The sequence below is a fragment of the Lepidochelys olivacea genome (assembly GCF_965140295.1).
Source record: "Lepidochelys olivacea isolate rLepOli2 genome assembly, chromosome: 7".
NCBI lineage: Eukaryota > Metazoa > Chordata > Testudines > Cheloniidae > Lepidochelys > Lepidochelys olivacea.
Genome location: NC_140417.1, coordinates 81,689,047 through 81,977,404, shown reverse-complemented (window position 1 = coordinate 81,977,404; position 288,358 = coordinate 81,689,047). Strand labels below are relative to the sequence as shown.

At 41.7% G+C, this 288,358-nt stretch overlaps 5 protein-coding genes across 12 annotated transcripts in view; 3 read left to right on the top strand and 2 right to left on the bottom strand.

The window, feature by feature from the left end:
• The window catches only part of TET1 (tet methylcytosine dioxygenase 1), a 121,488-nt gene extending 32,084 nt beyond the window's left edge, over positions 1–89,404 (bottom strand). The window contains exons 1-8 of the mRNA XM_084634104.1: positions 89,153–89,404; positions 69,874–71,700; positions 63,714–63,764; positions 40,048–42,604; positions 35,722–35,812; positions 35,002–35,095; positions 2,255–2,463; positions 323–473 (exon numbers count right to left, since the gene is read on the bottom strand). Coding sequence (XP_084490230.1) covers positions 323–473; positions 2,255–2,463; positions 35,002–35,095; positions 35,722–35,812; positions 40,048–42,604; positions 63,714–63,764; positions 69,874–71,574 — 4,854 coding nt within the window. The 5' untranslated portion in view covers positions 71,575–71,700; positions 89,153–89,404. The remainder of the gene's footprint in view (positions 1–322; positions 474–2,254; positions 2,464–35,001; positions 35,096–35,721; positions 35,813–40,047; positions 42,605–63,713; positions 63,765–69,873; positions 71,701–89,152) is intronic.
• Positions 89,405–104,239: 14,835 nt separating this feature from the next.
• On the top strand, positions 104,240–147,807 carry SLC25A16 (solute carrier family 25 member 16). Of its 2 annotated transcripts, XM_084635017.1 has the most exons (9): positions 104,240–104,591; positions 106,995–107,087; positions 109,377–109,510; positions 111,501–111,564; positions 124,413–124,534; positions 125,121–125,187; positions 134,807–134,969; positions 135,819–135,887; positions 146,998–147,807. In XM_084635017.1, the coding sequence occupies exons 1-9, from the start codon at positions 104,513–104,515 to the stop codon at positions 147,152–147,154; spliced, it is 948 nt and encodes a 315-aa protein (XP_084491143.1). In that variant the 5' UTR covers positions 104,240–104,512; the 3' UTR covers positions 147,155–147,807. The 2 variants fall into 2 exon arrangements, with proteins under 2 accessions (XP_084491143.1, XP_084491144.1); XM_084635018.1 differs by lacking the exons at positions 104,240–104,591; positions 109,377–109,510.
• Positions 147,808–155,724: 7,917 nt separating this feature from the next.
• Positions 155,725–190,230, top strand: DNA2 (DNA replication helicase/nuclease 2). 2 transcript variants are annotated; one of them, XM_084633605.1, is made up of 21 exons: positions 155,725–155,974; positions 157,007–157,186; positions 162,782–162,965; positions 163,567–163,712; positions 166,148–166,279; positions 167,360–167,579; positions 168,298–168,415; positions 168,776–168,941; positions 170,471–170,665; positions 171,858–172,085; positions 172,765–172,881; positions 172,977–173,086; positions 175,230–175,339; positions 176,063–176,287; positions 178,294–178,487; positions 178,587–178,676; positions 178,774–178,975; positions 184,584–184,673; positions 186,019–186,201; positions 186,912–187,060; positions 189,089–190,230. In XM_084633605.1, the coding sequence occupies exons 1-21, from the start codon at positions 155,892–155,894 to the stop codon at positions 189,141–189,143; spliced, it is 3,177 nt and encodes a 1,058-aa protein (XP_084489731.1). In that variant the 5' UTR covers positions 155,725–155,891; the 3' UTR covers positions 189,144–190,230. The 2 variants fall into 2 exon arrangements, 1 of the variants encoding a protein (XP_084489731.1); XR_014712356.1 differs by lacking the exon at positions 189,089–190,230 and having other exon boundaries at positions 186,063–186,201; positions 186,912–187,053.
• Positions 190,231–196,143: 5,913 nt separating this feature from the next.
• Positions 196,144–256,275, top strand: RUFY2 (RUN and FYVE domain containing 2). 3 transcript variants are annotated; one of them, XM_084633258.1, is made up of 18 exons: positions 196,144–196,239; positions 198,478–198,651; positions 200,011–200,128; positions 206,130–206,231; positions 210,155–210,278; positions 224,052–224,113; positions 224,584–224,649; positions 228,194–228,263; positions 229,602–229,703; positions 230,587–230,703; positions 232,077–232,244; positions 233,681–233,778; positions 238,129–238,248; positions 240,191–240,320; positions 245,679–245,773; positions 247,098–247,146; positions 253,951–254,028; positions 255,020–256,275. In XM_084633258.1, exons 1-18 carry the CDS (start codon positions 196,236–196,238, stop codon positions 255,161–255,163), a joined length of 1,821 nt encoding a protein of 606 aa, XP_084489384.1. In that variant the 5' UTR covers positions 196,144–196,235; the 3' UTR covers positions 255,164–256,275. The 3 variants fall into 3 exon arrangements, with proteins under 3 accessions (XP_084489384.1, XP_084489385.1, XP_084489386.1); XM_084633259.1 differs by lacking the exons at positions 238,129–238,248; positions 240,191–240,320; positions 245,679–245,773; ... (1 more) ...; positions 253,951–254,028; positions 255,020–256,275 and adding an exon at positions 234,969–235,115; XM_084633260.1 differs by lacking the exons at positions 206,130–206,231; positions 238,129–238,248; positions 240,191–240,320; ... (2 more) ...; positions 253,951–254,028; positions 255,020–256,275 and adding an exon at positions 234,969–235,118.
• A 10,116-nt stretch (positions 256,276–266,391) lies between these two features.
• HNRNPH3 (heterogeneous nuclear ribonucleoprotein H3) lies at positions 266,392–275,889 on the bottom strand. Of its 4 annotated transcripts, none has more exons than XM_084634828.1 (11): positions 275,870–275,889; positions 275,179–275,428; positions 273,373–273,508; positions 272,684–272,822; positions 271,940–272,127; positions 271,460–271,546; positions 271,045–271,160; positions 268,714–268,849; positions 267,932–268,012; positions 267,763–267,852; positions 266,392–267,366 (listed from the first exon to the last, which is right to left on the bottom strand). In XM_084634828.1, exons 3-11 carry the CDS (start codon positions 273,485–273,487, stop codon positions 267,290–267,292), a joined length of 1,029 nt encoding a protein of 342 aa, XP_084490954.1. In that variant the 5' UTR covers positions 273,488–273,508; positions 275,179–275,428; positions 275,870–275,889; the 3' UTR covers positions 266,392–267,289. The 4 variants fall into 4 exon arrangements, with proteins under 4 accessions (XP_084490954.1, XP_084490956.1, XP_084490955.1 ...); XM_084634830.1 differs by having other exon boundaries at positions 271,985–272,127; positions 275,870–275,885; XM_084634829.1 differs by lacking the exons at positions 275,179–275,428; positions 275,870–275,889 and adding an exon at positions 274,341–274,643.
• Between the last annotated feature and the right edge of the window lie 12,469 nt (positions 275,890–288,358).

The window sequence follows — 288,358 nt, the reverse complement described above, 5'->3', positions numbered from 1 at the left end:
AGTATGAACATTTCACATGAACACAAACAAAATTACACAGTGTTGCTAAACCTGCACCCAGAAACAAATCAAGAGACACATAATAGCCATATGAAAATAATTCCTAGGGCATTGCATTACATTACATAGCAAGATACACTGAATTTTCATCAAGTGGTGAGAAAGTTAAACTTATAAGTTCTATGGTGGAGGGGCAGGGGGCACAGATCAAAGGTGCATGTATGTGAGTGGACATCTGTAGACTGAGTAAGTGGACATCTGTAGACTCTACCACTAGTTCTCTAAACACGCCTATCAAATTCTTTTCAGAGAAAGAACTTACTTGTTTAGGGTCATCTGTGAGAAGTCTAAATTTCCTGGGGTTTTTGCTTCTGGCAAATTTACAGCCATTGAAATACATACTCCATGAACAGCCAAATGAGAATGAGGCTCCACAAGTTTCAGGATCAAGTCCTTGACATGCACAAGTGCGGCTACAAGACAGGTAATTGCATGACAATCAGCTGCCAAAGCAGAAACTTTCTTTAGATATGTGATTACTTACATGACTTCTATAATCCATAATGAAATAACAGAATGATTTATAAATATATCTGAAAAACTGTTTCTGTCAATAATTATCTATTTTTGAAAGTATGATTGGTTTATTGTTCTTAAAGAGTCACTCCCAAGTAACTCAAGTCCCAAAACTTTTATCTAACATGAAAATATACATCTCCTTGTTATACCCACATTACTGTAATTTTGACTTCTCCAGCTTTGACTAATTTAAAAAAAAAAATCACTTTTATTATAGCTGTCCAGCAGCCCAATAAATACTGTCCACAGCTCTGACTGTGTGTGGAACCAGTATATCAAAAGTCAGCCACATTTTGAAATGAAAGCATGCTAACATGGAGGAACCATTAAAAATAAATTAGATTTAAGTCACTGAAGAGTTATAAAAGGATTCTGATTAGAGACAGGCACTCCAAGAATCTGCACTGAGGCAGAGCTGCTCTTGCGGTCTCATTTGGCTGCTATAAGCTTTCCAGTCAATTTACCAACCAATGGGATGAATTAGTTTCATTTCTGACGTGCAAAGGAACATCCCAGAGTTGAGTGCCCAGGCTCTCTCACCTATGAAGCTCAATAAGTTTGATCGTAACCTACTCTATTCTGAGCAGCACAGCATCAGTAAGAATGTAGCAGGCAGGGGTCCAACTAATGCAGAACCTTAGAGCATGCAAAGATTTTGTTTTTGTCTTTTTTAAATTCTGGACATCTGCATAGAAAACTCGTGGAGAAAGAGAGAGACAGTCAGGCTTTTGGGGAGACGAGAACTGACTAGAATAAGCCAAGCTGGTAACATTGCTCTGAGGATGGCTGAGCCATGGTTGCCTGTAAAAGCAGACAGTTCTTTTATAGGTGGGCAGTTAGAAGAACTGTGGAGACAGTTGAGCAAGGTGAGTATGTGGCATAGGACAAAACTACTAAAGAACACTCTATTTCTGTCTAGAAAAAAAATACAGTAAGAGACCTCCATCATCCCCCCAGTATCTCAGTGTCTGCATTTATTTCAGAAGCCCCATGTTGCAACATATAAGATAATGGCAATCTTCAAAAACAAACAAACCCATAGAACAGTCCAATCAGGAGAAATCAAAACCAATACAAAATGTGGGTACAACTAGCTAAAAAGTGTAAGACACTTACCATTTTCCATTTACAAGAGAGCTTGAAAAAGTGTTACATATAATTAAAAAACCACCCCGCTTAGAGACAGTATGGTCTAGATTGTACCTGATATGACTTGCACTGGTAATAGTGTAGAGCCACACTGTCTGAGGGGGAAGTCCTGGAGCAACTGTACCATCAGGAGATGCAATTCCTCTGGGACTCCCAGCACACAGAATGAGTGTACACGCTATGCTCTTCCTCAGGAAGGTTCAGTGTGCTTTCCACTCATAGTCCAGCCAAGACTGATACAGGGTGGCAGTCACATGTCACCTCCTTCCCATCTCTTTGGGTGATGAGAGGCCTTGGATGCAAATAGAGGGAGCAGTCCGTGTACTCTCTTAGCACATGCATACCTGGTGCACAGTCTGGCCTTTAGTGAATAACAGGAATTGAACATCACACTAAAATGACACCCAATGGTTTGTATTTTAAATAAGCTTTTATATTTCGATTTTTAAATCAAATGTGTTTCCTTTCACGCAGACCAACACACAAAACAAGGAGAAAATGAACGGGCACTATGAATGTCACTTACTCTTCATTTAATGCACATCTACGGCTTGTGGGACAGCCATAGTTTCTGAGACTCTGTGTCAGTTCTTTATATAATGTATCAGCCAGAAGATGAGGAATCCCTTCCCAGGCCAAAATCAGAATCACTATGACGGCCGTTTGGCAGTGGTGTCCTGCACGCTGACGTACCAAGCACAGCAACTTTTCCTCATCACTACTTCTTCGTATCACCTGCAAAAATCATTTTATTCATTCTTAGATTAGGAAAGGAAATATTTCTAAGGTCTTGAGGCCACATCCTTACTCACAAAATAAACCCTTACTGACTCACCATATCATCTTTTTATGCATTACTAAATAAATTTATTCAAAACAAAAACAAAAAACAAACCAAAATACTTAAACAACAGCTCTGTATGTACTTCTCCCATTGAAGTTAACAAGAGTCATTTTTGGGACCTGTCCAATTAACTCCAATGCACGTTGAGTGCATTTAATTAACAGCAAAATTTAGCCCTAACACTGTTAAACAAGCAAAAACAGGAAGAGCCAAGGTTAATGTTCTATAAACTTGGAACTTCCTAACTTTAGCTAATTTATATTACAAGCTTAATATTATTGAAACATTCTGTATTAATTGTGAATTTCTATTCTCTAGGCTGGAATGGCCTAGATTTGAAACATTCTAGTAGGAACCACGGCTGCCCAAAGAGGTCCCACAGTGATGGGTTCTGGAGAGGACCATATCTTATTCTCTTCTGTGGAACATGTGTCTGCATTGCATTCTGGTCTGTGTAAGAAATGAGGAAATTTTTTCTGTGCCCCATTGGGTAGAAACAATCAGGAAGATGGGTTAAAAATAAAATAATTATAGGGGAAAATGACAATCCTGGTATAATCAATCGACTGAAAACCTAACCTCTCCCGTGAATTGATATTGTACTGACAAGACTACCTCTAAAAAGTAAAATGCAGGTACATAAAAGAATGTATCACAAAATTACATATATGTGTTAGGATAGTTTCTTTCATTATTACCATACCACCTTCAGAGATCATATAATTAGAAGAAAGCAGTGAAAAGAGGTACATTGTTTTCTCCCTTTCTGCAATAAAACTATGAGTAAGATTTTTCCTTGATGCAGTTTATATCAATGTAGGCCTTACAATAACTTCTCAAGAGAACTTGGAAGTTAGACAGTGTTCTGTTGATCACATAATTTAATAATTTAGCCAACTTCACCCATTCGATACCACATACTGAAGACTAGACAGAATACAGGACCATATTATTAGTGATGCTGCAGAAAGGGAAAAAAGGGATACTAAATACCTCTAATTCCTCTGTATTTAAATTGTAAAATTTTTAAGGCAGGGACCATCTTTTTGTTGTGTTTGTAAAGCACCTAGCACAATGTACTCCTGGGGAAATTCTGTGCCACTGTGCACATGCAGAAGTCATGTGCCCCTCCCCAGAATACCTTTTTCTCCGCAGAAAATACGTTCTGCTGGAGAGGGGCTGCCGTTATGCCTTTCACCCACTATGGGCTGCTGTGTTGCCAGAACAGAGAACAGCTACTCCTGGGCGGGAGAAGCCCCAGCTGCAGACAGGGAAGAGAAGAGGCTGTGTTCCTCACAGCATCCTCTCCGTGGGGCAAGATAGGGACGCATTGGGACAGGGGTAGATGTGCCTGACTGAGTGAGAGAGGCTAGGGGTCTGCCAGGGTCTGTATCGGGGAGGATCCCCAACTTCCTAACAATTCCTACTCCTCCCCAAAAAAACCCTGTTCCCAGGGATGAAAGTAGGCCAGTACAGTGTACCAGTAAGAAGCTGGTAAAGGGCCACACGCAGCCGACGTTGAAGCACTGCCACTGCCCCTTTTGCCCTCCCCACTGGCGGTCCTGCCGGTAGGGACCCTACTGGCAGGGCCGCCGATGGGGGGGCGGGGGGCGGGGCAAAAGGGGCAGCAACATTAAAGCGTTGCTATGGCAAAGGACCCTACCGGCAGGGCCGCCAATGGGAGGGCGGGGGGGTGGGAGGGAGAGGGGAGGCAGGGCAGGCAAAAGGTATAGCTGCCCCGGAGCCGGTGATTTAAAAGGGCCAGGGGCTCCTGGCCGCCACCGCCACTTCGAGCAGTGGCTGGAGCCCCGGGCTCTTTTAAATCGCCGTCAGAGCCATTGGCAGCGCGGGCCAGCAGCGTGGATGGGCTGGCTGGGGGAAGCTGACCACCAGCCCCGCCCCTTCCGGGGACCGCTGTTAAGAGACTAATATTACTTTCACCCCTGTCTGTTCCACACTTCTCCCATCCACACCCAACAACCTTCTAGGTTCACTTCCAGGCTGCTTCCCAGCAATTACTTCCCTCTACCTCAGCTCCTCCTTTACCCCTGACTCTCCCAAGCCTTTGCACTGTTTCTAAGGGGGGCAGGAAATACGTTTCTGTATTGTAGATTAAATGAATTGTTACTCAAAGTTCTGTATTAATATGCCTAGTAAGGAATCTATTTGTCAAAAAACATTTCCTGAATCTTTTTTGTTGTCTGTAGCATTACAGACCTATTTGCTGACAAGTATTTTTAAATAAATTATCAAAATAATTGAAAATAGCATGATTATATTGTGTTATTCTGATAAATAAAATATGCAGAATTTTAAAACATTTTGCACAGAATTTTTCAATTTTTGGCACAGAATTCCCCCAGGAGTAACAATGGGGTCCTGGTCCATGACTAGCAATACAAATAATAATAGATAATCAGGAGCACTATTGACTTTATAAGACATGCAAAATTAAGGAAAAATGTGCTTGCTATCCTACTCCTATCTCTTCATTAGGTATTTACCATAATTAGAGTCAAAGATACATTATGTAATAAATAACAAAGTAACTAAATAATAACAGGTAGATTAAAATTAGCAAGGACTCGTATTCTCCAAATAAAACTGATGGGGTACTGTAGTCTCTCCATAGGGCATTGTCATAAAGGGTCGAGGTCCCATTTATAAGCTTAAATAAGCACATAGTAGGAGCTTGGACCTCTCCTGAGTAATACTGGGACAAATCTCCTCTTCAAAGTCCATTCACACACAAAACTAACTATTGAGAGGTACCCCCCCCGACCTATTGCAGGTTTCAGAGTAGCAGCCATGTTAGTCTGTATTCGCAAAAAGAAAAGGAGTACTAGTGGCACCTTAGAGACTAACCAATTTATTTGAGCATAAGCTTTCGTAAGCTACAGCTCACTTCACCGGATGCATAAAGTGGAAAATACAGCGAGGAGATTTAGATACACACAGAACATGAAAAAATAGGTGTTATCACACACACTGTAAGGAGAGTGATCACTTAAGATGAGCTATTACCAGCAGGAGAGCGGGGTGGGGGGGAGAGGAGGGGAGGACCTTTTGTAGTGATAATCAAGGTGGGCCATTGCCAGCAGTTGGCAAGAATGTCTGAGGAGCAGTGGGGGGGGGGGGGAGGAATAAACATGGGGAAATAGTTTTACTTTGTGTAATGACACATCCACTCCCAGTCTCTATTCAAGCCTAAGTTAATTGTATCCAGTTTGCAAATTAATTCCAATTCAGCAGTCTCTCGTTGGAGTCTGTTTCTGAAGTCTTTTTGTTGTAATATTGAGACCTTTAGGTCTGAAATCGAGTGACCAAAGAGACTGAAGTGTTCTCCGACTGGTTTATGAATGTTATATTCTTGACGTCTGATTTGTGTCCATTTATTCTTTTACATAGAGACTGTCCAGTTTGACCAATGTACATGGCAGAGGGGCATTGCTGGCACATGATAGCATATATCACATTGGTGGATGTGCAGGTGAACGAGCCTCTGATAGTGTGGCTGATGTGATTAGGCACTATGATGGTGTCCCCTGAATAGATATGTTGACCTATTGCAGACATCTGATCCTTAAACTGCTGATACTCTGTTCCAGTATCTGTCTGAGACAGCGAATCAGTGAACCAGTTTATTGACCTGACTACCCCCTTTTACTAGCTAGGATTATCTGTTACAAAGGATGAGTAGTACAGAAATCATATATATGAAGCTCATGTTGTAATAAAGTCATGATTCACAAATGCAGTAACAAGCATGTACAGGCACAGCATGGCAAATGTGACATCATGACAGAAATACAAGCAATAATATACAAGGACACAATCATTCATTACATAGAAAACCCAAACATTCAGCATGTGGGCGAGATAATGCTGATGGACTGCAAATGCAAGAAGGCAAGAGGCCTTCACCTGCCTATATGATACTTTTAATGTCTGAGTCAACATGTGGGTTGTCTATCAGGTCAATGACCCAGCCTCCTTGTTGTTGCCACACGAGTCTAGCTGTAGTACATGATCCTTGACCTAGTCATCCATTAGCATATGAAACATTCTGACTAGTTAATGTGAGGGGCCAGCCACCTTTGCAGTTTCCCTGAAAACTCACAAACAACCAGAGGGTGTTGAATAGATTTAATATTAATGGATTCAGAGGCAAACTGTGCTAGCTTAGCTTGAAAAAGCAGGCACTGTGCTCATTTGTGTTAAGAGAAAGGCAGCTACAAATCATTTAAATTGAAATCTGAATAAAACACGTAACACACACTGATATACCTTAAATTTAACAAAAAGCCTACTAAGGACTTCTAATTGCAGTACCAATCCTCAAAAACAATCCTGGTAGTGACTAAGCAATCACAATTTGTTACATAGGCAAAATAACAAGAGTAGGAAAATACTTCATTTTCCATCTGGTCTAGGTTGGAATTATTTACAGGATGTCTATTGTGCCTGATATATAATACAAATAATTTAGAATTCATGACAGTTAATATTTTATAAACTTTTAAAAAACACAGTTCTTACAACTCAACAAGAGAAGTAAGTAGTATTTAATTTAATTGTTCAACACAAAATATGATGTTTCTAGTCTCCCTGGTCTTTCTCTTTCTCCAGATTCATAGCTGGTATGAGGAAGGTTAACACCAGTACAAAAGAAAGTTGTCCTTTGTGAGCTCTAATACATTTCTAAACTGCAAATGTACAGTTCAGAAAATATGATGGACAGGAAAATAATTTATACAGCCATCATACCTCCCTGGAGTGCAATATGACTGGAATTTGCTTCTTTATGTATGCAAAAGATAATGTGATACCTTTATTGGACCCCCAAGCCACATTATAATACACTGCCTTTCAGGTCATAAAGATGGCAAATAGATTTATCAGTTGTCTGAGTTTTATTTTTGTGGCTCTTCTGAAATTATGAGTATACCATATGATCTTAATTGTAGTGTGTTGGTTTGACTCCTGCAGCCTTAGTGACTTCTGTTCTTTGTATCCAAGGTAAGGTACTTTTCTCGTCTGGTAAGTTGGCTGATGAGGTACTTTTCTCGCCTGGTAATCTAGTTGCAATTCACCATGAGGCTAAATAGTTAAATACAGTTCCTCCCTGACAGCAGATGGTGACAGTGCAGCTAGAATTCTGGTGTAAAGTAATTCCCCATATAAGTAGAGCATACCAGCTCACATTCCACAGCTGACTGGTTGAAATCAGTAAAAAACAAACCCTGTCTCTATTAACACCTACTCATTCCACAGCAACACCATATCCAACTTTAATTCACATAACAGCAAACGTAAGTGGGATGTCTGTACGGTTCGAGGACAAATCCAGCAAACAAAGTTAGCAGTTCTTGCAGTTTATCAACCCTTCTAGCAACCCTTCCCAAGAATTTATCTAATTATTGTAATTTATCTACCCTTCTAGAAAGGCAAATTGCCTTTAAATACAATATCTAGGAAGAAAGAAAGAAAGAAAGAAAGAAAGAAAGAAAGAAAGAAAGAAAGAAAGAAAATTCTTATAGCTCTCAGAGTGACTTAACTGCGAGCTCTGTTACATCCTTTTATTCATGAATTCCCAAAGAGTTATTTGCAGGCCAAGTGCAGCACTCTGAGCTCTGTAATGCACCTCTCCAGGGCTTACAATACAGCCTCGACTATTATAATGTAGGTGCAAGTCAGCTGTCCACTGTTTTTCCCCATGTGCAGGGATGGGCTTCTGGAATCCTGGGTGTTGGCCAGCTGGACTGCTCCTCCTTCTTTCCATGGGATTTGCTCTTACAACTGTGGCCCCAAAACATTCCAACATCACATTCTTTTCCAAAGCACTCTGAGATCAGAAGTAATGTGGCACTTTACTTCTGACCAGGCATTCTACAAAGCAAGTAAAATCAAGGTTCCACTTGATTTCTGAGGAACACTAAAAGTACTCGTTTTGACATATAAAGTCCTAGATGATTTGGGTCCTTACTATTGAAGAGACTACCTCTCTCCCTGTGCAACAGAAGGCAGTTACGATATTCTGAGGTACTTAAGATAACAGAACCTGATTTAATTGGGAAGGAGCCAGTGACAGGGTTTTTCAGTGAGAAATTCTGAGCTCTGGAATCCACTTTCTGCATTGATTCCTCTGGACCTAGATTTCACAACCTTCAGGATATCCCACAAAACTCACCTGTAATCCCAGATGTTTCTTGACCAGAACAGAGGATGCTACTGAACAGGGTAAGGTTACAAAAGAAGACATGATATTATGGTGGTTGTTAGGGAGATTAACAAGTATAGTTTTGAGGTTTATAACCTAGAGAATTTATTTTGTTTGGTAAAGTTTGTTTTTAATTGTATTTAATGCAGCTAGAGTTAATGAGATCCAAATAAATAAGCTAAAATATGTACTAAAATAGGACTGATGAATTTAACAAATTATCATCACAGATGGAATTTTAGATCTGGTAGCCTGCAAAATAAACTGCCTGCCCAAACTAAGCTAGGAAAAAACTTTATGCTTCACCAAAATATACCAATTCAGCAGGGAAGGGTGCTATTCCACTCAATGAAACTGACTGAGAACTGGGCACTCAATGTCGCTTTAAAACCCTAACTGCACTGACTTCATCTGTGACAGGAAACAAATACAGTCAATCATCAATACTAGTATTAAAAAAAATCAGTGAGTAGTGATATCCTATCAGATAAGTAGAGAAATCAAATTTTACAAATGTCGGTCCTAGATATTGTCTAACTTAGAGTGAAGGTAGAGTGGTAAAGTGCTAACATTCAGTTACTTTTACCACACCAAGACAGTGTATCTGTGTTCAGATTTTTAAAATGTTAAGACTTTTCAACATTTTGCTTTGTTGCACTGAACAAGTATGATGTAACTGTCAATCAAATATACAAAAAATACTGTTTTTAAAATGTAACTTTCGGTTTTGTTTTGATGACTTGTCATTTAGGGCACACTTTTTTACTGCTATTAATATAAGAGGGATTTCTAATTTCTCAGTTGCATTCAAATGCCTGACTGTATCAAATGCTTTACTGAAATCTAAATAACATAAGATCACTGCATTCAATTTTACTATAAACGGCTAATTATCTGAGTGACTGGCATGATCTGTAAATAAGAATCCATACTGCTTATTGTTCATCAAGGTTTACTCTTAAGTGCTTACAGATTGAATCTCTAATTGTTTGCTTTAGTACTGGATTTAGAATTAAAGTTACACTAACTGGCTGATAATTTCTTGGATTACTTTTTTCATGCATTTTGAAGATTAATAGTACATTTTCTTCTCCCCCATTTGACTGTTGTACGTGAATTAAACAAGAGAGTTAAACAGTTTCCTTAGCTAGCCCTTATGAAACCGTAGATGCATGTATTTTTTCAGCTGTTTATCAGTTCTTTCCAACAACTTGTTTGGAAAGCACCTAACATACTTTGATGTTACAAACATACAACAGCAGTAATAATAATCTGATAAAATTCTCATTAGAATTATAACACCAATTTCATATTCTCAAATTTCATATTCTCTTATTAAAGCCTGAGATGAAATTACTGAGTGTTGCAGCAAACTTGAACACTCTTATTTTGAATTACCCATCTCATTTAGCTTTGGTTCTGATCTCTGCCTGACTTGTTATTTACCTCTAATATATTTTTAAAACTAAATTTATTTCCTGTAGTTAATTCATTTTTCACATTTGCCATTCAACTTTTCTCAATGCAGGTTTTTACTGATACCACATACTCATGCCTTGCTCCTTTCCTTTTTTATTTATTTTCACTATTATAATTGCTCTGTTTCCCTCAGTTATCAAAGTAGTCACAGCAGCATTTTCTTATTTTTAGGTAAGACAACTGCTTCCTGACATTTATCTGTAACAGTATTTCTTAGTCTCTTCCATTCCCTCTGCATCACTTTGCTTCCAGATATTTTTACACCTGGGTCCTCCTTGCTAAAAAGTATAACAGAAACAATAGGAAAAGCCCATCTCCCAACCATGACATAATTACACTGCTGCTAAAAAAGCTCAAGAATATAAGTGATATGGAGACTCTCATAAGAACTACTTTGCTCTTTCTTAGTTCAGCTCAGTAATGCTATTGCAATTTGCTTCAACTGTGCAAATGCTTTAGTTCTACTTACTTGAATTATTTCTTTAAGATTGTTGAAGTAATTGTCTCAACCATTGGCAGGAGCTCTGGAATAAGGAATAAGTTCTCTGTGAATAAAAATACTTGATGTATATTTTCCCTTAAAATAAGCCAATCTATCTAATTAGCATGTGCATGAATTAGGGTACATAAGTAGTTAAGAATTAGGTTTTTTGGTTGAAGCCTAATGTGTTAGGTGCTGAACTGTTGCGTGAATGATAAATTACTTAGCAATTTGTTAAACATTACCAATATGGATCAGTTAAAACTCAAATACAGTATGAATGGGACACAATAATCAATTAAATATGAAATTTTACTTGCAAGTAAAATATGAGAACACAGGAAATTACTGGACCAAAAAAATTGGGTGACCCAGCAAGTCCTTGTTAGGGCTATTTTATTTTCCCCATTCTCTCCCACCACTCTGCTCTGGCACTGCATGCCTCCCTCTCTCTGTCTCTTTGTTTTCCCATAAAAATGCACACATATCTCCTTGTGAGGTTTTTTTTCAGGTGGGATTAGATTGGAGACATATCTATTCCCATAACTATTCTATTTGTGACTTTGTTCTGTGTGAATTGCCTGTTTAGTGACAATTTCCTAATTTGTAGATTTTTTTGACTCTCCTAAGCAGAGGGAACAGTTTATTTGTGTCAGCATCTCTCAGCTACCTCATTCATACTATCTGATTCTCCACTGCCTTGCACCTTTTGTTGTCATTTATGAAATATCAATGCAACAGCAGTGCAAAATGGATATTAAACATTACCTGGCTGATCTGGTAGCTTTTTATGCCCCACTTTGGACTCATTTTGCACTTGTGTAAATGACTACAAAAGTCGCAAGGCAGTGAGGAATCAGTTCATCTAAATCCAGTGGCTAAAGCAGACTGAAACAGGAAGGGGAACTCTCATTCCTCAGTGCTCCAGCCAAAGAGGAGGGGATGCTACTCCTACATGGCAGTGAGAAAGGGATGCTATCACTTTGTTTTTAGCAGAGGAAATGGAAACACACTCTCCTCTGCTCCCTTATTCATTAATTGCTGTATACATCTATTAAATCATGTTATATTCTTATCTTTTCCATTGAGAATATGTGATATATCTTTACATTCACCTTGTCACAGAGATGTTTAAAAACTAATTAACCTATCTGACCCATGATGAAGCTTCTCTAGAGTACTAGCAGAGTCTCTGTGAGAAGTGAGCATTGCATGATTATTGTCCTTAATATACTGAATTTATAGAGCAGTATTTGTAAGAAGATCTCAAAGTGTTTTACAAAATTTAATTAAGCTCCATAATACCCCTTTGAGATAGTTACAGTGAGCACCAAAAGGAGCTTCCTTACCTGTAACTTGAGGTTCTTTGTGATGTGGGTCTCTATCTGTACCCCACTGTGGGGTTATGCATGTGCACCATGTGCCTGGAGCCAGAGAATCTGAAAGCAGTGTCTGCTGGTTCGTACATGCACCCTGGCTCACCTTGTGCCTCTGACCAAGAAGATAAAAGGCGGAGTGAACGGACTGCCTCTCCAGTTCCTTTTCTACTGCAATTCAGATAAGATCCAAAGCAGAGGGGAAGGAAAGTGGGTAGTGAAAGACAAATAGGGATTACCCATCTCGAAGAACCCCCCGTTACATGTAAGTAACCTCCTCTTGTTCTTCAAGTGATGGTCCTTATTGTATTCCACCATGGGTGATTGACAAGCAGTACCTAAGTAGGATGAGGGTGTGAGGATGTAGACGGTAGGACTCAGCAGAGTACTGTCATCCCAAAGGAGTCATCAGCAGAGGAGTCTTTCTCCAGGGCATAATGTCTTACAAATAGGTGAATGGAGCCCCATGTGGCTACTTTACAGATGTCAAGGAGGGGCACCTCCTGAAGAGATGCCATAGTTGTTGCTTGCACTCTAGTGGAATGAGCTCTTATCCCAGGCGAGGTGGGCACCTGAAAGCTGACAGGAGAACAGAATGCAGCCAGTGGAGGTTGTCTGGGTAGAAATGGCATGCCCTTGGATTCTTCTGCTATAGCAAAGAACAGTCTTGGGGATTTCCTGATTGGTTTTGTTCTCTGTAGGTTGAAAGCCAAGGCCTGCTGAACATTGAGGGAGCGAAGTCTTTGTTACTCTGCAGAAGCACACAGTTTTGGAAAGAACACAGAGAAGTGAATGGACGAATTAAGGTGAAATTTTACTTTTGTGGAAAGCAGACTGTTGATAGGCTGATTTGATTGCTGATACACCAGTTCCACAGTGTGACTGTTTCTGTACACAGGGAGAAATTCTCACCCCCCACCTCCCCACTGATGTAGAAGACAGTCGTAATGTTGTCTGACCATAAGGACATAGTGAGCACAGATGAATAGAAGAAAGGACTTGCACACCTTCTGGACTGCTTGCAATTCCAGGATATTGATGTGTGGGGATGAGAACAGATTTTTTCAGTGTTTACACTGATCCCCAGTGAATAGAAGAGACATAGCATTATGGAAGTTAACACACAGGCTTCCCGGTGGGACTTGGCAACAAGGAGCCAGTCGTTGAGATAGGGGAAGATAATGAGACCACGATGTCTGACCACTATTGCTGAGAATATCTTGGTAAAGACTCTGGGGCAGTCGCTCTTTTGAAGAGGAGTACTCTGTACTGAAAATGGTTGGAACCTACCATAAATCTGAGAAAGCGTCTATGGGCAGGATGAATGATTATGTGAAGGTAGGCATCCCTCATACTGAGAGCTGTGAACCATGTGCCCTTTTCTAAAGATGGAATTATCGCTGACAACGGGACCATGCAAAATATGAGCTCCCAGTCAGCTCCCAGACTGCTGCGCTGGGCAACACAGCATGGGGAGTAGGTGGCCAGCCCTCTGTGGAGAAAGAAGTGGTTAGGGACTATTTAGAAAAGCTGGACGAGCACAAGTCCATGGGGCCGGATGCATTGCATCTGAGAGTGCTAAAGGAGTTGGCGGCTGTGATTGCAGAGCCATTGGCCATTATCTTTGAAAACTCATGGCGATCGGGGGAAGTCCCGGACGACTGGAAAAAGGCTAATGTAGTGCCCATCTTTAAAAAAGGGAAGGAGGAGGATCCTGGGAACTACAGGCCAGTCAGCCTCACCTCAGTCCCTGGAAAAATCATGGAGCAGGTCCTCAAGGAATCAATCCTGAAGCACTTACACGAGAGGAAAGTGATCAGGAACAGTCAGCATGGATTCACCAAGGGAAGGTCATGCCTGACTAATCTAATCGCCTTCTATGATGAGATTACTGGTTCTGTGGATGAAGGGAAAGCAGTGGCTGTATTGTTTCTTGACTTTAGCAAAGCTTTTGACACGGTCTCCCACAGTATTCTTGTCAGCAAGTTAAGGAAGTATGGGCTGGATGAATGCACCATAAGGTGGGTAGAAAGTTGGCTAGATTGTCGGGCTCAACGGATAGTGATCAATGGCTCCATGTCTAGATGGCAGCTGGTATCAAGTGGAGTGCCCCAAGGGTCGGTCCTGGGGCCAGTTTTGTTCAATATCTTCATAAATGATCTGGAGGATGGTGTGGATTGCACCCTCAGCAAATTTGCAGATGATACTAAACTAGGAGAGTGGTAGATACGGTGGCAGGTAGGGATAAGATACAGAGGGACCTAGACAAATTGGAGGATTGGGCCAAAAGAAATCTGATGAGGTTCAACAAGGATAAGTGCAGGGTCCTACACTTAGGACGGAAGAATCCAATGCACCGCTACAGACTAGGGACCAAATGGCTAGGCAGCAGTTCTGCGGAAAAGGACCTAGGGGTGACAGTGGACGAGAAGCTGGATATGAGTCAACAGTGTGCCCTGGTTGCCAAGAAGGCCAATGGCATTTTGGGATGTATAAGTAGGGGCATAGCGAGCAGATCGAGGGACGTGATCGTTCCCCTCTATTCGACATTGGTGAGGCCTCATCTGGAGTACTGTGTCCAGTTTTGGGCCCCACACTACAAGAAGGATGTGGAAAAATTGGAGACAGTCCAGCAAAGGGCAACAAAGATGATTAGGGGTCTGGAACACATGACTTATGAGGAGAGGCTAAGGAAACTGGGATTGTTTAGTCTGCAGAAGAGAAGAATGAGGGGGGATTTGATAGCTGCTTTCAACTACCTGAGAGGTGGTTCCAAAGAGGATGGCTCTACACTATTCTCAGTGGTAGAAGATGACAGCACAAGGAGTAATGGTCTCAAGTTGCAGTGGGGGAGGTTTAGGTTGGATATTAGGAAAAACTTTTTCACTAGGAGAGTGGTGAAACACTGGAATGCGTTACCTAGGGAGGTGGTAGAATCTCCTTCCTTAGAAGTTTTTAAGGTCAGGCTTGACAAAGCCCTGGCTGGGATGATTTAATTGGGGATTGGTCCTGCTTTGAGCAGGGGATTGGACTAGATGACCTCCTGAGGTCCCTTCCAACCCTGATATTCTTTGATTCTATGATTCTATGAGTCTGCGAATGAAGCAGTTGAGATGGCGGAGGTTGAGGATTGGTCTCAAACTGCCCTTTTTCGTGGGTATCAGGAAGTAGGTTGAATAAAACATTCTCCCTTAGTACTGAAGAGGGACGAGTTCTATCACTCCTCACTGCAGTAAGGAGTTCACCTATTGTTTGAGAATCCTCTCATGGCAGTGGTCCCTGAAAAGGGGTAAGAAAGGCGGTTTTGGAGGAAGTAGGGATACAAATTCTATCATATAGTCAGAGTGGATGACATTCCGCACACATCTGTTCATTGTTATCACACTCCAGGTGTTGAAAAAAAGGGCTAGATGACCCCCAAATTTTGTGTGGGAGTTGGAAATGGTTGGGCTTAGTGTTTTGTGACTCCGGCTCCAGGCGCATGCATAACATCAAAAATAATATTAAGCCAGGGGCTGAGACTGACATCTCAAAACTGTTGCATAATGTGTAGGGAAGCAAGACTTTTGAACCCTCAGTCTTTTACGTGGTGGTTCACAGGGCCTCCGATGGAAAAACTGCAAAGCCATATGTCTAGATTTGACCGATGGGTTGTGAAACTTCCTCTCAGGGGCAGGTGTGTATATCCCCACCAAGCAGAGGGTAGCCAATCAATCACAGGTGCTAGAACTAGAAATGCGGAGGGTGGCGGGGGGTGCTGCACCCCCTGGCTTGAAGTGGTTTCCATTATATACAGGGTTTACAGTTTGGTTCAATGGCTCTCAGCACCCTCACTAAAAAAACTGTTCCAGCACTCGTGCCTGCAATCCTTCAGAGTATGGAGGGACTTCTTTGTCTTCTGGTTGAACAGGTGTGATTAACTGAAGGGTAGGTCCTCAATGGTATTCTGGACCTCCCTAAGGAACCCTGATGGATGGATCCCGGGGTTTGGGAGGAGCCAGAGATGCTGGTACTGACAGAACACAGTTTGGTATCTATGGAGCCCAATGCTTATGGGCTTTCTTGTGGTGCTTCTGGAGGACTTAGGACATCCTAAATCCTCCTGGCCGAGCCAGCTGGCTTGCTTACTACCAAATCTGACTTTTTTTTTAAATGGACTTAGAGGAAGACTTAGTCTCATGTTTATGAGAATGCTTCCTAGCTTCCCGACAAGACCCCCCATGGAATGGGATAGATTCTCCTGCACCAGAGTTGGACTTCGCAGCAGGAGGTGCACTCCTGGAGGATGGGGAGGTTTCCCTGGGCTGGGTCCGATGCAAGTCTCATGGCCTACTCCTTGAGGTGTTCGTGGAGACGGAGTTCCAGCCCTTCTCGGGTATGGCTGGGGAACAATCAGCAGATACTGCATCTCGCTGAGATGTGAGCTTCCCCAAGGCAATACAGGCAGCATTGGTGGTTGTTGTTGACTGAGGATTGTGGCCAGGAAGCCCAGAGTCTTGGGCATAGTTCAGTACCCTAACAGGGTACGAGGCGGGGGGAGGTGCCACTGAGAGACTAATCTAATGCTAAACAATAAAAACGGTTAAGCTATTTACAAATTAGATGATTCTTATTTTGTAGAACGAAGCCAAAGCTGTGAACAGGAAAAGTTCTGACCTGAACCATGCGGTGATGAGAAGGAACTGGAGAGGTGGTCGATCCTCCCTGCCCTTTATCCCCTCGGTCAGAGGCATGAGGTGAGCCAGGGTGCATGTGTGGACCATCAGATGCTGCTTTCAAATTCTCCGGCTCCAGGAGCATGCATAACCCCACAGTGGAATACAGTTAGGGACCATCACTCAAAGAAGAATCCAGTTTACAGATTAGTAAACTGAGGCACAGACAGGTTAAGTGATTTTCAGAAATAGGAACAGAATCCAGTCTCAACTCCCGCTGCCCCTACTCCAGCTACCAAACAACATCCCTTCCTGTTGTATTATAATTTCAAACCAGTGCAGTTTGCACCATCAGAGAAACATATTTTCAGAATTTGTATCCACTCATTTGGTTCATGTAACATAGTAACTGTTTCCCTTATTTGCTGCAGCCAGAATAATGGCTTCGCATTTTTTCCACCGTAAACCTTACATTTGTTCTTTTGTTTGCATGATTGTTTGTTCTATTAAAAATACTGGGGCAGTTTTGCCATATTTAAACACTTTACATTTGTATACATTAAACTTTAATTTCTTTCTGCAGTCATCACAAACAGCTTAGTTGTCTGCATCTAGCAGCATTCTAGAACATAAGAAAGAACAGTTCCAATTGTGGTCACATCATCAAATATTTTTGATACAAAATAAAACTTCCTAATTTCATATGTACTGAGGTACCACAAGCTGATCAACTGTGAGAAAAATATTTGCAGGAAAATGATACTCACTAAACAAACTCAAATAAATTATAATGTTATGGCAAGAGAGACACGGCCCTACAGGAGAATTTTGTAGAAAGGTGAGCTAACAACTTGTAAGACTTTTCATTTTGAGATCATAACTGGATCATATTCAGATTTTTAAACAAGATTACACACCTCTAGTGACAATAAGCTATTCAGGGAGAATGGAGCTGCAAATTCCATTTCAATGTGCATCCAGAGAACATTATTTTCTCCAACATAATTTACTTTAAAGCCCTCCCATATGTATTTCAAAGTCTCCTCGCTGTGTAAGTTTCAAAAAGACATGCTAATTTCACTCTCCCTTAACTACTGTAAGGGAATAGATACATTATCTGCTCCACCTGCATGAGGAATAATAATAGGAGAAATCTGCTCCTAAATATGTTCACAGGAACGTGAATTTCTGAGGAAATGGTCCTCTAACAGTTTGGTTAGCTAGTTATTATCATCTCCCCTAAAACAGTGTATCCTGTTCATTTTTAATGCAACTCCTCTGAGTAAATATATATATTCTGATCTTAATAAATAATAACAACAATGAGCACTAATACAGCTTAAAGGTTAGAGTATCCTCTCAGTCTCACTGTTAGAAAGAAGCTATATTATAAATGAAAGTTTGCCAAGGATTCTGGATAAATTGCATACACTGGGCCAGGTTCTCTGGTTTGCTGTAGCCTTGTAGGTAATGCAAAGTAACCTTAAGCTGGTGGGAGATAGCCAGTGAAGATATCCTCCTGTGCAGCGGCAGGCAAAGTCTCTGCTAACCGCTCCCTACCCTGGCATCAGAGGAAGGAAGGTGTGCGTCTGGGTGTATGTGGGATGAGGAGGGTTCATAGCTGAGCAGAGTTCCACTATGTCTGTTTCACAACTGGCCTAAGACCTGTGAGGGACCTTGTACCAGGGATGTAAATTTGGGCTGCTATTGTGAAGTCCTCAGGCAGCGCCAAATCAGAAAGCTTCAACTGTATTGAGGCCCTTACCTTTACTGTAATATACCTTTATTGCCTGTACTCCTCCTGAAAATGCTGAACTTTATATAATTTATCTCAACCACAGGGGGAAGAATGGCCTGAGTAATTGTAATTATATTATCAGCAATATTTTCACATTAATCTTCAATTTAGAAAGGGCTTCAAAGTCCTCACATAACAGTTTAGATTGTGGTTTTGAAGCCATAGTCACAGGTGGGAAGGGTGTGGGCTCTCTATATCAATGGGAACCTCTCCCATATCTTCTCCCATCCAAAGCAATTCTGGTTGATACAGTCAAAATTCTTTAAAGAGCATATACCAGAGCAGCCACTTGTACACAATTTATCTAGGTTTAGTGTGCTCCCTTGTACACTAGCTCCACCCCACTCACCCATGTGGCACTTCCTTCCCCCTTCAAGGTGTTGGGCTGGTGCCTGACTTTCCTAGCCTTTACACTCAGACAGTGCAAAGACTAGGATTGTGACTATTCTCTGTGAAGAGGCACAAGGGATTAAGGCTTGTTCCATCCCTTGCCCTACTTGCGAATCCATGCAGGGTCAGCCACAGGTAGACTCAAATAAAGCAAAAACACCAGCTGTACACACTGACCAAAATGCTACTTTCCACTGAGATAGGACAGGATCACACTGCAACACTGAACAACACAAAAGTGAGTGCAAAAACTCAATCTGTACATAATTAGTTACAGAGATGTGGAAAAATAAAAAAACAATGTTAACCCCTCCGCAAAACAACCTACCAAATTAAATTCATTTAGGCCCAGTCTACACCAGTCCACATTAGTGCAAAGCTCCAGTGAAGATCCACTACATCAGTGTACAACAGGATTTGCACTGCTGCTATTTACCCCAGTAAGCTATGGAAAAGAGGGAGCAAAGTGAGGAAGGGCCAGGTTTACAGTATACATACATAATCGAACTGTGGAATTTACTGTTACCAGAAATTATTGAGGCAAACAGTTTTGAGAATTCAAAAAATGATATTGATATGAATAAGTATGCACTAATTTATCCTCACTAGATATTTAGGTCAAAAGTTACAAGGAAGTACCTTTATGCTCCAGTACTTAAGGTGTATATTTACAGGGATTAGGAATTATTTATGATATAGGTATATTTACGGGGTGCTTCTGACTTCCCCTAAACCATCAAATACAGGCCACTACAAGAGGAAGAATTCTGGAAAGAATTCTGAGCAATGATTTGCTTCACTATGGAAGATCTTATGTATTTATAACAGAGTAAATAATGGTGAACAATATAAACAGATTAAGAAGGATTTGGTTCTTTTAATTGATTGGGCAAGCCTGAGATAGCAAATCCTTCTGAATTATTAGTGGAGCTATCTTCAAAACAGTGTAAGGATATTAGTTCAATAAAAGATATACGGTTGACTTTTTATAGTTCTCCAGAACTCCAATAAACCTATGATTAGATATTAAAATTCTATTCACTAGTTTTTCTAACTTAATTGGAATAAATTGTTTCTGGCGTCTGTAAAGAAATCTGTTTCCACAACTATTCGGTCATCGCTCCAACAAACCAGCCAATTTTCCATATCTTCATAACATAAAATTCAATATATCTCCTGTCTTCGAGATTCAGTTTCTGATCATATTTTGTCTTTAAACAATTCCCTTTCTTCTCTTCCTCCATACTTGCAGGTGGAGAGCTGGCCAGTGAATATAAAGAATATGGAATCTTCAGTGGATTAGGGTAAAAGTTTATGATTTATCATTTTAGCTTTCCTTTTTTATCTTATTACGATTAACTTGTATTACAGTATTGTCCTGAATCATAGCCAACTTCAGAGCTCCATTTTGTTAGGTGCTGTACCTACACATAGTAACAGAGTCCTTGCCTTAAAGAGCTTGCTATCTAACAGACAAAACATACAAAAAGTCTTGACATATTATGATGGAACTCTATGCTCTACAAAGTTTTCTTCTATCCCCTATTTATAGTATTGTACGTCAGAACCCCAGGCATAATCATAGTTCTTGAGACAGCTCTTTCCTGGAGCTCTAACAGCCATAACCCACTCTAAAAGGGACAAGGAAGAGTGGAGTGGAGGCAGAACTATGGTCTGCACAATCCTTGATAGGAAAATGCCCCGCCGTGATGCAGTTCCACTCCACCAATTACTTACAGCTGTTCCTGAATAACAAAACTGACCTCCAAAACCTCTCTCCTTCCTTCCTTTGTTGTTAGTACAGGATTTCTCCAGCTATTTCTGTTACTTTTAGACTCCTCTATGTAAAGCAGACTTTTTGTTACATTCTCAGTAATGCTGCTCAGATATTATGATTACAGTTTTGCTTTGCTTTCTTTCAGAGCACCATTAAAATGTCTCAGAAAGTATTTCTTCAAATAGAGGAAATTAACATTCTCCAACACAAATAGTCTTGAAAGACATTATACAATGGAATTCTTCAGACTTTCCATATCAGATACTATCATTTTCATCTTCTCCCATTGAATTCTATAACGGGCAGTGTCTTGTCTGCCTAACATGACCTGGATCAGCTATAGTAAGTTTATTTAACATTTAGTGTTATATAAATTATGCTTTAATCTCGTAATTTATGCTGCGTGACAGTTAGCTTGTGAAAGGACATAGCTCCTTTTACTTAGTAATGAAACATTCTCTTCCAAACAATGATGAAGGCTATCAATAGGGCTGATTAAACTTTTTGTGAATGTCTTAGATACCTCCAGCTAGTTTTACATAGTCAAAGTGGGGCAGAAAACCTTTATTAATTAAATGCACATCAGTGTTTCTGTGACAGCAGATAGGAAAGGAAACAAGAAGCGATATCAAAGATACGATGCCCTTTATCAAGAGGGTATTCCATGACACCGGGGACAGAAGGAGGAAGAACTTAGTTTTAGGAAGTTTGTGTGCACTGTACTAAGCTGACAGGCTAAAAAAAGCCCTTTTTTGTTATTTCTCATGAGACTATAGCCACAGACTGCCCTCAGAAAAGATGGCTGCTGTTTCATTAAAAGCTTAGTATGTGGGGGAAGTGAGGATGTCCCTAGTAAAGATGGCCAACCATTGCCTATTGTTTTTGTTGGGAATGAAGCCAGCGGGCTACTATGAAAGATGGCTGCCCTGTATGCTATATGTTTAGAAAAGTTTACTGGAAAGACTGACTATGACAATGTCAGAAAATCTCCACATATCAAAGTTTGCAATGGAAAACCTGTAAGTGATGCTACTGGAGCTAACTTAGGGTATACACTAGAAATGCTGCAGTGACGCAGTTGCAGTGCTGTAGCACAGATACTTACTACAGGGACAAAAGGGGTTCCATCACTGTAGTAAACCCATCTCTCCAAGAGGTGGTAGCTAGATCAATGGAACAATTCTTCCATCGACCTACTGGTGTCTACAGCAGGGCTTAGGTCAGCTTCATTACATCACACAGGGTTTAATATTTTTCACAGCTTTGAGCAATGTAGTAAAGCTAACCTAACTTTGCAGCATACACCAGCCCTAAAATGCCAATGCTCATAATTTAAGATTGATATTGCTGTGAACTCAAAGAGTATTTTACAAAGATCTTACAAGCAAAATTCTGTCCTCACACTTGTTTTATAAAACAGAAATTACAAGAAAAAAGTTCACTTTTTGGTACCATTTCACAGTTGTCTGCAGCTTTATTTTGCTAACCCAATTTCACATTGTCACATAAGCAGCTAATAACATGGATTTAAACTCTATACTTAGCCAATAAATGTTAAGTGATCTAATTGTTTTAGGAATTCTAGGAGTGATACACTGACCAAGTTCTCTGTGACACAGAAAATAACAGGTTTAAAATTCTTTACAGTTCACTAATTCTGCTTATGGGCTACCTCCATGCAAAACCCCAGCAGCTTCTTCAAGACTCTTTAGTGTATATGGACGCAAGCCAACGCACGCTGGAATCAATAGATTGGATTCATGGGAGGTGGATTATACATAAAAGAGTTATACTCACAAGATAGGTATCAGATACTCACAGAGCATGATGCTGCATCCACTGAAGTTAGTGACTACAGTGGTTCAGGATCAGGCCCAGAGTGAACTGCTCATGATCAACCTATACAGAAAATCAATCAGCAAAATATTTCACATACATTAATTACAGTAAATCTTGATCTGCCATCAGACAAGGCTGAATTAACTGAGTAAATCATTTGGTATGAATGATTCACTCAGCTCTTCTTGTCACAAACACTGATAAGATAATGGAACCAATTGTGTTCACTTCATATATCAATGGCCTGCAATAGAGAATGTGCAGTAATGTGATGTTGCTTCTACTCTACAATTGGGCTAGCCATTCATACAAAAAAGGACAAAACAATTCAGAATGACTAAGACCAGGAATACTGGCATTAAATGCTTTATCAATTCAGTATGAAGAAATGTAAGGTAATGACATTAAGTACAAAAAAGCAACTAAAAGGGACGCATTCACCTTGTCAATATGGCACAGAACAAGGAGATGGTAGCTGATCACATATTTATTACACATACAATTTTGAAATCTTAGGCAAAATTCTGACCTGGAGTATGTAATAAGCCAACACAATTTGATGATGAATAAACAGAAGTCACAAAAATGCAAGTCTGTGGAAGTTATTCTGTCAGTGTATAAGAATATAATGAGCCCAATGTTTACATTGCTTCATGCAGTTTAGCTCATTTGATTATAAAAACAGTATTACAGGTACTGCTGACAGCAGCCAAAGTGCTAACAGAATTTAAAGGGGGAAATTATGGTCTTACTGAAGTCAATGGGAAATGGAAACTCCTTATTCTTGTCCACTCAGAGTTAAATATGATCTATTAGTAAATTTGTAAATTTAGTTTTCTCTCATCACATTCACAACATTATTTGCTTCATACAGTACTTTGTGACTGTGATTGGTGGAGAACAGTGCAAACATTTTCTATAAACAGACACATTTTACAACAAAATTTCTTCTGCCATGCTCAAATCCCAAATGTAGCCACTTTCCATGAACATTTGCATTGAGAATATAAATTGTAAATTCTGACACACAGGCCATGTCTACACTACGAAAGTACTCTGATTTTACAGAAGTCAATTTTTGGGAACAGACTGTATAAAGTCGAGTGCATGCGTCCACACTAAGCACATTAATTCGGTGGTGTGTGTCCACAGTACCGTGGCAAGCGTCAACATTCCGAGAGGTGCACTGTGAGTAGCTATCCCACAGTCCCTGCAGTCCCCGCTGCCCACTGGAATTCTGGGCTGAGCTCCCAATGCCTGATGGGGCCAAAAATTTATCGAGGGTGTTTATGGGTAAATGTCGTCACTCAACCCTCCCTCCATGAAAGCAACGGCAGACAATCATTTCACGCCCTTTTCCCTGGATTGTTGAGCAGACGCCATAGCACAGCAGGCATAGAGCCCATTCAGCTCACCACAGCAGTTATGACCATTATAAACACCTTGCGCATTATCGTTCAGTTTACGCAGAACCAGAACCTGAAAAACCAGGCAAGGAGGTGACGGAAGCACGGTGATAAGGACATGAACACAGATTTCTCTAAAACCGCGGTCCCCATCAATTTGGAGATCATGGTGTTACTGGGGCAGGCTCATGCCGTGGAACGCCGATTCTGGGCCTGGGAAACAAGCACAGAGTCGTGAGGCCGCACAGTGTTGCAGGTCTGGGATGATTCCCAGTGGCTCCGAAACTTTTGCATGCGTAAGGGCACTTTCATGGAACTTTGTGACTTCCTTTCCCCTGCCCTGAAGCACAAGAATACCAAGATGAAAGCAGCCCTCACAGTTCGTAAGCAAGTGGCAATAGCCCTGTGGAAGCTTGCAATGCCAGACAGCTACTTGTCAGTCGGTAATCAATTTGGAGTGGGCAAATCTACTGTGGGGGTTGCTATAATGCAAGCAGCCAACGCAATCATTGAGCTGCTGCTATCAAAGGTAGTGACTCTGGAAAATGTGCAGATCATAGTAGATGGCTTTACTCCAATGGGATTCCCTAACTGTGGTGGGGCAAAAGATGGAACGCATATCTCTACCTTGGGACCGCAGCACCAGGGCAGCCAGTACATAAATCGCAAGGGGTACTTTTCAATGGTGCTGCAAGCACTGGTGGATCACAAGGGGTGTTTCACCAACATCAACGTGGGAAAAGTTCATGACACTCACGTCTTCAGGAACTCTGGTCTGTGCATTTGGATGTTTAAAGGGTCGCTGGCGCAGTTTACTGACTTGCTCAGACCTCAGTGAAACCATTATCCCATTGTTATTGCTGCTTGCTGTGTGCTCCACAATCTCTGTGAGAGTAAGGGGGAGACGTTTATGGCGGGGTGGGAGGTTGATGCAAATCACCTGACTGCTGAATACGCGCAGCCAGACACCAGGGCGGCTAGAAGAGCACAGCAGGAGGCGCTGCGCATCAGAGAAGCTTTGAAAACCAGTTTCGTAACTGGCCAGGGTACTGTGTGACACTTCTGTTTGTTTCTCCTTGATGAAAACCCGCCCCCTTGGTTGACTCTAAATTCTCTATAAGCCACCCGCCCTCCCCCCTTCGATCACAGCTTGCTTGCAAAGGAAATAAAGTCACTATCATTTTAAAAACATGTATTCTTTATTAACTGATTATAAAAATAGGGAGATAACTCACAAAGTAGCCCGGGTGGGGTGTGGGATGAGGGAAGGAAAAGGACACTTCAAAACTTGTTGAATGACAGCCTTCTGTTGCTTGGGCTGTCCTCTGGGGTGGAGTGGTTGGGTGCCCAGAGCCTCCCCCCTGCGTTCTTGGGCGTCTGGGTGAGGAGGCTATGGAACTTGGGGAGGAGGGAGGGCGGTTAAACAGGGGCTGCAGCGGCAGTCTGTGATCCTGCTGCCATTCATGAACCTTCACAAGGTGCCAGAGCATGTCCGTTTGATCCTGCAGTAGCCCCAGCGTTGCCTCATGCCTCCTCTGATCTTCCTGCCGCCACCTCTCCTCACGTTCATCGGCCACTTTCCTGTACTCTGCTATTGTGTCCCTCCACACATTCTACTGAGCTTTGTCAGTGCCGGACGACTGCATGAGCTCAGAGAACATTTCATTGCGTGTGCGTTTTTTCGCAGGCTTATCTGAGATAGCCTTTGGGACAGAGGAGGGAGGCTTGAAACATTTGCAGCTTCTGGAGGAAAAAAAGGGAGTGAAGTATTTTAAAAGATACATTTTACAGAACAATGGCTATACTCTTTCACGGTGAACAACACTATTCACATTACATAGCACATGTGATTTTTGGTACAAGATCGCATTTTGCATCTTATATCGAGTGCCTGTGGCTTCGGTGTTGGAGATCACACACGCAGTGCCGGGCAACAGAATTTGGCTTGCAGGCAGCCATGGTAAGCCATAGACTTTCGGCTTCTGCAACCTTCATAACAGCAGCGCCGTCCTCTCCCATACCAAGCAAAGCACGTTGAGTTAGCCATTTAGTGCTGCTGTTTTCCTGTTAACATGCAGCAGCAGAAATCAAACTAACGGCCCCACCCATCCAATTCTCTGGGATGATTGCTTTACCCCTCCCCCCACTGCATGGCTGGTATCAGGGAAGATCCCTGCTAGCCAAACATGAACAGCTCAGTGCCAATGCGCCCCCCCCACCTCATGGGTAACTGTGGGGAGGATTTTTTTTCAGCCATAGGCAAACAGCCCAGCAGGAACGGCCACCTCTGAATGTCCCCTTAATTAAATTCCCCTATTTCAACCAGGTTACCATGAACGATATCACTCTCCTGAAGATAACACAGAGAGATAAAGAACAGATGTTGCTTGAATGCCAGCAAACACCGGGACCATACGCTGCCAGGCTTTGTCATGCAGTGATACCAGATTACTTGCGACTAGCATGGCATGGTAAAGTGTCCTACCAGGGAGGACGGAATAAGGCTGCTCTCCCCAGAAACCTTCTGCAAAGGCTTTTAGAGTACCTCCAGGAGACCTTCATGGAGATGTCCCTGGAGAATTTCCGCTCCGTCCCTAGACATATTAACAGTCTTTGCCAGTAGCTGTACTGGCCACGAATGCATCCCAAGTCCTCAGGGCTACTTAATCATTAAAAAACACTTGCTTTTAATAACATGTATTATATTTAAAAAGGTACACTCACCAGAGGTCCCTTCTCCGGCTTCATTGGGTTGGGAGGGTATTTCAGTCAGGGTGATAAAAAGATCCTGGCTGTCGGGGAGAAGGGTGTGATGTGAGCGCGCCTCAAGCTCGTCCTCCTCATCTTCCCTGTCCGCAAAATCCTCAGGCATGGCGGAGAGTACCCCATCATCGTAGTCCACGGACCGGGGTGGGGTAGTGGTGGCGGCGCCCCCTAGAATTGCATGCAGCTCAGCGTAGAAGCGGCATGTCTGGGGCTCTGTCCCAGAGCATCCGTTTGATTCTTTGGTTTTCTGGTGCGCTTGTCTGAGCTCCTTAAGTTTCAGGCGGCACTGTGTTGCGTCCCTGCTGTAGCCTCTGTCCCTCATGGCCTCGGAGATTTTTTGAAATGTTTTGGCATTTCGTCTTTTGGAATGTAGTTCTGATAGCATGGATTCCTCTCCCCATACAGCAATCAGATCCAATATCTCCCGTTCGGTCCATGCTAGAGCTCTTTTTTGATTCTGGGACTGCATGGTCACCTGTGCTGATGAGCTCTGCATGGTCAAACAGGAAATGAGATTCAAAAGTTCCCGGGGCTTTTCCTGTACACCTAGCCAGTGCATCGGAGTTCAGAGTGCTGTCCAGAGCGGTCACAATGGTGCACTGTGGGATAGCTCCCGGAGGCCAATACCTTCAAATTGCGTCCACACTAACCCTAATTCGAAACAGCGATGTTGATTTCAGCGCTAATCCCCTCATTGGGGAGGAGTACAGAAATTGGTTTTAAGAGCCCTTTCTGTAAAAAAAAATGGCTTCGTTGTGTGGACAGGTGCAGGGTTAATTTGATTTAACGCTGCTAAATCCGACATAAACTTGTAGTGTAGACCAGGCCTAAGTATCTGAACTGAAAACAGTATATTTTATATGGGACGGAACTCTACTTAATAATAGAGGGAAGAAGTTCCTAAAATCGCTCTCCAGAACCTTTGCACGGTGTCAGTTAAACTAGCCAGACAAGGATCAGAACGCTCTCATACTAACTAGAGCCAAAAGCTGAACCCCACACTTAAAGAGTTCACTATTGCACCACATAATACTCACTGGTTTTACAGATTAGGAAGTATTGCATTATACAATAATTAGGGCTGTCAATTAATCACAGTTAACTCAAGTGTACTGTGCTCACTTTATATTACAATATCTGTACTGTAAAAAAGACAAACAAAAAATAGCATTTTTCAATTCACCTCATACAAGTACTATAATGCAATCTCTTTTTCGTGAAAGTGCAACTTCTAAATGTAAAACAAAACAATGTAAAACTTTAAAGCCTACAAGTCCACTCAGTTCTACTTCTTGTTCAGCCAATCGCTAAGACAAACAAGTTTGTTTACATTTATGGGAGATAATGCTGCCCGCTTCTTATTTACAATGTTATTTGAAAGTGAGAACAGGCGTTCGCATGGCACTGTTGAAGGTGGTGTTGCAAGGTATTTACATGCCAAATGTGCTAAACATTCATATGCCCCCTCATGCTTTGATCACCATTCCACTGTGCACTTTGTATTCTGTGTTGTAACTGAAATCAATATATTTGAAAATGTAGAAAACATCCAAAATATGTAAATAAATAGTATTCTATTATTTAACAGTGTAAGTAAACTTAAATTAAATTAAATTAATAACTATTTTTTTAATCGTTTGACAGCCCTCGTTGATATGAAAGATCAATTCCTGTGGGGTCCATTTCCCCTAAGCTGTGAGATTTGGAAGCGTGCATCCCAGCCCATCAGGGAGACATCTGTAGTAATGATCCTCGTGGGAGTAGGCTGCAAGAATGGAACTCCCACACACACCTTTTGTGGATCCTTCCATCAGTTTAGAGAATAAAGGACCTTCCAAGGCACGGATGCCTGCCTGGATAGACTATGGTTGTTGGGAGTGTAGACAGTTCTCAGTCATTCCTGAAGACACCAGGAATGTAGTCTTGCTAAGGGTGTCACAAAAGTACTGGCTGCCATATGGCCCAGAAATTTCAGGCAAGCCTTGTGTTGTTTGTGGGCTCTGTTGTATTGCTGAAATGAGGCTGGACATTGTGGCAAATCTGTCCTTTGGCAAATATGTTCTCGCAGGAAGAGTCCAGAGTGGCCCCAATGAAGTCTATTAGCTCAGCGCGTGTGAGGGTAGACTTTTCCTTGTTGATGCAAAGGCTGAGTGAGTGGAACAGAGAGAGGGCCGTGCTGGTTGCTATCTGTACCTCAAGAAATGAGCAACTTTTCAGGAGCCATTCATCCAGTAGGGAAAGATAATTATTCCCATCTGGCAAAGATGGGATGTGGGAGCCAAGAAAACTTTGGTAAAGACCCTTGGGGAGGAAGGTAGGACGTGATACTGTTAGTGGTCCCAGCCAATCACAAAACATAGGAAACATCTGTGCAAAGGGTGTATGGTGATATGAAAATAAGTGCCCTGAAGATTGAGGTGACAAACCAATCTCCCAGATCCAGAGAGGGAATTATCACTGCTAGGGTTACCATCCTGAAGCATTGAGAGCCAGGGCCGGATTAACTTTTTGAGGGCCTGGCGCCAAACATATTTGTGGGCCCCCGTGTGGAATGAAGGAGCCAGGGGCAAGAGCACAGCGGGCAGGGTGAATTTGATTTAAATCATGATTTAAATCACTACTCAGGAAGACTTGATTTAATCATGTTTTTTCTACATAAAAGTGCATTCTTGTTGGTTGTTATAACCTTAATACATATTCTTCGCAACTCAGAGATAGATGTAGGTTTCATTTTTAGAAGGTACACTATATATTTTTAAACAGTGATTTATTTTGAAAACTTTTCAGATGAGTTTTACAGCTATATCAGAAAATGAATGATTGTTTGATTATTTCATTTTGAAACTTTGCACTTTTAGAGAGAGGTAAGGAATTGACTCTGTGTACACAAATTTGCAGAGGGACAATAAAGTTGAGGTCTGTTATTTCTCACCTCTATATATTATTTATTTATTTTAAAACATTTTTGCTTTTAACAAGCATGTTACCTTTGGAGACACAAATCCACAGTTTGAGAACTGCAAAACTAAGCATCTCTAATGGTATCTTCTAGACTGAGCACCAAGTCCCATTGGGTAGATAGAAAGATTAATCTAAATCTATACAGAAGCCTGTGGAACCCCATAAGATTGGGTCCCTAATCCATGAACTATTAGAACTCATTTACATAACTTTTTTAAACATTACATGAATATATTGTCTCATTCTATAGAATCATAATTTATAATCCCTATTCCATGATGAGATTTAATGTATCTTTAAATAGGTTTTTTCCTCAAAAAGCATTTTACCAAAAAAATCCTACTTAAATAAAAAAAAGATTTTTTTTTTTAAATCATGGATTTTTATCCACCCTGACAGCGGGGAATGATTTGGGGGGGGGGGGAGAGAGAATTGGTCCCCAGATGAAGTGAGGCAGGGGCCGGGGCAAGATGAGCACAGTGGGGCATGGGGAGGATTAGTCCCTGCTGACTGGAGCAAGGCAGGGGCCAGGGGCAAAAGCACAGCGGGGTGGGAGCAACGGTTGGTCCCTGGAGCAAGGGAGGGGCTGGGGGTAAACTGCAAGCATAGCAGGGCTGGGGAGGGGATAAGCAGGATCCCATCCCCGTCCCTACCCACACAGAGCAGGTACCTACCTTCTCGCTGGTTCTAACCCATTCTCTTCGTCTCTCTCTGCACTGAGCTGCCCCTCCTCCAGTGTGATGAAGTGGGAATGTTCTTAATGTTTTCTCTGAATACTGTGTGGGTGCCTCAGTTTCCCCTATGCATTTCTTAAGTATCTAGGTGCTGGGATAAGGGTGTGTGATTGTTGCAGAGCGCTAGGCAGGTGTGATGCTGTCTTCACAGAGAATGGCTGACAGGAATGCAGGGTCTGGCCAGGAGTTAGGGTGCGGGAGGGGGCTCAGGGTTGGGGCAGGAGGTTGGGGTGTGGAGTGCTTACCTGGAGCAGCTCCTGTTTGGTGCAAGGGGTGCAGATGGGAATGGAGGGGGTGCAGGAGCTCCCATTTGGTGCTCAGGGTGGGGGTGGGGATGTGGGCAGAGGGTTCAGGAGTCAGGGCATGGGGGAGCTGGGGATGTGGGGGGGGGTGCAAAAGTCAGGGCTGGGGTTGTGGGGGTATGTGAGGGGCGTGCAGGAGTCGTGGGGGTGCGTGGTGGAGGAAGAAGGAGTCAGGGCGGGAGGCTGCAGGTGTGTGAGGGGGGTGCAGGAGTCAAGCAGGGGGCTGGGGATGTGGGCTGGGGTCGTGGGGGTGCTCCCAGCCCTGAGCGGCTCACGGCAGGGGGCTGGAGGGGGTGTGCCCCGATTTCACCCCCTTCCCCAAGGCCCCACCACGCCTCTTCTCTACCTCCTCCCCCAAGTGGCGAGCTCCCTACGGCCCCGCTCCTCACCCTCCCTCGTGCTGGCAAACAGCTGTTCAGCGGCGGGAGAAGTGCTGGGAGAGGCAGGGGCGGGAAAGTAACATGCTCGGGGAAGGGGGGGAGGAGCTTGACTGCCGGTGGAGCCTGCCTTGTTGCAGCAGGAGTCCGCAGGACCAAGCTTCTGCCCACTGCCCCCGCAGGAGAGAGTGGGGGTCAGAGAAGAGTGGGCAAGGCCAGGGTCCCTTTGGAGTGTGAGCCCGGCGCCATGGTAAACCCAGTACTGCTGAGAGCAGACAAAGGTGTTCAAGGTCCTGAGATCCAGAACTGGTCGCCCATTCACCCCCTCTCCCTGGATTTTCTTTGGGATGAGGAAGTATCGGGAATAAAACCCTTTTCTGACTAAATCTGGGGGAACACATTCGATCACTCACAGTGTTAGGAGGAATTGTATCTCCTGCTTCAAGAGAACCTTGTAAGAAGGGTACCTGAAGAGGGATGGGGTAGGTAGGGGCATGCAGTAAGGACAAGACCTGGATGGAATAACCGGTAGAAATCACCTCCAAGATCCACCTGTCTGAGGTGATGAGCCCCCAGGAAGATAGAAAATGAGAGCAATGGTCCCCATAAAGGTGGAGAGGGGAAAGGTGCAGCATAGGATCCAAACCAGGAGGGTGTTCATGACCCTCAACCAACGGTTCAAAATGGTTGTTTTGAGGATGTCGCTTTCTGGGCGTTCGCTGTAGAGCAGTGGTTCTCAAACTTTTGTACTGGTGACCCCCTTCACATAGCAAGCCTCTGAGTGCAACCTCCCTATAACACTTTTTAATACATTTAACACCATTATAAATGCTGGAGGCAAAGCAGGGTTTGGGGTGGAGGCTGACAGCTTGGGACCCCCCCATGTAATAACCTCACAACTCCCTGAGCGGTCCCAACCCCCAGTTTGAGAACCCCTGCTGTAGAGGTTGGTCCTCTCTTAGTGAACCTGGGCTTCTTCATAGAGAGTTCAGCTGTTCTCATGTGCTCGTAGTGGACTGTGTGAGACCATTGAGCCGCCTGTAATCTACTGTATTTTCCCTTTGCCGCAGGTGGCCCAGAGAGCATAGCGTCACCTGAGAATCTTTAAGAGAATGAAGTGACACGTGGCATCACTAAGGGCCCCTCAAAGGGAAGATCCTTGAGGGTAAGTAGGCTCCAGGAGGTGAGCTGGTTCTGGTTGAGTGTGTCTCTTGGAACCCCTCAGCAATGATGATTCATGCTTTCCCATAATTCAAAGGTCCTAATGAAGCAGGAGCCTGGATGGTACTGGGGACTCTGGATAGAGACCCTCAGGAGTCAGTATGTCAGGTGGCTTTGGAGGCAGTACTGAAGTGTGATCGGTATGCCTTTAATGTCTGGCTACAGAAGATGATACTGATGACAGTTTTGGCTTGGCTCTGGAGTCCTTGTGTTTCAAAGACACTGAGTCTGGTGCCGATGCCAGTGCCACTCTGTTTACCTGATGGCTTCTTGGTATGCAGCATAGTCTTCTTAGCTGGTCCTGTGGCCTTGGTACTGGAGGGGAGGGACCTTCAGCTGTACCCATGTGAGGACACTAGATCTCCTGAGACCCAGATCGATAGGGTGACTTTCCCATTCTCTTATTCCCATTCTGGAGAAAGAGGTCTTTTCTTTTTTGAGGGTCCAGATGGTGTTGAAGGGCCCCCAGGATCTTTGTTTAATCTTGCAGCAGAGATGGTTGCCAGGGCTTTCTGAGCAACTGGATCCAAAGTATAGGGGGTGAATCAGACCCGCACCCCAACCCCAAGTCTCACAGAGTGCTTTATCAACAGGAGTTTTAGTCTGTCCTCCCTCAGTTTCTTAAATCTGCTTTTAAAACCTGAGAAGATCTTACATTTGGAAAGGATGTGAGTCTGACCTTAGGCCAGTGGCCCTCAACCTTCCCAAACTACTGTACCCCTTTCAGGAGTCTGATTTGTCTTCAGTACTCCCGAGTTTCACCTCGCTTTAAAACTACTTGCTTACAAAATCAGACATAAAAATACAAGTGTCACAGCACACTGTTACTGAAAAATTGCTTACTTTCTTATTTTTACCATATAATTATAAAATAAATCGACTGGAATATAAATATTGTACTTATATTTCAGTATATAGTATACAGAGCAGTATAAACAAGTCACTGTCTAGATGAAAGCATAGTTTGTACTGAGTTTGCTAGTGCTTTTTACGTAGCGTGCTGTAAAATTAGGCAAATATCTAGATGAGTTGATGTAATCCCTGGAAGACCTACGTGTACCCCAGGTACGCGTACCCCTGGTTGAGAACCACTGCCCCAGGCAGCAGAGGCAACTTGAATGTCCATTTTCATGGGGGGAAAAGATCTATGGCTGACTGGGCAGGGTTTGAAGCCCAGGGTGTTGGGCATAACCCATATACAAGGCTGCAGATCAAGGCCCAGACTGGGCAAAAGAAAAAGGGAAGGGAATGCCCACCCCACTCCTCAAAGCTTAAATTGTGCTAAATAACAAAGAAAGAAACAAAGAAAAAGAAAGAAAATACCAAAGAAAAGAAAGGAAGATTAAGTGAGAGAGATAACAAGCTGCATAGTTAGGTAACAGACACTGAGACACTGTCTTAAGCCACAGGCAGTAGAGAAGTAACTGGAGGGACGGTGGGTCTGCCCCCTCCCTATATACCCTCGTATCCGAGCACAAGCATGTTTAGGGTGCAGGGGCAGACCCACGGACACTGCTGATGAATGCACTTGCTGATGTGAAGTACCCACATCACCTCCATTAAGATTTCCAAAACCTAGTTGCAAGACTTCTGCCTCCATTAACTGTTCCAGCAAGAATAAAGACAACCAGTTCTTTCCTAGCTCTTTCCTGAAACTTGTCTCTGTTACCACATTTCCTGGCTTCCATAAAACAATAAGTGATACAATCATAGGGACACTATTCGAAAAAGAGTATTTATTTTCCTCTATGAAAAGAACTTGACAATCTTTTTTGGGGTCCTCAATTCACTTAAAATGGATGAATTTTAAAACATTACATGTACATATAATAAGGAACACTCGCTGTGCTAAGTCTAAAAAAATGATTTGGTCATTCCAAAATTATAAGTAATATGCACTTTCTAAATCTACCTCTGATTACATAGTCCTGAATGTCGCAATGAAAATATTTCTAAAATCACCTCCATTAAGATTTCCAAAACCTAGTTGCAAGACTTCTGCCTCCATTAACTGTTCCAGCAAGAATAAAGACAACCAGTTCTTTCCTAGCTCTTTCCTGAAACTTGTCTCTGTTACCACATTTCCTGGCTCCCATAAAACAATAAGTGATACAATCATAGGGTAAAAACTAAATGCCATAGCACCTACATTTCTGAGATCCGAGTTCACTTCCTCAAAGATAGTAGTGAGTGCCACGGTATCTCAAAGCTACACTTCTTTATCCACTTCCACCACACTTTGTTTGTTGTCTTCAGGCACTTACAGAACTGAAAGGTGGTTTTAAAACGTCATTGCATAGCTTTCCATCTCTCCTGAGCAACCATGCCTTCCTTTATCTCTTTTACTCACAGTAACTTTGTTCACTAGGGACTCTACCTTCCAAAAACTGTCATGATCCTCCTTTTCTTGATTTGGTCACTTCTCCTTTGAGCACCTTTCTGTCTTTCTGTAGTGTAAACTACATTACGACACAATGAACCAGAGCTTAAAAATATAAAACGATACCATGAGTGTACGTTTTCCTCAGCTGTAACGGTAAGGAGATATCTATGAAGAACTAGATATTCAGCCAAGAATCAGGTGCTATTTATGCTGCAAAACTATAATGTCAAAATGTAAACACATTAATGTAATAGAAAAACTTACCCATTTGGCAATCGGACACCCCTGAGAGCTTTTTCCTTCCTTGCCTGTATAAACCACTACCTCTATTCTGACAGCACTTCCTTTTGCTCCATACCTGCATAAAATAAAAAGTTTATGAATATAAACTAGACTCCTTTTGAACACCTGTTAGTAGTTTAAACTGGGAACTGGAAAGAATCAAAATATTTATCTATTTTAAGATGTGAAAAAGCACTTTTTACATTAAAAATAAATCTGCAAATACCACTTTAAAATCCTCCTTTCCTCCCCCAACAAACTACTGCTACTAGGGTTGTGTCATTTTGGAAATAGAAATTATCTCTTTGATTTCTGTATGTAGAGAACGTGTTCTATAACTTCATTTATTCTTTCGTTATTTTGACCCCTTTCTCTATTTCTGCATATATATATTTGCCTGTCTGCCTACTGGGCTCTTGAGAACCAAATCTTGACTTCCTTGGGAGTTGAAAGAACCCAGAACTTGGCAAGACTGGAAATAGCTTTTGCTGTAAAAAGATGACAACATTTGGTGTTGATGCAACAGTTCACTCCACGTACATCAGAAAGAGAAGATGTGGTACCAATAATTACTGGGGGGAAAAGAAGTGAAGGCTGGCAAAGGCCAAACATAATGTCAGCCATACCATATTATTTTCTTCTTTTATGTTTATATAATAATAAATCATTTTTATCACTATATAGTGAACTGATTTTTCTCACCTGTTTTCCATTATTTCCCTGACAGCAGCAACACTTGGTCCTGTCCCAAGGTGTGTATAATATGGGCCTTCATCTTTCTCTATAATTTGCTCTGCAGGAAGGATGAGAAAAATAAATTTGGCATTTACAAAATTTATTTACAACATTAAATAATAACCATACAAGTTTGTTACAGAATTATCCCTTGAATTAAATGCATAAAATCTTAAAGCCTTTAATCATGATTAATACGTAGTATATTAATAGGCCTCTTCTTAAAGAAGCAATAAAATGCAACCTTTGTGAAATTTGCTATCTTCCATAACCTGATGATGGACTTTTTCCTTGACACTATAAATAAATCAATTAATAATAATAATAACAATATTTTGCACTTCTAGAGCACTTTCTATCAGAGATTTACAGTATTTATAAATATTTATGAATTAAGCCTCACAATACCCCTGTGAAGTAGGGAAATTTTCTTACTTCATTTTAGACATAGGGGAATTGAAGAATAGAGAAGTTAAACCCAGTGTCACACAGGAACCTATAGCAGAACTGGGAACATGACACAGATCTCCTTACTATTTGGTGCTTTATGCACAAGATCAGAATTTTAGGACCAGAATAAGAAATCAGCCCCAATGGGCATGTTCTATTGTTTGATCTGTTCACACAAGCTGGGGAGTGAATCTACCCTGCACTAACCTGCCACAGACTAACTTTATGGACGCTGCTGATGCACATTAACAGTTTGTTAATGTACTTTGATCTAGTTCATTTTCAAAGAGGACTAATCAATGAAGCTTTAATGTGGATCAGCAGAGTCCACAAGGATGATTAGTCTGCAGCAGACTACTGCAGGGTAGATTTACACCCCAGCTTCCAACGAACTAATGATATGTCTACACTACACAGCTTTTAGCAACACAGCTGTATCACTTAGCCATGTCGCTAAAAGGCACACAGTGTAGCCTCTGTTTGTCAGCAGGAGAGCAGAGAGCGCTCCTGCCGACAAAGCGCTGTTCAAACCAGCGCTTGTCGTCGACAAAAGTTTTGTCTTTCACGTGCCAGTGTAGACAGAGCCTAACTGTTCCTGTAGACATGCCCTTAATCGTTGTCACCTGAGTGCTTTGAAAGTCAGAAAGCATGAAAGAACTACATATCGCTGGTGCCACCCGTTAAGCAGTATCAGTAAATCTCTCAACACCATGTTGGTTCTGAAGGCCTCTAGCCAGAACTTTAGTTAACTTTTTTAATGCCACTCCTTAGAACAAATCAACCGAAACAGTTACCTGGTACAGCTAGTCAAAAACATTCCAACGAAACATCTTTCCATCAAAATTTGTCAATTCGTCAAAATTGAAATGTTCGGCAGAGACAGTTTGATTTTGTCAGTGTTCCCATGGAAATCTGCCTGATTTTCTCCCAGGTCACCTGCTTGGCTCCTGTCAGCCTGCCAGGTGGACTACCACAGGCTATATCTACAGGACAGACCTTACAGCGGCACAGCTGAACTGCTGCAGCTGTACCATTGTAAGGTCTCCCATGTAGCCACTCTATGCGGATGGTAGAGAGCTCTCCTGCCAGCATAATTATACCACCCCCAATGAGCAGTGGTAGCTATGTCAGCAGGAGAGCATCTCCCGCCGACACAGCACTGTCTACACAGGCACTTTTGTCAGTGAAACTTATGTCAGTCAGGGGTGTGATTTTTTCACAGCCCTGACAAAAGTGCTAGTGTACACAAAGCCCCAGAGAGCAGGGAATTCCTGGCTCCAGGCAAGCCCTGCCAAGGAGATGCCCAGAGCCACAGCCTCAGTCCCTTTTGTAGTGAATTTCAAAATGTTGGGGGGATGCAGGGGGGAGTTGTTCTGAATTAAAACTAAACCCATTTTCAAAATATTGAATTCTTCCATGAAGCAGAGTTACCTTTCTCCAGCCAGCTTTATTCCTTGGCCACCCTGAGTCCGGAAGGTGTCCTTTCATTGTAAGCTTTGAAGGCCTATAGGGTCCACAATCCCTACCCACAGCATTCTCCCATGTAGGGTATGTCTACACAGCAGTGTGAAAGCCTGGGCTCAAGCCAAACTCCCTTTGCACTCACACATCACCTGTGCTAACCTCGGGCTCAGACCCAGGGTCCCAAGACCTTGCAGGGCTGGAAGGTCCGAGCCTGTGCTAAGCTGGTACCTATGGTCCAAGCCCTATTGCTTTCCTATGTGCACATGGCCCTGGTTTAACTTGGGTCCCAGAAGTCCTCTGGATCTATCCCAGAGTTCCCAGCGGCAGAGAAGCAGTGCTGCAGGCAACCAGTGTAGCGGCGGGAAGCGCCATTACTGCCTAGCCAAGTGTGCTCCCTCTTCCTGCTCTGGCTCCTCTTTGCTGCTGTGCAGAGCTTGCCCAAAGTAGGGAGCAAAACTGACAGGTGGTACGCGGCTCGCAGCTGCCAGGATTTTGGGGGTCATCCCTGCCCCAACTGTGCTGAGCTGGGCTCTCTGCTGCTCCCTCTCCCTGCAGGGCCATTATTTGATCCTGCTCTACTTTCTGTTCCTTGCTCCCAGGAAGCCCCTGCCGTCCCTGAGGTTGCGTGTGCAGAGGTGCCTGGGTAGCATGTACTGTGAATGGGAGCCAGCCCCAAAACTTCCCCACAGTCTCCTGGGGATCTTTTATCCCTGCCTCCTGGGTGTGTGTGTGTGTGTGTGTGTGGTGTGTGTGCAGGGGGTGGGGTGGGGCCAGGGATAAGTTATCCTCCAGGGAAGGGGTGCTGGAGCACACTGCACTCCAAGACCTGGAGATGTACTTCTCAGTTTCACAGCTGGCAGCAGACAGGCTGGGGTTTGTGTGTGTTTTTCCTCTGAAACCTACATTTTATGTGACATTTCAAAACAAACAGACAAAAACAAATAAAACACAAACCAAACCAAAACACCTTCACTGAACATTCCATTTTAAAAATTAAGAATGACAAAGTTTCATTTTAATAGTTTGACGACCCTAGAGACTGATGTCCTAATTATCTTCAGAACATGTTTCTGCCAATGTGACTCAGTCTAAGGGGTGGAGAGTCCAATTCTCAGATTAGATGGTCGATTAATATAAAGCCTTCTCAAACTGCAGCCATTGGTTCTACTGAGACTGCCACCAAATGAGTTAATTATGCAGCTTACGTACTTGGGGACTCCTTATGTGCACCTGAGTCCCATCAACAGCACTGCCACAGTTAAGAAACAGGGTGGGCAGTAGAGTTTCCCTACGTTGCACCACGTTCTTAGAGCTTGAGTGACGACATTGCTGTGTAGACATACCCTTAAACAGTCAACTTCACCCTGTGAGGATGCCCTGTGTCTATGTAAGGCATCAAGGTCCCACACCATGGATACAAACTGTTATGCCGCTAGCCTCATCTCCCACACCCTATGTAAGGGCTTGTCTACACTACCGGCCGGATCGACGAGCAGCGATCGATCCAGCGGCCGGTGATTTATCATGTCTACTATAGACGCGATAAATCGACTGCTGATCTTTCTAGCGTCGACTCCGGTATAGTGAAGACACCACAGTAAGTAGATCTAGCTACGTCAACTTCAGCTACATTATTCACATACCTGAAGTTGTGTAACTTAGATCGATTCCCACCCCCACCTCCTGTAGTGTAGACCAGCCCTCAGACTCTGCGATAACAAACACCCATAATCCTTCTGTAAGGACTCCCACAACAGTTGGGACAAACCAGTCACAAGGACCACCAATTAAGACATCATGACCACCCATATCTGTGCCCTATCTCAAATTCTAGGTATGAATGTTGTCCCCTGCCTTGTCAGCCCCGAGCAGTCTTTAGAAGGCAAAAAATTCCCTGTGGCTTGGCCAATCTGTCACGTGGAAATTCCTTCTTAACCTCGACAATAACGACTGATGAACTGGAGCCCATTTCCATGCCCCAAGCCAGTGGTCACAAAGTCAAAAGTGGGAAGATGGCCCTTAACTGGAGGGATGAGCGAATGTCTCTCCCTTCCCACTGTTCATCTTTACATGCCCCTGAACTCCCTACACACACAGGCCAATCACTGATTTGGTGACTTAAAACTTAACAGCTGCAAGGCAGAGAAAGCCCATAAAACCACCTCACTGAAGCTACCCACATAAGATGGGGTGGTGGGAAAAGCACCTTCCTCCCTCCCCTTGATGCCTAATTGGCAAGGACCCAGCAAACAATGAGCCTCATGGAGACAGAGGTCTGCACATAAAAATATTAAAAGGGTGCTTTCTTCTATTAAGAGGAGTGATGTGAATATATATTATTTGAAAGTTGCATGCAATAATTACCTAATAGGCACTTACCAACACAGTCACAGATTGGAAATTCAGACTGTCCTTTTTTGGTAGGCGTATCAATCAGATTTTTTGTAGGAGTGTCTAGGAACTTCATAGGAGATTCAAGAAAACTGCTGAGTGTATTCTTTGCCGGAGAACATCCCAAGTCACCTATGCTCTGGGGGTTTTCAGTACCCAAACTTGTTGATGTCAGAACTGTAATTTCACCTGCACAATCTATATTCCTGAGAGTTTCTACTGTGTGTGGTAAATGGGTCTCACAACAGGTAACTGGGAGTGTTTGCAACTTCTGATCCAATTGTTGCTCTGCAGCATTCTCCTGAAAATGTGCATGGTCTTCATCAGATATCTCATTAGCTCTCTGGTTAGACTGATTAAGTGTTTGAGGCAAGGGATACATCTGAATGACATTCATTGTTTGCTGTACCTGAGAATTACTATATTTTTCTGTAAACATCTGTACATTTTCACTTGGTCTGTTTAAACACGATTCAGTTTTAAGTTGTGAAGCAACCATAGGATTACTGGAGAGCAGGCCATTATATTGTGAAGAGGTAACAACAATGTCACTTTTCAGTGGATCAATACCTTGTGTGTCACTGGAGCCTACAGTTTTGATGTGCTCAGTTACTACTTCACAGCCAAACAGCTTGTCTTTTGTTTTCTCCCATGGTACCTCAGGTAGATGTCTATGGATTTTTATCTGAGTTTGTGGAAGAAATAATCTAGTTTTTTGTTGTGATGATAAAGTACTTTGATTCAGTTCCTTCTGTACTTTGGTTCTGGGAGATTTTTTTTTTGATGCAGCTATTTTCAAATCCCGTGGCATGGTACGACCAAGTGGTTTTGATGATATCCAAATGTCCTGCAACTCATTATGCTGGTATGCCAACTGCTCTTGCTGTTTTTGATTATTTTCTTGATAGTCCGGTACTTGAGGCTTCTTTTTGTGTCTTTGTTTCCATGGTACAGTTTTTCCTTTTTTATGTGTTGGCTGTTTTTGCTTTACTAACAATGAACTATAATTGTGCCTTATAAACACAGACTGTTTTTTCTTCAGTAAGCACTGGTCCTGGTTATGTTTTGGCTGAATCTCATGTGATATTAGACTGAGAAGTGATGTCTTTACATCATTCTTCTGCTCTGGACTTGTCTGATTTGATTCAATTATTGCTGCAAGTTGAGTTAACTGTGTAGCTACATCTTCTTCATCCTGGCTGTGAATTCCTCCTTCCTTCATTGAAAAATTACTTTTCAAGTTCAGATCATTATAAGCTTTGTTTTTCTCAAACTGGCTCAGAATCTCCAATTTGCTACTTGTTTGATGGGCATTACATGAATTGTTGAAACATGTAGCAATGGTAACTTTATCATACAGAGAGTTTTTCTTGGTAGTATGACCTGAAGATGACTTTGCATTAGGTACTGAAACAGATAAATATTTGGTCTCTCTTGGGGATACATATGATCTATATGATCCACTGGTAGTATTAACAGATTTATCATGGGGTTCAGAAACAGTACTTTGGCCATTGTACAACACTGCCTTATTAAGGAGCTGCTTCTGTGAACGAGCACAGCGATTCAAGAGATGTTGTTCATTCTGTAAGTAAGTCTCTTTGATTTCTTTCAATGTAGAAGAAGTCAAAGAGCAGGAAATGTCCCTTTTGTAATTACGGAGTAAATGGGACGTTGTTTGTTCTGCATGTTCAATATTTTTTGTTTTATCTGGTGCAGATGCTTCTAATGGGGCTTCTGATAATTTTGTTAATGCTTCAATAGCTACAACCTGCTCTACAGTTAAGTTTCTGTTTTTAATCAGGGACAAAAAAGTTGGCTGAAGTGAGGAGTTTTCAAGTTGTGTCTCTTTGTTTGGTATTTTAACAGCACCTTTTTCAACATGGACTTCCTTCTCAGGCACAGGTGTATAACATGACCTTTCCTGTATATCCACAATGGAATTAGTTTGCAAAATTGAATTGTCAGATCCCTGAAAGGTCTTGCAGGTACAGTTTGACTTCTGCCTCAGGAAAACATTTCCTTGTTTTTCTGGATGAGCACAGCAAACACCAGTTGTCAAAGTGCTTACAACATTATTCAGATTAGCAGTATTTGTTTGATGTGAAGGGGAGTTGTTTTCTCTGCAGTTGTTTGTCAAATCTGCCCTTTCTTCTACAATTACCTTTGTCAGTGACACATCAGATTCTGATGGTGGATAATGTATGTTTACAATGCCATTTCTAATGGTTTGTGCAAACAACTTTTTTGGCTCAACTAATTCACTGGGAGAGACTGCTCTTTCTTCTTCAGAATTTTTCAGGTGTTCATTATCTGTCACAGTTCCATGGATATCTCCATTGACACAGATGCTAAATGATGGTTTTTCATTATCTGTCCACTTCTCTGCTTCTAAGCCTGTCATGCTTTCTTTTTCATTAGACTGTACATTTTCAAAGGGCACTGTTTGATTTGTTTTCACCCTGTATTTTTCACCATGACTGCATATACTGCATTCCATGAGTCCTGGTCTGAGGCCATTTACTGGTTTGTTTTCTAAATCTGCCTAAAAAACAATACAAAAAATAGTTGTATCAGCTGTTTAAAATGTAAGGTAAGAAGCAGTGACCCTACACTAATTAAACCCTTTCATGGATGATGTAAGGAATGCCATGATTGAGCATTCACAAACAGAGCAGCTGCAGATAGCCAGTAGCACAGGCAATCCATAAAAGAAGATCTGAAGACGAAGGACTTGAGTCTCACTTAAACTAAGGACCCTTTACAACACTCTGGCAATAAATGCAAATGTAATGGGCTTTAGTGTAACAAGAGTCAGGCCCTCAGGCCTCAATCCTGCAATGAACTTTGTTTTAGCAGACACCTTATGCCTCTCTGGAGCTCACTGCAGGATTAAAGTCTAAGGCAGGGGTAGTCTCTAGGTGGACCATTGGCCAAACTGGACCGCCAGACACTTTAAACAGACCCCAAAATCTTTTAATTTACATATTATTAATTATTATTATTTTATTATTATTTTCTCTGGAGTCTGGACCTTGACTATACCTTGACCAAGAAATTTTGACCTTGACAAAAAATAACTGATTAACCCTGGTCTAAGGGCTTGTCTACATGAGAAAGTTTTACCAGTTATATCAATATAATTATACCAGTATAATTAAACCACTATAGTTATACCAGTGTAATTCCCCATGTGGACACTCTTATTTTAGCATAAAAGTAACTTTTGGGGGGTTAGCTTAAACCTCTTCTAATGCAACATAAGCTAACCCCCAAAAAGTCACTCATTCCTGATTAAGTGTCCACATAGGGAGTTATACAGGTATAACTATATTGATTTAAATTCAGACCTTAAATTATACTTTAGACCTTTCCCATGTAGACAAGCTCTAAGAGAGATTTAAACAGTAAATAATACTTTTATGGTGATTTTAGATTAACTATATTTTACCAGTTAAATGCTGCATTAAGTATCAATACCTCTTGCACAATACATCATCAAGGCTGTTGTATATCATACACCATAGTGACTTTAGGGAGAGTATTAGGAGGGTAGTCCTTTGCTGCACCAGTTTAATCAAAGTCTTCTGAATTTTAGAGTTTGATTTAAAATAAAAAATGTTTAGTCCTAATCACTGCAAATCAAACCTTCCAAATGTGACACAAACATGACACAATGCAGGACTGTCTTCCTGAAACTTCAGATAACCTGAAACAATGGACAGATTCTACCCCAAGTTCACAGTGTTGCAACTGACAGCAGAATTTGGATGGAAAGCTCTAAGAGAGTCTGAACTCGCAGCACTCAGCTAAATACTGCTTCAACTTTGAGATCTGCCTGAGGACAATACAAAAAGTCTACATTAATAACATTTTCAAAGCAGGGGAGATGGGTGGGGGATCAGAGCATATAAAACTCTACACACCACTTAAGTTCTCCTTAAGCCTTTGCACAGAGTTTATGCAAGACTCAAATGTATAAGGCTTTGTGAAGACCCTCTGCGCAGGAGTGAATTTTACCATATTTAATGGAACAGAGCACCGTGAAGTTTCTTTTGTGTGGCAAATTGATGGAGAACTCCTGATGACAAGTGGAAAGTTGGTACATATACATGGCTCAAGTGAATGTTTGGATTGTATCTCAGCAGAGCACTATCTGACCACTGAACATTCTCTAATATAACTGAGCAAATTTTCTTATTTTTCCATTTTAACTTCAGTATTCTAATAATATTTTTTTAAGTTAAATGCGTTCTCCATCTTCACTGGGACTACACATATATTATTGGAGCCATGTCAGGTAACGAGACAAAGTTGGAATGTTTCATACTGGGAAGAACATTAATAATGTGCATCATACAAGCTATTACGTTATGAAGGAAGGATCTATATAATTTAAGAAAACATTAAAGCAGGCAATCAGGGTGGATAAAAATTGATGTTTTGGTTTCTTTTTTAATTAAGAAATTGATTATTAATTTTAATTGGATTTTTATTTAAATTAAATACATTTTTATTTTTAAAAATAAACCCATTTAAATTAAATTTGAAATTACGACTACCTGTGTTAAGGCCTAAACTTTCTACAACCCATTAAAATAATTTAACTTTTTTTTAAAAAAGCTACATGAATAAGCCCTCCTCAAATTTTAATAAGTTAAAGAGTGTTGCATTTTTAATTATATACAGAATCAGGAGAAAAACATTTTTAACTTTGGGGTCAACTCACATGTTATAAATATGTCATACTTTCATGTACTGCATTAAGTAAGTATCTATATTATTTTCAGTCTTTACAATATTCAGAAACACTTCCTGTTTCCATGCAGAAAAGCTTTTGCGTAAATTACTTTTGGTGTGAGTTTAGCAAACAGGTGCGGAGACAATATTTTCTTCATTTTATTCAAAGTTGAGAAACCAGCTGGGAATTGAAAAAGCAGGAAAGCTTGTTTTTGTTTTCTGATCTATAAATAAAAACCAGGTGGGAAAGAATCAGATATACTAATTCTAAAAATGTAAAAGACATGGGACCAGATTTTCAAAGATACTTAGGCATCTAAAGAAGCAATCCCTAGCCAGATTTTGAAAATGCCTAAGTAGGTTAAGAACCTAATTAGCTCCCATTGATCTCAATAGCTGTTAGACACCTAACCTGCTTAGGCACTTCATAAAATTCCACTAGGCACTGTGACAGACCCAGACCAGTGGGGTACAGGAGTCTGGTCATATTGGGATCCAGGTACAGGAGTCTGGTCGAAGGCAAATATACTGGCTACTGGATGAATAGTTTTCTGGTCCCTGAGTGACCTGAGCAGGGACTGCCCTAGAGCAATCAGGAACCTGCTAGAACCAATTAAGACAGGCAAGCTAATTAAGACACCTGGAGCCAATTAAGAACTTACTAGAATCAATTATGGCAGGCGGGCTAATCAGGACACCGGTTTAAAAAGGAGCTCCCAGCATTTGGGGTGTGCAAGGAGTGAGAAGGTGTGCGGCTGGAGGACTGAAGAGTACAAGTGTGATCAGGCTTCAGGAGGAAGATCCTGCAGTGAGGATAAAGAAGGTGTTGGGGGAAGGCCATGGGGAAGTAGCCCAGGTAGTTGTAGCTGTCACGCAGCTGATACAGGGGACATTGTAGACAGCTGCTATCCACAGGGCCCTGGGCTGGAAACTGGTGTAGAGGATGGGTCTGGGTTCCCCCCATCTCCTGATCAGAGACAGGAGGAGTTGACCTGGTCTGTGAGAAACACCAGAAGGGAAAGTCTAATTTGGAAAAGGGATCTGGCCCTGACCCACTAGGTGGGACACAGAGACTGCGGGGATTGTTTTCTGTTTCCCCCATGCTGGACAGTGATGAAGTTAGCTGAGTGAACGACAGGTTTGAGCCTCTAGCAAAGTCGCCAAACTGAGGGCTGCCATGAACCTCTGAGGCGAGCAAATCTGCCAAAAAGTGCCGCACCCACCAAAGCATAGAAGGAACTTTGCCACAGTACCTAAATACTTTTGAAAGTCTGACCCATTGTGACCAGAAACAAACTGTCAATTCACTACACACAATTAATACTTTATTTGCTTAATAAAGCCGTTAGTTTTAAATGCAAAACATGTTTTAAGAAAAAGTTTCTTATGTATCTAGCATATTTAAGGTAGTTTTATTTAAATCATAAAAACTATTTGCTGCTGTGTGCATGTTTATTGAATTCTACTGTCCATCCAAATGCAGCATGACACAAATCCTGAGTAAAAAATGATCATCCAGTAAGAAATATGGATCATTCACTATTTCATAACATAAAAAAGTAAAATTTAAGACTCTTGAATAAATTATATTAAGCAATATGATTTCTTAAATAAATGTACATATAGTATATCTCCTGGTTAGTAAAAAGAAGTACCAAATTTAGTTTAAAGCCTATATTTAATTACAGATTAACATGTTTTAATGGTTATATCAAACAATAAGAATGAGCCTTTCTTTAGGAAAATAACTAAAGTACAAATGCAAAAGAGGATTAAAATCCATTATTTAAATCAAGGTGTCCTACTCGGTAACTGAAATCACTTTGATTTAAATCAGATCACTTCAGCAGACAATGCTTCCAGAAATCCACCACTCAAAACTAAACTTACAGCTCAGACACCAGATGGAGCTTGGTGTTCACTTTAAAACAGTTTTCTCTTTGATAAACAAAATAAGATAAGAAAGCAGGGACCCTAAAGTACACATAGATAACACCATTGATTTTATCAGAGGCATCACAAGACCTGTTGGGTCATGGTTGTGAAAACAGATTATTCAGCAACTATGTAGTAAACCAAAATTTAGGGAAACAAGGCTATGAAAAAATGAGACCTTATTTAACAAACTTTCATTAAACTTAGATATTTACCTATGTTCTTACAAGCTGCACCCCACGGACCATCTATCTGAACCAGAAACTGCATTTAAACGAAGCCTTTTTTTTATTATATAATTTCATTTTACCAGAAGGTGAACTGAAAGGTGAAACTGTACTTTCTGTTCAACAGAAAGTTTGTCATAGGAATGGAGACCATTGTTAGGGAAGGCAAAAGGGCACTATAAATTATATTATGCCAGTTGATACAGAATATCTAACAAGAGAATAATGTCTACTTAATAATTAAACTGAAAAAGATGGTTCACAATTGATCAAGGGCCTGTGTGAAGCAGAGCAAATCAGGCTCAGAGAAAGTGGTAGCCCTTTCACTAAGGCAATTACCTTAGTCCTTGTAGGTGGGCATATTGAGTATGAGACCTGGGGTGAAACCGTGGTCCCCCTGAAGTCAACAGAAAAAACTACCCCTACTCTTTAATACCTTATCCCACACCAGAGCATGCCCATTGTCTCTTTATGACAGGAGACAAGGGGATTCTGAAGCATATCCCTCAGTTGCTGGTCATTTTGAGCACATCACTCACATCAGTTCCGAAGTTGCCCATGTTCTACACAAAATTGGTGTCCTCTCACTTCTGCCTTTAGAAACAAAGAATTATGAAACTGAGGTAAAGGAAGAGTTCTTTATGTTAAAGAAATGAATCCACCAACAATTTAAGATTCCAGCATGAACACATTTATATTCCTTACATTCTGCGTCATTGTCACACATTTGGGCATTGCAAGATTGAGAGGTATGTTCTGAAGAATCATGGAGTTGCACAGAAAAAGGAACAGGACAACATATCAATTTGCTTTTATTCCCAGAGACTGGTTTACCTACCAGCTCGCACCTTCAACACACAAGGTCCATTGACATACAGTATGTGAACTACATGATTCTTCAGAGCAGACCTTTAATTCCTTTGCAGCAATACACTCAATCATTTTGTTCTTTAATAAAATAATTTTAGAAAACCTAGTATCATTGCAGGGCTTGAAAATCATCAGGAGAGTCACAGAGGCCCCAAGCCTGCAAGTGACTGAATGCGCACAGGTGCACTGCTATGCCTGTGCAAAGCCCCAGACACCTCAGTAATAAAGGGTTTTATTCTAAAAATCAAACTATTTCCTGTACTCCATAATTTCCACTAACATTTTTGGAAGTTATCCACATGCACTGAGCAGAAAAAAGATCCTGATGAATCATGTCATTGGCATGGTTTGGTTTATATCTTATTTTTCCATATAAGAACTGGAATTATCATGACATATGTTCCAATAAAAATAACCAAATTCTGTACCATTTGACCACTAGATTTTTCTCTCTCTTTTACTTGTGAAAAGATACCAACACAGAGTCAAAAAATACAATAGATCTTTGTTCTTGTGATCAGAATTTCTAGTGGCTTTTCTTGTTTAATAATTAAGGTTGGTTTTTCTTTGCTTGCTATATGAACATAAGAACCGCCATACTGGTCAGACCAGTGGTCCATCTAGCCCAGTATCCTATCTACCGACAGTGGCCAATGCCAGATGTTTCAAAGGGAATGAACAGAACAGGGCAATTATCAAGTGATCCATCCCCCCCTGTTGTCCAGTCCCAGCACATGGCAGTCAGAGGCTTAGGGACACCCAGAGTATGGGGCTGCATCTCTGACCATATTGCTAATAGCCATTGATGGACCTATCCTCCATGAACTTATTTAGTTCTTTTTTTAATCCAGTTATAGTTTTGGCCTTCACAACGCCCCCTGGAAACAAGTTCCACAGGTTGCTATGCCCCACTGTAAAAAGAAATGGTCACAGAGGACTTCGCAGAGCAGGGTTCACGTAATTATTTTCTCAAGATATATTGCCATCAGGTCCTTCACTTATTCTGCTTACATATTGTGACAAAGAATGGACCAACATTCACCACAGGAGTCCAGAGCCATCTCTAAACTCTATGATATGTAGTAAAAGAAGATGGTCCTTGGCATCCTGGTTTCAACCCTTTTGTTCCCTACATACAGTAGTAGCATGAGGTACCGTGATAAGCAGATGTAACCCAGAACAATTACTTCTGTGATCTGGAATAAAAGATAACACACAGACCCAGATCCTGGCAAGAGTGGTTAATGGGATCAGACACTCCAGAAGAGTTATATAACAAGAAATGACATGACCCTTCCCTTTCACAGGGTGCATGGGGTTCTGCCCAGGTGTTGCACAATGGAGCTACAATGCAGGCACCAGTCTGGTATTCATAGGAATGCTACAAACTCTTAGCCCCTGTGAATGACAGAAATGACTTGAGAGTGCAACTGTTCCCTTGCACATTGTGTCCATCCACAGGGAACTGGTGTGTGTGGGAGCTGAACAGCTGTGCACAAGACTTTTCTTCATCCAGTATTCTAGCTGTACCTACTGCCACACGATTTGAGAACACACGGTTTTCCCTGCACGTCCACTCGGATTGGCGCACTGCTGGTGGTATCTCAGGGATAGGTCTCTATGCTGACAGCGTGCTGCACATTGCTGCCAATGATGGAGGCTTGTGCAGGATTTGTTGGCAGACTGCCATTAAATATAGAACAACAGTTGATTAGAATTTATGGGCCCACCTACTAGCTGATGCTCTATGTCTCAACATGGACCTCTGGCAGTTTTAAGTAACTATATTGCACTTATGTAACGGCAGTGAATCTGAAACTTTTATATCTTGTAGTAAACTGCATATTTGCTGCTATGTACACTGGCTTATCTATGCACTTCTTTGCTAAGATATTGAACTGGGCCCTATGACAATACATTAAAAAAATTCACATGCAAAATGTTTTGCTCCTCAAGACGAGGATATGTTATTCTTTTGACGCTGCCCCAGTATAAGCTGGTGACACCCCTTCCAACTTCAGACGATATTAAAATAAAAGATTTCAGAGTAACAGCCATGTTAGTCTGTATTCGCAAAAAGAAAAGGAGTACTTGTGGCACCTTAGAGACTAACCAATTTATTTGAGCATAAGCTTTCGTGAGCTACAGCTCACTTCATCGGATGCATCCGATGAATTGAGCTGTAGCTCACGAAAGCTTATGCTCAAATAAATTGGTTAGTCTCTAAGGTGCCACACAAGTACTCCTAAAATAAAAGAGTATTTCTAAAAATTACCGAGGTTCTATATCCCCTTACCCTAATCATTTGGGAATATTTCTTAATATCACACAGAGGAGGAGTTGTGGAAGTGTTTTAGCAGAGACGAAGGTCAGTTTGTGAGTGTGGGGGAGACTTGTCCTGGGAGTGGAGGAGGCCTTTGGAAGCAGAAGATGATGATCAGATTGGTGATATATAGGTGAGATGAGCTGCTGAAGGGGTTGGGATGATGGTGTTTTTCACTGGGGGGAGAAAAGGGGATGCCCTCACTCATGACCTTCCCTTCCTCCAGGATTTCAGAAGTATCCACCATTGCCTATTCAAATATATAAAAGAAGGTACATTCAACCAAAGTAAATAAATAGATCAACTATCCTCCTCCTCCAATCACTTCTCTTTACACTTGTTAGTTCTACTTTAAAAAAGAAAAAAAGGATAAGAGCTCAGAGCTCCTCTTCCACCTACTCTCAGGATGGACTCTACAGCTCCAGCTGGAAAGTTTGCTTAAGCTGACAGAGTTTACATTTGCAGTACTTAGTACCCTTACCCCACCAGCAAAGAACTCTTAAAAAAGCTTGAGTCTTAAACAAATAGGAGATTTGGAAAACTGCAGTCTGCTCCTGTTTTCTCCCTGCCTCACAGAAATAGAGCAAGAAAGGGCCAGCAAGAAGTTCACACATTCAGGGTATGTCTACGTAGCACATTAAGATCAGGCTCTCATTCAGCTCTAAGCCCAAGCTCCCTTCCACCTGCAGAAAAGACTCAAGTCGGGAACTCCTCTGGACTCGGGTCTACAGACCCTGCTGGGGGGGTGGGTCAGAGTTCAAGTCCCGCTGTGATCTAGGACAAAACCCAGGCATCTTGCAGTATGGATGCAAATCAAGTCTAGGTTGCCAGGCACGGGTCTGTAGAGTCTGCCAACACTATCCCACAATCCCCTGGGGCTGTACTTCCCAGTCCTTCAATCCCAACACTTCCCACTCGCTTCCCAGGAACGAGCAACCTCCTGGTTCAAATGCAGCTGCTCAGCGTTTCATCCTTAATTTCCACATGACCTGCTCAATTGGAAATACAGTCAGAGTGTATATTTCATCCATTGCTTGCTTTAATATTAAGAGTGCAAATTACAGCGGGAGACAGTCTGTCTGTGTACTTGTAAAGAGGTTCTCCTGCATCTCCATGTCAAATCAGCACCTTTTTGACTTTACCACGAATGTTCAGCACTGCTGACTGGTGATGAAAGTGAACTTCTCAGAGTAAGAACCCCAGATAGTTGATTTTGATCCAGTGTAGTCCCTATGTACTAGGGCTGCCCCTAACTTATAAGCCCCCTCCATTCTGAAATGTGCTGGTCAGCCACTAGATGCCCAAATATCTCGTTCCAGTACATGGATAGCTGTCCTCCACTGGCCTGAAAGAGAAGCTCATGCTTCTATCAGAAACCTCCTGACTCTCAATCAGTCCTGCCTGAAAGGACTGAAAAACCATAGCTAGTGACTAGACTATTCATAGTTCCTCTCCACCCCCAGAAAAAATGAAGGGGATGTAGAAATAATTTAAATTTAATTTTGCATGTGTATCTTACTGTGATGTGTGATGAATTTCTTTGCTGCTCCAAATGACGTCTGAAATGGCCAGTGTTTTTTGTGTGAATAAAATAAAGCCCATTGATAAAAAGTATCATCCTGTGAACTTGTATTAAAGTGGCCTCTCTGACAGAGTGGAAAATGTAATTTTTTAATCATGGTCAGATAGTAACATGGTCTCTCTCTTTCCTTTCAAGGTCCTTTCACATTCATAGGGCAGACACAAAACATCAGCAACCGGGAGGAGCAGACCCACCCACTGTGGGCAAAGAGAAAGAGAGTCCGAGATTAGCTAATGGAGGAGATTCTAGATAAAACTAATTGGCACATAGAGTTACAGAAGGACCAAATGGAGCATCAAAAGAATAAAGATGCAAGAAGGGCGGAAAGAGAGACAGAGGCTGCACAGAGCTAGGAGAGATTGGTGGACAGATTCATGGAGCATGACCTCAGGTTGTGAGTGTAGCAGAAGGAGCTGTTCGAGCGATGACTTGCGCTTATGGCTACCAGAGTGCAGGCTCCATGGCACCTTCAGCTCCTGCGCCAGCCCCGTGCCCTGAGTCCCCTCCATGTTATTGTGTCCTGCAGACTATGGAGTTGGACAATTCAGGGGGTGCCACACCACCACGCAAAGTTGATTTGCCAACTCCAAAGTGCTTAGCCACAGACCTGAAGCAATTTGGGGTAGCCAGGTTCCGGCATGCAAACACAAAATGGCTTGGCCAGATGTGTTTGCAAGCTAAAATCACCTAAACTACTTCTGGTCAACTCCTGTGGGACAGACAGACAAGTTCTCCCATAAGCCACTATGAACCAAACCCTAGAGCAGCGTCAGCAGGAGAAGGCACTAGGAATCCTGGGATAAAGCGGTATATGCCCAAGTTCTGACTTGGGTCTGCATAATGCAGGATGGATGCACCAGCATGACTGTGGGACCCAGGTTTCCAATGGAGTATGGATGCTCAAGTGTGGGCTTGGAAACACTGAATGGGCAAGCGTGCATCATGCAGACTCAGGTTTAGTGTGTTGTGTAGACACACCCACACAGGCTTCTGTGTCTGATTCGCCTCTCACTTGTACCAGAGTAAATCCAGGGAAAACCTATTTGAGTCACTGGACACATCAGTGCAAAGTTATTAATGAGAGGAGAATGAGGCCTACAATCTTTAGCTTCCAACTCACTGCCCATGCAAGCCCACGTTCCCATGCAATGACCTGCAGCAGCCCCTGACATTCATGATGAACTTGGAACGCAACTGCCTCTGTATATCACCTGCCCACCTCACTGTTTGATTCTGCATGTGTTGAAACAATGCAAATTGTTGGTGTGGTCTGGAACACAAGATTAGAATTTCAAATTCCCCAGTTGGCACACAAGGAAGTCAGAAAGTAGCACACCAGGTCTCAGACCAGTGACAGCTGGGACCAGAACTCAAGTTAGGTATGGAGGAGCGGTCAGGCAACTGAGGATGCAGAAATGGAGACAATCCCTTAGTTTCAATATAATCAGCTAGTACACCAGTACATCCCCACATTGTTGATAAATGTGCTCACTCTACCCTTGAAACCTGCAAGGACAACTGATTTTACTTATTCAAAATTGAGTTCTGTGTACCTCATCTGTGATCTATGGAGCAAAACCTGTGCTAGTCAAGGAAAGGAGTCACATTATTAGTTCTTTCCCTCCCCGTTCCAGTTCAAACAGTGAAATAAAATATTCCAACTATATTTCAATTCCAGATCTCACCTTTTTAAAAGTTTTCCTATCCTGCATCTGGGACTCAGTCTACCAGGAAAACATCCAAAGCATTTTAGGACATGCAACACTCAAAAGGTTATGGATGCTGGCAAATCTATTTAGCAAAAAGGTCCCCTGAGGTAGGACCGTATTTAAAAAATAAAAACCACGGTTCCCAACCTCTTTAGGTCAATGTTGTAACTCCGGCTGGGAGGCAGAGAGTTCATGCAAATGACCTCTCAGTGTACCACTCCGTGCTGCTTAAATCTTTGGTTACTGTATATTGTCCTTAATGGGTGCTGGGAACAGACTGTAGAAAAGAAAGAGGTGGAGAAAACAACTCATGGAGGATTTGAAGACTAAGAGGAAATACTGGATTTTGAAATGGAGCATTTCCAGTAAGGACTACTGTAGAAAACAATAATTTATTCTGAAGAAATTTAGACTCAAGATAAGGCCAAAATGGACAAAATATTGGTATTGGCTGCTTTTAAAGATAACAAATGAGATCACCCACTACCTGAGAAAAAGGATAATTCCTAATTTACAAATGTAACATTTTATTTTTTCTTTCCATATTATAAAAAACAGAAATGTCAAAACCAACCTCACACCACACTATCAGCAAACTCTTTCTATCTTTGAAGTTTCCAATACCCTTTGTCTCCTCTTAGTAAACCAGTTTTCTATCCAGGAATGAGTGGAATGACAATAGATCTGGTAGAACAGAACTTTTAAAGCAATGTCAATTCATATATTTAGATTGTTTGGAATGGAAATACCATTCAGAATGACTCTCCTCATATTAATATTGATCTGAATATTTTAAAAAGGTACTACTATGTATTCAGATATAACACTGATTCTACTTGCTCCTTCCACACAAATTTCATATTCATTCCTGCTGTCAGGTCCTAAATGTTTAGCTTGTCATCAAACTAGTTTGCTTCCTGTGTCTTTGGGGTCAGTAAATTCACTTGAACTCACCTTCAGAACATTGCCCAGATCTGACACTAGACTGCCCCTCTGCCAAAACTTTCACTGATGCCTCCCTTTCTTATTACAATTCTTTCTCTATGGCCTTCAACTCCCCTAAACTTCGGGTTTGCCCAAAATACAGTGTTTCATCCCATCCATACCTGGATTAGGAACACATCAGCCAATCCCCAGAAATCTTCACTAGCTTCCTGTCCATTACAAAATCCAGCACAAATTCTCTGTAGCTATTACCTCCCTCCCCCGCTTTCCAATCTCATCTCCATTTTATCTATACTCCTCAAATAGCAAGCATCTTTGCCCAGCTTGTCTCTCCAGAGAGAGAGAGAGAGATTTTTCTTCCCAGCTTCTTTCACTATTTGGAACCATTTCCTTGTGCATGATTTGGTTTCAGAAAGAATGAATTAGAGAACCAATCTCTTTTCTTCACATATAGCTCCTAATTCTCTCTCTAAGGGCCTGATCCCGAAAGGTGCTGAGCACCCACAACTCACATTAAAAACAATAAAAAGAACAAGGAGTACTTGTGGCACCTTAGAGACTAACAATTGTATTTATTTATTTGTTAGTCTCTAAGGTGCCACAAGCACTCCTCGTTCTTTTTGCTGATACAGACTAACACGGCTACCACTATGAAACCTGTCACCATTAAAAACAATGGGGATTTGGTGTGCTCAGGACCTCTCACAATCAGACCTCAAGGGCCTGATCCGGCTACCCTTCTTGCTTAATAACTTCAATGAGACTACAGACATGAATAAGGTCTCCAAGATCAGCTCCTAAATGATGATATGTATCAGTGGTATCTATGCTGTAGTTTGGACCATTTCTGGCTCCCAAGACTCTAAATTATTGCCCTCAAAGGTAACTGCAGTAAGGAGAAAACTTGTATTTGATTATGAATTAAAAATGTGCACTGAGCTTTAAAATTATTTCCATCAGACCCATTGCTACATTAAGTAGATAGGTGGCTTCCCTGCCAGGTTAGAGAAGCCTCAGGGAGAGCAGGATAGAATTTCAAATAGCAAAGGATTGTGCTCCTCCCCTGACAGTCACCCAACACACAGCTCAGGACAAGGATAAAAGAGAACCTGAGCACAGAACTGTATTTCTACTGTAAGAGATGCTAATGCAACCTCGTGTCTTGTCTTCTTTTTACAACTGTGTTTTTTTTTTTTTTATACGTTTTAGCATTTGTTTTCTAAACTGAAATGTAGTGAAATAAAAGCGATGCTGACAACACCGGAAAATGTAGTGCTCTGTTAATCCATAAAGGAAATGTGGTATGATCAGTAGCAATGTGCATTTCCTCACATTACCCTCCTAATATTCTTTAACTCAAATTTGGAGTGATTACCTCTAGAGGCGAGAGAAGTTCAGTCTCTGTATCCAGCCATTCAAGCTAGTTTCTCTGTCTACATATTTATAGTGTCCATCACAATAGCATGTGAATACACAGTTTGACTTGTCTACTTAGAATGCTAAAAAGCAAAGTCATCAGGTAGGATAGTCAGCATATTGTGGATCTGTGTTCACTAGGAACAGAAGCCACAATTCACTGTACATAGTTCACCAAACTGGCACCAGGTAGAAACAATTTTCATTCACTGTCAAAAGAAAAGGAGTACTTGTGGCACCTTAGAGACTAACCAATTTATTTGAGCATAAGCTTTTATGAGCTACAGCTCATTTCATCGGATGCATGTGAGCTGTAGCTCACAAAAGCTTATGCTCAGATAAGTTGGTTAGTCTCTAAGGTGCCACAAGTACTCCTTTTCTTTTTGCAGATACAGACTAACACAGCTGCTATTCTGAAACCATTCACTGTCAGTACATCTTAGATTTGAACTGGTGACTTAGAAGTGACCTATTCTACCTTCTATTACCAAACAGTGAGCCATCTAGTTCCTTAATCCAAATACTTTTGAATCTGGTTACATTACTTTTTCTTTTTCTGTTCTGCCACTAATTTTATTATTTATTACTTGTTCCACTCCAATAATGTACTTGGCTCCAATTTACTTCACACACAGACAATACATATTAGGCATGTTAATCTATCTGCAGACTTGAGAGAACTTGTTTTATGTCATGAAAAACAGAGATATCAAATACACACTTTTCCAGGCCTGAACAATTTCTGTTTATAGTAATGCTCTAGTCCTGTTTTTAAAAGGTTAAAATGAGGGCATTGTTACAGTTTCAGTAAGGAACAAACAAGTCAGTGACAGATAAACTAAAAGATTGACTATAGATACTTTAGATGAAAAAAATATCATAGGACTGACAAGGTGTCTGTCACCAATCACCTACCTCGTGTGTTGCTGCACTTCCCAACATCTTTCATCTGTATTTTGTCTACTTAGATTGAAAGGTCTTTAAAATATGGACTATGTATTCTTTTATATCTCTAAAGCAGCTAGCACACTCTTCATGCTGTTTCCATCTTCTATTGCACTCTGCTGGGACTGAACCAATTACTTTCACTTTTCTTTTTAACTAGTTTCACTCTTACGTTCTTATGCACAAGAACAATGCTGTAAGAGTGCAGGACAATGCTTATTTGTATAAAAATTAAACTTTTTTGAATTCATGGAAACTTTTCTTTCAGTCATAGGTTCCTTGAAAATTTTATTTTACAAAAACTAAACTTTGGGTCATGTTTAACTGGACAATGTTGATTAAATATAACAAGACAGACACCAGAAATGAAACAGCAGTATGTATATGTGTTCATAATCAGCTGTCTATGATGTGACACAGACTACTGACCACTGAACCAACACTGAAAATTCTAACATTTAATTTCACCCCCCAAAAAATGCTGAATCATGACGGCAAGGGTGGGTGAATAGCTTTTAAGCCTGGGCTGTTAAACCTAATAAAAAGTGATTCCACTTAATTTATTTAGATATATCATACACTGTACTTTAATATTTATTGTACTATGCTTTGAGATACTTCTATGGATTTGTATATTACAAAATGGGAAATGACTGCCTTGGAAGGAGTACTGTGAAAAGGGATCTGGGACTACAAGTGAACTACAAGCAAAATGAGTTAACAGTGTGATGCTTTTGCAAAAAAAGCAAATATCATTCTGGGATGTATTAGCAGGAGTGTGTTGTAAGCAAGACAGAGGAAGTAATTCTTCCGCTCTACTCCGCACTGATTAGGCCTCAACTGGAGTAGTGTGTCCAGTTCTGGGCGCCACATTTCAGGAAAGATGAGGATAAACTGGAGAAAGTCCAGAGATGAACAACAAAAATGATTAAAGGTCTAGAAAACATGACCTATGAGGGAAGACTGAAAAAACTGGGTTTGTTTAGTCTGCAAAAGAGAAGACAAAGGGGACATGATAACAGTTTTCAAGTACACAAAAGGTTGTTACAAGGAGGAGGAAGAAATTTTGTTCTTCTTAACCTCCGAGGAAAGGACAAGAAGCAATGGGCTTAAACTGAAACAATGGAGGTTTAGGTTGGACATTAGGAAAAACTTCCTGTCAGGGTGGTTAAGCACTGGAATAAATTGCCTAAGGAGGTTGTGGAATCTCCATCATTGGAGATTTTTAAGAGCAGGTTAGATAAACACTTGTCAGGGATGGCTCTTGATAATACTTAGTCCTGCCACGAGTTCAGGGGACTGGACTAGATGACCTCTCAAGGTCCCTTCCAGTCCTATGATTCTATGAAAAAATAATTTACTTAGTAAAAGCCTCTCTGTATGGGTTAAATATCCTGCATTAGTGATTGACTTAAATCCTGATGCCTTGACACAGGAAAGACTCTTAATGAAGTAATAGGAACATTGCCTGAGTAATAACTGCAGGATCAAATCCTTGGTATATTTTGTCACTAAATACACTAACTCCAAACAATATATAAGGAATAAAACAAACACCAGAGATGAAATCTGTCCCACTGAAGTAAATGGGAGTTTTGCCTTTGACTGCATCCCAGGTCAGCTAGTGAAGGCAATAAATGGCCTTCTTAGTCAATACAATAATATTAGTTTAAAAGATTAATAAATGCCAAAAACAATTTTCAGAAGTATGTCTATTTTTAATGCATAAGCTTGTGTTTATGGATTTAAAGATATACAAAAATGTACACCTCACTTTTGAAATTTGGAAAGAAATTTTAAATGCTCTTCTGTTTCAGGAAACTTAATACATAAATTTTACAAGCTAAGTAAAAGAGAATCAATCATTTTTATTGAACATTCAATAATAAGTGCAGACAACATTAACAATACAGTTATTTGAGTTAAAAAGTTTAAGTTTATTTTGTAACATAATTTCATTAAGAATTTCTAATGATACATGAATTGTGAATTAAGCTTTAACCTTTCCCCATGCCTGGACATATATTTCTTGTGAATTTCCTTTCAGCAAATTAGCTTACTTTTTATTTAATACTAAAAGTCAAACTCCATTTCAGAATCATGACAACATTTTCTGTGAAATTTTAAAAGTACATTTCAGAATGTTTATTCTTCTAAAATCATGCAACGTTTGCAGCTCTAACCCTGCAATGTGACCTAATATCGTGGACTTTTGCAAAATACCACTGAAGTAAACGGGACACTACACAGGAGAAAGGATCTGTGTTTGGGGTTCAGTTGGGCTGTTCATAGAGGTAAAATTACTCACATTTGTAACTGTTGGCAGGATCACGGCCTCAGTTAAACCAGTACAATCCCACTGGGTTCAACTGAGTAGCACCAGCGTAAAGGGAGGGAAAAAATTAACCCATAAAATAATAGAACACCATCATCTTAAAAATACCATGCTGTCTGAAAATTTACCTATTATTGTTACAAACAACAACTAGTTTACTATAAATGGAAGATCTTAGAGGAAGAATTTCCCCCTCCCCATTTCTTTAATTTGTGCATTTTAAAACACTTTGTATATTGTTAGTTTTGCTCCTTCGCATTACATACTCAATTGTTTTTCCCTTTTATTTGTGTGCCATTCACACAATACAAACAGAGCAAAACTACTTTTTTAGAAGCCACAAAAACTGGCTGAGAGATCTAAAGACAGAAGTAGCTGAAAATTTCACTAATATTTTTTAGTTGGCTAGATTTTAAGTTGAGAGTGTCCCTTTAAAAACACAAAATGTGAGATAGTAATTTTCAGGAGAGTATTATATCTAACTGTGTAGCATCGTTCTATCTTCCTCCTCTGTAAGATTCCATTACAGTGGGGCTCCATCCATCAAGTTGTTGATATCTTAAAAAAAAAGTAATAAAAATGAATTACTTTCAGCTCTGTATTCTGGCAGTCGTTCTTCATTAAAAACATATCATATATCACAAGTTGGAATAAATGGCTTAAGACTAGTTCAATCCAAGATCACTAAAAGCATGATCACATTCATTAGCAGCTGCTTTTCTTGTCTTCTGTTAACATTTATATCTCAGAAATGTGTATCAAGTGGGTTTTCTTAAAGCAACATAGCTAAAATTGCACTGTGACCAAGGCTAATAGAAACCTTGTCATCTTCATATTTGAAAACAGGTCCTATGCAGACACACAGAGACTTATGCATGCATAGGGAAGGAATGAGCCATTTTGTACAAGTGTGTTAAAATACATATTTGCATCATTCATTGAAATGTGACATTTATAGTATTATAAACAAATAAACCAAAAGTACTAAGTATTTAATCATTGCTTGCTTTTTGTTTAGCTTAGATTGAACTGATTTTACAGAATTCAGCAATCACTGGTTCTCCCTTTTCTGGCACACATGGAATATATTTAGGGTGTTTATAAACAAACATGTGAACAAACCCAAATCACAAAGTACATTCATGCAGTTGTAATACTCACTTAGCAGCATTTATATTATTGTTGACTCTTGTATGAATTCTGGATCCCTCTCATAGGCTCTTCCTTTATTATCTCGATAAATGTAGAAAATTTCTGCGGCCATTCAAAAGGTAACATTGGCATTGTAGAACCTAGTGACAAGACCATGGATTGTACTTCTTCATCAGCTGCTGTTCTGTGCATGGGTTCCTCACTGTTCCACTTCTATCTGTATTGATAATAGCAGTTCTCTCTAACAATATGATGCCATATTCAATGTTTGTTTCTTTTGATCTGTGCTTTCATTTTACTAAAGCGTGATTGTAAACATTTCCTCACTGTGAAACAAGGTGCATTATACACAAAGTGTGGGAGAAATACCATTAAATAGGTAAAAGAAAAAAACACACTCTCTCACCCTTCTGTTTGTTGAAAGTGTAAATGAGTGCATCAACAGGTACCAGGCACCTCAGTAAGTTAGAGGTCCTCTTGCATATGTCTTCCATTTATGTACCAGAAACAAAATGCATAAGGTATTTAATAACAAAAAGGTATTTGCTTCAGTCGGAAGACATCATGCAATGTTTGCAACTGAAATTGTAAATACTCTCTCTTTGGTTTTAAACAGCTATTCCCACAAACACACATTACTTTTGCCTTCAGTGAGTGTTTGTTTCCTAGAATTTACAGTCAGATCATTTAGATTTTTATTCACACATCTGTACAATTATGAAAAAAATAACAGAATGTTAGTGTCAGAAAAATTAATTTTGAAGTGACTTTATATGATAACAAAATGGTAGCAATAAGGTACAAAAATAGTAAATTCATCGAAGTAAACAAAATCTACAGTAGTGTAACATTATATCCCATATGTGAGATTAATGCTTATAGCAGTGCAAACTATTTCCAGCAAGCAAATATGTCCCTATTTTGAGACATTTATTTTCTACCAGATAGGGTAGGGTACTGTTTTTAAGAAAAGTGGGAATCCTAACAACTCTAATCTGAAAGACACATTTAATTGATTAATCCATATTTTCCTTAAACATACATGTAATTATATTTACAAGCACTACATTTCATTAATATCTAAGGCTGTGTCTACACTGCCACTTTCAGCATTAAAACTTTAGTGGTTCAGGGGTGTGAAAAAACACACCCCTGAGAGACAAAAGTTTTAGCGCTGAAAAGCGCCAGTATAGACAGGGCTTTATCGCCGGGAGCCGCACTCCCAGCGATAAAGTAACCACCCCTCTTTTGGGGTGTTTTTTAAAAAAATTTGCTGGGAGAGCTCTCCCCCGGCAATAAAGCGTGTCTACATTGCCCACATGTCACAGCGCTGCCACAGTCATGCTGTAATGTGGGCAATGTAGACATACCCTAAGAAAAACTAGAAACACAAACTATCATATTCTTCCTTAGAACAAAGAAAGCTACAAATTCTCCTTTAAACAAAGTTTACATTACTATTACAGTCAAAATCACATTGCAAGGAAACTCCTTAAACTTCTAGTAGATTATTATTTAATTTTAAGTGTCACTTTCTGGATTCATACATCTTCCATTAATCATTAAATAAAAGCTTGGTGTTATAATTCAATACATGTTACTGCAGAAATGTTTATTATGGCATTTCAAATGCCATCAACTGAAAAAGGAGGGGCAGAAAAAACTACTACACCAGAGTATCAGGTATCAGACTGTACATGATGTATATTTCATTTTGGAAAGTTTATTGCAGCTGATATAAAGGGAGTCTAGTTTTGTATTACATATAGTGAAGAACAATATCCAGTACTTTTAGAAGAATGACAAACACATCCAGAAACACACTACTTGACATAAACCAATAACAAATCTTACCAAATACAGATTCAGTAACCATGCACTAGGAGTGAAAACTAGAAGACACAAAGTACAGTATAAAACCAGAGAGAAATAACTGTACAACCACTTCAACAGAGGAGAGATCAAAGCAGAAATGCACTTTCCAATCCAAAGCTCAACATATGATAGTATGCATGAAAATATTTCCTCAAATTATCAATAAGATTTTCCATTAAAAATCAAGGATCAAAAACTGTGCATAAATCTGTAAGAAAGAAAAGGGCCATCATGCTCTATAGCAACCTGCCACCAAATCAGAAACAGACAATGACAAATGAACATGAGATAAAATCTTAAAACATACTGTGAAGCCCTACCCTGGGCAGATATTCAATACAATGTATCTGCCTGTGACAGAGACCAGACTTCTGTTCTTTTTGCACTTTGACAACATTGCTGTAACTTGTCATGTCAACTAAGTATTATAGAATTGAATAAAAATTAATTCATGTAAAGACATCATTGTCACCAACAGAGGAAAAAAATTCACACTACAACCAAACATTTTTCACCACGTATTTTCTACAATGAAATCAAGTTATAATTCTGAATATCTCTACAAAAAGCAATTATTAAAATGAAAAATTAACACATGATTATGATTTAATGAAACATGTTAGTTCTATAATTGATTAATTCATTTAATGAATGGAAGGTGGAGCTTTTACTGCTATTGTACTACCACAATTACTATTATAAAAGATGCAGGAGGTGTTTTAAAATGCACATTCAACTGCTTCCACATTAAAACAGACCCCTGAGGTTAGACACATTTGCAAGTCAAATAAAATTCAAAAACTCTGTTCTTTCCTTAATCTGAGCATTTTATTTAATTTTATATTACTGAATAAGTTATAATTCCTTTATACAAGTGTAGTTTCTTGTGAACCATTTATCATGCATCAAGTGAAATAGGTGAAATTTTCCTTTTAAAACGTCCAAATTTATAAAATTACATTTTATTGTATTGTACTTTTACCAAATTCCTCATGTGCCAAAGCTTTTGCAAAAATATATGTCTGGTGAAACAATGTTTAAATAAATAATAACATTCTCACACTTAAGTGCACTTTGTAGGATAAAAAATAAATAGCATGTTTATGTAAGGTCCTTTCATTTACTGTACACAAGTTCTTACTATCCTTTTTAACTATTTTGTAGTTTTAAAATAAGAAAAGAATTTCTGCATAAATATTTCTATATATAACTTTTTAGTAATGATATAGTTCTGACTTCAAGTATTTAAATTTCAGATCCCATCAAACCTATATTCTGAAAAAAATCACTAAACTTTTACTCTCAATATATAAATATTAAGCTATGACTAAATTAAATTTGAATTAATCTTCAACACATTGGAAGAAAGTAAGCTTTGTATCCTACAGACTTGTGCAAAAAGATTCAAATATGTACATAATATATAGACAGAAAAGAAAACCTTCTATGCTTTTAAAATGAGCTAATCCTCTGAAAATCTGGAAAGAGCTGATTTCCAGCAGTTAACCCTTTGACTTCCTAGTCCAAGTGACAATAAAATACGGTTTAAAATGGGAAGGGGGGAGAGGAGGGAAGTATTATTAAAGCAATGATTGGTTACCTTTAAAACTCTTTGCTTTCTCCTCTGAGGCCTTTTGTTTTCAGTTAGCACCTAAAAAAATATCAAATTGCAGAATAAAGTTTAACTTAAAAAATTAAATCCCCAATTTTATTAGAAAACTGTAATACTGTAAATACCCATAATGCTTTATATGCAGCATTTGAACTGATGGAGACTTTACACTGTAAAGTCACTGCAACCAAAACAAAAAGCTGTGCTATAAAAACGTAGCAGGGAAAGACCCTTTTCCCCCCTGAAAGTCTGCCTTAATTAGGCTCTGCATTCTTCACAGCAAAAACCCACGAGGTGGCCATCTTGCTTCCTTCTGCAGAGGAACCCTCTACAGTGTAGCACTTCTTGAGGCTGCTTTTTGGGTATTATTATCATGGTGTTTAAAAGCAGCAGCCCCTGCCTGCCAACGCTGGGGACGTGCTGGGCATGCCTCTCGCAAAAAGAGCTCCAGAAAGGGCCCAGCCAATGGCAAGGCGAGGCCAGCCGCTCCAAACTGATCTTCCCTGCCTAGCCCTTCCTAAACAAAGGGTCTCCTATGTGGGCTTTGCTCTGAGCAGAGGACACGGGGCAGGCACAAGCTGCGACATGGATTCGCGGCGGCGGATCCGGCCCAGCGCGGCGCGCACTGGAGAGGCTGAGCTCGCTTCCCCAACGCAACGCAGCGCAGCGCCGCGGCCGGGCCGGTCTCCCCGCGGCCAGCAGCCTGGCCCGGCTCGCGTGTGGGGACGAGGCGACAAGCCTGGGTCGGCGTGAGGGGAGCCGGGCGCCGGCTTGGCCCCGCTCCTGCCGCCGGGGCGCCGGCCGCGGGCTCCGCTGGGCGCACCCCCTCCCCCGGGCAAGGTACGGCGCAGTTTGACTTTATAAGGCAAGGCTACATATTAGCGACATTGAAAGGAGGCGGAGGTGAGGCGAGGACACGGTCCCAGGCTGGACAAGCCCCCCTCGGTGCAGCAGGCGCGCTGCCCACCACTCTTCGAGGGCTGTCAGTCCGTGCCTGCTGCTGCCGGGGGCCCAAGGGGACGCGCCCTCCCTTGCTAGCACCCCCGCCCCGTCCTGGCTCCTGCCCTCGTGCTCAACACGCGTTGCTGAGGTTTTATTGTTCAGGGAGTCTGTCAGGAGCCCCAAAAGAGCAGCTCTCAGGCCGCTTGGGCCCCAGGCAGCCCCCCTCTCGACGCACATCAGCTTGTATTCACTAGCTCCTCTACTTCCACTTTGCTTTTAATACATGACCTAATGACCGAAAACCTTCCCTGGATAGTATAGGGGAAGAACTGGATTAAGTACTCTAGGAAACTACTTTCCACATGGGTCTCAGCGACAGAAATTTGCAGACCTCTCTCACTAGATTTAACAGAAATCTATTTTTTTTCTTTTAAAAAAGGGAATCATTTATTGCACATAAACTAGGGCCTAGATCCCAAAAACCCACTGACTTCTAGAAAAGACTGTGATTGATGGCAGGGGGCTCTGGAACAGACTGGATCTCATCAGGCCGAGTTTGATCATTACAATTTATTGTTTACTTAAAACTTCACTAAAGAATTTTCAATAAATGTCTCTCAGGCAGAAAACTGGCTGTACATTTGTGCACTGCCTCTGGAAATAAAGGGAAATTTACATCCAGTAGCAGTTGTAGCAGAGAACTGCCTGCATTTTACAGCTGCAGTTGAACAACACATACAAATTCAAATATATGCATGTCTAGCTACTTGATTGTGGGTGTAAATGAGGGCGCTACAGGTGTAAACATGGAGATGTGCACCCACAATTATTTTGAAATGTATCAGTTAAATTAGACGTAGTGTTGCCATTTGTTTATTGCATAATATTAGCTACTTAAACCCTAATTTGTTTTGATAGGACAGGGTGACATAAGGTAGTCAAGTGTAATGTTATGTTATAATACACGTGGTAAACCATATTAAAAATTATAAAGACATACACATGCAGTGGTTTAATTCTGTCTAATACCCTCAGTTACCTAAGATTTTATGGTCCCACAAAAACATATTTTCATTTGTTTAGAGCCAAGTGTTTTTCACTTCTTTAATTCAGGCAATCGCATTGATTTGTATGTGCAGCAAGAAATAGAGCTGATAAAGGTGTAAGGTTAAGCAGGACCATCCCCATCAGTTAAAAAAAGTTACCCCCTATTATTAGAAGTAACATGTAAGATTATTCGGGCTGGCAGAAAAAAAAAAAAAAAAGAGAAATATACTATTTTCCCCTAATTTGTTAGCTATGTGCATTTGGGAGTTCTTGGTATATAATTAGTTTTGGGTTTCACTTTCCCCTGTTGTTTGTGTGGGTCTTTAATATAAAAAACATTTCTTACCTGTTGTTAACATAAACAAATTGTAATTGAAAAAAATGGCACAGAGGCTTAGAGGCAGTTACAATGTTCGAACTATTTTTAAATCATTCTTTGAAAATGATTAGATACCAAGTTCACAGCTTCTCTTTAATGAATACCCCCTCATCTTCAACACTCAATACCACATAGAATACTAAACTAGTGTAAACTATAATTATTTTGCATGTACACTGAATGCCAAATCAAAGCAAGTTACACAACTTTGTCGCCCTGCCACTTGAGCCTGATCTGCAACTTATACCACCATTTACAGCACTGCTGAATGTTGCTTAGTAGAACCTACAACATTTCCAAACAACACAGACATACATTGAGACTCAACAGCAACACAACAAACTACTGAATGAAAGCAAATAACCTGTTTTGTTAGAGGACAGCTGTGAAATAACCCAAAATATCTATATTGCATGCAATTTGTATTGGAATGAAAATAAGACAAAATTTAAAAAGGTTAGTATTCATAATAATACTAATTAATAATAAAGTATTTCTGTAACATTTATTGTGAGATCTGTTAAATATAAAACCTTTATTGTATTTTTAAAAGCTTAGCGCAGTATTTGTTAAATATTAAAAAATTATATACCTTTTAGCCTATATATTTGAGATTCTTTCCTTTGTACTACCAACTCATAACAAAATGTCATTAATCCATCAGAATGAGGTGTATTACATAAAAAACAGTTGTGCTACCCATAGAATCTATGAACTAGAGCCCACAATGCTTTAACCAGATTTTCATGATGTCATGTCCCTGCATAATCTATTACATCCTTCAAGGTAAGATATTCCTGAAAGTTTATGTGGATGTTATTTCAAAGAGATGTATGCCTGCCCAATATAGTTTTAAAATCTTATATCTCGATTATGTGCAAATTAATTAAAGTAACAGAATAGTAACTAATATTGGCTCCAAATGTGAAAATTATTCTCTCTAGGTTGATTGTGCATGCATAACAGCACTCAGATTTTAGACTTCAGGCATGGACTCTACCAGCTGGGTCTTGTTGTCTCTAAAGGTAAATCCATATATGATCTTAAAAGTCATCATTCCTTTGCACTAAGCAAGGACATGCTTTGTATCTTAAAGGCATATCCTGAAGTAATTCCACATGCAGGCTTTCACGGATTTCAGTGTGCATTTTGTGATTGGTAGAATGTAATTCTAGCACTTTGTCTAGTTGAAACTAGAAGGGAGAATCCTTCTTTTGAGGGGAAAACATCTTGCATAAAATGTAGTTTAAGGATGAAAACAGCTATCCCCCCACTCTCCAGTGAATCACCTCAAGAAAATACTAACATTCTATCTATATGAGCGACAGAACTATGACTCCTTGCAACCAGAAATCTACTGAAACTAGCCTGATTCCCTTCTTTAAAAAAATAAATAAATAAATAATCCTGGACAGAGTCCTAAGGCATTTTCCAATTCCCTTCCACTTGAAAAATAAAACCTACTCCCAGAGCAGTCTTAAACCCTTTGCCAGCCAGGGATTCCCTTCTGAGCAGCTAATATGTCTACCTTACCTGAAAAGTTTCAGAGTAGCAGCCGTATTAGTCTGTATCCGCAAAAAGAAAAGGAGGTCTTGTGGCACCTTAGAGACTAACCAATTTATTTGAGCATGAGCTTTCGTGAGCTACAGCTCACTTCATCGGATGCATTCAGTGGAAAATACAGTGGGGAGATTTATACACACAGAGAACATGAAACAATGGGTGTTACCATATACACTAACGAGAGTGACCAGGTAAGGTGAGTGATCACTCTCGTTACAGTGTGTATGGTAACACCCATTGTTTCATGTTCTCTGTGTGTATAAATCTCCCCACTGTATTTTCCACTGAATGCATCCGATGAAGTGAGCTGTAGCTCACGAAAGCTCATGCTCAAATAAATTGGTTAGTCTCTAAGGTGCCACAAGACCACCTTTTCTTATCTGAAAAGTAACTTTTGAGCATTGCAAGATACTGCTTCCCCTCCCCCACCACCCTCCTTAGGATTCAGCACCTCTACATTACATTCCTAGACCCTGACATATATTTATATTTCAGAAATACTGTTTAATTTCTTTCAGTTCCTCAAACAATTTTGTATTCTATAGCAGGATTTGTTGTTTAGAAATATTCAAAGTAAGAGTCTCTGTATTTCATTCAAATATAATTTTACAAGAAATTATCCAATGGTATGTTCCCAAAGGGCAGAAGTACACATTTTGCTCAACCCAGTCTTCTGAAACTTTACAAGGTCAAAAGTATTTCTTGCCATTTACTTGAAGAGGCAAGGAGGCCTTTTGGGTTGTAGTTTTAAAACAATTTGATATGCACAGTATAAAATATACCCCTTTTTTTCTAAAAGTACACCAGAAAATGAAACTGCTGGAGCAGAGGAACATAAAGGGAATGGGGATATAATTAAGAAGGCAAAGAGAGGACTTAAAGAAAAGGAGGTGAAGAAGCAAAGCAGGAATACAAAGAGAAGGTCAGACTATGCAAGAAGAAAATAAAAGAAAACCATGTTTAGCCTGGAAAAAAAGATTGACAGAAAAGCTGGAATTCATTCTTTCCTTGACCCTGCCTCTGCCAAAATCCTTTTTCATGCCTTAATCACCTTATTATCTCATCTCCTGCAATGCTCTCTTTTAAGGTCTTCCTAAGTCCATACTCATTAAAAATAAGGAAGAGCATAATGTTGCTGCTACATTACTCTTTTGCTGTAGGAAGCAGGGAGTTTCCCCATACTCCATTCTCTTCACTGGCTTGTTATTTGTTGATCTTCAAATCAAATAGAGTAACTTCAGGCCTGCTTTAACTTACACCAACTAGACCAGAGATGACTGGAGAGACTAGGTGGGAGTAGTGAGATCATGTATTAGAGTCAGAGGATTGATAAGGGACAGATAATTCATGGGGCTAGGGTAGGAGAGGAAGTTCAGGGGACGAAAGATGGATAGATTAAGGGGGTTCAATTGTGAGGGAGGATGGAACAGGGGGATGAAGAGAAAAGACAAAGAGATTGAGAGCCTCCAGAAATGGCAGAAGGCTTTCAGGATGTTCTGGGAGTGGAGAACAGAAACTTGTGAGAGGGATGAGCAAGAAGACAGACCACTGGGACTGAAAGAGCACAGAGGGAACAGAACAGGGACCAGAGAGGAAATTGGGGAAATAAAGAATATATGGGCAGGATGAGGTATGTGACCTGGCTGAGTAACCAGGAATGACTGAGATGCAAGAAACAAAGGGACAGGCAATTAGAAAGGAGGAGAGATTTAGAGGGAGAATGCGAATAGAATATGGAGCCAGGGGGTTTTGTTGTAGTTTTGTTCGTATTTTATTACCAAAATGTTTTTCTATAATTCCACATACAGAGCAAGCAACCTCCTGTTGTAAAATCCAGGCATTTGCACTTGGTATTTCACAATGTGGTGAGGGATGATCCTGCCCACCTCAAACCTTCCACTTAAATCTTTTTTACTCTCTCCAGCCCCTGATTAGTTCTATCTCTGGGCCTACTTTTCCACATTGGCCAGTGTGACCAGATTTGCAGCAGACTAAAACTTATGCCCACCTCTAGTTATATGAATGCATGTGGTATGAGCAACAGAAACACTAGCTCACTCTAATCTTCAAGGCTTATAACTGGAGAAGTATATTCAACTGTTACGATTAAATTTTATCTAATATGTTGTCCAAATCTACAGAATGACTGATATTTTTAAGAATTTACAAATGGACCTCAAATCTTATGAAGGTGTATTGTTTCTGTTTCTTGCTTACCTCAAAAGGTAGCATTATTGGTGGTGGCGGCTTTTTCAGTTCTTCACATTTTCTCTTTTTACATATCCGGTGACTTGTTTTGCGTTTCCTGCAACAGCTGCATTCCTCACAATTAGTTTTCCGCAGACAAGGTTCACATACCCCACACCGTCTTCGTTTCTTTTTTTCTAACATAGGGAGCAAAGATGAATATGAGAGAGGGTAACTGTAAACTGGGTTTGTAAAGGAGGATGGTTCTGAAGCCTCAGCAGAACTGATGCTATTGCTTTTGCTGTCCTGAACTGAGTTCAAGTTTATTCCAACACTTCCTGATTGTAATGAAGAATCCTTATACCGCAGTTTTGAATCAGTTGGTGAATGTACATTTCTCTCTCTGTCAGAGGTAAGAGCGGAGCTTCCTGTGTTTGAGGACAACCCTGAAATAGAGCGTTCAGAGGAATGTCCAGTATTTTCTTTGAAGACTGCAGTTGTTGTAGAGACTAAGGCTACTATGCTTTTTTCTGTGTTTGATGATGAAATAGGGACATAACCTGAGTCCAGAAATAAAGTTTCTTTACCAATGTATTTAACAGGCTGCTGCACTGCAAGATTAACTGGTTCACAAACTGTGACTACATTTTTTGTGTCAGATTCTGAATCATCTCTTTTACAGCACAAGTCAGAATTTGAGTCAGGTTCTTTATTATCAGGCACCAAATCCAAGTCAGTTTTTATGTGCGATCCAAAAAAAGAGCCCAAATCTTCTAAATATACGATTGAATTTGATTCAGTGGTAACTAGAGAGTCAGAATTTGAATCGGGTTCTTTATCAGCAGGCTTCAAATCTAAGTTAATCTTTACATGGGATTCTGCAAATGAGCCTGAATCTTCTAAATGTTTTTTTGTGTTTAATTCAGAGGTGATTATAGAGTCAGAATGGAAAGGTGCCGGAACAAGCTCAGAATTCTGAGTAAAACTTTCGTCTGAGCTTCCTGTATTGATCTTACTTGATGTCCACCCACAGGGCGGCTCTTCACACTCATACTCCTCCTCTAATACTTCTGGATTGTAAATGCTTGGTAGACGCTTTGAAATGGAGACACTTGATTCAGGTCTCCCTATCTTTTTATCTTGACTATCATATTTAATGGAGGGCTCAATGTCTGTATCACATAGAATGTTGAGAGGGGTTAATTCATTTTGTGCTGAATCTTGTTTTGAAACCCTTTCAGCAGCTTCAACTTTTTTTTCTTCCAATATAGTAAGGGTTTCTTGTTCATACTTGTCCGTTTTTTCTAATCTTTTCTGTGCTGTAACTTTCTTTTTTTTGGTAATTACTGCAGTTTGGGACAGTCTATGAGAGAATGATCTGCTACGAAGAGACATTGTAAAGCCACTGAAGTTTAAAGAATCCTGGTTATGAAAGAGAATATTATCTGTTTTCTCCATATTTACCCAAGATGTTCCAGATAAAGCTCTAGTTACACTACTCCTGAGAAATCTAACTGATGAACTCAAAGGTGGTTTCTTTTCTTGTTGCTTTTTCTTTACATCATTTTTTTCTTGCATTGATTTTTTGCATTTTCCAGAACTCACAGCCTTTTTGGAATTCTTCTTGGCTTTCTTTTTCACTTGGCTAGATTTCTTTTTGCCTTCACTAGTTTTCCTTTTGCCTAACTCTTCCTTTTTGACTAATCTGGAAGGTCTGGCGTGGTGAGCCATGTCTATCAAGGAGTTGATATGTAAAAGGAGTAGTGGAAAAAATCATGGGCTCTTGAAGGAATTTTTCACTTCAACAGAAAATTGCATACTCTTATTGCTGTTCTCTGTCATAATACAGAGTTGAATCTGAAATAAAAAAAAGTTTGTTTTTTTAATTTAATCATAAAAGTCTGTATATCAGTATTATATAAAAGTCTCAGTTAAAGCTAAATATTTAAAACATTGAGGCAAAAATTGGAATATTTGAATTTTATCAAATATTTAACATCTTATTAATGTTATATATATATATATATATATTATATACACACACAGCATATACTCTATAATCCTTTCAAAGTGGGCATCTTGGTAAAGTGGACAAAGAGCAAAAGACCAAGGGAACTTCACACTTTACTGACTCATTATTTGTACACAAATATATCAATGAAGCCTGAGTTCACTGCAACTTGCTTCAGGTTAATTTACAGCTCTCCTCCCCCATATGATTCAGGACAAGAGTGTGCCTGGTTACATGTGGCTGCACAGAAGATTAAGACCTCCCTCCACAAGGCCAGGTAGGACCTACTCTTATCACACCTCAGGAACAGATCACCTGATACACACATCTGCCCACCCCGAAGCAGCAGCCAGAGAGAGCTACTGCTTCTTCACCCACATGCTGGCCAATAGACCTGGCCAGGCGAAAGGTGAGGAAAGTAACCTGTATCCTCAAAAGGGATATTCCAAGTTATTTCTCCTCTCGTTGAGCTGGAAAAGAGCAGGAGAGGAACTGGGATTCTGAGTCACAATTCCTTCTGGGATGCTGTGACTAGGCTTAGCACTGAATATGGTGCAATATGTAAAGCACACAATCTTGCTGTCAGTGTCACATAAATATATTATGTAGGCAGTGGTGACTGCTCCACAGACATTAAGGTTGTTGCCGCCAATATTCAATATAAGGCTTATCCTGCCTTCCCAATCCTCCATAACTTTTAAGTTTAAAGAACTCCTGATCTGAAGTTTTCTGTAATAAATTCAAGTCTGATTTCCAGATCAGAATTGTTTAGGGGACAGAGTCAATATACAGTATGTTTTTATCAGGCTGTCAAGTGATTAAAAAAATCAATCACAATTGATTGCGCAATTTAAAAAAAATGAATCGTGATTAATCGCACTCTTAAACAATAATAGAATACCATTTGTTTAAATATTTTTGGATATTTTCTACATTTTCAGATATATTGATTTCAATTACATTACAGAAAATACAAAATGTACAGTGCTCACTTTATTTTTGAGTACAAGTATTTGCACTGTAAAAAACAAAACAAATAGTATTTTTCAAATCATCTAATACAAGTACTGTAGTGCAATCTCTTTATCATGAAAGTTGAACTTACAAATGTAGACTTATGTAAAAAATGCATTCAAAAATAAAACAAGGTAAAATTTTAGAGCTTGCAAATCCACTCAGTCCTACTTCTTGTTCAGCAAATCACTCAGACAAACAAGTTTGCTTACCTTTGCAGGAGATAATGCTGCCCGCTTCTTGTTTACAATGTCAACTGAAAGTGAGAACAGGCATTCGAATGGCACTGTTGTAGCCGGCTTCACAAGATATTTAGGTGCCAGAGGCGCTAAAGATTCATGTGTCCCTTCATGTTTCAACCACCATTCCAGTGGACATGCATCCATGCTGATGATGGCTTCTACTTGATAACAATCCAAAACAGTGTGGACTGACGCCTGTTCATTTTCATTATCTGAGTCAGATGACACCAGCAGAAGGTTGATTTTCTTTTTTGGTGGTTCGGTAGTTTCTGCATTGTAGTTTTTCTCTTTTAAGACTTCTGAAAGCATGCACAACACCTCATCCCTCTCAGATTTTGCAAGGCACTTCAGATTCTTAAAGCTTGGGCAAGTGCTGTAGCTATCTTTAGAAATATCACATTGGTACCATCTTTGCATTTAGTGAAATCTGCGCTGGAGTGTTCTTAAAATTAACAAAACGTGCTGGGTCATCATCCAAGACTGCTATAACATGAAATATTTGGCAGAATGCAGGTAAAACAGAGCAGAGGACGTACAGTTCTCCCCGAAGGAGTTCAGTCACAAATTTAATTAACAGATTTTTTTTAAACGAGTGTTATCAGCATGGAAGCATGTCCTCTGGAATGGTGGCCGAAGCATGAAGGGGAATATGAATGTTTAGCATATCTGGCATGTAAATACCTTGCAATGCCATCCACAACCATGCAAACGCCTGTTCTCATTTTCTGGTGACACACTGTAAATAAGAAGAGGGCAGCATTATCTCCCGTAAATGTAAACAGACTTGTTTGTCTTAGCGATTGACTGAACAAGAAGTAGGACTGAGTGGACTTGTAGGCACTGAAGTTTTACATTGTTTTGGTATTGAGTGCTAAATTTAATTTAAAAATTAGCAATTAAATAAAAAAAACTTTATTATATGAATATTAAGGTTACGTTAAACTCAGAGGCAGTGGTATGATGAATAGGGAATTTGTCAGGAGACCTAGATTCTTTTCCTACTCTACCATGAACTTGCTACATGACCTTTGGCAAGTCACTTCGCGTCTGCGTCTTTCTGTTTTTCCTAACCCTACCCTTTGTCTGTATGATCTATTTAGACTAATTTTGGAGGGACAGGGATTGTCTCTTTCTATAGGTTTCAACAGTGCCTAGCACACCCAGTGCTACTGTAATGCAAATATTGTCAAGGGTAATTCAAGAAAAGACATCTTTAAACTAGAGCTATCAATTAATCGCAGTTAAAGCCTGCGATTAACTGAAAACAAAATTAACGCATTAATTTTTTTAAACCGCGTTAATCACATACCTCTGAGTGAGGCATTGGCTGCAGAGGGACTGGACAGCATCTGGTCAGGCACAGTAACCAAATCTGCCTCCGGAGGGTGGAAAGAGAAGAGGAAGTGGCTCCCATCCCGGCTCTGATGGAAAGGTAGGGATCCTGATCCCGCCGTGCTCCAATGCCCCTAGCCTGCCCCTCATTCCAGGGACCAACACACCCCACTCCCCTCACACCATTGCCTCATTGCCCCAGCTAGCCTCTCACTCCAGGGACCACCCCTCCTCCAGCACCATGCCTCATTGCCCCCAGCCAACCCCTCGCTCCGGGAGGTACCCCATAGAGAATAGGGGCCTAGCGAGCTCAGGCTCGCCTGCCACATGCCAAGTCCCTGAGGTAAAAATCTATGCTCCCTTGCAAACAAGGGCTCACCTAGCTGAAGGAAACCTACCAGTGTTTAATTTAGAAGTTCATAGCCACGGCACCTCTGAGCTAGCTGCATCAGCTATGAATGTAAAATATCTCCTTGATCCCCGGCACCTAATTGCTTGATCCCCAATACCTCTTTCATTACAAATTAAGCCCACCTAGCTCAGTAAAAGGAGGCAATCCTGGCGAGCCCAGTCACAGAAACCACCCTTCCAGAAGCAAGACACCTCCCTCACCCTCCTCCTGCACAAGTCATTGCTCGCTCCCCATCCACAGTCCTCCCCGAACACTGAATGCGGATTTCTAAAATGAAACTCTCTTCCTCTTCAGACAGGAGGTGAGCCTAGTGAGCTCAGAAACCCAACCCAAGAGGAGCAGCATCAAGAATTCACCCTTCTCCTGCACAACTCACACCACTCCCATCTCCAAAATATTGACATTCTGAGATAAAAATATCCTACCCCTTTGATAAGCCAAAACTCCTCTAAAAGGAGGAACAAGAACTAGGACTGAGTGGACTTGTAGGCTCTAAAGTTTTATATTGTTTTGAGTGCAATTATGTAAAATCAAAAACAAAAAATAATTCTACATTTGTAAATTCAACTTTCATGATAAAAATATTGCACTACAGTACTTGTAAAAGGTGAACTGAAATGCTATTTCTTTTATCTTTTTACAGTGCAAACATTTGTAATAAAAATCATATAAAGTGAGCACTGTATACTTCGTATTGTGTTGTAATTGAAATCAATATATTTGAAAATGTACAGAACATCCAAAAATACTTAAATACATGGTATTCTATTAATGTTTAACAGTGCAAATAAAACTAAAAAAATTAATTGGGATTAATCACAATCGCTTGGCAGCCCTACTTTAAACCCATTATTTTAAAAAAAATCTCAACTATATAGTTTGGAAATGACAAGGTAAAGATTACTTAAACAGTGCTGACACCAACCTTAACATTTAGTTAATGGACATAGACTATTAAACAGAAACATCCCAGTGAGCAACCAAATATGCTCAACGCTGCCCTTGTAAAAGAACGTTCACAAGAAATACGAAGTCTAAATAAACGTTATCTATTCATCACATAGTTCTGTCTTAGAATGGTACATAAAAACTGTAACTACTTACTTGTATACAATGGTTGTAAAATGCCTGGTCTTCCATACTACCTTACACAATCCACAACAATCAAAGATATGTTAACACTTCAAGAGTACTTGTGTCATCTATGTAATATAAATGTAAATATAAACTAAAAGATGTCTTTTAGGTCTGATAATCAGTGATTTTCAACCTTTTTTCCATTTGCAGAGAGGGTACTGGAACAATTTTTATAGTCGGGGGTGCTGTGAGACATTGAATCGAACTGTAAGTCCTGTATATAATGGAAACCAATTCAAGCCAGGGGGTGCAGCAGCACCCCTAGTTCCAGCACCTGTGTTTGTGGACCCCTACAAATTTTTGAATGGAGGTGGGCATCCCTTTGGAAATCTTAGGTTGAAAACCACTATTCTATGGTAACGACCACCTTTCGCAGACCCCTTAGACACAGTCTGCAGACCCCAAGTTGAGAACTACTGTGATAAAGCACACATCTCCACGGTATGTAAGCACATCCAAATATCAGTCTTTTACTGATAAAATAGTTCTATATACACCTAATGAAACAAATTTACCATATGAACATAGGCCAAACATATCCCAAATCAGAAAAATATCTGTCCACTGCATTAAAAAAGAAACCATTCCTGTCAGAGCAAGCCATTAAACATGATGCTAGAATAAATATTACCCACATCTTGTGTTAAAAAGGGCATAAAAGCAGTCCAGGACCCAACAAAATTAGAACACTACCATTGCCTTCAGTGGAAGTTGGATCAAACCCTAAAATAGCAACACAAATCCAGAGTTGGAGTTGAGGTTGTTTGAATGCTGGTAATAGAGAAATTTTTTGTTTGACTGCATTATCTGAGTTTCAAGACTAATGTCAGAATTGCTTATGTCAGCAGATCCCAAAGCATTGGTCAATGAAGCACTTGCAAGTAGTTTGCAGAAAGCTAGCTAATTAATCACAAGGTGCAGGCTCTCCTCTAGTTTCCAACTGCTTTTGCAAGCCTCCAGGCTATTCTTTTCAATCAAGAGCCCAGACTCATAGAAGCAGTTTGAAACAAGGAGCTGGAAGCATATCTGTTGCCCTTAGCGGCCAGTGCTCTACACAGAAGTAGTAAAAGAAATACAAGCTACTTTCAGAGACCTGAGTTGTCAGCCACTAGTGTGAGAGGGATGTCCAGGGGAGAAGAGAACAAGCCCAGCAGGAACTAAGTCCAAGGGAGAAGGAAACTGAACAGAAAAAGAAGGTGTACAAGGGGAGAGGACTGAACAAGTATGCACAGGGGTGCTGGAACAACTTTTATAGTCAGGGTGCTGAGAGCCATTGAACCAAACTGTAAACCCTGTATATGATGGAAACCACTTTAAGCCAGGAGGTGTGGCAGCACCCCGAGCTGTGAATGTGGAGGAGACCAGGCAACACAGGAGCTTCTTCAGAGAATCATTGGGCAACAGAGAGAAACAGAACAGAGGGGGAGGGGAAGAGATAAAAGAAGAGCAGAAGTAGACAGTGACTGAATTTTTCAAAATTCTGTGAATCTCACATTTAAGACATTGAAAATGTATGAACAGTTTTCCACAAAAACAGTGTCTGTAGTTGTCACAGGGATGTTATGAGATCCTGAAAGGTAGGACATAATCTCTAAGGTGCCACAAGGACTCCTCGTCATTTTTTTTTTTAATAGATTATCTTGGAGACTAAGCTTTTATTTGAGCATAAGCTTTTGTGGGTTAGAACCCTCTTCATCATGCATGCATGGAGTGAAAATACAGGAGCAGGTATAAATACATGAAAGGATGGGGATTGCTTTACCAAGTGTGGTAAAATTAAAAGGTATTCCACACTTGGAAAAAGTTTGAGATCTAGTTTATATAATTTAAACATTAAAAAGTATGGAAATTATAAACTTAACTGTAAACTTAGGCTGGCCAGCTCTACAGAGTTTGATCCTCCTATAAATCTATAAGGAAAGCTATAGAGCAGGGGCAGGCAAACTTTTTGGCCTGAGGGCCACATTGGGTTTCAGAAATTGTATGGAGGGCGGGTTAGGGGAGGCTATGCCTCCCCAAACAGCCAGGCGTGGTCCGGCCTCTGCCCCCTATCCGACTTCCCCACTTCTCACCCTCTAATGCTCCCTCCGGGACTCCTGCCCCATCCAGCCTCTCCTGTTGCCTGGCACCACCGCCCCGCCCCGGAACCTCTGCCCCATCCACTACCACCCCCACTCCCTGTCCCCTGACCACTCCCAGAACCTCCACCCCGACTGTCCCTCGCCGCCCCATCCAACCCCTCCTCTCCTTCCTGACTGCTCCCCCGGGACCCCTGCCCCTTCCAACCACCCCTTCTCCCTGACTGCCCCCAGAACCCCTGCCCCCGACTGCCACCCCATCCAACCCCACCTCTCCTTCCTGACTGCCCCCCCCGGGACCCCTGCCACATCCAACCACCCCTTTTCCCTGTCCCCTGACTACCTCCAGAACTCCCACCCCTGACTGCCCCCTGCCACCCCATACAAACCTTCCTTCTTCCTGACAGCCCCCATTCAACCCTCCCCCCATTCCCCACTCTCTGACCACCCCAAACCCTGTCCACCCCCGCAAACTCCCCTACCCTCTATCCAATCCCCCCACGCCCTGCCCCCTTGCCGCGCTGCCTGGAGCACCGGTGGCTGGCAGCGCTACGGCTGTGCTGCCTGGCTGGAGCCAGCCACGCCACCGCGCAGCACAGAGCACTGGGTCAGGCCGGGCTCTGCAGCTGCGCTGCCCCAGGAACTCACACCCCCGCCGCCCAGAGCATTGCACCAGTGGCGCAGTGAGCCGAGGCTGCGGGGAAGGGGCCCACGGGCCGGATGTGGCCTGCAGGCAGTAGTTTGCCCACCTCTGCTATAGAGGAAGAAATATTTCATTCATCTACAGAGTAGTTATTCATCTAAGGAGGAAGAAAGTATTTTATTATTACTTACCCCCTTCTAAGGCCTGGTCTACACTTAAAAACTTTACCTGCATAGCTGTGTAGGTAAGGGATCTGATTTTTACTGATACAGTTATACCAGTACAAGCCCTAGTCTAGATACCGCTCCACTGATATAAGCATTCTTTCACTGGTATATCTGTCTACAAAGGGGTGGGATTTGGAGTTTGCTGCTTTCACAATGACAGCAAAGATAAAGTGGCAAAATGTTTAAATACAGACAAGGCCTAAGTGGCTGCCAATCCTCTGCAACCAATCAAAGCTGGCTGGATATATTGAGGGGACTGCCTGATACCCCAGCATGTGTAGTAACCAATACCCCACACACACACATGCTGTTTGTTTTTTTAAAAAGATCTGCAAGAATTCCCTTCCCCCTTACAGCCAGCTACTTTGGACTAACTCTGCATCTCCTCCTCCCCCTACCTCCCCCAGTGTAGAATGTGAGAGGGGACTCCAGGGTTAACTTTCTCAGGGCTGGAGGGGTGAGTGAAGATCTCAGTTTATCTCCCTTGCTGCAGTTGCTCAGTGGGGGAGGCTCAGACTACTGTTTCGCACTCATGCACACCCCAATCACCACTCCAAGAGAGTTCAGGCTAGATACTCCATCATTTTGCATGGGACCAAGGCAGGAAGACTTCAGTGTGTTCCTCTCTGCAAAGATTCTGCTGAGGAAGGAGAGAAAAGCCAAGAGACCCACACCTCTCCCATTTCTTGAAGGCAAACAAAGGAAGAAAATAAGATTCTAAAAATAAAAGATGATGGAAAAAAGGCTTAAAATGCCCACAGTAGGGGATAGGGGCCAGAAGATAAAATGCTGCAGGTCTGACGTGGGAAAGAATTAAATGTTGGAGGGGAGGGGGGAATTATTAAATGCTGGGATGGGAAGGAAAACAGAACGAGACGTGAGGGCTGGGGCGGGGGAATTCAGAGAGGAAATGCTTTGGTGAGGAATATAAAGAGGGAGCAGAGGATTAAATGTTGTGTGGAGAGGAGGTGAGCTGATAAAATAGTGGGGGAGGAAGAACCAAACACAAACAATGGGATGGTCAGTAAAAAGTGATGAACTGGGGGGGTATCTGGGAAAGAGCAAGCCAGAAGTAATTGATATTTCCAAACAGAAGTGGACTTGAACTGTTAGAAGGGGTATGATGGGACAAGCGGAGAATGGACCGGGGAAGGAGGAACACCTCAAAGACTGGACTCTGAAGGACAAAAAAGGGAGAATGAATAGCTTGGGTACAAGAAAAGGAGAGGTGGCTTCTGGGGAAACACAGCAAATGAATTTTAGAGTTGAGTGTGGTAGAGCGAGTGAGGGTGGATGAACGAGGAAGAGACTTGGAAGCAAACAAAGTTACGGATTACCCTTTCTTGCATGTATCATCACACACACACAAACTCCACATGCCCTAAAATCACAAGTTCTACCATCCACACCCTTTTTTCCTAACAAATTATCCTTTTCCCTGTAGTTTGTAATATGAAGGGAGAGATTGAAAGGGGAACAATAAGTAATGGGGATGGGAACACCACTTATTCTCATGCAGGAGGAGAGGAATTTGGAGTTTCTGCCCCACTAGTACTGCCTACACCCACTTTCTAGGATTGCCAGGTGTCCGGTTTTCAACCAGTCAGGAAGGGACCCTGGCGTCTCTGGTCAGCACAGCTGACTGGGCTGTTAAAAGTCCAGTTGGCGGGGCTGGCAGGCTCTTTAACTGGCTCTGTGTGGCTCCTGGAAGCGGAGACATGTCCCTCTAGCTCCCAGGTGCAAGGGCAGCCAGGGGGGCTCCATGTGCTGCCCCCGCCTTGTGCACCGGCTCTGCAGCTCCCATTGGTCAGGAACCACAGCCAATGGGAGCAGCAGGGTGCGGCGCCTGCGCGCAGATGCAGTGTGGCACGTGCACCATGCAGATGCAGAGCCACCTGGCCATCCCTATGCTTAGGAACATGTTGCCGCTTCCGGGAAGCCATCTGAGGTAAGCACTGCCCGGAGCCCGAACCCCCTCCCACAGCCCAACCCTCTGCCCCAACCCTGAGCCCCCCTCCTGCACCCTGAACCCCTCATTTCTGGCCCGACCCTGGAACCCACACCCCCAGCCTGGAGCCCAGTCCCTCCAACACCCTGCCTCAGCCCAGAGCCCCCTACCACACTCTGAACCTCTCAGCTTCACCCCCCAGCTCGGAGCCTCCTCCTGCACCCCAAACACCTTATACACAGCCCCACCCCAGAGCCTGCACCCCCAGCCGGAGCCCTCATCCCCTCCTGTACCCCAATCCCCTGCCCCAGCCAGGTAAAAATAAGCAAGTGAGTGAGGGGAGAGGAGAGTGAGCGATGGGGGGGCGGGGGATGGAGTGAGTGGGGGCAAGGCCTCAGAGAAGGGGCAGGGCAAGGGTGTTTAGTTTTGTATGATTAGAAAGTTGGCAACCCTACCATTTCCTGCTATCAGACCATTGGGAAAGGAACTGGCACATGCTCCTCAAACCACTAGGGCCCCTACTAGCAGCCAGTGCCCACACCCAGGGAGGAGCTGGTAAATCCTGCACATTCAGCAAGTGCTTTAATAGTGATACAGTAGAACCTCAGAGTTATGAACATCTCGGGGATGGTGGTTGTTCAGAACTAAGAAACGTTTGCAACTCTGAACAAAATGTTATGGTTGTTCTTTCAAAAGTTTACAACTGAATATTGTTTCAAAGCTATATTAAGTCTTTACTTATGCAGAAGAAAAATGCTTTTAACCATCTTAATTTTAATGAAACAAGCACAGAAACAGTTTCCTTACCTTGTCAAATTTTTTTTAAACGTTTCCTTTTTTTTTTTTAGTAGTTTACGTTTAACACAGTTCTGTGCAGTGTTTGCTTGCTTTATTTATTTATTTATTTATTTATTTTGTTCTCTGCTTCTGCCTGATTGCATACTTCCAGTTCCAAATTAGGTGTGTGGTTGACCAATCAGTTCATAACTCTGGTGTTCGTGACCCTGAAGTTTTACTGTCAACAAATGTTTACAAATTCAGATTCCTCTGGTTTCTAGTCAAATGTCACATATGTAAACATGATTTACAATTATTTCTGTTTACTGATCTGGTGTTATGAGTAAGCACAGATTATGCATTAACCCCTCCCCCCCAAGGTTTTATTTTAACCTGACAGTATTCCTGCATTAGTGACTCTCCCTTTTCCAGCAATGAGCGAGAGACAACTCACCCAATGCAGTTCCGTGCATCAGATAAAAGGGTCTCATGGAGAAGCGGCACATGGAATGACCTCTCAAGGGCAATTTAATGTAACTTTACATCATCTTAACTTTTGTAGCCCGTAAACAATCTAATTTCAAAATGTCTACACTAACTTGTCAGTGTCCAAATATAATGGGGCAATCTAACAAGTTGTCAGTTTTAGGACCTTGCACAGAGATGTAAAGCTGTTCTGATGACTCACCTGGCAGACAGACCAGATGGGTCCTCTTGTCTCCATTCCAGGAGCAGTAAAGGGTTTGAGCCTGAAGTAGAAGGAACTAGAATGGGAAATGAGGGGTCCTGTAGAGAACAATTCTAGAATAGACCACTACAGATTGATGCTGGTTTGTTATTTACATTAAAAATAAAGGAAAAAAAGGAAGGGTTTAAGTTTGAAACATATCCTCCCCTTGTGCACTATGCTAGGAGCAAATGCCAGATACTTACAGTCTGCTCTTCTTTATACTGGTATAAATGTGGAATGATTCCACTGATTTAAATAATGCTCCATATATAAATATAACAATGCTATGAAACTAACCAAGAGCTCATTCTTCTAGTCCAGGGTTGGGCAAACTACAGCCCATTGGCTGGGAACAGGGAACTGCAGCTAATGGGAGCTTCGGGGGAGGTACCTGCAGGCGAGGGCAGCGCGTGGAGCCCTCTGCCCCCACCCACAAAGGCTGCATGGACATGGTGCTGGTCACTTTCCACAGTGGTGCAGGGCCACAACCTGGGCAGGCAGCCTGCCCTGGCCCCGGTGCATGCCGCTGCCACCTCAGAGCTGCTGCAGGTAACTGGCTCCAGGCCGGAGCCCGAACCCCTCCTGCACCCCACATCCCAACTCTCTGCCCTGAGCCCCCTGCCTGCACCTCAAGCCCCTTCCCTGAGCCCCCTTCCACACCCCTCCTGCACCCCAACTCCCTGCCTGCACCCCAATTCCCTGAGCCCCCTGCCTGCACCCCAACCCCCTGCCGTGCCGCCTGCCTGCACCCTGCATCCTAACCCCCTGCCCTGAGCCCCCCTGCTGCACCCCTCTTGCACCGCAACCTCCTGCCCTGAACCCCCTCCCGCACTGTGCACCCCCTCTTGTACCCCAACCCCCTTCACTGCCCTGAGCCCCCTTGTACACCCCGCACCCCTCCTCTGCCCCAACCCCTTGCCCTGAGCCCCTTCCTGCACACCACACCCCCTCCTACACCTTACACTCCCTCCCACACCCCAACCCCCTGCCCCAGCCCTACATTCATGGCCCTGCAAGCAATTTCCCCACCCAGATGTGGCCCTTGATCCAAAAAGTTTGTCCACCCCTGTTCCAGTCCTTACCTAGGCAAAAAACTCTCATTGAGTTCCATGGGAGTTCTGTTTGAGAAGCAGTTGCTGGATTTGGCCCCAAATCACAGACAAGCTGTCACAAAGTCATATTTTTGAATTTACTTTAATTCTTTATATAGTATAAAAAATCCTCCACATACTATTTTCTTTATACTAGAGTATTTTAGTAGTAGTAGGTTTGTTTAGAACACTCGTGTTTTTCAGATACGATCTTTTACGAGGAGAAAGAGAAATGGGAAGCATTTAAAAAGAACTACAGCTGGTTCCATGGTGTAATGGTTAGCACTCTGGACTCTGAATCCAGTAATCTGAGTTCAAATCTCAGTGGGACCTTGTTTTGGGGTGGGGGGAGGAAGGGATAGCTCAGTGGTTTTGAGCATTGGCCTGCTAAACCCAGGGTTGTGAGTTCAATCCTTGAGGGGGCCACTTAGGGATCTGGGGCAAAAATTGGGGATTGGTCCTGCTTTGAGCAGGGGGTTGGACTAGATGACCTCCTGACGTCCCTTCCAACCCTGATATTATATGAGATGTAGGTTCTTTAAATAACAGCAGTCTTTTAATGACATCATGAAAGAGAGCAGTGACCCCTCAAAAACACAGCTGCAAGGGAAAAAAAAAAAAAAAAAAAAGAGTACTATCCAGGCAAATAACCAGAAACAATCACAAACAAGGCAAGGACTAGGTTAGGACCCTAATTTTACCATGCTTGGATGCACTAATGAAACTACATTTTGTTTCTATGTATACATATGTTTTTAAAAGTCAGAGATTTGCATGATGGGGAAAAAAATACCTTGGAACATTCATATAAACCAAAAATCCAAGTACATAGTATTATGGACCAAATTCAGAATTAGGAACATAGGAGTTGCCATCCTGGACTTTACCAAACCAAAGGTCCATCTAGCTAATATTTTGTCTCCAATAGTGACCAGCACCAGATCCTTCAGAGGAAGATGTAAGAATTCTGCAGTACATAAGAAAAGCCATACTGGGTCAGACTAAAGGTCCATCTAGCCCAGTATCCTGTCTTCTGACAGTGGCCAATACCAGGTGCTCCAGAGGGAATGAACAGAACAGGTAATCATCAAGTGATCCATCCCTTGTTGCCCATTCCCAATAGGCAGATGTGAGAAAATTGGCCAGCACATTACATCTCAAGCTAATGTCTATCAGTTAACAACTGGCTTAAGCCCCAAAGCATATGGTTTTGATATCCTTTCCAAGACTTTTGTTAGTATTTAGTATCACTCTGGATGTTCTTGTTAGCCATATCAATGTCCAATCCCTTTTAAAATCTTGCTAAATCTTTGGCTTCAACCTAATGTGGCAATGAGTTCCATAGTCTAATTATGTGCAGGAGTGGTGGTGGTGAAGAGTTTTTTCCTTTTTAATCAGTTTTGAATTTGCTATCTTCTAATTTAATTGACTGTCCCCTTGCTCTTGTGTTTGAGACAGGGAGAACAGAAGCTCTTGATCTGCCTTCTCAGTACCATTCATTATTATGTCTCCTTTCATTAGTTTCTTTTCCTAAGGTAAACAATCCCAATCCGTTCAGGCTCTCTTCTTATGAGTTTTTCATGCCCCTACCTATACTCATTACCCTTCTCCTAACCTCTTCTAATTCTGCAATATTCTGTTTGAGATGGGATGACCAGTCCTTTATAGTATTCCAGATGAGGCTTCACCACTGACTTACATAATGACATCATATTTCCCATATTATTCTCCATGAATACACCAGACTTGGTGTAAGCAGCCAAATCTGAATTTGTTCCTAAAATTTCTAATAGTGTAACTGTAGAAATTGGTTAATTAAATGGTTTACAGACTTTACTGTGTGCACAATGAATGAAGCACTGTGGGCAATGTGCACCAAAGAACCAATTGTTCTCCCATAAAATCCATGGCAAAAAATAACTTTGGCACATGCTAGATCAGACACCAAAGCCCTGATCCTGAAATCTGTTCTGCCCAGGTGCAAAGGTTCTACCATGTGGAGCAGCTTGTAGGATCACATCCCTGATGAGGCAAAAAGAAAAGAAGTACTTGTGGCACCTTAGAGACTAACAAATTTATTTGAGCAAGGCAAGGCTGCTTGATTCCTGGCTCAATCCTCCAAACTGCTCAACACCTTTAATTCTGCAGGACTTCAATAGGAGATATGGGCACTTAGCATTTTGCAAGTTTATGCCCTCAATCCACAATTTACAGTATGCACAGTGAATGAGACTGATAAGCACACTTGTCAATGTTTTGAAAATAACACTACAAAAGCCTTTCACAATTTTAGCTAAATAGGTATGAGTGATAAAAAGGCTGGAAGACACGACAGTTGGTGCCACAAGAACAAAGAAACCCTCTTAAATATTGGCATTAAATCCTTTTAAAATGTGTACACTTTGTGAGCATGGCCTGGTGCATTCTTACAAGAAGTGTGCAGCTCTGCCTTATTCCATGTTCAGTACAGTCAACCTTTGCTCCTAATGTTGTGAAGTTGTACTAAAAAATGGTACCAACTGCTCTATTGGCCCAAAGTAACTTTTAAAAGCGCATCACTCAAACTGAAAACAGTTATTACTAATTTCAGAGTAACAGCTGTGTTAGTAATAACTAAAAAGAAAAGGAGTACTTGTGGCACCTTAGAGACTAACCAATTCATTTGAGCATGAGCTTTCGTGAGCTACAGCTCACTTCATCCGTGAGCTGTAGCTCACGAAAGCTCATGCTCAAATAAATTGGTTAGTCTCTAAGGTGCCACAAGTACTCCTTTTCTTTTTAGTTATTACTAAGATAGTCCAAAGCACTTTTGAATTAACTGTTCCCCACTAAGAAATAAGGCTTTTTCTCCCACTCTAGTTCTGCATTAAAAATATTTAAAGTTTAAAAATTGCATGTATTTTTGCAGAGAAACTGTTTTTCTTCTTTAAAAAAAAAAAGTGGTTGAACCACTTTAAATAAACCACAATAAAAAAAAAAAATTAACCTTCAGGCAGAGACTAAGCCTGGAAAAAATAAGTCTGAAAGGTGAGTGTTTTGGAAAGTAATAAGTGACTAAAACCAGAGCTTAGAATGCAAATGCTTAGACAAACATTCACAGTTGTGAGCAACATGCCAGCAAAAAACACACAATCAATAAAGACTTCAAAAATATTATAGATCAAAGATTTGTGTTTGCTGTGAAGAGCTCTCAAATGTCAAAGAATTATTTTGTACACCTCACTTTTCATTTAATTTTTTGATCCTGCTTTACATGATCAGTCCATCCTTATAGACCCAAAATATGGTCGAGCTCCTGCCTGAGAAGGACTAGACATGATTCCCTTCAGGGCACATCAATGCTACTCCTCAGCTGCATAGAGAGACAGCTGCTGTTACCTTTAGGGCTAACTAGGCTACTTCTCCAGCTCCGCCCAGACAGAGAAGTAAACTGATTGGGAGCAGAAGGAGCGCGGCATCTACAAGCTTGGGTCATTTCATAGAAGAATTCCTAAAACCAGAATAAATCTTAGCTTAAAAAAAAAAAGTTACTGAAATCAACTGGAGAGATCTGTTAATTAGAAGTCTTCATTTTTATATAAATTTTGTTAGCTTTGAAGTTTAAAAAGACACAAATCTACAAGTCATTCTTCTAACCAGCGTTTTTACTAAAAGCATTTTAGATGCATCATATTACAAGCGCATATTTGTCCAGTTTTACAATTTCCTAATTTTATATTAAGATTTTTAAAATTGGAGACATTAGGCCAAATTGATTCCTGGTATAACACCATTGACAAGTTTGTTTACACAGCCCGATTCTTGTAACTCCACGTGCATGGTGACATCAGCGTGCTCATGCCCTGCTCTGGATGCCTACATGCACACTTCCTTCTACTCCTTAAAGGAATAGTATCTCATTAAGTTAAACAGCTGTTATGCAGCCAGAGATACAAGTGATGTAATAAATGTAAACACCTCCACAGATTGTGTCAATTTGTAACTAGCCAAATTTATCCCCAGTGTAACTCCACTGATTTCTGCTATGTTACACCAGGGATGAATCAGGCCCATTTTTAATAGCATGTCTTTTTGAGATAGTAGAGAGATGTAAATTCTAAGTGTGCTAACCTCTGCCCCCTCGCAAACAAGCCACCTGGCCCCAATCAATTCCTCTCAGACAAGCCACCTGGCCCCAATCAATTTTATCCAGTAAACTACCCTACTCCCTCTAAATTCCCTGAAGACCAACAGACCCACAGTAAACTATCTGTACCAGATCTCTTCCCAGTCTTGACAAACCATCATCAATTCAAACCTCCTGACTCCTACCAATTCATCCAACCAATCTGCCTCAGTTTATTTCTCCAGGTTGGAACTCAACAGCAACAAACTTCTGAGGGGAGGCCCAGTCTTCCTCCTTTTCTACTAACAAAACACCTTTCTAGGGGAAATATTTTCAGTAATCCCCCGCAACTGTTTGTGGAGCAGCAGCAATAGGAACTACCTTCTTGTGACTCACAATTAAGTGTGGTAGGAGGGCCTGTTCCCCTGCTGACCCTCCATCTCAGCATGTATTCTAAGTGTCTCAATGTGAGGGGCCTCACTGGCCACATAAGCAAATGGTTGGCTCACTATGCTCATGCTTTTAGGAATCTCTGGAACCAGCCCTACAGGCAAGTTGCTATCCTTCTCCAGTTGCCTGTATTGTGATGGGCTCCTAAAATGAGAGGCCTTGTTGAGCACATGGGCAAATGACTTGCCCTTTCTAGTTAGTGCTATGGGGTGTGTGTTTGCAGTGTAAAATACTTGCCAGCCCCAAAAATAAGCAGCTGGCCCTGTTCCTACTCAAGACATACCTGGGGGTTTATTTTTGCAAGAGGTAGAAAAGTAGTCAGAGGTGGTCTCGGGCTACTATTGTAAATCTTTTCATGCAGAGAGGAGCCAAACAATGGGTCAAATTAGGCTTTCAGGTACAGTGATGTAAATCGAGAGAGACTCCATACAGATCCATGGAATTACACTGCTGTAAATCTAAATGAACAGACCAGAATTTGCCCCAGGGCTTTTAAAGAGAAAGGAGAGAGAGAAAAAAAGATTTACTTAGATTAAAACCCCCAAACCCTCCTTAAAAGCAACCTCCAAAGGATGCTGCATGGCCGTTCCTTTCTTTTTAAAAGGCACACTAGAGCCCAAACTCCTGGTCAGTGTCCCTTTAATTGTTCCCTGCCCTTCCATGGAGGTTTAAGGCAGCTTTGCTTGCCTGGCGGGTTTTTCCAGGCAGGCTCTAGCTAGCTGCTGTAGCGCAAACAAGGCAGCAGCACGAGCAGAGCCCGGACGGTCTCAGTCGCTTAGCCAACAAACTGTCTTTCATTTAAATACACGCCAATATTTCTTTATTTCCCCCCAAACGTCCGTGCAGAGCTCTACAGTCCCGTAAGAGAACCGCCTAGGCAGCTTACCGACTAGTTGTGAGTTTTACGAGCTGCTTGCCTGGGTGTCCCTGATTGCACTTTCCACGTCTCTCCTAAGGAGGTTGCAGCTAAACTTTGGAACTATCGAATAAGTCGTTACTATACTTTAACCAACCCACTAAAGCAGACAGGAAACCGGCTCCACGCATAAAAGGGGGCTTTGCCACCGACTCGGGCGCGTTAACTGCTCCGGGGATTGATTCCAAATACATACCAAGGCTGTTGCATTGTCAGTAGGATACTAACAGGAAAGGGCGATCCGTGCATGGCTGAGCGAGCCACAGCTGGAGAGGAGCAAGTGGAGTTCCATGGCTCTTGGGGCGCGGCGTGTCCCTCCAAGCAGCGAGCTCGGAGAGCAAAATAAGCCCCGTGCGGAATATGGATACCCAGTGGCACTGGGGAGTAAAATATGCTGCTCTCCCCGGACGGCTAGCCTCTCCCCAGGCCAGACCCTCTGGGAGGGAGGCTCGGCTATGCTCTCGCTGGACCTACCCCTCCTAGTAGAAAGCAAAACGCGAGCTGGATCCCCCTAGCTGGAGTGGGATTCCTTGCCCTGCCCTCCCTGGCCTCTGTAGGCAGGAGACTGCCCTTTCCCTCTCTCATAACAGGAGACTGACTGAAGGAGAAATTAGCTGAGAATACCATGTGTAGCGCAAATGCTCCCATAATACAAGAGATGCCTTCAATGAAAGCGAAATTGACTAATTCTTTACAGAATCATTAAGAGGAGAGATGGAAAAGACCTAATAGGTTCTTGTTGGTTCCTCCACTGGGACCAACCACTGCAGGTTTGTCCCCCAGACTTTGTTTTCTAACCAGGCATTTGCCATCAGTGTATAGGAGCTTTCACCTAAAAATGGACACTGAAAATCATTTTAGACCCAACCTTTTGGCTTTAGGTTTTAAAAAATGCACAAAACAAATTATTCTATTAATTATGGTTTCATAATTAAAGTTCATCACTTCTTAGTAAGTGATGGCCAATGTGCCTGTACAAATCATGAATTTATTAGATCCGGGGGTTCAGTGTTGGGTTGGTATTCAAGATGGTGTGATTGTTGGTTTTAAAACATTGCCCTATTATTTTTAATTCAAACAAGGAGAGAATGTGCATATGCCTATGAAATATGCATCTTTGTGTACATGGCCTATAGCAGAACCAGCATAAAAATGGCATGCTCATCCATAGGTGCTCAATTAGTCACTCATCAAGAAAGAGAAGCTGCTACTATTCCCTCCCCATCCAGAGGAGGATATGCAAATATACTGAGGGAATTGGAAGAAAAATAAAAGCTCTGTCATGTCCCCACCCTCCACGGAGAAAAATAAGAAGCTTCTCTGGTAGTCCCACTCTCCCCATAAATCCCATGTGCCTCCCTGGACCATATAACATCTTAATCAACTCCTCACTGGAGTTGGCTAGTCTAAAGACATGACAATCAAGTGGGGCTACGTCATTAGCCCCACTACCTATGACTGTGACACAGAGCCTCAAAACATGAAGCATAGGTTTACAATTTCTGGCCTCAGATCCCAAACCTGGGTCACCAACATCCACTCATCAGTACACTGACTCAAGTCAAACCACCATATCCCAAGCTTCCCAGTGCCTTCCCAGCTGTGGCCACTCTAGCCCCTGGTTTGTGGTGAGGTGTGGAACAACCTGACTGTACAACCGTACATTACAGGAAGTTTTCACAACCCACAAAGTTCCCAACACTTCCTGCCAATCTGTCTTTTGGGTCTACATGGTCTCAGCAACCGCAGCCAGCAACATGGAGGAGTTACCATTTGAAGATCTTTTCTTGCTTGTGTTTTTGTTCCTATTTCAGCAAATAGGCAGAGTATCCATGAGACACTGGTGGACATTCTGGTGGCATTTTCTGACCTATCAAAGACTCCTGGTGGAGGAGGAGGAGGATATAGACATAGAAGACTTGAACTTGCCGATGCTCCTTGTGACTCTTGGTATAGCCACTGCTGGCCCCTACGTAGACCAGCCTTTCTGGAGCAGGGCAACAAGCACAGACTTGTGGGATCACATTGTCATACAGACTTCAGATAACTACCAGTAGGTACCGAACTTTTGCATGAAGAAAGCCACATTTCTGGAGCTTTGTGAGCAGCTTACCCCCATCCTCCAGTGTCAGGACACACAAATAGCCGCTGCCATGTAGGTCAGGAAGCGAGTCTATAATTGTTTGGAAGCTGGCTATCCCAGACTGCTACAAATCCATTGCTAACCAGTTCAGTGTTGGAAAGTCAACTTGGGTAAAGCGGTCACAGAGGTTTCGGAGATATCATAGCTACCACTGTTTGACGATTTGGGTGATTTACCCAAAAGTGGTGGGCATAAACAATATTCCTGAAGTAACTGCTGATTTATGGATGTCAATGTGGGCTCTCTGGAAGAGTTAATGATGCCAGGGTTATCTGATTATCAAAAGTCTACATTCATGGACAGGCTGGGACACTATTGCCACTAACTGCCATTGTCCTAAATGGAGTTACTGTCTGGGGGACCCCATGTACCCTCTTTTGCCTGGCCAAAAAAAAAGGTTTAATTACACTTTCAGCTTGTGCAGAATGATGGCTGAATATATGTGTTCAGCTGATTGAAATCCTGTTGGTGCTGCCTGCAGACCCATTTAGATTCCTGTGTCATCAATGCTGTCTGCATTATTGTGGCTTCCTGTTTTCTCCAACAATCTTTGCAAAGCCCATGGCGAGCCATTTGACTCTGAATGGACCTATGACACTAACAGATTGCTGAACCAGTTCACTTAACCAGAAAGTGCACGTATCACAGCTGCACAGGAGGTACCTGGGCCAATACAGATCAGGGACACTCTGTGCAGCCCCATTATGGATTTGCATGGCCCAATGGAAAAGGGAGAATAGTATGTTTATACATGTGCTTGTACAATATTTCCAGTAACTGGGGCACTGCCACATCATATAAAAATGGGGGGGGGAGATTGACTGCCATACACTGTACTTGTGAACAATATAACTGCTTATGAAATGAGGGTGATGGGGATTGATTCCCCTGCATTGTACTTGTGAATGAGATGACTGCTTATGCAATGGGGAGAGGGATGAGTGGCAAGAATTGTGGATTTACAGTATGGCGTATGGCTTGAGGTAGATAAAAGTATTAAGAAATAGTGATTGGATTCAACTTACCAGTTGTCCCTTATCATGTGTTTATCTTTATTATTTGAAATACACTTTATATAATGTGATGCACTAATAGTAATAACATTTCTTAGTAAAATAAAAGTCTTTATATTTTAAGATTAATTTGAAAAAAATAAAAATAAAACCGTTGCCAGCCCGCCATTAGCGTACCAAAACCCCAGTAATAAACTAACAACAAAACCAGTAATAGAATAAAGTCCATAAACCAAACATTGAACAGTGAAACCAGTGCCAACAAATAAGCCCCTACTGTTGCATGTCCCCTACCACCCCTTTCCCTTCTTTCCACATTTATAGCACCCACTTGGTGCTGTTGCCAAGGGGGTGGGGGGTGAAGGCATTCCTGGGAGTACCCAGCTGCACAAGAGTAAAAGCATGTAGGGAGTATGGGGTCAGCACAGGGGTGGAGGTATGCAGTAGGGGTGAAGGACTGCATGGGACAGATTTACCTTGTCCAGCTGCTATCGAGTCCTGCTTGTCTGGTCCACCCAACCATGGAATTGTCCAAAATATTCCAGGTCTGCAGCACATGGCACTGTGAAGGGGACTCAGCACGTAGTTTGGGTGCAGCAGGAGCCTGTACTCTGGTGGCCGTAAGTGTCAGTAGCCTCTTGAACAGGTCTTTCTGCTGGATTCTAACATCCTCCCTCAGCCAATGTTCCTGCTCCAGAAACTGAGCTGCAAGTCTCTCCTTGTGTGCTGAAATTCTCTCCTCTTGCTCTGCTGCCTGGTTGTGCCTTCCCTCTTGTCATGAACCCTTCTCCCTCTGGTACTTCACCTGCTTGTTGGCCCTGTCCAGAATGTCCTCCATATATTCATTTTGAAAAAGCATCTGATTGGACTGGTCTGTGACAATTCTGTATCCTAAGGACCTGCTTCAGTGGGCCTACACGGCCAAGCTGGAAGAGGTTGAAGGGAGTAAAAGTAGAAATCAAACAGTGCATTATGATTTCAGTGCTTCAAAACAGGTTCAGGGTATCTATAGGCAAAAGTGCCTTATGGAATCTCAAGGCCAAAAAATTATATTTTGTAAAACTGAGCTTCAGTATATTCTGAGAGGATCACCTGAGCTCCCAGAAGCAGAATGGACCCCAATCAGTGAATCACAGTGAAAAGACTACACAATTACAATTTAGTATTACAAATGACAATTTAGTATTGCTTTTGGTTTTAAAACTGCAGACCTTTGAATGGAGAGGAGCGCCGTGGCTTACTACATAAGCATTCTCTGTATTTCAGGCATTCCACATTCTCAAGGACATAATGATTCTAGGGGTTCCAGAATGGCAAAGGGAGATTTTATTCCAAGCTAGCTGACTTGGCACTGACGTGTATGCCACAAAGGTTTTCAAATTTACGGTGACAGGGAAGCATATCTATGAATGGAATGGGATGGTGACTTACAGAGGAGGGCCTGGGAAATATGCCCTTCCCTGAAATTTTACTACCTAACACTCTGTTAGCTTTTTTGACTGCTGCTGCGTATTGAACAGATGTTTTCAGAGAACAATTCACAATGTCTCCAAGATCTCTTTCTTGAGTGGAAAAAGTTAATTTAGACCCTATCATTTTGTATGGATAGGTGGGATTACGTTTTCCAACGTGCATTACTTTGCATTTATCAACACTGAATTTCATCTGCTATTTTGTTGCCCAGTTTTGTCAGACCCCCTTCGTAACTCTTTTGCAGTCTGCTTTGGATTCAACTATCTTAAGTAATTTTGTATTGTCTCCAAACTTTGACACCTCACTGTTTATCTTTTTTTCCACATCATTTATAAATAAATTGAACAGCACTGGTCACAGTACAGATCCCTGGGGGACATCACTATTTAACTCTCTACATTCTAAAAACTGAATGTAGTGCTCCCTCTCCACGCGGTTACCTTCTTTAATTCCAATCTGCTTACAGGCTTTGATGGATAGGTCTGGGTTCTTCTGGATCCCGCCACCCACTCAGCAGGGTGTAGCTTCTTTATTTTTTCCTATTAATTTATTTGACGGTGCCTCCACCCCCCTCGCTCCTTCCTGGCAGGGTCACCAGGGCAGTTTGGGAGGAAAATTCTAATCACAGGGTAATCCCCACTTACTTGCCAGATAGCTGGAGACTTCCAAGAACTAACATAAACACATACAATATATTCAACACAATAATTATATTAAACAGGAGACAAATATAACATAACAGGGTAAAACACTATTTTTAGGTTCACCGGTGCCCACGCTGCTAATACATGTGACTTTCCCCAGTCATGTGACTTGATGTACCAAATGTAAGATTAGTGTCCCGTTGGTACACGTACTTTGTTGGGGCCCTTGATGACCTATGACCACAAAATTCTTCTCTGCAGTGATTTAGCAGTGTGGCTGACTCGGTTCAGTAGAGCCCAAAGGACTCACAAGTGTGAGAAGGTGGTAAATCCCTCCACAGGTTTAATATGCAGCAGGTTATAAAATCCCCAAACCCTTACTCCCTGGCTTGAGGACACAGTTCAGAGAGTAGAGGGTCCCCAAAACAAATTTCCTAACTAAAAGATGGTGCACTCACAAACTCCATGAATGATTCTCAGGTTCAGAGATGACTCTGGACTCCTCAGTCACTGCAGAGGGGCTGATCTCTGCTGGCAGGGATCCTCTTCAGGAAGGAATCAGGCTGCTTCAGTCCCAGGATTTTCCCTCACCACAAAGGGGTGCAGGGCTCAAGGTGCAGATTACACAACTGTACTAAAATCCAAACTGTAGACTCTTAGCCCAGCGTCCAGACACACACAGAACAGGCAGCAGCCCTGAACTAGCAGGCTGAGCAGAGCTAACCATGTGGTGACTGGTCTCACCTAGGGAGCTGGAAGGCTAACTCAGACTGGCTAGGGAAGTTTCCCAGCAAAACTCTACAAACTGGGAATCATCAGTGGAGAAAGAAAAGCCCAACTGAGGGATCTTGCTTTCAGGTCCTAGAGGCCTGTTCTCAGGGTGAACCCTGCATGCAGGCCTGGGACCTACCAGCTCCCCACACAGCCAGTCCTGCCCATGCCCTAGCTGGCTCCCGACTTACTCAAAAATGGCTTCTCCCCTTTCCTGAACTCCCTGGGAGGGGCATCTCACTCCCTATTGGTTGCCGGGCAGCCTCTGAGTTTGCCTTGGCTCCCCGTCCCTATCAGGGACAGCGTGCCTCTCCCTGAGCTGCCAGCAGACAGAAACCTAGATTCCTGGGGCATCTCCTTAGGGGTTACATGAACATTCATTCCTACCCTTTGCTTCCCATCTTTTAACCAGTAACTGATCCATGAGAGGACCTTCTCTCTTCTCCCATGACTGCTTACTATTCTTAAGAGCCTTTAGAGAGGGACCTTGTCAAAGGATTTTGAAAGTCCATGTACAATATAGCCACTGGATCACCCTTGTCCACATGTTTGTTGACCCCCCTCAAAGAATTCTAATAGATTGGTGAGGCATGATTTCCCTTTGCAAAGCTGTGTTGATTCTTCCCCAACAAATAATGTTCATCTATGTATCTGATTATTCTCTTCTTCGCTATACTTTCAACCAATTTCCTTGGTACTGAAGTTATGCTTACCAGCCTATAATTGCCAGGATCACCTCTGGAGCCTTTTTTGAAAATTGGCATCACATTAGCTTCAGTTACCTGGTACAGAAGCTGATTTAAGTGACAGATTACGTACCACAGTTAGCAATTCTGAAGGAACTCAAATATGAAATTGCAGTACTCTTGGGTGAATACCACGTGATCCTGGTAACTTATTACTCCTTAATACATCCATTTGTTCCAAAACCTCCTCTACTGACACGTCAATCCAGGACAGTTCTTCAGATCTGTCACCTAAAAAGAGTAACTCAGGTGTGAGAATCTCCCTCACAGCCTCTGCAGTGAAGACTGATGCAAAGAATTAATTTTGCTTCTCTGCAAAGGCTTTTTCTTCCTTGAGTGTTCCTTCAGCATCTCTATCATCCAGTAGCCAGAAAAATTAATTGCCAGGCTTCCTGCTTCTGATGTACTTTAAAAAATTTTGCCTCTTACTGCCTCTTTTACTCTGTTGGTTAGCCATGATGGCATTTTTTGGGGTCATCTTACTGTTGTTTTTCTTAATGTGGGGGTATATGTTTAATTTGAACCCGTATTATGGTGTTTTTTTTAAAGTTTCCATGCAGCTTGCAGGCATTTCACTTTGGTGACTGTTGCTTTTAATTTCCATTTAACTAGCTTCCTCATTTTTGTGTAGTTCCCTTCTTGAAGTTAAATGCCACTATTAACTGTGATGAGCGTCTTTGGTATTTTTCCCCCAACAAGGATGATAAATTTAATTACATCATGGTAGCTATTGCCAAGTGATTCAGCTATATTCACCTCTTGGACCAGATCCTGTGCTCCACTTAGGACTAAATCAAGAACTGCCTCTCCCCTTGTGGGTTCCAGGACTAGCTGCTCCAAGAAGGAGGATGGTGCTTTAGTGTCCGTGTGGATGATTGCCTCCCTACTGCTTCTGATACAGGCTGAATGCATCTAACCAGGGACTACATGCAAACACACACAGACTCTCAAAGAAATACACAGCCATCTCCTCCACCCCCTGTCATATTTCTGGACTGCACAGAACCCCTAACCAGTTGACCATACTTCAGACACTGATTTTGTCACTCATAGACTACATTTAACCTATCCCCCGATTCCCACCTTTGACAGTTTTCTATTTACAGGTGGCTTGTAATGTTGTGGCATGCCCACTTCGTATGGTGCAGCGTACTAAAAGGGAAGACAATATAAGGTTCTTATTTTTAACACCCCAGCACATCTCTATAAGAATGTGTGAATTTCAAGTAAAAATTTAATTTTAAATGCTTGTTTCACTGTTTGAACTTCCTGATCTACATTTTGAATTCTACATGGTGGTGGTGGTGGGATGACACCAAGCTGCTAGCGTACAATCTGCCAGAAGTAGCTATATGCTGCTGTCTGTGGCTTGTAATAAATTTTACATTGGGTCACAAACTGGAAATCCTTCCCCATCCCTATATTAATAACAACAAACATGGGTAAGAAACTTACCAGGCTGAGCAGCTTTTTCTGCCTTGTGTTTCTGCTGCAAGTTCTGCAGCGGGCTCCTCCTCCCCAGAGGCATCAAAATCCTCTTCTGAGTAGGGAGCCAGAATGTGCTGTAGCTGCTCTGGTGGCAAAGCCACTTCAGGGACAAGACTGAGCACAGTTCCCAGCATTAGTCAAACTCCTTGTAAAAGAGGCCGCATGATAGCTAGTTCACAAAGGTGCAGTTCTCATCCCTGGCTTTCCAATAGTTGTTCTTGAGTTGCTTAATTAGCTCCTTGCACTGGTCACCAATCCAGTGAATCCCCAATGCTGCTAGCTTCTTTGCTGTTTCCTGGAACTCATGCTAAAGTCAAACTGTTTGCTTGCCTCACACTATAGATGAACCAAAATCTGTTTATGCTCCCGTGACCAGCAAGCAACCACATGGCAAAGGACTTCTTTCTGTCAATCACCATTACATATAAAGGAAAAGATTCATTCTGCTTGTAGCTCATCAATCAGATTAAAATGGAAGGGTTAAATGCTGAGCAGCTGTACTTGAACCAGAGGTGTGGCTTCCAGTTCTGAGGAGTCAATTGGCCAGTCTTGGGATAGAAAGGACACCATCCCATGGGATTGCACTGATGGTCTCAGGAATAGACTCAAGTCTGTGGGGCTGGGCCCAAGCTGCATCCACACAACAGAATTATGGAGTTTGGACCTGAGTCCACACAGGGCCCAGGCTTGAACCACTCACCCTGCAAGGGACTGGGGCCCATAGACATGGACTCCATGGGTGCTCCAAGGATGGAGCACCCATAGAGAAAAATTAGAGGGTACTTAGCACCCACTGGCAGCCAAACTCCCCTCCACTCCCACCTGCTGCCAGCCCCTGCTGATCAGCTCCTCCCGCTCCCTCCCAGTGCCTCCTGCATACCATGGAACAGCTGTTCAGAGGTGTGCAGGAGGTGCTGGGAGGGAGCGGGAGGAGTGGGGATGGGGCATGCTCAGGGGACGAGGTGGGATAGGGGTGGGGCTTTGGGGAAAGGGTAGAGTGGGGGCAGGGCCTGGGTCTGAGCAGGAGTTGAGCACCCCCAGCGAAAATTAGAAGCCAGAGTCTATGCTGGAGCCCAGACCCAAGTCAGACGGAATTGTCTGAGAATGGAAGTGGGGTTTGGGCTTACATTGCAGTGTAAACATACTCTTCAGAGCTGGTAGATGATTTAAGGGTGAAGATGGCATTGCTCATGCTTAGAGCTGCAGATTTGTCAAGGTAGGTAAAATGTCACAGATGCTGTGATTTTCTCATTTGTCTGTGACTTGTCTTTGTGTCCATAACTTACCCTGCATTGGTGGTTCCTGTCTTTTGGGCCTGAGCCTAGCTTCCTGCACTGGGTATTGTGACCTGGTGCATGGGGTTGCAGCGCTGCTCAGGTTCGGCCCATGGGGTTGGAGAGGCAGCTGGGAAAATTTGAATGAGTTTCACTGTGACCTTGTGCACCAGGTCGCAGGGCCACTCACTATGATTTGTCCCATCAGACCTTCCCCATGATGACTGAGAGGCAGGTCAGCCAAATCTGAGCTGTGCTGTGACCCCAAGCACCAGGTCACAATGCCGGGAGTGAGGAGCTCTGCCTGATGGGACAGGAGTTGCTGCAACAGGTTGAGTGCTGGGCAAGCTTGCTCTTCAGCTCCCACCCCACAACCACCATTTGTCACATACATTTTTTATCCAGAATCACAAAACATGTGACTTGTACTAAATTTACTGTGACTGCTCTGTGACTTTTTTATCAAAATATGCCGCGACAAATCTGCAACCTTACCATGTGATTAGGGCCCTACCAAATTCATGGCCATGAAAAATGCATCATGGACTGTGAAATCTGGTCTTTTGTGTGCTTTTACCCTACACTACAGATTTCATGGGGGAGACCAGTGTTTCTTGAGTTGGGGGTCCTGACCCAAAAGGGAGTTGCAAGGTTATTTTAGGAGGATTGTGGTATTGCCACCCTTACTTCTGTGCTGCCTTCAGACCTGGGTGGCCTTCAGACCTGTTCAGACCTGGGTGGCCAGAGACCAGTGACTGTTGACTAGGTGCCCAGCTCTGAAGGCAGCGCCCCACCAGCAGCTACACACAAGCAAGCGTGGCAATATCATACCATGCCACCCTTAATTCTGCGCTGCTGCCTTCAGAGGTGGGCAGCCCAAGAGTGGCAGCTGGTGACTGAGGGCCCTGCTCTGCAGGGAGCAGCGCAGAAGTAAGGGTGGCAATATCATACCATGCCATACTTACTTCTTCAGTGCTGCTGGCGGTGGTTTTGCCTTCAAAGGTGGGCTCCTGGCCAGAAGCCGCCGCTTTCCAGCTGCCCAGCTCTGAAGGCAATGCTGCTGCCTGCAGCAGCACAGAAGTAAGGGTAGCAATACCGCAATCTCCTCTCACAACAACTTTGCAACCCCCTCCCTGCACAACCCCTTTTTGGGTCAGGACCCCTACAATTACAACACTGTGACACTTCAGATTTGAATAGCTGAAATAATAAAATTTACTATTTTAAAATTCCTATGACTGTGAAATTGACCAAAATGGACTGTGAATTTGTTAGGGCCCTACTCAAGATACGCTGGGGGAAGGAGTCAAGAGGTTCTTGGATGAGCACAGTATAAATATGTAGAAGAATGCTGGGATTATGGAATGGGGGCATGAGATCAGAGGATATTTATTGGGATAAAATAGGAATGAAGTGAAAGTTTCTTAGGGTCTTGAAGATTAGGTAGAATAAAAGTTGAATGACTTGGAGGTAAGTGGTGAGGGGGGGACTGCAGGAGATGGAGGTATGCTGGGTAAGAGGTAAATTTGGGTTTATAATCTAGTTTTTTAGGTGAGTTGGGAACAATTTGTAGAAGCAAGGTAATATGCATTTTCTGGAGAAGGAAGCAAGGTTTTTTTTGAGAAAGAAGTAGTTCGTGGTCAGGAAGGCCACAAACTACTCCCGAGGGAAACAAAACAAGTGATGAGGAGCTTTCATAAGAGATCCTTATGCGTGAGTGGAGAAATTGAAGGGTCAGAATATATTGGAGGAAGGAGAAGTGAAGGAGAGGATCAGCTGCTATCTGAACATGGGGCAATGGGAGATTGAAATTATTACAAATTATACATATAAGAGAAAACTTGAACATAAACATAAAATCTTGTTTCACTCACAATATAGACATATCATAGGGAAGAAATGTACAGTAGCAGAGAGATAATTTTGTCTGTCTCTAATTTATAATATTTCTCTATGATTTTGTGAACAGCACTAAGTAAATAAACTTATTTTTAAACTGACAATATTATTTTAATGAAAGGAATAACATACACCCAAGTATACCTGGGCAGCAAATGTACATAAGGAGCAGTGGAACTAACGTAAATAATTTTTAAAAAGAGTTAAGAGAGGTATTAGAAAGAATGAAGTCTTGTATTACAGAAGTTTGGTTCAATGGCCTGACCACAACACTGGTTGCTAGAACTCTTGAGTTCTAATCCTGGCTTTGACAATTACTTTCTGAGATGAGGAAATAACTTAAATTCTCTTGTTTCTGGATATTAATATTTACCCACCTCACAAGGTATTAACTATTAATTAGTTAAAGTTTGGAGAGCATTTTGAACATGAAAAATTCTAAGTATTAATATTGTTAATACTGCTAACTGAAGAGAGGGAACACACCTAAACAGATGAGCTAATTGTCTTAAATCTCTAGTTTATTCATACTTCTTGCAATATGTACTGGAATGTTGTTCATTTGTGTTTCTCTTGGAAGGGGCAATGTGTTCTGTAGCAAAGAAATGCACTGAATCTGAAGAAATGAGTAGGGATCTTGAGGTTCGGGAATTGTTTGGCAGCAGCAATTCTATGATGTTGTAGTTCTTTGCCAGCTTCATAGACACCGCTAGAAAATGTGAAAGTGTGCCATTTATAATGTACTTTTCATCTGAGGGACTCAAAGCACTTTTCAATTTATGACTTACAGTACCCCTGGGAGGTAGCTAAGTACTATTATACTCATAACTGGATAAAAACAGGTACAAGGGGTTAAAAGTACAGAATGAGGCTCCAATTTTCTAAACTAATCCATACAAGCAGACCTTTGTCCCTATGCAGAGCCCCATTTACTTGAATGGCATTGTATGTGGAGGCAGGGGTCTGTTCAGATGGCTCTTATTGCAGGTTCAGAGTCCAAGTCAGCAGTAGAGTGTGGAAGAGAAATCTTGAGTCTTGACTCTGTCCAATGCTTTAAAAAGGAGTGATTTGTACATACTCCTTCCTGCCATTAAAACCTTAAATATTTTGAACTTTTATATAAAAATGCATTAAAACAATAGGGTTTGCATACAGTTTAAAAGGTTACTGAAGCAGCTTGGCCCAAATGTGGGAGACTAGATCCTGGGTCTCTGACCTTCCAGTTGGCTTCCTGAACCATCAGACTATAGTGTGCTCTCTTTGTACCTCTGGTCCCAAAACTCTTTAATTATTTATACAAATTGAACTAGTTTCAACAGGAGAGACTGAGGATACTCCACTTTAGAATATCTCATAGCCCAGTGGTCAGGGCCCTCTACTGAGAGATATGGAAGGTCTCTGTTCAAAATATTTTCTCCCCCCTCAGGCAGAGGAATTGCACCCAGGTCTTCCATAGCCTGGGTGAATGTTCTAACCACTGGGATAAAAACTGTAACCTCTTCCTCCTTCAGCCAGATTTTTGAATGGGACCTGATATAGCACAGATACTGGTTCAGGCCCCACAGGCAAAATAGGCAGGCACTCCGCCCCTATTTTCCCCTAGTCTGTGGATTGTACTGAGGAGCTTAGTTGGGACAACAATGCGTATGCTCACAGGCAGAAATGTAGGCACTTAGGGAAATTTTGCCCAACAAATTGGGGTACTTACTTAGCTAATTTCAGCACCTACAATACAGGGTTTGGCGGCAGCAGGGCCGGCTCCAGGCACCAGCGTTCCAAGCAGGTGCTTAGGGTGGCAGTTAGAAAGGGGCAGCAGTTCCTCCAGCCACGGCAGCAACTCAGCAGCAGCTTCTCTGTTCCGCCTGCCGTGGAGGCAAATCGGCAGCAGCTTCTTCGTTTTGCCGTCCGTGGTGGCAGTTTTTTTCACTGCTTGGGGCAGCAAAAACTGTAGAGCTGGCCCTGGGAAGCAGCTGAGCAGGGGTTTTGTGGCTTGCAGTGCAGCCTAACACTGGGACTTAGGGCATGGCTACACTTGCAGATGTATAGCGCTGTGACTTAAACCAGCCCTTGGAGACCGCAGCAGCAGGGAAAGTGCTGCCGTGTCTTCACATTGTCAGCTGCAAGTGCAGTGGCATGGCCACATTTGCAGCACTTCCAGTGGCATTGGGAGCGGAGCATTATGGGCAGCTATCCCACAGAGCACCTCTTCCCATTCTGGTGCTGTGGCTTGTGGGAAAAGGACAGCAGAGTGCAGGGCATTCTGGGTCCTGTCCCAATGCCCTGTGATACATCGCTTTGAATGCCAGCAATCCCTGTGCTTCTGTCCACATTTGGCACCATCTTTCAACATTTTTTGTACTGCATGCTTTGTCTTCCCTTTTGGTATGTGGGAATGGATCCTGAACTTGTGAGGAATATGGTGATGGGTCTCGCCAGCACATCACGAATTGCAGTGGAGTTACTCCTAAAGCTACAAAGTGACAGCGAGGAGTCCAAGGATGATGTCGACTCGCATAATACATACGACACGAGATTGCTTGTGGCAGTCACAGACATGCTCACCACAGTGGAACGCCACTTTTGGGCTTGGGAAACAAGCACTGAGTGGTGGGATCACATCATCATGCAAGTCTGGGATGATGAGCAGTGGCTGCAGAACTTTTGCATGAGGAAAGCCACTTTCATGGGACTGTGTGCTGAGCTCACCCCCACCCTGTTGTGCAAGGACACGAGATTGAGAGTGGAGAAGTGCCAGTGGAGAAGTGGGTGGCTATTGCAATCTGGAAGCTGGCAACTCCAGACAGCTACCTATCGGTCGCTAACCAGTTTGGAGTGGGAAAGCTGACCGTTGGAATCGTATTGATGCAAGTTTGCAGGGCCATTAATCACATCCTGCTCAGAAGAACAGTGAGTCTGGGCAATGTGCGTGACATTGTGGCTGGCTTTTCACAAATGGGTTTCCCTAACTGGGGAGGAGCGACAGATGGGTCGTATCTTCCAATTCTGGCACCAGACCACCTAGCCTCTGAGTACATAAATCAGAAGGGGTATTTTTCTATGGTTCTCCAGGAGCTTGTGGATCACTGTGGGCATTTCACAGACATTTACACAGGCTGGTCTGGAAAGGTGCATGACGCATGCATCTTTCAGAACATATAATCATAGAATACCAGGGTTGGAAGGGACCTCAGGAGGTCATCTAGTCCAACCCCCTGCTCAAAGCAGGACCAATCCCCAATGGCCTCCTCAAGGATTGAACTCACAACCCTGGGTTTAGCAGGCCAATGCTCAAACCACGGAGCTATGCCTCCCCCCCTTAAATATAAACACAGGCCTCTTCAGGAAGCTGCTAACCGGGACTTTCTTCCCAGACCAGAAGATCACCCTAGGGGAAGTTGAAATGCTCATTGTGATCCTTGGACACCCTGCTTACCCTTAAATGCCATGGCTCCTGAAACCCTACACTGGGAGCCTTGACAGCAACAAGGAGCGGTTCAACAACAGGCTGAGCACCCGGTGCACAACTGTGGAGTGTGCTGTTGGCGGTTTAAAGGAACACCCTCCAAGGGCCCAGGCGGGAACTGGGATCCCGGCAGACACCAGCCTGCCCCAGGGCCCGGAGCCAGAGGCTACAGAGAAGTGTGGCAGACGCTTGGGGGTCTGGACAGGTGCGGGCGGCGGGGTCGGGGCCGGGGTCGGAGCCGGGGTCGGGGCCGGAGCCGGAGCCGGCGCGCTGGCCCGGAGCTCTCGCGGTGCGCACACGGACCGCTCTAGAGCTGCGCCGCCGGCGAGGGGAGGATCCAGCGCCCGCGCCGGGCCCGCCCTGCCGCTGACGCGATCAGCCGGCGCCGCTCGCCCGGCTGAGCTACTCCCAGTGCTCCTGAGCCGAGGCCGCGGCCCAGGCCCAGGCCATGCACAGGCAGGAGAGCGGCGGCCCGGACACCTTCCCGGTGGCTCCGGCGCAGTGATCGTGGCTGGCTGCTCCGCTCCCTCTCTGGCTCGTGCTGGGGCGCGGGCCCGGGCCGGCACCATGTGCTGGAAGCGCCGGGGGCTACCTCAGTGAACCTTCTTCCTCCGCGGAGCCCGCCGCGCCCCCGCTGTCCCAATGGACACGCAGGGGCCGGCGGGGCCCAGTGCCGCCGCGCGCAGAGACTTCTACTGGCTCCGCTCCTTCGTAGCGGGAGGTAAACGCCCCGCTCCCCCTGCTCTCTGCCGGCCGAGGCCGGGCTGAGACCCCTGCTGCAGCTGGGCACCCGCCCTGCCGCCGCGGGAGACGCGGCTGGGGCTCTGCGGCACCAGGCTTTGCCCTCCCCTTTGGTCTTGCCACCAAGCCCATGGTAAAAAGGGAGATGAACCCACTGTCTGCGTGCTGTGCCCCAGGGGCCCGCCGGGCATGGGCGCGGGAGCGTATGGACCAGGGGGCCCGCACAGTGGGGGATGTGAAGACCTTTGGCACAGGAGCGGCATGGTGTTTGTTGTCCGGGGACAGAGATAAGCGGCTTTCATTTGAACCACCTCACGTTGTGCCCTTCTGACCCTGTCACCGATAGGGAAAACTTGAGTGCCAGGAGATTAAATGACTTGTTCAAGGTCACGTGGCAGAGCTAGCTGTAAATCCTAGGCCAGCGGTTCTCAAACTTCATTGCATCATGACCCACTTCTGCCAACAAAAATTACTACATGAACCCAGGAGGGGAGACCAAAGATGGAGCCTGCCCGAGCCCCACTGCCCTGGGGGTGGGGGGGCAAAGCTTCTGCCCTAGGGGAGGCTTGTAATCTTAGCCCTGGGCTGTGAGGATTGGGCTTGAGACTTGCTGGGGCCCAGGGCCAACACCAGTCTGGGTGACCTCCATTAAAGTGGGGTTGTGACCCACTTTGGGGTCCTGACCCACAGTTTGAGAACCCCTTCCGTAGGCCATGCTCCATTTTATACTCAACCCAATGATCATCTAGCCTTCAAAGGACTATCAAAAAATGGTACCTGCCATGGAAATAGATAATACATTGTATGTAGGTTACTGTAATGTTGTTAGCAACATCTGGTATGGCTTCTGTTGGGGGTGGCAGAGGAATATGTTCTAATAGGTCTCTTTCATAACTACTATCAACTCAAGAAAATGAGACAAACTGCCTTTTAATTCCTTCTGTAGGATGATTAGTGTTCTTAAGGATTGTGAAAGGATGTTGAGAAGCATGGCCATGAATCTTATAGTCTTCCTCTCCCCCAAATCATTACAGTATAGTTATTTCACTTCCAAAGTGGATTAAATTAATATGCAGTAAAATGCCAGATAATTTGAAAAAAAAAACCACCAATTTTTGTGTGCGGATGCAAGGCAGTTTATCCCCCCAAAAACTAAAGTTATTCCACAAAAACCTTTCTCATGGTACACAAGATTTTAGAAAAAAGAAATGGTCCCCAAAGTCTTGATCCTGCAAGGCAATCAGTGTGCACGAGATTGCAGGATTGAGACCTAAATGTTAAGTAGGATTCTTTGACATGTTTTAGCATTATCTAAATAATTAGATTGTTAAAGAGGGATGGAGTCTCTTAAGTGTTTTTGAGACTCAGGGTTTTGGAGACCTGTTGGTGCTAAACATAAAAATGTGAAGGAAAGAAATTTCAAAGACAGCATTGCTTTAATTTGTCTCTTTACAGCCCTTTCCCCTTGAAAACTGGATCTTTCTAAAGACATTGTCAGGAGTCAACAGAATTAACTAGTAGACAATTTTTTATATTAATATTCCTTAGGATATTATAAATAAGTGGTGGCTTGTGAGGGGAGAGTTACCTGTATGTAGCATTGTTTCTGCTTAATACAGCTTGTTTCATTCATGCACATACTCCTATTTGTATGCTTTTCAGAATCAGAAAAGATCATTACCTAACTTCTAACCAGATGCTGAATGCTCAAGCAACCTCATTATCACATTTAGGAAAGTCTCTTTTTCATGTGAATGAAATATATTGTGACTGTAGTCGTGACTTCTGAAAAATAGGGCTATTTTAAAAAAAGAAAGAAAAGGGGGGAAATATTAGAAAATGCTCTATGGAGAAAACACAGAGTTATTCCCCGCACATATAGATCCTCATCTCTCATCACTGTTTGTAAAGTGTTGTGAAGATCTGTCTACTTACGTTTCTCATTCTGCACTCATCACCGTGAATCTTAGTTTTTAATTGTTATATGTACCAAATGTTACTGTTTAACCAGTGTGGAGCTTGACCATGGAGAGAAAGCAGACAGGATGACAGAGAACTTGAACTCTGTAGACCTAAAGAGGATGGGAAGCTTAAAATAACTTGCTGAATAATTGAATGATGTTGTTGGGAGCATTCAACAGCTAACAAGAATGGTCTTTTAAAAAAAAATCTAAAGATCGATTTTACTCATTTCACTAAGATTTTTAGGATTTTTTAATAAATTACATTTTTCCTGAAAATGAAAGCTTATTTACTTTTTTAATACTATAGTTCCTGGGGGGAAAAACATTGTTCCATTTAAAAAGAAAATACAGTGGAGAAATACTTGATTTAGCTGTTGACATGAATAACTCAAACTTCCACTGTTGTTGTTGTTGGTAAGGTGTTGCAGGATGTTGTGCCAAAACAACCATTGCACCATTGGATCGAGTAAAGATTTTGCTGCAAGCTCATAATCAACATTACAAACATCTAGGTAAGATGGCTACTGTACATTTAAAAAAGTGTAAATTTTATACTATTTAGGAAAGTAGTGTCACTCTACTTACCAATATGATTGCTGTAAACAAATGCAATGATTTGATAGGCAGTTGCTTTTTATGAGCACAATTTCATAGTCTGCTTGCTGGATTTGGTAGGTCTGCACACAGGGGACTGTAATTAATGCTATGAGATTGTTTATCCAAGACCAATGTTAATTCAAGATATGTGTTTATAAACAGTGAGATCCTGCAAACCTTTCCCATATGTGTAATAAGTCTAAGAAAGTGGAGCTACTTGTGCAATTAAGGAGTGCAGGATTTGGCACTTCATTTTTTTTTTTTTTCTTAAATGACTTTGTGTAAACTCCAGATTAACTACTGTAATTCAAAATTATTCCCAGAACAACTGTAACACTGCCCCCTTCGGTACATGATTAGAATCATTGCCTGGATGATGCCTGGATATTCTTGTACAACTTCATTGAGTTACAGATACACAGTAAAGCACAGCCTTGAATTGGATGACTTGTACATGTAAAATACCGATTATAAATCATGTTCACTTAGAAATTTTGTTTAAAAAGAACATTTGGGGAGGAGAAATACTGAGTTATAATACAACATTGAAATGATTATGCTTGTATTCAGTTTGATGTACAAAGAAGAAGGGAATGGCAGGGGCACTCGACTGCTCATGCAGAGTCTGAATATGTAATCTAACAATCATAAGCTGAAATAGTTGCATTGTTGACTCTAATATTCTTCTTATCCCCGGATTTTTTTTTAGAATATGCAATCATCAGTTTATATGTTCAAATCAAATTTCACCATACCGTGGATGTGTGATTTGATACTGGAGTACCAGGAATGACTTTGATTTGAATTGAATGCACATTCTAATTAAACATTCAGCAGAGAAAAAAAAAAAAAAGATGGGGAAGGGAGAATAGGTGAAAAATAGATATAGAGAAGAATATGTTACATAGGTTCAGTTAGCCAAAACCCATGTTAAATATTTATACTATGTCTGAATGTGTGGAGTTAAAGATACATGGACCACATGACATGTATCTTTTAAAATAAAAGAAGTTTTCAATAAATGGTAATTTTTTGAGGGGGAGGAGGGAAATTCTAACCCTGTCAAAAATATTTGTTCTCACTGAAGTTGTAGCAAGTATGAAATTCTAAAACTAAACCTTGTGAATGTGAAGAACAATTCTCTTGATGTGTGAAAAATGCCATCCTTTTTGTTTGGATAACTAAACAGAATTTTAAAAGATCACTTTTGGGCAGAGAACAAAGATAAGAAACTTCAGTTCAATGAGTAAACATTTGTCAGTCAGTATTAAAAATTACATCTGAATATGAAAAATGTTTACATATTGCAAATAATGTTTACAATTAACTGAAAGAGATGTGAGAAAATATTTCTGGTTTTTAAAATTTGTTTAATTCTTGCATTTGATAGCAACTGTGTATAGTCTAGAGAGGAGGGTTTGTAGTTAAGGCCCTTCACTGTGACTTGGGAGTGCTTGGTTTAGTTCCTGGCTCTGCCACAGATTTCCCATATGATCTTGGGCAAATGATCTCTCTGTAATTCAGTTCCCCATCCTTAAAATGGGGATGATAATGCTTAATTTTCACAGTACCCCTCTGGGATAATACATCAATGTGTGTTAGGTGCTTACATACCATGGTGGTGATGTTGCAGTAAAGTGTGTGCGTAGTTTATTTTCCTATTTCACCTTTATAGGCAGTTGTTTATTCCCTGTTTGTGTTTTACACAGCAGTGATGGAGAAAAATAAATGTTTAAAAATAGGAAAATGATTGTAAAACTGTAAATACTGAGGGACTCAGAGGCAGGTGTAGTAAATTAGTCACTTTGTAATTGACTAGATTTAAAGTTATTGATGTCCTTTTTAACTTCTGTACTGTTAATGTCCAGTTTTACAGTATTTCTCTGAGGGGATATCACATCACATGGAATAGATCTCCCTCCTGCTAGATCACATTTCCCCAATTCATAGGTCATCAAATGCATAGATTCATAAGGAGTTTCCGTAGAACCTGGGTGATGAGAAGGCTGGTGGAAATAGGCCCAAATCTCCCTTCCTTTGACCACAATTGGGCAGTGAAAGCTAGTTTTCTGCTCTCCACACTTACATAAGAACAACATGATCTGGCCTTAGTTATATGCTTACTGCCCTATTGTCAGTAATACTTGCTGAAATATTTTTTTCATTGTACCTCTGTTAAATATCTTTTTTTGTATTGATGACAGGAGTGTTTTCTACATTGTGTGCTGTCCCAAAAAAGGAGGGTTACCTTGGGTTGTATAAAGGAAACGGGGCAATGATGATTAGAATATTTCCATATGGTGCAATTCAGTTTATGGCATTTGACCAGTATAAAAAGGTAGTTTGATTTATTTTTGTTTCCTTTTATGGCTAGAGTGAATATAGTTTTAAAATGATAAAATAACATTAAAAGCGTGTCATTAACTAGCTCCCTCTTTTTTCACATTGGCCTAATTATGTATTACTCTATTCATTTAAAAAAGTGGGGGCAAAAGTGAGAATATTTCCACTTTTGCTGTAAGAAAAGCAGTTCAAAATTTTAGTTTACTGTTAGTCTCACTATGAACAAACTGAAATGCTTTTGAAGATAAAGCACTCTTGAACCTGCTACTGGCCATCGTGCTAAAAAAGTGGCCCCGTTGATTGTAAAGAATGTAGCGGCTCAATGTAAAATGTAACATCTCTTTGTTCTTTTTAATACTGTATAGGAAGGTTTATTACTTTTTAAATCAAATTGTTCATTTAAATTTGAAAGACAGTCTGTCAGGGTTGGTGAAGTCTATATTTGACCTGCACCGTCATCACAAGAAAAAAATTGGCTTTGCAGGATAAAATGCAGTATTTCAGGATCTGTTAATTCTCTTCTAGTGTAGTGCATTTACTGCTCCTATAATATTGGAGCTTAGATATTGGTATAAGTGTCTACTTGAGCATTGCTTATACTCAGTCAAAATTATGCCTTTACTATTGGAATGTAAAACTTCAAGGGTCAGATCCAACTTCCATTGAAGCCAGTGGAAGGACTCCAGTTGATTTCAGTGTGAGTTGTGTTGGCCCCTGAACGTGGCTGTGAGGGCTTCCTTCTCAAAGGAGCAAATTCCAGATTGCAGATATTTTGGGGGAAAGGGGAGGAACTATCTGTAGCCAGTTTCAGATGTTTAAATATTTTTTTTCCCATTGGAACTGTATATTTTAGCTCTCTCTGGTAGCTGTGAGTAGTTCAGGAGAATTTTGAGAGTCCAATCTTCTGAGTCCAAAACATTTTAAAAATCTTTGTATTTTATGTTATGCTATATACAAGAATACATGCCATAGTTCATAGCAAAAGGGCTTAGGAATCCCAGAGACACCAGAGCCCAAATCATGAGGTCTTTCCTCCTTTTTTTGTTAAATTCTTACTCAGATAAATTCCCACTGATTTATACGGATTTGAAAATGGAGTGTAGACTTGAGGTAGACCCTAAACTTAGTCTCAGAATCTGAAAATTCCACTTGGTGCAGGACACAGATCTGAGTAACCGTGGATTTCTTATTAGGAATATAACTGTCATACAATACTAGACTATACCTGTAGTCCATCTAGTTCAGTATTCTGTCTCTGTCAGTGCATATTAACAGATGTTTCAGAGGAAGGTGCAAGAAACCCTGTATTAGGGAGATATGAAGTAATCTGCCTCTGAGGGAAGTTTCTTTTTAACCCTCATCAGTTACTTGGCTTATGCCCAAACACATGAGGATTTTATATCCCTTCCAAGACTCTTATTGTTTCTTTTAACCAGTATTAATATAACATAGGATGTTTTTGCCTATATAAATTTCCAACCCTTTTTTGAATCTTGCTAAGCATTTGGCTTCAATGAACTGTTATGACAGTGAATTTCACAGGCTAAGTTTGTGGTGTGTGGGAGAACTATTTCCATTTCTCAATTTTAAATGTGTTCCTTTTCAACTTCACTGAAAGTCCCTTTGCTCTGTGTTATGAGGGTGAATAGAAGGCGCAGTCTGCATTCTTTGTATATCATTTTTATACTTGTATTGTGTCTCACCTCTACTGGAAAAAGTCCCATTTTTTTCAGTCTTATCAATCTACTTTGCTGATTATAAAAATATTTTCAGTACAGTGGTATAGATAACAAATGAGGAATGTAAAACGATTACTGAGAAGTGCTACCACTTAACAGAAATTCAGCATTCTGTTTTTCATTTGTAATGTCAGTTGCTAATACACACCTTGAAACAGTTAATATATTTACAGTAAACTCTCTGATATGCTTCTTTATCATATATCATGTGACTTATTACTTTTGTAAAACTTTTATACTTTGTAGCTAATAAAGAAGAAGCTTGGGATTTCGGGGCATGTGCACAACTTAATGGCTGGATCCATGGCAGGTACAGCTTTATTTTCACTTTCAAACACCACCTATTTTCAAAGGTAAATATTGATTTAGGGGCTTAAGTAGTGTTTCTTGAAATAAAATGCCACTGTAAGTCTGTATACAACAAGAGGTCTACCAAAAGACTTGATAGGATGAATATTTCCTTTGGAAAAATTGTGTTTAATGAAAATAAAACTTAACTTAAATTTTGTTTGTGTTAAATCTTGTTAAAACCATATATTTAAAAACCCAAGACTATTAAAAACGCGTCCCCAAATATTTTTATAATTAAACTGCAAGCATCTGTTTTTAATCAAATAAACGGTACTCAGAGCATGAAAGTGAAAACAACTGTTTATCATTTCCAAGCTGAGAGACATATAAAGGAAAAATAGTGAGAAACAGGATTTTTTAATAAGTGCAGAATTGGCTCCCCAGATTGGGTAACAGATTCTAGTTCTAGTATGGGTGTAGAAAGATGTTGGAAACCAACAAGAAATGGAGATCCTCTCTTACAAGAGGAGACTAAAAGAGCTTGGCTTAGTTAGTCTAGCAAAAAGAAGGCTGAGAAGGAATATGATTGTTCTCTGTAAAGACATCGGGGGGGCATAAACCTAAGAGGGAGAACTATTTAAGTTAAAGAAAAATGTTGGCACAAGAACAAATGAGTTTAAACTGGCAACAAATAAACTTAGGCTGGAAATTAGAAGAAGGTTTCTAACTACTAGAGCTGTAAGGTTCTGGAACAGCCTCCTAATAATATTAGTGGGGACAGACACCTAATTAATTTTAAGATAGAGCTAGATAAATTTGAGTAGGATTTTATATGATGGGGTTGTGTGCTGAGATGGGGGTGAGAGGCTGGGCTTAGTGGGTCAGGGAGTGTCCCTTCTGATCCTATCTCTAATGTTCTTAAATCACATACCTCAGGATTTCAGCTTCACTTGGAAGGGTCAGATGAAAATTTTGTCCTCCCAATTTGTTAGTTTTTGTTTTTTCCCTTTCCTGCAAAGCATCAAAGATGGCAATAGCTGGAGGTGGGACATGGTGGGGCTGGTGCTCTGAGATGGTATAAAGAATCCTTTGTTTTAGATGTCTGGCTGGTGAGTCTTGCTCATGTGCTAATGGTCAGGGTTTAGGAAGTCCGAAAGGAATTTTCCTTCAGGTCAGATTGACTGGGAACTTGGTGGTTTTTTTCCCGCCCCCTTCCTCTGTAGCATGGCGTGCAGGTTGTTATGCTAGATCATCTGGGTATCTCACCAAATCAGTTCTCTGCCATTGCAGGGACCATGGGCACTGTGCACCTTGGCCCCTCCTATCCTCTCTGTGTCACAGTATAGTTTGTTTCTTGAGGGCTGTAATACTTCAATCTAAACCAGGTTATGGGCTCAATATTGGAGAAACTGGGTGCAGTTTAGAGGCCTGTGATGTGCAGGAGATCAGAGTAGATGATGTGGTGGTCCCTTCTGGTCTTAAACTCTATGACTCTGAAATGGGTGGATTCTTTGGACCTTCGTATGATCCCTGGCCTTATAGGATGCTTTGGAATATTGTCATGGAACTCTTCTGAGCAGTCTTCTACAGTCTTCTTCTTTTTTTTTTTTAAATCTGAGTTCTAACAATTATTATGGTATTAGAAGAAATAACAGTTAGCAAGCTGTGAGTGTAAAATATGAGGCATGCATTTTTATTTTCCCACTCAACCCAAAACAGCTAAGGAACACAGTGGGGAGGTAAAAACTAATTCTTATTACTACCTTTATATGAAGAGGACTTAACATTGATTGGCATTTTCCACATAGTCATTAAATGGTATTAAATAGGTAGCTTTTGTTTTTAAAAAAATTGACTAACAGTGGACTACTGACACTATTGCCTTCAATTAGCAGAAAAGAACCTCATGAAATAAAGATCCCTTGCCCCTCATATTGAACAAACAACCAAACAAAAGAAGAGAGAATGAAAACAAATAATCCATAAAATCCTAAAAGCTAACAAAATCCATTTGGCAAGACGTGGGCAAGACTTGGTTAGACTACATTAACTCTTTTATTTGTATTACAGTAGCACCTTGAGACCAACCAACTATTGTGCTAAGTATTGTACAAATACTAGCATAAGAGACAATCCCTGCCACAAACAGCCTAAAATCTCAGTAGATCAGATAGATCAGTGGTTCTCAACTGGCAATATGCAGAAGTCTTCCAGGGGGTAGGTACATTAACTCATCTAGATATTTGGCTAGTTTTATAAAAAGCACTAGCAAAGTCAGTACAGTGCAAAATTTCATACAAGCAAAATGAGAAAGTAATAATTTTTTTCAGTAATAGTGTGCTGTGACACTTGTATTTTTATGTCTGATTTTGTAAGCAAGTAGTTTAAGTGAGGTAAAACTTGGGGGCATGCAAGACAAATCAGACTCCTGAAAGGGGTACGGTTGTCTGGAAAGGTTGAGAACCACTGCAATAGACTAAATGAGGAGTGGGAAGGAATATAACACACATGCAGAGGGAAAGGAAGGGGTAAGGATTGGAGGGAAGGTGGGAAAGGGTTGTAGGAGAAGGGAAAGACGAAGGATGTGAGCATGGAAGGCAGTGGAGTAAGGCTGAAGTGAAGAGACTGTGAATGAAGGTCTGGAAGGGAGTTGGAGTAAATGGCCATTTACCACAGAGGAGAGAAAAAACTGAGCAAAGAATCTGATAACATTAGCGTCCAACAATGCCAGGTGCAACCCATTTAGTCCTGCTGGCTTGAGTCTCTAGTTGGCTCTTGGGGAAGCATAGCACTTCACGTGCCATGGTACCTTTGGAGAAGGGGTTTTCTCCAGCATCCTTGGACTCAGAACTGTGTCACAGAAGAGGGTGATTCTGCCTGCGCCTCTTCTCCCTTTTGATGCAGCTGTATGTTTCACAGCTGCTTCTGTTAAGTTGTGTTTTTAAACACTGGAGATGTGGTAGTCCTGTCTAGCCAGGGTTCTTCACAACATTGCTAATGTAAATGGAACTGAATCACTGTTAGCAATGGTGGGAAACAAACATATTTCCTAATGTACGCAGGTCAAAGGTATCCCTCTGCAATCAGGAGAAAAGTAGTGGGAATGGGGGAAGTATGAGTGACTGCAATGAAAAAAACCATTGTAATGTATATATTCAAGGAGGCCTGGTTAAAGTTACTGTGGAGACTTTAACTCTGAATTTCCTGACTCTTTTGTGATTCAAATTTCAACCATAACACTTAATTAACAGATAATTGCTTTATCATTTCCTTTAAGGAAAGAGAATTGGCTGAGAGGAAAGAAAAAATGGTAGATATTAGAGAATTGTTTAAAGATTAAAAAACAAAACAAACTCTCTAAAAGTAAGGATTTTGAAAACAAAGCCATTTGAGTTCTCCAAATGTAAAAACAACTGTACTGAAGCACAAGAAACATGTGTTTCCCCCTACTTTTGATAAACTAGTTTTGGCTGTTGTTCATCAAAAGTAGAGAGAAACACATGTTTCTTGTGCTTCAGTACAGTTGTTTTCAGAATAATTCATGTGGTATAAGAGTAAGTATAAGGAACTTTAGCCCATCAGCTAATTTACAGAAAGTGACTGAAAATAAAGGTTTAGAATGAAAGTACCATCTCAGTATTAACTACAACATCCTTATCTTTGTTATCATACTAGGATGAAGGTACAATACAAAAGGAATCATTCAGCTAATTCCTTGAGATGTAAGCAATTTAATTATATTTTACAGGTCTAGGCAGGACCGTCCCTAGACATTTTGGTGCCCTACACAGCCCCCCGGGGGGCGGGGAGGGGGTGTCTGCAGCCCTCTGCAGGGGGGGCTGTGCCCAAGGTCTGTGGGGGGCAAAAGTAGGCTTGGGGGGCAGGTGGGAAACCGCTCCGTCGGCTCGTGCTGGGGGGTGGAGTGGGTTGGGGCTGGGTCACTCCACTTCCTGCTGCCCAGTGATTGCAGGGCGGGCCAAACCCCACACTCATGGGGCGGCGGGAAGTGGAGTGACCTGGCCCCAGCCTGCTCTGCTCTGCTCCCCGGGCTTCCAGCCTTAGGACTTGGGGGGCAGAGGGGAATCGCACCCCAGCACTCACCGGCGGCATGGCTGGGAGCCGGCGGAGCAGAGTGGGCTGGGGCTGGGTCGCTCCACTTCCTGCCTCCTAGTGAGTGCAGGGCACGCCCGACCCCTGCTGGAGTCCCCTGGGACATAGCTCAGGGGAAGGGGTGGAGTGGGAGTGGGGATGGGGTGGAGCAGGGGTGGGGGCTTTGGGGAAGAGGTAAGGGGAGCAAGGGTGGGGGCAGCTTTTCTGGCCGCCTCACCCGGCCAACGGATCAAGCTGACCACTGGAGCAGCACACAGCTGTGTAAGGCACCAGGAAATTTGGGGCAATTTGGTGCCCCACGCAGCTGCGTAGTTTGCGTATAGGTAAGGGTGGCCCTGGGTCTAGGAACTGTAGAATTTCCTGTAACTTTCCTGAGCTAGGGAAGCTCCTTGACCTACCTGACAGGTCTGCTAGACTTCATCTATTTTCTCGTATGTGCTGTTGCTGCAGTGGAAAAAGAATTCCTTGTGCTGTAGTCATGGCGTTCCATTCATGGTTTAAAAATACGTTCAGCCTGGGTAACTTAGTCCATTCCCCTACACTAGTGTAAGACTGTACCTTGTGCTATTTCTGTAGTTCAGGTTCCTTTTGAACATTCGCTGACAATATAGCCAGATAGGACTCCCTTTGGTCTTCAAGTTAAATTTGTCATTAGAAGTCCTGTATTTGAGGCATCCAAAAGAATTTTTTCAATGTATGTATTTTTTAAAAAAAGAGGATTCTGCCGTTTGTCTCCCTATAGAATGATGGAACAATAGAGAATAGTAGTTTTCCACTTCCAAGGAAGAAGTAAAAAATGATTTTTAATCAAGGCTGGTGTATATGCAATACATACATTTAATAGGCACAATTCTCCTTCAGCCTTTCTGTCTTTGCTCTAGAGAGATGCTTTCTTTTTTTCGTCTTTAAACTTCCATTTGACAAAGAAGGAAGAGTAAGAAGGTGAAATAATGGTAGGAAATCCTGAAGAGAACTGGAGGTGAATGCTTGTACAGCTGATCTCAATAACAGCTCCCAGATGCAGATACCATTGGGGAAACAAAACAGAGAGTTTGAAGTAATCCCTGTTGTGTTTCATGGCTTTATGATCTTTTTGAAGAAGTGGTTTCTTTCAGCAAAGAGGGAACAAATTGTCGTATTCTTGCAGGCCAATGCTATGCTCTGTCTGTAAATCTCAGTTCCTGCCTCTTATCCAGGAAATATCTTACTATTTCTAATCCCATCACGTAAAAGAAGAAGCTGTGGAAAAGATGTTAGCCCAGCACCAGATAATTCTAGATAATTTGATCAGCTATCAAATTGTGTGATGTGAGCTGAGCTTCGACATCTCTACTGTCTAATATTTAGGCAGTAGAGATGAGATTAAACTCTACAATTTATGCTGGGTCTTTTGCCTTTGGCATTCATTGTCACAGTTTGGCCCTTGAATCTTGCAGAAGAAGTAGTCGCTATTCTAAATCAATGTGGAAATTCTAAATCAAAAAATAAATATTGATACCCCCTGCTGTATTTCTGCCTACAGGAGGGGTTTTAAACCTTTTTCTTTCTGAGCCCCATCCCAGCATGCTGTAAAAATGCCACAGCCTAGCTGTGCCACAACTGTGTTTCTGCATATCCAGTAGATTAAAAGCTAGGGCCAGTGTTAGGGGGTAGCAAGCAGAGCAATTACCCAGGGCCCCACCCTGACAGGGGGCCCTGAGAAGCTAAGTTGCTCAGGCTTTGGCTTTCATCCTTGGGCCCCAGCGAGTCTAACATGGCCTTGTTCTCTGGTTTACTTTGGCAGATCCCTGAAACCTGCTTGCAGCCCCCCAGGAGGCCCTGATCCCCTGGTTGAGAATTGCTGGCCTAGAGGAACAGGGATAAGTGTCTTTCTCCCACTAGTTACCATTGGTTCCAAAGAAAACATGGAGATTGTGGCCCACACTGGATTTGTTGAGTCATTAGGACTTTTCAGAGTGTACTCCCTTCATCAAACTTTGAGGCTAGAGGACTTAATCAAAAACATGTAAAATATGGGTCTTGTTAAGGTCTTTTCACATGCAGTTTTTTGCACTCCTCCATTCAGAGTTTTCCAGATTCAGATGCTATTTGGATTTAGGTTTGGCCACTTGTTGTGTGCAACAAACTCCTGGAGGTTCTGTTGGCCAGTCTTTGTCTGAGGAATATGCATCCAGCTTTACTTGGATGACTACCTGATCAGGGCAGGGATTAGATTGTCCATTTCCTCAAATATAACTGCTTTTTTGTGAACTGTGAAATCTCATCTGGATAGGACTCTAGTTACTCCACCTTGAAATAGTGTTAGACACTCCATTAGGGAAAGTCCAGATGTTGCCAGATGGACTGTAGTCTGTTGGGGCTTGCTTTGGTTGTGCAGGTCAGTTGGGACTTTGCAATTTACATCAATTGAACCTTGGGTGACACTACCCCAGAGACACTCATCATGCAGATGCCTGCTGTTTTGTCAGAAAAACACTGCGCACACTCTGAAATGTATCTTACTCTTCCGCAGCAAGTGTGTTATTGGTTATTGGGAGGATAATCCAGGGGGCAAGAACCTTTGGTTCTCTGACTTAAGAAGCTTAGCTCTGGTCTACACTATGGGGTTAGGTCGAATTTAGCCGCATTAGGTCTACTTAAAAATGACTGCATCCACACAACCAACCCCGTTCAGTCTACCTAAAGGGGTCTTAAAATTGACTTCTGTACTCTTCCCCGACAAGGGGAGAAGCGCTAAAATCGACCTTGCTGGGTCGAATTTGGGGTAGTGCGGACGCAAATCAACGGTATTGGCCTCCGGGAGCTATCCCATAGTATTTCATTGTGACCGCTCTGGACAGCACTTTGAACTCCGATGCACTAGCCAGGTATACAGGAAAAGCTCTGGGAACATTTGAATTTCATTTCCTGTTTGGTCAGCGTGGCGAACTCAGCAGCACAGGTGAGCATACAGTCCCCCCAGAATCGCAAACGAGCTCCAGCATGGACTGAAAGGGAGACACTGGATCTGATTGCTATACGGGGAGAAGCACCTGTGCAGGCCGAACTCCGATCAAAAAGAAGAAATGCAAATATATATGCCAAAATCTCACAGGGCATGTTGGAGAGAGGCTACAACAAGGACACACAGCAGTGCCGCGTGAAAGTTAAGGAGCTCAGGCAAGCCTACCAAAAGACAAAGGAGGCAAATGGTCTCTCCAGATCAGGGCCCCATACATGCCTTTTCTATGATCAGCTGCATGGCATTCTAGGGGGGACCCTACCACTATCCCACCACTATCCGTGGACACCTGCAAGGGGGGAGTCTCAGGCAACAGGGAGGAGGATTTTGTGGATGAGGAAGAGGAGGAGAATGTGCAGCAGGCAAACGGTGAATTGTTCTCCCTGGCAGCCAGGATCTTTTCATCATCCTGGAGCCAATACCCTCCCAAGGCAGGATCACCGACCCTGAAGCTGGAGAAGGCACCTCCGGTGAGTGCACATTTGTAACTACAGTACAGGGTTTAAAAGCAATAGTGTTTAATGTTTGATTTGCCCTGAAGAATTGGGATCCATTCACGGCCAGTACAGCTACTGGACAAGTCTGTTCACATGTCTGGGGATGGAGTGGGAATCCTCCAGGGACATCTCCATGAAGCTCTCCTGGAAGTACTCTGAAAGCCTTTGCAGAGGGTTTCTGGGGAGGGCTGCCTTATTTTGTCCTCCACGGTAAGACACTTTACCACACTAAGCCAATAGCAAGTATTCTAGAATCATTGCAGCACAAAGCATGGCAGCAAATGGTCCTGGGTTTTGGTCCCATTAAAGCAACATTTGGTCTATATCTTTCTGTGTTAGCCTCAGTAGAATGATATCATTCAACGTCTCCTGGTTGAAATAGGGGAATTTTTGTAAGGGAACAGTAAAAGAACCCCGTTCATGCTGGGCTGTTTGCGCTTGGCTAAAAGGGATCATCCCAGAGAATAGTCACACGGTGCGGGGGAGGGGAGAAGGGATCATCCTGGAGAATAGTCACGCGGCGGGGGAGAGGGGGAGAAGGAGGAGGAGAAGGGATCATCCCGGAGAGTAGCCACGTGAAGGGTTTGGGGGAGGTGTGTGCTGCACATCCACCCGAAAATTGCAGCCCCTCCTTTTAAATGTGAAACCCAACCCATTGCTTGCTTTCCCTCCCACCGCTTTCGGGCTACCTTGTCCCTTACCTCTTTCTTTATTAATTAAAAAAAAACAAAACACGGTTTCAAAAATATAATTACTTTATTTTGAAGAGGGGAGGGTGATTGCCTTACAGGGAATTAAAATCAACAAAGGGGCGGGTTTGCATCAAGGAGAAACACACACAACTGTCACACTGTAGCCTGGCCAGTCACGAAACTGGTTTTCAAAGCCTCTCTAATGCGCAGTGTGCCTAGCTGTGCTCTTCTAATCGCGGTGGTGTCTGGCTGCTCAGAATCGGACGCTAGGTGATTTGCCTCAACTTCCCACCCTGCCATAAACATCTCCCCCTTCCTCTCACAGATATTATGGAGCACACAGCAAGCAGCAATAACAATGGGAATGTTGGTTGCCCTGAGGTCTGACCTAGTCAGCAAACAGCGCCAGTGAGCTTTTAAACGTTCAAAGGCACATTCTACCACTGTTCTGCACTTGCTCAGCGTATAGTTGAACTGCTCCTTGCTACTGTCCAGGCTGCCTGCAAAAGGCTTCATGAGCCATGGGAGCAGGGGGTAGGCTGGGTCCCCAAGGGTAACTATTGGCATTTCAACATCCCCAATGGTAATTTTCTGGTCTAGGAAGTAAGTCCCTTCTTGCAGCTGTGCGAACAGCCTGGAGTTCCTAAATATGCGGGTGTCCTGCACCTTTCCTGGCCATCCCACACTGATGTCAGTGAAACGTCCCTTGTGATCCACCAGTGCTTGCAGCACCATTGAGAAGTACCCCTTGCAGTTTATGTACTGGTTGGCAAGGTGGTCCGGTGCCAAGATGGGGATATGAGTTCCGCCTATCGCCCCACCACAGTTAGGGAACCCTATTGCAGCAAAGCCATCCACAATGACCTGCATGTTTCCCAGAGTCACTACCCTTGATAACAGAATGTCAATGATTGCATTGCATTGGCTACTTGAATCACAGTAAACTTGCCCACTCCAAATTGATTCCTGACTGACGGGTAGCAGTCGGGCGTTGCAAGGCGTTCCACAGGGCTATCGCCACTCGCTTCACAACTGTCAGAGCAGCTCTCATCTGGCTATTCCTGCGCTTCAGGGTAGGGGAAAGCAACTCACAGAGTTCCAGGAAAGTGGTCTTTACGCACGTGAAAGTTTCGCAGCCACTGTGAATCATCCCATACCTGCAACACTATGCAGTCCTAGCAATCTGTGCTTGTTTGTCTGGCCCAGAATTAGCATTCCATTGTCAACCGGCCTCACTGCTGCCATGATGTCCCAATTGCCACAACCCGTGCTTTCAAGAATGTCTGTGTCTCTGTCCTCATCAATTATTCTCCTCGTGCTGGCGTCTCTTAGCCTGGTTCCGCATATAGTCCAGGATAATGCACAAGGTTTACAATGATCACAACAGCAGTGGTGACGGTGAGCTGAGTGGGCTTCATGCTTGCCGTAGTATAGCGGCTGCATGGGTGACCCAGGAAAAAGGGCTTTCACGGAGGGAGGGGCAACTGATGACATGTACCCGAAACCACCCGCAACAATATTTTTGCCCCATCAGGCATTGGGCGCTTAACCCAGAATTCCAGTGGGCAGCGGAGACTGTGGGATAGCTACCCACAGTGCACTGCTCTGTAAGTCTATGCTAGCCATGGTAATGAGGATGCACTCCACCAACTTAATGTACTTAGTGGGGACATACGCAATTGACTGTATAAAATCGATTTCTAAAAATGGACTTCTGTAAAATCAACCTAATTTTGTAGTGTAGACATACCCTTAGATTGCATAATGACCAATGTTAGCTTTCTGGGATGGAGAGCTAGTCTCCAATTGAGCTTGGAAAGAACCCACAAAGTCTCATTTGGCTTACTACAATTTGAAGAAACTTCTCTGGAGAAGTCACCTTGTTCTGGTAATGTATAGAAAGATGATGGTGCCTGTATAATCATGATATCACTACAAGTATACAGTTCCAAGAGGAAGCCAATCTTCTGCCACTGTGTAGAAGTGTGCTCCCCCTCTTCAACATATCCCTTCCTCAGGACTTATCTATCTGCTATGGCAAGTCAATTTAAATGTTGATTTTAGCAGGAGTGAGTGGTTCCTGCAGAAAACCATTTGAATTTGTGTTTGTTTTTTTTCCCCTGAAAGCAAATAATTACTGATTTTGTCACTGGGATGGCACCAGAGATGAACACCCAAGTTTTGCTTCTGATGGTTCAGTTCCTTCATGGGTTGGGGAGTGGAAGCTTAACCACTGTCCTTTGTAATCTGAAGATTTCATAAAACTTGGGCACTAAGTTGAAACAAGAAAATGCCCTTTCTTTGAGCATTTTAATCTCAAGATCAACACCTATTCTCCTAAGATGCTAAGCAGAGGCCTTCTGTAAAATTAAATACTTATTGTAATAACTCTGACTCTGCCAATAATATATCTGAATGTGCTTTCTACCTTTCCCAACTGAAAATAAATACTTAAATATATATATTTTTAATGGTCTGAAGAGGAGATTCCAAGATTGCCTGGATTTTATAGTTCCTCTGAGACCCTGAATAAGACTGCAGGTATTTCACTTATCTCACAGTGGTTTTTGTTGTAACTGAATCCTACTTTGAAAAAAGAAGTTTTACTCACTGGATGGCAAATGTGTCCTTGAATTTTGTTAGGTCTGGACTAAGGAATTTAGTACACCTAATTAGTATGCGCTCATCTTGTTTTCAAGCCTCTATGAGAACCTTCAAATCCATTATGGCAAAATATTTGGCTTGCTGCCCTTACTCCTTTCCAGAACAAGTTGAGGATACTCCATTAGACTTCTCTCTGCTTAGACTGAGGGGGCTGAAACATGGTCCCTTGATGTCTGCAATGTGTCAGGATAGTCTCATTTTGCTTTCTAACAAGGTTCTGTTCTGCAGGTTTGTGTCCGAGTTTAAAAACTGCAGTATGATGAGCCTACCTCTTTTTTGGATGCTGGTTGCTCTGTCTGCCCTGTATACTAGACAGTAGTTGTAGGATGGAGTAGAAGAGAAGTGTAACAAGACAGGTTTCAGAGTAACAGCCGTGTTAGTCTGTATTCACAAAAAGAAAAGGAGTACTTGTGGCACCTTAGAGACTAACCAGTTTATTTGAGCATAAGCTTTCGTGAGCTATAGCATCCGATGAAGTGAGCTGTAGCTCACGAAAGCTTATGCTCAAATAAATTGGTTAGTCTCTAAGGTGCCACAAGTACTCCTTTTCTTTTTGTAACAAGAAAGAATTTCATACCCTGTAATTGTTTGTTTTTATCTTCCTCTTCTCCCACTTTACTACCATCTTTGTCCCTTACGTTTGTTGTTTTTTTTCTTTTATACTCTAAAAATTTCTTGATTGTGTGTAGGTGGGTGGTGGAGAGAATATTAAAATTATATTACATACTCTTACCTTAATTGAATCTTCTTTGCTTCCTGGGTTATAACTGTAAAATGGGGAAGGGCGGTAGGAGGGGGCAACTACAGCAATTTCAGATATTTGTAAGTGATTTTAGTTTTCCCTCCATGTTGCTTGTAAACAATTCATGGGTTACTATCTACCTCATAGCCTAGTGGTAGAGAGAGACTAATTATTCAAATGATGGTGTTAGTGAGGACTGTCACTGCCCCTAAAATGGCAACATCTAAGCCTCTATGCAAATTTGGAGCAGCATGATGGTAGATCTTCAGATTTCTGTTGTCCAAGTAAATATCATCTTATGAAGTCTAACCAAAGAAAAATACAGCTATAGAGTTTTATAATGGAAGTGATGATATAAAGTTAACTACAGGGCATGTCAGTGGTGCTGCAATAACACTTGGTCAGATTTACAACCCTTAATCATGGAGGTAGCATTTAATCACACAACACTGACTTCAAATGGGCTACTTCCACAATTAAGTGCGGCATGCATAATTAAGGACCACAGAATCTGGCTCTGTAAACAATGTGGCATTAACTAATTTATTGTCATTCAGCTAAGTAAATAGAATGATTAAAAAACCCAATTAAATATCAACATAAATCAAAACTATTATTGTTAGCCTTATTTTAAGTTTTCATTTAGAATAACTTCAGTGTGTTCAGATACCATTTAAATATACACTTACAAATATACAGTAATTGTATTGTTAGACTTTTTGCTAACATCACTTTTTGGAAATTAAATGTCTAAGTCTGTGGTGTTCTCTCATTTAATGTTTGAATATTTAAATATGTCAGGATTAGGTCCTTTGTCCCTGATCCTACAAAGATTTACTCACTACACATGCAAGTGAGTAGTCCCACTGACTCCAATGGGGTTATTCATATGAGTCCAGTTAGTAACATAAGTCATTGCAGGATTGAGGTTTAGTTGCATAGCTCCTATTAATGCTGATGGATACAAATGTGATACTCAATGCATGGCTGAGTTTAGTTCTCTTAGCCTTTGATTAAAGGTAGACTTTTAAATTTGACTTTTTAAAAGTGGTTGTTGAGTATAAATTCTTATGTTAATTATTTGCCTTGAAAGGATCTTTTGTTGCTTAAAACTATCTAAGAACAATTAAGGTATGTGGTGGTGGTCTTTTTTTTAAATAGGTATAACAGCAGTCATTTGTACTTACCCTCTTGATATGGTTAGAGCACGTCTGGCATTCCAAGTGAAAGGGGAGCACAAGTACACAGGAATTATTCATGCATTCAAGACCATTTATTCAAAGGTATTTCATTTTCTCCTTCCATACTTGTTAAAGAAAAATGTGGTGGTTGTATTTTTTTAATGCTGTGCACCACTATTTAATGACCTGAGGGAAACAAATGTGAATTTGGCTTTGACTGTGTGTGTAGCACACTCTCGTTTTACAAAAGGGTCTGGATGCTCCCCTTTTACTCATGCTGGTGGAGGGTGGCTCAAGCTGGTGGAAATGGCAGAGGACAACAAATTGGGAATAACAGTGGTATATACTCCTGAGGTTTTTGCCTCTGAGAATAATATTTATAACAGGGGTTGGAAAGTAACATACTTAATTGTGTGTATTGGAAATCATCTCCCTACTTTGTGATTCTGGGTGTAAGTAGACCTGCCTTCTCCTAAGCATTTTCTCCTCTCTGTCTCCTTAGCAGCCAATTTATAGTCCCTCCTCTCAGCTGCTGAGGAAGAGGAAGATGAGGTTAATATTAATACCTCATTGCGTGGCTAGCACTGTCATACAAATGACTTGTCAGTACAATCAGTTCCATAATAATTTAACTATTTCTACTTCTGTTTGCCATGAATTGTTTGTATTTTTATTTTTCCTTCAAAAGGAAGGAGGTTACATTGGATTTTACAGAGGACTGATGCCAACAATTGTAGGAATGGCTCCTTATGCAGGTAAGTTAAAAATTTTGTTGCCAGCATTGTATATGTGTCTCACAGTTGTATTTGCAAAATTTGTATTTGCTTCTGTTAAACTGAAGGGCTAAATTTCTGCTTGGACAGAATGGAAAGGGCAAACTGCAGGGAGTCATTTGTAGCTTCCTGATCTGATGGTAGATCAGCTTATGATGTTGATCAGTGCAAGTTAGAATAGCTGCTGTAACTTATACCACTGGTGAAAATCCCTAAGTGACCTTTCTGAGATGTGAGGGGCCAGTGACTGAGTTCTCCTCTCGCTCCCCACCCCTAAAGCTTCTCCGATAGAAAAAGGTGCAGGACCTGTTCCTAAACCTGGCCAATCTGGCTGTAGTTGCTGTGTGAAAGGCCCACACAAACTAAGGGAAATAGACTGACTATAAAGGGGAAACAATGAAACTGACTATGGAAAATGCTCTCGAATGAAGTAAATAAACTGAAAAGATATGAGATTTTTTTCTAATTTCTTTCAGTTATACTAATCTTAGGTGTTACTTGTAACTATAACATGTTAAATTAAAAATCACTTTTTTCAAAGTGTTTTAAGATCCTTGGTTAGAAGTTACAAGACAGATGCGCAAAGTATTATTGTATGTACGTTTCCATTGCATGTGTAGTACAAAAACCAATTCTTAAAATTAATGCCTAAGGCACACTTTTTTCCAAAGAGCCTTCTCTTTGGAAAAAAGAGAAATTACAACAAATTACAACAAGCTGAATCCTAGACCACACTTAAGATTGCTATTGGTGTGACAAAGTTCCTGCTCTACCTTGGTGGGTCTCGCGCTTATTGGCGGATTTGCTCGCTCTGGAGCTTACGGCAGCCCTCAGCTTGGCCATTTTTCTGAATTCACAGTCCAGGTCGACTCCTCCTGTGTCTGACCAGGAGTTGGGAGGATTTGGGGGGAGACGGGGCCCGCCCTCTACTTCGGGTTCCAGCCCAGGGACCTGTGGAATGCAGCTGTCTAGAGTGCCTCCTGGAACAGCTGTGCGACAGCCAGCTACAACTCCCTGGGCTACTTCCCCATGGCCTCCTCCCAACACCTTCTTTATCCTCACCATAGGACCTTTCTCCTGGTGTCTGATAATTCTTGTACACCTCAGTCCTCCAACAGTCTGCGTTCTCACTCTCAGCTCCTAGTGCCTCTTGCTCCCGGCTCCTCACACGCACACCACAAACTGATGTGAGCTCCTTTTTAAAACCCAGGTGCCCTGATTAGCCTGCCTTAATTGATTCTAGCAGCTTCTTGATTGGCTGCAGGTGTTCTAAACAGCCTGTCTTAATTGCCTCCAGAAGGTTCGTGATTGTTCTGAAACCTTCCCTGTTGGGAAATGGAACGTCCTTTGCTTGCTCCTCAGCTGTCTGCTTTCTATTCTTTTCTAAAGCCCCCTGGCCTGGATTTTTCTTACTTTTTGAACCTGCCTTAGTTCCCCCCTCCGACGGGGCCAGACGCTTTTTGTTTTGGTTTGATTTTTTGTTGTTTTTTTCTTCTTGCCGTTTACGTGCTGGTTGGCCTCCAGCTTGCTGCCAGCAGCCCCCCCCCCACGCCTGCTTTCGGGCGCAGCTATTTGCCTCAGCTGAGCCCCCCGGAGGAGGGGGGGGAAGATTGCCGATTTTGCTATCTGGAGGGGGGAGTGGAAACCCCCAGACCCAGCCGTTTTGCTGGCAGCTCGTATTTTACTTCTTATCTTTACAACATTCTCAGCATGCCGGAAGCCTTGGAACACAGCCAAAACAGCTGGAGAAGAAGATTTCAGAAGACAGGAGAAATAACCCAGGGAAGCTACAAATCATCGTGAAGGGGGCCGTAAGATTGAGTAATCTTCTGAATTATACTCTCGTGGTGGGGAGTTTGACTGTGGTTTACTTGCGTTTGTGGCGGCACAGGGGGTGTGGCGCGGAGCCCCCCCCGATCCATCGGTGCCCACCCCCCCACCATCACTACAACTGTTACGGCCCCCCTCCGCCGTCCGTCCCTGCTGGCAACCTGCCATCTACCTTCAGATACAGCTGTTTGCTTTGAACTTTACCTTTTGGACCGGACATAACAGCCGACCAACTGAGACTCTTTGGACAAACGTGCGTGGGTCTGCACCCCCCCCCCCCCCCGGATTGCTTATCCCACAGCTTGCCCCTATTATCGGACCCCGATCTGTTTCCCACTCCCAGTCCAACCCCTTTGGCATTCCCCCACCCCCCCGCCTGCAGCTCAGCAGGGAGGAGCAGTTACTCTGCTTCCACCTCCCTCCTCCTCCTTCTGGTGTCTCCCCGTCTCTCCCTGCTCACAATGGCGGGGAATGAGAGGGGCAAGGCCCCTCTAACAAAATCAGTTGTCCCTCCCCCACCTCCCCCCCTGCCCGACCCCCAAGGTCCCCCCCCCCACTATTGTTAAGATACTTGCCATCCCCCCCTGCTGGGGCACCGGCAGCAGGAGGCACCGGGGTGATTACTGCTGCTGCTGCGCCCACCGCCCCCCAGATTCTAGGAACTCCCCCCCCCCCCCCAGCTGGCTGGAAGGGCCAGGGCGGGAAGAAAGGAAAGGGCCCCGCTAAAACCACTAGGCCCTCCATGGCAGGGGCTGTCCCCACCGCTGTGGCCTCGTCATCGAGCGTGGCGCCCCTCCCTGCGTTTCCCTCCACCAGCTCTGCAATTGTCCCTCCCCCGGCCCCCAGGATGTATGCCTGGGCAGTGACGGGCTCCCCCCTGCCTGCCGCCTCGTCATCTCGCCCTCCCCCCCCGCCTCCGCTACCTTCACCAGCAGCCGGGGCCCTTTCCCCACCTTGACCAGGAGGCACGGTGTCCGTTGCCTCCTGGTGCCCGGCTCGCCCCATGTGGAGACATGCGTGCAGGCGCTGGCGAAGGTGGTAGGACCCACGGCTATTGTGGCGGCCTCCAAGATGTATGGGAAGGTCGTTTTTTTCTTAGCTTCGGAGGCTGCCGTCCAGGAGGCGATGGAGAGGGGCCTGGCGGTGGGGGGGGGGGCGTGTGTTTGTCCCTCTAGAGCCGCTAGAAGATCTGGGCGTTCGCCTCGTCCTCACCTCCGTTCCTCTCTTCTTACCCAATGTTGCCCTGTTACCCGCTCTTTCCACCCTGGGGAAACTTGTCTCTGTCATCAGTCCTCTCCTGTTGGGCTGCAAGGACCCCACCCTCCGTCACGTCCTTTCGTTCCGCCAGCAAGTGCAGCTTCTACCGCCGGCGGGGGCGCGTGACGGAGAGGTGCTCGAGGGGTCTTTCCTAGTCCCCTACCAGGGAGCCCGCTATCAGGTCTTTTACTCCACCGGAGAGGCCCAGTGCTACCTCTGCCACTCAGTGGGGCATGTCGGCAGAGACTGCCCTTTGGCCCGGGTGGGAGGGGCACCCGAGACCCAGCAGGACATCGGCCCCGTCGCTGCCGACGCCCCTGGCTACCCGGCACCTGAAACCAACCCTCCTCCTACTCGACCCATCGCTGCTCCCGTCCGGGCCCAAGAGATACCTTCCCTACAATGCCCGGGCGAGCAAGGGAGTTCCACCCTTGCTATTACCAATCCAGCAGAGCCTATGGAGGAGGGTATGGCAAGGATATTACTGGGTACAGGAGAGGGCCCACCCCAAGGAGAACCCCCCGCCCCCCATGCTGCCTCACTGCTACCCCCCCGAACCCCTGAACCATCGCCTCCGCCCCCCAACAAGACCCCTGCTAACCAACCCCCAGACGACGCTATGGAGGGCTGGACCCTAGTCCAGGGGAAGCGAGGCAAGCGGAAGACTCGAGCTCCGCTGCATCCATCCGACGCGGAAGCCCCCCAGAAGACCAGGAAAGGAGGCACTGATATTGAGCCTCCCGCTACGGCCACGAGTGAGATCCATCCGCTGGTGTTGGGAGAGGAAGACGGACTGGCATTGGAGGGCAGAATCCCCCCTCCACGGGAGACCCTCCTCTCCGAGACTCCTGAGGACGCCCCTTCTGCCTGGATACCACCCGAACCCCCCGCGGACCCTGAGGCGACGGTTGAGGCGGGCCCTAGAGGAGAGGCCCCTGGGGTAGCAGGAGCTGGCCTCTCCTCCGAGTATGTGGAGATTGAGGCCCTAGATTTGACCCCGGGTCACCCAGGGAGAGGATGATCTACTGCCGGCTGGCCTCGAGCTGGGCAACCTTACCCCAGCCCCCCTTTCCCCATGCTCCCTCCCCCTAATTGCCTTCCTGGGCGAGCACCCTGCAGAAGGTGGTCCACCACCTGATGCCATGGCCGCCAAGACCACCACGGAGCCAGCGCCTAGCATTACTGGGAGCCCCCTCCTTAACCCTTGACTCTGCTCAGGAAGCACTTTCCTTTAGCTGCTTGCCTCCTGAACCCCAGAGCCTTACCCCTGCCCCGACCCCGTCCCTGCCCAAGTCCCCTCCTCCTGCAATGCTAATGCCGCCCCTGGGGTTATTTCCTTCCCGCCTTTCGCAGATTCCCCCCAGGGAGCAGTCTTTGCACTTTCTAGTCGCGACCCATTAGGAGTTGCAATTTTTTCCCTCCCATCCCCCTCCACCCCAAGGCGTGAGATGAATTTAATAACCGCAGCCTGTCAGACGCTCTGTCGGTGGTCCGCACCCTGTCTACCCACCTTAGCGGACCACAAGGCTGTATTAAGAGCCCCACCAGGGAATACCCCAGAAATTGTAACCCCACCCCCTCCATGAGCTGCGGCATGCACTATGGAAGTTTCTAGAACACACCCATGGTGCCCGCAATAGGGTACAGCTGGCTCTTCAGCTATGGGGGGACTTTGACCAAATCCTCCAGGCCACAAGGGCCCTTATACAGGAGGGCAGGGGGCAAGGAAGGCGCGGTGCTGCGGCTTCTGAAACGATCTACGCGTCCATGGGATGGGTCACGGGTTGCTGCGCAACCCACCGGGGGCCCTGAACACCCCCACCAACAAGAAACCCCCCCCCCCCCCAGCCCTCCACATGACGCCTCTTCTTTTTGCGACCCTGAATACCAGAGGCTGTAGGATGGCTCTCCACAGGTCCCAGGTGCTCTCTTACCTTCGGGAAGGGGGGTACTCTGTAGTTTTCCTGCAGGAGACCCATACGGACCTGACCGCCGAGGACAGGTGGCGGCTGGAGTGGGGAGACGGTGTATTTTTTAGCCACTTCACGACTTGACAAGCTGGAGTGGCGACCCTGTTCTCCCCCAAACTACAGCCCGAGGTGCTAGGGGTCACTGAGGCCGTGCCGGGCCACCTGCTGCACCTTCAAGTCCGTATGGAGGGGCTCGTGGTCAATCTTGTTAACATCTATGCCCCGCAAATGAGCTCAAGGCGGCCACAATTCTATCAGCGGGTGTCCGACTTTCTCGGCACCCTAGATTCGCATGAGGGCCTGGTCCTGGGAGGGGACTTTAACACCACCCTCGAGGAACGGGACCGTTCAGGGGCTGAGCCGAGCCCGGCTGCTGCGAATATTCTCTGAGGGATAGTTGAACATCACTCCCTAGCGGACGTCTGGCGTGACCATCACCCAGATGACACTTCCATGTTCACTTTTGTCTGGGTGGAGGCCCATCGGTCACACCACTCTCGGTTGGACCGTATTTACTTATCCCATTTCCATCTTTCACAGGCCCACTCCTCCGCCATTCAGCCAGCCCCATTCTCCGACCATCATTTAGTCACCATAACGGTCTCCCTCCGTGCAGAGAGACCGGGGCCGGCCTATTGGCACTTTAACAACAGCCTGTTGGAGGACGAGAGCTTCGTGACGTCCTTCCGGGAGTTTTGGCTGGCCTGGCGAGAGCAGTGGCGTGCCTTTCCTTGGTGCGGCGATGGTGGGATCTCGGGAAGGTGCGCGCCAAGCTCTTCTGCCGTGACTACACTCGGGGCACCAGCCGACGGCGAAATGCGGCGATAGAGCAGTTGGAACGGGAGGTCTTAGAGATGGAGAGGCGCCTGGCCGCCAACCCCAAGGACCCGTCCCTCTGCGGAGCGTGCCGGGAGAAGCGGGAGGAGCTCCGGGCCCTCGAGGACCACCGGGCCTGAGGTGCCTTCATTCGGTCCCGCATCCACCTCCTTCGGGAGATGGACCGCGGCTCCCGCTTCTTCTATGCCCTGGAGAAAACGAGGGGGGCCAAGAAACATGTCCCCTGCCTTCTTGCGGAAGACGGCACCCCCCTCACGGATCCGGAGGAGATGTGTGGGAGGGCCCGTGACTTCTACACAAGCCTTTTCTCCCCGGATCCGACCGATTCTGGCGCTTGCGGGGTGCTCTGGGAGGAACTCCCCACGGTCAGTGTGGGCGACCGAGACCAACTAGAGCTGCCTCTCACCCTGGCCGAGTTCTCGGAAGCCCTCCGTCGCATGCCCACCAATAAATCTCCGGGCATGGACGGGCTGACCGTGGAGTTTTACCGCGCGTTCTGGGACATCCTCGGCCCAGACCTAGTCACCATTTGGGCTGAGTCCTTGCAGAGCGGGGTCCTCTCTCTGTCGTGCAGGCGAGCGGTGCTTGCCTTGCTGCCGAAGAAGGGGGACCTCCGCGATTTACGAAACTGGTGTCCCGTCTCACTCCTTAGCACGGATTACAAAATCATAGCGAAAGCAATCTCGCTGCGGCTAGGGTCCGTGATGGCGGACGTGGTCCACCCAGACCAGACCTATACTGTCCCGGGTCGCAGCATTTTTGACAACCTATTTCTAGTCCGAGACCTTTTGGAACTCGGGCGGAGAGATGGTCTGTCGTTCGCCCTCCTGTCTCTTGATCAGGAGAAGGCGTTCGATAGAGTAGACCATAGGTACCTCCTGAGCACTCTGCAGGCGTTTGGATTCGGACCTCAGTTTGTGAGTTTTCTCCGGGTGCTGTATGCTTCCACGGAGTGTTTGGTTAGGCTCAACTGGACCCTGACTGAACCGGTCAGCTTCGGGCGAGGAGTGCGGCAGGGTTGCCCCCTCTCGGGCCAGTTGTACGCTTTGGCGATCGAGCCTTTCCTCTGTCTCCTCCGCAGGAGGATGACAGGGTTGGTGCTGCGGGAGCCAGAGCTGCGGCTGGTCCTGTCGGCTTATGCCGATGACGTACTCCTCGTGGTCCAGGACCTGGGCGACTTGGCGCGAGTGAAGGCATGCCAGGCCATCTATTCGGCAGCCTCCTCCGCCTGAGTCAGCTGGGTCAAGAGCTCTGGCTTGGCGGTGGGGGACTGGCGGCAGGTAAGCTCCCTCCCACCCGCGCTTCAGACCATCCGGTGGAGTGCGGGTCTACTGCTCTATCTTGGCGTTTACCTTTCCGCCATGCACCCTTCCCCGCCGGAGAACTGGAAAATTTAGAGGGCGGGGTGATAGAGCGGATCCGGAAATGCACGAGGCTACTCCGATGTCTCTCCCTCCGAGGGAGAGCACTGGTGCTTAACCAACTAGTCCTGTCCACGCTCTGGTACCGGCTCAACACCCTGGCCCCGGCCCCGGGTTTCCTGACCCACCTCCGGAGATAGATCCTAGTGTTCTTCTGGTCAGGAATGCACTGGGCCCCTGTTGGAGTTCTTCATTTACCCCTGAAGGAAGGAGGGCAGGGCCTGAAGTGTCTGTACACTCAGGTCCGTGTTTTCTGCCTCCAGGCCCTGCAGAGGCTCTTTTATAGTGCAAGTAGTTCGGCATGGAGCATACTGGCGCACGCCTTCCTGCACTGCTTCCAAGGGCTCCGTTACGACCGGCAGCTCTTTTATCTTTGTCCGAGAGGTTTTCCGCGAGACCTCTCCAGGCTGCCGGTCTTCTACCAGGACCTTCTCCGGGCCTGGAAACTGTTTCTAATGACCAGGTCCGTGGCGGCCACCATGGGAGCAGATCTCCTCACGGAGCCCCTGCTGCACAATCCCCAACTCCGTGTGCAGGTGGCGGAGTCCCGCCCGGTGCGCCAGAGGTTGGTCCTGGCGGAAGTCACGAGGGTCGGAGACCACCTGGACTACGACCGGAGAGATTGGCTGGATCCCCTGACGCTCGCTCGGCGCATGGGGCTCTCCAGCCCTCGTACCCCCCGGTGCGTACTTCGGGAGGTGAAGGCCGCCTTGACCCCTGCTGCTCGGGCTTATGTCAACCGAGCCTTGCGTGAGGGCGCACCCCGCCCATCTTCTACCCCAAGCCCGCCGGACCTTTCCATTGGGCCCTACCCTGCCGATCCCAACAAACCCCTCACCCTTTCACTGCAAGCCGGCTGCATGAACTGCAGCCGGTCAGTTTTCAAATTGCACCACGGAAATATTTATACACACTCACGCTTCATACCCTTCACGCCCACAGCCTGGTGTCCCGCCCCGATACAAAGTGACAGGACCTCCTGCCACCTTTGGAGGGTGAGCAACCTCGATGGGCCAGCCTGTATTCCACCTTGGTCCCGAGGCCTGTCGGGGACATCAGTTGGCGGCTCCTTCACGGAGCTGTGAGCACGGGTGTGTTTCTGACACGGTTTACCCCCATCCCGGATACTTGCCCTTTTTGTAATGTGAGGGAAACCCTGGTGCACGTATATTTAGAGTGTGCCAGATTGCAGCCCCTTTTCCGGCTCCTCACAAATATTCTATTGTGCTTTTGGCTTCATTTCTCCCCTCACTTTTTTATCTATACACTTCCCATCCGTGGCCCCACAAAAAATTGTGGGATCTCCTGGTCAACCTCCTCCTAGCCTTGGCTAGAACAGCCATTTATAAAACCAGAGAGAGGAGGTTGGCCCATGAAATGTCCTGTGATTGTAGGGCTTTTTTCCGATCCTCAGTACATTCACGTATCCGGGCGGAGTTCCTCTGGGCAGCGTCCACCGACTCCCTTGACGCCTTCGAGGAGCGGTTCTCTGCTCGGTGACTCCGTCTGACCCTTTGATTGAGGGGAAGAGCGAGAGATGCCAGCCCCAGCCGTTGCCGCTGTGGATACCATCATTACTGTCATCTAGGAGGGGTCCAATAATACATGGGTGTCTACCCCCCCACCCCTAAACCGCCCACCCCGCAGCTGTGCCCATCTTGCCGGGCACTCTCAGGAGAGGGAGGATCGGTGACACTGGGCGCGGCACTAGGTAACTCGAGGGGGTGAAAGACCATGAGTGTTGAGGAAGCCCCCCCGCTCTGGGCCACCAGGTAACTCAGGAGGGTGGAAGACCACGAGTGTTGAGGAAGCCCCCCCGCTCTGGGCCCACGCTAGCCTGAACACTTCTCCCTCCTGAAGGCTGCTGTGTTATACCTTCTGTTTGCATTGTTTTGTTGCATAGTTGTTTTGTTTCCTTTGGTAATTCTTGTAAGTGTTACCAATAAACTTCTTTTCTGTTTCCAAAAAAAAAAAATCTTCCCTGTTACCTTACCCAGGGAAAAGGGACCTACTTAGCCTGGGGCTAATATATCTGCCTTCTGTTACTCTCCTGTAGCCATCTGGCCCGACCCTGTCACATTGGATAAATATGTAATATTTGTATTGATTTATGTAATGTATGTAACTTTTCTCTCTTTCACAATATTTAATAAAAACCTCGTAAAGAATCAGGAATTAAATAATTCAGTGTGTGATTACTCTCTTATGTTACAAAGACTCTATGTGTATCAGTAAGAAACTTGTGGTTTCCTAAAGTCTACATAAAATTACATTTTTCTCTTTCAGGTTTTTCATTTTTTACCTTTAGTACCTTAAAGAGCATTGGACTTGCCCAAGCACCTAGCCTGCTTGGAAGGCCTTCCTTAGATAATCCTGAAGTCTTAGTTTTGAAAACACATGTAAGCTTGCTGTGTGGTGGCTTGGCTGGAGCAATAGCACAGACAATATCGTAAGTTTTGGTGGGATATGGGTTGGTTTGTTTTGGGGTTTTTAGCTGCACTTATTGAAGAAATTATATGCTATCTTGGATTAAGAATTTTTCTTAAATGTAATATTTCAGAGTTAAGCTTTTTTTACCTGATAGGTCAGAAACTAGAGTGCACTTATTTTATGGTGCTTCACTTTCTGAATGTGTTTTAATTTTGAGGATCTTTAAAAGTATATGTATCAGACCAAATCCTGCTGTCTTTATTCTGACAAATTTCCACCAAGGTAAATTAGAATCTTACCTAGAGTTGGAGTTGTTTTACACCAGTTCATTTTAAAACAAAATCATAGCTACAAATATATATTTAAGTTACTATATTTGGCATAGTTTATTTTTATTTCTCCCTCCTTCTCTACTCTCTGCCTTTGTCAGATTTTCTCCATGGCCCAGAAACAGGTGAATTGATTGGATTTATTTTTTTGGCATTTATTTTTTTCGAAACTATTTAATTACAAATGTCACACATGCATTTCTGTCTCCTCCCTAAATTCTGTTTTACACAAACTGGTTTATGCTCTGTCTGATCTTCATGTATCTTCTTTACTTCTGCCTAATGGAATATATTAAGATTCTGATTCACTGTTTTTAATTGTGCTGGCGGAAATCTCGATTTTTGGAGAACTTTCAGCTGTGTTGGGCACTGAGTTTGAGCCTTGACTCACTGTAAAAGGAACTTTGAAGTTTCACAGGGAACTTTATTTATATTCATGTGTGTGTATATATATACAAACAAACACTGTATTCATATTTTTGCCGTTCAAGTAGTTAAAATGCTTTCTTTTTTAACAAACAAACAACTCTCTTCTTTAGATATCCACTTGATGTAACTCGTAGGCGAATGCAGTTAGGATCAGCTCTTCCAGATGCTGACAAGTGCCTGTAAGCATTTTATTATACCATCCTTTTCAACTGTAGTAAGTGAATTCCTAAATGTATAAGTAAACCTCTTTGTTTAAAACTGATACATGATAAACTGTGCTATAGATTCCTTCATATTTTCCACTAGTGGAGAGGGTATTAGGTTTCTGTGCTCTTAACTGAGAGGGAAACTGTTTTTTTCTTTATTGTGATCTCTTAAAAATCACAGAAATGAATTCTGCGAATATGAGATTTTTATTGTTGAAGTTCTTTTGTGTTAGGCTTCAATTTACTACAGCTTCACTTGGCATAAATAAGCTCCAAGGGCCCAATCCTGCTTCTGTTGAATCTCGGGGCAGGTCTACACTACAGCCTGGATTGATGCTCTGAGATCGATCCACTGGTGGTTGATTTAGCGGGTCTACTAAAGATCGCTCTCCAGTCGACCCCTGTACTCTGCCCCCTACGAGAAGAGTAAGGTCAGTTGACGGGAGATTTTTTCTCCCGTTAACCCCTGCGGTAACTCGAGCTAAGGTACGTCGACTCCAGCTACATTATTCACGTAGCTGGAGATGCGTAGCATAGGTCAACTTACCGCGGTAGTGTAGCCATAGACATAGAATCGTAGGACTAGAAGGGACCTCAAGAGGTCCTCAAGGCAGGAGTGCAGGGGACGGTTGTGTCACCAACTTCTGTTGTCTTGAATGGTGCAGGATCTGGCCCCAATGTGAATGATTATTTTTTTCTTGTTTACTATCACTTTCTTGTAACCACAGTACTGATTGACAGTTCAGTTGTAGACACTGAGGGTATATCTACACAGCAGTTTAGGCCTGGGGCTGAGCCTGGGCTCAAGCCAAACCCCCCTTGCATTCACACTGCAAATGTGCTAACCTTGTTTAACCATGTTAAACTGTGACCTAGACTTTATTGCTTTCATGTGTGCATGAGGCCCTGACTTGACTCAAGTCCCAGAAGTCCTCCGGATGCATCCTAGAGAGCACAGCGCTGCATGTAGTCAGCACGGTGGCCGGAAGCACCATTACTACCTGGGAGTATGCTTTCTGTTCCTGCTGCTTTCGCTGCCATGGTTCCGGCTCTTCCTCGCTGCTGTGTAGAGCTTTCCTGGAGCAGGGAGCAAAGCCACCAGGCAGGAGGTGGCTACGGGCCACCAGCATGTTGTGGGTCGTTCCTCCCCCAGCCATGCTGAGCCAAGAGCTTTGCCTCTCTGCCTCCCTTCAAGGCAGCCACTTGGTCCCTGCTCCATACTCTGGCCCTTGCTCTTGGGCTCCCCCGCTCTCCCTGCTGTTACATGTTCAATGGCACACGGGCAACGTGCTCTGTAAAGGTAGCCAGTGGGAGTCAGCCCCAAAACTTCACGGCAGCCTCCCAAGAATCCCTTATCCCTGCCTCTCCAGGTGCATGAGGGACAGTGATAAGGGATCCTCAGGACATATTGCCCTTGACTGAAGGAAAAAAGGAACACATCTGAAATGAGAAAAAGGAATTAAAAACATGATGGCATTGTGCCAGGTGTGTAGCAACATCCAGTTGGCATTCTGATGCTTCATTGGCAGCTAATTCTGCTCTGAGATGGATTAATTTTCAGGTTTAAAATATAGTTGCCATAGTCCACACAGAGCTGGGATTTTTGGCACTTGTGAAGCAGAGAGGAGGACGACTAGGAAGTGGGGCGAGTGATTCAGTTATATAACTGGCCATTATCTTTGAAAACTCATGGCGATCGGGGGAAGTCCCGGGAGACTGGGAAAAGGCTACTGTAGTGCCAATCTTTAAAAAAGGGAAGAAGGAGGATCCTGGGAACTACAGGCCAGTCAGCCTCACCTCAGTCCCCAGAAAAATCATGGAGCATGTCCTCAAGGAATCAATTCTGAAGCACTTAGATGAGAGGAAAGTGATCAGGAGCAGTCAGCATGGATTCACCAAGGGAAAGTCATGCCTGACTAATATAATTGCCTTCTATGATGAGATAACTGGTTCTGTGGATGAAGGGAAAGCAGTGGACGTGTTATTCCTCGACTTTAGCAAAGCTTTTGACACGGTCTCCCACAGTATTCTTGTCAGCAAGTTAAAGAAGTATGGGCTGGATGGATGTACTACAAGGTGGGTAGAAAGTTGGCTAGATTGTTGGGCTCAGTGGATAGTGGTCAATGGCTCCATGTCTAGTTGGCAGCCGGTATCTATCGGAGTGCCCCAAGGGTCGGTTCTGGGGCCGGTTCTGTTCAATATCTTCATTAATGATCTGGAGGATGGTGTGGATTGCACTCTCAGCAAGTTTGCGGATGACACTAAACTGGGAGCAGTGGTCGATATGCTGGAGGGTAGGGATAGGATACAGAGGGACCTAGACAAATTGGAGGATTGGGCCAAAAGAAATCTGAGAGGTTCAACAAGGACAAATGCAGAGTCCTGCACTTAGGACGGAAGAATCCAATGCACAGCTACAGACTAGGGACCGAATGGCTAGGCAGCAGTTCTGCAGAGAAGGACCTAGGGGTGACAGTGGACGAGAAGCTGGATATGAGTCAACAGTGTGCCCTTGTTGCCAAGAAGGCCAATGGCATTTTGGGGTGTATAAGTAGGGGCATAGCCAGCAGATCGAGGGACATGATCGTTCCTCTCTATTCGACATTGGTGAGGCCTCATCTGGAGTACTGTGTCCAGTTTGGGGCCCCACACTACAAGAAGGATGTGGAGAAATTGGAGAGAGTCCAGCGAAGGGCAACAAAAATGATTAGGGGTCTGGAACACATGACTTATGAGGAGAGGCTGAGGGAACTGGGATTGTTTAGTCTGCGGAAGAGAAGAATGAGGCGGGATTTGATAGCTGCTTTTAACTACCTGAAAGGTGGATCCAAAGAGGATGGATCTAGACTATTCTCAGTGATAGCAGGTGACAGGACAAGGAGTAATGGTCTCAAGTTGCAGTGGGGGAGATTTAGGGTGGATATTAGGAAAAACTTTTTCACAAGGAGGGTGGTGAAACACTGGAATGCGTTACCTAGGGAGGTGGTGGAATCCCCTTCCTTAGAAGTTTTCAAGGTCAGGCTTGACAAAGCCCTGGCTGGGGTGATTTAGTTGGGATTGGTCCTGCTCTGGGCAGGGGGTTGGACTAGATGGCCTCCAGAGGCCTTCCAACTCAGTTATTCTATGATTCTATGAACTTTTCCATTCCCAGTGGAGTCATTGATGCTTTGATACTGTATTAAAGAAAAAACAACACCACCACCAGCTTTTATATCCATGCTAAATTTTTATTTAATACATTTGAATCAACCCTCTCCCTGCCCCCAAACACTTTGGCCACGTTATAAGAAGTAAGACAGTTGGACGGCAAAAAGTAAAGTAAAGAATACTATTTAGAGAAATGCAAGATTTTCTTTGGCCTAGGAGAGTGAGTTATCAGAGATGCAAAAAGAAAAGGAGTACTTGTGGCACCTTAGAGACTAACCAATTTATTTGAGCATGAGCTTTCGTGAGCTACAGCTCACTTCATTGGATGCATACCGTGGAAACTGCAGCAGACTTTATATACACACAGAGAATATGAAAAAATACCTCCTCCCACCCCACTGTCCTGCTGGTAATAGCTTATCTAAAGTGATCATCAAGTTGGGCCATTTCCAGCACAAATCCAGGTTTTCTCACCCTCCACCCCCCCACACAAATTCACTCTCCTGCTGGTGATAGCCCATCCAAAGTGACAACTCTCTACACAATGTGCATGATAATCAAGTTGGGCCATTTCCTGCACAGATCCAGGTTCTCTCACCCCCCTCCCAAAAACCACACACACAAACTCACTATCCTGCTGGTAATAGCTCATCCAAAGTGACCACTCTCCCTACAATGTGCATGATAATCAAGGTGGGCCATTTCCAGCACAAATCCAGGTTTTCTCACCCCCCCCACCCCCATACACACACAAACTCACTCTCCTGCTGGTAATAGCTCATCCAAACTGACCACTCTCCAAGTTTAAATCCAAGTTAAACCAGAACATCTGGGGGGTGGGGGGGTAGGAAAAAACAAGGGGAAATAGGCTACCTTGCATAATGACTTAGCCACTCCCAGTCTCTATTTAAGCCTAAATTAATAGTATCCAATTTGCAAATGAATTCCAATTCAGCAGTTTCTCGCTGGAGTCTGGATTTGAAGTTTTTTTGTTTTAAGATAGCGACCTTCATGTCTGTGATTGCGTGACGAGAGAGCTGAAATTGTGGAAAAGCAGCATCACTTGCCCCATAACCTCAGCCATGCGGAACGCAATGCCATCCACAGCCTCAGAAACAACTCTGACATCATAATCAAAAAGGCTGACAAAGGAGGTGCTGTTGTCATCATGAATAGGTCGGAATATGAACAAGAGGCTGCTTGGCAGCTCTCCAACACGAGTTTCTACAAGCCATTACCCTATGATCCCACTGAGAGTTACCAAAAGCAACTACAGCATTTGCTCAAGAAACTTCCTGTAAAAGCACAAGATCAAATCCGCACAGATACACCCCTGGAACCCCGACCTGGGATATTCTATCTACTACCCAAGATCCATAAACCTGGAAATCCTGGGCGCCCCATCATCTCAGGCATTGGCACCCTGACAGCAGGATTGTCTGGCTATGTAGACTCCCTCCTCAGGCCCTACGCTACCAGCACTCCCAGCTACCTTCGAGACACCACTGACTTCCTGAGGAAACTTCAGTCCATCAGTGATTTTCCTGATAACACCATCCTGGCCACTATGGATGTAGAAGCCCTCTATACCAACATTCCACACAAAGATGGACTACAAGCCGTCAAGAACACTATCCCCGATAATGTCACAGCTAACCTGGTGGCTGAACTTTGTGACTTTGTCCTTACCCATAACTATTTTACATTTGGGGACAATGTATACCTTCAGATTAGCGGCACTGCTATGGGTACCCGCATGGCCCCACAGTATGCCAACATTTTTATGGCTGATTTAGAACAACGCTTCCTCAGCTCTCGTCCCCTAAAGCCCCTACTCTACTTGCGCTATAATGATGACATCTTCATCATCATCTGGACCCATGGAAAAGAAGCCCTTGAGGAATTCCACCATGATTTCAACAATTTCCATCCCACCACCAACCTCAGCCTGGTCCAGTCCACACAAGAGATCCACTTCCTGGACACTACAGTGCTAATAAACAATGGTCACATAAACACCACCCTATACCGGAAACCTACTGACCGCTATTCCTACCTGCATGCCTCCAGCTTTCACCCTGACCACACCACACGATCCATCGTCTACAGCCAAGCTCTGCGATACAACCGTATTTGCTCCAACCCCTCAGACAGAGACAAACACCTACAAGATCTCTGTCAAGCTTTCTTACAACTACAGTACCCACCTGCGGAAGTAAAGAAACAGATTGATAGAGCCAGAAGAGTTACCAGAAATTACCTACTACAGGACAGGCCTAACAAAGAAAATAACAGAACGCCACTAGCCGTCACCTTCAGCCCCCAACTAGAACCCCTCCAACGCATTATTAAGGATCTACAACCTATCCTGAAGGATGACCCAACACTCTCACAAATCTTGGGAGACAGGCCAGTCCTTGCCTACAGACAGCCCCGCAACCTGAAGCAAATACTCACCAACAACCACATACCACACAACAGAACCACTAACCCAGGAACTTATCCTTGCAACAAAGCCCGTTACCAACTATGCCCACATATCTATTCAGGGGACACCATCACAGGGCCTAATAACATCAGCCACACTATCAGAGGCTCGTTCACCTGCACATCCACCAATGTGATATATGCCATCATGTGCCAGCAATGCCCCTCTGCCATGTACATTGGTCAAACTGGACAGTCTCTACGTAAAAGAATAAATGGACACAAATCAGATGTCAAGAATTATAACATTCATAAACCAGTCGGAGAACACTTCAATCTCTCTGGTCACGCAATCACAGACATGAAGGTCGCTATCTTAAAACAAAAAAACTTCAAATCCAGACTCCAGCGAGAAACTGCTGAATTGGAATTCATTTGCAAATTGGATACTATTAATTTAGGCTTAAATAGAGACTGGGAGTGGCTAAGTCATTATGCAAGGTAGCCTATTTCCCCTTGTTTTTTCCTACCCCCCCTCCCCCCAGATGTTCTGGTTTAACTTGGATTTAAACTTGGAGAGTGGTCAGTTTGGATGAGCTATTACCAGCAGGAGAGTGAGTTTGTATGGGGGTGGGGGGGGGGTGAGAAAACCTGGATTTGTGCTGGAAATGGCCCACCTTGATTATCATGCACATTGTAGGGAGAGTGGTCACTTTGGATGAGCTATTACCAGCAGGATAGTGAGTTTGTGTGTGTGGTTTTTGGGAGGGGGGTGAGAGAACCTGGATCTGTGCAGGAAATGGCCCAACTTGATTATCATGCACATGGTGTAGAGAGTTGTCACTTTGGATGGGCTATCACCAGCAGGAGAGTGAATTTGTGTTGGGGGGGTGGAGGGTGAGAAAACCTGGATTTGTGCTGGAAATGGCCCAACTTGATGATCGCTTTAGATAAGCTATTACCAGCAGTACAGTGGGGTGGGAGGAGGTATTTTTTCATATTCTCTGTGTGTATATAAAGTCTGCTGCAGTTTCCACGGTATGCATCCGATGAAGTGAGCTGTAGCTCACGAAAGCTCATGCTCAAATAAATTGGTTAGTCTCTAAGGTGCCACAAGTACTCCTTTTCTTTTTGCGAATACAGACTAACACGGCTGTTACTCTGAAACTTATCAGAGATGGTTCCAACCCTATAAAGATACTACATAGGATCAAATCCTGCTTCTTATTCATGTGGGTATTCCTGTTGAAGGAAATAAGACTTGTATCTGGGCAAGGACTGAAACCAGGACTTCAGTATTTGGCCCTATAAAATAAGGGATCCCCCAGGGGTGCTGCAGCAGATTGCACCCCAAGGCCTGGGGATGCACTTCACTGTTCTGCAGCCAGCAGCCCCCAGGCTGGGGTGAGCGTGCGTGTTTTTTTCCTCTGAAACCTACATTTTATGTCAAACATCAAAACAAACAGACAAAAGCAAACAAAAATACTCTTCATTGACCATTCTGTTCTAAAAATTAAGAATTGCAAAGTTTTATTTCAGTAGTTTGATGTTCTAGTTATTCTCAGAACCTTTTCCTGCCAGTGTGAATCAGCCTAAAGGTGGAGAGCACAGTTTTCAGATTGGATCGTAGTTTAGTATAAAGCTGTCTCAAACTGCATTCTTTCTACTGAAACAGCCACCAAAGGAGCTAATTATGCAGTTTATGTATTTGTGTGCCCCTTATGGGCTCCTGAGTCACATCAATAGCACCTCCACAGTCAGGAAATGGGAAGCAGTAAAGATTTCCCACAGTGCACTATGTTCTAGGGTTAGAGTGTTGACATTGAGGGGAGAGGGGCACTTGGCATTTTGGGATATGTTTACTTTGACTCAAGTCTGTGCAATTGCAGTATGGACGCCAGAACCCTAGGTTTGAGCATTGGTCAGAAAATTCTTAACCTAGGGTTAAAATGCAGTGAAGATGCTCAAGTCCAGGGTTCTCTGACACAGGTCAGCTAACTTGAGTTTCATGAACCCTAGGCTTATGTTGCTGTGTAGACAGTCTAAGATCAAATATCTCCGGCTCTTGCATAGTGCACTTTGGTAACACTAAGTGAAAACTCCATAATAAGACATTGTTCAAATCCGATTAAATTCACACTTTTACCAAGAGCTGGTATTAATTTGCATGGGGCAAATGGAAGTTGAAATCCATTATTTTTCTATTCAGTTATATAAACATCAATCTTTTTAGCTCATTACAGTTTTTTTTTTTATATATATATATATATATATATATATATATATATATATAATGTAGGTCTGATTACTGGTTTTGGTGATCTCTTGCTTCTTGGGCTTGCAGGAACTAACCATTATAAAGACACTAGGTCTTCCACTCAGTATCCCTATTAAGTTGGTATTTTGGAGGAATCCATATCTCTAGCTCCAAGGATGGATGGACAATGGTCATAATGTTGGTATTTGAGCATGGGGAAATAGAGAAAGTAAAAGTCCTCAAGTTTGGAGGATTATGGGAGATGTGTTCAGGGAATAATTTATTTGGTAGCCCGTGAATGCTGAGCCATCTTTCAGATCTCTGACAATATTTACTTTTTTTGGTCGCTATATTTTAGCATCTATTTGTTGATGGTTACTAGTTTCTTCTCTTCTGTAAGTTCAGAAAGAGGAAAAACAGTTATCTGCAGATCTAAAGCATATACTACTTCACTTATCAGTTAAAATAGGCTATTTATAAAAATTGTGCAGCTAGTATAGTACTCTTTTCAGAGATAATGTTTGGAAATTCATCTTAGTGCAGAGTCTGAAATACAGAATGTGTTCCAAATCTTTAGCCTTAAAGAAAAGGGGGTAGTCTTATGGTTAGCATAAGAACGGCCATACTAGGTCAGACAAAATGTCCATCTAGATCAGTATCTTGTCTTCTGACAGTGGCCAATGCCAGGTGCCCCAGAAGGAATGAACAGAACAGGTAATCATCAAGTGATCCATTCCCTGTCGCCCATTCCCAGCTTCTGGCAAACAGAGGCTAGGGACACCATTGCTACCCATCCGGGCTAATAACCATAACTACGATCCATGAATTTATCTAGTTCTTTTTTGAACCCTTTTATAGTCTTGGCTTTCACAACATCCATTGGCAAGGAGTTCCACAGGTTGACTGTAGGTTGTGTGGAAAAAATACTTCCTTTTGTTCGTTTTAAACCTGCTGCCTATTCATTTCATTTGGTGACCCCTAGTTCGTGTGTTATGAGAAGAAGTACATAACACTTCCTTATTTACTTTCTTCACACCAGTCATGATTTTATAGACCTCTATCATATCCCCTCTTAGTCATCTCTTTTCCAAGCTGAAAAGTCCCAGTCCTATTAATCTCTCCTCATGGAAGCCGTTTCATACTCCTAATAATTTTTGTTGCCCTTTTCTGAACCTTTTTCAATTCCAGTATATCTTTTTTGAGATGGGGCCACTAGATTTGCACGCAGTATTCAAGATGTGGACATACCGTGGATTTATATAGAAGCAATGTGATGTTTTCTGTCTTATCTATCACTTTCTTAATGATTCCCAATATTCTGTTCGCTATTTGGACTGCAACTGCACATTGAGTGGATGTTTTCAGAGAATTATCTACAGTGACTCTAAGATCTCTTTCTTGGGTGGTAACAGCTACTTTAGACCCCATCATTTTATATGTATAGTTGGGATTATGTTTTCCGATGTGCATTACTTTGCATTTATCAACATTGAATTTCATCTGCCAGTTTGTTGCCTAGTCACCCAGTTCTGAGAGATCCTTTTGTAGCTCTTTGCAGTCTGCTTGGGACTTAACTATCTTGAGTAGTTTTGTATAGTCTGCAAATTTTGCCACCTCACTTTTTACCCCTTTTTCCAGATTATTTATGAATATGTTGAATAGGTCCGGTCCCAGTACAGATCCCTGGGGGACACCACTATTTACCTCTCTCCATTCTGAAAACTGACCATTTATTCCTACCCTTTTAACCAGTTACCAATCCATGAGAGGACCTTCCCTCTTATTTTATAACAGTTTACTTTGCTTAAGAGCCTTTGGTGAGGGACCTTGTCAAAGGCTTTCTGGAAATACAAGTACACCAGATCCACCGGATTCCCCTTGTCCACATGCTTATTGACCCCCAAAGAATTCTAGTAGGTTCTCCTGGTCATTGCAAACCGAGCTATCTGTGTTTTTAATGATTGAATCCCTCATAATTATTACCTGGCTTTTCCCCATAACTGGAGTCATTGCCCCGCCCCCCCAACCCCCAGAGAGGTTGCCTCACTGTGAGAGGGTACAACAACATCATCTGGAAGGGGGGTCCCAGCTATGGGATTGTTTCCCTTTGCTTCAGTTGGATGTTCTCTTCCCTGAGACTGTCAGACCCAGGGTGGGACTGTTCTACTCTGTCCCGGAAAGTCTCATCTATGTACCTCTGTGTCTCCCTTAGCTCTTCCAGTTCAGCCACTGGTCTCCAAAGCCCGTACACAGTCTCTGAGGGCCAAGAGCTCCTTGCATCGAATGCATACATATGCCACCTGCCCATAAGGCAGGTAATCATACATGCTGCATTGGGTACAATAAACTGGATAGCCCCGACTCTGTTGCTGGACTTCTGCCTGCATTCTCTTTTTACTCTTGCAGCTTGTTCCTTTGTTGATGTTTTGTTTTTATCAGGGGGTATTTTTGGCTTTAAGTTTAAGGAATGTTAAATGTATCTAGCCTCCCCTCATATTCCCACTCTAAACTCCCTCGCAAAACTCCCCTTTTAGCCACTCCTGTTCACTAGCTCCTCTAGTCTCTCTTACGGGCAGGTTTTTTAAAGCCCTTGTCTTTCTGAGTAGCCCTGGCCCCTGGTTAACGGTCGATGGACGCTAAAGCGCTTAGGGATAAAAGCCTTGTTAAGAAGCTCTCAGCCTTGCTTAGCCGGCCGCTAGGCTCAGCGTATAGGTCCCCAAACAAACAGACCACAGGGTATATTTCAGTCAAGCAGCAAGCACACCACAAACACACACTAAGGCACTGGACTGAGGCTGAGATCTGCGTTCTAATCAAGTCTCTGTTACAGATTTCCTGTGTGACAACAGTTAGGGCTTGTTTGCATGGAGAGTTAGCATGCAGGAAGCTAGGCGAAAATCTGCAACACACTCGCTTGCCATGCATTAACTGGCCATGTGGACCTTGTTAGCATGCACAAAGTTCTGTAGTGCGCTTTGAGATGCACCGATGTAGACAAGCCTTTAATTTTTCTCTGCCTTAAAGTTCCTCATTTGTAAAATAGGTTAACATGTACATACCTCAGAGTGGCACTGAGAGGATAACAGAGAAACCTTTGAGGAGCTCAGATAGCTCGAGTGGTCACATGACTTTCATTAGCTATCCCATAAAATCAAAAAGTAACATGAAATGCCTTGTATTTAAGAAAATGATTTTCAATATTAAATAAATCTATGTATTGCATAAGGGCTTGGATTCTTTTTATCTTTTCAGTACAATGGTGCAGACACTGAAGTATGTATATAGACACCATGGAATACGAAGAGGATTATACCGCGGTTTATCTCTGAATTATATTCGTTGTATACCTTCCCAGGCTGTGGCTTTTACCACATATGAGTTTATGAGACAGTTGTTGCACCTCAACTAAATTTTTTTCCTTAAACTTCACTGAAAAACTACAGTTATCAGTCTTCATGTTATGTTTGTGAGTAAATTACTTGAAATGGGAAATTTAATCTGTCACTGTGAACTATTGGAATTTTAGTACTTAATTTTATTTGCCAAAAAAAAAAAAAAAGCATGGAGTAATAGAACCCTTTGGAGTCAGAACAGGAAATTGCCTAACATGGACATTAATTAGCTATAACCAACTCTTTGCACTTGTACTTGTAGGCTCCATTTGGTTAATACAAATAAATTATATAATTTACAACCATCACAGTTACAATGAAAGGAACCAGATTTTGATACGGGTTTCAAACTGTTTGCTGTTTAGCTTTATGATGTCATTCCAGGACTTTAATATTATTTATCATTGTATTGCTTGTTAACCCAGAAGTTAAATGTCTAATTTTCTTTATTAAATAAATTAACTTGAATAAAATGAACCTAATTTTCACTTGCTTGTGAGATTTTGTAAAAGTAGAACTTGGTAGCCCACAATTTAAGGGTTGCTTTATTTTATTGCATATGAATTGTTTGTGTACAATTAAATAAAGTAATGTTCTGTATCTTCTGATGGATAAACATTTCAAGAAATATGAAACTCTTCAACTGTTTCAATAAATACTAATAATGAGATTAATTTAAAAACAGAATCTTATTATTTGGAAGTCAGTAACTTTGCTTGTTATCTTTTAAAAACAATGCTATTACTAAGTATGCTATTAACTTAAAATAGGATCTGATAAATGAAAATTCCTACATTACAATAACAAATGTAAAACGGAGGTCTCTGGGCCCAATCCTGCAAGATATTGCATACCATTTTGTAAGGTGTTGAATGCCTTCAAGTCAATTTTTTGGAAGTTGAGGGCACTCTACACCTTGTCACATTAGCCCCGAAAAACATTTGTCTTTGTGTAGTGATGGAGGAGAAAGTAGAGACAAGACTGTGTATGCTGCAGCATTTACCTACCTGGACCATGTGCATACTTTTTGGGGAAGGGGAAAATAAAGGCTGTACTGGAGTTTGTTTACAACAGTGGACAGTAATAGTATTAATATATACAATGGGGATGTGTGCTATTCTGGCTGTGGAGTATAGTATACAGTATACTATTACTCTGATTTTTTTTTTTTCTGCTACAGTTGCTGCTCTTCTTGAGCTAGGAAATGACTTAACAGATCTGCTCATACATGATTTACACTGGTACAATTTCAATTTAAAGAACTTCTTCTTAGCTGAAGAAACTGTAAAACTAGAATAACTATTCTTTCAGTCATTTACTGTTAAGTAATGCAAGTTTATTTATTGATTTGTAAATATTTTGAGTGATGTCCTGGTAATGGATATATTAACTAAAATAGTGATTTCATAATCAATATCACTTATTTTTGACGACAAGGCCACAACCTAGAATTTGAGTTTATACATCAAGAATAACTTTTGTGGTTGGAATTTTTTTCATTTTATTAAAATATATATTTCTTTGATATTTACCAGTGTTATTGGCAAAGAATGAGATGTATTTGAATTTATTTTATTAAAAAACCTTGAATAACAATAAAATATCTTTATATGATTTGTAAATATTGCAGACAATAGAAATGCATGTTTCTGGAATTATACTATATTGCCCCTTGTAAATAAACATAAACAAAGTTGTCATGCTTGATTAAAAGAGACTACAATTAAGATTTTGGTCTGACTTTTAGTTTTATTTAAAGGAGAATTAATTGTGTTAGAAGCAACTCTTCAAGATTACAAATCATCAGGATTTAAATTGATTTAAATCATGATTTAAATTGATTTAAATCATGATTTAAATCACTCCTCAGGAAGACTCGATTTCATCATGGTTTTGTACATAAAAGTGCATTCTTGTTGGTTGTTATAACCTTAATACATATTCTTCACAACTTAGAGATAGATGTAGGTTTTGTTTTTAGAAGGTACACACTATATATTTTTAAACAGTGATTTATTTTGAAAACTTTTCAGATGAGTTTTACAGCTATATCAGAAAATGAATGATTGTTTGGTTATTTCATTTACCAAAGGTAATTGAAGCAGATATTTATGAAATCATTGGGAAGTGAACTATCTCCAATTCAACAGGTTAATCATTAATATCTGGAGGATTTTCTTGCCATGCTGTATTAGGAGGAGAACATCACCAGACAAACATTTAAATGGTTTTATTTAACTAAAACACAACGTTAAGTATTCTGGATTTTTTTCTTCAACAGCAAATATATAATATTTTAACAAAACAAGCATATGTCCCTCGCTTCTCACATTTATCTCCAGACTTCTTCTCCTTGTCCAGTTCTATTCTGCCCCCAAAAATCTTCTATTCATTGAACGTTTTGAAACTTGGCACTTTTAGAGAGAGGTAAGGGATTGACTCTGTGCACACAAATTTGCAGATGGGCAATAGAGTTGAAGTCTGTTATTTCTCACCTCTATATATTTATTTAAAAACATTTTTGCTGTTAACAAGCACGTTACTTCTGGAGACACAAATCCATAATTTAAGAACTGCAAAACTAAGCATCTCTGATTGTATCTTCTAGACTGAGCACTGCGTCCCATTGGGTAGATAGAAAGATTAACCTAAATAATCTATACAGAAGCCTGTGGAACCCCATACGATTGGGTCCCTAATCCATGAACAATTAGAACTCATTTACAAAACTTTTCTTAAACATTACATGAATATATTGTCTCACACTATAGAATTAGAATTTATAATCCCTGTTCCATGATGAGATGTCTTTGAGCTATAATTTATCTTAATTAAAACTAGATAGGTTTTTTCCTCAAAAAGCATTTTATAAAAAAAAAATCAGATTTAAATAAAAAAATCAGTTTTTGATTTAAAAAAAAAAAAATTGATTTTTATCCACCCTGCAAATTACTAAGCATATGTGTAGACTTAAATTGCAGTTGTAGTCTGAAGAACAACTCTGTAAAAACAGCATTGTGAGATTCTGTTTTGTTGATTTTTGTTTTTGTCTTGCAAGCTCTGTCAGTGGGGCTCTAGGATTCAAGCTTAGTTCTTTTTCCATTTTAGTATCATTGCAGTAATAAAGGTTTTGTAGACTAAATTCTGTGTTTAATAAAACATGTGAAGTCCCATTGTCTTCTGTGGGTTTGCACAGGTATGATTAGAATTTAAACAATCGTTTTGCTGCACAAGATGGAATAGAATCCAACACAAAAATATAACCTTACTGGCTGGTATTGTCAGCAGCAACAAGGGCCATGTTCAGTGTCTAGGGTTTCCTTTTAAAATTACAAAACAAAACTGACCGGAGCCTGCACCCAGAAATCTGGGAAAACTAAATACTTCCTCATGGTGCCTTTAATAAGCAGTACTTTCCCACTGGCAAGCACGAAGTCTGTGTATAAAACAAAGAAAACATTTATTAAGGGCAGAGGGAACACAGCACAGCAACATTGACTTAAAAGTATTTAAATAATTAAAACACCCACCCCACAGTATCTTGGGCAGTAGTCCTTTGCCTCAGTTTCCTCACCTTCCAGTGTGAAAGTCCACTGGACTTTAACACACCACTTCCCCCATCCCTTTACTGCATCTCACTCAGTTTGTTGTTAAAGGTTAGCAAAGTTACAGATCCCAGTGGTGCATTCAGATTGGTTCAATTCCAGCCCTTTCACTGGAGGAAGGGAAGGAATGCTGCTTAGCTCCTATGAAGAGATGCCTTGATACTCATCTCTGGCTTTGCAGCTGCTGCTTTTTTGCATCTAATTTAGCTGTCTTGGCTATGCAGGATTAACAGGTGTAAAAAGCGGTAAAAACTGTTACTAAAACAAGCAGCTCTGACTCTGAATGAATATAAAGAACAGATCTACCTAGTAAGATGGTGCCATTTTTGGTTTCACTTTTCAGAATAAAAATACACTTTTAAAGTGTATTTATAGTTTAAAACAAAACGTATTCAAAAACTGGTTTGTTTTGCTAATCCAATAATCCCAATTTTTTAAGGAAATGTATTGTTTCATGCCCTAGAGGATAGGTTTGGGGAGATTTGAATTTCTCTTCTAAGTGCCTGGGTTTATCTCTTTCAACTCTTTCCCCCCTTTTTCTGAATAGGTTAGTCTCCCTTATGCAGCTAAAATAAGGAGTCAGTCATGAACGCTAAACCAGTGAGAGAGCAAGAGCAGGAGGAGGAAAATTACACAAACTTAAGCTTGAAAGAGAATTGAGTCCATTCCCCATCATCCCCTGCCCTGAAAAGATATTTCTATTTTTCTTTAGGAAAGTTGAGTCCCTCTTTTCCCTAAATTCCTGTTCTTTGTCTTCCTTCCTCTCCTCAATCCCTGTATCACTCTGTGGTCTGGGCTTCAGTCTCAGACAAAGAGAGTCCAAGAGCAGATCAGTTGGCTCCAGCCAAGGTCTCATCACTACCTTAGTCAATCAGCCACTTGCTTCCATGTTTCTCATATTTTTCTCTTTACATGCTCAGTAAAGGAAGATGTGGTGGAAAGTTTGATTTTCTAGTAGGGCTTTCAGGAGATTAAAAAAAAATAATCGTGATTAATCGTGTGATTAAAAAATTAATCACGATTAAGCACACTGTTAATATACCATTTATTTAAATACTGTTGGTTGTTTTCTACATTTTCAATTTTTAAACCTTGGGTCTAGTGCTGTGGCTATCTTTAGAAATCTCACATTGGTACCTTCTATGTGTTTTGTCAAATCTGCAGTCAAAATGCTCTTAAAACGAACAATGTGTAGTGGGGTCATCATCCGAGACTGCTGTAACATTAAATATGTGGCAGAATGCAGGTAAAACAGAGCAAGAGAGATACAGTTCTCCCCCAAGGAGTTCAGACACAAATTTAATTAACTCATTTTTAAACGAACATCATCAGCATGGAAGCATGTACTGTGGAATGGCATGAAGGGCCATATGAATGCTTAGCCTATCTGGCATGTTAAATACTTTGCAATGCCAGCTACAAAAGTGCCATGCGAATGCTTGTTCTCATTTTCTAGTGACATTGTAAATAAGAAGCAGGCGGCATTATCATCCATAAAAGTAAGCAAACTTGTTTGTCTTAGCAATTAGATGAACAAGAAGTAGGACTGAGTGGGCTTGTAGGCTCTAAAGTTTTATATTGTTTTGTTTTTGAGGGAAGTTATGTAACAAAAACAATCTACATTTGTAAGTTGCACTTTCACGTTAGAGACTGCACCACAGTACTTGTATGAGATGAATTAAAAAATACTATTTGATCATTTTTACAGTGCAAATATTTGCAATAAAAAATAATATAAAGTGAGCACTGTACACTTTGTATATTGTGTTGTCATTGAAATCAATATATTTGAAAATGTAGAAAAACATCCAAAAATATTTAATACATTTTAATTGGTATTTTATTGTTTAACTGTGCGATTAATCACAATTAACTCAAAAAAATTAATCACGTGAGTTAACTACGATTAATCGATTGCCCTATTTTGTAGGGTGTTATTTTTTTTAACAGCAAACTCCATTTCACACTTTTCTTTAAATTTATGATGAGTACTGGGGTGCTCTGGGTTTAGTATTGTTTTCATATAGCTTTTTATCGAAGTCATAGCCATATTTCATGTACAGATCAGACTAATTCATGCTTCCAGTATGCATTCGGTTTGCATATAAATCTTGGATTTTTTTATTTTATTTTTTTGGTCAGAGTATCCCTACTCCATGTTTGTCAAACAGAGCTTAAATCACAATACCAAGTAAACCATGCACACACTAAAAATATGTAAAAATATAGCCTATCCCATGCCATAATAACCAGTTCTCATATTGTACAATAAGAAACATACAAACATACAACAGTAGATTTTTCCATTGATATTTGATACTTAAGTTATTCATTCTTTTCAAAATAGTGAATTAAAATTAATTCAACAGCAGTTGTCCATATCTCTTTTCTGTGGGGCTTGAGGCAGCTATCGTGTGTAACTTAAAGGAGCTCACACAGCTTAACTTTTTTCAATCTGTTTTGAAAATAAGTCCAATGTTCTATTTGCAACCATCTGCCACGTATTACATTAGAGAAAGTAAAAGGCAGAAAAAGGCAGGGGGATAATGGGACATAGATTGTTAGGTCATTGTTAGATTCTGCCAGACGGAAATGATCACTGTTGCAGGATGAGTTGTACTTTAGAGCCCATTTAGTCCTTCTGAGTGCACCCTTCAGGTGACAGGCTTGGCTTCCTTTACCTCTCTCAGGAGTGTAATACTGCGATCCAACCACTTTTGGACTGATCTCTGGGTTGCAGCCCCCCTGTTTCCCAACCGTGTAACCATGACAGGCCCAATTGTACTTACCACTAGCAAGAAAATTTCTTTCTGGTAGTATGTGACCAGTGGCTGACTAAAGTGACAAAACACAATTTTATCAAAACAAACATATTGTTTATTCACCTACAGGTACATAGCAAACAGGGAAAATGGATAAAACAAGGAAAGGCTGGTTCTTGCCCACGCTATTTTGCCCTTGGAAGTGTTGGGTAAATTGCACTCTGCTCAGACATCGCTTGTCCTGGACTGGGAGTGACAGACAGCCCCTCTAACATGCTCTTTTTCCCTCAGAGACTGATCTCCACCTGCTGCAATCTACTTAAGGCCTCCTACCTTCCTGGGCTGGGGACTTGGTTTAATAGGCCCTTGGATTTGAACCTGGTGAGAATAAACCTGGCTAGCCCAGCTGGAGCTAGGCAGGTGAGTATTCCCCAGTTAATAGTTTCCCCATTGTTTCCTTAGGTATCTCTGATACTTTCTCTGACAATACGGTACCTTATCTTTGCTGCTGTTTCCCCTCTTACAGCCTTCTTTGATTTGACTCCTTGTAACCAGGCAGGGTATCAAGCATATGAACTGAGGTACACATGATGTTCATAAAAAAATTTCCTTTTCTCCCTCATTTGCCACAGAAATAAAGGGGACACTTTCCATTATCATGCAGTGTAAGATGTTTGAGACTGCTTCCCTGAAATCAACACTCAAGGTTTCGAAGCAAGGACAGCTAGAGAGATCCTTAGCCTAGAAGGGGACTTTTCTTAACTACTTATGCTGGGAAGAAGATTATGAAGTGGGAGTCAAAAAAACTAACAATTTTGGGAATCATTAGGAAAGGGATAGATAAGACAGGAAATATATTGCCTCTATATAAATCCATGGTACGCCCACATCTTGAATACTGTGTGCTGATCTGGTCTCTCCATTTCAAAAAATATATATTGGAATTGGAAAAGGTACATAAAAGGGCAACAAAAATGGTTAGGGGTATAGAACGGCTTCCATATGAGGAGAGATTAATAAGACTGGGACTTTTCAGCTTGGAAAAGGGGGGAATATGATAGACGTCTATAAAATCATGACACGTGGAGAAAGTAAATAAGGAAGTGTTATTTACGCCTTCACGTAACAGAAGAACTAGGGGTCACCAAATGGAATTAACAGGCAGCAGATATAAAATAAACAAAATGAAGTATTTCTTCACACAAGGCACACTCAACCTGTGAAACCCTTTGCCACAGGATTTTGTGAAGGCCAAGACTATAATAGGGTTAAAAAAAGAACTAGCTAAGTTCATGGAGGATAGGTCCATCAATGGCTATTAGCCAGGATGGGCAGGGATGCAAAACCATGCTCTGAAGTGTTCCTAACCCGTTTGCCAGAGACTGGGAATGGGCGATGGAATGGATCACTTGATTATCTGTTCTGTTCATTCCCTCTGAAGCACCTGGCATTGGCCACTGTGAGAAAACGGGCTACTGGGCTAGATGGACCACGGGTCTGACCCAGTATGGCCATTTTTATGTCTGAAGTCCTTTCTTACAGGTTTGGTGTTTGTAAGACATGCTTTTATTTCGTAGGCAGAGTTTTCTAGAGCTTCCCTAAACAATATGAAATCTAGTCAGTTAAAAAAAAAAGTATTTGAATGTAGTTTGAGATACTACACTGAGTCCCTGACATATTTTATGGCTTCACCCCGCTGTTCTGTGTCTGCTTTTCAAATGTATTTTTCTCTCCCCTTTTGCTGTGGGCGGACTATGCACAAATAACCTGAAAAACAAACCACACCCCCCCAGCCTGATATCAGCTCCACCCATTCAAACTGCTCTCCTCTGTAACACCAGCAGCAAGGAGCGGTGACAGTGCCACGAGCCCGGCCGCACTTCAGACGAGCTGGCGGCAGCAGCGTGAGGCTGGACGGGGACAGAGCAGATGCGCTGTAATGCCGGTCTGGATTGTCTCCGGCACGGCGCAGTGGCCCTTGAACGTCACATGGCACTTTCGCCGGGCGGGTGCTCGTTCTACGGAAGCCCGGCAGGCCGGCCCGGGAATAACACTGTACTCTCCCCCTCCCCCCCCCGTCCGACGCACTCGGGACAAAGAGCCACAGCCTGCTACCTGGCAGCGACGCCCCCTCCCCCCAACGTGCCCTGCGCGAGCCGCTCGCTGCGCTGGCCGGCCTTCCATTGGCTGAGCGCCGCTCGCGCCCGCCGTCCCCCCACCAGCCTGCACCACGCGGGCCTGTATTTCTGTCCCGCCCCTGAGCTGAGCGCGGCGTTACAGAACCTGCGCGACTCTTCCAGGCTGGCGGGACTTTAATTCATAGGCGGTCGCGCCTCCGTCACCGCCCTCTCCGCCCGGTATCGGGTCTCTCGGCTTCCACCATCGTCATGGAGCTGGGGCGGGAAGAGCAGCGGGTGCTGGAGGAGCTGATGGAGAAAAGCGCCTGTGAGGCGCTGGCCCCGGCGGAGAGGTACCGCCCGGGGGAGGGATCCGCCACAGCGCGCGCTGTTCGAAGTAGGAACGAGGTTCAGGGCCAGCCGCCTTCTCAGCCTGCCCGGCCCGCTCCGCGCTCTCGCTGCGGGGCCCGAGCCCCCCTTGCCGGCCCCTCGCTTCGGGGGATCCCGGCGCCCTGTGCCCAGTTCCTCTGCCCCGGGGGGCCGGCCCCGCGCCCGGGGCTGTCAGTCCGAGCCCGGGGAGCGGCTCGGAAAGCAGCGGCGATTGTAGCCCGAGGTGTTTCACTGTGGCTGGTGGCCAACAGGCAGTTCTCTGGTAGGAACTGGGGCGTCCTGTGTCCCGGAACCAGCTTCCAGGCTGCGTCTCTGTACTGAGGAGGAGGGTGGCTGCGAGCCACAGGGCAGAGCTCCCCGGTCTGTCTTTGGGGTGGGTGGGAAGGCGTCTCTTTCAAACAAAACAACAACGTCCTTGGAACAAATTGAATTTGGAGTTTCTAGACCAGCGGTTCTGAAACTTCATTGCACTGCGACCCCCTTTCTGAGGACAAAAATTACTACATGACCCAGGAGGGGGGACCAAAGTTGGAGCCAACCACCTGGGGGGGCAAGAGGGGGCAAAGCCTGAACTGCTCTGAGTGGGGGGGGGTCCAAAGCTGAAGCCCAAGGGCTTTAGCTTCAGGTAGAGGGCTTGTAAAGTGAGCCCTGCCGCTGCCTAATGCTGAAGCCCTCAGGCTCTGGCTTCAGGTCCAGGCCCAGCCTGGCGAGTCTAAACCAGCCCTGGTGACCCCATTAAGATGGGTTTGTGACTGTACCCAACCCATAGTTTGAGAACTACTGTTCTAGAGCAGTGCATTGTTGATGTAGGCTCCAGAGCTCCTTTGCTATTTTCAACCAGATTTCCCAGAAAAACTCTACCTTGGGATGACACATGGCAGAGGAATGAAAACTTGTTTTACGTTAGGAAGCTTGCTTCAGTCTTAAATATGGAGTGGCTGTGACCTCCAAACACCACTGTGTATTTGGTTGCATTAATGTAACTGTTTCTTAAGTTTTCAGAAGAGAGCAGTTGACTTAAGTGACACAATACTCAGCAAAGGTTTGAACAACAGATACCGTATCTTAAGAATCAATGTAGTACAGAAAAATGAGGATGATCCTGAGAAACACCTGACAATTACGGCTTCTCAATCACTTGAAGATACAGAACTGTGTATTCTAAGGAATGACTGGTAACTGATATGTAAACATAAATATTTTCTGTGAGGGGATATGGTGTTCTATTATGAACTAAGTTGTCTGCATGCTCTCTTCTGGGTGGGGTTTTTATAGGGCTGTCAAGTGATCAAAAATTAATTGCACGATTATACAATAATAGAATATCATTTATTTAAATATTTTTGGATGTTTTCTACATTTTTCAAATATATTTCAATTACAGCACAGAATACAAAGTGTATAGTGCTAATTTTATATTTATTTTTATTACAATTTTCTGCACTGTAAAACAGCAAAAGAAATAGTATTTTTCAGTTCACCTCATACAATACAATATGATGTGATTTGGAATATCAGAGACTTGGTGGGATAACTCACCTGGCTGGAGTACTGTCATGGATGGATATAAACTGTTCAGGAAGGACAGGCAGGGCAGAAAAGGTGGGGGAGTTGCATTGTATGTAAGAGAGCAGTATGACTGCTCAAGCTCCGGTATGAAACTGCAGAAAAACGTGAGAGTCTCTGGATTAAGTTTAGAGGTTTGAGCAACAAGGGTGATGTCATGGTGGGAGTCTGATATAGACCACCAGACCAGGGGGATGAGGTAGACGTGGCTTTCTTCCGGTAAAAATGGACGTTTCTAGCTTGCATGCCCTGGTTCTCATGGGAGACTTCAATCACCCTGATATCTGCTGGGAGAGCAATACAGCAGTTCACAGAGAATCCAAGAAGTTTTTGGAAAGTGTAGGGGACAATTTCCTGGTGCAAGTGCTGGAGGAACCAACTAGGGGCAGAGCTCTTCTTGACCTGCTGCTCACAAACTGGGAAGAATTAGCAGGGGAAGCAAAAGTGGAGGGGAACCTGGGAGGCAGTGACCATGAGATGGTCGAGTTCAGGATCTGACACACGGAAGAAAGGAGAACAGCAGAATACGACCCTGGACTTCAGAAAAGCAGACTTTGACAACCTCAGGGATCTGATTGGCAGGATCCCCTGGGAGAATAACATGAGGGGGAAAGGAGTCCAGGCGAGCTGGCTGTATTTTAAAGAATCCTTATTGAGGTTACAGGAACAAATCATCCTGATATGTAGAAAGAACAGTAAATATGGCAGGTGACAGCTTGACTTAACAGTGAAATTCTTGCTGATCTTAAACACAAAAAAGAAGCTTACAAGAAGTGGAAGATTGAACAAATGACCAGGGAAGAGTATAAAAATATTGCTCAGGCATGCAGGAGTGAAATCAGGAAGGCCAAATCACATCTGGAGTTGCAGCTAGCAAGAGATGTTAAAAGTAACAAGAAGGGTTTTTTCAGGTATGTTAGCAACAAGAAGAAAGTCAAGGAACGTGTGGGCCCCTTACTGAATGAGGGAGGCAACCTAGTGACAGAGGATGTGGAAAAAGCTAATGTACTCAATGCTTTTTTTGCCTCTGTCTTCACGAACAAGGTCAGCTCCCAGACTACTGCATGGGGCAGCACAGCATGGGGAGGAGGTGACCAGCCCTCTGTGGAGAAAGAAGTGGTTCAGGACTATTTAGAAAAGCTGGACGAGCACAAGTCCATGGGGCCGGATGCGCTGCATCCGAGAGTGCCAAAGGAGTTGGCGGATGTGATTGCAGAGCCATTGGCCATTATCTTTGAAAACCCATGGCGATCGGGGGAGGTCCCAGACGACTGGAAAAAGGCTAATGTAGTGCCCATCTTTAAAAAGGGAAAGAGGAGGATCCAGGGAACTACAGGCCAGTCAGCTTCACCTCAGTCCCTGGAAGAATCATGGAGCAGGTCTTCAAGGAATCAATTCTGACGCACTTAGAGGAGAGGGAAGAGTCAGCATGGGTTCACCAAGGGCAAGTCATGCCTGACGCATCTAATTGCTTTCTATGATGAGATAACTGGCTCTGAGGATGAGGGGAAAGCAGTGAACGTGTTCTTCCCTGTCTTTAGCAAAGCTTTTGACACTATCTCCCACAGTGTTCTTGTCAGCAAGTTAAAGAAGTATGGGCTGGATGAATGGACTATAAGGTGGATAGAAAGCTGGCTAGATTATCGGGCTCAACGGGTAGTGATCAATGGCTCCATGTCTAGTTGGCAGCTGGTATCAAGCGGAGTGCCCCAAGGTTCGGTCCTGGAGCTGGTTTTGTTCAATATCTTCATTAATGAGCTGGAGGATGGTGTGGACTGTACCCTCAGCAAGTTTGCAGATGACACTAAACTGGGAGGAGAGGTAGGTATGCTGGAGGGTAGGGATAGGATACAGAGTGACTCAGACAAATTAGAGGATTGGGCCAAAAGAAATCTGATGAGGTTCAACAAGGACAAGTGCAGAGTCTTGCACTTAGGACGGAAGAATCCCATGCACCGCTACAGGCTAGGGACCGAATGGCTAGGCAGCTGTCCTGCAGAAAAGGACCTAGTGGACGAGAAACTGGATATTGGTCAACAGTGTGCCCTTGTTGCCAAGAAGGCTAATGGCATTATGGGGTGTATAAGTAGGGGCATTGTCAGCAGATCGAGGGATATGATTGTTCCCCTCTATTCAACATCGGTGAGGCCTCATCTGGAGTACTGTGTCCGGTTTTGGGCCCCACACTACAAGAAGGATGTGGATAAATTGGAAAGAGTCCAGCGAAGGGCAACAAAAATGATTAGGGGTCTGGAACACATGACTTAGGAGGAGAGGCTGAGGGAACTGGGATTGTATAGTCTGCGGAAGAGAAGAATGAGGGAGGATTTGATAGCTGCTTTCAACTACCTGAAAGGGGGTTCCAAAGAGGATGGATCTAGACTGTTCTCAGTGGTAGCTGATGACAGAACAAGGAGTAATGGTCTCAAGTTGCAGTGGGGGAGGTTTAGGGTGGATATTAGAAAAAACTTTTTCACTAGGAGGGTGGTGAAGCACTGGAATGCGTACCTAGGGAGGTGGTGGAATCCCCTTCTTTAGAAGTTTTTAAGGTCAGGCTTGACAAAGCCCTGGCTGGGGATTGGTCCTGCTTTGAGCAGGGGATTGTACTAGATGACCTCCTGAGGTCCCTTCCAACCCTGATATTCTATGAATACTGTAGTGCAATCTCTTTATCATGAAAGATGAACTTAGAAATGTAAAATTATGTACAAAAAATAACTGCATTCAAAAAAAAATGTTAAACTTCAGTGCCTTCGCAGTCCTACTTCTTGTTCAGCCAATTGCTCAGACAAACAAGTTTGTTTACATTTGTAGGAGATAATGCTGCCCGCTTCTTGCTTACAGTGTCATCTGAAAGTGAGAATGGGCCTTCGCGTGCCACTTTTGTAGCCGGCATTTCAAGGTATTTACATGCCAGGTATGCTAAATGTGCATATACCCCTTCATGCTTCGGCCACCAATCCAGAGGACTTGCTTCCATGCTGATGACACTCGTTAAAAATATAATGCGTTAATTCCTTGGGGGAGAATTGTATGTCTCCTGCTCTGTTTTACCTGTCTTTTGCCAATATTTCATGTTATAGGAGTCTCGGACCCAGCACATGTTGGTCATTTTAAGAACGCTTTCACTGCAGATTTGACAAAACACAAAGCGGGTACCAGTGTGAGATTTCTAAAAATAGGTAGAGTATTCAACCCAAGGATTAAGACTCTGAAGTGCCTTCCAAAATTTGAGGGATGAGGTGTGGCGCATACTTACAGAAATCTTAAAAGAGCCACGCTCCGAAGCGGAAACTACGGAACCTGAACCACCAAAGAAGAAAATCAACCTGCTGGTGACATCTGACTCCGATGATGAAAATAAACATGCGTTGATCCGTACTGCTTTGGATCGTTATCGAACAGAACCTGTGAATCTTTAGCGCATCTGGCACGAAAATATCTTGCGATGCCAGCTACAGCAGTGCCATGCGAACACATGTTCTCGCTTTCAGATGACATTGTAAGCAAGAAGCAGGCAGTATTATCTCCTGCAAATGTAAACAAACTTGTTTGTCTGAGCAATTGGCTGAACAAGAAGTAGGACTGTGTGGACTTGTAGGCGCTAAAGTTTTACATTGTTTTATTTTTGAATGCAGTTATTTTTTGTACATAATTCTAAATTTGTAAGTTCATCTTTCATGATAAAGAGATTGCACTACAGTGCAGTATAAGGTGAACTACAAAATACTATTTTACCATTTTTATATTTTTATTACAAATATTTTCACTGTAAAGTGAGCACTGTACACTTTGTATTCAGTATTGTGATTGAAATGAATATACTTGAAAATGTACAAAAACTTCCAAAAATATTTAATCAATTTCAATTGGTATTCTATTTAATAGCGCAATTAAAATGGCGATTAACAGCAATTTTTTATTAATCACGTGACTTAACAGCGATTAATCGACAGCCCTAGTTTTTCACTATCTTAAAGATGAAAACAAAATTCAAATATATTATCTTAATACAATTAATATAATATCAACTCAATATATGACTTAATATGGTATCAACATGTTAGTGTCTTTTATTAATCTTGAGAGCAGCTGGTATCAAATGTCAATTATATTGTCTTCTAGTCTTCACATCATTTTGTCATGGCTTAATACTCTAACAAACATGCAAAATGGTGAAACTGTAAATGTGCTGTTTTATGTGCTAATTGCAGCAGTTTGTGCTAATTGAATTGATGACATGGCCTCCAGGAACACTGATTCTGTAAAGTATGTAGGTTGCACGTTTCTCAAGATACACAGTCTCAGTAAGAATAACCGTGTCATAAAGTGAGTTTCATTTCAGATCACTAAATTTGAGAGTAGCTGTTTAGTGGAAAATACAGCGGAACTAGTTTAATGCAGAATCCCTATCCCCTGGATTTCATGGGCTCAGTTTTTGGGAGCTCTACTCCAGATGCTAAAGTTGGCAAACTTCAGTTATATGAAGATAGGGCAATGCCAAAAAGCAATCACTTAAAATAAGTTAAAGACAGGCTTTCAAGAAGAGGATAACTTGTGGTAGAGAATTAAAATCTTGGTTGGGATGGGACACTTTCAGAGTGTGATTGCTTTTATAAGGGGCACTGGCAAGTAATTGTTCTCAGTTGTTGTATTACATTGGATAATCTGGTAGAATGTCTTCCTGATTCTGTTCTATTCTGAAGTCACTACTGCAGTTCTTCTTAAAAAATTATCTTAGATTCTGCTTACAAATGAGGCTATATAGAACTGATAAAAATCTTGCAGAATTCTATTTGACGTTACTGTAAATGAGTAGAAAGTCAGTTCTGTACAAAGTCCATGATCATGTACAAGATCTGAGTGCAAAACATACTGGATTAGTTTGTGAGACTGCTCTTGGTGGGGTTTGAATTATTTGAGTACATGTGTGTTGTCTGTAACAGAAATTTGTGCAATTTTTTTTTTTTTTTTTGAAATACGCTTTCTCTCAAATATTAAGATACTGTTTCTGTAACAGTCAGTGAAAATCATGCTTGTTTTACTAGTGTAAATTGCTTTTTATTTAATTTGTTTTCAGTGGTTTTTCCAGGCTGACTTTTTGAAAAATTGGATGGTTTACTCTGATTTTGGAATATGAACTTCATTTCTAATATATCCTTATGTCTTGCAAATGGTTATTGCAATTTGTAATTACTTTATAGGTATTCTGTTCCAGTAGTTCCAGGAGACATCATTCACTTAGAAGGAGATTGTCATTCTGGTACCTGGATAATAAATAGAGACTCTGGATATCTAATTCTGTACCCAGATTTGCTGCTTTCTGGCACTACAGTATCAAATAGTATTCGATGTATGAGAAAAGCAGTACTGAGTGAAAAGTTCAGGGTGAGTACGGAAACCATGGAATATAAAACATCCTAAAACTGGTGACAAATCACTAAAAAAAAGTCCATGCTTTGGAGCAGGGACATGAAAATTGGCAGATAGTGGCATTTGTCTGGGTTGTGCCTTTTGCCATCCATGTGAAAATCTACTGAAATTTGGCCAAGTTATAAGCCTTTGGAAAAAATCTTAGTTTGCACGTTATCGGAGACTTTGTGGAGCTTTGCAGCCAAGTTCACTGGAAAATTCCTTGTGTACTGAGTATAGGGCTGAGCAGGACTTTACCTGTAATTGCAGCTTTGGGCTGCTGCAAACCAGGGTTGGATCCAGGCACGGGAACTAAAAGCAGGGAGAATCTTCCTGTTCTCTCCCTATTGCCTCCTAGGCAGCATGGGTGAGGAAGCAGCCTGATTTGAATGCAGAGAGGTGGGGAGAATTCATGGTCCCATTCCAGTGGACTGAGGAGAGGCTGGTCCCTACTGCTGGCAGCAGCATTCGATGCATGCTGGAATGAGCATGGTGCTGGAATGAGCCTGCTGCTTCCTGCGTGGGGGAGCGGTGTGCTTGTTGTGATTTTTTTTTTTAATTTATTTTCCCCTTGTAGAGTTGTGAGTCCAGTTCGCGGCAGATGCTGATTGGTACAATCCTTCATGAAATTTTCCAGCAAGGAGTAACAAATAACTTTGCACAAGAAAAACTACAAGAACTTGCCTTCAGAATTGTCCATGGACCAAAGTATCTAAAAGAAATGTAAGTGACATTGTAGATATCTGTGTCTAGATTTGAAGGATGGAAGAAGATGATAATTTTGTCTTCCAGGTGTAGTGTCTGTGGTGCAGTAACTCTTTTAAAGTGCAGGATATTCAGAAGCAGGATTATTAATTCAAGAATATTCCACCAAAATAATCTTTGTGTTTGTAGAAAGTATTCATGGTTTTTATAAAGACACTTCCTTGTCTGAGAGTAAAATATTTCATTTAAATTGAATTCAGCAACTGAATAAGATGTACAAAACCATAGCCACTCACGAGAGAGGTGAGGAAAATTATTCTTTTGGCAGGGTGGGCAAGTGGATTTTTTTGGCCTGGGCTATTAGATTGTCACAAGTTTTGCAAATCTGTGCTAAACATGACACAAATAATTAAAAAAAATACTGTGCTGATCCCTAGAAAATTCTCACCTGACAAAGCAGTGAGGTCTCTAATTTTTTTTAGAGTACTAATCTAATTATTTTATACCACTAATCTTAGATTCTAACTAGAAACACTAACAGTTACAGAAATCTGTCTCTTCAATTCCCAAACTCCCATTTTGTGTTTGTGGCCAAAAGCGACAAAAGACTCTACATTTTGATCTGAAGGCCATCAGATTTGTGATGATGCTAATCTCAAGACTTTGATTAACTTTGCTACAAAGTCCGTCAATTATGAATAAGGCTCTGTGTTTGTTACAGAAGTCATGGAAGTCATGGATTCTGTGACTTCTGCAGCAGCCCTGTGCGTCAGGCCCAGGAGTTGCCTGAGCAGCTTGGGCAGTCCCCTGGGTCAGTCGCACTGGCTGCTGCTTGAGCAGTCTCTGCGCGCTGCCCTGTGGTTCCGAGCCAATGGGAGCTGCAGAACTGGGGTTTGGGGTGGAGTGGAGGCAGCACGTGGAGCTCTAGAGAGCTGGGGCCGCTGCTTCCTTGGAGCTGGGTAAAGAGCCTGCCCCAGCCCCACCAACCCCCCCAGCACCTGCAGCACCCCCCGACCACCTGTGCCCCCAGCACCTGTGGCCCCTCTCCCCCAGTTTTAGTCGGGGTATTTTTAGTAAAAGTCATGGACAGGTGTCAAAGTCAGATTCAGGACTCACATAATTTGTCAGACCACTCTGTTTATTAGCAAAGCGCTTTGCCAATGCACCCAGATATAAATGAGCCCCCTGCAAAAGCTCAATCTAACTTATTTATGCAGAAGCCAAAGCCAATTTAACATAGGAGACAAAAGGAAGCAGAAACTGACAAATATACATACATATCTTATTTGCATACTAACATTTACCAATCTCCTAGCTCAGTAGGAGCTCTAAGTTAATTAGTTTGAGGACCCATTGTCTCACACTCCTTAATGTTTCTCTTCCTAACAACTATATTTCAACAAACTCTTCAAGCAGCATTTCTTTAATGAATTATAATTTCAATATAAATCATTCTACTTTCACACAGGTTACAGGCCTGTGAATTTTTATTTACTGCCCATGACCGATCCATGACTTTTCTTAAAAATACCTGTGACTAAAACATAGCCCTAATTATGAACTTGAGTTGTGCAGAAAGTACTTTGTAAATCACAGGCTGCAGGAAAAATTTTAATGGTCACTTGTCCATGGACAGTTAGAAGTTCAAATGTATTGAACTGATAAGAAATATATTTGTCCCAATTCTCAGATTGGGGCCTTATTCTCCCATGCGAGTTAACCATAGCAGCAATATTTCATTTTATCTGAAGGTATTTTTTGTTTTCTACTTGCTCTGTTGGCAGCTATTGTGGCAGGTTTCTTGATTGTTAATCTTTTTTGTATTTTCCTTCAGTTCTTTTAGTGTCTAAATTTGTCATCTCTTTAAAATAAACTAAAATGCCACTCCTATCGCTCTGAGCTTGAATTAAAATTGAGACCATGTAATTCAATTTAAGTAATTCTAATGCATAAATAAACTTAAGGATAATGGCTGTCAGGTTTGAAATCTAGACCTGATAATACAGAATACAACTAATCTAGTCCTAAACTCCTAAATGAGTCTAAATGTGCTGCCTAACATTATAGGGGAGTATCCTGTGCCTGTGTTCACATAAATGTTCATAGTCCCCTTTGAAGCCTTTTCTTTTGTTTTTAACTGAGGCTAATATTTAGTAAACTACTTCAGAGTGCACAAATATTTGTGTGTAAATCTTTCAGCAGAGACTTAAGTAATTTTTCTTTTTATAGCGGTTTATAACTAATTGTCTCAGATGCTCCATTATTGCACACTCTTAACTTCATATAGTGAGCAATCCCACAATGCAGAAAGTTTAAACACTTGTGTAAGTCTTTGAAGGATGGAGGCCCCAGTAAACTAGATTGCATATTCAGTTTAGAGTCTATTCTCCTTCACCCTATATTATTCCTTATTTTCTATGTAGTACTTAACGTGTATGGGTTCACTTGTACAGGTACTACTTAAATCTGAAACAAGAAGAAATCATGCAAGAGATAGAAGAATATCTTCCATCAATTTCTAAATGGGCAGAAGACTTCATGCACAAACCTAGTCAAGCTAACCACAACAAAATGCAGATAAAACTGTAAGAAACCATTACTTGCACATTAAAAACCTGTTTTATTGTTACCTAGCAAAGATGTCACTAGTGAAATTACTTTACTTTGTCTCATTAATTTGTTCATCTGAATTTTAAAGCAAAAACCTTTTATTCCTTTCTGCATTTATTGATGTGGAGCTGACTCATGGCCTTGCTGCCTAGAAAGTTGGCCTTGTTAAGCAAAGAATGACTTGGTCTACAGTGAGTTACTTGTTTAGCTGCAGCTGCATTGATTGGGAAACAATATTACAGGTGTCCGTGGTGATGGAGAATGGATCTTGTAGAAATAACACCTTTTGTTCTTAAAAAGATTCTAGTCACAGTAGTCAGTGTTAATCAATTCACAGAGTAGAAATTTTGGCACTGGAAGAACTAGCTTATTTAATCAATTGACTAAGCTATAAAAATATATATAGTTAAGATTAAAAATCTGGCTTTCATCATACTTGCTCATTGCAAAGTTTTCTTCCTGTCCATGCTTCTCTGCCATTTAGCTGCCTGCTCCCGTGGATGTAAAGGCCAGTCACCTGGTCCTCTATTTCCTTCATAGTTAAATTGGCACGGTTGAGGAATAAAAGTGCTTTTTAAATAGTATTAACTTCAAGGTAACTTTTAAAAAGGTTAAATATTTTGAAGATCAAATAAGGCATGTTCTTCAGAAGGAATTCATGACACTTTAAATTAAGTTTTTGCACGTCTGTAACAAACATTTAAATATAATTTTTAAAAATATAACTTCTTCAGACTGAGAAATTACCATATCAGTGTACAGTTTAAGGTAGCCTTTTGAGTTGAGGCCTGATCCATATATAGAAAGTTTGCTTGAGCGGGCCGTAACACTCTAACTATCTTAAATTAATGGCTAATATTACACACACAGATCTTTTTGCCACTGCAGTGCAGGCACACTAATAAGTTCCCTGTGAAGATTTAAATCTTTGGAATTCTCATGGGTACCTGTTTAGAGAAATGCAGCAGCTTATATCTGTTTCTAAAGTAGTCTTGTAACTCTTCAGGTGATAAAGTTATTTGTTTTTTTTTAAATTTGTTTTGCTTTCCTCGTAGACCAAGTGATGGAAAAATAGAAGATTTATCTTGTAATATTGAAGTTGCAGAGTTCCTGGATATTGAAGAGAATATCTGGTCTCCCAGGTTTGGATTAAAGGGCAAGATTGATGTTACAGTTGGTGTGAAAATACATCGCAAGTCTGGAACGCAATATAAAATAATGCCACTGGAGCTTAAAACTGGCAAGGAATCTAACTCCATAGAACACAGAAGTCAGGTAGAAATGTTTAAATGTTCAGCATACACAATTGTCATATACTTGTTTGCACTTCATCTAATAAATGATGGCTGAACCAGTTTATATGTAATATAATTAGGTATTATGGATGGCTTATCATGATCTCAAACCTGTATTTATGAATGAGGAATTGAGGAATGTGGAAGTGTTTACAAACTACCACCTTCAAGCAAAGGTTCGGATTTCCATAAGGGAGCGAGGAGGTAATCTCAATGAGTAGCCCCAAGGGAAGAAACCAGGATCACTGTGTGGAGATTGTATCTTTGATCTGCAAAACCTCCCGCAAAGGCTCTAGGGAAGAGAGAATATTAGCTTGAAATTGTGTTATCTTTCAAGAGATTTCTGCAGGGCTGGATGGGTAACTATTCATTCCTCCGTAGCTAATACCTCAGAGAGGCCTCTTCAGGGTCCAGAGATGGGGAGGTATAATATTGTAGAGGTGGCAGAGTTATGGGTATTTACTTCCTGCATCGCCAACTAAATAAGCAATTCTCAAATTTAAACTTTTTTAGAGATTTTTCTTATGGAAGAAATCTTTAATGGAAAAACATCAATTAGATGACAAGCATTTATTCTTTGTAATCTTGTTGGCAATGATAAGGCTGCTTACCTGTACAACCTTAACATATTCATATGACTTATGCAATTTAGGTAAATATCAAAATACACTTTAATACATTTTTTTAAATGTCTTCAGGTTGTTCTGTACACCTTGTTGAACCAAGAACGAAGAGCGGATCCTGAAGCTGGATTTCTTCTTTACCTTAAAACTGGCAATATGTATCCTGTGTCTGGCAATCGAATGGATAGGAGAGGTGGTTTTTCCCAGAAACAGTGCTTAACTATTGTAAATTCTAAGAGTTTTTTTCCACATTAACGGTTACTACATTGTTCTCTCTTGAAAATATTTATACTGGTTGATGTACCACTTCCAGAAACTAGTAAACAGTGTTGAGATAAGTTCTTTGTTTTGACAAGAATGCTTAATCTTCCTGGAATAATTTTGGATATAAAAAAATGTACACTACACCAAAAATATCTTTATGATGAATACTGTTTGTGCTGTGTACGTGCCCATTGCTTGGAGCCCCAAATCAATTAATAAATATTCACTTTTTTCCTGTTTCTAACTCTGAAAGACTAGTTCACATTTCTTTTCTTTTTTTCCTTTACAGAATTACTAAAGCTAAGAAATCAACTGGCCTCTTACTTATTCCACAGTATGTGTAAATCTGCCCTAGGAAATAAGCAAACACAACTTTCCTCTTTGCCTCCTGTAATTGATGATAGTCGGGCCTGTAAATATTGCTCACAAATGCACAACTGCTTTCTTTATAGCAGGTAAAAGAAACTTTCAGACTTTGGATAGTAAACACTTAATTTGTTTAAAAAAAAAAACAGTTTTGGATTTTCTGTGGTGATTTCACAGTGTTGATTAACACTTGCCCTTGGTATGCAATGACTTTCTCCAAAGATAAGCATTGTTCCATTGATTCCTCCCCAGCCTTGACAATTTAAGAACCTGCTCCTACAGAGGCTTACCCAACTATTTATCTTTACACTCTGTGAGTAGTCCCACTGAAGTCTCATACCCAAACCTTTGCAGGGTTGGGGTCTAAATTTGTGATTCTCTTAAGGCTTGCCTACACAGGGAATTGACTATCATAGCTATAAGAGGAATAATTACACCAGAATGGCATCCACACAGAGAGTTATGCTGCCATAACTATACTGATATAATTATTCTGCTAGAGCTATGCTCGAAAAATTTACCACATAGACAGACCCTTAGTTACTGTTTAGTGCATCCAACTTCTGAAATTTTTCTGCACTTAGTTTTAAAAGTTGAATTTTTAATAACAAACTTTGAGTTTTCTTTTGCCTGTCCAACGATATTGAACTTTATATTTTTGTTTTATCATGATAAAAGAATACAATTAAAGGCAGTCTCAAAGATATTAAATGGGTTTTCAATAAATTAACTTTTATTAATTATAATACAGTAATTCATTTGTATATCATATTTAAAAAATTCAGATTATTTACATCATAAGTGTTGGGTGTAAGAGAGTAGGAGGAGTAAAAGGAGATTACCCCTAAACATAGTGGCCAAAATTGTATGCCTAAAATTATATGGTGGGGAGATCTGGGCCCACTTGCCTCCATACTGTTTTCTAAATTTAAATCACCTGTGCCCCTGTGATATTTTCCTTTTTAAAGTCCAGTCTTGTAGTGTCCTCCAAAAAAGACCATCTTAAAGCTGCCTGAAGTTTTTAGTTAGGTTAAAAATTGTTTCCTTTCAGAAGTGTTGTTTTCATACATGACACTATACCAAAAAGTCTACAGGTATTGCACTTGAAACAGTTGTTGGGGTGAGTCCATTATGTATGCTATGTAAGTATATATGTACATTAAATAAGATAAGGGGATTTAGCATTCATAAGACAAAATGATGCTATATTGATAAATATAGTCTTCAGAATCTTTACACAGCCATGGCTCATTTTGTAAATAGAGATAGCATTCTTTATGTAGAGGACAGAGAATATTATGCTTGAATTATTTGGAAAAAAACCAAAAAAACAGTGAACTTTTCATCTGTGGACACTCCAAATTATTACCGGGGACATCCAGTCACTAATATGAAAGTACTAATGTAAATAAGGGGTGTAGGAACAGGTTCTGTATTTGGAATTTCATGCTCACATGTAAAGATTTGGAATAGGATGCTTTTCCCCTAGGTTTGATTTGTTCAAATAGATATTTTCATTTAGCTTTTGTATTTTACCTTATGGAATTTAGTAAGCATATGTAGTCTTAAAAGAAGATGACTTTTCCTTTTTTAACTTGATGCTTGTGTCTATTTTTAGAGCTGTAGAGCAACAGATGGACAATGTCCTTATTCCTCTTGCTGTGGTACCCATTATTGAAAAAGAGACCCAGCATCTGAAACTGTCTCACTTACAGTATTTCAGCCTGTGGTATCTGATGTTAACCTTGGAGTCACAGTGTGGAGAGGGCAAAAAGGGACGTAAAAATATATGGCTGATGCCTGCTTCAGAAAGGTAAGATGGAAGTGAGGGCATTGTCTGTGGACAGCTCTTACCTGCTTGGTTTCTTGTAACTCATTGTGTCTCCTGCAAGAGACAAGATCTTTCTTTCAATCCTTGGGTAAATATTCTGATTATACAGTTACTTGAGATAGCAGGAAGTGCTAGTTCGTGTGTGTGGGGGTGTCTATCAAAAGCATTGGGCTAGTACATCTGGTGGTATGGTATCACCAACCGGTTAGGTACCTTCTTGGGGGAAGGAGGGGAACCATAAAAGGACCCAGGAAGATGATGATAAATTGTGCCTTATCTTCATTCTTATAAAATAAGATCACAATACTTTTACTAGCCTCACCTCCCTTATGTGTGCAGCTGGATGTTGTCTGCCGCCCCAGCGCCTTGCGCTGCCTCTCTGAATCAAGGCTCTTGACAGGCTGTATTCTGTTCTGTGCCATATTGCTAGTACAGGCTGCTCCATAGGTGGCTGAAAGTGGACTGAGGGTTCATGGTAGTGCATCATTTCCTATTAAAATCTCACTAGCAGCCATGCATAACTTTATTGGTGAAATGCAGTAAGAGATTGTTTCAGTGAAGCATGGGCAGTAAGATTTCAGTTGTACTACTGAAGCGCTAAAAACCGAACTTACATTATAGTGCAATTCAACCTTTTTTGTTTCAGAATTTAATACTTTGACTTATCTTGAGTAATCTCCACTGTGTTGAGAATCTGTAGACCACTTATCTGGGAGTTTCACAAAACAAGCAATGTACTTTTGTTTTGAAGCCCACATATGCTTGCTTCCAGTTTTATCGCTTTCCCTTTTGGGAAACAACATCTGATAGGGTAGGATAGAAATGTATAGTATTCATAGATTTCTTTTCTTTTTAAGGCTAGAAGAGACCATTATGATCTAGACTGAGCTGCATAACACACACCATAGAATTTCACCAATTAATTCCTGCTTTGATCCCATAACTTATGGTTGTGATAGAATATATATTTTAGAAAGATATCCAGTCTTGAATTGATCAGGGCTTTGGAATGTAGCTAGTACATTTATCTTGGGAAGAAAAAGACAGCCAATATAGTGAAAAAAAACTACTCTAAGACCTAAAATGAATTACTATTAAATCTTAAACTGATAAAAAGCTACTTCTAGAAAATTACTCAAGGCAGCTTACACTTTTACTTTTAATGTGTTCATAGAGAAAAGGCTGGAGACTGCATTGGAAATGTGATCAGAGTTGAACATGTGCAGGAAGTTTCTGATGGACAATATCTACATTATTTCCAGCGTAAAAATGGTACCATGCCTGGAACAAACCTGTTGGTAGGAGATAGAGTTGTTGTGAGTGGAGAGAAGACATTACTTGGCTTGTCTGCTGGCTATGTTAAAGAGGTCAACGTGACAAGTATTTCCTGTTTATTGGACAGGTAATACAATCAGAAAAATATGGCTGTTCGAAAGGAAGTGTGTGTGTGTGTGTGTCCTTTTTTTACAATATAAAATTAAGCACACTTTGTTAATGTCCACCATCATAAAAAAGCAAAAGCCCCACACTAAATTCAAATAGCAAAACTTGGGCTAGGCCTCAGAACATGTGTGCGTTGTGTTTTTCCCAGGGAGTTGTCCACCAATTACCTAGGCTGTTAGCTAATAAGCAAAATATTACAGCATGTTTCCAAGCTCCATCTATTTATGACAGCAAAATGAAATGCTATTCATAGACTCTGTGGATCTTTATATTATTATCATCCTTTCTTCCTTGAATGCAGTGGTGTTGGAATAATTTTTATAGTGGGAATGCTGAAAGCCATTGAACGAAACTATAGACTCTATATATGATGGAAACCACTTCAAGCCAGAAGGTGCTGCCACACCTCCAGTACTCCTAGTTCCAGCACCCTTGCTTGAATGCTTTCATCACCAGTGAAATGCAGTCATCACCTTGCTGACATGAATAGGGGTAGTTTTATTCCTTCTTGGAGCTATTGTTTCAGGCTACCTGTATACGTCAGGCAACGTTACTAACAACAATGCTGTAGGATGTTAATAAGCAGATGTGGAAGCAAAGGCAATTGTATTCCTGCTTATTATTCTTATGTCTTTCAGGAACTTATCTAAACTCCCTAAGGACACTATATTTAGGTTAGATCATGAAGAAGGAATTTCTGGTATTGATGCCCCCTTAAGAAATCTTTCTAAACTGATGGAGAATTCTTCTGCCAGGTTTGTAGAATTGAATTGTTTTCAGATCTTGTTTAGTGATTGTATAAATGTTCTCACTGATAGTAATGTTGTCTAATTCCTTTTTTTCTCCCTAGTGAAAAGCTTCGTAACTTAATAATTGACTTCCACAAACCACAGTTCATCCAGCACTTGAGCTCTGTTCTTCCTCCTGAAGCAAAGGAAACTGTTGCAAACATTTTAAAGGGTACAAATTATATTTAACTCATAGCAGCTTAAATTATTCTTTATTTTTTGTGGGAATTCTTATATGCATTGACTGATATAATTAATCTGTTTAGAAATATACACCTCAATTGCAAAGCACCTGGCACCTTTCATCAGTAAAATGTGAGCCTTTCCACTTTAAGGTTCAGATCTGAGCAACTCCAACTTCCCCTTATTTCTACTATTAAATTAGTCCTAAACCAGTAAAAAGGTATGCATTTCTTGTGCATTTAAGCTCTTTAGTTTCTTCCTCTTACTGACTATTGGAGGGAGCAGGTTCAAGAGAGATTTACCTTTCACTAAAACATTCTATGGGTTGGTAAAAGGGTGTTAACTGTGAGAACAAACAACAAAAATGACCCTTCAGAGTAGCAGCCGTGTTAGTCTGTATTCACAAAAAGAAAAGAAGTACTTGTGGCACCTTCACTGTACAGTTCACTGTAGCTCACGAAAGCTTATGTTTAAATAAATTGATTAGTCTCTAAGGTGCCACAAGTACTTCTTTTCTTTTTAAAAATGACCCTGTAGATTCTAATTTCTATAGGGGGTGGCAGAGAGAGAGAATCATCTCAGGCTTTCTAGCGCAGAGGTGGGCAAACTATGGCTCGTGGGTCACGTCCGGCCCGCGGGACCCTCCTGCCCAGCCCCTGAGCTCCTGGCCCAGGAGGCTAGCCCCCGGCACCTACCCCGGTGTCTCCCCGCCCCCACGGCCTCAGCGCGCTGCTGGCGCAATGCACTGGGCGGCCGGGCAATTCAGTTGCAGAGCCGCGGCCTGACCTGGCGCTCTGGGCAGTGTGACTGTAGTGCCGTCAGCCACCGGCGCTCCAGGCAGCATGGTAAGGGGGCAGGGGAGTTGGGGGTGGTGGTCAGGGGGCGGGAGGGTGGATAGGGGTTGGGGCGGTCAGAGGGTGGGGAACAGGAGGGTTGGATGAGGCAGGGGTCCAGGGGTGGGGGCAGTCGGGACAGGGAGAAGGGGTGGCAGGAGGGAAGTTGTGGTGGGGTTTCCGGGGGTGGTCAGAGGACAGGGAGCAGGGGGTGGTGGATGGGGTAGGAGTTCTGCGGGGGGAGGGGCATGCCTGGCTGTTTGGGGAGACACAGCCTCCCTTAACCAGCCCTCCACATGTCTTGGAAACCCAATGTGGCCTTCAGGCCAAAAAGTTTGCCCGCCCCTGTTCTAGATCGTAACCAGCACTGGAAGCAAATTATGTAGCCACTGTGAAACACTGAGGTAGTGTTATGTACTTATAGCAGTCTGTCCGCCCGCGCCCCCCTCCCTCCATTATCTGTAGTGTCCAGGTGTTTTTCAGGCGTAGCCCTAGATGCAGTACCTTGTAGTAATCTAGTCTAGAGGCTAAAAAAATTGTTGTGTAAGGTCTGCATCAGATAAGAATGGGTACAGCCTCCTGGCTGACGGCAAAAGGGGTAGGGGGAACAGAAGGAAGAAGAGCTGTGTGTACTTGAGAATTCAAAAGTAGTAATGGGTAAAAAGTGACTCTAAGACTGCAAAACACACAGATAAAGGTTGAAGATCATGACTTCTAGTAGAAAGTGCACTTGTAACATGTACCTATTAGTTTAAACATTTCTTCCTGCTTATCTCTTTCAACTGAGGCTTTGTCTACACTACCGTGCTTTTAGAGACAGGGCTGTGCCACTATAGCTGTGCCGCTAAAAGGTGTGCAGTGTAGCTGTTTGTAGAAGGAGAAAGCTCTCTTGCTGGAAAAAAAAACAAAACAACTTGGACCCCCTCACTCCCCTTTCCCCAGATGAGCGACAGCAGGAGAGCGCTCCTGCTGACAAAGCGCTGTTCACACTGGCACTTTTCGTTGGTAAAACTTTTGTCATTTGGGGGTTTGTTTTTTTGTTTAACACCCCTGAACAACAAAAGTTTTGCTGATCAAGTTCCAGTGTAGGCAAAGCCTGAGTTTTAACTTAAGCTGGGGAGCTTGCATCTGTTCTCTACTGGGAAAGTGAACCCTGTTCTAATGTCTCACTTAAATAGCAAGATGCTCTGGCCTGCATCTTTTTATCCAGAAATATTTTTATCTGAAAATTTTTATCTAGTTCAGGTTGCATATAGGATTAACTACAGGTATTTAACTTTTTTCTTTTTCTAATTAAAGGTCTGAATAAGCCTCAGAAACAGGCAATGAAACAAGTGCTACTTTCAAAAGATTACACTCTCATTGTGGGTATGCCTGGAACAGGAAAAACTACTACAATATGTGCTCTAGTAAGACCATAATGTGACCTAATGTTAGAAGTAAATTGTTAATTTAAAAGCTTGGAGGGCAAACATCAAATAAGCTGTATATGAGGTGTCCTCTTCACAATTAAGGCTTATACAGGACTGCTGTCTGTGTCATTTACATTGAAATAAATATGGAGCCAGCTTTATGATAAAGAACATTAGCATTAGTTATCCTAATTAGTTATTACATTTTGTCATTGGATGACAATATATCCTTCAGGTCCAGTGGGGCGTGGGGGTGTGTGTATGTGGTTTTTTTCATTACCCCTGGAGGTGGGTGATGACATTGATCACTTTACAATGTTTTAATGGTGTTAAAATACTTTGGCACCAGACTACAATAAAATCTTCCAATTTTGAAGCAGATCTGAGGTTTGGAAACAAGCACTTCATTAGCAGTAGTTCTGGTGTGAGACCCAAGGTTTGTCTGCACTGGGATATTAAGTGCTGGCGTACCTGTATTAGTGCAAACTCCTAATGTTGGCCTGATTTACACTGGTGAAGCTTATCCCGTACAAATTGTGCTGCACTGGTTAGAGACCGAGAGTTGTCCCCTCATCTGACTTTTTGGCTTCCTAGGTCCAACACCAATTTAGAAAAATGTAGACTAATTTATCCTTTTTAGAAAGGAATTACTGATTCCTATGTTCATGATAATATCTGGGTTTTTTTTTTTTTCTCTCCTTGCTACTACTCCTATTTTAGGTAAGAATTCTTTATGCCTGTGGCTTCAGCGTTCTGCTGACAAGTTTTACACACACTGCTGTTGACAACATCCTGCTGAAGTTAGCCAGGTTTAAAGTAGGATTTTTGCGCTTGGGGCGAGCTCAGAAGGTTCATCCAGACATACGGAAGTTTACAGAGGAAGAAATTTGCAGATCCAAATCAATTAAATCTATAACTCATTTGGAGGAACTCTATAACAATCAAGTAAGAAGAATAATGTTCAGTAGTCCTGCAACGTATTCAGGGTAATATAAATGAGTGTATACAAATATAATTTGTACCCTTTAAATGTACAAATGCTGTACAGAGACCAAACTTACCTCAGAAGTGTCTGCGTGGCTCAGTGATCAGAAATGAGATCCTCAATTTCTGTCACTAATTCAAGTTTGGCCATTGTCTGTTGTGAATCAGGTTACCATCTGAGTGGGGTTTTTTTTGGGGGGGGTGTGTGAAAAAGGGGGCATTTCTCTTGCTCGTGTGAAATGAAATGAGCTGGTTAGTCATGGTTTGCTTCTATTTGATGTCCTATTTGTAGAATAGTAGTGCCTGAAGATCTTTGACTGCGACCCCATTGTGTTAGACTAATACAATAAATATATATACACTTACGTACCACTAGGACTGTCATTGCCCCAGAGAGCTTACAGGAAGTGTTTACATCACAAAAAACTCCATTAGTTGTCTTGTTGGTAGGCTCTGCGAGGAAGCAGAGGACTGAATTGATATGGGAAGTGGCTTACGTTTTTATCTTTGATCACTTCAGTCAGCATTCAGTTAAGGCACGTGAGTTGGGGTGAGGAAGATTGCACTGCCATCACCATGTCTGTATATAATCTAGAGAACAGGGATACTGACACTTCCTGGAGGTACCCAGACTTGATGCACTTTGCTACCACCTGCCCTTAGTGTGAAGAAGTCTTGTTTGTGCCTGCCATGGATCAGCACTCCCTTCCCCCCAAGCCACTGGCAACAGAAACACTCCCCTTGAGGCCCCACTATCAAGCCCTCCGAGTGTGTCCTTAGAATGTTTGGCCCCTGGTCCATTGGACACTTGCAGCATATTCCAAAGAAACAGTACACCCCAATTTACCAGTTCTTACCTCAGATTACTGCTCTGCTTAACAAACAGCACTTACGTTTGATTTAATGGTAAATAAATCTGTTTATTTCACAAAGCATAGCAATTAAAGTAATAGGAAGCAGAAATTTTGGAAACAAATGGTTACATACAAAAAATAACATACATTCTGAGCCTAGACTTGATTAACAAGATACTCTACTAGATATGAGGCTATCGCTCACCCAAAATCCTTGCAGCGTTACATAGCCAGCTGGCTGTGACCCTTGTTTCATGAGACAATCCTGCTATAAGTTTGCCTCATAGATGAAAGATTCAGTGTCTTGGGTTGCACTCCAAGTTATACAGGATCAATCTTTTGTCTTGATTCATAAGCAGGACGCCCCATTACTGTTTTTCTTCCTATAGATTTCCTCTTGTAAAATTCACAATATCTCAATGCGCCTCTTGCTCAATATGCAAATAGGCATACAGTGTACTGTAGGTATATAATAGTCAAGTGGCCAGACAGTGAGATGGATGTCTTTTGTCTTCTGCCTGAAGGGAATATCTCTGAGGTAGTCATTGCCTGGTGACCTGCCTTAGCTCTACAACTTTAAGAGCATTGTTTTCAGGATAGATATCAAACTCCTTAAATATTAGCCATACATATATTTTGTCAATGATTGTGACCACCAACTTGCTCAACAAAAGATCTCCGATGCCACCTGTTGGTCAACTATTATGCAGATATCTGACTCAGGGGATCCCTGAACAAACTATGCACCCCTGTACCTCCTGCCAGTTAACACCAAGTGATCTCTGTCACAGACACCAGTCTCCAGGGCAGTCAGTCCAGCACTAGGTATAGTCTAAGCTCCATATTTGTTAATTAAATTTAACTTTAAAAATAGCATCCTAAACACTTGGCAGGAATGAATCATGAACTGTATGCTAGTCTCTATATTCCGGAACTAAAGCAGCATATTGTAAAGTTTTTGGATTATATTTTACTTTTTTTTTTTTTTTTTTAAATGTAGCTTTATTTGATTAGAGGTCACAGACTTATTAATGTAGAAATTGTATTTAAAATATGAAATGGGAACGGGGAAGAAAATGCCTTTTTATCTGTAAGATATGTCCAAATTTTCAGCCAGTAGTTGCAACAACGTGCATGGGAGTAAACCATCCAATTTTTGCTCGGAAACTGTTTGACTTCTGCATAGTGGATGAGGCTTCTCAAATAAGCCAGCCAATCTGCCTGGGGCCACTCTTCTATTCACATAGGTTTGTGCTGGTAGGGGACCATCAACAGCTACCTCCACTTGTACACCACACAGAAGCAAGGTAAGATAAAATGCTACTGGAAAAACATAAAATGTGTGTGGTGTTTGGACAACAAGTGGACTTTCAAGGCACTGACTTGCACATCTGATTTTGTAACAGAGATCTTGGCATGAGTGAAAGTTTGTTTAAGAGACTGGAACAAAACAAGAATGCTGTTGTCCAGTTAACTGTGCAGTACAGAATGAATAGGTATTGACAACTATTTATGTCAGTTACTAGTGATTTTTTTTAATGTAAATTTCAATCTATAAGACATGAAACTGCTTTTTGTTTTTAAACTCCATAGTAAAATTATGTCATTAAGTAACAAGTTGGTGTATGAAGGCAAACTGGAATGTGGCTCAGAGAAAGTGTCAAAAGCCACTGTTATCCTGCCAAACTTAAAAAACTTGAAGTTGGAGCTGGAATTATTTGCAGATTCTTCAGAAACATGGTTGAAAGAAACATTTGAGCCAAACAATCCTGTGTGTTTTCTTAACACAGAGAAGGTAAACTTTGCTTGCATACTTCCCTTTATCGTCACGCTATCCTGCCTTCAAAATGCTGTTGTTTTTTATTTTGATGTTTGTAGCCCATATTTGCAATATAGTTAAATTGTTTAAAGTTAAAATTCTTATGGCTTTTCCTTATCAACCTTGTATAACTTAGAGTATAGGCAATGGTATGTAGTCTTGAAAAGGGCTCTTCCAACTGTATGCAAAGTGTTCCGAACTTCAAGTGCTGCATTAACTGAAATGTAGCCAAAAGACATTCTCATCCTTGTTGTATGCTTACACTGTACAGCTACTGCTATAAGCACCACACTTCATGGTATACAGGCAAAAAGTCAGTTCAGAAGTCTGATCACAGGCTATCTCGAAATGTTTAGCATCCAGCATCTTTAACATTATGAAAAATCTTTGTGTTTTTGTTTCTTGAACTGTACTAACTTCATTAATATTGAGCTAAATCCTGCACTCCGTTACAAGAATGCAACATCAGTGACATTACTGGAAGTTGTGAATGTGTAACCAAATAGTATCCCTTTCTAACCCTTAGCAAATTGTTTCTGAAGGTTTTCCATGGGGCAGATATGAGTTGCTTAGTGCAGGAGGATGAATGTTTCCAGCAGCAAGGCAGATTGTGACACTCTGGTTTTAGGAAATTCTTCACAAAATCTTTCTCTTTGGATTGTACCCTCTACATAATCTGCCTTGCTGTTGTTCTGTACCTGACCGTGGGCTGGAAGCTAACTTGCAGGACGAAGTGAATTACTTTTGGAATGTGTGATGATCATTCAGGGGGACTGGAGATGGAATGATCTCCAGGGAAGGAAGGCAGCTGGAATGGAGCACTTCAGTGGTTGTGGGACGAGGATGAGTGTTGTGGGCAGAGAACTTTGTGCTCTATCCATTATGCCACACTGCCTAAGGCTATGTCTACACTGCAAAATAAAATGACCCCCAATGAAGGGTGGTAGCTTTGTTGGTTGGAGAGCTCTCCCCAGCCCGACAAAGCATTGTTGACACCAGCACTTTTCATTGGTAAAACTTTTGTCTGTCAGCGTGTGGTGTGTGTGGTTTTGTTTTGTTTTGTTCTCCCCACACCCAAACTGACAAAAGTTTTACTGATGAAAGTGCAATGTAGGTATAGTCTAAGCCCTGTAACGGAGGCAGCAGGGTGTAGTGGTTAGAGCAGGTTATTGGGAGTTGAGGACTTTAGAGTTTCTCATCTCTAAAAATGATTTTAGTCCCTTCCATATCACTCTACAATGGCTTTGCCAGTCTCCATGGCAATTGAAGGAAGTACAGATCTTTCCTTTGAGCCAGGGCTTGGTCGACTACCCCTCAAAGAACTCTCCAGAATTTCCAGCCTCCAAGCAGCACAGACAGCAGACTCCAGATCTCCCTTCGTAGCACTTTCACAGGATCTTGTCCATGTCCCCTTCTCTGGCTGGCTGCCTGCCAGAAAGATTTAACTAATTGTATCTCAACTTCTTCATTGGCTTTAAGGATTTTATTAATTGTTAAAGAATATTTTTTGTTTGGCTTTCTGAGGAGAGTGTGAAGGTACAGCACCTCTCCTTCCCTCTTCTATGCCATTTCTGAAGGCTGCTGGAACTCTGCTTCAAGATGGCATGTGGTCAGTCTCCATGCTAAGATGGTTGAGTTCCTTTTTTAATTGTACATGAGTATATTGAATCCTCCCCGCAGTGGTAGTTTACTGCTTTCTACCCAGGGTTGTTTTTTCCTGACTGTTGCTTGCTTCTCAAGTAGTTTGAAAGAAAGAAGGTTTTCCTCCAGGAAATTCCTAAATTTCATTTATGCAGCCTAGTGTCTCCCACAATTCTGTGAAATCTGGGCTGTTCCCCTACCTTCTACAGTTCTGGAGATAGTTCAGCATCACAATGTAGCCTGTGTTGTCCGTGCCTCCAGAACTCCTGTTTCTGTGGCAGCTGTTAGCAGTGGTTTGCTTTGCTGCTGACCAATTCCTTTGCTAACTTTGATTCTTAGTATGTTTTCAGGAGTAGTAAACTTCTCCTTTCCTGGATCAGGTAATTGGCAGCATGGTGGCCTCAGCTTCCTTGGTCTGCTTGCAAAGCACTTTCCTTCTGACACAACCTGCTGCCCCTCAGGCAATAGAAGAGCTGTCCTGGAAACATAAGGCTAAATAAAAGCAGATCTCTATATTGAGACAGCATTTACAGTCTCTTCGGAGAGCAGATTATTCTACTCCTATTTGTAGCCATTTGACCCAGAGGAGCTGCAACTTCAATGCAGAAAAGCCTGATCAGGAGCTTCTGAGCATTTTGGGGAGAGAATCTAAGGACAAGGTTGGCGCTGTCTGCCTAGCTCTTGGGGGTAAATTCTGCAAAAGACCCAGAAGGAAAAGCCCTTTTAGAATCCTTGAAGTCTCTTTCCTTAGCCCAAGATCCTGAAGGGGGTCCACAGCTCCCCCCAAGACGGATCTGGGGATTCCTGTGAACAGACCCCATCCCCCACGCAAAGGGACTGGAGACCCAAAAGGGAGGACACAGAGATACATCTAGAGGATTCCAGGCTCTTGATAAAAAGGGCCGCAAGAGACCTTACCCCAGCCACAACAATGCAGGAAACCCAGCAGAACAGGCAAAAAGAGCCAAAAACAAAGGAAGCATAAAAAGGAAAAAAAAAAATCTAAATTTCATCCTCTGGCACTCCTCCTCCTCCATTAAGGGAGAATTTTCTGATTCAGGCTTTGAGCAGAACAAGGAGAAAAACCAGCCAAGGTTTTTTCTCCAAGCTGAATTTGCTACTGTGTGCAGGAAAATGGCATCTGCTGTACAGCTCCAACCAGATGAGAATTCAAAGAGTGAATACCTGCCAGGGAAATCCCCACCTCAGAAAGCAAATTCCCATGCACCCTTCCTTTTGAAGATATAATCAGGGATTAATGGGAACATCTTGATAAGGGAAAGCATACAAGCAAAACATGCACTTAGCATTTTTTTACAGTATTGATCAGAAATACCAAAGGTAGAGACTACCCTGAGGAGGAGTTTTTGGTTTTCTCAGCTGTTCTGAGCATCCATGGATGCTTTCTGTTTAGCAAGAGCTGCAGTAGCCTGACTAAACTACCTAAAGGCCCTGGATGACCAGGATCATCCTGACTTCAGGACTGTCCTTAAGAGACTGTCCTTGGTAAGTGCTAGTTGCAGATGGCTCAGAGAACACAATGAGGTTCTCAGCCAGGGACATGGCATCCAGATCAGCAACCCGGTCTGTTTTTATGCACTTGGATAGCAGATGGCCACTCCAAACAAATCCAGAAGTCTTGCACATGATCTTACAGACACTTGGCCTCCCATCTGTGGATCTGTTCACCAGGAACAGAAAGCTTGACACAGTATTTTGCAAGAGAAACAATTTATAGATTAGTAGGTACAGATGCTCTTTCACACAAGTGGCTGAAGCGCTTTCTTTATGCGTTCCCACAACTTCTGCTTGCAGAAAGGGTGATTGAGAAGATAAAATGAAAGGAAGCAAAGTTGATCGTTCTACCGCCACACTTGCCAAGCAGATAATAGTTTTCAGATTTGGAGACTTGGCATTGGAACCTAACCCTGCAGTATCAACCAGTGAGTCCACAAATCCTTCACCAAGGTTCTAGTCTCTATTCAAATACAAGTTGCCTCCAAGTGACAACGGAGCTATTGAGAGGAAAGCATTAAGTGCACTCTGTTTATCCTCCAAGATGAAGCAGGACTGTACTGGCTTCCACGTGGACTTCCTTGCTAAAGGGCTACTCCTCCATCTGGGCATGGTTTAGCTCATGGTGCCAAGCAGACAGAAATCCCAAGGACCCTGGAATTTCACCTATTCTAGATTTCCTTCAGAACAGTATGGACAAGGGACTGTTGCCCAACACTGGAGAATGTTAGTTGTCAGATTTAAGCAGAGTCTTAACACACTGTGTCCTTGGGCTCCTCAGCTGAAAGTTTGCAGGCTGCAAGATTTCTCAGAGTAGCCAAACTGGCTAAAGCTGCAGACAGACCAAGCTACCTAGGTGGGATTTTACCACTGGTGCTAAAATCCCTAACCACCTATCCATTTGAACTGTTCGGCCTTTCTAGTTTAAGAAACTTTGCTTCTTGGTTGCTAGCATGTCTGCTAGATGTGTCTTGGATTTGGCAGCTCAGGAACCATACTGTGTCCCCCATGATAACAAGGTGGTTGTAAGGACTCCAGAATTTTTCTTACCAAAGGTGAATTCCTCTTTTAATTCTAGATGTCCCAGGAAATGAGCTTCTCATCATTTTTGTCCAAAACAGAAAAGGTGTGGTATAATCTAGATATACTTAGAACAACAAAGATCTACCCTCAGGTGCACTGAATCATTGAGAAGATCAGGCTCCTTGTTCATGTTCTTTCACCTGGAGTTCCAAGGCCTTCAGGCATCCAAACTATTCCTGGCCAGATGGATTAAATTGTTATGCATTGTAGTGACACAAAAGGCACCAGGTAAACCTGTTCTTGAAGAGGTGGGTTTTAATTCTTTTGGGATCTCTAGCAACATCTTGAGCTGAATATGTGCCTCAACTGAGGAAACTTGCAGGACAGCAACATGGTGTTTTATCAACACCTTTATCAAACACTATAAGATGGACTTTCTAGCCTCTTCAGAGGCCTCCTTTGGCAGGAAGGTGCTGTATGTAGTGATCCAAACATAACTTGCCATTTTACTTTCAAGGGGAGACTTCTATATTTGTCTGTTTCTTTGTCTCTCCCTTACTACTTACTTTCCAAGCATCACAACATTGTGGGAGATGCTTGGCTATGAAATAAAATTCTTTACCTTATTATCTTTTTGCTAGCAGCATCTCTTCTAATTCTGCCATCGCTAATATGACTTCTATAGCCAAGAGGCAACATTTATTTTGTCTAGTTTGTGAACCAGGTAGCCTACTGTAGATAGTTCACTGCTTGGCATTAAGGTTATTGTTGATTATGTGCTAAGAATTTCTACACAGCTTTGGAATGACTCTTTTGGGCGGCAGCTGGAGAAGGGGGGCATGACCAGCATGGGCTGAACAATTTCCAAAACTGTAGAGAGTAAGGGTATAGCCCAGGTATCAGAGAATTGTGTGAGATATTGCTAGAAGAAAGGAAATAAATAAGAAACTTTTCATTGTCAAAACTGTGTTGCAAGTGGCTTCAGTTGAAGAGTACTTACAAATTTTATTTCTAAAGCTGAAAAATACAATTATTCTGGAGAGTTCTTCCTGAGGGGTGATCCTAAGACCAGGTTCAGTTTAGAAACAAAAATGGTCTGCCTCCAGTTACCATGGAGACAGAATCCCCACTGTAAAGATTAACATGGAAGTTCCTAGAAAGAAAAGTCAGATAAGACAGAATTTTCATTTTCTGTGACATTTGGACAAGCCACTTTGTGCTTCAGTTTCCCTGTTGTAAAACAGGGATAGAGCCACCTGGGTAAATTGCTTTGCTTTGTGATTTTTAGGATGAAATGTGAGATTTGAATATAAGCAGTTTTACATGAGCAAGTGTAATACAATTTCACTGAACTAGTGAAAAAAATAACTTGTTGCATAGAATAGTCATTTGACTTTTTATACAGGTTCCAGCACCAGAACAGGCAGAAAAAGGTGGTGTAAGTAACATGACAGAAGCCAAACTAGTACTCTTCCTCACCTCCTCCTTTATTAAGGTATCTTTCTTTTAATATGATGTCTGGAGGGAGGGCAAAATAATTGTACTGTTAACAATGGTATAAAACCACTGCAGAATGCAAACCTGCATGTTCAGGAATGAACTGGAACCTCAAGAGTAAACTGAAGGCTGGTTGAATGGCAGTCTGATGCATGGGTTAGAATTCAGGATCTCATTTTGTCTTCTGCCCCCAGCCTGGCTGGGCCTAGAGTGCATTTGAGGCAGCATGTTTGGTCCTTGAAGGAATGGAGAAATGCCTCTTCCTCTTCAGGGACTTCTAGAGCGAACTTGGAGTGGCATTGACTGACATACTCTGGTGAGAGCTATGTTCAGCCTTCTGAAGGACAATCAGCTACATGGGATTTTTTTCAAGTATGAAGTAGAGAGAGAGAGAGAGAGAGAGAGAGAGAGAGAAATGAGGACTTTGAGGACCTCTCCCTCCTAAAGTGCCAGGGAAGGCCAAAGCTTGGGGCCTGATTTTAACTAATAACTGCTTAGACTTCCTTTTGATAAATGATTAGTCATATTCTGTAGCATTGGGAGTTCCTAGAGGGTCTCTTGAGTGTAGAACAGAAGTGGGCAAACTGTGGCCTGCGGGCCACATCCGGCCTGCGGGACTGTCGTACCCGACTGCTGAGCTCCCGGCTGGGGAGGCTAGCCCCCAGCCCTTCCCCTGCTGTTTCCCCTCCCCTGCAGTGATGCTGCTGTGCGGGTAGCACCCACCCACCTCCCAGGCTTTCCAATAAGCCTGTCCTGCCGCTCTGAGTGGCATTGTAAGGGGGAGTGGGTTGGATAAGGGGCAGGAGGTCCCGGGTGGCAGTCAGGAGACAGGGAGTGGTTGGATGGGGTGGAGGTTCGAGGCAGGGCAGTCAGGAGACAGGGAGCAGAGGGGGTTGGATAGGGGATGGGGTCCTGGGGTGGCGGGGGGTTCGGGGAGGGGGGGACAGGGAGCAGAGGGGGTTGGATAGGGGGTGGGGTCCTGGGGAGGCAGTTAGGGACGGGGGTCCCAGGAGGGGGCGGTCAGGGAACAAGGGGGGGGTTGGATGGTTTGGGGGTTCCAGGGGTCTGTCAGGGGTGTGGATAGGGGTTGGGGCAATCAGGGGACAGGGAGCAGGGGAGGTTAGATGGGTGAGGGGGGCAGTTAGGAGGTGGGAAGGGGGAGGGGGCGGGGGCCAGGCTGTTTGGGGAGGCACAGCCTTTGCAACCCGGCCCTCCATACCGTTTTGCAACCTCAGTGTGGCCCTAGGGCAAAAAAGTTTGCCCACTCCTGGTGTAGAACATACCCCAAACTAACCACACTGTCATGTTTTCAAATCACTATTTTGCTTTTTCTTTCTGTTAAGGCTGGCTGTAAAGCTTCAGATATTGGTATCATATCTCCATACAGACATCAGTTAAAGATAATCACTGACTTGATGACAAACTCATGTATCGATACAGTGGAAGTAAATACTGTGGACAAATACCAAGGAAGAGACAAAAGTATCATAATAGTATCTTTTGTTAGGAATAATAATGACGGAAATGTGAGTGGATCATATTTGACTAAATTATTCAAAGACATTTCACAAATTTTGACTGCCATAATGGAAATCCTTAAAATAAGACATTAATACTTTTTACTGAACATGCATGAATGTATTTTAGTCATAATTACATCTATAACAATTGCACATACACTGGGAAAATTGAGTGGCTAGTTGGCATTTACAAAGTAATACAGACGTATTAAGGACATTTTTGTTAAAATGCTATTTTTAATTATTTGTATAGTGCCAACAATTTGCTCAACACTTTGATACAATGCTTGTTTTAAAATGAAATATATTAAATTCAAATTTAGTTCATTCATACTGTTTGGCTTTGTTTCTTACACATGGACAATGAAAATGGATTAATGGGTTTCACTTTTGTATATAGTGTTTCTAACCACTTTTCATTTTTTTGCTCCTCCACTAGCACATTGTGTTAAAGTTTGGGTTGGAAAAACTTAAGAATGGTTAAGAATGTCATATTAGAATTAAAATAATTGGATAATTTATGTTGGCTAAATTTTTTAATGCATTTTATAGAAACATAATTTGGAACCAGATTTGACATGTGTTCCTTTTTAAGAAATATATGCAAATTCCTTGAGATTTAAAAATTTGAAGATGGGTTGTACTTCTACACTTTTTTCATTCTTTTAAAAAGTAGGAATTTAAGAGAGAGAAAATAATTATATTCATTTCAACAGCTTGGAACACTTCTGATGGACTGGAGGCGTCTTAACGTTGCTATTACAAGAGCGAAGCACAAATTAATCATGCTGGGTTGTGTTTCATCACTGTGCCTCTATCCTCCTTTAGAGAAGTTACTCTGCCATTTAAACTCTGAAGCCATGATATCCTTTTCCTGTGCACTTCTGTATATCCTGATACTCTTACTACTGGTGTTGGATAAATATGTTCTTCTTAGTTTTAATATTTTAAAATGTGATAAATTACAACAGTTGAAACTGCACACTTTTTTTTTTTTATTGAAACAGGCTGGAATTATATGCTGAGAAGCATATATACTACAGAGAGTGCTTTCAAGGGAAGGAAAAAGTGCTGCTAGACTGGGGCGCTTAAGCTCTGTAGCATGAGAACTGCATTTTCAATTTGTATATTTACAGTCTGTAAATTTATATATTTAAATATACATGATTCTTAGAATAGACCAACTTAATATTTGCCCCTATTTGTAACTTACATTTTTGCCAACAGCTTTCCATTTAGTAGTGGATGTTATGGTGCTTTCACCTCTTTGAACTTTAAACTATGAAACAATTTAAGTAAAATACTTTGTGCAGTGGTCCCTATCTCAGTGCTGTAGAATTCCATGTTTGCAGCTAGCCCAGTGGTTTTCAAACTTTTGTACTGGTGACCCCTTTCACACAGCAAGCCTCTAAGTGTGACCCCCCCCCCCATATAAATTAAAAAAACCTTTTTTTTGTATATTTAACACCATTATGGCTCCCTGCAAAGCGGGGTTTGAGATGGAGGCTGGCAGCTCGTGAGCCCCCATATAATAAGCTCGCGACCCCCTGAGGGGTCCCGACACCCAGTTTAAGAACCCCTGAGCTAGCCCATTTATTCAGTAATTTAGCAGTTGAATAGGCAGCATCTCAAAAAGAACAAGGAACACCTTGAAAATGTTGTTTCTTCATCTTGAAAAGTTGTAACAGTCTATTGAATTACAAGTCCTGTTTTTCAGTATGGTCTTCCCCATTGGCTATTGCTGCCATGATGCATATTCTGTTTTCTCTCATGATTTGTGATCAACACCAGCAGCCAAAGGAGGCTACTCAAATGCCATTTCCTTGAATGTTGGGTCTTGTGTGTCGAGTGGCAGGAGTTGTATCTGTAACTGAGCTGTAGCAAGATTTGGGGTGCATGTTTCAGACTCTTCAAGATGCGCAAATTGTGGCCTGTACTATATAGTCAACCTGTATTACAGTGGAAAAAATTACCAACCAAACCTATTAAAGGGGTATGCTTTGGGTCCAGCTAATAAGTGAGTCCAAACTTTGTATTTCTCTTCCACAATTTGCAAATCAGCTTCAATTAAGGGTTTGTTTACACAATGTGGCAAGGGTCTCTAAAGGGGTGTGACTTGCAAAGCACTCTAACTGCCTTGCATTAGAACCTGGTGAGGTGCTCTAAAATTTGGCTGGGCCAAATCTGAGAGACTGGTGATGTGACCCTATGCACCAGGTTGCAAAACTCAGAGTGGAGAGCTGGGCCCAGCCTCATGGCATAGAAGCTGCTGCTGCAGGGTGAGTGCAGGGAGAATTCACTTATCAACCCTCTACATACGAGGCTGGGAGAAGTGTGTTTGCCTAGGCTCAGTGATGGGCTAATGTGCCCCTGGACATGGCACCCCATCTAGAACCTTCCTGTGATCCAGACATACTGTTTGGGAAACACTGAGGCTACACTGTTTAAAATTTTAAATTAAAGCTACATCAAAACAAGCCTCCTATTTAACCCTGTTTTTCTACCGATGCATTTTATAGTCTGATAGATGTGGTTAGCGTGTCAACTTCTTATTTTCTCAAACTTGTGGAAGGAGAGGACATGTATTTAAAAGGAATTGTATTGATAGTGTAATAATTAATAAGGTGCCTAGAACTGCAAAAATGCTATCTTTATGTGCATAATCTCTCTTGTTAATTGAGTCTTTTAGTTAGACTTCATCCTTTCTCAGAGTAATTAGAGAAACCTATAACTTCTGAAAGAGCATGTGAAGTGGAAAGGTTGGAAGATGGCATTGTGATATGCCCCAAAACTACTTTTGACACAAGACAGACCCTTATGCTTAGAAACTCTTTTGCAAGAACAAAATATTATCCAAGTATTTGAAGTTTATTTTCCTTAACTTTTATTACATTTTCAATCTTCCATCAGGGGCACATGAACGAGTCTATCCGTGTAACCTCCTATGATTGTAAAGATGAAGAATTTGAGGGGGAAAAGTCATCTTGTTCATTTTCTATATGTGCTGCTGAATGCAAATAATGGTTTAGAAGACTATGGGTGCTGAGTGCACCATGTAGCCTGAATGGATTTGATTTCAGTCTGGTTTCTCAAACTGTAAAAGTTTCTTTTCACCATATTGCACAAATTATTTTAAAGAAAACAGGTAATTTTAATACCAGTGTGACACTACCATATCAGTAACACAAGTGTGCACTTTTAGAGGTACTAGATAGCCACTCTCATATTCCATTTTCCTTTGGATATATATATTTCTTGTGGGTGATAAGAAATTTCTTATTGGCCACTCGGTACAAATAATACACTGCTTTGAGTGACAAGAAATTTGGGATCATTCTGGTTTTGCAGATTTTAAAATGTAGTTTTTTGCAAGAAAGAAGGGAATTTCTATGTAAAACTTTAAGACTGTGTTTTTGTGTCTGTTAGAAAATGAGTTCCCTTTTCTATTTCCAATGCCCGTTCTGTTGCTTTCTCTTTAAAGTCTGTCCTACATGTAAGAACATACATAATTGAATTCCAGACTTCTCACACTGACACAACTTGATAACGTATCTCTGTCCTCCACTAGCTTTTGGATAAGTTTTGAGAAATATGATATACCTATTCACCTTTAAGAATTAAAGTTTTTTTTAAAAAAAAAACACTTTTATCGGGTGAAATCCTGGCCAACCTTGAAGTCAATGCCAAGACTCTTGGACTTCAATGGAGCCAGGATTTTTTATGTAGTATTGGCTTTCTTTTGGGAGTTGTTGGGTTGGAGACAGAATTGCAACTTAATGTTAATAAACTTACATGCCAGGTTGTTTCCTTAAATGGTGCAAATTTCCCTTTACTTGACACAGTATAAGAGAGCTCAAATAGAACTACCTCATGCCTAACACTTTAGTTTATGCTATTAACTCAACATTAATTTGTAGATTTTAACTTTTGACTCTACAAAAAGACACAAATGCTGTTCATTGTATTTTTTCACATTTTTTTCCTTTAATGTCAAATTTGTGTCCTAAGGGTTGTTCATAACTTTATACATTAGATATGGGCATTTTTGGTTTTAAAATTCTCTAATTTTTGTAATATTTGTAATGTAATAAAAATTTGCTCAATTGTTACTATTGGGCTAGTTATGGCACTGCTTGAATCAAACAAAATATCAATATTTTCAGTTGAAATGCTTAAAGACACAATGACTTACTGTGTAACTGAACTTCTCATGTATGTTACTGTTTTTTCAATAGCAACGTAGGCAGCTGGTGAAAATATCCTTTGAAGGGGCTGAGCCCACCACCATTCACTCTGCAGAGGCAGCTCCTGTTGAGCAGGTTTGGCTTGGCTACCCATTCTGGCCTGTTGGGTCTCGCTGCTCACGGATTCAGAGAAGTGCACCACTGTGTCACTTGATGTGTCTGTCCGCACACAGGTGGTTCCTCCTCCCCTGCAATACCTACCTTATTCCCTTCTTGGCCCTGGAGATGCTGGAAACCAGCCTTTATCGGTCAAGCTGGGTTGGCGGTGGGCAGGCTCAGAAAATAGAGTAGGTATGGCTGAGCCCCTTTGAGCCTTAGCAACCTGCCGCCTATGATAGGCAACAAACAACTATTTAAAGGTGGGAAAGTTTTAAAACATGTAAAATATATAAAATCTTTCAATATTTCAGTAAGCTTGCTGGAGCAATCTGGTATCTCTTTCCACAGAATTTTTCCTTCAGTTTTGACTTGTCAGTAATTGCTTATAAGTGTTCTGAAGTTTGAGATATTTAATATTATAAGCCAACTCCTCAGCTCGTATATGTTGACATACACTGATTTATACCAACAGAGGATCTGACCCTATTATTGATAACATAATACTGATTTTGATTAACTTAAATGAAAAGTTCGTAAAATCTCACTTACACTACATGAAAATCAGGCAAAAGAGTAAGTCTGCCATCTCCCTCTTCCCCCAGTAGTTAAAATGTGCCCTCTTCAGGGAGTGGAGTTTAGCTGAAACTAAGAAATACCTACAGATAAAACTGCACTGAGCTGGAATAGATAGAAATGGAGAAAATATACTGACAAAGGAAAATACGGGATTCATTTAGAACCTAATAATACAGGAGTGTCTTGGTGCTAGAATGACAATTTAAGATTTAATTTTTAAAAAATCTTAATATCCAGTTTTGGGTGGCATCAGTGTGTAAGGATACACAGCTAAAGTGTGCTAAATTCAGCTCACTTTCTGATGTAGAAACTAAGGCCCTGATCCTAGAGTAATATCCATTGGTACAGAAATGCAGGAATCTCCAATATCAGATACCAGGATTATAGCCTAAACCAGGACTGTTAAACTGGTCTTAATTTAGTCTTCTGTAAAAGTGAGATCTTAGTGAAAAAGCTGTCAGCTGACTAAAGTGGAGCTGAATATCCAGTGAAAGGACCATTTTAAAACTCTCACTTCTTCCTTGAACTGCTTCTTCCATTCCTCGCCTCTGCTCTTTCATGGGGATCTGGCTGCAGGAAGTTAAACTTGGGAGTGTGTGTGAGATGAAGTTTGTAGTTTTGTGGCTGTTTGGATTAGACTAACAAAAAGCTACTTTAGTTTTCCATTATCTCTTTTCTACCTACATTAATTTAGGGTTCTTTTTAGTAATGTTTCCAACTGTGCAGGGTTGGATCTTGGTGCATGGATCTGACAAACACCCAGGAGGCCTTTAAGAAGGTCTTTGGATACTCAGTGTCCATAGTCAGATTCTGTCTAATCCCTATTTTGAAGTAAAGCACTCATGTCCTCTGTTCTGTACTATGCCTGCTGGTGACTAATTAGCTCACCCCTCTGACTCAGGCAAGTGGCTAGCCATAATTTATTCATGGAAATGCCAATACCTCTAAGTAATCATGAGAAGATGTCAAACCTAATGACCAACTTGCTCCTAAATATCTGAAACAAACAAAATTTATAGGACAGAAGGTATACTTTAAGGTACAGCTTTCTAATATATACACATTTTCAGGTCTTGTAAATTTATATAAGAACAAATGACAGAATGGATAAAGGCTGTAGAAAAGCAAACATTTTTAGAGAACCATTTATAAATGGGTTTTCTCACTTTCTTAAACACTACAGTTCATAAGAATAAACACAAAAGTTGTTTGATCCCAAACTTATTTTAGGCTAACACATACAAATAAAGGCTAGTGCTAACTATTTCATTCAGCATGACTGTATCAATGCTGGCCTATAGGCAGTTTTCTGTTGCTTCTCATCTGTACTTTATAATCACTTCCTGATATCTCTTCATGAATTTCCAGTCACCTTAAGCTCAGTGTGGGTGAAGCTCAGCTCTTGATCTTTCCTCCCCAAGCCTTCTCTGTCTGCCACTGTGGACATCACTGCTATCCTCCTACTCATTTAATATTTTTAAATGAGTAATTTTTTAACTTGGCCCTCTGGCTGGATCTGTGTGTTCAGCAAGATTTAGAAATAGCCTATTAATACTTACCTAAAATCTAAATTCCAGCTTTTTCTTTCTATCCACAGAGACAACATTTCAATCTTCATCATTTCATGTCTTGACTGCTTCGGGTACCTCTTTGCTGGCCTTGAATATTATACCCTTGTTTTTCCCAATTCTATTCCGAATGTTCTTGCTAAAATCTTGGTTCAATGCTCCGATCATGTCAACCCCCTCTCTGAGCACCTCTACTACTTTCTCTCACCTGCCCCCGCTCTTCGGTTTTCCTCCAGACATGTCGTCTTCTCAGCCTTTCTAGAATCTTGTGAATGTCTTGCTGTCAGTTCAAGTTCAACATTGCTGAAACAGCACTTAATCTCTCCTGCCCCCTCTAGGCCCTCTTTGCTACCTCCTTTCTCAATCAATGTAGATAGCATCACTATTTTGTGCTCTTCAGTCAGGCCTGTTAGCTGGGTGTCATCTTTATGGACCTCTTTAAGTCCTCAATTGCAGGCTGTCTAAATCTTGCCTATTCTTTCTGCATAATATTGCTAAGATATGACCTTTCATATCCATCCACTTGGACAACTCTTGGCCAAGCTCTCATCTTGATTACGGTAACATCTTTTTCTCTGCCCTTGAAAAATGTAATCTTACCCCATCATATCCATTCAGAATACAGCTTTACAGATGATTCTTACCAGTTGCTTTGAGCATATAATTCCTCTCTTTGATTTTTCTAGTGGTTCCTCCTCCCCTGTTGTAACAAACATGTTGCTTGTCTTCACTTTCAATGCCTTCCATTGCAATTCCCCACCCTATCATCCTGTTTCATTCATTATCCACGTGTCAACTTCCAGTTCCTCTCTGTCATGATGGCAGTTTCTATCATTCACTTGTTAAATTTTCAAACAAATACCTTTGTGCTTTCTCCTATGGTGCCCTTACAGCTTACTGTACCCAGCTGTAATGTTACCTCATTCTCCTCTTGTGACCCACCTTTCTAAAATTCCTTTTCTGTAATGGTCAGTTTTTTGTAGGCACAGTTAGACCATGATCTCCGTGTACCAGTACTCCGTCATGCTGACCAATATTGTCTCATTGTGTCCTTGTACTCACTTACCTGTATCAATTTCTTGGTTCCTATATTATAGTTAGTACTACTTTCATCTCGTTTTAGTGTGCCTAGAAAAGTGGGATCCTGGTGTGTAAGTAGGGTTTGTAAGTGCTAGGGTAGTGCACTCCTGAATACAAGCTTTTTACATTTCAACCCCTTCGTTATTTACTCCCTCATCTAGCTTATCGACTAACCTTTCATGAGCCTGATCATGTCTTCGCTTTACCAACATTTCTAACTGTTCTTGCTTGTTAATCAGTTTGTGCCTTACATTCTCTGAAGGCATTTGCATGTTCCTATATATGTAGGCAAAACTCCCTCATAAAACCTGATCAGCCCTTTCCTTAACTTCTCTTTATAAGACACCTCTGCCCCTTGATACTCTATCCTAGTTGCTGATCATGGCTGAGCAGCTGATGAACTGTAACCGTGCCTCTACTTCCTTTTCCTACTCTCTACCTTCCAAGGGTAATGCTAAACTAATTAGTCTGAGGGAGCAAGGATTTTGTTACATGTACTTTATAAAATGGGGATAAATGTCAGATTTTTTTTACCATATTGAAGCAGGATGTTTGAGCTGCAGCATATCTGTCAATGCTTCAGTGCAGGAGCCTTGCACTTTTTTTCCCCCCCAATAGCCATAACAACCCCAGCTCCCAAAGGGTCCCTTGTCATAAAGTTTCTTAGGCATGCTTTCACTTGTGGAAGGCATGGCTATTTTCTTTTACATGCAGCACCTGTAGCAGAAATATGTGCATCAATCCCAGCGCCCGACTAAAATCTCTCCAACACATCATCAGCGATCTACAACCTATTTTGAAAGATGATCCATCACTCTCACAGATCTTGAGAAACAAGCCTGTCCTTGCTTAAAGACAGCTCCCCAACCTGAAGCAAATACCAGCAACCACCCACTAGAACTACTAACCCAGGAACCTATCCTTGCAACAACGCCTGTTGCCAACTGTGTCCACATATCTATTCAGGGGCCACCATCAGAGGGCCTAATCACATCAGCCACACTATCAGAGGCTCGTTCACCTGCACATCTACCAGTGTGATAATGTACCAGTAATGCCCCTCTGCCATGTTCATTGGCCAAACTGGACAGTCTCTACGTAAAAGAATAAATGGACACAAATTGGACGTCAAGAATTAAAACATTCAAAAGCCAGTTGGAGAACACTTCAATCTCTTTGGTCACTCAATTACAGACCTAAAAGTGGCAATTCTTCAACAAAAAAACTTTAAAATCAGAGTCCAAGGAGAGACTGCTGAATTGGAATTAATTTGTAAACTGGACACCATTACATTAGGCTTGAATAAAGACTGAGAGTAGATGGGTCGTTACACAAAGTAAAACTATTTCTACAGGTTTATTCCCTACCCCCACCACTGTTTCTCAGATGTTCTTGTCAACTACTGGAAATGACCCACCTTGATTATCACTACAAAAGGTCGTCCTGTCCCCATCTCCCCCCCCCCCACCCCCCCCCCGCCTCCTGGTAATAGCTCATCTTACCTGATTGCTCTCCTTACAGTGTGTATGGTAACACTCTTTGTTTCATGTTCTCTGTGTATATAAATCTCCCCACTGTATTTTCCACTGAATGCATCCCCTGAAGTGAGCTGTAGCTCACAGAAGCTTATGCTTAAATAAATTGGTTAGTCTCTAAGGTGCCACAAGTACTCCTTTTCACTTAATTTATGCTGTAGGTGGAGGGCACCTTTTGTATTTATCCCAAGAACCTAGAAGCTGCAGCAAACTCAGTCTTGGACTTCTCTTCTTCAGTTACTTTTGACAAGGGGCATGGGAGAATAGGCTTATTGATGCATAAACAAAATTTACCTAAAGAGGGAACACTGTATTATAAACATTTATACTATGATAGGGCCCGAAGGCTGGGTGCTTGTACAATTATAGAAGACAGAATCCCTTTCCTGAAGGGTTTACAATCTAAAGCTACACCAAAGCGATGGACTGCGCAACGCAAAATACGCCCATTTGTCAATACAAAAGGAAATCACGCATTAGGTCAGAAATGGTACTTGAATGTGTGCACTCAGGAGTGAAAGAGGCTAACGTTTTCTCTGTTATGGTTGTGAGCCTCCTCTGGGGCTATTGCTGCAAGCCTGTGTAGGACGCTGGTGGTAGCTGAGCCCTCTGTAGTTTGGGCTACTTATGAAAGAGCAGGGTGATGCTTCGCCCCATAAGTTGCCGCCTGTTCCTCAGGTGTGGGGCAAGGCTGGCTCTAGACCCCAATTTTGCGGCGTCAGCGGCGATTGTGTGTGGCTGGAGCACGGGGGAGTAGCAGCCACTCCTTGCTGGTTGCGCTCTAGGGTGGGCAGAGAGGGGCAGGTCCTCCTGCCGCCGGGGGCGCAGTGCGGCTTGTGACCGGGGAGTGGAGGGGAAGGAGCCTGCGAAGGGCTGGAGCAGGAGCCGTGCAGGGGAGCCCAGCCCGCCCGCGACCAGCTGGCGGCTGCTCTGTGGCCATGGGTGAGGGTGCCTCTGCTCCCCGCTGGTGGGGGGCAGCGAGTCGGGGCGGTGGCAGGCCCCGCTCGGGCTCCGCGGGGGCAGCTGTCGGTTCCCGGTGGGGAGGTAGCGGGGTGAGGCGGCGCTTCCCAACGGGCGCGGAGCGGCAGCCCGAGGCGGCGGCGGCGGCGGCTGGTCGGTGCGTGGCCCGGCCGCCTCTGCGCGCCCGAGGCGGGCGGTGTGCGGGGGCCGCCTGCTCCCGGGGGAGGCGGGGCGGCCGGGCGGGTAAGCAGGCTCCAGGCCGTGGCTCCCTGCGGGCAACCGGTCCGAGCAACACCGGGCAGCGCGGCGACAAAGGAGCTGAGCCCCCGAGAACGATGCTTGTCGCCGGCGTGTGGGATGCGGAGCGGGCGCCTGCTCCCCCCCGGTTAGACAGCCGCTAGCGGCCGGCTGCCGGGCGAGGTGCTGTGTGGCCGCGGGGGTAGCGGCCGCCTCCCGGGGAGCAGCCCCCCAGGTGCTTTGTGGGGACTAGGGAGGGCGGAGCAATGGGAGAGCCTTCGCCGTTGTGTCTGCACCGGGGGGAACTGGTTCTTTTTTGGGAAAGAAAAATAAACATGAATTGTTTGGGGTGCCTTTGCGTATCTTGGGCATGGTGCCACTCCTTGTCAAGTGAAGTGGAATGATTGTGTTAAATGTGGGCATGTGCAGGTTGCCTTCCTGATTTATTGCGAAACGGTTCAATTAAAAAAAATACTTAAATCATAAAAGGGTTCAACTGAACGGCCCATCTTAGTCCAGTTACGAAGTGCCTGAACTCACAATGGGCGCACTTTGGAATGCTGTTCACACTAATTTTTTCCGTGGATGTGCAGAATGAATTTTGTTATGTGCACCAATATGGAGGTGTTGTGTGATACATCACCTCCATATTGGTGCACATTACAAAATTAATGTGGCAGGGATGGGGCCGAGGGGTTTGGAGTGTGGGAGGGAGCTCAGGGCTGGGGCAGAGGTTTGGGGGGTGAGGGCTCCGGCTGGAGGTGTGGGCTCTGGGGTGGGGCTGGGGATGAGGGTTTGGGGTGCAGGCTGCCTCAGGGCTATAACAGAGAGAGAGGATTCCCCCCAGCTCTCTCTCCGTTTTCAAACTTTTATTTAAAACAGTAAGGGCTGGAAACTTAAAAGAAAGCAAGAAAACTGAGATTCTCATGTGATTTCTTTGATTCCAGCAATTGTGATTTTAAGAGAAACAAATAGAATGAGGCTCCTGATAAAATTATGAGATTTGACAGTACTGGATTAAGTATCATGACCGTATAATAATTATATAACCCTCATAACATATTCCTTTAGTCATTTCCCATTTTATCAGAAACATATAATGCACCCTCTTAAAGTGGCCAACTAGTTTGAGGCCCCAATTTAGATTGTTTTGGAAAGTTTTATGTATTATAGGTAGAAATGTTTTAATGAGTTTTAAAAAAATACAGAAAAGAAACTTGGTTTTGTGTGTCCACTTTAAACTTCCCTGTGTAGAACTGTAAATCAAAACTACAGTATTATGCTAGTGGGTGAGGAACTATGTCTGGATCTTACAAATGCTTATGCATGTGCTTAACCATGTTCTACTCATAGAATGTAGTCAGTGGGACTTTACAGTGTGTAAAGTTAAATGCAGGCCTAAGTCTTTGTGGAATCAGGGCCACAATACAAACTGTTTCTATGTAAAGGAGAAAACTGACATCTGTTTCTATGCTGGATATATAACTTGGATTCAAATAATGTTTCTGGATATACTATATTAATGAGACACGTCTTGTACTTATGTGACTGCAGCTTTGGTATCATAGAAGAGAGTCTCTGAGCCCTGTTAACCAGCTGATTTTTTTTTTCATTGCTTTTTCCATATTCATTGTCAGTGCTGCTTTCACTTTGTCTTACAAGCCAAGCTAGGTTGCCCTTCTGGTCCTGACCAGTACTGAAATGAATTGAGACAATAAGTGTGCCTCAAATTATGACATCCCATATAGTGCATGGAAGAATGGAAGGCAATAAAAGCCTACTTCATATGTATTTACATATTACACATCTTATGTTTGTTTTGGAGTGAATGCTGTTTTATAGCACTGTGACTTTACAGCAGTTAATGGATTTTATTCCTTTGATTAAATACAGATTGGGATCAAAGTGCTTTGAACAGGAAAGCATTTAGTGAATTTTTTTTGCTTTCCTAATTGAAATATGCTTATTTTTTGATTGTTTTAGCTGTAAAAGACCCAACAGCTGTAGAAAGAGCAAATTTGCTGAACATGGCTAAATTGAGTATCAAAGGATTGATTGAATCAGCTTTGAGCTTTGGCCGTACTCTGGATTCTGACTATCCACCTTTGCAACAGTTCTTTGTCGTTATGGAGCACTGCCTTAAACATGGTCTTAAAGGTGCAGTAATCACTTTATTCATCTATTTCCTGTCCCAAACCATTTTGAAATTTTGTTTCTCGAATGTGATGCATTATCCTCTTTGTACAGCAGTTTGAATTTGTACAGCACTCTATAAGAAGTCTGAAGCTGTTACCACTCAGAAAAGAGATCTTGGAGTCTTGGATAGTTCTCTGAAAACATCCACTCAATGTGCAGCAGCAGTCAAAAAAGCAAACAGAATGTTGGGAATCATTAAGAAAGGGATAGACAATAAGACAGAAAATATCATATTGCCTCTATAGAAATCCATGTTATGTCCACATCTTGAATACTGCATGGAGTTGTGGTTGCCCCATCTCAAAAAAAGATATATTGGAATTGGAAAAGGTTCAGAAAAGGGCAACAAAAATGATTAGGGGTATAGAACGGCTGCCATATGAGGAGAGATTAATAAGACTGGGACTTTTCAGCTTGGAAGAGAGATGACTCATGGGAGATATGATAGAAGTCTATAAAATAATGACTGGTGTTGAGAAAGCGAATAAGGAAATGTTTTTACTCCTTCTCGTTACACAAGAACTAGGGGTCACCAAATGAAATTAATAGACAGCAGGTTTAAAACAAACAAAAGGAAGTGTTTCTTCATACAGCGCACAGTCAACCTGTGGAACTCCTTGCCAGAGGATGTTGTGAAGGCCAAGACTATAATAGGGTTCAAAAAAGAACTAGATAAATTCATGGAGGATAGTTCCATCAGTGGCTATTAGCCAGGATGGGCAGGGATGGTGTCCCTAGCCTCTGTTTGCCAGAAGCTGGGAATGAGCGACAGGGAATGGATCACTTGATGATTACCTCTTCTGTTCATTCCCTCTGGAGCACCTGACTTTGTCCACTGTCAAAAGATAGGATACTGGGCTAGATGGACCTTTGGTTGACCCAGTATGGCCATTCTTATGAAGTACTGATAACCATAACAAACATTTTTTTATACACTTACACTTTTTTCTTCTTTCTAAGTTACCCCTAAGTGACTGTATATGTTTTATCAGTTACCAGGATTAAATGCATGTTACTTATATCTTGATTTCATGTCACTGTTACTCTTACATTGGCATGGTTATGCTTCAGCAGATCTGTTTGAAACATGAAAACAGAATTGCTACTTTATAAGATTCTTTTCAGAAATTCCCAAACCACTGTGACTTATTTTTAAAGGTTAATTAAAGTTTGTCATATAAATACCTATATTCACAGTACAGTATTTTAAAAGAATGTATGTATACAATTTCTAACCCAGGTATGCTGTTGTAAACTGTATGTGAGAGAGTAAGCTAAGTAACTTAATTTGTCAACGAAATCATGTTTTCCTTTTCTTAGTAAGAAAATCTTTTCTAAGTTACAATAAAACAATCTGGGGCCCGCTGGAACTTGTGGAGAAGTTGTACCCAGAAGCTGAGGAGATAGCAGCTAGCGTCAGAGATTTACCTGGCCTCAAGTGAGTAGTGTTGGTAAAAACATAACATTTGCTGCAGTAAAGGTTTGGGGCCTGATCCAGTGCCCATTAGAGTCAGTGGAAGAGCTCAGACCCTTAAAGAGCAAAACATATTGTGGCAAAAGTAGTACTTGGATTTTAACATACTGTGTTGAGAGAATTTAGAAGAAGAACCTTTCTCACATTGAAGAAGCTAAATACTTTAAAAATGAAATGCCTTTTATTGTATTGGTAGAATCATAGAAGAAAAGCACTGGAAGGGACCTTGAGAGGTCATCTAGTCCAGTCTCCTGCACTCATGGTAGGACTAAGTATTATCATTCCAGACAGGTGTTTGTCTAACCTGCTCTTAAAAATCTCCAGTAATGGAGATTCCACAACCTCCCCTGGCAATTTATTCCAGTGCTTAACCACCTTGACGTTTAGGTTGGACATTAGGAAAAACTTAACTCTTTCTTGCTGCAATTTAAGCCCATTGTTTCTTGTCCTATCCTCAGAGGTTAAGAAAAACAATTTTTCTCCCTCTTCCTTGAAACAACCTTTTATGTACTTGAAAACTGTTATCATGTCCCCTCTCAGTCTTCTCTTTTCCAGACTAAACAAACCCAGTTTTTTTTCAATCTTTCCTCATAGGTCATGTTTTCTAGACCTTTAATAATTTTTGTTGCTCTTCTCTGGACACTCCAATTTGTCCACATTCTTCCTCAAATCTGGCGACCAGAACTGGACACAATATTCCAGTTGAGGCCTAATCAGTGCAGAGTAGAGCGGAAGAATTATTTCCTGTGTCTTGCTTACAATACTCCGGCTAATACATCCCAGAATGATGTTTGCTTTTTTTGTAACAGCTTTATACTGTTGACTCATATTTCGCTTCTGGTCCACTATGACGGCCAGATCCCTTTCTGCTGTATTCCTTCCTAGGCAGTCATTTCCCATTTTGTATGTGTGCAACTGATTGTTCCTTCCTAAATTGAGTACTTTGCTTTTGTCCTTCTTGAGTTTCATCCTGTTTATTTCAGACCATTTCTCCAGTTTGTCCAGATAATTTTGAATTTTAATCCTATCCTCCAAAGCACTTGCAACCCATCCCAGCTTGGTATCGGCCACAAACTTTATCTGTGTACTCTCTATGCTATTATCTAAATCGTTGATGAAGATATTGAACAGAACCACATCTAATACTTCTCCCCCATCCACAAAGCTTGTTACCCTGTCAAAGAAAGCTATGAGGTTGGTTTGACACGATTTGTTCTTGACAAATCCATGCTGACTGTTACTTATCACCTTATTATCTTCTAGATGTTTGCAAATTGATTGCTTAATTATTTGCTCCATTATCTTTCTGGATAGAAAAGTAAAATTGTCCTTGGTCTTCCTCTTGCTTCTAATGTATTTGTAGAATGTGTTCTTGTTACCCTAATGTCTCTAGTTAGTTTGATCTCGTTTTGTGCCTTGGCCTTTCTAATTTTGTCCCTACATACTTGTGTTATTTGTTTATATTCATTCTTTTTGTAATTTGACCTAGTTTCCACTTTTTGTAGGACTCTTTTTTTTTTTTGGAAATTGAAGATCTCCTGGTTAAAGCAGGGTGTTCTCTTGCCATACTTCTTATCTTTCGTACACAGTGGGATAGTTTGCTCTTGTGCCCTTAATAATGTCTCTTTGAAAAACTGCCAATTTTTTTTTCCCTTAGACTTGCTTCCCATGGGATCTTACCTGCCACTGTCTTTATTTTGATGTTCTCCCTTCCACCATTCCTTAGAATCATGAACTCTATCATTTCATGATCACTTTCACCCAAGCTGCCTTTCGCTTTCAAATTCCCAACCAGTTCCTACCTATTTGTCAAAATCAAATGTAGAACAGTCTCTCCCCTAGTAGCTTTCTCTACCTTCTGAAATAAAAAATTGTCTCTAATACATTCCAAGAACTTATTGGATGATCTGTGCGCTGCTGTGTTGTTTTCCCCAGAGACATCTGAGTAGTTGAAGTCATCACCACCAAGTCCTGTGCTTTGGATGATTTTGTTAAAGTTTTGTTAAAGTTGTTTTTAAAAAAAGCCTCATCCACCTCTTCTTCCTGGTTAGGTGGTCTGCAGTAGACCCCTACCAGGACACCACCCTTGTTTTTTACCCCTTTTATCCTTACCAGAGACTTTCAACAGGTCTGTCTCCTATTTCCATCTCAACTTCAGTCCAAGTGTATACATTTTTAATATATAAGTTAACACCTCCTCCCCTTTTTCCTGCCTGTCCTTCCTGAGCAATACCCTTCTATACCAATATTCCAGTCATGCATATTATCCTACCATGTCTCTGTGATGCCAACTATGTCATAGTTGTGTTTATTTATTAGCATTTAAAGTTTTCCCCTGCTTATTTCCCATACTTCTCACATTAGTATACAGACATCTAAGATACTGATTTGATTTGCTCCCCTCCCCAGTTCTGTCTTGTCCCTTCTTTATCTCTGCTATAACAGCCCATGCTCCCCACAAAGGTGATACCCTTATGTCTCAGTTGTACTAATTTTCCAAATGTTGCATAAAAATAATATAACCAAGACTGCCTTACTGGTTAACTAGCGAAGAGTAATCCGCCTGCCTTCCCATTCTTAGCTTGATCAGACATTAAATGAAATCTTCTCTATTTTCAGCATCAAATATAATGTCTTTGTTATCAGCCAGTGTTGCTGGTATCTAATTTTTGGGGAAAAAATAAGGTGATTGAGGCAGTCTTGTAAATGTTTTATTCTTTTTGGTGTGCTGGTGTCTTTTGGAATCGTCAAGTTTACTTGTTTACCGCTAGCCTTATTTCAAGTACATGATGTTCCCATGGCATCAGCTGGAGGATGTAACTCTAATCCTCATATTGTGGCAAACAGCAGAGTCATTAGACCATTGCAGTGATTCTCAGTGATAAAATTTAGTTTGCTTAATATGCTAGGAAATATATAGCTTCTAACAGAGTTTCCCAGTCAGTTATATATTCATCCTTTTTGTGTTTTGTTCAGTGTTTGGGACACACCTTTATGTTAGTAAAATTATCTTGAAAAAAGATAAGGTCTAAAGATAGAGCTGTGCAAACTTTATAGGATTCCTGCACAGTTTGGTAGTGGACGTCCATATGCTTCTCTCTTAAACCCTCCTGACTTTGTGAGTATTTGAAAGCAGGGCTGAAAATATCGGGAACAAAGGTTGACAACTGTACTGAGGCCCTAAACTTTGGGGCCCCCCAAACTTCTGTAACTGGGTGAAATGGAAGGGGGTGGGTCCCCAGCAAACTTGATGTACCTGGGCTCCAAATTTCTCTTGATGGGCCTGTTTACAAGATATTCTCCAAACTTTTTCTAACAAAAATAATTTTTTTGAACTTTTATTGTAAACATTTTTAAAAGGACACTGTCAGATTAAGAATCATTTATTTTTCTTCCCTGTGTTGGTATTAATACCTTAACCAATAAAAAAAAATTATATTTTACCCTTTATGTTGTTTTTACTTTCTACACAGTGCTTTGCTTGGACAATTAAAATAGAGTGGTTGTTTTCACTCTCTGATTCTCATGCGGTAGCATAGTACTGCACTGTTTGGGTTGCAAACACTGCTGGAAAGTGTTGGCATCCAAACAAAAACTGTTTTACTTCAAATATTTTCAAAAATAAATTCATGAAAACGTTATAGGGCGAGGGATAGCTCAGTGGTTTGAGCATTGGCCTGCTAAACCCAGGGTTGTGAGTTCAATCCTTGAGGGGGCCATTTAGGGATCTGGGGCAAAAAATGGGGATTGGTCCTGCTTTGAGCAGGCGGTTGGACTAGATGACCTCCTGAAGTCCCTTCCAATCCTGATATTCTATGATTCTATGATTTCTAGTTACAAGATGGATAAAATCAATAATATATTTTTTTTGTTTTAAATTGGATTTTTTATTTAAATTAAATACATTTTTATTTTGGAAAAAATGTTGAAAATTAAATTTATTATGACAACCTATGTTAAGGCCTAAAATTATTGTAGTCTACTAAGGTAAATTATAAAAAGCTATGTCAATGAGCCCTCCTCAGGTTGTAATGAGTTAAAAAGGATTGGTACATTTTTAAGTATATACAGAATCAGGAGGAAAACATATTTAACTTTTGAGGTTAACTTAAGCTTTTTGAATATATCACAAAGTTGTGTACTTCATTAAGTATCTGTATTATTTTCAGTCTTTACAATGGAGTGAATGCTGGTATTTACATGTTTCTAAATGTAAGTACTTTCAGCTTGTTATGTAGAAAAGCTTTTGCCTTAATTACTTGCGGTTTTAGTTAGCAGGTGCAGACTTTTTTTTTTTTTCATTTGGACAAGCTCATTCAAAATTGAGAAACGGACTGGGAGTTGAAAAAGCAGGAAAGCTTGTTTTTTGTCTTCCAATCCATGGGGAGATAAACAAGTTGGGAGAAGATGAGATCTAGTAATTGTGAAAACTTAAAGGACGTGGAGTGACCCAAGAACCTCTTAATGCCAGCTGGCAAGGGGATGTAGAGAGGTCATCTTGTGGATCTGACCTATATGTTCCAGTTCACCAAAGTGTGTCATGTGAGGACTCAAATGAAAGCCAGTGTCACATTTGTTGTCAATATTGTGACATGTATACATAGATAGTGTGGAAGGACTTATGGGGGGGGAGGGATAGCTCAGTGGTTTGAGCATTGGCCTGCTAAACCCAGGGTTGTGAGTTCAATCCTTGAGGGGGCCATTTAGGGATCTAGGGCAAAAATTGGGGATTGGTCCTGCTTTGAGCAGGGGGTTGGACTAGATGACCTCCTGAGGTCCCTTCCAACCCTGATGGTCTATGATTCTATGTATATATGCTGTAAATTACATTCTTAAAGTTTGTGTCTAGGGACTGGTCATCAGAAAAGGTGAAAAGCAGGCTTTTCTTGAGGCAAGATATGCTGCTTCTTCAAGTGATAGTTCTTTTGTGTATTCTGCACGTGGGTATATGTGCCAGAATCTGTAGGTTTTTTTTTTTTTTTTTTAGTTGGCAGTGTCCATTGGTCCACTCATGCAGTTGTTTTTGGAATTGGTGTATCAGAAACCATATAACCCTGTTCACAGTATACCCACCAGGTGCACAGAACTCCCCAGCAGCCAGTCTCATCAGACATTTTCCCACAAATCATGAATGGGAGTTCCATGATTCTGTTCTGAATGAGATGTTCACCCAATGAGGAACACTGTCTTGGGATCTCTTTGACTCTCAGGAGAACAAGAAACTATCTCTGTACTGCTCTAGGGCAGCTCTGGGCCACAGCTTGAAGGGCAACACCCTGCTGCTACCCTGGATGGATCACCTCACATATACCTTCCCACCCATGCCACTAATACCACTAATCCTATGAAAAATCTGTAATGACATGGCTTAAGTTATTGATCCCTTTATTTAATAAATCCATTAGTTTTAAATGAAACATGTTTAGGTAGACTTTTTTTTTCTTGTGTATTCTGGAACATTGAAGGTAGATTTATTTAACTAATAAAAATGTAAAATGCTTGTTTTGTACATTTTTAATTGAATTCCAGTTTTCATCCAAATGCAACTTGACACAAATCCTGGGTAAAAGATTATCATCTCGTAAATAAGAAATGTACTTCAGCATTTTCTAACATAAGAATGTAAATATTAAGAATGAGTAAATGTATGGTAATATATATATGTAAATATAGTATATTCTCCTTCTTAGCTTAAAAGTACCAAAAGTAATATAAAGCTTATAATTGGTTGCAAATCAGCATGTTATACTAGCCCATGAGAGAGAGTGTGTGTGTGTGTTTGTTTTTGTTTTTTTGCTTTAGAAAAATAGATAATTGTGTCTTTTAATTGACCGATTGAGTGTTATTCAAATAATAACTTAAAATACCTTTAAAATCTGAATTTGTGTATTAACAAACTGATTCATGAAGGCAATAAGACTAATTGATGTGCAGCTCTATCCTCACTAATTTTTCTTCTTTTCAGAACACCACTGGGCCGTGCCCGGGCTTGGTTACGATTGGCATTAATGCAAAAAAAAATGGCTGATTATCTACGCTGTTTAATCATTCAAAGAGATCTCCTTAGGTTAGTGATTTTGTTGAAATTTTATCTTTTTAAGTTTTTAACAAAATTTGTTTAGGAAATCAAGTCTAGTGTTATATTTGGCACTTTACCATATCATAAAATTTAATTACATTATAACTTCTTGTTTGTGAAACTGCAGTTGAAATATATATGAATTTCCATTATAAGCTCCAGGCACGATTCAGCCTATAAGGGTCTCTTCTCCCCCCTTCGCCTCCATGGGAAAAAATTAGTTATCCTTAGGGCTGTCAATTAATTCCAGTTAACTCATATGATTAGCTCAAAAAAATTAATTGCAATTAATCGCACTTATAACAATAGAATACCAATTGACATTTATTAAATATTTTGGGATTTTTTTTCTACATTTTCAATATTGATTTAAATTACAACACAGAATACAAAGTGCACAGTGCTCACTTTATATTATTATTTTTGATTACAAATATATGCGCTATAAAAATGATAAAAGAAATAAAGTGTTTTTCAGTTCATCTCATAAAAATACTGTAGTGCAATCTCTTTATTGTGAAAGTGTAACTTACAAATGCATATTTTTTTTGTTTACATAACTCCACTCAAAAACAAAACAGTGTAAAACTTTAGAGCCTACAAGTCCACTCAGTCTTACTTCTTATTCTGCCAATTGCTAAGACAAACAAGTTTGTTTACATTGACGGGAAATACTGCTGCCTGCTTCTTATTTACAATGTCACCTGAAAGTGAGAACAGGCGTTTGCATGGCACTTTTGTAGCCAGCGTGGCAAGGTATTTACATGCCAGATATGCTAAACATTCGTATGTCCCTTCCATGCTTTGGCCACCATTCCAGAGGACATGCTTGCATGCTGATGATGCTTGTTAAAAAAAAAAATTCCGCCAATTAAATTTGTGACTGTTTTCCTTGGGGGGAGAATTGTATGTCTCCTACTCTGTTTTACCTGCATTCTGCCATATATTTCATGTTATAGCGGTCTCATGACCCAGCACGTGTTTGTTTTAAGAACACTTGCACAGATGATTTAACAAAACGCAAAAAAGTTACCAATGTGAGGTTTCTAAAAATAGCTACAGCATTCGACCCAAGGTTTAAGAATCTGAAGTGCCTTCCAAAATCTGAGAGGCACGAGGTGTGGAGCATACTTTCAGAAGTCTTAAAAAAACAACACTCTGATGCAGAATCTACAGAACCCAAACCACCAGAAAAGAAAATCAACTTTCTGCGGGTGGCATCTGACTCAGATGATGAGAATGAACATGCACCAGTCCGCACTCCTTATCAAGCAGAACCCATCGTCAGCATGTCCTCTGGAATGGTGGTTGAAGCATAAAGGGACATATGAATCTTCAGCGCATCTGGCACGTAAATATCTTGCAATGCCAGCTACAACAGTGTCATGCGAACGCCTGTTCTCACTTTCAGGTGACATTGTAAATAAGAAGCAGGCAGCATTATCTCCTGCAAATTGTAACCAACCTTGTTTGTCTGAGTGACTGGCTGACCAAGAAGTAGGACTGAGTGGACTTGTAGGCTCTAAAGTTTTACATTGTTTTATGTTTGAATGTAGGGTTTTTTGTACATAATTCTAGGTTTGTAAGTTCAGTTTTCATGATAGAGATTGCACTACAGTACAATACAATTTTCAGTATGAGGTGAACTGAAAAATACAATGTTTTTTTTACAGTTCAAATATTTATAATAAAAATAAATATAAAGTAAGCACTGTACACTTTGTATTCTGTTTCAGAGTAACAGCCGTGTTAGTCTGTATTCGCAAAAAGAAAAGGAGTACTTGTGGCACCTTAGAGACTAACCAATTTATTAGAGCATAAGCTTTCGTGAGCTACAGCTCACTTCATCAGATGCATATCGTGGAAACTGCAGCAGACTTTATATATACACAGAGAATATGAAACAATACCTCCTCCCACCCCACTGTCCTGCTGGTAATAGCTTATCTAAAGTGATCATCAGGTGGGCCATTTCCAGCACAAATCCAGGTTTTCTCACCCTCCACCCCCCCGCCCCCCACAAATTCACTCTCCTGCTGGTGATAGCCCATCCAAAGTGACAACTCTTTACACAATATGCATGACAATCAAGTTGGGCTATTTCCTGCACAAATCCAGGTTTTCTCACATCCCCCCCACCCCCATACACACACAAACTCACTCTCCTGCTGGTAATAGCTCATCCAAACTGACCACTCTTCAAGTTTAAATCCAAGTTAAACCAGAACATCTGGGGGGGGGGGGGAAACAAGAGGAAACAGGCTACCTTGCATAATGACTTAGCCACTCCCAGTCTCTATTTAAGCCTAAATTAATAGTATCCAATTTGCAAATGAATTCCAATTCAGCAGTTTCTCGCTGGAGTCTGGATTTGAAGTTTTTTTGTTTTAAGATAGCGACCTTCATGTCTGTGATTGCGTGACCAGAGAGATTGAAGTGTTCTCCGACTGGTTTATGAATGTTATAATTCTTGACATCTGATTTGTGTCCATTTATTCTTTTACGTAGAGACTGTCCAGTTTGACCAATGTACATGGCAGAGGGGCATTGCTGGCACATGATGGCATATATCACATTGGTGGATGTGCAGGTGAACGAGCCTCTGATAGTGTGGCTGATGTTATTAGGCCCTGTGATGGTGTCCCCTGAATAGATATGTGGGCACAATTGGCAACGGGCTTTGTTGCAAGGATAGGTTCCTGGGTTAGTGGTTCTGTTGTGTGGTATGTGGTTGTTGGTGAGTATTTGCTTCAGGTTGCGGGGCTGTCTGTAGGCAAGGACTGGCCTGTCTCCCAAGATTTGTGAGAGTGTTGGGTCATCCTTTAGGATAGGTTGTAGATCCTTAATAATGCGTTGGAGGGGTTTTAGTTGGGGGCTGAAGGTGACGGCTAGTGGCGTTCTGTTATTTTCTTTGTTAGGCCTGTCCTGTAGTAGGTAACTTCTGGTAACTCTTCTGGCTCTATCAATCTGTTTCTTTACTTCTGCAGGTGGGTATTGTAGTTGTAAGAAAGCTTGACAGAGATCTTGTAGGTGTTTGTCTCTGTCTGAGGGGTTGGAGCAAATGCGGTTGTATCGCAGAGCTTGGCTGTAGACGATGGATCGTGTGGTGTGGTCAGGGTGAAAGCTGGAGGCATGCAGGTAGGAATAGCGGTCAGTCGGTTTCCGGTATAGGGTGGTGTTTATGTGACCATTGTTTATTAGCACTGTAGTGTCCAGGAAGTGGATCTCTTGTGTGGACTGGACCAGGCTGAGGTTGGTGGTGGGATGGAAATTGTGTTGTAATTGAAATTAATATATTTGAAAATGTAGTAAACATCCAAAAATATTTAAAACTAAAGGGTTAACAGTGTTTCTGTTTCAGACATCACAAAACTTTGTTTTTAACAAAAATAAATTCAGAGAGGTGGGAAGAGGAGGTAAGATTTTTGACACTGTGTCTGTTGGGCATGTAACTTTGTTAGCAGAGCATACATTTCTTTAAAGACTACTACAGCTTTAGGAAATTCTTCCTGCCTTTTTCCTCCTCTAGCCAATCTCTTGCCTGATTTCTTACTCCTTTGATTTCAAACCCAATTCTCTTAAAAAAAATCAAATATGCTATATTAGAAGCATCTCCAGAACATTTCACAAATATGGCAAGATTTTCTTTAATATTTTTACAAAACATGTGGCGCGATTTCCCATAATTACCACTTTTCAGTGGTTCATAATTACCACTTTAAAGATCAGTGATGAAGTCACAGTATGTACAGATCTGATTAATCTTTAAGAACATCAGAGTAAGACTAATGTTACAGGAACAACTCAGATACACACACCCCATTTACCAGTGACTTACTAAATCTCAATATGTTAAAATGTTGTAGGAAATAAATAATTATTCTGATACAAGATGTTTTATTACTTTACAGTGAATTTTATGAATATCATGCACTGATGATGGAAGAAGAAGGAGCAGTTATTGTTGGGCTCTTGGTTGGGTTAAATGTGATAGATGCTAACCTGTGTGTAAAGGGAGAAGACTTGGATTCACAAGTAAGTGAATTATAAACTTCTTTTGAAAGGAACTTTTCAAGAAAATGGCCAATGCTTTTATAGAGGCAGATGCATAGTTGCTTATAAATATGTTCCAATCTGTTCATCCATGACAATGAATTTTCTTTACAAAATTATTTGAACTTAAACACTTTTAGTGATAATTCCTGAATTCCAAAATGCCATAGTTAAGTAGAACTGCCTCTTACTAAATATCAGTTCACTATTGAATCATAGGGGTAAGTTGTCTACAGTTGTTGCTGTTGTTTACTTGTATTATTGTACTGCCTGCAGTGTGCTAGGCACTTATTGGAAGACACAGTCTGTGCCTTGAAAAATTATAATTTAAGATTACAAGCAACATACAGCTGCCAATAAAGAAATGCATGTATATTTTCTACATTTTAAAAAATTACATAAAATCGGGTATCCCCAAATACTTCTCTACCCAGTCTTGGTTAGTTTGCTAATTTTTATAGGAGACGGTAGAAATGAGTCTTGAAGAGTGATTTGAAGGAGAAGATAGTGGCTGTACAAATGAGTTTGAGGGGCATTCTGTGTGTAAAGGTTGATGTAGGAGAAGCTGACAAATAGGGCATCATTGACGGTGAAGAAGGCTGGAGGTGATGCTGTCAGAGACAAGATAGGATAAGCAGAGTGTGACAGTTACGAAGGGCCTCGGAAAATTAATACAAGAAGCTTGAACTTGGTGTGTAGAGCCCTGCAAATCTGTGGATATCTGCTTTATATCTGCAGACCATTTTTGCAGATCACGGATTGGATGCAGATACAAGTTTTGTATCTGCGCAGGTCTCTACTGATGTGTTGGAAAAGATAGCTAGTGGGAAGAGGACTTAATATGGTCAGAATAATAGGCAAGGGAAGATGATCTCAGCATTTGTTTTTGGTATAGATTGGAATAGGGTGGTATGGATGTCAGGCCACATTAAGCAAGTAGTTGGAGTAGTGAAGTTATGAAAAATGAGGGCATGAACAAGAGTTTTAGCTGTATGGACAAAACCTGGATTTGGGCACAACTTGGATATGGGGAAAAGAAGAGGAGTAGGGAGGATGATAGTGATATCAGCAGTGATGAAAAATAGAAGTGTGTCGAGATGGTGGAAGATAGAGAATTCAGTTTTGACCAAGTGAAGTTTAAGCTGACAGCAAGACATCTGGGAGGCAGTCTTAGACAAGAGTCTGGATCATGGGAGACAAATCCAGAATGAAAAGATAGATATGTCAGTCAAGAGGGTAAAGACTGAAACTATGTGAGAGAGAAGTGTGTGTGTGGTGGGGTGCAACAAAGGACAGAGTCCATAAAAAGTGTGAGTAGACAGGAAGAGGGGGGACATGTCAAAAGAAACATTGAAGGAGCAACTAAAAGAGCATGAGGAGAACTGAGTCCTGATCTACACTACGAGTTTAGGTTGAATTTAGCACCGTTAGATCAATTTAACCCTGCACCCATCCACACAATGAAGCCATTTTTGTCAACTTAATGGGCTCTTAAAATGTATTTCTGTAATCCTCCCCGACGAGGGGATTAGCGCTGAAATAGACATCGCTGGGTTGAATTTGGCTTAGTGTGGACGCAATTCGACCGTATTAGCCTCTGGGAACTATCCCACAGTGCTCCATTATGACCGCTCTGGACAGCACTCTCAACTCAGATGCACTGGCCAGGTAGACAGGAAAAGCCCCGTGAACTTTTGAATTTCATTTCTTGTTTGGCCAGCATGGCCAGCTGATCAGCACAGGTGACCATGGAGTCCCAGAATCGCAAAAGAGCTCCAGCATGGACCGAATGGGAGGTACTGGATCTGATCGCAGGGGAGACAAATACGTGCTATCAGAACTCCGTTCCAAAAGATGAAATGCCAAAACATTTGAAAAAATCTCCAAGGGCATGAAGGAGAGAGGCTATCACAGGGACCTGCAGCAGTGCCGCGTGACACTTAAGGAGCTCAGGCAAGCCTACCAAAAAACCCAAGAGGCAAACGCCTGCTGTGGGTCAGAGCCCCAGACATGCCGCTTCTATGATGAGCTGCATGCAATTCTAGGGGGGTGCCCCTACAACTACCCCACACCTGTATGTGGACTCCTGCAAGGGTGTCTCACGTAACAGGGATGAGGATTTTGGGGACGAGGAAGATGATGAGGAGCGGGAGGCTGAAAATAGCGCACACTAGGCAAGCGGAGAAACCGTTCTCCTCGACAGCCAGGAACTGTTTATCATCCTGGAGACAGCACCCTCCCAACCTGGGCTCCCGGACCTTGAAGGCAGAGAAGGCACCTCTGGTGAGTGTACCTTTGTAGATATAATACACGGTTTAAAAGCAAGCGTGTTTAATGATTAATTTGGCCTGAAGACTTGGGATGCATTCGTGGCCAGTACAGCTACTGGAAAAGTCTGTTAACGTGTCTGGGGATGGAGTGGAAATCCTCCAGGGACATCTCAATGAAGCTGTCCTGGAGGTACTCCCAAAGCCTTTGCAAAAGGTTTCTGGGGTGGGCAGCCTTATTGTGTCCTCCGTGATAGGACACATTACCATGGCAGACCAGTAGCACATAGTCTGGAATCATTGCATAAGAAAGCATGGCAGTGTGTGGTCCCGGTGTTTGCTGGCATTCAAGCAACATCCGTTCTTTATCTCTCTGTGTTATCCTCAGGAGAGTGATATCATTCATGGTCACCTGGTTGAAATAGGGGAATTTAATTAAGGGGACATTCAGAGGTGGCTGTTCCTGCTGGACTGTTTGCCTGTGGCTGAAAAGAAATCATCCCTGCTGTTAGCCACGCAGTGCGGGGAGGGGTGAAGCGATCGTCCCAGAGAATTGGATGGGTGGGGGGTTAGTTGGGTTTGTGCTGCACGTTAACCTGAAAACATCAGCTCCTCCTTTTAAATGGCCAATGTGTCTTTTTCAATTTTAATCTCCCTTTTTTCCTCCTGCAGCTGCAAATGTTTCAATGCTGTGACTAGCATCTCCTTCCCAGAGGCTAGCGGAGATAAGAGGGTGAAAAAAACGCACTCGCGATGAAATGTTCTTTGAGCTCATGCAGTCCACCCAACCTGAAAGAGCCAACAGAATGCGTGGAGGCAGACAATGGCAGAGTCCAGGAAAGCAAAAAATGAACGTGAGGACAGGTGGCAGGAGCAACAGGAGAGGTGCCGGGATCAAGAGGAAAGGTGGCGGCAGCATGATGAAAGGAGGCAGGATGCAATGCTGAGGCTACTGGAGGATCAAACTGATATGCTCCGGTGTATGCTTGAGGTGCAGGAAAGGCAGAGACCGCCACTGCAGCCCCTGTGTAACCAGCTGCCCTCCTCCTCAAGTTCCATAGCCTCCTCACCCAGACGCCCAAGAACTCTGGGGCTCCGGGCACCCAACCACTCCACCCAGAGGACTGCCCAAGCAACAGAAGGCTGGCATTCAATAAGTTTTGAAGTGCAGTGTGGCCTTGTCCTTCCCTCCTCTCCTCCTCCCCCACCCCACTCAGTGCTTTCCTCCTCCCTCACCCCTCCCGGGCTACCTTGGCAGTTATCCCTCTATTAGTGTGACGAATTAATAAAGAATGCATGAATTTGAAACAATGACTTTATTGCCTCTGCAAGTGGTGATCGAAGGTGGGAGGGAAGGTTGGTTGGCTTACAGGGAAGTAGAGTGAACCAAGGGGACAGGTTTTCATCAAGGAGAAACAAACAGAACTGTCACACCGTAGCCTGGTTAGCCATGAGACTGGTTTTCAAAGCTTCTCTGATGCGCAGCGCGCCCTTCTTCTAACCGCCCTGGTGTCTGGATGCACGTAATCAGCAGCCAGGCGATTTGCCTCAACTTCCCACCCTGCCATAAATGTCTCCCCCTTACTCTCACAGATATTGTGGAGCACACAGCAAGCAGTAATAACAATGGGAATATTGGTTTCACTGAGGTCTAACCAAGTCAGTGAACTGCGCCAGCACGCTTTTAAATGTCCAAATGTACATTCTGCCACCATTCTGCACTTGCTCACCCTATAGTTGAACAGCTCCTGACTACTGTCCAGGCTGCCTGTGAATGGCTTCGTGAGCCATGGCATTAAGGGGTAGACTGGGTCCCCACAGATAACTGTAGGCATTTCAACATCCCCAACGGTTATTTTCTGGTCTGGAAAGTAAGTCCCTTGCTGCAGCTGTTCATACAGGCCAGAGTTCCTTAAGATGTGAGCATCATGTACCTTTCCCGGCCATTCCACATTGATGTTGGTGAAAAGTTCCTTGTGACCTACCAGTGCTTGCAGCGCCACTGAAAATTACCCCTTGCGGCTTATGTACTGGCTGCCTTGGTGCTCCGGTGCCAAGATAGGGATATGCGTTCCGTCTATAGCCCCACTACAGTTAAAGAATCCCATTGTAGCAAAGGCATCCACTATGACCTGCACATTTCCCAAAGTCACTACCCTTGATAGTAGCAGCTCAGAGCTTGTGTTGGCTACTTGGATCACAGTAGATTTGCCCACTCCAAATTGATTCCTGACTGACTAGTAGCTGTTTGGCATTGCAAGCTTCCAGAGGGCTATTGTTACTTGTTTGTGAACTGTGAGGGCTGCTCTCATCTTGGTATTCTTGCGCAGGGGAAAGCAAGTCACAAAGTTCCATCCCAGACCTGCAACACTATGCGCCAGTCTGTGCTTGTTTCCCCGAGCCCAAAATCGGCATTCCATGGCATATGGAGCCTGCCCCATTGGCACCAGGATGACCAAATTGCTGAGGCCCATGCTTTGAGAGACGTCTGTGTCCATGTCCTCATCACTGTCGTCACCGCACTGTCGTCACCTCCTCGCCCGCTTTTGCAGGTTCTGGTTCTGCATATACTGCATGATAATGTGCAAGGTGTTTACAATGCTCATAACTGCTGCGGTGATCTGAGCGGGCTCCATGCTTGCCATGGTATGGCATCTGCAGGAGAGCAGAGTTACAGGGGAAGCGGTGGTTGGATGACCAGTTTTGCAGACCTACTGCACTGTCTGCTGCCAGGACCCAACAGCTGAGCAGGCTGCACACTTGCCGTGTTATGACGAGACAAGAGCAGCCGAGCTGAGTTGCAGCAGAAGCGGCCCTGCGAGACCATCAGGAGAGCAGAGTGGCACCGGAAGTGGTGGATGATGATGGTCATATAGAGGACCTGTGAGGTTGATTCATAGTATCAGGAGAGCAGAGTGGCAGCGGAAGTGGTCATTCGATGACGACGGTTAGCAGTCTTACTGCACTGTCTGCTGAAAGCAGTATGGCGCCTGCATGGAAAAAATGCGCGAAGCAATTCTCTGCTGTTGCTTTCATGGAGGGAGGGGCGACTGATGACATGTACCCAAAACCACCTGTGGCAATGTTTTTGCCCCACCAGGCATTGGGAGCTTAACCCAGAATTCCAATGGGCGGCGGGAACTGTGGGATAGCTACCCACAGTGCAATGCTCCTAAAGTTGATGCTAGCCTCGGTACTGTGGACGCACTCTGCCGACTTAATGCGCTTAGTGGGGACACACGCAATCGACTGTATAAAATCGCTTTCTAAAAAATCGACTTCTATAAATTCAACCTAATTTCATAGTGTAGACATACCCTAAGAGAGAACAGTGTTGTGAACGCCAGAGGAGGGCAAGATTTCAAGAAATCATTTATTCTCAGTTTTAAAAGTAGCAGAGAGATCAGAGGATGAAGGTGGACTAGGGGCCCTGAGATATGGCCATGAAGAGGTTGCTAGAGACCTTGGTGAAGAGAGGAGGGAAGAAGTCTTGGTGGAGGGAATTAAGGATGGAGTCAAGGGAGAGGAACTCAAGGGAACAATTGTAAATTGCCTGTTCAATTATTTCTTTTTTTTCGGATTGTCCCTATTTGTGGTGCACTTCAGATTGTGCATGTGCTCCTTGCATCCAGACCAGAGACGTTTCTTCCCTAGCAATGTCCACTGGTCTGCGCATATGCCCTCGCATTCCTTGTGCTTCGCACCAAGGAGATAAATAGGGCAGTCAGACCACTACCGTTTTAGTTTCTTCTTACTGTTTGTGCTTTAAAATGGAGGTATGGTATTTTTGCTGGTTTCTTCAGGTTCTCTCCAAATAGTTTTAAAAAGTTTCTTATAATTAGTTAGTTTTTAGGGCTTTGGTTCCCTAACTATACAAAAAAATATTTCCATAGTTTGCGATCTCTCCCCTGGGTTGGAAGCGATCTCTGTAACTGACACAGACGTTCCCTCCCTTCCTCCAGCCTTGGTCTTCCTATGGTTTCAGGAGAGTATGACAAGAATCCCCAGAATTAAAAGCTGCATCAAATACCACAAGCCCTCCTGGTTACAGATTACCATGACACCTCTCTGTACTGCCAGGGAGAAACCCACATCCCTTCCAGGTGCAGTATCTGTAAGTTGTAACCAATACTTAGGGCTCTTCCAAATTCATGGTCCATTTTGGTCAGTTTCACAGTCATAGGATTTTAAAAATAGTAAATTTCATTAATTCAGCTATTTCATTTTGAAATTTCATGGTGTTGTAATTCGAGGGATCCTGACCCAAAAAGGAGTTGGGGTGTGTGTGTGTACGTTGTGGTATTGCTACCCTTACTTCTGCGCTGCTTTCAGAGATGGGTGGCCAGAGAGTGGTGGCTGCTGGCCAGGAGCCCAGCTCTGAAGGCAGAGCTGCCATCAGGAGCAGCGCAGCAATAAGGATGGCATGGTATGATATTGCCACTCTTACTTCTGTGCTGCTGCCTGCAGAGCTGGGCCCTCAGTCAGAAGCCACCACTCTCCGGCTGCCCTGCTCTGAAGACAGCAATGAAGAAAGTAAGGGTGGCATATGGGATGGTATTGCCACCCTTATGTCTGTGCTGCTGCTGGCGGGGCGCTGCCTTCAGAGCTGGGCGCCTGGCCGTCAGCCACCACTCTCCAGCCATCCAGTTCTGAAGGCAGCGCAAAAGTAAGGGTGGCAATACTGTGGAGACCCCCCCCCATAACCTTGTGACTCCTCACCCCCTGCAACTCCCTTTTGGGTCAGGACTCCAATTTGAGAAACCGTGGTCTCTCCCCCCAAAAATTGGTATAATATAGGATAAAACCACACAAAAGACCAGATTTCATGGGGGAAACCAGATTTCACGGTCCGCGATGCATTTTTCATGGCTGTAAATTTGGTAGGGCCACATGAGAAAGAAGTGAAGAGACTTGATCTCATTGGGAAAAAAGTGTATTCCTTGGTCTTTCAAGTCTCAGACTGCTGAGCGTTGATGGCCAAGTATGATTTTACCGTCTATGGCAAACTAGTTGGCTTTGCCGTTAAGGACATTCAAAATGAATTCGAGGCTCTGACTGGTGAGGGAAAGCTGATGATGAGATTGGCCCTCCAGCCTTAGATGTGGCAGATGTGGTGACAAGGTCCATGGTGACTGCTGTGGTATTAATGAGACACTCACTTGTTGTGGCTTTCCTCCTCGGGAGTCCAGTAGGAGGTTGAAAGTATGGCAGAAGACCATCTGTTTGAGTGGTAAAAACTGTTCAGTGTGAAAACTGGTGAGTCTCTCCACTTGCTGAAAGACTCTTGAGCCACGCTTCATTTGCTGGGTGTTTACGCATCTGTAATTAATGATTTAGATAATGGCAGAGAGAGTATGCTTATAAAGTTTGCTGAGGATACCAAGCTGGGAGAGTTTGCAAGTGCTTTGGAGGATGGGATTAAAATTAAAAATGATCTGGACAAACTGGAGAAATGGTCTGAAGTAAATAGGATGAAATTTAATAAGGATAAATGCAAAATACTTCACTTAGGAAAGAATAATCAGTTGTATGCATACAAAATGGGAAATGACTACCTAGGAAGGAGTACTGTAGAAAGGAATCTGGAGATTATAGTGGATCAAAACAAGCTAAATATGACTCAACAGTGTAATACTGTGGCAAAAAAGAAGCAAACATTCTGGGATGTATTAGCCATTATCTAAATCATTGATGAAGATATTGAACAGAACTGGACCCAGAACCTATTCCTGTGGGACCCCACTTGATATGCCCCTCCAGCTGGACTGTGAACCACTGATAACTACTCTCTGGGAATGGTGTTCCAGACAGTTATGCACCCACCTTATAGTAGCTCCATCTAGGCTGTATTTTTCCTAGTTTGTTTTTGAGAAGGTCATGCAAAACAGCATCAAAAGACTTACTGAAGTCAAGATCTATTCTACCACATCTACCGCTTCTCCCCATCCTCAAGTCTTGATACCAGAGAAAGCTATTAGATTGGTTTGACACAATTTGTTCTTGACAAATCCATGCTGATTGTTACTTATCATATTATCTTCTAGAGGTCTGCAAATTGATTGCTTAATTATGTGCTCCATTATCTTCCAGGAACAGAAGTTAAGCTGACTGGTCTGTAATTCGCCAGGTTGTCTTTATTCCTCTTTTTATACATGGACACGATATTTGCCCTTTTCCAGTCCTCTGGAATCTCTCCTGTCTTTCATGACTTTTCAGAGATAATTGCTAATGGTTCAGATATCTCCTCAGTCAGCTCCTTGAGTATTCTAATTTGTATTTCATCAGGCCCTGGTGATTTGAAGACATCTAACTTGTCCAAGTAATTTTTAATTTGTTCTTTCCTTATTTTGGCCTCTGATCCTACCTCATTTTCACTGGCATTCACTGTGTTAGATGTCCAATCGCCACTAACCTTTTTGGTGAAAACTGCAACAAAAAAGTCATTTAGCACTTCTGCCATTTCCACATTTTCTGGTACTCTTCCCCTCCCCCCTTATCATTTGAGTAATGGGCCAAGCCTGTCCTTGGTCTTCCTCTTGCTTCTGATGTATTTGTAGAATGTTTTCTTGTGGCCCTTTATGTCTGTAGTTAGTTTACTCTCGTTTGTGCCTTGGCCTTTCTAATTTTGTCCCTACATACTTTTGTTATTTGTTTATATTCATCCGTTGTAATTTGACCTAATTTCCGCTTTTTGTAGGACTCTTCTTTGAGTTTCATTTAGGGAGGTAAATTGGAGCTGGCTACGGAAACCTGCACCTGATTAGTGAATGGTAAAGAGTTGCCAGTCTAATTAGTCTGGGACTACATATAGGCCCAGAAGAAGTAAGTAAGGGGGAAGCCAAAGAGTGGAAGGAGAGCTATAGCTCTTCCCTCCTGGGTACAGAAGCTGAGAAGTCCTTAAGGCTGAAAACCCAAGCTGTATGTGGTGAGAAGGTGGTGGGAGTGCATGCTGTAAATAAACTGCACCGGTGATTGCTAAGTCCTAGGGTCCGAGTGATTTGTGAATGCAGCAGAAGCAGAGCAAAGGGGGCCCTGCTACAATCACTTTAACCCAAGCTGCCTTCCACTTTCAGATTCTCAATCAGTTCCTCCCTATTTGTGAAAATCAAATCTAGAACAGCCTCATTTTGATTAAAAAATTAGAATGATATAAAATTAACATGGCATACATTGAATGGATTAAAACAAGCTAACTGATAGGTCTCAAAATGTAATTGTAAATAGAGAATTATCATTGAGTGGGTCTGTTTCCAGTGGGGTTCCGCATGGTTTGGTTTTTGGCCCTGCGCTATTTAACATCTTTATCAGTGCCTGGAAGAAAACATAAAATCACCACTGATAAAGTTTTCAGATGACCCAGAAATTGGGAGTATTGAAGAGGACAAGTCACTGATTCAGAGCAGTCTAGATCGCTTGGTAAACTGGGCTTGAGTAAGCCGTGTGTTTTAATATGGCTACATGTAAATGTATACATCTGAGAAGAGAATGTAGGTTATACTTATAGGATGGGGGACTTTATCCTGGGAAGCAGTGTCCCTGAAAAAGGTTTGAGGGTGGTGGTGAATAATCAGCTGAACACAAGCTCCCAGTGTGATGCTGTGGCTGAAAGAGCTAATGTGATCCTGGGATGCATAAATAGGGGAATCTCAAGTAGGAGTAGAGATGTCGTTATTTTACCTCTGAATTTGGAACTGGTGCAACCACTGCTGGAATATTGTATCCAGTTGTGGTGTCCACAATTCAAGAAGGATGTTAATACATGGGAGAGGGTACAGAGAACAGTCACAAGAATCGTTAAAGGATTAGAAAAACATACCTTATAGTGACAGATCCAAGGAGCGCTGTCTGTTTAGCTTAACAAAGAGAAGAATGTGACTTACTTATAGTCTGTAAATATATATGTGCGGAACAAATAGTTAATAAGGAGCACTTCAGTCTAGCAGAGCAAGGTATAACAGTCCAATGGGTGGAAGTTGAAGCTAGGTGAATTCAGGTGGGAAATAAGGAATACATTTTTAGCAGTGAGAGTAATTAACCAGTGGAACAATTTACCAAGGGTTGTGGTGGATTCTCCAGCACTGACAATTTTTAAATCAAGATTTCTCAAAGAGGTGCTGTAGGAATTATTTTGGGAAGTTCAATGGCCTGTGCTAGACAGAAGGTCAGACTGGATGATCACAACGGTCCCTTCTGACCCTAGAATCTATGAATAATACAAGGAAAGGACTTACCTCCCCAACCCAGTCACGCTTCTCTGAGGGCATGGTATTTGGATGGATGTCAGAAATAGAAAATGCGTACTCAGTTTATGTCCAGACCATCCTGAGCAGAAGTAGAAAGGACTCTACCAGGAATTGTTATTGTGCCTGATTCTTTAAAAATTAATAATTGCATTGGTTGCCAATTGATAATAATTTAATGAACTGGGAGTAAAAGGGTTCTATCCCAGAATCAGAAACAACAGAATTAAAACTAAGAAGTTCAATATCTTGTGGGGAACCCCAGAGTATATGGCAAAGACACACTGAAGGCAAAGCAAAGCCTTAGCCACTTTTGTTAACACAATCAGTAAAGACAAGAAAGCTCCAAACCACATAAACAAATAGCAGTATTATAGCATTAGAGATATCTTTGGTATCATTCCTTGCATATGCTCGTATACTTACCCTTCTTTGGGGATCTGGTGGTTAGAGACAAAGAACCAGCTCTGTCCCTGGCATGCCAAATGAGTCCGATGGTCCAGACCCCTAATGCCCAAAGGTCAGTGATAATAACGATGAAGAGTGAAGGGTAAATGATGGAAAGCTAGCCCCCGTTACATGGTAGTGTTGCCTTTTACGGGGTCTGGGGTCTATCATGAATATTCATTTGGATACCCAGCCTCCCATATCCATATCTAACTTTCTCACCTAATAATATTGGGATGCCTTTATCCTGTAGGTTAGCATAATAATGCCTTTTAGCTCGTTACCGTATACATCAACTGTTGTGGATAAACATCTGCCAATGATTTTATTCTAAAATAACCAAGCCTAATATCAGTTCAGTATTCCTGTGTTTGCCTGGTAACATTATGTACCAACTCTCCTTGTAAGCAAACTATTACCAGTTCCCCAAAATCTAGGCCATGTTATCTATGCTAAGGGTCGTAGGCCTGCTTCACTTATGCTAACCTGTTTAAGCCAATGTCTTACAGTATGCAAGCCTGTAGGTTCCTTGCATTGCTGCTAAATAAAAGGCTAAGCTATCTCTATTGGCTACATTATGAAGCAAGTGGAAAAGATTTATGTTTTGGTGTGACCAATGAGGAATTTCCTCTTTATGAGCACAGATTCTGGACATGTTGTACTACCTTCTACCCTTAAAATCCTCGGGGCGGTCTATTAGTTCCATTGGGCTACCTTGGCAGCCATCAATGCATTTAATTCACCAGTCATCAAATATTCTTTTTTCCCCCGCACCTAGTCTTTTCCCACTTCTTGAAGGGTATGACTAGAACCTTCCCTTTGGTGGCTAAACTGGGACATGAACTTTGTTTTATCAATCCTCACTAAATCACTGTTGAAGCCTCTAGCATCTTGCTCTCTGATACATATCTCTATGAAGGTAGTGTTTTTGGTCACTATCACATTGGCCAGAAGAGTTGGAGTTAGGGGTGCTCATGGCAGGACCTCTCAGTACAATTAAGAATATGGTATCCATGACACTGCATTCAAAGTTCACCCAGAAGGCATTAATCAAAGCTTCCGTTTACCGGTATTCTAGCCTAAGCCTTTCTCTAACAGAGAAGTGGCATGGCACTCCCTGGATGTGTGTAGGACTCTTGCCTTTTACCTGCAAAGGACAAAATCATTTTGACTGTCTCCTAGGCTCTTCGTATAATTTGTGGAATGAAGAAAAGGAGAAGGGACCATTTCCTCCCAGGGGCTGTCAAAATGGATCTTGGGATTCATCCTACTCTACTATGAGATGAACAGTAAGCCCCCTGAAGGCACTGTGAGAGCACATTCAGTGAGAGCTGAGGCAACACTGGTAGCTTCCCTGAGAGTGACATCCCTCTTACACCCATCTAGAGAGAAGCAACTTTTGAGTTCTGTACGCTCTTTTGCTAGACATTAGCTGCTGATGCAAGCAGCCGCCTCTGATGTTTCTTTTGGGCAGGGTAGTTCTGTAGTTTGTTGTATTACAGGACTTCAGGCACTGCTTGTGAATCACCTGAAGTGCACTACACAGGGACAGAAGAATGGGTTACCTTGTAGTAACTTGAGTTCTTTGAGATGTGTTATACCTATGTATAGTGCACCACCTGCCCTCCCTTCCCTGCTACCTGGTCTCTTACTGGGAACTGGTGGTAGAAAAGGAATTAAGATGACTGTGGCCTGGAAGCCCCCTTTATTCCCTCGGTGCAGAACATGAGGAGAGTGAGGGCACATGTACAGACCAGATGGACACTTCAAGGGAGAAGTCTGTGGTCCTGGGTGTGTGGAGCGCATGCTCAACCTGATGTGCGCTACATATAGGGACAACATATCTCGAAGAACTCTAGTTTTACTACAAGATGAATAACCCAGCCTTTTGAGGTGAAGGGAATAAGGGAGATGAAGCAGTAGTTAGGCAAGTGGGACAAAAGTTGTTTGTTTTGCAAGGATGGTGAAGGTCAGATCATCCATGCATTGTGCTGTAAACAGGCAGTCAGAGAGCATGAGCGTGAAGGTAAGGGAGGTCAGTAGTCAGGATCGGACAGTATCCAACAGGACAGGTTTGAAGAGTTATCAACAGAAAGCTAAGCATTTGTGACAGTGTTGGAGGAGGAAAAGTTGTGCAAAGAGGTGGGGAAAGAGTGGAAGGGAAGCCATAGATCTTGTATGTTTTCTTTTTGAAAAACTTGGTAGAATCTTGTGCTGATTGGGAGCAGGATATGATGGGGTCTTAAAGGAAGGTAAAGGTTGTGTATAAGCGGGTTGGAATTGTGGTTATGGGAATCAATGAGGATGGAAAGTCATGCAGTTTGGCAAGAAATACTGTGGAACTGAATAAAGGGAGAACAAAAGTGTAGTGGAAGAAGTGTTAAAATCTATTTACTTAGAATGAGTAGGATTGCCATGGATTTAACAGAGTTCCAATAAAGAGATAAAAATAATTTTTTTCCTACTACTCCTTGGATGAACCCACTCAAATATAATAAGCTTGTTTCTCCAAGAACCAAAAAGGATTTATTGCATGTTTTCATTATGCTCCTAAGCTTATATGATCCTAAACTGATTGTATCTGTTAAAACAGAAAATTTAAGACTTTTTTGTTTTTCAAATAATTTCTTAAAATAAAGATCAACTGCAAAAAAAGTTAGCATTCATATTTGCATACTCCAAGAAAGTGTGTCAAGGCTGGATCACCCTTAGAGAAGTTGGACTAACCGAGGTTTTGGTAGTTAAATACGTATAAAGGCATGAATAACGACACATTTTTATTCCACCATTATTCATTCTAGGTTGGTGTGATTGATTTCTCTATGTATTTAAAGAATGAAGATGATATTGGGAGTAAAGAAAGGTATGTTCTGTCAAAACACCTTGGATTTTACATATGAAGTTAAATTATTTGTTGAACATCTTTAATATTTAGTATATTTATTTTATTTGTTTAGATTTCTAAAATGCACTAAGCAGTTTTCTGCAATTTTGTGCATAATAGTTTTGTGTCTAATCCACTGGACCATGTTCCTTCAACCAATTAGTTGATTTTAAAATGGGCTATTTTCTTTAAGTTTACACTTGCTCACAAATTTTAAATATAAATTTACATTTATTTGCAATAATGCAGTATCAGTTTTTGTCACATGGTACTTATTACTACATGATTGTAGAGATTGTTTTGTTTTTTTGTAATAAAATTAAGCCACTTCCATGTATTTTCATAGAATTTTTAATATGTATATTTTCATATGCTTATAGAAGATGGATCTTTGTTTTTGAATGTATAGACAAATCACTTGCTAAAAATTAATTGCCTTCTCTCTTTAGAAATGTCCAGATTGCTGCAATTTTGGATCAAAAGAATTATGTAGAGGAACTGAACAGACAACTAAAGTAAGTATTTCTTGGGGTATGTGTATCAGTCCAGACTTCCTCCAGGTTAAAACACATCTTTCTCCCTCTGCTCCTATATCATAACCTTGGCAGGAGTAAAGTTCAGGGGAAAAGATTAAAAATTCTTTCTACTTAGTCTGAGGATGGAGAGGAATTGCCAGACATATATTCTCTCCTGGGGAGACTGGAGGAGAGGAGTCAAATGTCAGTTTGTCGACTGTGCCTCTCCAGAAGATCTTTGGCCTTACAGCATACGATGTGTGACCACATCAACATTCCACCCTAGCAACATGAGCAAATTATGATTCCTCAAGGATTCCATTAACCAGTGGTTCTCTAATTTTTTTTTCGCGGACCACTTGAAAATTGCTGAGGGTCTCGGCGGACCACTTAATGATCTTTCCAAATGTTGTTTGTACCGTTAGCTAACTATTGTAAAGCACTTTGGATAAAAGCGTTATATAAAAAAAACCTTAATAAGAATTGTTTTTTTGTTCTACAAATAAAAGCACACCACTCATATTTTAATATCAATAGTCTTACCTTTCTAATTCGATGGATGTGCCTTCTCTCCCTCGCTGCGGCAGCCCCCGAGCTGGGGCTGGGAAGGAGGGGGGGGTCTCTCCAGGCACTGCCCAGGCCCACACCTTAGAGGGAACTATCCATGGACCACCTGAATGGAGCTTGCAGACCACAGTTCGAGAACCTCTGCCATAAGCTATTTCTCACGCCAAACTCCATGGCACTGTGGTTGTGGCTGTAATGTTGAGGATCAAGTCTGAATAGAAGAAGAGCAACAAAAATGATTAAAGGTCTAGAAAACATGACCTATGAGGGAAGATTGAAAAAATTGGGTTTGTTTAGTCTGGGAAAGAGAAGACTGAAAGGGGACATGATAACAGTTTTCAAGTATGTAGAAGGTTGTTACAAGGAGGAGGAAGAAAAATTGTTGTTCTTAAAGTCTGAGGATAGGACAAGAAGCAATGGGCTTAAATTGCTGCTAGGGAGGTTTAGGTTGGACATTAGAAAAAAAACGTCTTAACTGTCAGAGTGGTTAAGCACTGGAATAAATTGCCTAGGGATGTTCTGGAATCTCCGTCATTGGAGATTTTTTAAGAGGAGGTTAGACAAACACGTGTCAGGAATGGTCTAGGTAATACTTAGTCCTGCCATGAGTCCAGGGGACTGGACTAGATGACCTCTCGAGGTCCCTTCCACTCCTATGATTCTATGAATGGTTTGATGGACCCTGACCATAACTGTGTACACTGGAGATCTAGAAAGAGAGTTTCCCAACAAGTAGCCAGTGTAAGTGGTACTTAGTACCAAGGTGATAGCTTTTTTTAATGCACATAAAATTGGTATTTGGATAGAACCTGATTTGAAGGCCTGGGAATATGCTGCCTCTTTTTAGGAAAAGTAGATGGAATTTAAGTAGTGAATGAAGCATGTGGTAAAACAGAGAGAGCAACTTTCTCAGGAACTGATTCCCACATGATTGACGAGTTCAGGTTTCCAGTATTAGGTACAGCAGAGGCTAAAGTATGGAATATGATGGAAAGTAATATTTTTTTGATAAGTGGAAAAAAATGGATTAAGGATCATTTCTGCTGGTAGCAGCTTTAGCATTTTACCGTACAAAATCAAAGGAGGGTAAAAGAATTTCAGATTATATTTTATTTTCATCAACATTTGATGTGAAATATCCATATCACATATAATGTACTATCAATAACTACTTTTATTAAATCTTTACTTTTAAGAGCAGAACCTACTGGGACTTGAGACGAGCCTCTGTTTTGATCTTGGGAAATACCATTCTTCCCCTGCTGAAATCCCCCAGCAGAGTGTTGCTATGTAAAGCTTAGGACTTCCATTGTCCAGCTATGCCGGAACGACAGGAGACACAGGATTTGGGTTTAATTAGGCTTTAACTTTATTCTTAAAATATCTGGGACTACCCTGCAGATACAATTATACAGTGCAGGTAATTCCATGATCATTTCCTTATACTCGGGGGCTATCGCCATCCCTCCCTCTTTGCCATCCCACTGCTGGGACCCTCCACTGCCCCGTCTAGATGAGTGTTAAGGGGGCTGTAAAGAAGAGGGGATTTGACTCTCTACCATGCGAGTTGTAGGAGCCCCATTCCCCCCCTGTCCCACTCACCTTTAAAGCATGCCTCCTTTAAATCCTTTACCCATCCATTTTTTATCAGATCCATATCCATTCCCGACATCTACCACAAGGTTCCAGAACGAGTTGCAACTTTAGGGCCTAACCCCCCCTTTATCACCCCAGTAGATCCCCAGCTTGCTGTGGAGAAGGTGAAAAACCCACCTCGCCTAGACCAATCTGGCAGTAAGGGAAAATTCCTTCTCAGCCATCTGTTTGCCTCCCCAACAAGATGCCCCAATTAATATTGGGGCCCCAGTCTACTAAACACTGTAGAGACACCGATGAATTCTCTAATAGGAGGTATGAGACAACAAATGGGATGTAACAAATGAAAGTGGAGGAGGGGGAGTGAGTATAATTGCTGCAATAAGATCAAGTGGATAGATAGGTTGCCCATGTTTATAACTTGATGATGTCAAGACATTTAAAAAAAAAAAGTATACATACATGCACATGTCCCTTTCTGTACTGAACACCCCACAAACTAGCTGTTCCCACGCACACATAAATAACAATCAATCACATTAATCCTCTCCATCTAGCCATTGATTATCAGTCGGGAGCCTTCTATAGGCATCATAGTAAAAGTAGGTTTGGAGGAAAGAGCACATGTCTTTACAGACTACGTTTGGGATTGTTCAATGCATAAAAGTCAGCCTGGAAGATGCTTGTGCGAGAAATTGGCAGTCAGACAGTGAAGGAGGCTTGGTGGGAGGGAGAAGCTATGTAAGAGATGAGCAGATAAGTAGGAAGGGACACAGCTGCGAACGGCCTTAAAGATAAGAACAAAAAAGCTTGAAAATAATGTGGTGGGAAAAGGAGGGTTAGAGGAGGGATTTCAAAGGGGAAATGAAATGAATAGAATGATGGAGAAGGAAAATGATTTTAGTAGCTGTGTTTTGAATGGACCTTAAGGGCGAATGGAGTCCAGGGAGGAGCAGTATGCAGTAGTTAAGATGGGGAAGTGCTGAGAATCTGGACAAGAGTTTTAATTGTATGGGAAAAAAAGTAAAAACAGAGCTTTGGAAAACTTATTGAGAACAAAGCAACAAAATTTGGACGCTGTGTGGTTGCGAAGGATGAGGGAGCAGGAGTCAAAGATGACACCCAAATCATGGGCTTGGGTGGCAGGGATAATGATGGTGTTGTCAACAGTGACTGAAGTTGCAGGGAGGAGTGTGTGTCACATAAGTATTCATTAAAGGAAGATAATCTGTAACATTTTTAGAAATAATTTCCAACTGCAATGATCAGTGCAGTTCTGTTGGCTGTTGCCAATAAACTTAGTGCTTGGCATAAAACTTTTTGTGTTTGTTTGTATGAGTTTTGGTGTAACACTGAATATTGATTTCTTTATTACTTTCAGTAGCACAGTCAGCAGCCTTCATGCAAGAGTTGATTCATTAGAGAAGTCAAACACTAAACTAATTGAAGAGGTATTGTTTCTTAGTAATGTGTAATACTATTTTTTAACCAGTGGTGAACGTTTCCTTTTTTCCTCCCTCTACAAGTACAGTCTAATTAACTGTGTTGAAACACTGCCTAATATATTCAGCTACATTTGACTCAGTCTGAAGAAATAACACAAAGGTTGCTGGGACCTGTGTTCAGCTTTATCCCAGTTGACTATTGGATTAGCAAAATGCTGTAAAACATTGCAATTTCACAGCAGGGTTTAAGAGTGTACAGAAGAACCCTATCTTAAATGTGCTCAGAGTTGCTGTCAGTTCCATTTTGTGGAGACCACTGAGTAAAGGCATTCCTTCAGACTGCCAATCCACAGGCGAACTAGATCTAGTTGAGCGGACAATGTATAATTGTCTCAGCTCAAGCCAAAGGGCTCTTTCTAAAAGCTCATTCACAATATGCAGGTATAGGTTTGTCTGCCTCTCTGTGCCAGGTTGTTTGGATTGTTGGTTTTTTTTTTAAAACATCCTGTACTTTCCAATGTCTTAATACTTGAAGTAGATAACAACATATTTGGGATTAGGAGGAGGAGATGAGTTTTTCCCCTTATTTTTTACCTGCCCTGAAAGAGAAATGGGGGGAAAAATGATATTTCTACATTTAGCAGTTGAGGGGGCTGTTAGTTTATTCTGGATGTGAACAAATCCAGACAATGAACAGCATGTATACTGCCCCTCACCCCTGCCCCATGTTTCGCACAATCCCTTACAAATCCTCTTTTCTCTCACCATAGTCTACGCCTTCTGACAAGCCTTCTGCCTAACTCCCAGGATTAAGTTAAAGGGCCCTGAAATACTCTGCTGAGGCCTTTCTTTATTCTGTCACACTGTAGGACTTTCCTAGTCCTCAGTGTCCCAGATTTATCCTTCCTTACCCAGGAAATTTGCTTCTGTAAGATGCTACATAGTGCTGCATACAGTATACCTGGAGATTCATGTTGAGAAACTTCTTTAAAACAGAAAATATATCCATTTAAATTGAAGTGTATATGTAAGAACTTTAACAAGGGGAAAAAAGGGAGTATGTATCCTGTAGCTAGAATAGAGTATCACTGAAAAGCTATTCCTCTGTACAAGAGATGTAGAATAAAAAAGATGGTCCTAATTTAGATTTATTCTCACCTCAGTATGTAACTCCGACTATAAATGGTAGTTGTGCATGCACACAAAATAGATATCTTATTCAGCACACTGAGACTAAAGTATGCAGTAATGTTAGCTATGTATACAGTAGAATAATTTTGTTTTGTTTTGTTTCTTAGTGTTCGGAAAAATAGTCATACACTTTCTCTCTTTTTTCCCTTTTAGTTAGCAATAGCAAAAAACAATATAATTAAACTTCAGGAAGAAAATCATCAGTTAAGAAGTGAAAACACACTGATTTTAATGAAAACACAGCATCACCTAGAGGTATGTGAATTCAATATAATTAAATGTTACCTGGCTTCTTGTCATTTGAATGTTTTATGTTGGCAACTGTATCTCAGCAAATAGTTGGACTGCCATAAAACAATTTTATGTGAGGAATAGGCCTGTGTGATTTGTTACATTTATGACTTATGATAAAGCTTATCTAAATATTGTAGGAATCAATCTAGATTATTATTCTAAACAAATTTTGAGGTTTTTTCTTACATTTTGCATTCATCTTTGAGATTATACAACTTTCTGTTTGCAGTGGTTAATGTAATATTTTACTGTAAACCTTGTCAGAAAATAATTTGTGTTGGACTGGGATATTGTAAATCCTATACTACTCTGAACAGTCATTATGAATAATTTTAGATTCAGTTATTGAAAAATATTTCTGGATAACCTGGAGAACCCAATATCAGTGATATTTAAATAACTGGGTGAATTAAATGTCTCTGGAGTAACTCAGCGACCCGGTGAAATAATGTACCAAAAATTACTCTTCCAGGCCTCAATTCAGCAACATATTTAAGCACATGCCTAATTTTCAGCATGTGAGTTGTCTCCTTCCAGTTCATGGGATTACTCACATGCTTAAAGATTAGGCATGTGCATAAGTAACTTGCTGAATCACACGTCTGCAAGAAGTTCATTTCATTTTGCAAGGTTTACATTTTTAAGCTAAAATGTAATTCTCAATTTAAAAGTGATTAATCCATAATGTAGACAATCTTGGATCCTATTGGTTTAGTGGGTGTATTGTGCTTACGTAGTCCATTGTGAATTTAAGCAACTTTTCTCTCCACAAATTTGTTACATTTAATTATAACAATTGTTATATTTGTAATGAAAACCAGATACATCTGTAATTTCTGCATAGGTAACCAAAGTGGATGTTGAGGCAGAGCTTCAAACATACAGACACTCCAGACAGGGTCTGGATGAAATGTACAATGAAGCACGCAGACAACTTCGAGAAGAATCACAATTACGACAAGTGAGTGTATTTAAAATGTGCTATGTAAACCTTGACAAGATTAACATTTAGTGTCTCTTTAATACATTACTTTGACTATTTCTAGCTTTACATTTTTTTCCAGGGGATGTGTGCTGCTAGTAATCTACCACACTGTTTCTCTAACCTCATGAAAATGTTGTTTCAAGTTTTTGAAAACTTGGAGCCATTATATTAGTATTTCTTTAACAGTCGTGTCTCTAAGCATAGTTAGGAAGAATACTGATTTTTGTATGAGTAATGTGTTGGATTTTAGCAGCTATGTTAATTTCAAATATTTAGCTACATCAGTATTTTGAATAGGTTTCCTAAATACATGCATTAAATGTTTTTTCCAAAAGTAGAAATACTTATTTTTTTGACTTTTTAATATTCTAAATAGAAAATTGACTCTCTTATTCTTAAAATATTATTTCACTTATAAGAAATTAGGCTAATGATATTTCATAAAATGAGGTGGCTTTTATTAAGGTAAAAACAAATGAACACAAGTCACCAAATGCATGACTGAGTGCAGTGTTTACATAATATTTACAATATCTGTTTTGCCAAGTTTCACAGAAGGTAGAGATTTGTGAAGGTGAAAGATCCAGCACTGCAGGACCTGCAGTGCCATATCTCAATTTTGCATCAGAAATACTAGATAAAACGTTGCATAGCTATTTACAAAATCGGTGTTGACAGAGTATAGGGTTGCCAACCTGCCCGGATTTGCCAGGAGTCTCCAGGAATCAGCCTCAATCTCCCGGTTGCTACTGAAAACAATCCGGGAGATTTTAATAGGCCAAAAGTCTGGTTGGCGGGGGCAGCATAGCAGGGCTAAGGCAGGCTCCTTACTGGCCCTGGCTTGGCGCAGCTCCTGGAAGTGGCAGCATGTCCCTGCGGCCCCTAGGCGCAGGCAAGGACGGCCGGGGGATCTTTGGTCATGAACAGCAGCCAATGGGAGCTGTGGGGGCGGTGTCTGAAGGGAGGGGCAGAGCTGCCTGGCTGCCCCTGCCTGCGCCTAGAGGCCGCAGGGACATGCCGCCGCTTCCAGGAGACGCCGGAGGTAAGTGCTGTCCAGCTGGAGTCCGCACCCCCTTCTGCACCCCAACCCCTCCCCTGAGCTGCCTCCCGCACTCTGAACCCATCGGCCCCAGCCCAGAACCCGCATCCCCTCCCACACCTGAACCCCCTACCCCAGCCTGGTGAAAGTGAGTGAGGGTGGGAGAGATGGAAGGAGGATGGAGTGAGCGGGGGGTGGGACCTTGGAGAAGGGGCGGGGCCACAGGGCAGGAGGTGGGACAAGGGTGTTTGGGTTTGTGCAATTACTTGGCAACCCTAACAGAGTATAATTGTTTTTGTGCAAATTGTAGGACATAGAGAATGAGCTAATGGTCCAAGTCAGTATGAAACATGAGATAGAACTTGCAATGAAGTTGTTGGAGAAAGACATTCATGAGAAACAAGACACCCTCATAGGCCTGCGACAACAGCTAGATGAAGTTAAAGCAATTAACATAGAAATGTACCAAAAGCTACAGGTAAAAGAGATCATTCTTAAATTGTTGAAACCTCTTTGAAGTATAAATGTAAGATGTGTGTGACTTTTGAAATAGCGCATGCTGCTCATGACATTTGAAACAGTGTAGCAATAGAAGAGTATTTGCTTCAGAAAGCTGATAGTCTTTCATCCATATGTTAAACTCTTGTTTTCTTAGTTTTGCTTATTGTCGCTGCTTTTTTAGCTCAGCTTTCTGCTTCTACTCTCTTCCTCTTTCAGAATAAATAGATCCAACTATATAAGTTAACTGCATTCACATAACACAGGTTTTATGGAAATCATTTTAAAGTATCGTTGCGATGTATAGAGGACTGAAACACAGGTGATCATCATGGTACTGTACATAGGGAGAATGATATACCTGAAGTTTTGTGCTCCATTTGGGGGATCATACTGGAAAGAACAGTGAAGGAATTCTAAAAAGTAAAGGAGGATAGTGAAGTGGTTAAATGGGCTTTGAGAGTTATAACTGTGAAGATCAACTAGGATAAACTGCAGGTAAGAAATGATCAAACACCAAGGAAATTCAAGAGAAAGTACTTTGTGATAATTTTAACGTGTGGAACAAGTTGTCAAAGGCAGGAATAGAAGTTAGTCATGGCCACTTGAAAAAGTGCACAGAGAAATTACATTATACGATGCAAAGAGTAGATGTGTGGACCAAGATGCTGCTGTCCACGTCTAAATGTTTTGTGTAGAAAGCAGAACAGGAATAAAGATCTGTCTTTAGTAAAATAAACTGAGACAGTATAGGCTCTTCAGTATTATTGTTGGTGTTTATGCAGCATGTCTGTCAGATCTGTAGTTTTTCTGTTTTAATCTGTGTTTTGAAACTTTTGTGTGGTGATATTAACTGGATTTAATGACAATACTGTACCTATATTTAGACCTTGAAGCATGGATGTTCACAGTTGTCAGAGGCTGGTTAAAATAAGGTTAGAATATTTAAAGTACTCAACTATAGTAAGTAATTTTAGCTGTTGTTCTGGTACAGACCTAAGGCCTTATCGGTGCCTACCACCTTGCAGGATTGGGCCCAAGAAGACCGCAGCATGAACTAAAACTAATGCTTATAGGTGTTGTTGCTATGGATATAATGAGCTATTTAAAAAAAATTAGCACTGAATTTTAGTAGACACACATAAAAAGATATTTAAAAGAAATAAACTGAAAAATATATATTATTAAATAGAGTGTACACTTGTAAAATGCCAATAAAATGAAAATTGAAATTCTATAGATTAGATGTTTTTCTTGAATGTTGCTTTATTTTTTTTAGATGGGAATGTTTAAAAAACATAAGCAAACAAATATTCCAAAGCCATATTACAAATATTTTCCTTAAGAGAATGAACAAAAGCATCAAAAATACAGTTTAATATAAAACCTGCTTCAGTATTAATCTGTTTAATATAGGTTTCTGACGATGCCATGAAAGAAAAGAATGAAATAGTTAGTCGACTAGAGGATAAGACCAATCAAATTACTGCAACTATGAAACAATTGGAACAAAGGTACAGCATCCATCTCTATTTTACTTATTTTTCCACATTCATTCCTCCTCCCTTACTGCATTCCCACATAGCTACCACTGAAACGTAACTCTCAGTAGGAAGTTTTAAAGAAGCATCATCTGCAACTGGTGTTTTACCATTGATCTTCAAACAGGTAGATTTATTTTTTGATGTTGTGAAGGCCAAGACTATAACAGGGTTCAAAAAAGAACTAGATAAGTTCATGGAGGATAGGTCCATCAATGGCTATTAGCCAGGACGGACAGGGATGGTGTCCCTAGCCTCTGTTTGCCAAAAGCTGGGAATGGGTGACGGGATGGTTCACTTGATGATTCCCTGTTCTGTTCATTCCCTTTGGGGCAGCTGGCATTGGCCGCTTTTGGAAGACAGGATACTGGACTAAATGGACCTTTGGTCAGACCCAGTATGGCCGCTCTTATGTACTATAAGAGTGGAAAAATACAGCCATAAACCAAGCCTTTTTATCTTAATTCTCTTTCACCATTCACTGGAGCTGACATTCTGTGCCTGCATCCAAGGTTGTTCTTTCAGCTACCGGGCTCAGTGATGGCCACTTCAGAATTCTGATTCATTATTACCTCTGTGTTATATTTTAATGCTATTCAATAAGGCTTTGATCCACCAAAGCACACGGTTAACTTTAAGCAAGACTGCTCACGTGCTTAAAGTTAAGCCTGTGCTAAGTGCTTTGAATCAGGACCCTGGCTGGCCGAGATTCCAAAGCTTACATTAATTGCTTTGGAAACTCCCTTAGTGTAAAGATGTACACATAAGTATTACATCACGAATTAGTAAAATGAAATGATATAATATCAGTGTGTAAGTTTATATTGTGATTACTATATATTTGTTACATAATATAAAGATGTGACTTGTGTGCATCGGTTATTTAAATGGAATAGACTATATGCATCGTTAATATTTTTAATTGTAAAATGTAACATATTCATAGCCCTGTCATGTTGGTGTTGACGTGTCTTACCATTGTTTTCTTTTAAAGCTACTTATTAAAAACATAATTATATATTAAAAGATTTAGTGACATGAATATTCTTTTATTGACATCCTTTTTCCTCTTTTTTCTTTCTTTTTTTCCTTTATCCCAATTTTTACATTTTGAACTTTACTACCTTTATCTGTCTTTGATTTTGTCCATTACATACGTGAAGTGACAAAGATCTGTTAACTCAAACTAGGACTATTGCAATGTCATTTGTGAAATGTGCCAGCAATGAAGCACAGCACCAATACAAACTTGTCAAAGATATATCATTTTGAAAGCTACTTGGCTATTGATAGAATAAAATTTGTATGAGTTGGTTTTAAAAAAAATATGGTTATTATCTTAAATGGTATTGGGAAATCCTGTATTATAATTGGTCAGTAAGTACTAGTGATTTTGACACAATGTTACAGCTTGGAACGACTTTGTTTTCAGAAATAAAATCCTCTCCACCCCTTTCTCTCCTCTCCTCTCCTCCCCTCCCAAAGAATAAAAAAATCACTGTAATATTATTGACCAATCAGAAACTAGAATTTTCTAATGCTATTTAATCATTTTACTTTTTTTAATGTTAAATACAAAGTTTATTTAAAAATGTTAGCTGCCTTTACATTTTTGATTTCTCATTGCCCTGACACTTACCTCCAGTTATAGGGTTTTCCCTCACCCCTTATTTATAGCACTTAAATAAATAAAGAACCTCCCTTTCAGTTAATAAAAAACCCACATTTTTATTGTTGTTGCACTTTCAGGGCTTCTCTATACCAGAAAACATGCTGTCAAGTCTTTTAATGTGGTTGCTGATAGCATCACTTTCTTGAGTAGCGTAGACAGAAGTATTTTTCCTGAGAACTGGCTAAAACAGCTTATAAAAATGTGCCATAGGTTCTGTCTGTACTTTACAAAAACAAAACCCAAATAACTTCTGTATTTGTAGGACTCTCTTATACACAGTTAAAATACAGTTCAGTCTGCTAGCATAGAGCAGAATGTAAGATGTTTTTACAGAGCTACTGTATCATGGATACAATCAAGATATGACTAGAACTAAAGACTATAAAGCAGGAAGGCCTTATCTACGTAGAAATCTTCGTAGCTGTAATTCCCGCAGGGGTAGCACTGGTAGAAAGTGTAGCATAGGCAGGACTCAGACATTTACAGGTAGATCCTCAGATGGTATATAAATTGTAAGCTGAGGATCTGCTCTTATCTGAGTTGCTACCCTGGTGGAGCTGCACTGGATTTGAATTACAGCTATAGAATTTGCAAGCTGCTAGTGTAGATAAAGAGTCTATAGATGCTAGCATGGTTCTCAGAAAAAAAAAGTCCTTGTCCATATTAGTCTTGGAAATTGTGCTAATGCAGTTTCAGCTGTAGTTCAGAGAGGGTCTTAGTGGTGTTTTTAGTTTTCCTATTTCATTTAGTCTTTCACCCTTCTCTGCCTTCTGGCATAGCAGCAAGAATTAGCCTTGCTGTGCACCAATATTCTCCCTTCTCCTATCCATCCTCTTTGGCCCTATTTGTATTACAATTACAAACACATCAAGGAACTTCATTATAACATATTGTAGTGTAGAGTAGACCCTAACAGTTTTTCCTACCTGGGCTAAATTCAGATGCTTTAAAATAACATGGTTCAAGTCCAGTGTGTTGTCATTTCTGAACTGGCAGTTTTTGGTAACTGCCCCACCCGTGCAGCTTCACCGTTGGTAGCATGAGCGTAGGTGGGGAACTAGAGCTTTTATTAACGTGATATCTAATTCTGCTGAGATGTCTAGTAATGCTGGTGCACTGTCTGCATGAGCCCTCTCATTAGTTGACTGGTAGCACAGCAATGGTAGGCAGTTTCCCAAACATGGCCAGTGTAGATGCATATTACATTATAAAACATTAGTAGCCAGGCTCCCTAACATGATTGTGGTTGTAGTGTAGACAGGGCCAGTAAGAAAGCTTTAATTTAATTTTACATTTAACAGTGATAAACTGGGAGTTGTGCGTTACTCTACATTCAGCTGACTGGGAAGTGATGATTCAAGCCAAGCCTTGAGAGAAGAACCACTCGGTTTTCTCTCAACATTTTGCGGGCTTGTGTACACTACAGATGCTACAGCAGCACAGCTATGGTGCTGCAACAGTGCCATAGTGTAGACACTTGCTACAGCTACAGAAGGGGTTTTCCATCACTGTAATTAATCCACCTCCGTGAGAGGCAGTGTTCTTCTTCTGTTGACCTAGTGGTGTCTAGACTGGGGCGTAGGTTGGTTTAACAATGTCTTTTGGGGGTGTGATTTTTTTTTCACACCCCTCAGTGCAATGTAGCTAGGTCAACCTAAGTTTTAGGTGTAGAGCAGATCTGAGAAGGGACAAAAGAGGCAATTGTAAAATGAGACACCTCAACTGGGATGAGGCTCTGAATGATGTTTTACTGGCTACTCTAATCTCCCTTGTATATCCCAGTAAGACAGTTGAATATGGAGTAACATACAATTTTTGATTTAGTGTTTACATTTCAATTAAATTTAAGCCACATCTTTTTTGGGCGGAGAGAGGGTCAAACAGAGATAAATCTTGATGCATTGGTGAGGTATAAGTGAGGGGAGAGGGCTATTCGAAACAGGAATGCAAAATCCCTTGAAAATCAAAAGGAAAGAGCTTAAATGAAAGCCTGACTTCTGTTATTTATTCAGTTTTATTTGTTTTGTTTATCATATGGAGCTATTTTTAACCATGATTTTTAATACACATTATTTAAATATATTTAATAATGTTTTTTATTAGTGGTTATTCTGTAAGTGTAGTGAGACTCTCCAGGGTGTGTTCTGCTGTCTTACTACAGCTGTGTTCTTGCTATCTGATTCCAGTGTTCTGTATTCAGGCTCATGTCTGAATTGCTTCAAGCCATTCCAGCACAACACACACTGTCTTATTGATTGATTAGTATAGACAAAGTAGTTACTGTACTTCTACAGTTCTTGTAAAAATTCCTCCCACAATAACACATGTATGTACGCTCAAAGTTAGAGCAGTAAGTGATATAGATGAATTATAAAATCTGTATGGTGATGCTTTAATGGCATCTATTAATGGTGAACATAAAATAAAAACAAATTGGAAGACTTAATCTGCTTTTCTTTGTGTAGTGAAAACCAGAAACTAGATTTCTAGGCATTGTGTGGCTCTCTTGTTTGAGTTTGTGAGTTTCCCCCAATCTTTGTTTTTATTTAGAAATGTTTCTATTTCCCCATTTTTCTTTTATTTGTCTTCTTCACCCTTTACACCCTAGTTCTAGCCTCAGTTTTACCCAAAGTTGATTTGAATTACACCAGATTGCAGCAAGCGGAGAAGTCTCAAATGGAAGCTGAGAATGAGGACAAGAAATTCAAACAAGAATGTATGAGTAAATCTGAAAACCTGCAGAAAGAAATCTCCCGAAAGGAGAAGCAGCTGTAAGTATACTTCCCTTTTGGAAAACGTATAAGGCACTTAAAATCTTTATTTCTTTTATGTTTACTTTAAAACATTCTATTAACTAAAAATGTAAGATACATTACATAATATAGGCAGCACATTACTGATGATTTTTAATTGGATAAAGATGCGTCTAGGAAGGCATATATTAGGCAAGGGCAGGGTGGAAGAAAATCTGTCATTCCAAGTAAATCAAGCTACAATTGATTTTTTTTTTAAATAGCTGTCCAGCCAGAAGAGGGGGAAGAACAGGCATGTTTTTTTGGCTGAAGATAGTCTTAATTCACTAGGGAAAAAGTTGTTAACAGGAACAAAAATTTTAAATTTATAATAAACTAGATTAATCCACATTTTATTATTGTAAATCTTGCATAATTTAAACAGCATAAATTTACAGAAACTGCATAGAACAATTAAACTATTCAGGCTTGAAAAAGAAGCCAGAATCCTTCAAAGTGTTCGTAGCTGAAAGGCACTCATGAAATCCTTGAGTCTGCTAGAAACTGAAATATTAAATCAAGAAATAAAAGCCACATTCTGCTTTTACACCTGTGGAATTCCATAGACAGGTATTTGGCTCAGAGAATCAATGCAGCTATGAGTACTGATGAAACAGTCAGGAATAGCAGTAATTAGCACTTAGACTGTGCTTTCAGTGCACTTTATGAACATCCCTGAAATATCCATGTGAGGTTGGGTGGTATTTCCCCCCTATTTTAGTGAGAGAGAGTGAATGACCTAAGATTACAGCAAGGATTAGTACTTGGGAGTTCAAAGTTTCCAATCTTGTGTTCAGACCACATTGCCTCTCTTACTAATTTAAGTATCAATACTTGTTCAACCATCATGACAAATGTTCACTTTACCACCAGTCATCTTCACAGATTTTGGCAAAAGAGCAGTTCAAATCTCAACCTTAGAATTCCGCAATTCTGAAAGCTCAAGGTCATGTTCACTTCTGATCTTTTCCAACAAACAAGATGCTGAGGTAGTATCCCAAAAAGTAAGTTTTTCCTTTAAAAAATGACTTAGCTATCCTGTTATAAAATCAATATGGACATGAGTTCCTCTTGAAAAACTTTCATAACTACAGTCAGATCTTTCCTCCTTCATTAGGTAGTAGGATTTCAATCCAGGAGTTTACTCTCATCTGCCATTAGTTTGTGTTTTCTATGCGGTTATAAGAATCATTCTTTGTCCATTTAAATTGATGACAGAATTGCAACAGTGGATCCACCGACAGATTGGCCCCAGTTCCTTTAATTGTAATCCAGTAGCTGTGATTCGTATAAAGCAGAGCCTCCTTTATATCATCTGTTGTATAGGAATTTCAATAATATCCAGCAGCTCAAAATACTTTACACTGTATTCAAGATCCCTTAGAAGTTATATATTCTTAATTCTGTCCCTTTCATCTCCACTCTGAAATAAAAAATAGAGGCTTTCAATTTAAAGTCTTACTACTACCACACCTTTTATGAGCACTAGAAATTCATGTAACCACTCATCTTCTCTCACATAGGAGATCTGTATTATAAAAAAACTATATGACAGGAAAAGCTTAAGACAAACAGGAAAGGCCTCTAATATTTGTTTCAGTTGCCAAAGAATAGTTACTAGGACAGCAAATTTAAATCATTGCAAAAGCCAGTTCTTCAGAATTGTTTGACACCCTCACAGCCTCTCTCAATGGAAGCCCTCTATTTTCTTATAACTTATTACACTTGTATACAAAATCTTCTTAGGAAATTGCAGATAAATTTAAAATAAAAATAATGAACTTGTAAACAAATTGAAATAGTAAACTACTGTTGTTTGTTGGGCTGGACTGATAGTGAAACTAGAAAATAGAAAAGGGTTTATTTTTTTAAAAAGATTATACCGAAATGCACCATGATGGTCTTTTGTTTGAAATTCTAGTGTTCAACTGGAAACAGATTTGAAGATAGAAAAGGAATGGAGACAAACCTTGGAAGATGATCTGCAAAAGGAAAAAGAAACTTTATCTCATCTGAGAGTAGAGACCCAACAAATAATTTGTCTTAAAAAAGTAAAATGCTGGAGGAAAACTTTTCAATTTCACTTTAGCAGTAATTTAAAAGTGAACTTGCCAGGCTTTTAAAATATAAATGTTAACTCTCCCAGATCTGAAATCCTTAATAGAACAAATGTTTAGGCTTAAAAATACAAATATATTTTTAATTTTTTTTTTTAAATCCGTCCTCTCTCACCCCTGTAGTCTTAAGTTCAGGATTCTGTGTTTTCCATAAGGAATAGTGAAATCCACATTCTCTTTTCTGAATCATACTGAAGGATATTTCACTATAATCTTGTGATGGGCCAGTGAGGGTTAATGTTCTAATCCATCAAGCCCTGTCTATCTTGCTACTTAAAAATCTCATATCACTAATTTCTATAGTATCTTTACATTTCTTTACCTTGGAAGTGATTGAAAAGAAGCAAGTGTGTGGAGTGTCAGTCATTTAGCATCAAACTGAAATGAAATTAATTTGTGAGTTGCTACTGTTGCTGTTAGAATTAGATCTGAGATTTTAATAGAAATAGGTATTTTTCGTGTCCCAGCCAGACTCCCAGTGTTCACAATTTGGTACTGGAAGGGCTGATGTTAGAGGATCTGTTAGGAGTTCCTGAAATCCTTCTGGCACACCTAGATTCCGTTTCTTTTCCAGAGGAGTTACTTAGACAGAATGATCAACCACAAGCAGAACAAAATAATCAGAAATCACTGCTGGGATTCAAGTTAGAGTAAATTCTTTTGAGAGAAATTCAGGAGGCTAAAAACCATGTGGAAAATGGAGTCTGCTCAGAGTCCAATGCTGGGAGGCACTGATAATAGAGAATAGGTCTAACTAACAAACTACTGTGGGTAAGAGAGAGTTCTTGAGAAGTGTCTCACTAACCTTAAACTTTACCTGAATATATAGAAATTAACGGACTGTACCATGGATAAATATACAAAAAACTGTATGGATTCAAAATGTCATTTTAAGTTTAAAACAAAATCTTTCAGGCTGAAGGAAATTACACAGTCAAAAATAGAGGAAGCAATAGATTAGCGAACAGTCAGGGGGATAATGTATGATCTGAGACAGGAGAGCAGGAATTCCATTTTTGTGTATTAGCAGACTCCCAAATAAAACACTAAAAAGAGTTACAGCAGTATATTCACAGAAGGATATTCCTGAATGGAATGAGTATTTATTGTATACCTATTTGACACACTCAGTGTGATAGGATTTCAGGAACCTACTGTTGTTTTCAAGTAGTTGGAAAAAATCCACCCATAGATGTTATGGTTTTTCAGGATTTTATTACTTGAGCCAATAGAACTAAAATATATTCTAGAGACATAAACTATAGATTTAAATTATTTGTTTCAGTTTCTTTAGTTTTTCAGGAGCAAGTAATGTAAAGCATATTTTCTATTTAGAGCAGCTAGCTTAACTAGTAAAACTCAGTTAATAAATGTGAGGACATTAGTATCTAATTTAAGAGAATTTGATCCTGAATTTTGCCCATTGAGGCACTTATCAACAAATTGACATGTGTTCATGCATATTGCTGCTGAACTCTCCAGGACTGGTATCAGAGCTGTGTACCCTTTTCTGTTGGTGTAGCCCTCTCAGATGGCCTGTCATAGCCTGTGATTGGTGGTATCATTAGCAAGAGGTAAAGCACACTTGGACTGGGCCTTTGGCTAATTGTTCTTGTCTGTTTGACAATGAGGCAGCAATTTGTTGGTAGACGTTTTCAGGTAGTAAGAAGTGCTGGGATTTTTATGGTCCCTTTTTGTGCAGTTCAGTGTTTGGGCTTTTTTTGTGTGTGAAGAGCTCAGATACTAAAGTGAATGGGTGTTTACAAATCTTTAAATAAGAATTTTAATTAGATTCTGAATCTTCATTAAAAAAAAAAAAAAGGTTATGTCCTGTCAGGCATGGTATCAGATTTTTCCCAGATCCCTTACTGACTGCAGCTAGCTAGCACCTTGGGAGAAATTTTTGAGGATGACCAGTTTTCTGACCTATGTCTTGGACTTGAGAGCCCAGTGTCCGGTACACTTTGCCCCTCTGCCCCTCACCAGATATCAGCAGTTGATATTTCTCGTCCTGAGGAACCAATTAATGTAAATAACGGTTAAAGAAAAAGGGAGAGAAATCTTAAAAGAAAATTTTATTAGGCAGTCAAGAAACCAAAGGAAACCAGCTGAGAAGTAAGTGGATATAAAACATATGAAGGTCTGAAGTTACACTGACTTTCATTTAATGTAGGTGAAAACTTTGTTGTAGAGGCAGATCTAAAAATGCTTGTATTGTTAAATCTTGTCTGCTTGTATCATCTCTCTCTTTGTCTCTTAGTATCACCGTGTCTAGAGGATAAGTCCATCAGTGATTCTCTGCTCTCTTTGTTAGTCTACTTTCCTCTACTCTTCCTTTGTGTCATGTCTTATCTCGGACTTCTTGGTTTATGCTGAGAGCCATTGAAGGAAAGGAAAAGGAGGACTTGTGGCACCTTAGAGACTAACCAATTTATTTGAGCATAAGCTTTTGTGAGCTACAGCTCACTTCATCGGATGCATAAAATGGAAAATGCAGTGAGGATGTTTTATACACACAGACCATGAAAAAATGGGTATTTATCACTTCAAAAGGTTTTCTCTCCCCCCACCCCACTCTCCTGCTGGTAATAGCTTATCTAAAGTGATCACTCTCCTTACAATGTGTATGATAATCAAGGTGGGCCATTTCTAGCACAAATCCAGGGTTTAACAACATCATCTGAGGAACATTGAGGGGAAGAGGGGGAGGAAAAAAAAAGGGGAAATAGGTTACCTTGCATAATGACTTAACCACTCCCAGTCTCTATTCAAGCCTACGTTAATTGTATCCAGTTCGCAAATGAATTCCAATTCAGCAGTCTCTCGCTGGAGTCTGGTTTTGAAGTTTTTCTGTTGTAATATCGCAACTTTCATGTCTGTAATCGCGTGACCAGAGAGATTGAAGTGTTCTCCAACTGGTTTATGAATGTTATAATTCTTGACATCTGATTTGTGTCCATTTATTCTTTTACGTATTACCAGCAGGAGAGTGGGGTGGGGGGAGAGAAAACCTTTTGAAGTGATAAACACCCATTTTTTCATGGTCTGTGTGTATAAAACATCCTCACTGCATTTTCCACTTTATGCATCTGATGAAGTGAGCTGTAGCTCACAAAAGCTTATGCTCAAATAAATTGGTTAGTCTCTAAGGTGCCACAAGTACTCCTTTCTTTTTGCGAATACAGACTAACACGGCTGCTACTCTGAAACCTGAAGGAAAGGAGTGAGAGCTCTCCTGTGTATTTTTTTCAGGGTTTTATACTGTCATAATATATGAGCGTCCCTTTCCTCTTCTAGACATGCCATTGCCTCTGTATTAGTACCCAGACTACGTAACTTTTTGACAGGGCATACAATTAGAAGGGACTCAAGTAATCAAATCCAGTCCCCTGCTATCACAGGCAACCCTGTCCATAGGATCCCGTTCATAAATTTATCAAGATCTGTCTTTAAACTAGTTTTAGTATCTTTAATTTTAAAGTATCTTTAAATATTTTCAGGCGATTTTATTTCTCTCTCTTTCTGCACATCTACTATTGGATATAATATTTAATGTTAGCCATATTCTCTAGATAGGCTATTTGCTGAATTCAACAGGTGTATATGCAGCTTCATATCTTCCCCATGCAATGTCCCCTTTCCTGCTGAGACAGCACATTGAATGCTCATTTATATAGCTGCTCTTGTCCCATCCCATGTTAATTTTTGCATCACAGTGCTTAGTTGTTGTATATTCAAAATATAGCATTACTGGTTTTTGAAGAGGAATTAAGTCTTGATTTGCATTTTAGGATGAGTCCTGGTTTTAAAAGGAAGAATAAATCAAAAGGAAGAGCAGACATGCTTAATTTTTAAAAAACTGACTATGAAAAGAGAGAGAAATATTGTCCAAAATATTGCAGATTTAGAAAGTTTTCAAGATCTATAGTAAAGAAGCCAATTTTAATTGTCTTGTTTCAAATTACCACTTGTAACTGATCTACAGAAAATAATTATTCTATAGATATTGTATTAATTAGTCATCGCCTCTTAGCTGTTTCGAAACCAGAGAATCATAGCAGTTATTTTTTTAAATAGGGTGTGAGTGTTCCTTTAGAAAACTGTCATCTGACATAATTACATTGTAAGATGAAATACCCATCTGTATATAGTAGAAAGAAAAATGTGAACCCATTACTTCTTATCAGAAAAAGAATCCCTGACTCATACATTCCAAGTAATATGTTTTTCCTGAAACAGTTAAGATCACAGCCACCTAAAGAGGGCAAAAAAAGGACCTCCAGCTACTTGAGGTGTTTGCAATCTCTGCTGTTGCAAGGAAAATGGGAAGGTGAAGATGCCAGAAAGATAGGAAAAAAGTGAATGTTAGATGAATTGTACTCATAGATGCATGAATACTTTTTCAGCAGTAGGGTTTGAAAGCCAACTGTTTGTCTGCCACAGTCTTGTAAGAACCTCAAGGCTCTGAGGTTAAGTGAGCATAAAATTTAAATATAAAGTAAATGTAGATTAAATAGCAGCAGAATATCCTTTCTAAGCATATGTTTGTTATACCTTTCCACCTGCTAAACTTATTTCTCAGATACCCACACAATATTTTTAGTGGCTAATAGGCACAAGAATTGTGTCCAAGGAAGGATGCTGGGGCAGTGGCATACTGGGGATGGCATAGGCTATGAGAGTCTCAGTGCTTCATGCTCCTGCAGATCTGCTAGGACTATGCCAGAGATTAATTTCTTAGGAGAACGTGAAACACATTTAAAAGGGTAAAGCGCATTTAGCCACATACATATTCTTAACCTTTTTTGGGTCTGCCTTAATCCCACCAATCCTACCTTTCCTTTTAGGGAAATAGTACAAGAATGGGGTTTCCCTTAGTATTTCTCAGTGCCTGATCCAAAGCCCATCAAAATCAGTAGCAGTCTTTCCATTGACTTCACTGGGCTTTGATTCCGGAACCTACAGCAGAAAAGTTTGAATAGTACAGGAGGAAGTGGAAATCACATAACATTACTGGATGTGGAACACAGGCAAAACCACTGGTGGTAATTATGTGGGCAAATCTTCCCTCCCTCAACCATCTCACAACTTTGTTTATGGGGTTGCTATTTATCCTTTTGATATTACCCAAATATTATTAGTGACTATTGCCCCTTCCTATAACCTTCTGACTTGACATACAATATTGGTTAACATGTAAAGTTCTAACACAAGTAACTTTCTAAGTAATAAGTGTGTACTATGTTATTTCTTCTTACTTTAAAAAAACGCCACCTTTTATTTTTTTTAAAGGAATTCCTTAAACTACAGGACAAAAATAGGCAGTTGAAAAAGATATGTCATGACCAAGAAGAAGCTCTCCAAGAACTGGCCTGCAAGCTTAGCGAGTAACTTATTTTTCTTGATGATTTTTGCAATGTAAAATTCAAGATAAAGCTACTGAAAATAACTGTGCAACTACCATGTAAATTGAGACCATGGAAATTAGGGAGGATTACTGGCTTCAAATGAAATTTATTCAGTTCAGTAGGAGGAAATTATCTGACAATTTTTCAGAAAAGAAAGCTGTGTACAAATGGCCTGGGTCTGCATCTTGAACAGAGTTACCTTCACATTAGGGTGGTGGGTAGCCTCTAGCAATCATATAATGGACTTAATTATGTTCATCTCAGAAAAATCAGTCCTAATTAAAAATGTTTTGTGCAATCTAACAGATTCCTCAGACTTATCTTATGAAGATCTTCCTGTCTCTTAATAAATGCATTCAAGACGTTGTTGGATAAAGTTTGAGCATTTGTGTGAACTCCATTTCACTAAAGACTAATTCTGTTAGGAATCAATAACTGTGGGTTCCACAACAGGAAGATTCATTATAATTTGAGATGATTGTCCACATGGATCCCATTCCCTACTCTTAGGCAATGCACATCCCTGGCATATGAGCTCAGAAGCTTTTAGCAAGTAGTGATCATTAGATGCATGCGCATGTTCAAGCCTCTGCATACGTGCTAGGATTCCAGGGTATAAAATGGGATGCAACTCCAAAGACCGTTCATGTCATTAGACCATTTATCAGCAGTGGGCTCTGAACACAGTTCAGTGTCCTTTAACGCTTTCCTCCTTGGTATTTTTGAGGAATGCTTTCTCCTCTTTAAGGCTATTTTTCTCTTGTAAATAGTTATGCCATGACTAATGCCGTGTTTTACATCCTGTGTCTAAAAGAGTAGTATCATGTAGCTTATAGCTTAAAGCCCTGTTTATACTGCTTTGTTTTGCACTGGTGTAGTTGGACCCAGGGTAGATGCTCTGCAATGGAATAAAATTGCTTGCACTAGTGAAATTTAACCTAGTGAGTTTCAGATCCCATTTTGCACCAATGCAGTGTATCAGCATTAAGGATTTAGTTACACTGGCATAAATTTCCCAAGTCTATACAAGCTCTAAACATATGCCACCATTCATAGGATTGCGAACTCTTTGGAGAAGAGATTATGTCTTCCTTTGTGTTTGTACAGCACTGAGCATACCCTGAATTGGGGTCTCTAGGTGCTACTGTTCATATAAATATTTTTAACAATATGTCAGCCAGAAGTTCATAATAATTTGCCTTTGACTTTTAAAAGAATTGTAACTTCTAAAGTATTTTAACCATATGTGGTAACTAAATACTCTCAATAAATGTCTAAACTATGTATAATCTTCTATGTTTAGATCAAAGCTTAAAATAGAAGATATAAAAGAAGCAAACAAAGCATTACAGGTTAGTAAGATTTGGAGGGAAAAGGAGGGAGGCTTTTTCTTACAGTTATTTTCTTGGAAATTTTTAAACACGAGAGAAGATTTTCTCCAAAGGTAAGCATTTAGGATAGATTTTCATTTTTCTGGTCTCATGCTCCAGGATGAGATAAGTAGGCATTCTCTGAAGCACTTAATGGAACAGTTTGACTGCTTTGGACCTACTTAATTTTGTTTGGAATGTTGTGATGGGACCTTGGTTTTTGTTTTGAATTTGCTATCAAAATACCTTAATCTTTTAGTTTAAAAAAACTATATTATTATATGAAATAAGCGAATATCTCCTTGGTGAAGTTAAATTCCAGCTTGGTTATTTAGTCCTAAGGAACTGAATTATTACTGAATATAAATTTGTATAAGAGAGCCTGGTGAAATGTCCTTGGAGCTCTTTAGTTTCTGGATGTTGGGTGCTATCCTGAATGCTTATGAAGCTCTTTGGGGCAGAGACCATCTTCTTGTTACTTGTTTTTACAGTGCTTAGCACAATGGGGTGTTGGTCCATGACGTGGGGCTCCTAAGCCCTACTACAGTTCAAATATATTATATCAAATTAATGATAAAATTATTTTCACGTAACTGTTGTTTGAAATAATTTCTTATGTGCACTCATCTACACCTCAGGCAAAGTTGTGATTTATTGATTGTTGGTTTGGCCAAAAAGAACTTAACAGTTCACAATGCTGCTATCCGTTTCCCCAGTCTGAAGCATTAGATTGTTGCCATCTGAGAGGCACTATGGTCCAGTGGATGGGGCATTGGATTTGGTCTCAGAGAACTTATGTTCTCTTACTGGCTAGCTGTGGGACATTGGGTGAATCACTCTGTCCCTTTGTATGTCTCTTTCGGTTTCTGAGTAGTGTCCCTGCGGGAGCTCCACTTCAGATGTGCATGCATCCCTGCACCTTTGGAGATTTGTGGCAGCAATGCCCATTCGACCCGCGCATGCCCCTATACATCCTCATGCCCCATGCTGAGGCTATACAAAGCTGTGCAGGTGAACCCCCCTCAGTTCCTTCTCAGCCAACATTGGCCTGAAACAGAGTTTAGCGTATGCCTGTTTGCTTAGCGCTTGTTTGCCTTCTTTATTAGTATTTAGCGGTAAAGTTAGTAGAGTAGGTTCAGTACCTTACAGTTGGACTGTTTGTCCCCTTTTTTCTTTTCTTTTCCCCCCAATGAGGGGTTTGAGTAACTTATTTTCTTCTGTTGGGAATCTGGGCTACCTGGGCTTTAAAATGTGCCTCTCGCATAGAGAAGCTGTCCTTGTTAGTCATGGGCACTCCTACTGCATTCATAGTTTGGGAAATTCGCATATTCCTAGCAAGTGTAAAATCTGCTTGTCCTTTAAGGGAATATCCTGTAAAGACAGGGAAATTAATTATAGACTTTAAATGATAAAAAAAAAAATACTACATCCCAGTTTTTTATTCTTTCATCCAGCACCAAACTCTCTGGTCATGGATGTAGTCAATGAAAGGGGCAGATGGTGTACCCAAAAGGCCACTCCTTATAATATTTGATACCAGATATGTCTATTTGTTTGTAAGAGCTATTCATCAGCAACACTTCAGTTAAGGATAGCTCATCACCAGGTGCTGATGTCAAAATATGACTACCTGGACAATGCGAAGTTCAAGGATTTTATTGACCATTTACTACAGGAACATTGAGGACAGTTCTGTGCCATAATAAAGGAGGATCAGGCTTTTGTAAAAGACCTCACTGCAGGCTTCATAGATGTGGCTGACACTGCAGCCGGGTCTGTTTCCATCGCAGTTGTGACAAGGCTAACTTGCTGGGTTCAGTTGTCTGGGTTTCCACAGGAGGTACAATCAACCATGAAGGATTTACTTTTCAGTGGCCAGAAGCTTTTCATAGATTCCACAGACAACTCACTTCACACCCTAAAAGACTCTAGGGCAACGCTTAGGTATTTAGGAGTATATGCATCTGCTGATAAGAGAGAATGTAGCATGTCTCAAAGATCCCACCCTGTTCAGTTTTCTATCTCCCGCAGAACACTGGAACCAACAGCTAAGAGGTATAGGTTTTCAAAGAAAAGGCCTGTAACTACCTTGACTGCATCAGCTGAGCCTTTGGCATTGTCCAAACATCATTTTTGATGGTTTGGTCTAGAGTCCAGACCACCCAATGACCAGATTTTATCAGCTGCATTACACATACGCCCCTTCCTCAATTTGGACACCGTCTCTCTATATTTTGTCAAGCCTGGGAGGCTATAACATTGGACAAATGGGTATTGGAGGCGATTACTTTGGGTTCTACAATCCAATTTACCTCCACCCTGCCCCTTCAACCACTTACCCCATTATGATTAATTCTTACACAGGAAATGTCATCACTTCTAAATCTAGGAGACATAGAACCAGTCTCACAAGGGAAAAGGGTTCTATTTAAGATACTTTTTGATACCCAAGAAAAATGGATCTCAGACAACTGGACAAGGATGTCAGACAATTAAAATTCAAGATGGTGTCCCTAGCAGATTTAATTCCCTCCCTGGAATTGGGATTGGTTTGCGACCCTCGACTTCAGAGGTGCCTACTTCCATGTAATAATTCATCTTTCCCACAAAAGAGTTCTACAATTCACTTTCAGTCATAATTGTTACCAATACCAACTCCTACCCTTCGGTCTGTCTTCAGCCTCTAGGGAATTCTCAAAAATTATGGCAGTTGTAGATGCCTACCTCTCTTGTCTAGGAAGAACTGTTATTCTACCTCAGCAACTGGCTCCTCAAAGGTTAGTCGTATCCAGAGATATGGTCAGCAGTGCAAACAACAATTTCAGCATTCTGAAGTCTAGGCCTGCAAATAAATCTCGAGAAATTAATTTTCTCAGTAATTTCTCTTCATAAGAGAACTTCCAGATTTAATAATGTGCAGATCTTATCTCCCTCTCACCTGGTTTCTTGCTCTAAGGAATCTTATACAAAGAGTGCAGCTCAGCCTTCAAGTTCCAGTAAGGACATGTGTGCAACTGCTGGGACACCTGGTGGCTTGCATTTTGTGACATAAAACACCAGGTTATATCTTCAGTGTCTCCAGGGATAGCTCAGGCCTGTTTCTGTACCCCGCAAACATGGTTTGAAGAAGCAGGTATCTGTACCTAGATAGATCCTACAGTCACTCACCTGGTGGCTGAATCCTTCCAAAGTTTGTGCAGGAATCCTGTTCAGTCAGAAACACCTTACAGTTATATTAACATTGGATGCTTCCCTCTTGGGATGGGGAGCACATTTGGGTCCTCACGCAGTCCAAGGCAAATGGCCACAAAAGGAACAGCACTTGCACATCCACCTGTTTGAATTAAGGGCGATCAGAAATGCTTACTTCCAATTTTTTCCCTGCTCAGAAACAAGTCCATCAAGAGATCTTGACAGACAGCATAGCATGCATGAACTGTATCAATCATCAAATCAGAGCATTTTCCCCCTCACTCTGGGCCAAAGCGATAAAGCTTTGGAACTGGTGCATCACCAGTTGGATAGTCATCTTGACTTCTTACCTCCTGAGGATACAAAATACCATGGTGGACGACCTGAGCAGATGTTTCGCCCTAAATTTTGAAGGGGAGTTGGACTCTGGAGTCCTCAGCAAAATATTCCTAGCTTGGGGATTTCCAGAGGTTGACTTTTTTACCACAGCAGCCAAAACAAAGAGCAAGGAATTCTATTCCAGAGGAGGATTCAGTCCCCAATCTCAAGGGGACTCTTTCCTTGTTACATGGACCAAAGATCTTTTTTATGCGTATCCAACTCCATTGCTCTTAAGGATCCTTATCAAGATCAGACAGGACCAAGCCAAAGTCATTCTGCTGCACAAACTTGGCCAAGCCAAGTTTGATTCCCCTACCTCATCAAACTCATCTCTTGCCCTCTGTGGCAGCTCCTGATCATATCTTGATGGTTGTCTCAGGATCCAGGTCAGATGCTTCGCCCTAATCTGAACATCCCACAACTGCAAGCTTGGTTCCTCAGTAGTTTTCAGGACAAGAGATCACATGTCCATTGGAAAACAAAGATACCATTAAATAGCAGAAAGGAATCTACTAGACACACTTTCCTTCAGAAATGGAGAAGATACTATCTGTGGCGTAACTGGCATCATTTTCCTCCGACCCACTCCTCTTTCTTCAATCCTGGAGTTAGAACTCATGGAAAGGCCTGAACTTTTTTTATCAAGCTTCATTCAGTGGCAGTGACAGCTTTACATGTGGTAGGTTTCTCATTATTCACTCATCTGACCACAACAAGATTCCTAAAAGGACTTATACATTTTTTTCTCAGATTAGAGCCCCTATGCCGCTTGTGGGATCTCAACCTGGTTCTTAACTGCCTCATGAAACAACCCTTTGTGCTTGCTGCTACATCTCTCTTTGAAGACTGCCTTCTTGGTGGCCATTACCTCTGCTCAGAGGTTGGGGAGATGGGGATTCTAATGGCAGATCCTTCTTTTACTGTCTTTTCTAAGGAGAATGTATCTATACAGCCTCATCCAAAGTTCTTATATAAGGTGTCCTCTGGGTTTCATATCAACCAAGCTACTCACCCTCCAGGTTTTTTTCTGAAGCTGCATCAGCTTACAAAGTAGTCTGTCTTTCAACACTGGACTTTGAGGGTGTAAGCCTTTTCTTTGAACAGGTCTAGGCCAGTCAGGAAGACCCCTTAGATTCCTTTTGTTTTTGTTTCAAATTGATCTAAGGAAGTGCCTGTTTCCACTCAGGGATTTTTTAAATGGATCTCTGAATGTATTATTGCCTGTTATGATTTTACTCAAAATACACTTCCCCTAAGAGTGACTGTACACTCTACTAGATCACAATCTACAACTGTAGCCATACTCAAAGATATTCCTGTTGCTAAAATTTGCAGGACTGCAACAATGTCCTTGGTGCACACATTTTCTGACCACTGTGCCCTAATTCATGCTGCAAGATCAGATGTGTCAGTAGGTAACACAATTATTTCTTCGGTGGTGGACTCTGTTCTGAAACTCCCACCTCCTTAAAGGGTTACTGCTAGGGAGTCATCTAAAGCGATGCACCAACAGGGATGCTACTCAAAGAAGGAGCAGAGGTTATTCACTTTGTGCAATAACTAGAGTTCTTTGAGATGTGTCCCCCTGTGTGTGCACTCCCCTTTGCTTCAGAGTTGCCTCTGTGGGTTTTGCAGTAGAGAAGGAACTGAGGGCAGTTCACCTGCGCAGCCCTACATAGCTTCAGTATGGGGCATGAGGATGTGTATGGTGCATGTGTGGGCTACATAGACACTGCTATCAAACATCTCTGATTGAAGGCATGGGTGCATACGCACCTAAAGTGGATCACCCACAGGGACACGCATCTCAAAGAACTCCAGTTACTGCACAAGGTGAGTAACCTGTCCTCCTCCTTCCACTCTTTATTCCTCTTGTTTATTTAGCCTGTGTGACATTACCCAGCGTACAATCTGGACTGTTGAACAGCTGGGTTCCCTCAAATTTCCAAGTTGGGGTGCCTTTTACAATGCTTCGCTGTAACAGCAACCACTCGTGGTCCTGCTCTCTCACACCCTCTAACATGTAAAATTGCTCCCAGTTGAATTATACAAATGCTTTGGCCACTCACTCATGAATTACATACAGGGCAACACCACCAACTTCCCAGTCCCAGACCTTCCCCCAGAAACGTGCGTCTTGTATTTCCCAGCTTTCTACTGGACAATGCAAGCTCATATAAGGTCAGTGCTATTATCTCAAGTGGAGGTTCCCAACACTTCAATACAAACACACACTGGTTTAGATAAAACAAGTTTATTAACTACAGAAAGATAGATTTTAAGTTATTGCAAGTAATGAGGCATAAAAGTCAGAACTGGTTACAAAAAAGAAAAGGTAAAATGCAAACTAATACCGAATTTAACAAGTTAAGTGTGTTTTAAAAGCAAAAAGGGTTTTCTCACCATATGCTTACAGCAATCTGGCTGGATTGCTTCAGCCAGGACCTCCCCCCATTCAATGATTCTTCCTTTGTTTTTCAAACATTGTTGATGTCATGAGTAGAGATGAGGGGAGAGATAATTTGTGTTGTGTGTCTCCTCTGTTCTTATATCATTCTCCCCTCCTTGAGGATTATTTCCAGCTGGGGTTTAGGTGACAGTCTGTTTATACAGGAACCACAGTTGACCCCTGCTGTCGATATGTAAAGTTCTTGCTTACACCCTTCTTCATGCTGAAGAATGGCCACTTAACTAGGTGATAGTTTATGATAATCCATTTGATTATGCTGATACCTGGTTGGGGTATCTGTGTCATCACCAGCTTTTCTAACCTTGGAACATGTCAGAACAATGTTATACAGTAAACTCTTACAACTTTACATACAACGTTACCACACATATTTTACCAGGACAATAATGATCAGCAGATTGAGTTTTTAAATGATACCTCACAAGGCATATTTTGTACAAAATTTATCGTAGTTTTGTAAAAAGGGTAACGTTGGGTACAGACTGTCACAGCCTATGCAAGTTCTTTTGGGGCAGGATCCATCTCTTATGTCTCTCATCTGTTTATACAGTGCCTCATATACTGGAACACTGATCTCAGTTGGCACAATGAGGATACAACTCCAGATGTTACTGTAATATAAACAAAGAACAGTGCTTCTGTTGAGCACTCCTGTCCCCAAGAGCCCCAAAGGTTGGATGTGTCACAAATATTTTGTGTTCTCTGAAAAAACTTTTCCTCTCCTCCCCTCCCCGCCCCTCCAGGGACAGGTTTGGCTGAAAGACAAAGAAGCTACACACTGCAAGTTATGTGAAAAGGAATTTTCTCTTTCCAAAAGAAAGGTAAGATTGGGTAGAGATCTAGATCAATTCCCAATCTTTAAATGTCATATATAAAGAACATTCAATTTACTACTCTTAGAGGTACAGCAGAGACTCTCACACATGAATTAATAGAGTTATTTTAGGGACATTTCCTAAAATGCTTAATTTGAACTTCTCCATCTGTGTTTGTTGTGTACATACACACATGGGCCCTGATTCTACAAGGTGCTCCATGTGGGCAGACCCCTATGCCTGCACAGAGCCCCACTCATGACCTCAGGGGTTTGTCCATACAGTGCACCTTGTAGGATCAGACCCTTAAGTAACTTTTGAAGTGCACTGAGATCTGTTATTGTCTCAAGTAAATTATTACAGTTGGTGATATTGTATTTAAAAAGTGTTTGCAATGCATATTTATACAAGAGACTAAGAAAATATGAATTAATATCCTGAGTTTTAAAACAGCTTGTAGAAGGTTGTATTTGTGCATGTGCTTTAACTGCTTCTGAAATTAAATTATCTCAACCAATTTTAATTTTTTATTTTAATCCCTTTAGCTACTAGAGATTCTGGACAGATCATTTCATTTTCAAATCAAACCCATATTGACTTCTACAAATGTAATTCAAGACATTTTTAGCATGTTATTTTACAGCGTACATGATGCTGCATGCATAGGTCTTGAAAAGCAAAATCAAGCCCCAGTTAGTGGTAACGTTATTTATAGTGCATTTTCATTTGATTTTGGTAATTTCAGTTATACTTTACTTAGGTCAGAAATAGGAGGTTCATAGATTGGTAGCTTGTCTAGAAAAGCATTACAGATTGGGGCTTTTCATGTGTTGTCCTGTCATCTTTAAAAAACAGCCATCACACTTCTTACCTAGAACTTAAAAGTTTAATTTCAAAAAGTTCTGTTTCCATATTTATTATAACAGCTGATTATCAAATGTATAACAAACTTTGTGTGCAATTTAAAATATCCTTTTGTTTCTCCATCTTTATTTAGCATCATTGTAGAAACTGTGGTGAAATTTTCTGCAACACCTGTTCTGACAATGAACTGCCTTTACCATCCTCACCAAAGCCTGTACGGGTCTGTGATTCCTGCCATGCGTTTCTTATACAGAGATGCTCTTCTAACATGCCATAAGATTCCTCTCCAAAATATTTATGAACTGTTGCTATTTAACATAGTACATAAAAAGATATAATGTAAAGTATTAACATGTATATTCCTGGAATACAAGTAAGCAGTGTAGATTTGGATTTTCAAAATATACTAAGGCCTGGTCTACACTACAGTTAGGTTGATGTAAGCCACCTTGTGTTTTCCTAGTTGTGCATGTGTCGATGCTTAGTCTCCTACTGATGTAAGCGGCCTGTTATGCTGACATAGTTAACACTACCTTCCCAAGCAGCGTTGAGCCATGGTCGATGCATCATGAGTGAAGATTCTGCGTTGCCCATGTCAACTCGAACAGTCCTCCAGCAGCTGTCCCATAATCCTCAACACTGACTGCTCTGGTTTGTTGTGTAGATGTGGCCTAAGGGAGTTAGGTATCCAGCTCCCATTGAAACTTAATGAGAAACAGGTGTCTAGCACCCTTGCGCTCCTTTACAGATCCCAGCCTTTAATATTTGATTCTGTTTGTTACACCCAACAGGCAGCAAAGGAATTAAAGGTTTTATATAGTTTTAATGGAGAGAGTATTTCATATTCAAGTTTTTCTTCAACAGAGTTCATGTAATGGTATTTAAAGGACATTGAACAAAAGTTTGACAGGAACCTATTTCCTTTTCTACCCAAACACAGACAGTGGGAATTCGAATAGATGTGCAGGGTAATTCAAAATAATACATTACAAATTAAGCAATTTTGTAAAACATATTAAATCAATCTTGTTTAATTAAGCATAAGTATTTACACAGTTAATATTTCCCTTATTTTTAGTTATCTACTTATTTTTTAAAAACTGGTCTGTTATTTTAGGAGAAAATACACTCTTATAATAGCCGAAATTACTCTCAGATATATGCAAACAACTTCCATTGATGTCAACAGAAGTTCCACATGCATATCTGAGGATAAAACTTTAAATTTAGATAACTCATAACTGTATGTTATGTATTTACCGTATTACTTTAGAGAAAAATCACTGCTTCACACTCAAAACACTGTTTCATTTTAGTGCCTGTTTTTTAATACTTTTGATCTTCAGATTTCTGAGATAAGTGGGAATATGTTAATTACATTGAAAAGCCATCTTTAGACGGAAATGATTCCATAAATGTAAATTAAATATGTTTTGTGCTTTTTTTAGGTCATATTCCAACTGAGGCACTACACTAAATTTTTTCTTTTCATAATGTTTACAGAATATAAGAATGTTTGTTTTATTTACTTTTAATTATTCAGTGGCGAAAAAAGGAAAAATCCAATTTTTTTTAGCAGTATTCAATCTGCTTTTTAACATTTCATCCCCTAGTTTACATTATAATACTTTATTTAGAGGCTTAATATTGAGTTAGTGCATAAACATCCTTCTGTTCTTGCTACCAACTGCAGAATATGTGTACATCAAGATAAAATGCTTTAAAAGCTAAATATTTCAATTAAATATACACTAATCCTGGTCTAACTGCAAATTTCAATAGTGAGTTAGGAAAATGTTTTAGCCAATCAACCTCCAGGAGTGATTCCATTTAGTTTAAAAATATTAAATGAAGGAGCAACTGAATTATGAAGCTATAACTCTTTTATATTAAAGGTTTTAAAACCCAGTATTACTACTTGTTTAAAAGAAGCCTATCTAAATAAATGAGAGAGAATAGAGTTGTAAGTCTATGTCTACACTACTGTGGGATTGACGGTGCTGTGATCGATGCACCAGGGGGCTATTTAGTTCATCTAGTGGAGACCTGCTAAATCAACAGCAGAGTGCTCTCTGGTCGACTCTGGTACTCCACCGGGAACAAGAGGAGTAAGATAAGTCGACGGGAGTGCATCTCCTGTCGACACATGCGGTGTAGACACTGCAGTAAGTCGACCTAGGCAACGTCGACTCTAGCTACGTTATTCACGTAGCTGGAATAGCGTAACCTAGACGACTTACTGCAGTAGTGTAGACATAGCCTAATACTAAGTAGGATGTGCCTTGTGTTAATAGGTTGATCAACTGTTGTTTTAGCTGCCATCTGGCAGTGACGACTATAATTAGGTTGCAAAACGTCTGTTCTAACTCCCTGTTTTCACTGGTTGTAACTTTTCCATACTCACCTTTTGCATTAAAATTTTCCAGACTTGGTATCTGCTTAAAATGAATTTTGTTATGGAAACTTTTTGAGCAGAAACAGTTTGGCCTGTTTTCACTATGAGGATAGTGGAGGTGGGGAAATATTTTTTCAATTTAGAAGAAAAATTGCAAGGTTTTTTCAGGTGAGAAAGGTGAAATATGGAAAGGAAATAGTCATCACTGAAGCTGTGCACAAGATTGTTCTGGAGCAAAATGGGTTTGATTTGACCAAATGAGTGTTTGAAAAATCACTAACCCCTTCCTTTAGACTTAGGCATTCTCCACTGGGGGAAGGCTCTGGCTGATGAGATGCTGTGCTCCTGAGCAGCTTAAGAACTTCACCAGCCCAGAGCTTTGTGTAGCTGCAGTGTTAATAGGGTGCAGAAGAGAGGGCTTCTGTTCCCTCTGAGGGGTTTGACCAGTGTTTTGTTTAGGCAAGCTGACCTGGACTGCATGCACAACGCTCCTTACACTGCAGTTCTACTTAGACAAGTAGCTCCGTAAAAATGGTATGTAATTAGTCTGTGTCAATGCATACAAACAAAGGGGAGAGTTAGGGTTGAGTGTGAACCCTTAACTTTGTCATATCCTGATATTTGTTTGAGTGCTTAACCATGGGACCTTAATGCTTTTTTCTATGCTTTGTGGCTGAGCACTAAGACCCTTCCCTTGATTTTTCAGAACTTCAAATTTGATCATTAGAAACTTCTTTGAATCTAATAGAGAAGTTTCTGCTCTGATCTTACTTAAGGTAGAGTGGATATCTTGAGTTCTGTGAAAACAGAGTCCATTCTGGGAGCAAAATAAAGAGGTGAGATCTGAACTGTGTCAACATTTTTAAATTTACAAGACCCATTTCTAGACAGAAAAATGTACTGCATTGTCCAGGTTTGGATTAGTACATTTGCACTGATAGTAAAGTATTTGTACAGTGGAAATTCTTAGAGGAGTATTGTTTTGGTATTAAGAGGAGCAGCCCTAAACTGTGGATTTATTGATATTCATCAGAATATTTCTTTTAAAAAATTGGTCTCTCTTTGTTACGAAGAGAGTCTTTACAGTCAATAGGCCAAATTCTCCAGCACATTATAGCCTTTTGCATCAGCCTACCAATGCCAAGGGTCAAAAAAAACATACAGCCAGTATAATGAGCTATATGACAGTCCTCAACCTAGGGAGTGTGACCAAAGCACCTTAACTCTGTCATTCACTGGCTGCCTGAACAGCCCATGGGCTTTGCTCTCACCTACACCAAGGTGAAGGGTATACTACATCAAACACAGATCTAGCACTGGGATCAGGGAGCTCTTAATAGTTCTTGCTGACACCGCTCCTTAGCTTTGTCTGTCATCTATTAGGCATAGCTGAGAATCTGGCTCTAGTACCTGATATGAACTCCTACTGAAACCTCCCCCAGGAGAGTTATGGACTTCTGTTAATGCCTTAATGGGTTGTTTACATCAATCCTAACTGCAAACACTTTGGATGCCACATGCACAGATAAACTCTTCATGTCTCAGTGATGTACAGTACCAAAGAGACAAAATGGACTTGTTTAGGTGCAGATTCTGCACCTGTGGGTGTATAGAGCACTCTAAGTGGCTCCACTGCACGTGGAGGGGGAGAAGAATCGATGAGGGTTAGGAATGAGAGGAAGTCCGACAGTGTGGTGTTGAGGCAAGTGATTGCGACTGCACTGAACTATTGGCTAGGTCCCAGTAAAGAGAGATGCAACAATTACTGTGCTTACAGCAGCCTGCAGGCGGTTCTAGCAAAAGCTGTTTGTGCTCTGCAGTAAGCTAAATTCTGTAGAAAAATTCCTGTATTCAGTGACACTTTGTTGTGGTAGAGGAAATTTTGTGGTAGGTGTCTTAAAAGTAAAAAATTGAGGTTTTTATTTAAATATGAAAATGAACAGTATAACCAGTAGCCTGTTTATTTTAAAATTATTTCTTAAGTTTCCCTTCACTTTGAGTTATTGATATGCCAAAATATTTTTGCACTGACCACATAACTGTATTGTAGATGTTGTCCAGAGCAAAGCTGGAGATTTTGCCAGCTACTTAAGAAACACTTGGGCCTTTTAGCACCTGGGTGGGTGTGGGAGACTGTCTGAGATTGTTCAAAGAACATTTGCAAATGTTTCTTCTCAGTGATCAGCAATTTAAATGTCAACAATGTGAAATATTTGTCATCTCTAGGTTTCAGAGCCATGTAAATGAATAGGAAAGTTCACATCTCAAAGTTGTTTCAGGCTGTGCAAAAGCAGGTAGATATCACTACATCAGTTACACTTGTGCTGCATTTTCAAGTTCTTCGCAACTGTAAGTGTTAGAATATTTATTAAAGATGTGTAATTGTATGGCAAAGTCATGAACTACATGGGGCCACAAAGCTGTTCTGCTCCTTGGTGAGAGGGGAAGATTCTCCCTTCCTATCACCTTGCAAACCTGCAGAACTTGGGCTTTGTGAGTGAGAGGGTTTGAGTCAGTATGACATGACGTGATAAATCCTGCCCCTTTTAAAAATGGATATTGCATGGCAACTGTCTGCTGCTAGAACACGTGTACCTATTCCTGTAGTGTTTGATGTCAGTTATATAACAATACACCCAGCAATTATTACATGTGATAACATCTCTATAAGTTTCAGAGTAGCAGCCATGTTAGTCTGTATTTGCAAAAAGAAAAGGAGGACTTGTGGCACCTTAGAGACTAATAAATTTATTTGAACATAAGCTTTCGTGGGCTAAAGCCCACTTCATCAGATGCATTCAGTAGAAAATACAGTGGGGAGATTTATATACACAGAGAACATGAAACAATGGGTGTTACCATACACACTGTAAGGAGAGTGATCACTTAAGGTGAGGTATTACCAGCAAAGGGGGGGGGGGGGGCTTTTGTAGTGATAATCAAGGTGGGCCATTTCCAGCAGTTAACAAGAACATCTGAGGAACAGTGGGGGGTGGGGGGGAATAAACATGGGGAAATAGTTTTACTTTGTGTAATGACCCATCCACTCCCAGTCTCTATTCAAGCCTAAGTTAATTGTATCCAGTTTGCAAATTAATTCCAATTCAGCAGTCTCTCCTTGGAGTCTGTTTTTGAAGTTTTTTTTATTTCCCCATGTTTATTTCCCTCCCCCCCCCCCCCCCCCCCGGTTCATCAGACGTTCTTGTCAACTGCTGGAAATGGCCCACCTTGATTATCACTACAAAAGGTCGTCCTACACGTCCTGTGTCGTGTCGTCCCCCCCGCCCCCCGTAATAGCTTACCTTAAGTGATCACTCTCCTTACAGTGTGTATGATAACACCCATTGTTTCGTGTTCTCTATGTATATAAATCTCCCCACTGTATTTTCCACTGAATGCATCCGATGAAGTGAGCAGTAGCTCACGAAAGCTTATGCTCAAATAAATTTTAGTCTCCAAGGTGCCAAATGATCTCTATAAATTGCATTTAGCATACACCTCACCTGAACTCTGCTCCGTACCCCATTTCTACTGGGACTACTAACAGTCCAAACTTTTGTCCACTGTTTGAAAAAGAAAACCCACTCTGCCAGAATAAAACTTCCTTCTTCCACATGAATGCCTCAATCCTCCAATAAGCATTGCACACTAAATTCATTATGGGATTGGGCTCCAACTGCAGAATTTACTCCTAAATCTGCATGTCTCTTGTGTTAATCCTATCAAATAGGGTCTATTCTCCAAGTCCTCTCTCTCCAAAGGGCTCAGTTCAGTGTCATCTCCTTTATCACACCACATGCTGGCATGTCTTCTTTTATGACCTCCCACCACTTCTTGGGTCAGCCTCTCTTTTTCCCTTGATCTGTTGGACTCACATAGTTGTGAGGACTGCATTGTACATGGCCAAGCCATCTGAGCCTGCATGCCCTCATTTTTTTAAATCTATCAGTGTTACTGTGAACATGTCTCTAACAACACATTCCTCACCAGGTCTTTCTTGCTTACACCACTCATCCATCTCAGATTTGCATTTATGTGGAACAGAGCTGTTGCTCAACACTCAAGTGTCATACATTAAAACAATGAACCACTGTTGTATAGACTTCTCTTTTAAGTTTACTGGTAACTTCCTGTCTCTTTCCATTTGACCCAGGAGTTTATTCTAGTTCTAATTTTGTCCTTATTTCTCCCAAATCTGCACTGGTCAATGGAAAACCCGAATAGTTATCAGCCTAATTATTTCCTTTATCCACAGATTTGGATTGCTCCTATTATAGGAGCCAAGATGGTTTTGAAACAATTCCATTTTTTAACTCAGCTTCATAAATCATTCTTGCACATAAAATGCTTAGCTGTAGCCTTTGAGAGTAGTCATGCAATTAATGTTCTACTGATGATACCAAGAATTTAATTGTAAGTGCTTTTGTAAAGAATTTTTTTAAAAATTGAGATTTTTGTAAATTAAAATAATGCAAATGTTTGTAAACATGTAATTTGTTTGAAAAAATAAAATGTGATGTAACCAAACTGCACCTAAGCTGCTATTTATGTGTTTTGAACACTTGACAGTTTCCACTATTAAAATACTTTGTCTTAATATTGCTTCACAAAATGGGCTAAATGCTGCTCACTTTATTCCTGATGTACTACCCAGCAGTGGGACTGTGTGAATAAAGTGAGCAGGATTTGGCCTAGTATGTATTTGCACTGGTTTAGTAGTACCCCAGCTTTCCATGACATCTGATCTTGAAAGCTGGAGAAATACACTCCTTTAGCTGACACTATGAGAGCTAGGGCCTACGACGTCCAAATTCATGTGCTGATCATCAGAGCCCTGGGCACATGGGACCCTAGGAACGAGCCAGTGCTGAGAGAATGTGGTCCGTCAACACTATGCTCAGCTGATGTGGCAACTCATGGGTTCGGACACCATCAAGTGGTCAAGGGACATCTACATAAAACACATCACCAGACAGCGGCAATACCAGGAGGGAGAGCTGAAGTGCTGATGAGAAGCAGTCAGGAAAGTAACATACTTTCCTCATGGACTGTCTTTTTCTCTAAATGGACAACCTATGCTAAATTCTCAATTACTGAGGGACAATCTTCACTCATTGATATATTTTGCTTTCCACCACCAACTCTGTATAACTTTTTTTTTCCATGAGTAATATACTGAAATGCATAGATGCTAGATATCTAAACATAATCTTAAATTCATTCACCTCAATTTGGGTTATTGCTGATTATGCACTATGTGTATCTTCTGACTTTAAAAACAAACTTTGTATTTGTGTATAACCCAACCACTATACCCAGATGTACAGACACTCTTTTCTTAACCACTACCCTCTTTGTTGCTGAACCCATCCTGCCCTGATTTTGGACTATGCTAAAATAGCATGTGGATAACACCATCTCTAACATTAGAAATCCAACTTAATAGGCTTATTTGGTCCTACTTGAGGGCAGGGGGCTGCACTTGATGACTTATTGAGATTCCCTTCCAGCCCTACATTTTTGTGATGCTCTTTTCTGGCTGGCTTTGAATAAAGAGCAATTACTTACCTTGTAAAGTAACTGGTTCTGCAAGATATTTTTGCCTCTGTGTAACCCCACGGCTAGGGGCTTTTGACCAAAAAGTTATAGAATAACTTTTTCCTTCTCCCTTTTACTAAACATTTTACTACCAACTAAAACTAGCTAAGGCTGGAGAGCTGCTGTCCATGTTTATAGCCATCTGTACTTGTGTGCAATCAATCAGGTTACTTGCCAGCGCTCAGCCTTTCTGTTTGATCTTACCTGGTTTACTAACTTCATAGGTTAGCTTCTGCTGTGAGGCTTATCATGGAAGAGGTGGTATAGCTTTTCTATTTGAAATCCCTTAGAGCAGAAGTCTCAAACTCACAGCCAACAAACTTCCCCAATGTGGCCTGCAGGGCTCCAGCCGTTTTGGGGCTGGTTCTTTTGGACCCACCTGCTGCCCCCAGGTGCTCCCCTGCCAGTGCAGCAGAGCTGAGCTATGTCTACATGCACATTCCAGTGGCTGCTGGCCCCTCCCTGTGCTGTGGGGTAGGGCTGTGCCCCTATGGCCAATGGGATGCTGCGGGGGCAGTGCCTGGGGGCACCACACCCCTGCACCTGCTCCCCATACCCCTGCACCCCTTCCCAGAGCCTGCACCTCAGACCCCCTCCCTCCCTCAAACTTCCTCCCAGAGTTTTGGGGGGGCAGGTTCTGGGCAGCATGAGTGACATCATTGGACCACTAGGAGGATTTGAGGACTGGCACTGGCCCGAAGGTAAACTGAGTGTGAGACCCCTGCCTTAGAGGGATAGAGCATCTGATCTTGGGAATGCACACCTGATGATGGGACTGTAATCACAGGTACAGACTTCCCCTCACAGTACACTTCCAGATTAAAAAGGGGAACATAGCTGCTCCCTGAGCCTCATCTCCAGCTCTTCTAAACTTCCTTGTTCCTGTAGGCCTAGGAGAAACATAACTATAAAGCTGCAATAAGAACATGAGGTGCTGTTTTGCATCAGTCTTCCCCCCCCCCCCAACTCGTCAGGTTTGGCCATCTTTTAACTATGCATAAGAGTTGGTACTATTTCAACAGTTCAATGACAAGCTTGTATGTTAAGCTGTCTACCCCCACTTATCCCTTTTAGAAAGGATATTGTAAAAGCATGGGGAAAAATCCCCAGGAAAGAAGACAATTAGGAGCACTTTAATGGCCAGCTTTCCTGTGTCAGCAGTTGGCTCTGCTTCCTCATCTGAGGAACGTAAAGGACCTCCACCAAATCTACAACAGTGGCCAGGTCTACTTCTGAGAGAAATCTGATTATTTCACATCAGCCTCCAGTATGTAGTTATTTCATATTTAACATTGAAGCTATCAGCATAATGTGAAAGTGTTGCTACTATAAAGGCTTGTAAGTCATTTCCCAGACCTGAGGAAGAGCTGTGTGTGACCTGAAAGCTTGTCTGTCACCAACAGATAATGGCCCAATTAAAAAAAAATACTAGCTCACCCACCTTGTCTTAAGTTATTAAAGTGAGTACAAATAAATATATTTTCAGATAATTAAACTTCAAATAAGCAGTTCTTGTTCAGTATCAGATGGTAGTGTCCCACTGACTGAAAATAGGCCAGGTAGATGGCAATGAGTTGATCTCACTCCATTCCATCACAAGACACCATTTGCTACCACAATGTAACAGAATGCACTTACCTTTGGCAGTTGGTAACCTCAGCACTAACTTTTAACTAAGTTAGGTCACAGTGCAACAAGTTGTATGAAAAAGCTCTTTAAGTAGATTTCTGTAAGAGCTATCCACCATGTTTCAAAAGCAGAAGCTAGGAATGAGGCAAGGAGATGCACAATTTCAGCTATTTTACATGTAAGCACCTAATTTTCAACAGGTCTCTGTCACTGCATGTTCAATAGTTATAGCTAGGGCCCTGTGTAAATCAAGATTTTTTTTAAAATCACATTCATGACTAAAGGGTAAGGTACTGAATTTGCACTGAAGGACTTGTACTAGTAAATTTAATCAGTTTTGAGGAACAAATATTAAATTGGGATAGTTGGGGGGAATATTTTCACGATTCCCATATGATTACAGAGGGCCTTAGTTTAGCCAAACCCAGAACTAGACACATCTAACTTTTCTACTTATGACTGAGGAAAGCTTACTTAGCTTTATCCTAAATGCCTCTCCCCCTCAATAGAAAGATACCAGAAAGCCCATCTAATGGAGTGGTGCAGTTTAGTTCAGTACTATGCTACTACTACTTTAAGTATGAGTAAGGCATTGTGTCAACAAATGAAGTTCACTTCAGTCTAGAACAGGGGTTCTCAAACTACATTGCACTATGACCCCCCCTTCTGGCAACAAAAATGATTACCCAGCCCCAGGAGTGCAGACTGAAGACTTAGCCTGCCCAAGCCCCACCACCCGGGGGGGTGGGGGTGGGGGCGGGGGAGCCTCAACCTCACTGCCCTGGCCAAGGAGGCCAAAGCCAAAGGGCTTCCGTTCCAGGCAGGGGGCCTGTAACCTGAGCCTCGCTGCCCAGGGCTGAAGCCCTCAGGCTTGAACTTCAGCCCCTAGCAGTGGGGCTCAGGCTTCAGTTCTGGCCCCAGGCCCCAGCAAGTCTAAACCAGCCTTGGCGACCCCATTAAAATGGGGCTACGACCCAGTTTGAGAACTGCTAGTCTAGAATATTCAGGATCAAACAAAGCACGTTTCCCTTTTTCCAGTATCTAACTAGCATCCCTTTTCGTCACCCAGACCACTTTGGTTGCAACCACTCAGCACTTAAGGTTTGACCCCACCATACCCTCAAAACGTCTAGAGCACAAGTCTCAGATGGGTTGTGACTCAAGCAGTCTGCTGTCCCTTCATAGCTAAGAGAGACAGATTGAGCTGTGGTTTTTCATATCATAGGGCCTGCTCTATGATAAAGAAAAACTTGAGGGGAGGAGGGGAAAAAGTTAATACTATTGCAGGTGTAGCTACACTGAACAAGAAACTTCCATTTTAATTCTCTCAGCTGTTTTGTAGACCTCTTAAGCTAATTTGTCACACACACACTTCCTAGCAAAATAAACTCCATTCTATTGTCTCCCACAATAACACATTTATTACAAACACATTACTAGCAAAAACAGGTGACAAACTTTCAATAACCAAGAGCACATTTGACAAATTAGAGGGAGGCATTTAAGGACAAGCAGTTAAAATTTGGAAGAGCATGGTGGCTGAGAATTATGAAATACCTTTTTCTTCATTATACATCATGTATGTTAGTGTCTTCAAACAATATGGTTCCAAACATCTTACATGTCACAAATGCACAAAAACATTATCAAGCTGTGGTTGAGTTGTGTGAAAGTACTTTGACAAGTATTGGTCTTATATGTTTGCTTTCATTTGAAGGGGGTATTTGGATGCCAAATAACTCCCTAAAATGATGAATGCTTTCTTCAGTGGAAAAGAAACTGACAAATTTTGAATAGATGTAGGCTATTACCTGCTAGTCAGCAGCAAAACTACATGTATTTTCTTTTCTGAACAGACTCAGGAAAATGAGACCCATACGCAATTTGACTTAATGCCTTTTAATATTCTGACATGTTTTGGGTATGAAATATATTAAAACCAGACATAATTTAACGTAACTAGTACTCTGCCCCATTATTTGGGTGTCCTGTCCATATGGAAAAGGAAACTTTACTAATGTTTGAAGGTAATTTAACTAACAAGACAAATTGGTTTGTAAGTATACAGACATGAAGATTTATCAGGAAATGTGAAACTTGCTAGATATTAGTGCAAGGATCAGCAAAATGAGTTGAGTTGCCCATTCTTATGGACATACAGATCAGACACCAACCAACCTATGCAGTTGTGCATTTGAAGATAGTGCTTTTGACATGAAAAACAAGGAAGCCAAATTTGAAACTTTTAGCCTCCATACCTATAACTTAGTATTTTGTTGTGGGATTTTTTTTGTAGTATATACTGGAAAGTCAATTTAGAATAAGTTGTAACCAAAACCAAACTAATCTACTTTTCTATCTTATTCCTTTTAACAAGTGTCTCTTTAATCTAAGATTCAATTATACCATGTTTACAGAGAACTGAATCAGTGTTCAGAGAAGTTACAGTACAACCACCTTTAATAAACCAATAGTACATCTTAAACCAAATGCATTCTTGAATATGCAATACATCCTTAGGAGTAACTAGTATAAAAAGTATCAACATCAGTGGTTTGAATATAAAAATTTATTTAAAGTCAGAGTATGCAACAAATAAAACCTACAGAAAACAGATTTTCCCATCACAATCTGTTGCTTACCAAATAATATTGTGAAAACACATTCCTTCAGTCATTATAAAGTTCTTAAAATACAAAAGAAATTAAATTTTGTAAGAAAGTCTAGTAGACCAGATACTGTTTCTTCCAGGGTATTTTGTAGTAGAAGCCAGGTCACTCTTCAATACATTCCACGCCATCCACCTCCACCCATACTGCCTTGCCCATAGTATCCACCACTATTTCCACTGCCACGACCTACAAAGTAAGTGATTAAACAGTTATCAGTTTCAGAAGTAGTTCTCCATTTGATCCACTGAGACCTGCTTAGTCAGAGGATATGGACCCCTTGTTTTTAAACTGTTAAATTGCATTGAAAAGCAGCTGAAAATGTTCCTTTTCCCCAATATTTCTTTCTGTATGAAAACAATTGCCACAGTTGCCAGAAAAATTTGATTCATTCACCAGTGGGAGCAAAGGTGGTCTATAATAAAGACATTACCTCTGGTAAAAAAAAAAAAAAATATTCAAGTTTTAAAAATGTTTCAATTCTAAAATTTCAAGTTCTCACTTTAAAACTGCACAAAAACCTTCAAAGTAACAGTAGAACTCTTGTAGCTAATTCATGTAATTAAAAACAAAACCACTACTTACCATATCCACCCAAGCCATCAGGAGTACCATATCCTCCGCTGTAATTGCTACCCATTCCCATTCTGCCAACAGAACCATAACCTCCTTGATCTGGAAGGTAAAACATGCAATGTTATAATGAGATCAAGTTTCTATTTGCTAATGAACTAAAATTTGAAGCCATACATACCCATTCCATCTCTGCCATAGCCTCCCATTCCAGAGCCTCCTCCAGCAGTTGAATTCAGAAACAGTTCAATATATCGATGTTCTTTAATAATAAAAAAAAAACCTACTCAGTATTTTAGGTCAGAGAGTCGGTGTTAGATTAGTTCCTAATAGATAACTGTCCATATTCATTATGACTACTGTCACAATTTGCACCCTTATTGGTAGTCTCAAAAAGACAATGACTTAAATGGACAATGAAACCTCTTACTCTGCATGTGGTCATCCCATGCCAGAGCTGAGATATACAGACAGGGCAGCATATGTTGCACATGCTCTGTGGGTAAACAGGTTTCAGACTTTCAATGTTATTTTTCCACAAGCTATTAAGATGAAATCAAGCCATTAAAAAAACAAACAGGAAAATCAAGCCACACCGCAATGCAGCGTAGGTGCAAGCTCACATATTTAAAGGAACTTTCAGGATCTGCAGATGTGGAGTGTCTAAAGGCAAGAGCCTGCCTCCACTCTCTACTTCCACTATTCCTCAGGCTAGTTGGCTCTATTCACGTTCATAGCACCTTAAGAACTGCTTCTCCTTCCTACTGCCAATAAAATATGTATTTCATAGAGAAAGCAGAAGGTAGGCGGAAGAAAGAAGTGAGCTGAGAGCATGCTGTCAGTTTCATCTTAAGTTTTTACAACACCCACTGACAGCTCTCATCTAAGTAGCTGCACAAAAGACCTAGGAATCTAATTAGGGCTGGTCATTGAATGGTTCAAGTTCACATTGGTAATACTTACGCATGTTATTTTTATCCTTAGACATGGCAGCCACTGCATCTTCATGTGTTACAAACTCCACATCTGCTTCTCCTGTTGCTCTTCCATCTGCCCCAATATCAATGTGAACTCTTATAGGATTCAGTGGTGAAAAAAACTAAAAGATTTACAAATTAACAATGTTCATTCACAAATATCAAAATATTCAAGCATTGTATTAAACAGCTTTAGAACCAACATTTAAATTACGATTTTAAAGAGCTCATCATGATAAGTGACAACTTAAAAAGAAAATGTTTGGAATTACCCAATATTTTTGATTCTAATTTGCTCAGTCAGTCCAATGTTTCTTATTCCTAGAGTATGAACAGATTAATTCTCTTTCTAGACATGACTATATTCTGTATGAATACTACCTCATCTTATAATATTAAGATTTATCCAAGGATCTCACTTTACAAAATTTAGCTGTCTTACAGATAAATTCTTAAGTATTATCCCATTTGTCAAACAGGTAGACTAGATACAGAAAGGTAAGTGATTTGTAAAAGGAAACAAAACAAGCCAATAGAGCCAAAAATAGAACTCTGGACTCATGGATCTTGTCCTTTGCACTTGACATTTCCCACAACTGGTATAACTAGTATAACAATACTTTGAAGTTAAATATTGTAGAACAGTAGCTGAATCAAATTTAATAAACTAAAGGGTACTTGAACGTGTGAATTGGTAGAATTGTGACCTCTTTAACTGCTGCTTACAGAGAATATAAACCTAAAGAGCAACATGGTCAGTCTGAGTAGGTCTGATAAGACAATGGCATTCCATCCACAGGAGAACAACATTTGAGAGAAAACAAAAGCTTCAATTAGGTAAATGCTTTCAGAATCGAAAGCTTTTAAGTAGCACATAGATAACTTGTTAAAATGGTAGTGTACTGTTAAAGCTCCTAACCTGCAAACACTTAAGCATGTGTTTGCAGAACTGGGGCATAACGAGATACCTGGGTAAGGTGCGTATCTGGGAAATTGAGAAATACGGTAAGCCAAATCATGGTTGTTGCCTGTGCCACATGAAAGCCAAAGTACCGAATAAGTAATGAAAGGTTTTTGGACCAGTGGCACTCCCACCTCAGCAAAACCACTAGTCCATGGGCTCAGTAATAATTTTAGGATCACACATCAAGCAAACTACCAGTCCTACATAAGTGTGCTCTGCACCAAAGCTTTGTAGTCAAGTTCTTTACCATAAAAGGATCCAATGACAGGAAGCTGAAATTATGTTTTCATTTTGAAATTTTTGAGACATGTTTTTCCCCCCCAAATCAGGATTGGAACAATTTAACAATGAATGTAATGATCAGTCACTTGGAGTCTTTAAATCAAGCTTGCATATCTTTTGAAAAAATATTTTGTATTTCAAACCACAAGTTATTGGGCTTGATACAGGAATTACTCTAGGGCAGTTATGCAAGAGATCATCTTATAGATGATGGCTGCCTCTAGCCTTAGAACTGCAATTATTTCCAAATTTGACAAGCTAACATCACCTGCTAGAAAAAAACTGCTTTGCATCATCTAAATACAGGCTTGAAATCCCACCTTTTGAAAGGCTAGAAGCTATTAGCTCCATCTATTTGAGAGATAACTGCTGTTGGATAACAAGTCTAGTATGGAGAAAAGCCAGAGGGTAATCAGAGAGTGGCACCACTTAAGCTGAAGTAGAACCTAAATAGTTTTCATTTATGTCCAAAAAAGTTTAGTAACTACCCACCTGCTGGTTTGGAAATCTGACATCAGAAATATCACAAAGGCCCCCCCGCCCAATTTTTAAGAACTGTTCAGTTTTAATTATTTCTGCTGTTTCACAGTGTGCTAGTAACATTCTAATAATTTTGAAAAGTTATATTTAAATCAGGAGCTCTCATACCAAGAACACTTTCTACAACTAAATCTCAACCAATGGGACTGGAAACACAGGGCTAAGCTATAAACCTGGTAATTTTCTCAGACTTCTAGTCAAAAGAACAACTATGTAGGTTAGGATGGGAATTTAAAAAGCATTTAAGGGAGTTAGGCACCCAACTTTCACTAAAAGTGAGAGAGTGATGGGTGCTTATCTCCAATACCTCTGAAAAGCCCAACCTTAAATTGTGAGTTTAGTGTTGTGTTGCTGCAGATACAAGCAATTGTTGTTTCCGCTGCAAGAGAAGCTACAATAGAGTCAATGGGATTAATTGCTAACTCTTAGAACAAAAACATGGAGAACCATGAAGAATAGCTATGTCTTGGAGAGACAGCAACATGAAAAGCTACAGCACAACAGTAGGAGAAATTTTCTTATCATACTTACATTAGCAATATCATTTTCTGTAGCTCGAAAAGGCAATCCTCTCATATGAACAAAATGACCACCATGGAAACCTGAACTTGCATCTCCAGCTCCACCATAGCCATGTCCTCCCATACCTGTAAAACAGTACACTTGAGTACCTCATGAAAGGCTGGAAAGACTCAATTACTACCATTGGTTGCTATTTTCAAAGTATACACATCATGTAACTGTCACTCTTGACTGGGACAAAGTACACCCATAACCCAAACCTTGGTAACAAAAACATTTTAACCCCAACACTCATACATGCCAGATATTTTTACTTTAATTGACAATCTGGTGGTTACTTCTCATATGAAGACCAATATCTGTTCTTTGAGAAAACCCTTTAGAAGAGCACATTATGTATAAATTTTTTAATTCTTGATTTTACCTCTCCCATCTCTCATTCTGTCATCATAGCCATCATTTCCATAGCCATAGTTATTATAGCCACCATAATCATCAAAGCCACCATATCCTGTACAATTTAAGAAAAAAAGTGTGTGAATGTGCTATAATTATAAAACTATAATATATGAACAACATTTTTGCAACCTTTTGGTAACTTCTGTTATGTGCTGATGATAGTAGGATTTCTCAGCATCAAGTGTAAATGAAAAATTTCCTGCATCAATTAAAAATAATAATTTCCTGATGTGTTCTCATACCATTCCTTTACCTTTATAAACACATGTCACCATTTTCAACAAGTCCCATTTGGTAATGACACCATAGATAACAATCCAGATTTCAAAAAGACTCTCCGAACCTAGTAGGTACTGAAATTACTGCCATTTCTCTATTTCTTGACTAAAATGTCAGAAACATGAAGAAACTGACAACAGAACCTTTGCTCATTAGATACACATACCACCGTCATATCCACCACCTCCTCGACGCATTCTGTCATACATACTTCCACGCCCAGCTCCATAATAACCCCCTCTTCCTCCTAATGGTCTATCATATGGTCCAGGTCGTTGTTGTCCCATCATTCTTCTTGGTGGGTCATAGAATCCTCTGATTTCACTCTTACTACTTTTGAAGATTTCAATGTACCTAAGTAAGAGAGGATTTTCAAGGCACAAATAAGAATACATGCATAAGCTCTTTGAAAGTTACAACAGATATTTAAATAATTTTGTACAGTCATTTCTATAACTAAATGCAAAATCCAATAAAAAAAAGTGACTAGAGATACCATACAACTTAAGTTTCACCTAAAGCCTTAAGATTCTTAAGTGTATCAAAAGAAAACTTTACATTGGTAAAATTTACTACTTGAAAATTCTAACTGTAAAAATTAAATTCAAAAGTCTCTGAAACTTGTTCCCCCAATATGAAATAATACAGCTGAAAAATGGCTGACTATAGATTTATCATAGAATACCCTATACAAAAAGACAAAATTCTGATTTTAGCAAACTACATAGTATTACTATCTTCCCCCACCCCCCAAATCTATTGTATTTTCCAAGTTAAACTTAGGATCATAATTATAAATTCTTTAAAATAGCCAGTTAAAATATTATGGTCCCCACCCCCCAAAAAAGCATTACTGACCCACAACCCCCAAAAAAAAGATTTAACACCATCCCAAACTCTCCATCCCCACCTGTGCCCTATTCTTTCCTTGTGTTTCCCCAGAGCATTTTCTGCTATCTCCTTTGAAGCAAACTGCACGAAGGCCTCCCCTGTGCTTCTCCCCTGGTAGTCCAGCGTCAATGTTATCCCATTTGGCACGATTTCCAACCCTTTAACCCAAGGACAAATAACCCCATCAAGGGGAACAGTGTTAAAGGCTGAAACATTCCCAACTGTAGCAAATACTTAAAGCAAATCTAAACAACAAAAAAATAGCTTAGTTTTCCCCCGTCACCCAACAAGACAAGCCAATGATTTTTCATTAAAAATTAATGGTTTAGCCATATTTGTTCTAGTAGTGTTTTTGTTTATGCTATACAGGAATAAGTCCGCCCACATTATATGAAGATATCATAACTACCAGTCAAATATTTTAACTGTGCTCCAAATTCTAACAAACAGAGTAAGTTATTTCAATATGCATGATACATTTACTACCCTGACTAAAAGTTAGACATATTCTAGTCTTTACTGAATCTAAATTTATTTGTACTTTAATTAGAAGAGCATAATTCACAGTTTGGAAAAACAATCTAAGTTTAAAACAAAGACTCCCCCTCCCACCCAAAAAAGTGGATATTAAAAGTTAAACTATGTGAAACACTGATGTGAGAGAAACGTAAAAACAAAGTCACTGTATTTTGACTATACTAGAGATACCTTGAAAGAACTGAACAATCTCCTCTTTGCTACAACCAAAAGGCAGTCCACGAAGTCGTACTGTTCCATCACTAGAGGTATCATTTGGACCATTGTGTTTCCCAGTCCAGTCCATCTTGTTACTTAAATCAACACACTACAAAAAACAAAGGAGAAAAAGTCAGTGTTTTAGAATCATAAGGTACTGCTACCCCCTCCTTCCCAAAACCCTACTCCATACACATTTAATTTTACCTCAGTTACAAGCTAATATGATGCATCATACACTCCATTAATGTTACGTTCTGGAATTGTACTATAATATGCAAGATACATCCAGAAGGGTATCAAATATGACAGAGTACTGTCCTGCCTCAGATTTAGTTGAACAAAGCAGACAAAACTCAGTACACAATCCCTCTACAGTCTGACAGTGTCTCTCACATGCACTCACATCTTCACTTGCAGGGGGCGGTGGTTTGAGATTCTACAAAAAAATACCCCTTAACTCTTGACAAATTAAGAATAATGTCCCATTTTTAACTTGGCCTGCTGTATGGGCCTTTTTGAAGACATGAGAATAACTTTACTAAAGATCAGAATGCTTTACGTTAAAAACCTGAAGAGACAATTAAAAAGGAATATAGAAAACAAGGACTATCTGAGAGTCAGGGGTAGATATGGAACAAGAATACAAGTTAAAGCTGAGTTGTAACTTGGGTCCCCGGTTATGGCACTTTTTTCATCTCATTAATATTATTCTAGGATTCAAATTTGACCAAGATAATGATTCAAATTTGACAAACGAGATTATTACTGTTACTACCAGAACGCATCAAGAACATCTGTTTATAAACTAGAGAGACTTTTGTATGAATTAAGCATCAAAATACGAGATTTAGTTTTAAAGCAAATATATGCTACTGTGCCAACAAGAGACATGAATTTTTTATTACTATTATACTATAACTACTAATATTAGCACTTACATAAATCAATTTTGTCTTCCAAGCGCAGTGTATCTGTTAATGGATTAATTCCCACAACACCCTTGTGAGGCAGAAAATATTATCCCGACAGAGGAAGTCTTTGGGAAGCAAGCTGCAGGAACCCGGGGAAGGGGGACGACTAATCCACTGTGCATGAGGCAGATCCCTCCACAGAGCGGGAGACTCAGTCAGTCCGCGCCTCGGATCGCACTAATCCCATGGGGGTCTCACAATAGGCCGCGAGGCTGGGCGCGGGGATGACAATGGCGAGAGCCCGCACGCGTTACACCGCGGCCCCGCCTCTTCATCAGCAAGGCCGAAACGTCTCTCGCCGTTGCCGCCCGCCTTTGTGGTCGCCGCTGCCGCTCAGCCAGGCCGCAATACTAACTACCGCCAAGTGCGCGCCTCTCCCGCCCGCTCTCAGGCGCCATTTACCGCAGCTCCTTAGCCACCCCCACCTCCCGAACTCCTATCCCCCCCCACAGGGGATGCCTCAGGCGCCTACTCCCATCTCCCCAGGGACCTCGCAGCCTCCATCCACACCCGCTCAAAGGCTGCTCCGCCGTGCAACCGGGCTCCCGCAGCCACTGCCGCGTTCAACGCCACCACTCAAAATGGCGGCCGCGCCCGAGCTAGGCCCCGCGAAGAGTCGCCGCCGCACCTCCCCTACCGAGAGGGTTCTCGCGGCCTTCAGCGCCCTCAACACCCCTGCCCGCCCCCCTGCTCGGGGGCGGAGATGTCTGTCCGCCCCCAGGGCCCGAACTGCGGCAGCCACCTCCTCCGGGCACACCGGGCGGGCTGGGCTGCGGCGAGCTCGGGCCCTTCTCCCCGTACTCACCGGGAGATCCTCACACTCTCCTCGATGTGCAGCGACGGTAGGCTCTATGGTGGGGGTCGGGAGGGCGAAGAAACCTCCGCCTCCTCTCTTCTCACCGGCGGGCGCGTTGCTTGCTCGGCAAACTACGCAGCGAAGGCAGAAACAAGCAGGTAGGATGGCGTCGCGGGCACACAAGTATCGCGATAGCCACGCTGCGCACAGAACCCCAGCTCTGCTTACGTCCAAGGTACTGGGAAATGCGCATGCGCACCTAAGTCAAGATGAAGAACAGCGCATGCACGAATGAAAGATACTGCTCGACAATAATTCCCGAGTGCCTAGTAGGTGCAAGGGCGCATGCGTTACAAAACAGTGGGCGTAAGCGCGCATGCGTAAGGCATTCGTTATAATACCAATAGCATGTGTCCTTAATAGCGCACAGGCAACGCCAAGGTGCTGCTTAGACATCCCGCTAGACTCCAGAACAGAGGGAAAGGGTGGTGGCGGAGGCGCATGCGTAGTTGTTGGGTAGAGGGTAGCGGTAGGGAGGTCTATTGTGCCTTTGTAACGGAACTAGACAGCTCCGCCCTGAGGCGCGAAATCCCGTGTTCCCGCCCCACAGGCGGCAGCTTCCCTCTCACCTGGGACGCCGTGACCGCCCCCCCTTCCCACCGCGCAGGCCAGCACCTTTCCCCCTCCGTCTGCTGCCTACCCGTTCACGGGCTGGCTCCCCACCTCGCGGGCCGCGATCTCTCGTTCAGGTGACCTCTGCCCGGGGGGAGGCGAGCCCGCCTATGCGCAGTGGTTATCGTAGCCACGGCATACACTCACTGCGCGCGCAGGAGAGCGGGGGTGGTTTGGGGTGTTTGCCTTGGGGACGAGCGACGGTCATGTCCCTGCACATTCAGGATAAAGAAGGGGAGCGCGTTTTCTAGCCGTTTGCCTTGTGGGCGGGTGGGGAGACAGAAAGTCTTGAGACCTTTGTAATTGTAGTGCGGCTTGGGGCTTTTCCAGCTGGCCACAAACATCACCCTCAACCACTCACATGCTCTGCTGTCAGTAGCATTATTAAGGAGTAGGCTGAGAGCAGTGGCCAGGCTTATACTCCACCGGAGAGCCTAGTCAAGCCAAAGCTGTAATTCTTTTCTCTTTCGTTCACTTTAACATAGTCCTAAAACTGTATTCGCCCCTGTCAGGTCTGGAGCAACTCAATAAAAGTCATAGAATCATAGAAGACCAGGGTTGGAAGAGGCCTCAGGAGGTGATCTAGTCCAACCCCCTGCTCAAAGCAGGACCAATCCCCAACTAAATCAGGGGTGGTCAACCTGAGCCTGAGTAGGAGCCAGAATTTAGCAATATACATTGCCAAAGAGCCACAGTAATATGTCAGCAGCTCCCCCATCCAGTACCTAGCACCTGCCAGCAGGCCCACCAATCAGCGTCTCCCACTCCTTCCCCATGCCTCCCGCGATCAGCTGTTTCTTGTGCACAGTAAGCTCCGATGGTGGGAGGCATGAGGGAATTGTAGGCTCCAGGGAAGGAGCAGGAACCATCCGAAAAGGGGTGGAGTGGGGGCAGGGCCTGGGGCAGAGCAGGGGATTGAGCAGTGAGCACCCCACAGCACATTGGAAACTTAGCATTTGTAGCTCCAGCCCCGGAGTCAGCACCTATGCCAAGAGCTGCATATTAACCTCTGAAGGTTGGCTCTGGAGCCATGGGTTGGCCACCCCTGAACTAAATCATCACAGCCAGGGCTTTGTCAAGTCGGGCCTTAAAAACCTTTAAGGATGGAGATTCCACCATTAGGGGTGGTCAGGGCAGTCAGAGGGCGGGGAACAGGGATTGAATGGGGGCAGGGGTCCCGGGGGGGGGCAGTCAGGAAGGAGAGGAAAGGTTGGTCAGGGTGGCAGCGGGCAGTTAGGGGACAGGGAGCAGGTGGTGTGGATGGGGCAGGGGTCCCAGTGGGGGGGCAGTTAGGGAGAAGGGGTGGTTGGATGGGGCAGGGGTCCCGGGCAGTGATTTCCCTATGTCAAAGTCAGATTCAGGACTCACATAATTTGTCAGACCACTCTGTTTATTAGCAAAGCGCTTTGCCGATGCACCCAGATATGTGAGCCCCTCTCTGAGGCTCAAGCTAACTTATTTATACAAATAAAGCCAATTTAACATAAGAGACAAAAGGAAGCAGAAACTGACAAATATACATACATATCTTATTTGCATACTAACCTTTACCAATCTCCTAGCTCAGTAGGAGCTCTAAGTTAATTAGTTTGAGGACCCATTGTCTCACACTCCTTAATGTTTCTCTTTCTGACAACTATATTTCAACAAACCCTTCAAGTAGCATTTCTTTAATGAATTCTAATTTCAATATAATTCATTCTACTTTCACACCTACACCCCCCCGAATTTCCCCACACCCCAGTTTTGTGAACTAGTTACATGCCAATTTAGTGACTGGAAATTTGAATTGAAATTGAAACATTAATACACACTTTAAAAGCATAGGATAAAATACATGTATCTGAAAAAGTATAATAGATTTGAAAAGTATGAACATAGACTAGCTTACTTATACAGCTGTTGATTTTTATGACAGTATCAGTGCATTCATTTCAGTGATGTTGGCCAACCTAATAATTTCAAATTATGATTTGTAAGCAAAGTCTAAATAAGCTCTCCCTGACAGCTAGTGATGATCTGGGGGAAAGGCTTCAGGACCAGCCTGTATTTACATTTATACCTAATCTACCTAGGTATCTAGCAAACAGAGCTGTGTTGCCCAAGTGATAGATTTTGGCTGGGGTTGGGTTACAAATCATTTGAATGCGGGGGAGGGGGGTAATGAAATGTTGTTGTTCTTATTGTATGAGTAAAAGGCAGTAGAACTGTATTTAGCCTGTATTGACTGAGGGCATCAAGAGAGAGGGTGGGGACAGGTGTTTTGCTTGATGGTCTGTCTGAGTCACAAGTACGATTTGACCTGCCCCTCTCCACTGTTTAAAGACAGAGCTGATTAGGCTCCATAGAGAGTCTTTTGTTCTGTTAAGTGACCACTACAGCTGAAATCACTGATAATCAGGCTAAGTGCTTAGACCTGCTATGGGACAGTGTTTCTGTGGAAGAGACGGCCCAGCCTGCATTAGCAGAGAGGTTCCCCCACTGAGATCTCAGCTGAAATCACTGAGAGCCAGTGGAACCTCAAGAGATGAACTTGCAGAGGTCACGGTGGTAGCAGAAGGGCCACTGTGCAGGGCCCTTTGCAAGAGAGCAGTGGAGTGAATGGTAGTACAACGAACAACTGGACAGAGCAAACAGTGAGCAGCTGGAGGAACGAGCAAGGTGCCTTCTTGTCCCCCAACTTTGAGTCTCCACTGACCAAGGACAACACCGGTGAGTGGGGTGTGGTGGAGGGAAAAGTGAGGGGACGTTAAATAAATGTTTGTTAGGCTATATTTTGGTGACTTTGCTCCAGAATGCTAGATTTGTGACTGGGGATGGAAACTTATATACATATGTTGCCTAGTAGGCCAAGATTTTTAAAATGCATTATTTTCCAAGGTTGTTATCTCACATCGTTGCTAACTTGAGAGGTCATTATGTTGGGGAGTATCTGTACTAAACATTATTATAATTAATTTTTATATAAGAATGGTCATACTGGGTCAGACCAATGGTCCATATAGCCCAGTATCCTGTCTTCTGACAGTGGTCAAGGCCAGGTGCTTCAGAGAGAATGAACGGAACAGGTAATCATCAAGTGATCCATCCCCTGTCACCCATTCCCAGCTTGTGGCAAACAGACTAGGGACATTCAGAGCATGGTGTTGCATCCCTCCCCGTCCTGGCTAATAGCCATTGATGAACCTATTCTCCAGGAACGGATCTAGTTCTTTTTTTTAATCCTGTTATAATTTTGGTCTTCATGGAATCCCCTGGCAAAGAGTTCCACGGGTTGACTTTATGTTGTGTGGAGAACTACTTCCTTTTGTTTTTTTTAAAACCTGCTACCTATTAATTTAATTGGGTGACTGTTAGTTCTTGTGTTACGTGAAGGATTAAAAAACATTTCCTTATTCACTTTCTTCACACCAGTCAAGATTTTATAGACCTCTATCATATCCCCCCTTCGTTGTCTCTTTTTTTCTAAGATGAAAATTCCCAGTCATTTTAATCTCTCCTTCTGTTTTATACCCCTAATCATTTTAGTTGCCCATCTCTGTACCTCTTCCAATTCATATATATCTTTTTTTGGGATGGGGTGACCAGATCTGCACACAGTATTCAAGGTGTGCATGTACCATTGATTTATACAGAGGCAAAATGATATTTTCTGTCGTCTTATCTAATCCTTTCATAATGATTCCCAACAGTCTGTTTGCTTTGTTGACTGCTGCTGCACATTGAGTGGATATTTTCAGAGAACCATCCACAATGACTCCAACCTCTCTTTCTTGAGTGTTAACAGCTAATTTAGACCCCATCATTTTGTATGTATAGTTGAGATTGTTTTCCAACGTGCATTACTTTGCATTTATCAACATTGAATTTCATCTGCCATTTTGTTGCCCAGTCGCCCAGTTTTGTGAAATCCCTGTGTAACTCTTAGTTAAGTCCAAAGTAGACTATCTTGAATAGTTTTGCATCATCTGCAAATTTTGCCACCTCACTGTTTACCCATTTTTCTAGATCATTTATGAATATGTTGAACAGTAATGGTCCCAGTACCGACCCCACAGGGATACCACTATTTATCTTTCTCTATTCTGAAAACTGGTAATTTGTTTCCTATCTTTTAAACAGTTACTGATCCATGAGAGGACTTTCCTCTTATCCCATGATGGCTTACTTTTCAAAAGTCAATTTAAATTAAATACATTTTTAAAAAAAATAAATTTTTTTTTTTAGAAATCTAGACCTGTTATGTGTTTTGGTGTATTTTACATTATCCTCATGTTAAATTTGCATTATCCTAACAAAACATTTAATTTATTCATATCTCTTTCATATGTTGCAGGTGAAAGTGAAAATGAAAAGACAAAAAACAATACAACAATTTTTCCACTCAAAGGCCTCAAAAACTAACCACACGAAGAACCAAGAATATATCAACTTGTCATCTGAAGGTTCAAGTGGTGTATCTATATCTGACCAGCCCGAAGCACAAATACAGCTACCTACTGAAGAAACTGTGTCTCCAAAACGTAAAGGCAGTTCCCGATGTTTGTTGGTCAAAGTGTTCCCATTTATTGAAGTTACAAAAGATGGCTACTGGTGCACCTCTTGTACAAAAAAAAAAAAAGAAAAGAAAAAAAGCCTTAGGAAGAAGGAAAGCTTTTTCAATGCTATAATTGGTAAAAGTGGAGGAGCTTGGTTTGTCAGACTGATTAGCAAAGCCAATGCTGACAAACTACATGAAAAGGCAGCAAAACACCAGGCCTCTGGACTGCATCAACATTCAGAAAGCCTTATAAGCCCACTTTCAAAGCCAATTTTAGAAGTACTTAATGAGGCTGTTAAGAATGCTGGAGACACAACACAGTTCATGCGAACAAACATGGCTGTGGCATTCTACTTTCTATTTAAGCAAGAGATACCACACACTACAAACTGGAGGCCAATGTTAAGTGCATTGTCACTTGTTCATCCTGTAATTGAACACTAGTTCCAAACAAGACCAGCAAATGCTCACTATCTTTCTGCAAGAAACTTAACTGACTGGCTACAAGTATGCGGTACAACGGTGAAAGACTCAACAGTTGAAAAAGTGAAGAACTCTCTCACCACATTCAAAAAAATTGCATACATGGCTGATGAATGCACCAATGCAAATGGGCATCAAGTATTAAGTCATTGTGTACGTTATCTTGATGTCAGTGGTAGGCCAGTAGATGCATTTCTAGATGTTCAAGTTATAGAAGACTCATCGGCTGCATCTCTGACAACCCACATCTTAGAGTTAAATGCTTGTCAATTGGACCCCAAACAGATGGCTGCTTGTGCATTTGATGGAGCTGCAAACTTCTCTGGAAGACATGGTGGAGTACAAGCTTTGCTCAGAGAAAAGTGTAACCCTAATCTCTCCTATACACACTGCAAAGGCCATCTACTGCAACTAGCACTAGTATGAGCTGCAGAATCTTCAAAAGACATGAAAAAAGCTATAAATTTAATGTCTTCTTCATTATATTTTTTCAGCAAGAGTCCAAAAAGACCTGAATATATTGGAAAATATAGAAGATCCTATTCGTCCAACCTGGGAAAACCCTCTGGCTTTCTCATGAGCAATCCTTGGCTGTTATTACTGACTTTGGAAAGTATCTACCAAGATGGGATGGATCTAAGTAGTGAGGCTGGTGGATTATTTTTGCTACTACGTTCAGAGAAGACTATTACCATTCTCTCTCTTGTAAGTCTACTGTTGAAACCACTTGGGTCATTTTAAACAATGCCATCCAGGAATCTACTACAACAGTAGTAGATCTTTGTCCAGCAATAGAAGCTACATTTGGATCAATCAGAGAGCTATTCATTGAAAAAGTACTGGAAGAAGCAAAGACTTCAGTCCAGAAGTTGACTAATGAAGGCATTTATATTGAATCCTTAAGTGAAGAGGGCAAGAAGTGTTTTGTTAAGACAACTGAAAAAGTACACAGACTTGATTCTTAAAAATCTACAACGGCAACTTCTGGATTCTACTCAACCTTTACGTAGCTTTTACAGATGCCTGTCCTATTAAAAGTTGAGTGGAGTGAGGCACTACCAGCAATGGGGCTGCTATGTGATCAGGACAAAATAGAGACTTTGAACACAGAGTGGAATATCATATGAATGAATGAATGAAGATTTGACTTCAACTTCTTTTTTATCATTGCTAGTGGTTCGACCCGATCTTTGTGCTATGTTTCCTGGGATGAAAGAAGTAGGAATTCATCTCTTGCTACTCCCAGTCACAACAGCTACAGTTGAGCATTCTTTTTCATCATTAAATAAAACTTTGTATTCTGAAAGAAGTTGCCTTCTGCCTGATCATGTGAATGAACTAATGAGCATATCAATTGAAGGAATGGAAGTACCAGACACACAAGAAGCCACCAAAGATGAACGCATTATATTCAAGAAGTTCCTTAACAGAGTTGTGCAAAATTATAACAAAAAACCAAGAAAGATGTAGACTTAGTGCTTCATAGAAGGCTTGAGTAGCCAACTTTTAATTTTGTGTGATGATTTTAAAACATGAGTTAAATCTAATAAAATTTGGTCATGAAACATTTTTCAGTTTTTACTAGGGTGCCGTACAGCCTGCCTTCACCTCACAGTCTGACCCTTCATCGGCCCTGACTCCTTTTCCCCCCCCCCCCTCCGGAAATTCAAACACCCACCGCTAATTTCAATCCCTGGGGAAACCACTCCCAGGGGGGCAGTCAGGAAGGAGGGGGGGTTGGATGGGGCGGTGGGGGGCAGTTAGGGGCGGGGGGTCCAGGGGCAGTCAGGGGACGGGGAGCAGGGTGTGTGTGTGGATAGGGCAGGGGTCTGCGGGGGGCTGTCGGGGAGCTGTCGGGGAACAGGGGAAGTTGGATGAGGCAGGGGTTGCAGGGGGGCTATCAGGGGGCGAGAAGTGTGGGGGTTGGATAGGGGGCGGGGGCCAGGCTATGCCTGGCTGTTTGGGGAGGCACAGCCTCCCCTAACCGGTGCCCTCCTCTGGGCTAGATTATATTAAGGACCCAGTAGTATCAGTGGCTATACAACTATATAAAAAATATATATGGAAAGATTAAAAACAAATTTTAAATAGTTAAAACTGGGCCTGATATTCTGGAAGCACAAAAAGCTTGGTGCCTCATGAAATTGGGCTAAAAGTATGTCTTAGGTGTAGGGGTGTCATGAGAAAGACTTACTAGCATACAAATTATCAAGTCTTTCTGCACACCTACTGAAACATTAACTTTGAGATTTGTGCTAGTGCTTGGAGAAAGATTAGTTTAGTCTGCTCTTTGACAGAACTTTTAAAAGCAACTTTGTAAAGACGAAAAGAATGCAGATTTCTTTCTTCACAGTCAATGTGTTTATATGTCAATCATTTTGTGGAAATATTACAGCAGTTTGTCTCCTTGAAGATGTAAGTTTTAAAAAAAAAAAAATTTTAAAAGCAATTAAAATGTTATTACCTGTGCTATACTTAAACTGGGCCTGACCTTACACAGACTCCACTTCCGTTCATTTTTTACTTGCATAAGACTTCAGTATCTGATATTCTGCTGGTAGAGAGAGCTTCAAATCAGTGTTGTTAACATCAACTATTATGAACGCTAAATTCTTTTTTTCAAAAGAAAAATGTTGAAATTTTTTTTAAGAAGCACATTTTTTGAGGTTGATATGTGTTTTAGGAATAAACTAATTTTGTTCCAGATTATTTGAATTTTTGAAAAGCATTAGAGCAACAGAGCAGGAAAACAAATGTAACCCTTCTGCCCGTCAGAGTTGGCAGCAACAAGGGCCGGCTTCAATATCTAGGGGTTCCATTCCAATAACACAATGCAAACCGGCTCGAGCCCCCACCCAGTGACCTGGGACAAATATATACCACCCCCGCTGGGCGCCTCCAAGAGGCAATACTTCCCCTCTCGCAAGCACATAGTCTGAGTGTAGCAAAAGTCTTTTAATAACAGAGAGAAACAATGTGGCATTATGTTGGGGAAACACCACCAACAGGATTCATAACACAACCCATGAGCAAAAAAAACCCACCCCAGGCAAATTGGGGCATGCCCTTTTCCCTTTGGTTCTTGAGTCCAGCAACCCCAAAGTCCCAAAAGTCCAATGCCCCAAAAGTCTCTGTCCCTGGTCAGGGCAGCCCCAGAGTTTGAAAGTTTATCTGCGGAGCTTTACCTCCCAACCTGGGTGGAAATGGGACAGGGGTAAGAGGCACCTTACGTGATCTGAAGCTGACCGCTCCATAGCGGCGCTCCACTCCGCCAGCCGCCCCACAAACTCCTTCGCTCAGCTGTGCTCCGCTCCGCCAGCCGCCCCACCAACTCCTTCGCTCAGCTGCGCTTCGCTCCGCTCCGCCAGCCACCCCACGAACTCCTTCACTCAGCTCCACGGCCCACAAGCAGCTCCTGCCATCCACACACTGCTCCGCGTCGAACTGCTTCACCAGCCGTCCCGCAAACTGCTCCACACTATATCTTTAGGCTCCCCCACTACTTAACACAACACTCGGTGATTTCAGCTCTTAGGTGAATTCAGCTTATAATAGGGGAGCCCCAGTGCTGGTGCACTGTCAGCCCAAAGTGAGCTCAGCAGCCTATAACTAGACTTCTAATGAAATCAAAATTAGCTCTGATATTCCACAGTGGAGAGAGGAGGAAGTGCAATTAGCATGTAAGGCCCTCCCCAAGGGGCCCATGCCACCAAGTATTAATACTTGTCCCCAGCCTCTCTCCATTCACACAGTTTTGGAACCCATGACCCTTGCCTAGCGAGTGCTACTTAGTTGATGGTGAATCCCTCCATCATAACAAAAGGCCACGTACAGTTCCAAGCACAGTTCCCATAATCAGGGTAATAACAATTTATTCTTCCTGCCCCAATAACAGAGACACTGGGGATCCCACAGCAGCCAAAGTGACCATTTGGGCAGCTATGGTCTCATTCTAGGCGTGGTGGGTGTGCCTATGCAAATGAGATCGGCCCCTGAAGTTCTTTTCCACAACTTGCCACACCTCACCACCAGATGTCAGGGTGGAGCTCATCCTGACACTGCTTACACAAATTTATTGAAATCTGGTCTGGCAAGCAGTTGCAATAGAATGGCTCTTGATTGTATGCTGAAAGGAAACTGAGCAGGGAGTCAAAATGACCTGGGGAATAAAGACCAGAGTAATTCCTACAATTTCCGAAACTTGTGTTTTCTTTTTAATGAAGTGGGATGATTTTTTTCCTACAGGGAAGAACAGGAGGAATAGAAAGCTTGGGGAATTGTTAATGGGATAAAGAGCCTTTCACCTCTGTGTGGTTGGTTCAACTTTAGCTCACTTTAGTAGAGAATAAAAAATTGTGCTACTTGATGATTGTGGTAGATTCAGTCCAATTCCCAGTGGAATTGTCCATATCACTAAAAACTTGGTACCAACTGGCACTCTGTCAGTCTCACCAGAGAGGCAAAGTATTAAACTGGGATGCAGAATTCACTACCCTTTCATTACAAGAGGTGGTTTCACAAGATAAGGTTTGAGGAATATTGGTAGAGCTGTCCGTGGATGCTCGCATTGCCTCTGTCTAGTCTAATTTATCTAAACTGTCTTTCTTACATTAAACATTTTAAAACATAGCCATACTCATCAACATTGATGCAGTTTCAAGAGAACAGAAGGAAATCCTTACACTCCCTCTCCCCTTCCAAAAGAAATCCTAGAACCATCCCTACTTAACCCAGGACTGGATTAAATAAGCTTGAAGCATGCCCCAACTCCCATTTGGAGTGGTGGTGGAAAGAGGTTCCCTTCCCTTCACAGAGAGCCAGGAGTAGTGGCATGGGGCCAGTTTATAACTCCTTCAGGAATAGCAGTGCTGTCACTCCTCGTAGGAACATCAGGAATGGCAGTACAGGTCTCCTCAGTATTTAGCTCAGTAGGCGTGGTGTAGCTACTTATGTGGATGTGTTATGCTTACAGCACTCTTTTCGCTCCTGTCACACAGTCCTCTGCTGGGGCCCCCTGGAGCAGTGGGTATTGTAACTTAAAATCCCATTGAGGTGCATGTGATTGTCCCCCCCCACAACCATGTCTGTAGGCTTAGATGTTGCTGAATCTGTAACATTCAAATCACATTCCCAATCTTTTCTTTGTAATCATGATGGCTAGAAACTAAACCCTGAAATTCTAGGCATGTGCCTATAATGCCTATCACTGGCTCTGGCCACGATTTAATCTACCCATTCAGGAAAAACCTATTGTGGAACCTGCAGTGTCTCTGGACACCATTAGGATTGCCAGTCCTACCTGTTAAAAAAATTATGAGTCAAGCTTCCCAAAATGATGAGATTGGCTAAAAATCTTGAGGTTTTTAGTTTTAAAAAAGTTTATTTTTATTTGCCTTCTGCTTTGGGTGCTGTTAGGTTCACATTTTCAAGATCTCTACAACGAGGTCTAGAAATTTACTTTAAAAAATGAAAGCATAGATTTTCTTGTAATTATCTGACTGCAGGATATGGGGCTTTAAAAAAAACCACCAAATATTGTGAGACTCCTGAGAGTTGGCAATACTTAATGGTTATTTTCAATCCTTACATCAGCTGATGTATTTCAAAAAGTGTTGATCACTTACACAAAAATGGGAAAGTAGATTATGTTATGTTTCAAAACTGCCACAAGATGGCAGTGTTTCAAAACATTACTGATAAACTCTGATTAAAACCCCCCTGATATTTTAGCAGGCCTTCATTTTGTTTCATTGTATTTATAAGGGTTAAGATTCAGAACTGTTCCCCTAGAGAAATAAAGAGCTAGCATGTTGTAAGTTACGGAGGATCAGTTGTTCAAGAAAGATATGTTATTAAGCAATCATTATTTTACGTCTGTAATTTGGGATCACTGGCTGCACGTAATCGAGGAAGATAATTGGAGTTAGCAGATTGGCAAACTTCAATCCATCAGCAGTAACAATGAGTGAGTTTTGGAAGATTCACTGATTTGCTGAAGTCCCAGTACTTTAAAGACCAGATCCTCCAGTCTGGTCAAGGTGTGACCCTTGTAAGACTGTGGGACCGACACTGGAAATGCGTGAATGTGGCTTTAAACTACCTTTGCAACTCCGATATCATGGGGTCAATTTGCACTGGCTTGGACCCCCAGTGAAAGTTAGAGCAGCCTGTTGAAAGGTCGGGCAGGTCTGGCAGTCTCTCTGACTGGTATCAGGTGTCACTCTTTTCAGATTTCTTCCATTTTGGTGGTTGCCTCCTGTAAAAGGTGCCCTAGGAATTACACATGATATTTGAATAGAGCCTGTCTGAACTATAATCCCAGCCTTCAGAAAGGCTTGCATTCATGAATGGGATTGAGTTTCAGGGTGGTACATTTTTGAATGATCCCATTTTTTCCCCCTTAATCAATAGATAGGTAAGATAATGAGACAGACAGCTATTTATCACTCATTGTGCAAAAGAAAAAAATATATAAAGCATAATAATATCTTTTCTAGTAAATGGACAAATCACTTTATCTTTATTATAACAGAAAATGAGATGGTTTAGTTAAGTTACTGAAAAGTCTGATGCTGTATTTGCTGGCCTCCTATTGAATTTTTTTCATTGTTTCAATTTTAAGAATTGCATGAAGATTCACACCAAAAAATTGCAACAGAAATGAACCTCTTGGAAACTGCACTCTACAGATGAGTTTACCAAAAGTAAATCTATGTTTTCCTAAAAAAATTACTTGCCACATAACAAGGAGAATTTCTTTCTCCATATTTTAATGGTTCAAATTTATGAGCCTGTAAGACAATAAAGCAAAAATCTTCGAGATGTGATGGTGTCATATATTTGAAAGAGGAAAAAGTGTCCTGTACATAGATTTTTGAAGAAGGTGAATTCACTCTTTGTTGATCTGTTGTGTTTTAGATGAATTACATAAAGACAATATACTAACTAGCAACCTAGGTAACGTAATATTTAGCACTTTATACGTAGTATATAAAATATATAGCAAACACATATCCTTAAGGCATTGTGCAAAGATTAATAAATCTTCATCTGAGATAGGTAGGAGGAAAGTGTAATTATTCTTATTACACAAGTAGAGAAACAGACGCATAGAGAAGTTATTACTTGCACAAGGCTCAATGTGAGTCAGTGACAGATCTAGGAATAGAACATGGTTGTTCAGTAGATCATGACTGTTTGTTTGCCTCCAGTTGAACTGCAATGTCTGATTGTATTATATCCCATTATCTCATATCCACATATATCCTAGTACTAAGTGGGTTATAATACTGCCATCAAGTGTCAAAATAGATTCATTAAGTGTATTTTATATATTTAGGACTTCTGTTTTTATCTGTTTATTAATTTCGTTTGTGAGGAATTCTTTTTAGGCATTTTTGAGTTTTATGTAGATGTTCACAAATTGAAGTTTGTTTTTTCTACTGGTTTCTCTTTGTATATACTGTAATGAGTAATCACTTTGTAATGTTCCCT

What these genes read in the sequence shown, in the direction of transcription:
- HNRNPH3 (XM_084634828.1), bottom strand. Translation starts at nt 273,487, where the DNA reads ATGGACTGGACTGGGAAACACAATGGTCCAAATGATACCTCTAGTGAT. An exon ending in CAGAATGAGAGATGGGAGAG is followed by an intron (nt 271,161 to 271,459) that starts GTAAAATCAAGA and finishes ACTGTTTTACAG; the next exon opens with GTATGGGAGGACATGGCTAT. An exon ending in CTATGGCAGAGATGGAATGG is followed by an intron (nt 267,853 to 267,931) that starts GTATGTATGGCT and finishes TTTACCTTCCAG; the next exon opens with ATCAAGGAGGTTATGGTTCT.
- RUFY2 (XM_084633258.1), top strand. An exon ending in GAACTGAACAGACAACTAAA is followed by an intron (nt 224,650 to 228,193) that starts GTAAGTATTTCT and finishes TATTACTTTCAG; the next exon opens with TAGCACAGTCAGCAGCCTTC. An exon ending in AAATAATTTGTCTTAAAAAA is followed by an intron (nt 240,321 to 245,678) that starts GTAAAATGCTGG and finishes TTTTTTTTAAAG; the next exon opens with GAATTCCTTAAACTACAGGA.
- DNA2 (XM_084633605.1), top strand. Translation starts at nt 155,892, where the DNA reads ATGGAGCTGGGGCGGGAAGAGCAGCGGGTGCTGGAGGAGCTGATGGAG. An exon ending in TGTTGCAAACATTTTAAAGG is followed by an intron (nt 173,087 to 175,229) that starts GTACAAATTATA and finishes TTCTAATTAAAG; the next exon opens with GTCTGAATAAGCCTCAGAAA. An exon ending in GTTTTCTTAACACAGAGAAG is followed by an intron (nt 178,976 to 184,583) that starts GTAAACTTTGCT and finishes CTTTTTATACAG; the next exon opens with GTTCCAGCACCAGAACAGGC.
- SLC25A16 (XM_084635017.1), top strand. Translation starts at nt 104,513, where the DNA reads ATGGACACGCAGGGGCCGGCGGGGCCCAGTGCCGCCGCGCGCAGAGAC. An exon ending in TCAAGACCATTTATTCAAAG is followed by an intron (nt 124,535 to 125,120) that starts GTATTTCATTTT and finishes TTCCTTCAAAAG; the next exon opens with GAAGGAGGTTACATTGGATT. An exon ending in AGGAATGGCTCCTTATGCAG is followed by an intron (nt 125,188 to 134,806) that starts GTAAGTTAAAAA and finishes TTTCTCTTTCAG; the next exon opens with GTTTTTCATTTTTTACCTTT.